At 45.4% G+C, this 246867-nt stretch overlaps 2 protein-coding genes, 1 long non-coding RNA gene and 1 pseudogene across 3 annotated transcripts; all 4 read left to right on the forward strand.

Annotated features, from left to right (window-relative positions):
* The first annotated feature begins 8117 nt into the window (after positions 1-8117).
* LOC137522906 (carcinoembryonic antigen-related cell adhesion molecule 7-like) lies at positions 8118-186887 on the forward strand. The gene is made up of 11 exons (XM_068243049.1): positions 8118-8337; positions 18448-18807; positions 72582-72614; positions 84660-84719; positions 86436-86741; positions 151428-151593; positions 153579-153625; positions 161410-161471; positions 174469-174495; positions 184691-184754; positions 185945-186887. The coding sequence occupies exons 1-10, from the start codon at positions 8292-8294 to the stop codon at positions 184730-184732; spliced, it is 1149 nt and encodes a 382-aa protein (XP_068099150.1). The 5' UTR covers positions 8118-8291; the 3' UTR covers positions 184733-184754; positions 185945-186887.
* Positions 106266-106400, forward strand: LOC137523219 (U2 spliceosomal RNA; annotated as a pseudogene).
* A 3919-nt stretch (positions 186888-190806) lies between the features above and the next one.
* Positions 190807-211765, forward strand: LOC137522204 (carcinoembryonic antigen-related cell adhesion molecule 4-like). Its single transcript, XM_068242236.1, has 6 exons — positions 190807-190978; positions 195650-196006; positions 200791-200911; positions 206135-206187; positions 210022-210140; positions 211760-211765. Exons 1-6 carry the CDS (start codon positions 190933-190935, stop codon positions 211763-211765), a joined length of 702 nt encoding a protein of 233 aa, XP_068098337.1. The 5' UTR covers positions 190807-190932.
* Positions 211766-211941: 176 nt separating this feature from the next.
* Positions 211942-224405, forward strand: LOC137522907 (uncharacterized). Its single transcript, XR_011022481.1, has 4 exons — positions 211942-212020; positions 216319-216348; positions 219784-219875; positions 223582-224405. It is a non-coding gene; the product is annotated as an uncharacterized lncRNA (long non-coding RNA).
* Positions 224406-246867: the final 22462 nt, after the last annotated feature.

Here is a 246867-nt window from a genome sequence, read left to right on the forward strand (position 1 = left end):
GAAATCTTGTCAGTGGAATGCAGAGAGCAGGGTGAGTAACCTCTCATTTACACTCTGTTCAGGACTCTGCATAGGGAAGGAGGGAGAGAGGCTCTAGGCAGAGCCGGGACAAGGTCCTCCAGCACCCAAGGCTGAGGCACCAAAGTGCACCCCTCCATCCCTGCCTCCCCAGCCGTCACACACTGATTGCTATTAGACTAAGAGGCGCCACAGGGCCCACAACCTCCCCAACACCTTAATATCTAGTTATCTGGCTTGCAGTCACTGCCATGTATCCCCTTTTCTTATTTCTTTCTGCTTCAAACACAATTAGGAATGACAGCTGAATGAATTCTGCGCACCCTCCTACACTGCGCCCTGAGGCTGGAGCCTCTCCAGCCTATGCCTCGGCCCGGCCCTGGCTCTAGGTTAGAGTAGTGACCTGCCTTTTCATCATCAGGTGCCTGTAAGCACGTGCCTACAGTGCCTAATGGTAAATCCGGCCCTGACTGTGTGGTACTAGTCTAGTGTGGCCTGGCTGTTAGTTTGCTGTGCACATAGTGAACGCAGACAGCTGTCCACTACTGTTTGTGCTCTTAATTATTTTATTTTACTGCTTCACTGAACACTTATATTCAGCTCATTAGCCAGTGATAGTCTTCAGTTACTACTTGCAGACAGTCACTGCCACTGTTGTTCAGTCACTAAGTTAAAGAGGAACTCCAGTGAATATTATGTAGTAAAAAAAGTGCTTCATTTTTACCATAATTATGTATAAATGATTTAGTCAGTGTTTGCTCATTGTAAAATCTTTCCTCTCCCCGATTTACATTCTGACATTTATTACATGGTCACAAACACAATTGCTAACTTCCAGCTAGAGCAAAATCCTGCCTCTATCTGGCCAGCAGACGCCAGTCAGCCAATCAGGTGCACTGTCATACACCCTTTGCCTGCTGTACCATACCTAGCAGGAATTACATAAATTAGCATTCAGGTGGGAGGCTTCGGTTGGACGCAATCGTGAATTGCGTCGTTTACAGGGACGCCCCATGTAGGCACATCTCCCACACGGTCCCCTCCCTAACCACTCACCTGTCAACCGCATCCTAGAAGCTGCAAAAAATAAATTTAAAATCACAAACACTGGTCTACATGACAGCCCAGGGGCCCCAGGTCTCTCTCACTCACTGGGGCCCCCAAACCACCATGCGACACCTAGAGGGAAGTGTGGGCAAGCCCTGGACCTCTCACCTCCAGGGAACTCACCCCACCACCTCTAAACTGAATGCCAACTGCAACAAACACAATTGCTAACTTCCAGCTAGAGCAATATTCTGCCTCTATCTGGCCAGCAGACGCCAGTCAGCCAATCAGGTGCACTGTCATACACCCTTTGCCTGCTGTACCATACCTAGCAGGAATTACATAAATTAGCATTCAGGTGGGAGGCTTCGGTTGGACGCAATCGTGAATTGCGTCATTTACAGGGACGCCCCATGTAGGCACATCTCCCACACGGTCCCCTCCCTAACCACTCACCTGTCAACCGCATCCTAGAAGCTGCAAAAAATAAATTTAAAATCACAAACACTGGTCCACATGACAGCCCAGGGGCCCCAGGTCTCTCTCACTCACTGGGGCCCCCAAACCACCATGCGACACCTAGAGGAAAGTGTGGGCAAGCCCTGGACCTCTCACCTCCAGGGAACTCACCCCACCACCTCTAAACTGAATGCCAACTGCAACAAACAATTGCTAACTTCCAGCTAGAGCAATATCCTGCCTCTATCTGGCCAGCAGACGCCAGTCAGCCAATCAGGTGCACTGTCATACACCCTTTGCCTGCTGTACCATACCTAGCAGGAATTACATAAATTAGCATTCAGGTGGGAGGCTTCGGTTGGACGCAATCGTGAATTGCGTCGTTTACAGGGACGCCCCATGTAGGCACATCTCCCACATGGTCCCCTCCCTAACCACTCACCTGTCAACCGCATCCTAGAAGCTGCAAAAAATAAATTTAAAATCACAAACACTGGTCTACATGACAGCCCAGGGGCCCCAGGTCTCTCTCACTCACTGGGGCCCCCAAACCACCATGCGACACCTAGAGGGAAGTGTGGGCAAGCCCTGGACCTCTCACCTCCAGGGAACTCACCCCACCACCTCTAAACTGAATGCCAACTGCAACAAACACAATTGCTAACTTCCAGCTAGAGCAATATTCTGCCTCTATCTGGCCAGCAGACGCCAGTCAGCCAATCAGGTGCACTGTCATACACCCTTTGCCTGCTGTACCATACCTAGCAGGAATTACATAAATTAGCATTCAGGTGGGAGGCTTCGGTTGGACGCAATCGTGAATTGCGTCATTTACAGGGACGCCCCATGTAGGCACATCTCCCACACGGTCCCCTCCCTAACCACTCACCTGTCAACCGCATCCTAGAAGCTGCAAAAAATAAATTTAAAATCACAAACACTGGTCCACATGACAGCCCAGGGGCCCCAGGTCTCTCTCACTCACTGGGGCCCCCAAACCACCATGCGACACCTAGAGGAAAGTGTGGGCAAGCCCTGGACCTCTCACCTTCAGGGAACTCACCCCACCACCTCTAAACTGAATGCCAACTGCAACAAACACAATTGCTAACTTCCAGCTAGAGCAATATCCTGCCTCTATCTGGCCAGCAGACGCCAGTCAGCCAATCAGGTGCACTGTCATACACCCTTTGCCTGCTGTACCATACCTAGCAGGAATTACATAAATTAGCATTCAGGTGGGAGGCTTCGGTTGGACGCAATCGTGAATTGCGTCATTTACAGGGACGCCCCATGTAGGCACATCTCCCACACGGTCCCCTCCCTAACCACTCACCTGTCAACCGCATCCTAGAAGCTGCAAAAAATAAATTTAAAATCACAAACACTGGTCCACATGACAGCCCAGGGGCCCCAGGTCTCTCTCACTCACTGGGGCCCCCAAACCACCATGCGACACCTAGAGGGAAGTGTGGGCAAGCCCTGGACCTCTCACCTCCAGGGAACTCACCCCACCACCTCTAAACTGAATGCCAACTGCAACAAACACAATTGCTAACTTCCAGCTAGAGCAATATCCTGCCTCTATCTGGCCAGCAGACGCCAGTCAGCCAATCAGGTGCCCTGTCATACACCCTTTGCCTGCTGTACCATACCTAGCAGGAATTACATAAATTAGCATTCAGGTGGGAGGCTTCGGTTGGACGCAATCGTGAATTGCGTCGTTTACAGGGACGCCCCATGTAGGCACATCTCCCACACGGTCCCCTCCCTAACCACTCACCTGTCAACCGCATCCTAGAAGCTGCAAAAAATAAATTTAAAATCACAAACACTGGTCCACATGACAGCCCAGGGGCCCCAGGTCTCTCTCACTCACTGGGGCCCCCAAACCACCATGCGACACCTAGAGGGAAGTGTGGGCAAGCCCTGGACCTCTCACCTCCAGGGAACTCACCCCACCACCTCTAAACTGAATGCCAACTGCAACAAACACAATTGCTAACTTCCAGCTAGAGCAATATCCTGCCTCTATCTGGCCAGCAGACGCCAGTCAGCCAAATCAGGTGCACTGTCATTTTTTTGCAGCTTCTAGGATGCGGTTGACAGATGAGTGGTTAGGGAGGGGACCGTGTGGGAGATGTGCCTACATGGGGCGTCCCTGTACACGACACAATTCACGATTGCGTCCAACCGAAGCCTCCCACCTGAATGCTAATTTATGTAATTCCTGCTAGGTATGGTACAGCAGGCAAAGGGTGTATGACAGTGCACCTGATTGGCTGACTGGCGTCTGCTGGCCAGATAGAGGCAGAATATTGCTCTAGCTGGAAGTTAGCAATTGTGTTTGTTGCAGTTGGCATTCAGTTTAGAGGTGGTGGGGTGAGTTCCCTGGAGGTGAGAGGTCCAGGGCTTGCCCACACTTCCCTCTAGGTGTCGCATGGTGGTTTGGGGGCCCCAGTGAGTGAGAGAGACCTGGGGCCCCTGGGCTGTCATGTAGACCAGTGTTTGTGATTTTAAATTTATTTTTTGCAGCTTCTAGGATGCGGTTGACAGGTGAGTGGTTAGGGAGGGGACCGTGTGGGAGATGTGCCTACATGGGGCGTCCCTGTAAACGACGCAATTCACGATTGCGTCCAACCGAAGCCTCCCACCTGAATGCTAATTTATGTAATTCCTGCTAGGTATGGTACAGCAGGCAAAGGGTGTATGACAGTGCACCTGATTGGCTGACTGGCGTCTGCTGGCCAGATAGAGGCAGGATTTTGCTCTAGCTGGAAGTTAGCAATTGTGTTTGTGACCATGTAATAAATGTCAGAATGTAAATCGGGGAGAGGAAAGATTTTACAATGAGCAAACACTGACTAAATCATTTATACATAATTATGGTAAAAATGAAGCACTTTTTTTACTACATAATATTCACTGGAGTTCCTCTTTAACTTAGTGACTGAACAACAGTGGCAGTGACTGTCTGCAAGTAGTAACTGAAGACTATCACTGGCTAATGAGCTGAATATAAGTGTTCAGTGAAGCAGTAAAATAAAATAATTAAGAGCACAAACAGTAGTGGACAGCTGTCTGCGTTCACTATGTGCACAGCAAACTAACAGCCAGGCCACACTAGACTAGTACCACACAGTCAGGGCCGGATTTACCATTAGGCACTGTAGGCACGTGCTTACAGGCACCTGATGATGAAAAGGCAGGTCACTACCCTAACCTAGAGCCAGGGCCGGGCCGAGGCATAGGCTGGAGAGGCTCCAGCCTCAGGGCGCAGTGTAGGAGGGTGCGCAGAATTCATTCAGCTGTCATTCCTAATTGTGTTTGAAGCAGAAAGAAATAAGAAAAGGGGATACATGGCAGTGACTGCAAGCCAGATAACTAGATATTAAGGTGTTGGGGAGGTTGTGGGCCCTGTGGCGCCTCTTAGTCTAATAGCAATCAGTGTGTGACGGCTGGGGAGGCAGGGATGGAGGGGTGCACTTTGGTGCCTCAGCCTTGGGTGCTGGAGGACCTTGTCCCGGCTCTGCCTAGAGCCTCTCTCCCTCCTTCCCTATGCAGAGTCCTGAACAGAAGCTGCAAAAAAATGAGTCCTAGAAGCTGCAAAAAAATGACAGTGCACCTGATTTGGCTGACTGGCGTCTGCTGGCCAGATAGAGGCAGGATATTGCTCTAGCTGGAAGTTAGCAATTGTGTTTGTTGCAGTTGGCATTCAGTTTAGAGGTGGTGGGGTGAGTTCCCTGGAGGTGAGAGGTCCAGGGCTTGCCCACACTTCCCTCTAGGTGTCGCATGGTGGTTTGGGGGCCCCAGTGAGTGAGAGAGACCTGGGGCCCCTGGGCTGTCATGTGGACCAGTGTTTGTGATTTATTACATGGTGACATTTTTTTTTACTGTGGGCAGGTTATGTAGCTGCTCCTAGCTGTTTTGGCCGTTACAGACAGCTGTGAACAGCGAATTCCTGTCTGTGAACATTGTTACATTGTGGCAGTTTGCCCATAGTACCGCGGTACTCAGAGCTTCTTGTGGGAAGGGTTTCAGCACAAAATCAGTCATACAGCGCCCCCTGATGGTCTGTTTGTGAAAATCATTATATTTCTCATGTAAAAGCGGGTATCAGCTACTGATTGGGATAAAGTTCAATTCTAGGTTGGAGTTTCTCTTTAAGTCAGTGACATTGTACTGTGCTCCTAGCGTGCAACCGTTTAGTTTGCTGTGCGCATAGTGCACGCAAATACCTGTCCACTACTGTTTGTGCTGTTTATAATTTTATTTTACTGTATCACTGATCACTTATATTCAGCTCATTAGCCAGTGATAGTCTTCAGTTACTACTTGCAGACAGTCACTGCCCCTGTTGTTCAGTCAGTAAGTTAAGTCAGTGACATTGTACTGTGCTACTAGCATGCAACCATTTGCTTTGCGCATAGTGCAGGCAGACAGTGGCACTGTCCACTGATTTTTGTGTTCTATTACTGTATTCATTTTTTTTTGGGGGGGGGGGGGGGGGGAGTTTCCTTTACTGAAAAAATCAGTAAAAGTCCCCTGTTATATTCCGTCTGTCCCCAGGGCACACACGTATTGACTGTAAAAATCAGCACACTTTCTCCACCTTGAAATATTTGTCATCCAACATGTCTGGCGGGGGTCGTGGGAGAGGGAGTGCCATTGCCTCTGCCACTTCTGGGACTTCTCCACGGCCAGGGAGAGGGCTCTCAGCTGTACGTGGTCAGGGTGCAGAAGAGCCTGGGCCGAGTCAGCCGACGCCGGTCACAATTTTTCAAACCTTTGGGTCCCCCGTGTGGTGGTTGAGCAGCTTAAACCTGAGGTGTTGATGGACATCATGACTTCATCCCAGACCTCCGCTGTGAGCAGCACTCCCAGCAGCAGCAGCCAACACCCCACGCTTGCTGTGACATCCACCCCAGCAGCCAGTGGTCAGCAGCCCCTCCGGACAAGAGCGTTCTGTCCCTCAGTCTGGCATCTGGGACCGTGTTGATGGCTGAAGCTGAGGACATACTGGGGCCTGATGTGGAGGAGGTTGTGCTTGGGTCAGCATCAGAAGTCTTTTTTGAGGATGAGGAGGAGTCTGTGTTTAGGGATGTTGGGGTGGCAGAGGTGGTGGGGCAGTCAGGAGAAGAGTTCTATTATGATGTAAGTGATGATGATGATGATCGGGACCGTCTGTATGTGCCTGAGCAGGCCCCGGAAGACATGTTGTATGTTGTGTTTAACTACTAAAGTCTGTGTTCCCACTGCCAGGGTCCACGAATGCATATAATTTTTTGGGCAGCATTATCATACTGTGGTACTACCTGGTACTGTGCTGCCACACTGACCTCTTAGTCCTCCTGACTCGCTACTAAAGTCTGCGTTCTTAGGGTCCACTGACAACTCTGCTGTCATGTCATTGCTATCACTGCAAGGAGAAAAAAAACCAACATTGACAAAAACCTATCTGAGTTTTTTTTGTGGTGTTGCCCACTTGTCTCATCCTTCTCCAGTGGTACCACCACCGCCAGGTGCCATTGGGACTCACCATCATCTCTGTGATTGCTTAAAGTATATTTCCCTGTTTAAAAACAATTATTACCAATTACTAATCGCATTTCAAGTGTTGATTTAACTTTAAAATCTATTTTCTCAAAAACTAAACGTTCTTTTTGATTTTTTTTGTAAGGTGTTGCTGCTTATCACCTTTATAATCCAAGCAATTTTGTGGATTGTAGCATGTATGGGGGCTTTGGTATAAACATTAAAAGAAAATCAGGATCACGGGTCATGAATAGTCGTAATTGACTCAATCACGGCAAAAATCCGGTTCGAATTCGTGATTCAGTTTCAAATCCGGAAAGCAATCACGATGGTTCCGGATTTTTTTTTAAACATGGTTGTGGTTGTCAAATCCGTGGATTGGGGTATCTGAGCACCACTATAATATCAAGGCAATACAATGTCTTCAAACAAGTTAAAGAAATCGGGAAGGAAAAATGAATAGCCACACAAAGCAGTAATGGAGTAATGTGCATTGAACAATAATATGGTATTAGCAAATAAGAGAGGGGAAAGGATAATTATGTTTTGGGAGGACATATCCCCATATTTAAATAATCAGTGGGTCTATTCATGTTATTTGGGGTTATTGGTATACTGTATTGCCAGTTGGGTCACTATATGCACAGAGTTTGTATGTTCTCCCCGTGTCTGTGTGGATCTCCTCTGGGCACTCCAGTTTCTTCCCACATTCCAAAAACTTAAGATAAGTTAATTGGCTTCCCCCTAAATTGGTCCTAGGCTATGATGGGCATACTGTATGACTATGGTAGAGAGTAGATACTCTGTACAGTGCTGCAGAAGATGTTGGTCCTATATAAATACTAAAAAATAATAATGATGAGAATAAAGGATTATAGAAAGTCTAGCACAAAGCTACAAAAAAAAGCAATTATAGAGGCCAACAATTTCATGTGTTTGTAATATAGGAAGTGGTTTAAGCAGAAAGCACCTTTCGTATTACTTCCCCATCTGCATCCAGATATTAAGATGCTCAATACAGAATCAAAGAGATGCTAATAAGAAAATGGGCAGAAGGGGAACAAGAAATGTAATCACAGATGTATAGATTGAATAATCTCTCGCACAAAAACAAAGTAATCTGAGAATTTTTGCTGAGAATAATTGCCATTGAGGTGATAGCAGGACTTCAGAAAAACCAAAAGGTTGCTATTTTATATTTGATTCATTTATTTTTGGCTGAACTTGAAGATATGATCGCCAGAGAACAATTGGTCTACACTGCTGTAATTGTGTCCGGTAAGCCTTTATACACATATTTTTCCAGCAAGTACATTTGTCAATAAATCCATTTATGTGAGCTGGTGTCCAAACAAATCCTCTAGTATAAAAGGAAGGGGGGTTTCAGCTAGAGCTTTGTGTATCAGAGGAAGTTGTTGAGATTTAAACTGCAGGAAGATTAGACTTTATACAGGTGTTCCCCTACTTTCAAGCTAGGTGCACACTTAGCAGAAAAACAAGCGTTGCAGAAAACGCTCCGTTTTTGCCGGTAATGGAAGTCTATGGGCCACAGGAAAAAACGCAGATCAAAAACGCACATGCGTTTTCACTGCCTGCATTTTCAAAAAAGCTGGTTTTGTTGCATAGTCTTAAAAAATGCACATAATGAAAGTCAGTGGTAACGCAATGGTATGCGTTTTATATGCATTTTCCATGCATTTTTCTATGCATTTTTGGTAGAAAAAATGTTTTGTGATGTATATCCGCTTCCTGTTGTCTTCCTAGTGATTTGCATAAAACACAATTAAAAAAAGGCATATGTGTTTTGTATATGCGAACCGCAAACGCATTTAAACGCATGCAAAATGTTTGAAAAATGCATCTGTGGTAAAAACTGGTAACACAAACGCACCAAAAACACGGTAAAAATGCAGCAAAAACACACAAAAATGCACACAACATAAAATTAATTATGACATAAAACGCAGCATTTCATGTTATGTTATATGTGCAACTTACTTTTAACAGGTTCTGTTCCCATAGATTGTAAGTTGAATTTGTTTGTAAGCTGAGTCCTGTGCAGTATTGCTTGCAGATTTTCACCACTGAAAATGCCAATGTTGATTTTGAGAAAATATTTGTAAAAATACATTGTATTTTCGCAATATGGTCAAAGAAAACTATTTTTTCTTTCCAGTGTGAAAATTCACAAAAAAAATGTTATTTTACTGTGAAAATAGGTGAAAAGTGCCAAAATCATTTATTTTACTGTGAAAATTCACAGAAAAATGTGATGAATTACAAATTTATTACAAATTTATTTTTGATGGCATTTTTACTAGAAACTCAAATTTTACGTTATTTTAAAATAACATAGAAAGGTAAAAAAAAAAGCTACATTTTGCAATCTTAAAATTAAAAATAAATAAATGATTACCTCCTTCCCCCACCCCCCATAGTTACCAAAATAAAACACTTGTAAAAAAAATGACAGGATTTTTAAAAAATACATAAATAGTTGCGTTAGGGACTCCACTTTTTCTATGTATGACTTGGGGTTATATTACTGTTATATTTGCATATATGGGGTTGTAATTAGCAACAAAGTTAAAACTAAAAAAAATGCACCTTAATTTCCAAGTAAAATATTGTCGCCATCAGTGATGCTTGGATACCTCTTTTTGGTATTGTGTTTGTCCGAATTCAGATAGCCCGAAATCTGGATAAATCCGAATATTCAAATTTGAACCTTTAGGCTACTTGAGTCGATCCGGATATCCAAACCCATTATCCGGGGAAAACCGGTATTCAAACTGAAATCCGAACTGGCCTTTAAATTGCTTCCAAAACATATTTTATAGTAAATGATGCATGAAGCATCATGTTTTTTTTTTTTTTTTTTTTTAAAGAAAAACAGCAATTGTTTATGTGGGGAGATAATACTAATAAAAAAAAAAGAAGAAATGGCTGTAAATTAACATCAGGAGGTTCCAGACAGTGGTCGTGAAGCCCACATTGTGTCCAATACACAACTGGGACATCACAATTTTCAGCCCAGACATCTCAAAAAAATCAAAGTTCTTTTTTCAACAAAATACAGCTATTGTAGTGGCGTAATAGCTGGTGGCAGACTGGCAGCAGAAGATTTGTTCTTTGTGGATCCTGGCGGTGGGAAACACAGATGGACCCAGCAGGAGGAGGAGGTAGAAGCAGTTATTGTAGTGGCGTAATAGCTGGTGGCAGTGGCAAACTGGCAGCAGAAAATTGTTCTGTGTGGACCCCGGCAGTGGGAAACACAGGCTCTACAAACTGGTGCAGTGCTGGGATGGCTGTGCGTGAGAAGTAGTGCCTTCTGGGGATTGGCCAATCTGGCGCTGCACACTGCAGGAGCGCACAAATGTGGCTCCCCTCCTGCACAAACGAGTATGGGAGGAGCTGGGAGGACATAGCCCGTACAAGCAAACTGTTCAGCTGGCGGATGCGACGGCTGCCGGGAGGCTGAGCCCTGACGAGGAAGGACTCGCTCAGCAGGGTCTGGTGGCATTTCTTGCTTGCACGGGAAGCGGAGGAGGGAGCAGAGGAGGCCACTGAGGACTGGCTGCCTGAACAAGCCTTAGTGTCGGCAGGAGTGGCAGAGGGGGTTATGGTGCTCTGAGTCTGACCACTGCCAGCGCCAGCTTCCTTCAGCGTCTTGAACTCCTCATGCTCAACCAAATGTTTTTTGCTTAGATGGGTAATGAAACTGGAGGTGCCATACTTGGAGGGGTCACAACCTCTGCTCAGCTTCAGATTGCACACATTGCATGTGTCAAACTTGCTGTCCACTGTGGGCAGAGTGAAAAACTGCCAGATTGGGGACGTGAGCATTCCCTTACGCCCTGAATGGGATGCTCCTGCTTTTCTCCCTGTGGTGGTTGGGGCCCGGGGTTGAGTGGGGCGGCTGGTGGTAGTGGCAGAAGATGAAGTAGCAGGCTGTGGGTCCCACATTCCATGCCCACTGCTGCTCCTGCCACTGTCTGCAATGCTGATCCTCCGTGCCAGACCCACCAATGGATCCTCCTCCTCAGAGCTGACACCCCCCTCCTGTGGATGGTAGTCACGGTCCTTCATCTCGTCATCATCATCATCATAATCCCCCCCTCAAACAACTGCTGCTGGGATGATGACCCCCCCAAACTCCTCTTCTGATGCCACATGCAAGGACCTTCCCCCCCCCCCCAACAACTACCGCCCAGAATATCCTCCTCAAACTCACTGGTAACAGCCCTGATTGCGCTCGCGGTGCCTGTAGTGAAAAGCGCACTCACTGAGGTTAGGCTGCCAGCTGGGGTCGACATGATGACCTCTTCTTCATGCCTTGCTGGGCGGCTGCTGCTGCTCCTGCGAACAGGAGTGCTGGTGGGAGTGGAGGTCTCTGTTATAGAGCTGAAAAAATCATCCACCATCAGCTTCATCACAGGCTCAGCATCTTTCTCCTCCAATGTGCGCTGACGGCCCTGCTGGAAAATGGCTGCTACACGCTGCTGCACCTCTGCAGCATGACTCCCCCTAAGAGCTTGTCGCCCAGTGCGTCCACGGCCAGTGGCTAGTGGCGGAATCGACACTGACGCAGACCTGTCGACGGTGGCGGCAATGCTGCTCTCTGTCCTCTTGCCCTTGCGTTTCATGCTGCCCTTCCCCCGGCTGCCAGTGCCAGCAGACATAGTACAACTTTATATATGTCCAAAATAAGTGGGGTACTTGTAATTTATTCAAATCAGTAGTAGATAGTAGCAGTAGTAGAACTTCAACTAACGGAGTGATAGCAAAGTAGCAGACACTGACACTGACACTGTTTATCAGTCACACACTGTAACAGCACTGCAATTTAATTAAGCTAACTCAGTACAAATTTACTATATATAACTGGTAGTAGTAAACTACTACTAATAGTAGTAGTAGTAGTAGTAGTAGTAGTAGTAGTAGTAGTAGTAGTAGTAGTAGTAGTAGTAGTAGTAGTAGTAGCAGTAGTAGTAGAATTCAACTAACGGAGTGACAGGCAGCAGGGTAGCACACACTGACACACTAACTGTCTGTCTATCTGTCACACTGTAACAGCACTGCAATTAAAGTAAGCTAACTCAATACAAATTAACTATATATAACTGGAAGTAGTAGACTAGTTGTAGTAGTACTAGTAGAACTTCAACTGATGGAATGACAGGAGCACACACTAACTGTCTATCTGTCACACACTGACTGACTCTAACAGCAGCACTGCAGTAACTATCTGTAGTAAATGAAGCTAACACAGTAGTAGTACTCTCTCTAACAACTAACTACACAATAAGACTAGTAGTAGTACAGTAATCTAATCCCTAATAACCTACAAGCTATACTGTAGCTAAGGCTGGCAGCAGGCCTAGCTTGTGCACACAGGCCCTAACCTAGCCTAGCAGCTGCAGCACTGAGTCTGACTGTCACACTGCCTAAAATCAAAATACAAGCTAGCTAACTAAAAAACTGGTGTAGTACAGGTGTTTAGGAGCAAAAACGCTAGGTTTAGCACAGTAAAAGATCACTTGCTTAGCCAACAGCACTGGAGATGTCTCTCAGTGAGCAGTCACAAGCAAGGACGAGAGTCTCAACATGTTACATAGTTACATAGTTACATAGTTACATAGTTATTTTGGTTGAAAAAAGACATACGTCCATCGAGTTCAACCAGTATAAAGTACAACACCAGCCTGCTCCCTCACATATCCCTGTTGATCCAGAGGAAGGCGAAAAAACCCTTACAAGGCATGGTCCAATTAGCCCCTAAAGGGAAAAATTCCTTCCCGACTCCAGATGGCAATCAGATAAAATCCCTGGATCAACATCATTAGGCATTACCTAGTAATTGTAGCCATGGATGTCTTTCAACGCAAGGAAAGCATCTAAGCCCCCTTTAAATGCAGGTATAGAGTTTGCCATAACGACTTCCTGTGGCAATGCATTCCACATCTTAATCACTCTTACTGTAAAGAACCCTTTCCTAAATAAATGGCTAAAACATTTTTCCTCCATGCGCAGATCATGTCCTCTAGTCCTTTGAGAAGGCCTAGGGACAAAAAGCTCATCCGCCAAGGTATTATATTGCCCTCTGATGTATTTATACATGTTAATTAGATCCCCTCTAAGGCGTCTTTTCTCTAGACTAAATAAACCCAGTTTATCTAACCTTTCTCGATAAGTGAGACCTTCCATCCCACGCATCAATTTTGTTGCTCGTCTCTGCACCTGCTCTAAAACTGCAATATCTTTTTTGTAATGTGGTGCCCAGAACTGAATTCCATATTTCAGATGTGGCCTTACTAGAGAGTTAAACAGGGGCAATATTATGCTAGCATCTCGAGTTTTTATTTCCCTTTTAATGCATCCCAAAATTTTGTTAGCTTTAGCTGCAGCTGCTTGGCATTGAGTACGATTATTTAACTTGTTGTCAATGAGTACTCCTAAGTCCTTCTCCAAGTTTGATGTCCCCAACTGTATCCCATTTATTTTGTATGGTGCTAGACCATTAGTACGTCCAAAATGCATGACCTTACATTTGTCAACATTGAATTTCATCTGCCATGTATGTGCCCATATAGCCATCCTATCCAGATCCTGTTGCAATATGACACTATCTTCCTGAGAGTTAATGATTCTGCACAATTTTGTATCATCTGCAAAAATAGCAACATTGCTCACTACTGCATCTACTAGGTCATTAATAAATAAATTGAAGAGCACTGGACCCAGAACAGACCCCTGTGGGACCCCACTGCTAACAGTCTCCCATTTTGAGTATGATCCATTGACCACAACTCTTTGTTTTCTGTCCATTAGCCAGTTCCCTATCCATGAACACAGACTCTTCCCCAGTCCTTGCATCCTCAACTTTTGCACCAGACTTTTGTGGGGAACAGTGTAGAAGGCCTTTGCAAAGTCCAAGTATATCACATCTACAGCATTCCCAATATCCATATTAGCATTCACTACCTCATAAAAGCTGAGCATGTTAGTCAAACAGGACCTGTCTTTAGTAAACCCATGTTGATGCTGAGAAATAAGATTATTTTCTACTATGAAGTCATGTATAGTATCTCTTAGTAACCCCTCAAATAGTTTGCATACAACTGATGTTAAACTTACAGGTCTATAATTTCCTGGATCAGATTTTTTGCCCTTCTTAAATAATGGGAAAACGTGGGCTGTACGCCAATCCACTGGGACTCTGCCAGTTGCAAGAGAGTCACAAAAGATAAGATAAACATGGTGCCTGCCTTTTATACAGGATGGGTTGGCCAGGGTTCCCCTCTGTGATTGGTTGCTAGGGCTTCGGCTGGGAGCCCTCTGATTGGCTCAATGACGTCAATGGATGTCATCTCTGTGGTTACGCTATCCGAATTCGGGTACTCTCACTAAAATCTGGTCGGATACCCGGATACCTAATACGTATCCGAGTTCACTTGAATAGTGCATTTGGATTTATCCAGCTATCCGGATTCGGTATTCAAATTCAAGTACCGAAAAAACGTTCGAGTATCATGGTAGTTTGAGTATCCGGAATCCGGATGAGCAACCCTGGTCACCATAAATTGTACTAGGGGCATTGAAATAACCAGGACAATTGGGCAAATAAAACATGTCGGTTTTATTCACAGTAGCACATTTTATTTTAAATTTATATGGGCCCAAAACTGAGAAATAATGATTTTTCCCTATGTTTTTTTATTATTTCTGTTAATATACATTTAGAATAAAATAATTCTTAGAATAATGTAACACCCAAAATAAAACCTAATTGGTGGCAAAAAAAACAAGGTATAGATCTTTTTGTTGTGGCAAGTAGTGATAAAGTCATTGGCAAATGAAAGAGAAGCACTGGCAGGTGACAATTGCTCTGTCCTGTTAGGGTAAAAACCCTTGGGGTGAAGTAGTTAAAGCACAGGGTATTTGTGGAGTAATATATAATTATAGTTCTCAATTTTGCTTGGGTTTTTGTAAGGGAATTATAGTACGTTTGTCATTATGACCACCACAGGGAATCTTGTGCCACAACACATGGGGCCCTTGTGCTTCACTATTTATCCTTGCAGCTTTGCAGAGGATAATAGAAAGTGACCCCTTTAAAAGTTCACTATGTGAGAGTCGGGATGATCAATGAGATACAAATAATTTCTCCTTGCATTCAAATGTCATGTAAATTATATGTAGCTTGAAATTGGACCAATCAGAATAACTTCCTGTCATTTTTTAGTGGTCTAAGTTCAAGTTGCATACAGTTTACATGGAATTTGAATGTAAGGTTAAATTATTTGCATCACATTGATCATTCCTAGGGAGAGGGCATTTTTATTTTACTTATTTCTTTAACACAACATTTAAATTACTGTAGAGTTAGATCTGTGCCTCTTTCACACCAGGACGTTGCGTTTTAGGGGACGTTAAAGGACTTACGAGCCCAAATAGTGAAAAAAAGATAAGTACCTTAATCAGTTTTAAATGCACGGAGGACACCGTCCGCGCCCTCCGTGCAGTTCCGCCTGGTCCCCGCAGTCTGATCGCCCCCCGTGCCGCTCCCGACCCCACGGACGGGGTCGGGCTCCCCTTCCTCTCCCAAGATGGCCGCCGGAGCCGGCCGCGGCTGCGCAGTCTGCATACGCGTTAGTGCGGCTGCGCAGCTCTAGGGCCTCCACCCTCGATCCACGCTACTGTACTGTCGGGAGCGGCACGGGAGGCGATCAGACTGCGGGGACCAGGCGGAACTGCACGAAGGGCGCGGACGGCGTCCTCCGTGCATTTAAAACTGATTAAGGTACTTATCTTTTTTTCACTATTTGGGCTCGTAAGTCCTTTAAGGTCGCATAACGTGCCCCTAACGCAACGCATGGTGGTGTTGAAGTTGGACGTCAGATTGAGGCTCTTGGTGCTATCCTGGGAAGTCTGGATCTTTTCAATGATTTGAATCGGATCATTGAAAAGATCTGGATCTTTGAACCGAATCTTTGAATCATTTTACTAGGGGAGCAGGAAGCAGGGGTGCAGCAGAGTGAGAGGTGCAGGAGAATGAAGGCACATTGAGGGTGGTAATGGGGAAGGGAGAGATGCAGCAGGAAGATTGTGCTTGTGCACAGAAGCTGCAGTTCCTGTTCCTTCCAGACATCCACTGTGAACCAAATCCTTCATTGTGATGATCCGGATGATTCGACTAAAAAAGATCCAAAGATCCAAATTGTTCATGATCTGGACAACACTACAGTGCAGTGAATATTAATTAGCCATGTGGCTAGGAACAATAGAGGACTCTCCCCTTACTGAGCATGTGCAAACAGTCTAACGCAGCTTAACCACCTATAACTCACAGCATGCTGCACTTTCTTTGAACGTCCAGCATTACACTGTAATGCAACGTGGGCACTGTGAACAGCCCATTGATTTTTCATTACTGTGAGTTGGGCTGAGTTAGGCCTCGTTCACATCATTTAGCGCAGATGGATGTGCGATCGGAACGCAATGCGTCCGATCGCACGCCATCTGCGCTACTATGCACTGCGCTGCAGATCCCATTCATTACAATGAATGGGATCTGCGCTGCGATTACCAAAAATGCGTGCAGCACGCGATAGCGCAATCGCGCTGCCGCGCAGCGCATATGATGGGAACGGTAGAAGGGCTGTCTATGCCCTTCTACCGTTCTTGCGCGTCGCACACTATACGCGCTGCCAAAATGCGCACGGCAGCGTGTATAGTCTGAACGAGGCCTTACAGGCTGCTCTAACGTGCGCCTGTAACGTCCCACTGTGGAAGCAGCCTTAAACAAGATGCAAGATTTAAAGCACCGTACAAGGGAATAGAATATGTTTTTTGTCTATCATAGGTAACACTGCTGTTGTGTATCTGTGTGTGATTGATATTATTTGAATATCAGAATGAATAAGCAGTGCAAACTATGTAAGTCTGGTGATCACCTATGGGAGACAATTCCCTTTCTTTCTTTTAAAGGGAACCAAGCACTACTTTCATTTTCTGGTTTCTAATAGATATAGGAGCTGCCATGTCTCTCCCCCTTCCTCCTTCTAGTTGCCCATTATTTATTCAGGGGAAGGTGTGAAGATAGTAATTTGTGACTTCTGAAATCTCTTTAGATAGAATGTGCAATCTATTCCCCCTGCTGAAAAATGCTTTTTGTTTGCTCTTGCTAATGTGTGCAATAAAATAATTAGAGCAGTCCTTATCTGCCTGAAACCTCTGTGGTCAGCAGGCCTGGGAAGTAGAGGGAAGTAGGCTAAGAAAAACCTCTGCTAAACTTTTAAATGTAAAAATAAGAGGTAACATTAAAGTTATTTTTATTAATGAGTCACATTGTTGGCAATGCTTATTAAATGTGTTATTGAGATACCCTGGGTGCTAAAAAATGGTGCTTGGTTTGCTTTTATGTGACACCAAGAGCTCTAATTTGAGCCTGTGTTATCAGTAGTGGAAGAATTGTATGGAAGGAGTAAAATTCTAACAGTGACTCTACGTCTTCTTCAAATTCCAAAAATGAAACGGAAAAAACAAAAGGAGTTTTTGTGTGCTTTATTAATGTGTTGTATTGCAGTCTACGCGCTTGCTAATTTTCCTGCTTTTTGTCTTGAGAGGACATGTGACAATTTTACCCCAATGATACACTGATAGCCATACAAGCTTATTAAAATGTTTGTAAGTTTCCACAATTCTACATGGTAATACATATACATGCAATAAGGCATGTCATAAATGTATGTTATCACATGTGTATGGCAACCTATAATTTGAATATGGGAAATTCACAAGCAGGTCCTACTTTAGATGTGAGATTGTTAACCCAACCCCAAACCCGGAAGACGTAGTCTGGCAAGCATGACCTCTGACCTGGACGTACTGCACGCACATGCACAGTATGTCTACAGTACTTGGACACCTGTGAAAGTTTGCGCCGGCTACGTCTTCCTGTGGGAGTGTGCAAGCACTCCCATGGACATACTGCAGCTTTGCCAACCCCGGTGACCATTTCTTAGGAACAGGATCTTTTTGAAAAGAATGGAGACAGAGGCTGGGCCACGGGAGGTGTGGTAAGCATGCCTCCCCCCCTCCCCCCCCCCCGCCCCCACACACACTTATGGCATCAATTAAATAATTAATTAAGTGCTAAGCTATCCCTTTAAAGCAAATATGACACCCAGGCACTAAGTAGATATTTTATGTACTAACCTGCTATAAAATCATTATAATGGCTAGATTGTAACTGGTAGGTCATCACACACTGGTGGCTTTCTGTTTATCACTCAAAGAGTCAGGAAGAACTGTGCTGTGATTATACTCACTTAACTTACTTTGCATACATGAGCACAAAGCTTTCATTATTCTCTCTCTCCTCAGCTCTCCTCAGTGTTGGGATGTGTACGCCCAGGATGGTGATGATCAATATTCAGCTAATCCCTCAGCAACCAGTGATGGGGGGATCCGTCACTCTCAGAGTTACTGGTATTGAGGAAAGCAATATAAAGTTTACCTGGTACAAAGGCGAAGACAAAGACGCATCTCAGATTAAAATACTGGAATACCTTCCTATTGTATCTGTATTTCCCAACTCTAAACCAATGGGCAAGGGCAAGATGACAGCTTTCCCCAATGCATCACTTTTGATCTCCAACCTGGATAAAACAGATGATGGATATTACACAGTTGCAGTAGCGACACATATATCACAACAAGCTTCTGTATTATTGACAGTCTCTGGTGAGTAGTGCAGTCTGTTTTTTTTGTTTTTGTTTTTTCTGTTTACATTCAGGCAGGAGTAACAGAGGGAGAGGAGGGTGACATTAATCATATAATCGTATGTCTTAACTTTTTAAGTTAAAAAAGAGGACCACCTAAAGACATGCCCCTTCTGCCACACCTCTAGTCATACCAAGCCACACCCCTAGTCATGCATACCACAAAGAATAAATAAGTAAAATATGTAGCTTTATCATTCAAACCACACTGGTACTTTCTATCATCATTAGCTTTATTTTATAATAACATTTGAAAATAAGAAATTATTAATTAAAATATACATTTAAAAGATCAGAATGCATTTTAGAGTAAATTTAAAGGGCACCTGAAGTGAGAGGGATAGGGAGGCTGTCATCTGTATTTCCTTTTAAGGAATACCAGTTGCCTGGCTATCCTGCTGATCATCTGCCTCTAATACTTTTAGCGATAGACCTTGAACAAGCATGCAGCCAATCAGGTGTTTCTGATATTATTGTCAGATCTGACAAGATTAGCTGCATGCGTGTTAGACTTGGTAAACTCACATCAAGCTCTCTGACAGTCAGTACTGGTGCACCCCAGGGCTGTGTGCTTTCCCCAATGCTGTACTCACTTTACACCAATGACTGCATCTCCACAGATTCATCTGTTAAGGTTCTGAAGTTTGCAGACGACACAACAGTTGTTGGTCTCATTCAAAACGGGGATGAGTCTGCATACAGGCATGTGGTGGGACAGCTTTCCTCCTGGTGCAGCAGCAACAACGTGGAACTAAATGCTCTCAAAACCATGGAGATGATGATAGACTTTAGGAGATCTCCCCCCCAGCACCTCCCCTTAACCATAAATGGATCCACAATAACCCAAGTAGAGTCATTCAAGTTTCTTGGGTCCACAATCTCAAATGACTTAAAATGGGACAACAACACTGCCACTATTGTCAAGAAAGCACAACAGAGAATGTACCATCTACGGCAGCTGAAAAAGTTTGGCCTACCTCAAAATCTAATGGTGCAGTTCTACACTGCAATCATCGAATCCACCATAACATCATCTATGACTGTATGGTTCGGCTCCTGCTCAGCATTAGGAAAGGGGAGGCTGCAGCGCATCATCCAATCAGCGGAAAGGATAATTGGCTGTAGCTTACCTTCCCTGCAGGATCTTTACACTAGCAGGTGCAGAAAGAGAGCAACCAAAATTGCCTCTGACTCCTCTCACCCAGCTCACTCCATCTTCCAGCGCATGCCTTCAGGAGTAAGATTCCGGTCAATCGCTACTAAAACCTCTAGACACAGGAACAGTTTTTTTCCTCAAGCGGTAGCCAAACTTAATGCTGAACCATGTTAGAGCTGCTAGGACTGAAAGTAATCAGCACAGATCTAAACATGAACAATTCTCACATTGCTTACTGCCACTATACTTATAATGTCCTTAACTTGTAATATTCACACTGTCTGTCCTTGTATTGTTTTTGTGTGTGTTTGTTTAGCAACTGCCAAGACAAATTCCTTGTAGGTGCAAACTTACTTGGCGAAAATAAATTGATTCTGATGCTTGTTTCTGGTGTTATTCAGACACTGCTGCAGCCGAATAGATCAGCAGGGCTGCCAGGCAACTGGTATTTAATTAAAGGAAATAAATATGGCAGCCTCCATATACTTCTCACTTCAAGTGTTCTTTGAAACATTTTTTTCAGAAGGAAAATACATAAATTTGCACAGATCTGTACATAAGTCCTGAAAGAGGGACAGATGTGGAAAAAAGAGGGACAGAGGTACTTAGTTCCCAAAGAGGGACTGTCCCTCCCAAAACTGGACAGTTGGGAGCTATGCAGGATGGAGTAGTGATGCTCGGATACCCCTTTTTAAAATTCGAGTTTGGTCGAATTCGAATAGTAAATTATTCGAGGTCAGTCGAATATTCGATTCGAATAATTTTTACTATTCGATTCGACCTCGGACTTCGAGCTCACTATTCGAGTCGGTATTCGAGCTCATTATTCGAGCTGACTATTCGAATTGGCCTTAGCTTCCAACACTTGTTTTGAGGGTGAATGATGCAAGAAACATCTTTTTTTCCAAGTAACAACAGCAAGTGATTATGTAGGGATGTTCCTTTAAAAAAAAAAAGGTGGAAAGAGAAGTTGTGTCCAAAATTTTGTTCAGTACTGTATATACTTGTTCTTCTTCTTCTTCTTCTTTATCTTCTATATCTTCTTCTTCTTCTTCTTCTTCTTCTTCTATATCTTCTTCTTCCATAGCTTCTTCTTCTATATCTTCTTCTTCTTCTATATCGTCTTCATCTTCTTCATCTTCTTCATCTTCTTCATCTTCTTCTTCATCTTCTTCATCTTCTTCATCTTCTTCATCTCCTTCTTCTCCTTCTTCTATATCATCTTCTTCTTCTTCTTCATCTTCTTCATCTTCTCCTTCTTCTTCTTCTTCTATATCGTCTTCTTCTTCTTCACTTATTTCTCTTTTATAATTTTTTTTTTTTAAAGAAATGCAGCTATTTTTGAGCGTAATAAATAGCTGGTGGCGCATGCATGTTGGAAGCGCCATTGTATGTGCTCCCTGGCAGTGGAAACACACAGACAGCAGGAGGTAAATTCAGCAGCAGGAGGAGGAGGATGAGTGTGTGGCAGCAGGCCAGGCAGTCAATGAGGCAGGCAGCGTGACATAATATCCCTGGTACCTAGCGGTGATACCAGGGCTGTAAATAAACGCAGCAGGAGGTCCCAGACAGCGGTCGTGCAGCCCACATCGTGTCCAATACACAACTGGGACAACACAGTTTTCAACCCGGGCACCTCAGAAAAAATTAAACCTTTTTTTTTTTTTTAATGGTTTTTTTGTTTTGTTTGTACAAGTTAATTACACAGATATAGCTATTGTTTGACGTAATAGCTGGTGGCAGAGTGGCAGCAGAAGGTAATTCCGTGTACCCTGGCAGTGGAAAACACAGACAGACAGCAGCAGCAGCAGGAGGAATGGAGGAGTAGTGTGAGTGTGGCAGCAGGCAGGCAGCGTGACATAATAGCCCTGGTACCTAGCGGTGATACCAGGGCGTAAATAAACACAGCAGGAGGTCCCAGACAGCGGTCGTGCAGCCCACATCGTGTCCAATACACAACTGGGACAACACAGTTTTCAACCCGGGCACCTCAGAAAAATTAAACCTTTTTTTTTTTAATGGTTTTTTTTGTTTTGTTTTTACAACAAATTACACAGATATAGCTATTGTTTGACGTAATAGCTGGTGGCAGAGTGGCAGCAGAAGGTAAATCTGTGTACCCTGGCAGTGGGAAACACAGACAGACAGACAGCAGCAGCAGCAGGAGGAATGGAGGAATAGTGTGAGTGTGGCAGCAGGCAGGCAGCGTGACATAATAGCCCTGGTACCTAGCGGTGATACCAGGGCGTAAATAAACACAGCAGGAGGTCCCAGACAGCGGTCGTGCAGCCCACATCGTGTCCAATACACAACTGGGATAACACAGTTTTCAACCCGGGCACCTCAGAAAAATTAAACCTTTTTTTTTTTTTTTAATGGTTTTTTTTTGTTTTGTTTTTACAACAAATTACACAGATATAGCTATTGTTTGACGTAATAGCTGGTGGCAGAGTGGCAGCAGAAGGTAAATCTGTGTACCCTGGCAGTGGGAAACACAGACAGACAGCAGCAGCAGCAGGAGGAATGGAGGAGTAATGTGAGTAGCTATTGTTTGACGTAATAGCTGGTGGCAGAGCGGCAGCAGAAGGTAAATCTGTGTACCCTGGCAGTGGGAAACACAGACAGACAGCAGCAGCAGCAGGAGGAATGGAGGAGTAGTGTGAGTGTGGCAGAAGGCAGGCAGCGTGACATAATAGCCCTGGTACCTAGCGGTGATACCAGGGCGTAAATAAACACAACAGGAGGTCCCAGACAGTGGTCGTGCAGCCCACATTGTGTCCAATACACAACTGGGACAACACAGTTTTCAACCCGGGCACCTCAGAAAAAATTAAACCTTTTTTTTTTTGAATGTTTTTTTTGTTTTGTTTGTACAAGTTAATTACACAGATATAGCTATTGTTTGACGTAATAGCTGGTGGCAGAGTGGCAGCAGAAGGTAAATCCGTGTACCCTGGCAGTGGGAAACACAGACAGACAGACAGCAGCAGCAGCAGGAGGAATGGAGGAGTAATGTGAGTAGCTATTGTTTGACGTAATAGCTGGTGGCAGAGCGGCAGCAGAAGGTAAATCTGTGTACCCTGGCAGTGGGAAACACAGACAGGCAGCAGCAGCAGCAGGAGGAATGGAGGAGTAGCGTGAGTGTGGCAGCAGGCAGGCAGCGTGACATAATAGCCCTGGTACCTAGCAGTGATACCAGGGCGTAAATAAACACAACAGGAGGTCCCAGACAGCGGTCGTGCAGCCCACATTGTGTCCAATACACAACTGGGACAACACAGTTTATAACCCGGGCACCTCAGAAAAAATTAAACCTTTTTTTTTTTAATGTTTTTTTTGTTTTGTTTGTACAAGTTAATTACACAGATATAGCTATTGGTTGACGTAATAGCTGGTGGCAGAGTGGCAGCAGAAGGTAAATCCGTGTACCCTGGCAGTGGGAAACACAGACAGACAGCAGAAGGGGAGTACACAGCAGCCCACTGTAGGTGTAAAATGTGTGGCTGCAGGCGACGTAATAGTCAAAGTGAACCAGGCAGGCTTAGTGAGCAGGAGCCAGGAGGTGGTAAAGGGTGGTAAGTCACATTAAAGATGGTTTTTCCGGTAGCCAGTTCATGTCCCCCTCTCGCCGACAACAGGGGCCAGGAACTCGCCTTCCACCCACGCCTGGTTCATCTTGAGAAACATCAGTCTGTCCACAGACTTGTGAGACAGACATGAGCGTTTCTCGGTGACCACGCCACCAGCTGCACTGAAGCAGCGCTCGGACAGCACGCTGGAAGGGGGACAGGACAGCACTTCCAGGGCGTACTGCGCCAGCTCGCTCCAGATCTCCAGGCGCTTGACCCAATACTCCATGGGATCAACAGGGGCATCGCTGTCAAGCCCGCTGTAGGACCCCATGTAGTCAGCCACCATACGGGTCAGGCACTGGCTGTGACCGGAGGAGGATGCTGCTGCATGCACCTCCTCTCTAGTCACTGCTGCCGGAGCCTCTACAGTCCTGTAGAGCTCGTTGCTGAGAGACAGCAGGTCTGTGGGGCGCTTGCTGCTGGATGCAGGCACCTGCTGCTGCCTCTGTGCTGGCTGCTGGACAGTGGGGGTGGAAGGCTTAGGGAAGGCTTCCTCCAAGCACGCAACAAGGGCCTGCTGCAAGCTCCTTATTTGTTGCTCTGGCTCTCCTCCTGCAGGCGGCAGGAACTGGCTCAACTTCCCCTTGAGGCATGGGTCCAACATCATGCTGATCTAGATCTCCTCCCTCTGCTTCATCTGGATCACTCTGGGATCCCTGTGCAGGCACGCCAGCATATGCGCTGCCATTGGGAAGAGGCAGGCCACGTGTGCTGGCACATCAATGGCAGTGCTGCTGTCCTCATCCTCCTCCTCTGCCGCCTCATCCTCTCTCCACCCCCGCACCAACTCAGCTGCGCTGTGCTGATCCCCCTCATCAGCAGCAAGGTCAGGGACCTCCACCAAGTCCTCCTCCTCCTCCCCCTCAGAGGTGGACTGTGCAGCTGCATGACGCTCCTGCTGGTCCAAGGCTGCCGCTCCCTGTTCCAGCAAAGCATCGAGGGCCCTGTTCAGCAGACAAACCAGGGGCACCCACTCGCAGACCATAGCATGGTCCCTGCTCACCATGTTAGTGGCCTGCAGAAAGGGAGCCAGCACTAAGCACACCTGCTGCATGTGCCTCCAGTCATCATCGGGGACGATGGACGGGATGTTGCTGGTCTGGTCCCTTCTCTGAGCGGCGGAAACAGTGGCCAGGGCAAGGTACTGGTTGACAGCGTGCTTCTGTTCAACCAGACGCTCCAACATCGCCAGGGTGGAGTTCCAGCGAGTCGGAACGTCAAGGATCAGCCGATGGCGTGGCAGCTCCAGCTCCTTTTGCACGTCTTCCAGGCTCGCACAGGCTGCAGCCGAGCGCCGGAAGTGACGCACAATGTTCCTTGCCATTTCCAGCAGTTCGCTCATCCCCTGGTAGGTGCGCAGGAACTTCTGCACCACCAGGTTCAGCACGTGGGCAAGACAGGGGATGTGGGTCAGGTTTCCCCTGTCGATGGCGGCAACCAAATTGGCCCCATTGTCGGCCACCACCTCTCCGACTCTGAGGCCTCTGGGGGTCAGCCAAATCCTCTCCTGCTCCTGGAGTTTGGCCAACACATGGGTTGCCGTCAGTTTGGTCTTCCCAAGGCTGACCAAGTGCAGCAGCGCTTGGCAGTGGCGGGCCTTCACGCTGCTGCTGAGGCGGGGGGTTTGGCCAGGTGTGCTGGAGGATGGCAGAGGATCGGAGGAACCTGCTGCAGTTCCCCTGACCCTGCGGGGTGGCACCACCCACTGTGTTGCTGCTGCTGCTGTGCCCGCTGCTGCTCTCCCATCCTCACCCCCTTCCACCAAGCTGACCCAGTGGACAGTGAAGGACAGGTAGCGGCCTGTCCCGAAGCGGCTGCTCCAGGAGTCCATGGTGACGTGGACCCTTTCACCAACCGCGTGCTCCAGCCCTCGCTCCACATTGGCCATCACAAAGCGGTGCAGTGCAGGAATGGCCTTGCGGGCGAAGAAGTGTCTGCTGGGGAGATGCCAGTCTGGGGCTGCACAAGCAAGCAGCGCACGCATGTCGCTCCCCTCCTGCACGAGCGTGTACGGCAGGAGTTGGGAGCACATGGCCAGTGCCAGCAAGCTGTTCAGCTGCCGCACGCGACGGCTGTTGGGAGGCAGAGCCCTAACCACCCCCTGGAAGGACTCGCTCAAAATGCTCTGGCGTCGCTTTTTGCTAGCACGGGAATCAGCGGAGACAGCAGAGGAGGCCACTGAGGACTGGCTGCCAGAACAGGCCTCAGTGTCGGCGGCAGGAGTTGCAGAGGGGGGAGGAGCAGTGCGTTTCCGCACTCCTGTTGGTGCTGCTGGAGGAGCAGGAGGGCGGGTGGCTGCTGTTGCTGCTGCTGCTGCTGAAGGCTGTGCAGTGATGGGTGTGGTGCCACTGCCAGCACCAGATGCCTTCAGCCTCTGGAACTCCTCATGCTGGTGGAAATGTTTAGCAGCAAGGTGGTTGATGAGCGAGCTGGTGCTGAACTTTAAGGGGTCTCCACCTCTGCTCAACTTCCGCTGACAGTGGTTGCAAGTGGCGTACTTGCTGTACACTGTGGGCATGGTGAAAAAGCGCCAGATTGGTGACAAAAACAACCCCCTACGGCATGGAACCGCTGCTGCCTGTCTCCCTGTGGTGGTTGGGGGGGGGGGGCTTGGGTGCGGATGGTGGTGGTACTGGCAGATGCTGCTGCTGCTGAGCCTGAGACACCAGCAGGCTGTGGGACCTGCCTACTGCTGCCAATGCTTGCAATGATGCGCCTCCTTGCAAGGCCCACAAGCGCATCCTCCTCCTCAGAGCTGCTGATGACGACATCCCCTGGAGCTGGTGGCACCTAGTCTTTGTCGGTCACCGTGTCATCATCATCATCCCCCTCCTGAAACATGTCCTGCTGGGATGATGACCCCCCAAACTCCTCTCCTGATGCATGGATGGGCTATTGTAGTAGGGGTGGATGAACACCCTGTAGAAAAAGTCACAGGAGACAAAAAACGGGAGCCCAGTAGTGCAATATGTCAATGACCACAATAAAAGAAAATAAATTAAAAGCACTACTCACAAAGGGAGGTTGCTTGGGGCAACCAACCACAGGAAGCAGGTGGAGACAATAAACCCGACTCCACTCGGGGTGGTCCTAGCCAGAACCGGAAGGATGGTCGCTCTCTTAGTGGAAAAAAGGGGACAGAGTCCACTGTGGGGACTCCACTGGTGGTCTGCCACCTCCCCTCGGACAGGATGTGTTCGGGGGTATACTTAGCACGTAAAAGGGAAAGAGGCGCCCTGATGTAATAAAAGCATCTAAAATCAGCTTAAAATCGAAAAGTGATATGAGGTAGCTTACCTCAATGACGAAACCTCTGTAGTTAATACAAGGGATTTTTATTAGCACAGGCAACGCGTTTCGCGGGTCTCAGCCCGCTTCATCAGGCCAGTAAAAGTGCCTATAATAGCAACAAGAACTCCTCAATATACTTGTACATGTATATCAAACATAATAGTAAAAAATGTTCTACCAAGATCATAAACATTGCATCATATCATATTGATCAAATTTTTAGATGCGTTTTTGTACATACATAATGTTTTTTTATAAATTATTATTATGTAAGAAAGAGTAATACTGGTGATAATCGTTAGCAGTAAAGATACTAATCGCAAAAAAAGGAGGAAAACTTAATGGGCCTGATTCACAAAGCGGCGCAAACCGTCCAGCACGGGCGCGCCAAAACAGCCAGCATGCGAAGCGCCGCCCGCGGACCCCCGCACGCGCAAAACGCCACAACCCGCGCGATCGCGGACCCCCGCGAATCGCGGCAAAACGCGCGCGCAAGAGCCCGCAAATACGCGAACCACGGCACCCCGCGCGCGCAAAAGCCCGCGAACGGCACCCCACACGCCAACCGCCCAGCACACCCACGCCAAACAGCCCGCACCGCCCCGCGAACCAGGGAGTAAATTCAATAATAATTATAATAATAGTCGCTGCTTTATAAAAAAAAATTAATAAGTATCAACATTGTTGGTAATATTGAGAATCCATAGTAAAAGTATATCGCTCATAAAATCATAATATAAATTTGTATAAACACAAATAACAATTAGGACTTGGCCAGCTATTGAATATAAATATACATATAAGTCAAACTAAGGTGGTATCTCACAGCTACATAAGCTATTCAATCACAGCGCTAGTTGCTCTTTAAAAAATAGACTGGTCACAAATAGGCTAAAAGAAAAGACACAGTATTTCATTGTGCTAAGTTTGAGTATGGTGGGTGAACAGCAGGGGGAGCGTTAGGTGGTCTGCAGGAATGAGAGTCAGAGCACTTACCAAATAGAAAAGATCATCTAGCATAGGGAGCCTCTGTAAGGGGCTCTGCAGAGCTGTCTTAAATAACTTCTGTAATGTCTGAACAGCATGCTTGCTGAAAAAGGGGGCGGTACCGGAAGTTATTGATGACATCATCACACAAAGGGCCGCCCATCGGAAGTACTGGCGGCACCATTTTGGTTCTGGGCGATGTATAGGGAAAGGCTATTGAATGCCAGCACTTTGCTGATTTAATAGAGAACATCCAGATGCTGGGGGAAAAAAGATTTAGTAAATGGACACTAGATGGCAGCAGTGTTAACAATTCTTCAGTATAGATAGTGCTGGAGATTTGTGCTTGTTATAAAAGCTTCTTTAAACATAGGTGATTGTTGGTAATAGGTGGCTTATAGTGAATTCTCAAGGTTGGTCTGAACTTCACTATCTCAATTGGAACCAATTTTACTAATTACATTATATTAATAATACTAAAATAGTGAATAATAATTATTATGCTAAATTATTACAAAATGCTATAAGTGCATATTGTTGGTATCAGGTGGGGTATCATAATTTGCTCATAAATTTATTAAGAAGTGTGCATGAAATAATATTTTTAGTTATGAAAAATGATTAAAAAAAAAAAAATATGATAAAAAATAAATAAATAAATAAATAAATAAATAAATACATAAATAAATGAATAAAATATATAATAATTAATAAATATGTTTCAAAGACATCATTATAATGCCGTCATATGTGCATAGTGCGTGTTGTGCTTGTCATTTGATAGCTACTAGCTCATAAGCATTACTATTGGGGAAAAGGAACTGGAGAGGTGGAGGAGACAGTTGGAAACTAGGAAGTGTAAGTATCTGGTCCAGGGGGAAATTATGTATGGACAGAGTTGGTAGATAGTATATCTTATGGGGATGCGTATAGTGAGCTGGACCTCTGAGTTAGAAATTGTGCTCTAAACATTCATTTAAACCCTCTGGTTTGAGGGTTCTCAATCTGAAGATCCAGAACATCTCTCTTGCCCGCAACCGAGCTATTCGATCGGAGCAGGAGGGATTGTCGGGTATCTGTTCTATGGGCATGAAGAATAGTGTTTTTGGATCCGAGTTGTGGCACTCCGCGAAGTGCCTTGAGAGACTGTGTTTGGTATATGCTTTGGTGATGTTCCTTCTATGTTGGCCGAGTCTGGCTCTTATTTGCTGAGTGGTACGTCCAACGTACTGTTTTTTACAGGGGCAAGTGATGAGGTAAATAACATGGGTGGTGCTGCAGTGGAATGAATGGGTGATTTCATACGAGTCTTGTGTGATTTCACAAATGAAAGAAAGTTGCCCTGGATGCAGATAATCACAAGCCAGACATTTAGATGACTTGCATTTTTGTATATTTGGAGTGGTATTTAAACTAGGTGCATGGGATACTAGTGCTAGTGTAAACCAACCCTAAAATACCATTTTTTTATTTTCTTCCAAAAATCCATAAATCATTAATAAACCCCCCTGGCCGTCCCATTATTGCTGGCATTGGATCCCTAACCTCTCCCTTATCTGAATACATAGATCATTTTCTGCAAAAATATGTAATCACACTTCCTTCCTATCTAAAAGATTCCAGTCAACTCATTCAAACATTTACTTCATTCAGATGGTCACCAAATTACCACTGGGTGACACTAGATGTCACTGCTCTTTATACTAATATTAGACACGAAGTGGGTCTACAATCCATAGCCCATTTTCTATATTCTGACACTACTATGCCTATCCCTCAAAAAAACTTTCTCCTTCAAGCAACTCAGTTCATACTCACTCATAACATCTTCACATTTCAGGAAACAACGTATTTACAAACCAGGGGTACAGCGATGGGGGCCAATCTAGCTCCGTCCTTCGCAAATCTTACAATGGGTCTCTTTGAACAATTATTTTTGAGCCAAACTCCATATCGCAATAATATTATAAAGTACTATAGATATATAGATGACATCATCCTCGTGTGGGAAGGAGAGACCATCACCATAGAGAACTTTGTAGAATCCATCAATAACAATGATTGGGGACTAAAATTCACCATGGACACAAACCCACTTACCATCGACTATCTAGATGTGACACTGTACATTGTGGATTTCAGTGGTCAAATCAAAAACCTTTTTCAAGAAGGTTGATGCGAACTCCTATGTACATTATGGGAGTTCACATCATAAGCCCTGGAAGACCAATATACCTTTCGGGCAGTTTAGACGTATACGTAAGAACTGCTCTGATTTATCTATATATGACACCCAAGCAGACAATCTGGAAAACAAGTTCTTAGAGCGATCATTTCCAAAACAACTTATTCAATCTGCTAGACATAGAGCTAGACAACTTGACCAGGAGACCCTCCTAAAGACAAAAACTAAAAAAGACGAAACCCCAGACTCTCAACCCACATTCATTACTCGCTTTAGCTCTAACCACAAAAATATTAGATCTATAATCAACAAGCATTGGCCAACCCTATTAAAGGATCCCTACCTCTGCCCCAAACTAGAGGCTAAACCCAAGCTGGTCTTCAGAAGAGCAAAAACCCTCAAAAACATTGTAGCCCCTAGCAGACCACGAGCACTAGTATCCCATGCACCTAGTTTAAATACCACTCCAAATATACAAAAATGCAAGTCATCTAAATGTCTGGCTTGTGATTATCTGCATCCAGGGCAACTTTCTTTCATTTGTGAAATCACACAAGACTCGTATGAAATCACCCATTCATTCCACTGCAGCACCACCCATGTTATTTACCTCATCACTTGCCCCTGTAAAAAACAGTACGTTGGACGTACCACTCAGCAAATAAGAGCCAGACTCGGCCAACATAGAAGGAACATCACCAAAGCATATACCAAACACAGTCTCTCAAGGCACTTCGCGGAGTGCCACAACTCGGATCCAAAAACACTATTCTTCATGCCCATAGAACAGATACCCGACAATCCCTCCTGCTCCGATCGAATAGCTCGGTTGCGGGCAAGAGAGATGTTCTGGATCTTCAGATTGAGAACCCTCAAACCAGAGGGTTTAAATGAATGTTTAGAGCACAATTTCTAACTCAGAGGTCCAGCTCACTATACGCATCCCCATAAGATATACTATCTACCAACTCTGTCCATACATAATTTCCCCCTGGACCAGATACTTACACTTCCTAGTTTCCAACTGTCTCCTCCACCTCTCCAGTTCCTTTTCCCCAATAGTAATGCTTATGAGCTAGTAGCTATCAAATGACAAGCACAACACGCACTATGCACATATGACGGCATTATAATGATGTCTTTGAAACATATTTATTAATTATTATATATTTTATTCATTTATTTATGTATTTATTTATTTATTTATTTATTTATTTATTTATTTATTTTTATTTATTTATTTTTTATTTTATTTTTTTTATTTTTTATTTTTTTATCATATTTTTTTTTTTTTAATCATTTTTCATAACTAAAAATATTATTTCATGCACACTTCTTAATAAATTTATGAGCAAATTATGATACCCCACCTGATACCAACAATATGCACTTATAGCATTTTGTAATAATTTAGCATAATAATTATTATTCACTATTTTAGTATTATTAATATAATGTAATTAGTAAAATTGGTTCCAATTGAGATAGTGAAGTTCAGACCAACCTTGAGAATTCACTATAAGCCACCTATTACCAACAATCACCTATGTTTAAAGAAGCTTTTATAACAAGCACAAATCTCCAGCACTATCTATACTGAAGAATTGTTAACACTGCTGCCATCTAGTGTCCATTTACTAAATCTTTTTTCCCCCAGCATCTGGATGTTCTCTATTAAATCAGCAAAGTGCTGGCATTCAATAGCCTTTCCCTATACATCGCCCAGAACCAAAATGGTGCCGCCAGTACTTCCGATGGGCGGCCCTTTGTGTGATGATGTCATCAATAACTTCCGGTACCACCCCCTTTTTCAGCAAGCATGCTGTTCAGACATTACAGAAGTTATTTAAGACAGCTCTGCAGAGCCCCCTACAGAGGCTCCCTATGCTAGATGATCTTTTCTATTTGGTAAGTGCTCTGACTCTCATTCCTGCAGACCACCTAACGCTCCCCCTGCTGTTCACCCACCATACTCAAACTTAGCACAATGAAATACTGTGTCTTTTCTTTTAGCCTATTTGTGACCAGTCTATTTTTTAAAGAGCAACTAGCGCTGTGATTGAATAGCTTATGTAGCTGTGAGATACCACCTTAGTTTGACTTATATGTATATTTATATTCAATAGCTGGCCAAGTCCTAATTGTTATTTGTGTTTATACAAATTTATATTATGATTTTATGAGCGATATACTTTTACTATGGATTCTCAATATTACCAACAATGTTGATACTTATTAATTTTTTTTTATAAAGCAGCGACTATTATTATAATTATTATTGAATTTACTCCCTGGTTCGCGGGGCGGTGCGGGCTGTTTGGCGTGGGTGTGCTGGGCGGTTGGCGTGTGGGGTGCCGTTCGCGGGCTTTTGCGCGCGCGGGGTGCCGTGGTTCGCATGGTTGCGGGCTCTTGCGCGCGCGTTTTGCCGCGATTCGCGGGGGTCCGCGATCGCGCGGGTTGTGGCGTTTTGCGCGTGCGGGGGTCCGCGGGCGGCGCTTCGCATGCTGGCTGTTTTGGCGCGCCCGTGCTGGACGGTTTGCGCCGCTTTGTGAATCAGGCCCATTAAGTTTTCCTCCTTTTTTTGCGATTAGTATCTTTACTGCTAACGATTATCACCAGTATTACTCTTTCTTACATAATAATAATTTATAAAAAAACATTATGTATGTACAAAAACGCATCTAAAAATTTGATCAATATGATATGATGCAATGTTTATGATCTTGGTAGAACATTTTTTACTATTATGTTTGATATACATGTACAAGTATATTGAGGAGTTCTTGTTGCTATTATAGGCACTTTTACTGGCCTGATGAAGCGGGCTGAGACCCGCGAAACGCGTTGCCTGTGCTAATAAAAATCCCTTGTATTAACTACAGAGGTTTCGTCATTGAGGTAAGCTACCTCATATCACTTTTCGATTTTAAGCTGATTTTAGATGCTTTTATTACATCAGGGCGCCTCTTTCCCTTTTACGTGCATGGATGGGCTGCTTGACTGTTGCCACAGTCTTGCTGTCCAATCCCTCCTCCCCCAAAGTGCCCATCAGCATCTCCTCCTCAAAATCGCCAACAACAGCAGACAATACCCTGATGGTGCCTGGGGTCAAAAGACTGCTGAGTGACAGGTCGGCGACTGACGGTGAACTGGCCTCCTCCCCAGGCCCTGCTGGGCGGCTGCTGCGAACAGGGGTGGTGGTGGTGGTGGTGGTGAGGGTGGAGGCCTCGGATGCAGAGCTGATGGCGGGCTGCTCATCCTCCGTCATCAGTTGCACCACAGTGGATGCATCCTTTTCCTCAATGGGATGTTTCCGACCCGGCTGGAGGAAAATAGGAGCAGGTGCTACACGCTGCTGCTGCTGTGTCTCTGCAGCGTGAGTTGCAGATGCTCCTGCTGGGCGGCGCCCAAGGCGTCCACGGCCAGTGGCTATAGGAGGAATGTTAGCCACTGACGCTGCTGCTGCTGCTGCGGAACTGTGCATGGTGGCGCGGCCGCGGCTTGCCACAATGCTGCTCCCTCTCCTCCTGATTCCCTTGCTGCCCTTCCCCTTGCCCAAACCGCGCTGGCTGCCACTTCCAGACATCTTAGATGTTTTGGGCGTAAACACAAAAGTTTTTTAAAAGTGCGGGTGAAAAGTGGGGTACTTTAATGGAGTGGGTTGTTGGGTGAGGTGACACTAATCACTAAGTGATTAGATCGCTAAGTGATTAGTACAGTACAAATACAAAATACAAAAATCGGTAATCAGTAAGTGTGAACAGTGAACAGTGAGTGTGTCCCCTAGTACACTACCTAGAAAATACACTAATCAGTAGTAATCAGAAGGAAATAGAGTGTGTGTACACTACAGACAGTGAGTGCACGCACGCGCAAACACGCGCAGGAGCTAGCCTATGAACAGTGACTGAGTGACTAGTGTCCCTAGTACAGTAAGTAAGTAGTAACACTCAGGAAGTACAACTAGCAGTTACAATAATCAGTAGTAATCACAAGGTAATAGAGTGTGTGTACACTACAGACAGTGAGTGCACACACGCGCACACACGCGCAGGAGCTAGCCTATGAACAGAGACTGAGTGAGTGTCCCTACTACAGTAAGTAAGTAGTAACAGTCAGGAAGTACAACTAGAAGTTACAATAATCAGTAGTAATCACAAGGAAATAGAGTGTGTGTACACTACAGACAGTGAGTGCACGCACGCGCAAACACGCGCAGGAGCTAGCCTATGAACAGTGACTGAGTGAGTGTCTAGTACAGTAAGTAAGTAGTAACAGTCAGGAAGTACAACTAGCAGACAGTTACAATAATCAGTAGTAATCACAAGGAAATAGAGTGTGTGTACACTACAGACAGTGAGTGAACGCACGCGCAAACACGCGCAGGAGCTAGCCTATGAACAGTGACTGAGTGAGTGTCTAGTACAGTAAGTAAGTAGTAACAGTCAGGAAGTACAACTAGCAGTTACAATAATCAGTAGTAATCACAAGGAAATAGAGTGTGTGTACACTACAGACAGTGAGTGCACACACGCGCACACACGCGCAGGAGCTAGCCTATGAACAGAGACTGAGTGAGTGTCCCTAGTACAGTAAGTAACTTAGTAGTAACAGTCAGGAAGTACAACTAGAAGTTACAATAATCAGTAGTAATCAGAAGGAAATAGAGTGTGTGTACACTACAGACAGTGAGTGCACGCACGCGCACACACGCGCAGGAGCTAGCCTATGAACAGTGACTGAGTGAGTGTCCCTAGTACAGTAAGTAAGTAGTAACAGTCAGGAAGTACAACTAGCAGTTACAATATCAGTAGTAATCACAAGGAAATAGAGTGTGTGTACACTACAGACAGTGAGTGCACACACGCGCACACACGCGCAGGAGCTAGCCTATGAACAGAGACTGAGTGAGTGTCCCTAGTACAGTAAGTAAGTAGTAACAGTCAGGAAGTACAACTAGAAGTTACAATAATCAGTAGTAATCACAAGGAAATAGAGTGTGTGTACACTACAGACAGTAAGTGCACGCACGCGCAAACACGCGCAGGAGCTAGCCTATGAACAGTGACTGAGTGAGTGTCCCTACTACAGTAAGTAAGTAGTAACAGTCAGGAAGTACAACTAGCAGTTACAATAATCAGTAGTAATCACAAGGAAATAGAGTGTGTGTACACTACAGACAGTGAGTGCACGCATGCGCAAACACGCGCAGGAGCTAGCCTATGAACAGTGACTGAGTGAGTGTCTAGTACAGTAAGTAAGTAGTAACAGTCAGGAAGTACAACTAGCAGACAGTTACAATAATCAGTAGTAATCACAAGGAAATAGAGTGTGTGTACACTACAGACAGTGAGTGCACGCACGCGCAGGAGCTAGCCTATGAACAGAGACTGAGTGAGTGTCCCTAGTACAGTAAGTAACTTAGTAGTAACAGTCAGGAAGTACAACTAGAAGTTACAATAATCAGTAGTAATCAGAAGGAAATAGAGTGTGTGTACACTACAAACAGTGAGTGCACGCACGCGCACACACGCGCAGGAGCTAGCCTATGAACAGAGACTGAGTGAGTGTCCCTACTACAGTAAGTAAGTAGTAACAGTCAGGAAGTACAACTAGAAGTTACAATAATCAGTAGTAATCACAAGGAAATAGAGTGTGTGTACACTACAGACAGTGAGTGCACGCACGCGCAAACACGCGCAGGAGCTAGCCTATGAACAGAGACTGAGTGAGTGTCCCTAGTACAGTAAGTAACTTAGTAGTAACAGTCAGGAAGTACAACTAGAAGTTACAATAATCAGTAGTAATCACAAAGAAATAGAGTGTGTGTACACTACAGACAGTGAGTGCACACACGCGCACACACGCGCAGGAGCTAGCCTATGAACAGAGACTGAGTGAGTGTCCCTACTACAGTAAGTAAGTAGTAACAGTCAGGAAGTACAACTAGAAGTTACAATAATCAGTAGTAATCACAAGGAAATAGAGTGTGTGTACACTACAGACAGTGAGTGCACGCACGCGCAAACACGCGCAGGAGCTAGCCTATGAACAGTGACTGAGTGAGTGTCTAGTACAGTAAGTAAGTAGTAACAGTCAGGAAGTACAACTAGCAGACAGTTACAATAATCAGTAGTAATCACAAGGAAATAGAGTGTGTGTACACTACAGACAGTGAGTGCACGCACGCGCAAACACGCGCAGGAGCTAGCCTATGAACAGTGACTGAGTGAGTGTCTAGTACAGTAAGTAAGTAGTAACAGTCAGGAAGTACAACTAGCAGTTACAATAATCAGTAGTAATCACAAGGAAATAGAGTGTGTGTACACTACAGACAGTGAGTGCACACACGCGCACACACGCGCAGGAGCTAGCCTATGAACAGAGACTGAGTGAGTGTCCCTAGTACAGTAAGTAACTTAGTAGTAACAGTCAGGAAGTACAACTAGAAGTTACAATAATCAGTAGTAATCAGAAGGAAATAGAGTGTGTGTACACTACAGACAGTGAGTGCACGCACGCGCACACACGCGCAGGAGCTAGCCTATGAACAGTGACTGAGTGAGTGTCCCTAGTACAGTAAGTAAGTAGTAACAGTCAGGAAGTACAACTAGCAGTTACAATATCAGTAGTAATCACAAGGAAATAGAGTGTGTGTACACTACAGACAGTGAGTGCACACACGCGCACACACGCGCAGGAGCTAGCCTATGAACAGAGACTGAGTGAGTGTCCCTAGTACAGTAAGTAAGTAGTAACAGTCAGAAAGTACAACTAGAAGTTACAATAATCAGTAGTAATCACAAGGAAATAGAGTGTGTGTACACTACAGACAGTAAGTGCACGCACGCGCAAACACGCGCAGGAGCTAGCCTATGAACAGTGACTGAGTGAGTGTCCCTACTACAGTAAGTAAGTAGTAACAGTCAGGAAGTACAACTAGCAGTTACAATAATCAGTAGTAATCACAAGGAAATAGAGTGTGTGTACACTACAGACAGTGAGTGCACGCATGCGCAAACACGCGCAGGAGCTAGCCTATGAACAGAGACTGAGTGAGTGTCCCTAGTACAGTAAGTAAGTAGTAACAGTTGGGAAGTACAACTAGCAGACAGTTACAATAATCAGTAGTAATCACAAGGAAATAGAGTGTGTGTACACTACAGACAGTGAGTGCACGCGCACAGTCGCACACACACGCAGGAGCTAGCCTATGAACAGTGACTGAGTGTCCCTACTAGTACAATAAGTAGTAACAGTAAGTAGAAATTACAATAATCAGTAATTAGAAGGAAATAGAGTGTGTGTACACTACAGACAGTGAGTGCACGCACACGCAGGAGCTATGAACAAACAGTGACAGTGAGTGTCCTAGTACAGTTACAGTATATAACTACAATACAAAATACAATCACTCAGTAGTAAAGGACAGCCGAAATACTGGTATAGATGAGAAATAAAGTAACAGAGGACAGGAGAGAACAGCTGCCCACACAGGCAAGGCACTGAGGCCTAAAGCTGTAAGCCTGCAGCAGCTGTCTCTATGTAACACAAAAGCTACTAACTAAAATACAATGTCTATCTAACTAACAACAATATAGGTGTATAGAGCAGGTGTATGTGAGCAAAAACGCTAGGTGTATGACCACAATAGAGCACTTGCTAAGCCAAAGCACAAAGGAGCAGATCTCTCTCTGTACAAGTCTCAAGCAAGGACGGAAAAACCTAACATGGCGGCCGCTATTTATAGGGTAGGGGCTGGCCAGGGTCCCCCTCTGTGATTGGCTGCCGTCAGAGGGCCTGGGAGCCCTCTGATTGGCTCAAAGGACATCAATCTGGGCTATGACGCTATTCGAGCTCGGTATTCGAGCTCGAATAGCGCTGTTTGCTCGAATAGCGCGAATAGTGAATGAGCTATTCGAGTTTACTCGAATAGCCCATTCGAATAGCTGCAGCTATTCGGAGCTCGAATACCGAGCTCGAATAGCTGAAAAAGAGCTCGAATATTCGAGCTACTCGAATATTCGAGCTCTGTTGATCACCACTAGGATGGAGTAATTAAACAGAGGTAAACTCACATTGCTGGCCAAGGTAAGGCAGCCTCATGCTAATCCTGCCAATAATCTCACTACCTTTTTCTAATATCACTGGCTTTTCCTCATGCTCTGTTTTCTGGATGCAGCATCTTCTCAGAAACATCAGGGATGGTCACCAGACTCGTTTCTATGGATGTGCAAATTGTACGACTGCCCGGGGCACTTGGCGGAGCGGCAGGAAGGGGGGGCCCAGTGGCGGGAGGAGAGTGGGCATAATGAATTTGCAACTCCCCTAACGTGATCCCCACACACATGCAGCCTCTATCTTCTTCCCGTCCCAGGAATCTATCGCATTGGTAACAGCGCCTCCTGTGATGACATGTGGCTATGTCATCACAGGGTGCTCTGTTACCAACGTGAGGAGCGCCTGGGAGGAAGAAGAAAGAGGCTGCAGGGATCGTGGAAGGTGAGTTGTAACTACGATATGCCCTCTCTCCCCCGCATGTGGAGGTTCCTACCTATCTAACCTATACTGCAGGCAACTACCTAGCTATCCTATACTGTGGGCACCGACCTATCTACCCTATACTGGAGGAACCTACCTAGCTAGCATATACTGGGGACACCTAAGCATCTAACCTATACAATAGGCACCTAGCTATCCAGGCGCGTCTCTAACCCCATTTATGTGGCCCATGCCCCGCATATACTTGTACCCGGAATTTGCACTTTGGGGTACCTACGCAGGAGTGTCCCAAACAAACATTACTGCTGGATGCTCTACACAGTGGCCACCAGCTTATGGCTGGCGCTCACCACATAATCATTACAAGAAACTGCATGATGAGCTGTCAGCTCAGCAACACACCACCCCCTGCCCAATCACAAGTGCTTGGCACTGGCAGAAGGCGTGTAATTGTATTGTAAAGGGCCCTGCCGTCACATAGATATTACGGTAGCTAAGACTACTCCTGGCCTTTCTTGTAGTTGAAGAGATGAGTGAACTGTGACACCACACTTAAAAACAAAACAAAACAAAACAAAACAAAAAAACAGCAAACAGAGAAGCTTCCCCATATTGGAGCATTGGATTTGGTAAAGTCTTAAGCCAATGTGTTGTAAGACACAAGTAAGCTTTAGGTTAGCAGGAATGGTTGCATGGCCACCTAGCTTTTCATCCTTCCCAGGCCAGCTAGGCTGGCTTCAGCTTGTAGTGTTGGTAGTACTAGCTGACCCGCGGCGTAGCATACGCCGCATAAGAGGGTAGAGGGCAAGAAGGGGGTATTGGGCACAGCGGTGGGGAGGGGGGTTGGACCCCCCCCCTCAACTGGGTCCCCCATGTGTGCTCTACCTCCAGCTTAAGCTTAAGCTCAGCAGGAACCCCCCCCTCACCTTGGTCCCCCATGTGCACTCCCCCTCCTGCTTAAGCACAGTAGAAGCTGCCACTATTAGTAAGAGGCAGCGGGCGGGGATGACTCACCTCTACCGTATTCCATCGTGCGTTCCACTGTCGTCACTTCCTGCAATGCCACACACTGTATTGGTGTAATTTGACGTTTTAAAACAGAAGGAAATCTGCAATCTTCAATAATTCAGCTATAAGTGAACATTTGTGGTTACCCACAATGCACTGCTACTAAATATGAAAATTACCGCTTTTCCCCCTTGGTAAGCTAAGCAAGCATCCAGAGCTGCTGGTGTATAGCAAGCATATAGCTTTAAATTTTACACAGTCATATCAAACCCACATGTCGACAGCCTGTTTCAGACTTTTGGTCCTCATCAGTACATAACAGGGATTTATACAGCTGTATGAGATAGGGCTTGGACCAATACAACAGAGTAACCAAGCAGCTCAGGGTGACCCAAACCACTCATAATGTATAGGGGGATAAAAGGGACCAAAAAGACCTCCTACTAAAAAAAGCAAAGCTTGGTGTAATTTGCCTTCCTAAAACAGAAAGAAATATGCAATTATTCAGCTATAAGTGAACATTTGTGGTCACCCACAATGCACTGCTACTAAATATGCAAATAATTCCTTTTTCACTTTAGTAAGCCAAGCAAGCATCCAAAACCACTGGTGTATAGCAAGCATATAGCTTTAAATTTTACACAGTCATATCAAACCCACATGTAGACAGCCTATTTCAGACTTTTGTTCCTCATCAGTACATGGCAGGGATTGATACAGCTGTATGAGATAGGGCTTGGACCAGTACAACAGAGTAACCAAGCAGCTCAGGGTGACCCAAACCACTCGGAATGTATAGGTGGATAAAAGGGACCAAAAGACCTCCTACTAAAAAAATTAAAGCTTGGTGTAATTTGCCTTCTTAAAGGACTTCCGAGACCAAAATCTGCCCCCAAAACGTAAAAAAAGTTAACTACCTGCATGACTTTGTAAGGCAAGGAGGACGCCGTCCGCACCCTCCGTGCCGTTCCGCCTGGTCCCCTCTGCTCAATAGCCCCCCGGAAGGCTGCGACCCCACGGTCCGGGTCGGTATCTGCAGCCTGCATAAAGATGGCCACGGCTGCGCAGCTCTAGGGCCAACCCTCCGATCCACGCTGCCTGTTACGTGGATCGGGGGTTGGCCCTAGAGCTGCGCAGTCCGCATAGCCGCTACTGCGGCTGCGCAGCTCTAGGGCCAACCCCCGATCCACGTAACACGTGGCCAGCTCCGGCGGCCATCTTTATGCAGGCTGCAGATACCGACCCGGACCGTGGGGTCGCAGTCTTTCGGGGGGCTATTGAGCAGAGGGGACCAGGCGGAATGGCACGGAGGGTGCGGACGACGTTCTTCGTGCCTTACAAAGTCATGCAGGTAGTTAACTTTTTTTACGTTTTGGGGGCAGATTTAGGCCTCAGAAGTCCTTTAAAACAGAAGAAACTCTGCAATAATTCAGCTATAAGTAAACATTTGTGATTACCCACAATGCACCGCCACTAAATATGCAAATTATTCTTTTTCACCATTAGTAAGCCAAGCAAGCCTATAGCTTTAAGTCTTACACAGACATATCAAACCCACATGTGACAGCCTATATTTTTTTTTTTTTTAGCTTGTCTTGGCTCCTGTTGCATGCAACAGGAGTCCCGGTTAGCCAGGCTATTAGCCCCGTGCACGGAAAAAGCGTGAGTGCCCTAAAGCACCCCCACAAAACGTGCATGAGTAGCCACAGGCCCCACAATACAGCAGGACCCTTCCGGTTGTTCTCCGAAGGGAAGCTTCCCCCTTTTCCATCGGCTCAGGGGGTGGCATCCTCCAACCCGAGGGGTTGAAGAATCCTGGAGTCCTCCGAGGAGGACCCCTACTGTGCCCAGTGGTTACCCAAAGGGCCTGGCCATGTGGCATCCCACATGGTCTGGGTGGCTCCCCTGAGAGGGAGCCAGGTGGGAACCGAAGTCCCCGGTGCCAGCAAGCTGGCCCCGACCTTGCGGCCGGAGTGATAAAAATTCCGCACTCTCCCTAGCCAAAAGGCCGGGGAGCTGTGTTAGTTGGCTATGCATATGGGCAGTACAGACCAAAGCACCCTACTTCCGCCTGAGATCTGCCACATCTCAGGTTTTTTCAGGTGCACCTGGAGCGCCACTTCCAGGGGCAGTACACCTAAGCAAAGCCCTCAGCCATTCAGCCTCGACCATGGTATAGATCCATTCCATCAGTCCCTGGGAATTACGACCAGGAAGGACACCCTACCACAGTGCCATCCCTCCAGGTCCCCCCAAAAATTTCAAGAACAGATACTACACTTGAACTTAGCCAAAAGACCGAGAAACGACAGCCTATTTCAAACCTTTGGTTCTCATCAGTACATAGCAGGGATTGATAAGGCTGGATGAGATTGGGCTTGGACCAATACAACAGAGTACCCAAGCAGCTCAGGGTGACCCAAACTACTAAGAATGTATAGGGGGATAAAATAGACCAAAAATCCCTCCTACTAAAAAAAAGCAAAGCTTGGTGTAATTTTCCTTCTTAAAACAGAAGCAATTCTGCAATAATTCCGCTATAAGTGAACATTTGTGGTTACCCACAATGCACTGCTACTGAATATGCAAATTATCCCTCTTTGCCCTTGGTTTGATATGGCACTACATCTTCTTCTTGCTTGGACCAGCCCCTTCTTCTTGCTTGGACCGGCCCTGGGGGCAGGGCGCTACTTCTTCTTCTTGTTTGAAGGTTGAGGCACTTACTCTATTATATATATAGATAGTCAGGGCCGGGCCGAGGCAGAGGCGAGAGAGGCTCCAGCCTCAGGGCGCAGTGTAGGAGGGGGCGCACAACTCACTCAGTTATCATTCCCTTATTGTGTCTGAAGCAAAGAGAAATAAGAAAAAAAGATACATGGCAGTGACTGCAAGCCAGATAACTAGAGATTAAGGTGTTGGGGGGGTTGGGAGCCCTGGGGTGCCTCTTAGTCTAATAGCAATCAGTGTATGATGGCTGGGGTGGGAGGGATGTAGGGGCGCACTTTGGTGTCTCAGCCTTGGGTGCTGGAGGACCTTGTCCCGGCTCTGAGTATAGTGGTGAGCATAGCTGCCCTCCAAGCAGTTGACCTGGGTTTGATTCCTGGCCATGTATGTGAGTGTGCTTTTGACATCCTACAAATCCCTGGAAGACAAGATCCTCCTCCAGAAGAGAGAGGGAGAGAGAGAGAGAGAGAGAGAGGAATACACTCCCTGATTGATGTGTTAAAACATTGCTTTGTGTGAAAACTAAAATTTGTTCTGGGACTTTTGATGTTTATCCAAGTGAACCATGTCTCCCTCCAGGTGTTAGATGCTTTGACACATCTTTTCCATCACTTATCTGGCCAGCATAATTTATTCAAATTTTCAAAGTTCGCCTCCCCATTGAAGTCTATTGCAGTTCGCGAAACTTCGCGCGAACCGAACTTTCGCGGTAGGTTCGCGAACCGGGTTCGCGATCCTAAAATCGGAGGTTCAGGCCATCTCTAAACTGCTATCACAGCAGTTATCACGCAATCTGCTGCACGCAGTGCTTATCACGCGAACAGCATTAGTTAACGTGATAAGCGAAGGTTATCGCACGTAGGGATGCTCACCGCATTCCGCGGAATTCCGTTTTCCGCGATAATGGTCAGAAATTGGTGATTCCGTTCCGTCGCATGGGAAAGGAATTGCTACAGTGTTCCAACGGATTTCCGGAATTGCTATGTGTAATTCCGTCAGAATGCTGATTTTTTTTAAGCCAATCACAAGGAAGACCCTAGACAGAAGCTTAAAGTTAAAACAACCAAATTTCTGCATGAAAATTGGAAACTTTTAATGACCGCCGTGGAACCACTTCTAGGTCCCATGGCTTACGCGACAACTCCTGCTGCTTCAAACCAAACTTATAATGACCGCGTGGAACCACCTCTAGGTCCCATGGCTTACGCGACAACTCCTGCTGCTCCAAACCAAACTTATAATGACTGTAGTGGAACCACCTCTAGGTCCCATGGCTTACGCGACAACTCTTGCTGCTCCAAACCAAACTTATAATGACCGCCGTGGAACCACCTCTAGGTCCCATGGCTTACGCGACAACTCCTGCTGCAAGAAAAAAAAAAATGACCGGTGGAACAGCCACTAGGTCCCATAGCCTACGATTTATCAAAAACGAGGTTTCAATTGAGATTACTGAAATGTTACCGTCGGAAACGCAGAATAAAATTCCGACGGAATGTAACGGTTACCGAATTTTGCTCAGACGGAATTCCGGATCTCCGCGGAATCAGAAATTGCACTTTCCGATCATCCTAATCGCGTGATCATGTGCACGTATCACGTGAAAAGTGCCCGTGATCGTGCGATAACCTTTGCTTATCACGTGAACTAACACTGTTTGCATGATAAGCACTGTGCGCAGCAGATCACGTAATACCTGCTGTTATAGCAGTTATCACGCTTTAGAGAATCAAGCCCGATGTGTGATATATCTGTGGTCGCTGTGTGTGTGAAGTTATCAGCAGTCGGTATGTGTGTAATGTGTCATCGTGTGTATGATATGTCTTCGGTCTGTGGGCTTGATTCACTAAACCGTGATAACTCATATCACAGCCACAAACGTGAATTTTCACACGCAATTAGGGGTGAAAATTTGCAATTGTGCGTGAAAACGTACATGAAAACACTAGTGCGTCCGTGATATGAGTTATCACAGTTTAGTGAATCAAGCCCAGTTTGTGTGATGTGTGTGTGTGTGTGTGATATGTCTGTGGTTGGTGTGTGTGATATGTCTGCAGTCGGTGTGTGATATGTCTGCAGTCTGTGTGTGTGTGTGTGTGTGTGTGATATGTCTGTGGTCGGTTTGTGTGATATGTCTGCGGTCTGTGTGTGTGTGTTATGTCTGTGGTTGATGTATGTGTGATATGTCTGTGATCGATATGTGTGTGTGATGTGTCTGTGGTCACTGTGTGTGTGATGTGTCTGTGGTCACTGTGTGTGTGTGATGTGTCTGCGACCTGTGGATGTGTGATATGTCTGTGGTCGGTGTGTGTGTGATATGTCTGTAGTTGGTGTATGTGTGATATGTCTATAGTCGGTGTGTGTGTGTGTGTGTGTGTGTGTGTGTGTGTGTGTGTGATGTGTCTGTGGTCGATGTGTCTGTGGTCGGTGTGTGTGTGATGTGTCCGCTGTCGGTGTGGGATGTGTCGGGGGTCAGTGTGTGTGTGTGACATGTCTGTGGTCAGTGTGTGTGTGATGTGTCTGCGGCCTGTGCGTGTGTGTGATGTGTCTGTGATCAGTGTGTGTGTGATGTGTTGGGGGTGGGTGTGTGTGTGATGTGTCCGTGGTCGGTAGGTGTGTAATGTGTCGGTGTCTGTGTGATGTGTTGGCGGTCGGTCTGTGTTTGTGGTCGGTATGTGTGTGATGTATCTGTGGTCGGTGTGATGTGTCTGTGGTTGGTGTGTGTGTGATGTGTCTGTGGTCAGTGTGTGTGTGATGTGTCTGTGGTCGGTGTGTGATGTGTCGGGGGTCAGTGTACATGTGACATGTCTGTGGTCAGTGTGTGTGTGATGTGTCTGCGGCCTGTGCGTGTGTGTGATGTGCCTGTGGTCAGTGTGTGTGTGATGTGTTGGGGGTGGGTGTGTGTGTGATGTGTCTGTGGTTGGTAGGTGTGTAATGTGTCGGTGTCTGTGTGATGTGTTGGAGGTCGGTCTGTGTGGGATGTGTTTGTGGTCGGTGTGATGTGTCTGTGGTTGGTGTGTGTGTGATGTGTCTGTGGTCGGTGTGTGTGTGATGTGTCTGTGGTCGGTGTGTGTGTGATGTGTCTGTGTGTCGGTGTGTGTGTGATGTGTCTGTGGTCGGTGTGTGATGTGTCTGTGGTCGGTGTGATGTGTCTGTGGTCGGTGTGTATGTGATGTGTCTGTGTTCGGTGTGTGCGTGATGTGTCTGTGGTTGGTGTGTGTGTGATGTGTCTGTGGTCGGTGTGTGTGTGATGTGTCTGTGGTTGGTGTGTGTGATGTGTCTGTGGTCGGTATGTGTGTAATATGTCGGTGTCTGTGTGATGTGTTGGTGGTCGGTCTGTGTGTGATGCAGGGGTGCCTCTAGCCATTTCGTCACTCCAGGCGAGAGAACCTGTGGTGCTCCGCCACCCATCCCCCCAAGCCCCCCCCCCCCCCATGCGATGTCCCCCATGAAAATAATCGTAATGCAGCAATGTTTCACCAGACGACTAAAAAATAATCGCAATACAGCAATGTTTCATCAGAAAATAATCATGATGTGGCCAGCGTTTCCCCATAAAATAATCGTAATGTGGCCAGCGTTTCCCCATAAAATAATCGTAATGTGGCCAGCGTTTCCCCATAAAATAATCGTAATGTGGTCAGCGTTTCCCCATAAAATAATCGTAATGTGGCCAGCGTTTCCCCATAAAATAATCGTAGCGTGTCCAGTGTTTCCCCATAAAATATTCGTAATGTGGCCAGCGTTTCCCCATAAAATAATCGTAATGTGTCCAGCATTTCCCCATAAAATAATCATGACTGGCCAGTGTTTCCCCATAAAATAATCGTAATGTGGCAGCGTTTCCCCATAAAATAATCGTAATATGGTCAGCGTTTCACCATAAAATAATCTTAATGTGGCCAGCGTTTCACCATAAAATAATCGTAATGTGGCCAGCGTTTCACCATAAAATAATCATATTGCAGCAATGTTTCACTAGAAAATTATTGTAACGTGGGCAGCGTTTCTCTAGAAAATAATGTTTCCTGTTAAAAAAAAGCATTTTACTCACCTGGCAGAAGTCTTCTCTCCCGGCGGCGCACAGCTTCCCGATGATGTGCCTGCAGCTAGCTGAAAGTCCCGTGCTGACAGGCAGAGAGCAGGGCTACGGGAAGATGGCACCCAAAGCCCTGTACTGGAGACACAAATAGTCTCCAGAGCAGGGCTACGACAGCCATCTTCCCGTAGCCGTGCTCTGACTCCGCAGGCTGAGGTGAGCTACGGGGAGTGAACTGGCGACGCCGTGGTCAGTTCACCACCTGGGGGTCGGCACAGTCCCCCCGCCCGGGGCAGCGCCCCCCCCCCCCACACACACACACACACACACTGCACGGCACCTCAGTCGACCGCTTGGTTCAGCCTGGTGGTGGAGGCGCCCTTGGTGTGATGTGTCTGTGGTCAGTGTGTGAGTGATGTGTCTGTGGTCGGTGTGTGAGTGATGTGTCTGTGGGCGGTGTGTGTGTGATGTGTCTCTGGTCTGTGTGTGTGTGTGATATGTCTGTGGTCGGTGTGTGAGGGATGTGTCTGTGGGCAGTGTGTGTGTGATGTGTCTCTGGTCTGTGTGTGTGTGTGATATGTCTGTGGTCGGTGTGTGAATGATGTGTCTGTGGTCGGTGTGTGTGTGTGATGTGTCTCTGGTCGGTGTGTGAGTGATGTGTCTGTGGTCGGTGTGTGAGTGATGTGTCTGTGGTCAGTGTGTGAGTGATGTGTCTGTGGTCGGTGTGTGTGTGTGATGTGTCTCTGGTCGGTGTGTGAGTGATGTGTCTGTGGTCGGTGTGTGAGTGATGTGTCTGTGGGCGGTGTGTGTGTGATGTGTCTCTGGTCTGTGTGTGTGTGTGATATGTCTGTGGTCGGTGTGTGAGGGATGTGTCTGTGGGCAGTGTGTGTGTGATGTGTCTCTGGTCTGTGTGTGTGTGTGATATGTCTGTGGTCGGTGTGTGAATGATGTGTCTGTGGTCGGTGTGTGTGTGTGATGTGTCTCTGGTCGGTGTGTGAGTGATGTGTCTGTGGTCGGTGTGTGAGTGATGTGTCTGTGGGCGGTGTGTGTGTGATGTGTCTCTGGTCTGTGTGTGTGTGTGTGTGTGTGTGATATGTCTGTGGTCGGTGTGTGAGGGATGTGTCTGTGGTCAGTGTGTGAGTGATGTGTATCTGGTCGGTGTGTGAGTGATGTGTCTCTGGTCGGTGTGTGTGTGATGTGTCTCTGGTCGGTGTGTGAGTGATGTGTCTGTGGTCGGTGTGTGAGTGATGTGTCTGTGGTCGGTGTGTGTGTGTGATGTGTCTCTGGTCGGTGTGTGAGTGATGTGTCTGTGGTCGGTGTGTGTGTGATGTGTCTCTGGTCTGTGTGTGTGTGTGATATGTCTGTGGTCGGTGTGTGAATGATGTGTCTGTGGGCGGTGTGTGTGTGATGTGTATCTGGTCGGTGTGTGAGTGATGTGTCTCTGGTCGGTGTGTGTGTGATGTGTCTCTGGTCGGTGTGTGAGTGATGTGTCTGTGGTCAGTGTGTGTGATGTGACTTTGGTCGGTATGATGTGTCTGTGGACGGTGTGTGAGTGATGTGTCTCTGGTCGGTGTGTGAGTGATGTGTCTGTGGGCGGTGTTTGTGTGATGTGTCTGTGGTCGGTGTGTGTGTATTGTGTCTGTGGTCGGTGTGTGTGTGATGTGTCGGTGTGTGTGATGTGTCGGTGGTCTTTGTGTGTGTGATATATGATATATATATGAATATATATATATATTACAGTGCGGAAGTTTGGGCAACCTTGTAAATCGTCACGATTTTCCTGTATAAATCATTGGTTGTTATGAAAAAAATGACAGTTAAATATATCATAGGAGACACACACAGTGATATTCAAGAAGTTAAATGAAGTTAGTTGGATTTACAGAAATTGTGCAATAATTGTTTAAACAAAATTTGGTAGATGCATAAATTTGGGCACCACAAAAACAGAAATGAAATCAATATTTAGTAGATCCTCCTTTTGCAGAAATTACAGCCTCTAAACGCTTCCTGTAGGTTCCAATGAGAGTCTGGATTCTGGTTGAAGATATTTTGGACCATTTCTCTTCACAAAACACCTCTAGTTCATTAAGGTTTGATGGCTTCCGAACATGGACAGCTCTCTTTAACTCACACCACAGATTTTCAATTATATTCAGGTCTGGGGACTGAGATGGCCATTCCAGAACATTGTACTTGTTCCTCTGTATGAATGCCTTAGTGGATTTTGAGCAGTGTTTAGGGTCGTTGTCTTGTTGAAAGATGCAGCCCCGGCGCAGCTTCAGCTTTGTCACTGATTCCTGGACATTGGTCTCCTTAAATTGAACCTAAAGTCAAGTAAAAAAAATGAGATTAACTCACCTGGGGCTTACCTCAGCCCCCTGCAGCTGATCGGTGCCTTCGCAGCCCCGCTCCGATGGTCCAGGACCCACTGGCGAACACTTCCGGTTTGGCTGTCACCGGCCGACAGGCATGGGAACGCGAGTGATTGTTCGCGTTCCCAACCTGTATATCGCCCCCTATGCTGCTATTGCGGCCTCCTGGCGGTCTTTGATAAGAGATCGTCGGCTTTTCTGCGGGGCACTTAGATTGGTGAATGGGAATTATATTCCCATTCATTGATCGGGGGGCTAGCGGCAGGCGGCGGGAGCGTGCGGGGGACAGCAGCAGCAGCAGAGCCTATCTGGGCGAACTTACTCTTTCAGATAGGCTGAACTGGTTAATTGATATTTTTTATCATAACAACCAACTATTAATACAGGAAAATCATGACGTTTAACAAGGTTGCCCAAACTTTCGCATCCCACTGTATGTGATCTCTGTGGTCGGTGTGTGTCTGATGGAAAGTCGGTCGGTATGTGATGTGTAACTAGAGATGTCGCGAACCTTCGCGGAAGGTTCGGTTTGCGGAAACTTTCGCGAACCGCAATAGACTTCAATGGGGATGCGAACTTTGAAAAATAGAAAAAATTATGCTGGCCACAAAAGTGATGGAAAAGATGTTTCAAGGGGTCTAACACCTGGAGGGGGGCATGGCGAAGTGAGATACATGCCCAAAGTCCCGGGGAAAAATCTGGATGTGACGCAAAGCAGCGTTTTAAGGGCAGCAATCACATTGAATGCTAAATTGCAGGCCTAAAGTGCTTTAAAACATCTTGCATGTGTATACATCAATCAGGGAGTGTAATTAGAGTTCTGCTTCACACTGATACACCAAACTCACTCTGTAACGCACCGCAAACAGCTGTTTGCGTAGTGACGGCCGTGCTGGACTGGTGCTGGACTGGTGCGCACCGTGGCGAGAGTGTAGGACGTGGCGGTTTTCAAGCCCATATGGTCGCCGGGCTGTGGTAGCTCAATGATAGAACAACAGTGACTGTCCAGCTGATCAAATTTGGTCTGACCACAATGAAGCAACGACCTTATTATCTTTTGTGTCCCACCCCGACCCGAGACACACAAATAGCCGGCGGTCATTGCTTCAATGTGATACGCAAGCCCCTTCACCGCGGCAAGGTAATGATCACGAAGGGGGATGGGCACACGTACATCCCTTTTGTTTTTTTGATGCAGTTGCCCGCAGTGCAGCCAGAAAAATTAGGCAGGCATGTATACGCACCAGAAAAATTAGTGTTGTGGCCACTGCTAGCAGCGGCCTTAAAAATTCAGGAATCCGCCTAGAGTCCTGGACCCTGTTGGTGGTGGCGGAGAAGGCAAGTGGCCTGCAGGCAGAGATGCTGTGTGTGGGGACTGTCTTCGGTCGTGCAGTAACCCTCCGTGATCCATTCCTCATTCATTTTGATAAAAGTCAGGTACTGAACACTGTCGTGACTTAGGCGACTTCTCTTCTCAGTGACAATGCCTCCAGCTGCACTGAAGGTCCTTTCTGACAGGACGCTTGCGGCAGGGCAAGAGAGAAGTTGTATGGCAAATTGGGACAGCTCTGGCCACAGGACAAGCCTGCGCAACCAGTAGTCCAAGGGTTCATCGTCGCTGCTCACAGTGTCTACATCCACACTCAAGGCCAGGTAGTCGGCTACCTGCCGGTCCAGGCGTTGGTGGAGGGTGGATCCGGAAGGACTATGGCGAGGAGTTGGACTAAAGAATGTCCGCATGTCCGACATCACCCTGAGATCGCTGGAGCGTCCTGTCCTTGCCTGCGTGGACTTTGGAGGAGGAGGGTTACTGCCAGTGGTACCTTGATTGCGTTGTGCAGCCACATCACCCTTAAATGCATTGTAAAGCATCATCGACAGCTTGTTCTGCAAGTGCTGCATCCTTTCCGCCTTGTGTTGAGTTGGTAACAGGTCCGCCACTTTGTGCCTGTACCGAGGGTCTAGTAGTGTGGCCACCCAGTAATGGTCATTCGCCTTGAGTTTTTTGATACGGGAGTCCCTCAACAGGCTGGACAACATGAAAGAGGCCATCTGCACAAAGCTGGATGCAGACATACTCTCCATCTCCTCTTGCTCTTCCTCAGTGATGGGACGCAACTCCTCTTCCTCCCCCCAGCCACGAACAATACCACGGGAACGTGGAGCAGCAGAAGCCCCCTGCGACTGGGTGACGGCTTTCTCCTGGTCTAGCAGGCGAGAGAACATCAGCAGGGTGGAATTCCAGCGAGTTGGGCTATTGCAAATCAGGCGTCTCACCAGCAAGTTGTTTTTACGCTGAATGTCCGCAAAGCGTGCCATGGCCTTGTAAGAGCGCCTGAAATGCCCACACAACTTCCTGGCCTGCTTCAGGACGTCCTCTAAGCCTGGGTACTTGGACACAAATCTTTGCACGACCAGATTCAGCACATGTGCCATGCGGGGACATGTGTCAGCTTTCCCAAATTCAACGCGGAAATGAGATTGCTGCCGTTGTCACACACCACGTTGCCGATCTCAAGCTTGTGCGGGGTCAGCCATTGCTCCACCTGTTTGTTAAGAGCAGCCAGGAGAGCTGCTCCAGTGTGACTCTAAGCTTTGAAGCAAGACATGTCTAACACTGCGTGACACCGTCGTACCTGGCATGCAGCATAGGCCCTGGGGTGCGGGGGCTGTGTAGCTGGAGAGGAGATTGCGGCACCAGCCAAGGAGGAGGAGGATGACGACAGTGGAGAGGTAGTAGCAGGCGGAGAGGAGGTGGCTGGAGGCCTGCCTGCAAGCCGTGGAGGTGTGACAAGTCGGTCCGCTGCGCAGCCACGTACATCCTGCTTGCTGCCATCGGTCACCAGGTTGACCCAATGGGCTGTGTACGTAATGTAGCGGCCCTGCCCGTGCTTGGCAGACCAGGCATCCGTGGTCAGGTGGACCCTTGACCCAACGCTCTTCGCAATAGATGACACCACTTGCCTCTCAACTGCACGGTACAGTTTGGGTATGGCCTTTTGTGAAAAATAATTGTGGCCTGGTATCTTCCACTGCGGTGTACCAATGGCCACAAACTTACGGAAAGCCTCCGACTCCACCAGCTTGTATGGTAATAGCTGGCGAGCTAATAGTTCCGCCACACCAGCTGTCAGGCGCCGGGCAAGAGCGTGACTGGCAGAAATTTGCTTCTTATGCTTAAATACTTCCTTCACGGACAGCTGGGTACTGCTGTGGGCAGAGGAGAAGGAACCGCTCAAGGGAAGAGGCGGTGTGGAGGAGGGTGGCTGTGAAGGTGCAAGGGAGAAAGTGGATTAAGACGATGCACCTGAAAGAGTAAGAGGAAAAGGAGGGTGGCTTGTCTTTTGAGGGGTGCTGCTTTTCCTCAGGTGTTCTTGCCATAGCAGTTTGTGCCTTTTCTCCAGGTGCCTTCATAAGGCACTTGTCCCTACGTGAGAGTTGGCCTTTCCACGGCTCAAGTTTTCCTGGCAGAGAGAACAGATGGCTTTGCTCCGATCTGAGACACACATGTTAAAAAATTTCCAAACCGCTGAGCCCCCCTGGGGTGATGGCGCTACGGTGGCATCAGCAGCTGACGTTGAACGGCATGTTGGCTGGGTGTCCATAGCTGGCGATACATGGCGCCGGACACTGCCCCCAGCTGTTTCTGAGGACGAGCTCCCTCTGCTTCTATCATGGAGTCGTCTCCTCCTACTCCTCTCTGACTTCCCCTCTGAACTGTCCCCCTGGTCATCTCCTCTACTGGGAACATACGTGGCATCCGTATAATCGTCATCATAATCCTCCTGCCCAGCTTCGCTTTCCTCAGACACCTCTTCAACTGCACCAACTTCAGGTGGTTCATCATCCCCCTCCTCACATGTTACGTCCATACTATCGGCACCTAACTCAGACGTATGAGGTGGTGTACCTGCGCCTTCTTGTTGTTGCAGTAGTGGCTGTGAATCCGTGATTTCACCACCACCAAATAACTTCTGGGAAGTGTCAAATACAGTGGATGTGGTGCTTGTTGTAGCGCTGGTGGCTGCGGGAGATGAGGTGTTCTGTGTTAAATACTCAAGCACGTTCTCAACAATTTTGGGAAGTGATGGCACGTGCCTTCTTCTGAGCACTGTATTTTGGGCCAGGTCCGCACGAAATCACAGCAACACCACCTTGCACAGACCTGCCGGTGCCTGGTGGCCTTCCTCTGGGTCTGCCTCTACCTCTTCCTCTACCTGGTTTGTCCATTTTGTCCATCTCGGGGGGGATGCTAGGTATATGCAGTGAGCTGGGTTCACTCAACACAACAGGTAGTTATATGCAGTGAGGTGGGTTCACTGAACAGTAAAGGTAGTTATATGCAGTGAGGTGGGTTCACTCAACACAACAGGTAGTTAGATGCAGTGAGGCGGGTTCACTCAACAGTAAAGGTAGTTATATGCAGTGAGGTGGGTTCACTCAACAGAACAGCTAGGTATATGCAGTGAGGTGGGTTCACTGAACACAACAGGTAGTTAGATACAGTGAGCTGGGTTCACTCAACATAACAGCTAGGTACATGCAGTGAGGTGGGTTCACTCAACAGTTAAGGTAGTTATATGCAGTGAGGTGGGTTCACTCAACACAACAGGTAGTTAGATGCAGTGAGGTGGGTTCACTCAACACAACAGCTAGGTATATGCAGTGAGGTGGGTTCACTGAACACAACAGGTAGTTAGATGCAGTGAGCTGGGTTCACTGAACAATAAAGGTAGTTACATGCAGTGAGCTGGGTTCACTCAACACAACAGGTAGTTAGATGCAGTGAGGTGGGTTCACTCAACACAACAGGTAGTTAGATGCAGTGATGAGGTGGGTTAAGTAAACACAACAGGTACTGGGTATATGCAGTACTGATAGTACAATGTGCAGCTCCCTGTCACACACACAGGTAGTCACTGAATGTGCTGGGCTGCTGGCAGTGGCACACACACTATGAATTAGCAAGGCTGTGCATGCAACAAAAGTGTCAGTTTGACACACAGAAAAAAAAAGTACAGGATTAGCTCTGAAAAGAGCTGTTGAGGGGTGCTATAAAAGCAATAATAATCAGCCAGGAACAAGCTAAGCAGCCAAGAACCTAACTAATCTGTCTCTAGGAGAACAAGTCTGCAGCAGCTGTCTCTAGTCTGTCTCTAGCAGGCACACGAGTGAGTGTAATGGCCGGCGAGCCTACCTTATATAAGGGTGGGGGGGGGGGGGCTCCAGGGCTTAGTGTAGCCTGAATGGCTACAATGTGCCTGCTGACTGTGATGCAGAGGGTCAAAGTTGACCCTCATAGTGCATCATGGGGCGGATCGAACTTCCGCAAAAGTTCGCCTGGTGAAGGCAAACGCGAATCACCAAAGTTTGCCTGGAACTGTTCGCCGGCAAAACCGCTCGCTACATCTCTATGTGTAACCTGTTATGACACAACAAATGAGCCACATATGTAACGTCTCTGTACACAAAGGCAGACCGGGCACTGTCACTTGTACGCTTTATTGCCTCTGTAGCCAAACAAGTGCCGTCCTTTTCTTCCCTACGGTCACCACTATCCCCAGCACCCCAGCACCAGATGTACCAGGTTTGACTGATCCATTACTGTATGGCAGATGTAATGTACTTTCTATATGAAGACAATTTGCATGTTTGGCTACAGAGGCAATAAAGCGTACAAGTGACAGTGCCCGGTCTGCCTTTGTGTACAGAGAAATTGTTGAGTGTTTTCTAACCATGTGTCTCCGGTTGCACGTCGCTTGGCTTGTCCAGTAAAGCCCCCATACAGGTGTTATACAGGGGTGCGAATCACGGAACCAATACAGATGCTGCTTGACTTCCCCTTCCCCTCCCAAGATAATTTCTGAGTGCCGAGTGTCGTTTAATCTTTCAACGTACTGCACATATGTAACGTCGCCTAGGATGTATCACAGAATACACTACACAAAAAGATTAAGCCATCCATACGGCAATTCCAATAATCAATAATGAAGTCATTTTTTTTCCAAAATATACTGTACTTTATTTAATCGGAAAACGTATAGAACATAAAAGCAATTAAAAAAGACTACAAGCAGCAAGGCACAGTGTAATAATAAGTCATATATAAAAATGTAACTGGTAATAGTCCAATGATCACGGAGAACGAGGGTAGACTATAATCTAAATGACAATTGCACCACACAGCATAAGGTAAATTAAAGACAGATAGAACACACCCAGTCCGGGTGAGAAAAGTGTAAGCAGCAATAAATAAGCCTGCTGACCCGAATACATCCGGTGCATGAAACCTCAGAATAAAAAAAGTATGTGTTGTCTTACCACAACTGTCCCCGGATGCTACACTGGCCGCGTCGCCCCTCACATGTATCGCAACCGACTGTTGCTTCTTCAGAGGATGTGTAACCTGTTAGTCTGTGCCTGTACTGATAGTAAAGTAGTAGCTGCAGCATGTGCTGATCCCTGCTACCTCCAGTATTCTGCATTGCCACACCCACTTTTTACAGCTGCACACGCCGCAGGTTCTCTCCCTCAGTGCCTGTGGTTGCCCTGGATCTCCTAAGACCCTAGCAACGCCCCAGTACCTATCTAACCTATACCGTAGGCACCTATCTAACCTACACTGTGGGCACTTACCCATTTACCTATACTGCGGGCACCTACCTAGCTAACCTATACTGGGGGCACCTACCTATCTAACCTATACTGCGGGCACCTAGCTATCTAATCTATACTGTGGGCACCTACCTATGTAACCTATACTGGAGGCACCTACTATACTGGCTACATATAATGGAGTCACCGACCTAGCTAATCTATACTAGGTGCAACTAAACTGGCTTCACTTCAAGAAGAAGAAAAAGGTGTGTGTATGGCACATCCCATCAATTGGAAACATCAAAGAGCAACAAAGTATAATCACATAGCAAAACAATCTTTCCAGCGTCCTCAGTTATATGCTTGCTGTTAAATTGTCAAATTCTGCCACCCAGACGTGTGCACGGCTCATCAAAGAAGAAACTCACATCAATATCTGATTCCAAGAAGAAAGCAAAGAGCATGCACCTTCCGTCTAAATAGTGCTGTTTAATGGCAGTGAAGACAACCTGTAAATTTGTGCAGGCATTTCATATCGATACAGTATGGCATAACGTATGCTTGTCAGACATCTCTTACGTGACCGGCAAAGAAAACCTTCGGTGGCTGGTGCTGGAGGTGGGTGCCCGGCTAAGAGTGGGGAGGCGACGGCCGTTTCGCGTCTATGCGAACGCGTGACCAAGCGTCGCATAGACGCGAAACGGCCGTCGCCTCCCCACTCTTAGCCGGGCACCCACCTCCAGCACCAGCCACCGAAGGTTTTCTTTGCCGGTCACGTAAGAGATGTCTGACAAGCATACGTTATGCCATACTGTATCGATATGAAATGCCTGCACGAATTTACAGGTTGTCTTCACTGCCATTAAACAGCACTATTTAGACGGAAGGTGCATGCTCTTTGCTTTCTTCTTGGAATCAGCAACTAAACTGGCTACCTATACTGTAGGCACCTATGCCTGGCTTCCTATACTGGGGGGGACCTTTGACAGGACAGTAAGGAGTGGGAGGAGAGGGGGATTGTGAGGCAGAGGCCTATTATATAAAACCCCTGTGTCCCTGCATCCTCCTCCTGTGTCTCTGTGTTCGTGCTTTTGGCCTACCGCGCATGCGGAGGACGGGGCCGTGGGGGCTGGGTGTGCATATGTTTGCACCAGCGGTGCTTGGGTGTGTGCGTCCGCAGGTATGCATCGCGGCCGTGTGCGCGCATGCGCGCTGACATGCGGTGGTGGCAATGGTGACAGGGGTAGGAGGGGAGGGGGGTTGTGAGGAAGAGACCTAGTGCCTATTATTTTAACGGGCCTTAGGTCTAGTCCTATATAATAATCCCACGTCTTTGCTTCCTTCTGTGTTCATGTGTCCATTCCAGCAGCCGGGGGAACTTCGGGCAGCGGTCATGGAACAGCGCATTGTGCACGTATGGTCGAGGCCATACACGTGGTTTGTGGCCGTGCACCTGTGCAGGAGTTTCACAGCCAAACACACATCATGCGGCTGTGGCCAGTTGCCTAGTGCCTGTTATGAAATGGGCTTTGAGACTAGTACTTATGAAAAAAAAAAACTTACCTAAAAATAGAAAAGCCTCTGGATTTTCCAGAGGCTTTGCATGTCCTCTTGGCCCCCACCATTGCTGTGCACTGACCCCTGAGAGAAATCAGACAACAGCTTGTCGGATTTTTGACCACCCTCCTCATGCATGTGGCCATACTGCGCCTGTGCGAGTACACCAGGTGCACCTGCAAAGTAAACCAGACCCACTTATGCATGAGCTGCTCTGTGCTTACTGTGCATAAGCCATATATTTAAAACTCTACCCCTAGTATCCTTCCTAAACTTTTCCAGACTCCCGGAGCTTGGTTTCCTGTCTATAAGCCCCCAGCTAATGTTGCATACAGTAAATAAATTGAAAAATATTATTTTGGCGCTCAGACAGCGCCCACATCTTGCATCACAGACTGTCCATCCTACAGATTACAATCTTCTCATACAGAACCAGCCTCTACCCACTCCCTTGTATTCGAAACAGTAGGATTTATACAATCCAGTCAACTGCAGCTGCCACACTCACAAAAGTCACATGCACAAAGCCACCAATCAAGTTTCTGTACTCCTCTGCTTCTGTCTCAGACTAAGGCGCTAGGCTCTACTACTGCTCATTAGCGATTGTGCTCTCTTTATTTGCCTGAAAAAGCAGGAACTGAGTCCCAAGAAACACATAACAATTTATGAGTTATGAGTACTTAACCTCATCATTGAGTTTTTTCCCTAAGAGCTGGAAAGTTTACTGTTATCGCCTCTATTTTTAAACTGTGTTTAAAATGTTATTTCACTTTGGTGAATCTGAACACCTTGTGTGGGGGCTATATCCCTGGGTTGTTTTGTTCTTTACTACAGAATGCAACTTTTTAACTCAAGTGGGGTGGGTTCACATCAGGGGCGTAACAGACCCTGCAAGTTATGCAACAGCAGGGGGGCCCAGAAGCCGCAGGGGGGCCCATGGGGGAGAAGGTTTTTTTTTCCCTGTTCAGGGAGACTGACAACTGAAGGCATGGAGAGAAAAAGCTTTCTGCTCTCTGCACAATTGTTCTAATGACTGCATTTGCTCAGCCATTGATAAGGAATCATACATAGGTTTTACAGACAAATATTTGTAGACAGTTCCCAACCTCTCTACCCCTACCCAAGTGCTCTGTACCCAAGTAATGCTGGAGGAGTCTGCAGAGCCAGTTCTGCTCCATCAGAGGACTGAGTGAGTGTAATAAGCTGAAGCTGGGAACACACTCGTCTGTCGGTTTTCTGCATGCGTTTTCTGCACACTATGGGCTTGATTCACTAAACGGTGATAACGCAAATAATACACACTTATCAAAGATATCTCACCTTATGAAAAGATATCACACCTCATGAAAAGATAACACGTCTTATCAGAGTAGCACAGCGAGTGCTATGAGCCCGCAGGGGCTCAGGGCAGGATGAGTGCCTTTGCAAAGTAGCAGGCATAAGTTTGTAGCGCTAGCTATGCTAATAAGGCGTGTTAACTTTGATAAAATGTGATATCTTTGATAAGGTGTGATATTTGAGTTATCACAATTTAGTGAAACAAGCCCCATGTGTGTCTGTATGTGTGAAAACATGCATGTTTTATTGCAGAAGCTAATGTAATTTATAGATAAGCAGTTTTTATCTGCATGGGTAAAACAAATTCTAGTGTGTACTATCCAATTGAATAACATTGGTTCTCAGTTTGCCTGTGCAGAAAGCGAGGGGGGGGGGGGGGGGGATTCAAAATTTTGCAGGGGGGCCCAGTGATTTCTAGCTACCTAGCTACACCCCTGATTCACATTGTCTTAATTCATGTGTTATAGACTTACTATAACTTAATGGCTCCTGGTTTCCTTCCATATTTCCTTCCAGTTCATCCCAGTTTAGTCACATGTCCATGCATGGGTGATAACAATTGCATAGCTTCCAACTGTCCTTCTTTTGGAGGGACATTCCTCTTTTGGGGGGCCCTGTCCTTCTGTCCCTATTTCCTCCTCATTTGTCCCTCATTCTGGACTTTGTCCCTCTTTCTATGTAAATATATATATATACTTCTCTACTAAAAAATGATATATTACTAATTTTATAATGTTAATATGAAGGAAAATCAACCAGGATAGAAAGGACCAGTGTGGTTTGAATTATAAAACAAAATATTTTTCTTATGAAATCTTTATGATATGCGTGACTAGCTGTGTGATGGGGGTGTAATCAGGGGCGTGGCTTAAGTGTCCCTCTTTCTCATCACAGTTGGGAGGTATGCAATTGTGAGCTGAAGCTATGCTTCCCTGCATGGCTTCAGGTTGACTGGGAAAGGAGGAAGTAAGCAGGCAGATGTAGATTGCTGGTAGTTGAGGAACTATGAATTAGTACAACAGGTGTTCTCCTGCAAATCAGTTTATTTGGTCAGGGATTGCACCTAATAATTTGAGTTCTGCTATAGGCTCCTGTACAAATTGTGGCTATGGTGGCCCCTAAATGGTAGTTTGGGCACAGGGCAACTAGCGACCATTGCAGGAGCTGAAGGTCCACTATACTATGCCCTTTAATAGCTGGTGCTTTTTGGTGGCTTTCTTAGCTGGCAAATCTGACTCTGGTATTTAGATTCCTGCTCCTATATCAGGATAAAGGGAGCACACAAAACTGTATTAAAATATTGCATTGTTATGTTCACATTTTTTACAAATATCTTGTTTCTGTTTTACCCAGTTATTATTATTTATTGTATTTATAAAGTGCCAACATATGATGCACAACACAATAAATGTGAGATGTAGGTCGGGCAGGTCCGGCACATCGATTTGTAGGCCAAGCACAGCTCATGTCTCTTTTTGTAGTTTTTTTTTAGTGAGGGCAGTGTACCAAGTTTGGGGGTTGGGGCGACAGTTGGTACGTAAGGTCAGGGTAGCAGCATGATCTAAGGCTGCCGAGAGGTTGCAATTTTATTGAGCTGCCGCTTGGTTGGGGCAAGTTAGGCTGGGGAGGAAGGAGGAGAGGGAATGGAGGGTAGTGTTGGGCGAACACCTAGATGTTCGGGTTCGCGAACGTTCGCCGAACATCGCCGCGATGTTTGGGTGTTCGCGCCGAACTCCGAACATAATAGAAGTCAATGGGGACCTGAACTTTCGTGCTTTGTAAAGCTTCCTTACATGCTACATACCCCAAATTTACAGGGTATGTGCACCTTGGGAGTGGGTACAAGAGGAAAAAAAATATTTGAAAAAGAGCTTATAGTTTTTGAGAAAATTGATTGTAAAGTTTCAATGGAAAAACTGTCTTTTAAATGTGGAAAATGTCATGTTTCTTTGCACAGGTAACATGCTTTTTGTCGCCATGCAGTCATAAATGTAATACAGAGAAGAGGTTCCAGGAAAAGGGACCGGTAACGCTAACCCAGCACCAGCAGCAGCACACGTGATGGCGCAGGAGGAGAAGGCCACGCTTTTTGAGACACAACAACCCAGGCCTTGCATGAGGACAAGAAGCGTGCGGATAGCATGCTTTTTACCGCCATGCAGTCATAAATGTAATAAAGATTAGAGGTTCCATAAACAGGGACCGGCAACGCTAACCCAGCAGCAGCAGACGTGATGGAACAGGAGGAGGCGCAGGAGGAGAAGGCCACGCTTTCAGGCGCAACTCAGGCCTTGCATGAGGACAAAAAAATGCGTGCGCAAAGCAATGCAATGAGTAGTTTTCAGGACACAATGGGCTATTCGGACGAGCTATTCCCACCCCCACAATCTTCTACCTTTGAAAGGTCAATGGAACAGCCACAAATGTTGTGCCCGGATTCACAACCTTTTTCTGTGGAAAATGCACCTCGCACTGAAATGCAAGGCGAGGCCGAGGATGAACATGACGTCAACAACTCAACATGACGCAAAATGGGGGTGGAACAGAAAGCTGCTTTCAATGTTTTGAAGGCCTTAATTACCTCCGGTGGCCAGTTAGATGCATCATTCATCACACCCAAATCCCAGAGCAATGTGTGCAGGAATTTGAATCGCAGGAGGTGTACCGAGATCATCTGGACAAGTGACAAAGTGACAAGTGACAAAGTGACAAGTGACAAAGTGACAAAGTGACAAAATGACAAAGTGACAAAGTGACAAGTGACAAAGTGACAAAGTGACAAAGTGATAAAGTGACCAGTAACAAAGTGACAAGTGAGAGGTTGTTCTGGGGAGCTCTACTCCACTGCACACAGTCACATATGAGGAGAGGTCTCGTCGGGACTGCTGATCCTCCTCAGCTTGCTCAAAGCCTTGAGGGTTCCTGAAGATCCTCTGCTTGGAGTTCGCCGGGGTTCAGCTTGGTGTCGGGGTCGGCGGCGTCCTCCTCAGTCCAACGTGGCAGATCTTCTGTTGAAGGAAAAAAAACAAAACATTTTTTAAAGTCCAGTACCGCTTCTGAAGGACTCACCAAGAGATGCAGGAGCGCTTCAATCTAGCGCACCATCGCTCGCTGGGTGATGTCCCTCCCTACGCGCTGGAATTCTACGCTGCACATGCTAGCACGCTTTTGCGCAGTGCCGAGGCGCATTCCAGCAGCTAGCTACCAAGCTTCTGTGGATCTGATTGGGCCACCATGTTGGATCTCTGCCAAGTCCTCCAAAATTTTGAGCAATCCACGTTGCTTGTGACTGAGCAGTGACAACTCTACAGTCAGCATTACAATACCACTGCTGTGTTTACTGAAGAAATCAATGTTGAAGATGGAAACCGCTGGCATGATGCAAGTGGGGGAATCTGAAGATGAAAACGATCAGCGTGATGATACCAACATCAGGCAACCTGCCTCAGGAAACGCTGGTCCCAGCTATGACAAAGAACAGGACGAGGAACAACTGGAGTTGGAGCAGGAATTGGATGCCCCCACTGCCGAGGGACAGAGCGGTGCACGTTGGACTTTAGAGAGGAGATTGACATCCTCCTCCTTCTCTAGCCAGTTGTACGCCGACAGACTGACTTCAGCAAACCCAGGAGGACCAGGAGGGCAGCAAAGAACACAAGCTGCTGCTAGTGCCCAAAAGGGAATGGTATTGGCAGTGTCCTTGGAGTGGGAACATTTTCTGACACCCATGCAGCAGCCCACAGAACAGCAATCGGGCAGTTCCACGTCCTCCAACACCAATCGCCTGGAGAAGATGGTCAAGGACTACATGTCAGATGGCGTAGCTGTGTTGAACAATCCATCTGCAGACAGACGGTGAGTGTGACAGCACAGAAGGACCATGGCAACTCACTCATAGTACCACAGTTTGATAGTGCTGCTCAAAAAATTATATGGATCCATGGACCCGGGCAGTACTGGAAAGTGGGAACGCAGATTTTAGTACCTAAACACACGATACAACATGTTTTCCGGGGTTGGACTCTGAGGCACATACAGATGGTCCCGATCATCATCCTCATCATAGAACTCTTCTCCTGAGTCTGACCCACCCACCACCTCTGCCACCCCAACATCCCCAGACACAGACCCCTCATCGTCCTCAACATTAACTTGGGATGCTGGCCTGAGCCCGACCTCCTCCTCCACATCAGGCCCCATCATCTCCTCAATGGCAGCCCTCAATAATCGCTCTGGCGCCGGACCGATGGACACAACGTTCTCCTCCGGGGAGGGCTGCTGCTGACCACTGGCTGCTGGGGTGGATGTTATAGCTTGCGTGGGGCGTTGGCTGTTGCTGTTGTTGGGAGTGCTGCTCACAGCGGAGGTCTCTGAGGAACTCATGGTGAGCTCATATAGTGGTTGACGTTGAGTGGAGTATTACTGATCCCAGCAATATACACACTGACTGGCAGAGTACACAATGCTATATAGTGTGCTGGGTGAGCGGTGTACACAGAGTGGCAGTAAACACAATGCTATATAGTGTGGCTGAGCGAGCGGTGTAGTACTGTTCCCAGCAGACACAGAGTGGCAGTAAACACAATGCTATATAGTGTGGCTGAGCAAGGTACACAGAGTGGCAGTAAACACAATGCTATATAGTAGGGATGGGACGAATCCACAATTTCTTCGAATCCGAATCCGGATCCGAATCTAAAAAGGTTCTCGAATATCTCGAACCTTTCGAATCTCGAATCTAACGAATCCTGCACATAAGAATTGTGCGATCCATGGTATAGTTGCCCGCAGTATAGGTACCCAGGCATAGATGCCCGCACTATAGGTAGCTAAGTAAAGTGGCTTCAGTATAGCTAGCAAGGTATAGGGGCCTTCAGTATAGGTTGCAGGGTATAGTGTCCTTCATTATAGGCAGCAGGGTATAGGGTCCTTCAGTATAGGTAGCAGAGTATAGGGGGCCTTCATTATAGGTAGGAGGGTATAGAGGCCTTCAGTATAGGCAGCAGGGTATAGGGACCTTCAGTATAGGTAGCAGGGTATAGGGGGCCTTCATTATAGGTAGCAGGGTATAGTGGCCTTCAGTATAGGCAGCAGGGTATAGGGGCCTTCAGTATAGGCAGCAGGGGGCCTTCAGTATAGGTAGCAGGCTATGAGGGGCTTCAGTATAGGTAGCAGGGTATAGGGGCCTTTAGTATAGGTAGCAGGGTATAGGGGCCTTCAGTATAGGTTGCAGAGTATAGTGGCCTTCATTATAGGCAGCAGGGTATAGGGGCCTTCAGTATAGGCAGCAGGGTATAGGGGCCTTCAGTATAGGCAGCAGAGTATAGGGGGCCTTCAGTATAGGTAGCAGGCTATGAGGGGCTTCAGTATAGGTTGCAGGGTATAGGGGCCTTTAGTATAGGTTGCAGGGTATAGTGGCCTTCATTATAGGCAGCAGGGTATAGGGGCCTTCAGTATGGGGGGCTTCAGTATAGGTAGTAGGCTATGAGGGGCTTCAGTATAGGTTGCAGGGTATAGGGGCCTTTAGTATAGGTAGCAGGGTATAGGGGCCTTCAGTATAGGTTGCAGGGTATAGTGGCCTTCATTATAGGCAGCAGGGTATAGGGGCCTTCAGTATGGGGGGCTTCAGTATAGGTAGCAGGCTATGGGGGCGTCAGTATAGGTAGCAGGCTATGGGGGGGCTTCAGTATAGTTAGCAGGCTATTGGGGTGCTTCAGTATAGGTAGCAGGCTATGGGGGGCTTCAATATAGGTAGCAGGCTATGGGGGGATTTGGTATAGGTAGCAGGCTATGGGGGGGATTTGGTATAGGTAGCAGGCTATGGGGGGCTTCTGTATAAGTAGCAGGCTATGGGGGGCTTCGGTATAAGTAGCAGGCTATGGGGGGCTTCGGTATAAGTAGCAGGCTATGGGGGGCTTCTGTATAAGTAGCAGGCTATGGGGGGCTTATGTATAAGTAGCAGGCTATGGGGGGCTTCTGTATAAGTAGCAGGCTATGGGGGGCTTCTGTATAAGTAGCAGGCTATGGGGGGCTTCTGTATAAGTAGCAGGCTATGGGGGGCTTCGGTATAAGTAGCAGGCTATGGGGGGCTTATGTATAAGTAGCAGGCTATGGGGGGCTTCTGTATAAGTAGCAGGCTATGGGGGGCTTCTGAATAAGTAGCAGGCTAGGGGGGGATTTGGTATAGGTAGCTGGCTATGGGGGGATTTGGTATAAGTAGCAGGCTATGGGGGGCTTCTGTATAAGTATCAGGCTATGGGGGGCTTCTGTATAAGTAGCAGGCTAGGGGGGGATTTCGTATAGGTAGCTGGCTATGGGGGGATTTGGTATAAGTAGCAGGCTATGGGGGGCTTCGGTATAAGTAGCAGGCTATGAGGGGCTGCAATGTAGGTAGCATATCCTCCTCCCTCCCCCCGCAGCCTCCTCCGCTCCCCCCCCCCTGCATAAATAAGGAGAAGCAGCCTCTCACCTCCAGCATCAGCGTGGAGCCCGGAGCGGCAGACTTCTCCCTTCACTTCCTGGTTCCCCCTAGTGGCCACCTGACCGGCTCTTACTGATGACGCGTAGTAAGAGCCGGTCACTAGGGGGAATAAAGAAGCCTGGAGGAGGTCTGCCGCTCCGGGCTCCACACTGGAGGTGAGAGGCTGCTGCTTCTTATTTATGCGGCGGGCGAGTGGAGGAGGCTGTGGGGAGCGGGAGGAGGACACTTGCGAGCGGGTTAAGCGGCGGATGCGCGGCGATGCAGCGTCGGGATTCGGCGGATTCGGCGAGCGGAAAATGGCGTCGGGATTCGAGTCCACGAATCTCGAATATTACCTAATATTCGAGGGATTCGTGGATTCGCCGGATTCGTCGTCCCATCCCTACTATATAGTGTGGCTGAGCGAGCGGTGTACTACTGTTCCCAGCAGACACAGAGTGGCAGTAAACACAATGCTATATAGTGTGCTGGGTGAGCGGTGTACACAGAGTGGCAGTAAACACAATGCTATATAGTGTGGCTGAGCAAGGTACACAGAGTGGCAGTAAACACAATGCTATATAGTGTGGCTGAGCGAGCGGTGTACTACTGTTCCCAGCAGACACAGAGTGGCAGTAAACACAATGCTATATAGTGTGGGTGAGCAGTGTACTACTATTCCCAGCAGCAACACAAAGCACAATGCTATACAGGGTGAGCGGTGTACTACTGTTCCCAGCAGAAACACAGAGTGGCAGTAGACACAATGCTATGTAGTGTGGGTGAGCGGTGTACCACTATTCCCAGCAGCGACACAGAGCACAATGCTATACAGTGGCGGGTGAGCAGTGTACTACTGTTCCCAGCAGACACACAGAGTGGCAGTAAACACAATGCTATATAGTGTGGGTGAGCGGTGTACTACTATTCCCAGCAGCAACACAGAGCACAATGCTATACAGGGTGAGCGGTGTACTACTGTTCCCAGCAGACACACAGAGTGGCAGTAAACACAATGCTATATAGTGTGGGTAAGCGGTGTACTACTATTCCCAGCAGCAACACAGAGCACAATGCTATACAGGGTGAGCGGTGTACTACTGTTCCCAGCAGAAACACAGAGTGGCAGTAGACACAATGCTATGTAGTGTGGGTGAGCGGTGTACCACTATTCCCAGCAGCGACACAGAGCACAATGCTATACAGTGGCGGGTGAGCCGTGTACTACTGTTCCCAGCAGACACACAGAGTGGCAGTAAACACAATGCTATATAGTGTGGGTGAGCGGTGTACTACTATTCCTAGCAGCAACACAGAGCACAATGCTATACAGGGTGAGCGGTGTACTACTGTTCCCAGCAGACACACAGAGTGGCAGTAAACACAATGCTATATAGTGTGGGTGAGCGGTGTACTACTATTCCCAGCAGCAACACAGAGCACAATGCTATACAGGGTGAGCGGTGTACTACTGTTCCCAGCAGAAACACAGAGTGGCAGTAGACACAATGCTATGTAGTGTGGGTGAGCGGTGTACCACTATTCCCAGCAGCGACACAGAGCACAATGCTATACAGTGGCGGGTGAGCAGTATACTACTGTTCCCAGCAGACACACAGAGTGGCAGTAGACACAATGCTATGTAGTGTGGGTGAGCGGTGTACCACTATTCCCAGCAGCGACACAGAGCACAATGCTATACAGTGGCGGGTGAGCGGTGTACTACTGTTCCCAGCAGACACAGAGTGCAGTAAACACAATGCTATATAGTGTGGGTGAGCGGTGTACTACTGTTCCCAGCAGCGACACAATGACTGGGGGGACACTGGCTAGCCTGGCTGGAGAGAGAACTACCTTGCCTGCCTACCCAAAGCTAAACCCACAGACAAATGGCGGAGAAATGACGTGGTTCGGGTATTTATTGACCCGAACCACGTGACCCGTTCGGCCAATCAGAGCGCGTTCGGGTCCGAACCACGTGACCCATTCGGCCAATCACAGCGCTAGCCGAACGTTCGGGGAACTTTCGGCCATGCGCTCTTAGTTCGGCCATATGGCCGAACGGTTTGGCCGAACACCATCAGGTGTTCGGCCGAACTCGAACATCACCCGAACAGGGTGATGTTCTGCAGAACCCGAACAGTGGCGAACACTGTTCGCCCAACACTAATGGAGGGCAGTGGTGGGCCGAAATTTTTCATTGAAATTCGCATTCACGCAGCGTAATCATAATATGAAATTTCAGGGGAAATCGTAATTAATTTCATATGTAATAGTAGTATTTCAAAATTTCGCATAATTTGTCGCGTAATTTTCGCACAATTTCGCAAAATTGTGTGCCGAATTTAGCGGTTAATAGCAAAGCCCCCATGCATGCTTTTGCTACCAAAATGGGTACATATGTTAAGGAGACTATTGGGTACAAGAGTAAAAAAAAATTTCAAAAGACATTGCAGTTTTTGAGAAAATATATTTGGAATATGCAAAAGCCATTTTTTCTTTGCATTTTTAAAATTAATTTTCATAAAAACTACAAGGTCTTTTGTAATTTTTTTTTTTTTTGATTTATACCCACTAATCTCCTTAACCTCCTTGCCGGTTATCCCGAACACAGTTCGGGGTAACCTGCGCAGGAGGATTTCTCAGGCCCCGCTGGGCCGATTTGCATAATTTTTTTTTTGTTACAAGCAGCTAGCACTTTGCTAGCTGCTTGTAACTTGCGATCGCCGCCGCTCGCCGCCGATTCGCCGCTACCCGCCGCGCCGAGCCGCCCCCCCCCCCCCGCCCCAGACCCCAGCGCAGCCTGGCCAATCAGTGCCAGGCAGCGCTAAGGGGCGGATCGGGGTTCCCTCTGACGTCACGACGTCCATGACGTCGGTGACGTCATCCCGCCCGGTCGCCATGGCGACCGGGGAAGCCCTGCAAGAAATCCCGTTCTCAACGGGATTTCTTGCATACTCTGATCGCCGAAGGCGATCGGAGTAGGTAGGGGGATGCCGCCGCTCAGCGGCTATCATGTAGCGAGCCCTTGGCTCGCTACATGATTTAAAAAAAAAAAAAAAAAGTGCGGCGCTGCCTCCTTGCCGGATTTTTTAGACCGGCAAGGAGGTTAATATATGTAGCAATTTTGGTGTCACTACCATGTATGGGGGCTTTGCTATTCACTGTCAAAGTCGGCATGAAATTATGCCAAAATTACGTGAAATTTTAGGTGAAATTACGAATCACTATACGAAATCAATTGAATTTACAAACCATAATTACGTATAAGCGTAAATAAGAACATTTACGTGAAATGTTGCATAAACATAATTAGCTGATTACGATCATCACTGGTGGAAGGGTGTGGCTAGTACATTGGGGTTGAGGTTGCACAGATCTCTTTGCCACCGTCCAGGTCAGGGAGGGGGGCAGGGGGTGCTGGAAGGTGTGAGGGTGAAGGTGAGGAGGTGATGGTCGGAGATGGGGGATGGTGCAATGTTCTGGTTTGTAATGGCTTTGGAGAAAATTAGATCCAGGTATTACCAGTGCTGTGGGTGGGGGTGTTAGTGTGCTGAGAAAGGCCAAGGGAGTTGGTGAGCAAGAGTAGCTGAGTGGCTGCAGAGGTGGTGGGCTCATCTAGTGGGTACATGTTAAAGTCTGCGAGGATGATGGTGGGGAAGTCAAAAGGACAGAATGTGTGGGAGCCAGGAGGCAAGGTTGTCTAGGAAGTGCGATGTTGTACTGGATGGGGGGGGGGAGCTACAGGACTGCCGGCGCCACCATAGACTGTAATAGGAATTACATCTATAGTGGCGCTCAGTGAGTAACAATGGCAACGACGGAGCTGAAGTTGCTTTTAAAACACAATAATTCGGCCTCCAGCAATCGCTGGAAGCCAAATTATTTAATTCCCCACTATCTATGGCGGTCTGGAGGGGGAATAGTAATTAACACAGCCTGGACTTGTGCAGAAGCAGGATCAGCCATATACTGGCTGTATCCTGCGCCCAAGTCTACTGGCGCCGATTGCAAATGTATGCCCGGTGATCAGGGGAGAGAGGAACAGTTATTAGAGGGGTATGCATACTGATGTGTTGGGGGTACATACCGTTGTGCTGGGAGCAGTGGTGTGGTAGGTAAGAAAAATAGCGGAGCAGCAGCAGCAGCTGGGGAATCCTTGGTGGTGAGGTTGACTGGGGCAATAGAGCAGTGTTAGATTATCAGTGCAATTCGACTGATTATCAGTGGGGTGTCTTGCAGGAAGGGATGATCTAAATAGGCTGCAATAGTGCTCAGCAATACAAGTAAATTACAAAGTAGATAAGGTTACCTTGTTGTGATGCTTAATTCTGCTGAATTACTGGTGAATTCTGGTAAATTTGTTTTTTCACCCTTTGAAAGCTGCCCTTAGAAAGCGAACCGAAGTGTTGGCAAACTGACAATCTGCACTCCCTACATACACTGGGCTAGAGCAATGTGTAATCAGGAAGGCATGGTCATCTGGCAGACAATTTGCAATTTTAATAATGGAGGTGTACTCCTCTCCAGCAAGTTCAAATAGAGTTGTATGTGATACAGGCTTTAATTAAAATTGCAGGCCAGCCACCAGGAAGTAAAGTGTGAACAAACAAAGCCAGAATTTCAATAGCAATTAGAATAGAAGCCTGTAAATGTTACTTAGGTGCTAATAATATTACATAGGTAGATCAAGACATCAAAATGGAACACATACAATAGATGGAAAAGGATCATAACATACACAGGCAGATGTAGTGATTGGTTGCAAAATTCAATGCAGTTCAGAATCAATGATGATACAATGATATGGTACTCAGTTACACCATACGGAAAGCAGGGATGGTCGTAGTCAGCCAACTTCGCTACGCTGGAACTACGCGTATTTTTACGCAAATAAGCTTCGCAATCAGCAACTTCGCTACGTTAGCATACCGCAGACTACTCGTTAAAATACGCAAGCTTACCGTAGTGCGTAGCGTAGTTGATGCGACCGCTTATGCCCTTATGCGGAAACATTTCCGCAATAATCTGCTAACTATGCGCATATATAAACTAATATAAGCATACATTCAACCATCCAATGCGGAATTGTATGCGTATAAAGGGCAATAAAATTTCTGCGCATGCGCAATGATCCATATAGATGCAGTTACTGCACGCATAGTTGACTTCGCAATACATACGTCAACTACGCGTAATGGGCGAAGCTTCGCTTAGCGGGACTACGACTACGTGAAAATGCGTACGTGTAGTTTTTAAACTTCGCCTACGAACTACGATGCGTAGTTGCGTACTACGATGCGTAGATTCGCGCTGGCGTAGTTTACGAGCAACCCTGCCGAAAAGCCAGATGAAGCCTTCCCAAATCCAACACATTCTAAAATGCATTCTTTCTTACCTTCCCACCATACTACATTCTGAGGTTAATGTGCACATTGCTATGGTAACAGGCATTACACTGCACATTACCATAGAAATGCACAACACACTAATGGGTTAAGGTACTGTGCTCCCCTGGTGTTGATACTGGTAAAAATTACCATGGACTGCTTGTGCATGGCAATCTTATTGTTGCATAGTTAACCAGGGTCATACTTTTTTTTACCGCCTCATCACATTACAGTCTGCTAGTATACCTCCCAACTTTTGGAGCCAGGAAAAAGGGACACTAAGACATGCCCCTGCCACAAGTTTATCCATGCCCCAATTTTTCAAAACCACACCCCCTCCCCTATACAATTTTCCCCTTTATCCTATGCATAGATGGGCGCATGGATCGATGGTAAGCAAGCTATTTAAAGAGTAATCACAGCACACATAAGTATTAAAGGATATAAATTAGAGTAAACAGATCTACATGAAGAGTTATGAATATATTAAATAAGAAAATAAAGATTGAAATGTGCAAAATATTAAATTCTGTGTTTCTGGCGAAAAATGTCACATATCATACATTTTAGCACGCCTGTAAAAACCTCCTTAGCACGTCTAAACAAGCTTTTCGCGCATAAAACTTTACGCGCGTACTGCACAGAGCGCAGGGCGCTCCGCGCGAAGTGCCCATTAAAGCCTATGGGACTTAGCGCACGTAAAACTTTACGCGCGCAAAGTTAGCGCGCGATCTGATTGAGAAATCCGGTGCTAACCTACTTAGCACCCTGGTTAGCGCGTCTAAAGACTTTAGACGTGCTAAGTAGGTTAGCACCGCTTTGTGAATCAAGCCCAGTGCCTACTAGTGCATAACTCTAGTCCCAGGACTGTGAATGCATAAAATCAAACACATATCCCTAATTAAGGATCGTGTGCCACAATATAGGTTATTAATAAGAGCAATAGCACAGAGGATGCAACCAATATGATTGATACATACAGGATTTCTAGCACTTCACAAGCATATATATCCACCTCACTGTTCAGATGCTCTGTGACCAGATAGCCAGGGTAGAGATCCCTGTCTCACTCCCTCTCAACTTCAAAGAAATTGCTTGCTGAGCCTGGAGTTTTATGTTGTTGTGCTGCTGATGAAGTTCAGTGTGAGGCAAAGCTACAGAGTGTGATGTGATGCATGTATTTAGTGTTCTCTGCAAAGACTCTGGGCAGTGAAACAGTTAACTGCAAACTCACCTGCTTTGTGAAGAGGTCAGGATGTTTGACCAGTGCCCCATGATGCTGTGATAGAGGCTGCAAGTCATTAGTGTCACGCCGAAAACGTGACACTTGGACGGTCTGTGTTAGTGATTTTAACCCATTGAACTGGGGCTCAGTTTCCCTATTCCTTGTTTCTCTTTTTGTTGGTTGTGAGAGGAGCTCCAACATTTGTGTGGGTTATCATCCATATCATTTAAAGAACCACTCCAGCCAAAACTCACTCATTTTTACCTATGAGCTTCTGGATTGGCTAATGTTAATTAAATTACTTGTAGGGTACCTGTTCAAGGGTCCAGGCACTGGCCACTTCCGTACCTGCCTGCACCACAGACTGTCCATCCTATAGGCTGCAATCTTGACAGAGAAATGCAGACTGTGTCTCATCCTCACACATATAACCATGGGCCTGATTCACAAAGCTTTACTGTTAAATTATCTCACCTTATTTATTAACTCACTATTTATTTCTCCTTAAATGACTTCACACATGATTTACCTCTCCTTATCTAACTTAAAGTGGTTCTGTGGATGGGTTTTAAAAACAAAAACTGATGCTTACCTGGGGCTTCTATCGCCCCCTGCAGCTGTCATGTACCGTGCCATCCTCCTACGATCCTCCGTTTCCCGCCACCGGTCATGGTCCAATTATTCATCTAAGTAGACGAATATAACCTTGCCTGCATGCCCGGGCGCTTCCTCGCTCCCGCTCGTGTCTCCGGGAGCTTACTGCTCAGGCACAGTACGAGAAAACTTCATACTGCACCTGCCGTGCAGGCGCAGTTGTATTCGTCTAGTTAGACGAATAATTGGACCGTGACCGGCAACGTGGAATGTAGGATCGTAGGATGATGGTGCGGGACATGACAGCTGCGGGGGGGGGGGGGGGGTAGAAGCCCCAGGTAAGTGTCAGTTTTTGTTTTTAAAACCCATTCACAGAACCCCTTTAACTCATGGTTTAGCTCTACTTATCTAACTTAAATCATGGTTTAGCTCTCCTTATTTGACATAACTCATGGTTTAGCTTTCCTAAGTTTACATAACTCATGGTTTAGCTGAGCTCTCCTTATTTGACATAGCTCATGGTTTAACTCTCGTTATCTATTTGTCTCATGAATTATCTCTCCTTATTTGTTTATCTCATGCATTAGCACTCCTTACAGTTAAGGTTAAAAATAAGTAACCTTTGTGAATCAACCAATATGTCTGCTAATTTTGTGTTATATTTATTCTCATGCAGATTTGTTTGATAACAGAAGGCCATCCACTGTAGGTGAGTTACACCACTATCTGGGGTAAGGTAGCTTCACTCTATTCCTGCCAGCAGTGTTAAAGAGGAACTCCAGTGAAAATAATGTAGTAAAAAAAGTGCTTCATTTTTTACCATAATTATGTATACCGTATTTTTCGGACTATAAGACGCACTTTTTCTCCCCCAAAAGTGGGGGGGAAAAGTCAGTGCGTCTTATAGTCCGAATACTAAATTTTGGGACCTGCGCCTCTTTCCCGTCCTAATGTCTGCGTGTCCCCGTGCATTAAATATATTCACGCAGCTGCAGCTTCATGTCTTAAATACATCTTGTCTGCAATGCCCCCAGGTACTACCGTCTACAGCAACTGGAAGTCCGCACAACATACCGTACATGCTGCTAGCCTCAGGCTGTCCCCGGTTATACCTCCGCGCTGTCCCCGCTTTTATCTCCGAGCACATTCAAGTCCGTGACGTCCCCGGTATTACCGATACGTTCTTAATCAGGAAGTGTCCCGCTCAGCGTTGTGGATAAATGGACCAATCAGACGGGGGACGCTGGCCCCAACCGCCAATCACGCCGCACACTGCTCCTAGCACTTCCGTTAATAGGATGAGATGGGCTAGAGGGCGGGACAGCCTCTCCGTCATTGGGACCAATCACGGAGAGTGCACAGTGATTGGTCCCAATGACGGAGAGGCTGTCCCGCCCTCTAGCCCATCTCATCCTATTAACGGAAGTGCTAGGAGCAGTGTGCGGCGTGATTGGCGGTTGGGGCCAGCGTCCCCCGTCTGATTGGTCCATTTATCCACAACGCTGAGCGGGACACTTCCTGATTAAGAACGTATCGGTAATACCAGGGCCGTCACGGACTTGAATGTGCGCGGAGATAAAAGCGGGGACAGCACGGAGGTATAACCGGGGACAGCCTGAGGCTAGCAGCATGTACGGTATGTTGTGCGGACTTCCAGTTGCTGTAGACGGTAGTACCTGGGGGCATTGCAGACAAAATGTATTTAAGACACGACAGCCTGAGGACAGCTGCAGCTGCGTGAATATATTTAATACAGGGGGACACGCAGACCTTAGGACAGGCTGGAGATGGAGAACAACAGACACAGGGGGACATGCAGACACTGGAACACGGAGGACAGGGATAGCAGACACTGGGCTAACAGGTTTAGAAGACACTGGATATGGAGGAAACAGGACATTGGAGACAGAGGAAGGGGGACAGATGACATGGGGTCAGAGGAAGGGGGAAAGAGGACACAGGAAGATACCAGAGGGCACAGGGAGACACTGGACACAAGGGGGACACAAAGGCAGCAGAGGGACAGAGGAGAACACAGGGAAACAAGGAAGGCACAAGGGAGACATAATAATTGTGGGGAAAAAGTCTATAAGATGCCCCTGCACCATGGACGCACCAGGCTTAGTATATTCTTTTTTTCCTTGGTTTTTGTCCTCTAAACCTAGGTGCGTCTAATGGTCCGGAGCGTCTTATAGTCCGAAAAATATGGTAAATGATTTAGTCAGTGTTTGCTCATTGTAAAATCTTTCCTCTCCCTGATTTGCATTCTGACATTTATTACATGGTGACATTTTTACTGTGGGCAGGTTATGTAGCTGCTCCTAGCTGTTTTGGCTGTTAGAGACAGCTGTAAGCAGCTATTCCCTGTCTGTGAAGATTGTTACATTGTGGCAGTTTGCCCAGAGTACCACGGTACTCAGAGCTTCTTGTGGGAGGGGTTTCAGCACAAAATCAGTCACACAGCGCCCCCTGATGGTCTGTTTGTGAAAATCATTATATTTCTCATGTAAAAGGGGGTATCAGCTACTGATTGGGATAAAGTTCAATTCTAGGTTGGAGTTTCTCTTTAACTCCAGCTTAAGATTTGTGAGGGAGGGGGAGTGGGGACAAGGGTCACAATGGTAAGTTGGTGGGGCCTATGACAGAAAAAAAATACTCAGCAATAATCTATTATAGTATGTAAAGTGTGTTCAACAGATATGTGTTCCAATTAAACTTATTTTTTTTGTCGTGCAACTTACTACATTCAACAAAGACCGTTTAAAGAAGTATAAAACACTCATATTTAACAAACAAAACTCTGCCACAGTATGTATAGTATTGCAGCATAGTAAGAAAACCATATTAAACCTGCATTTTGTGGAGCATGATAAGATCACAATAGAAACCATGACTGAATTTAGTAACTACTAACACTTGCACCAGTAAAATAACCCTCATTTTCAGAAATAATACACAAGTACATTTTTGCAGATTCCAAACTGTTGGTCATATGACCTGTGCACTGCCCCAAAATGGCTCCAATTGTGGGCAGCATGGTGGCATAGTGGATAGCACTCTCCCCTTGCAGCACTTGGCCTATGTGCAAGTAAAAACACTGCACCAGGAACACAACACACTCTAAAAACAGATCAATATGATCTATACAATATAATACTATCAGCTCCCTCTGGTTGCAATCTCCAGTCTAGATTTCGCTGCTGTTAAGGATCACCACATCCCCACCAAAAAGTTAAAATTCATCAGCAGCGCTATCTGAGTATCACTAATACATGTACTGTGCGATAATGAGCAGTCCTTAATAAAAGAAACAATCCAGTCTCTCTCTCTTCTCAAAGCTTTTGACAGGCGATCTATAGTTAAAAGGTCAAGGTTACACTCACCAGACGTACTGACTCTTATCACAGGAGTCAGTATAGGCAGCGAGGAGTTTTAGCCCCCCTCCTAGCTCTCGAACCTCTTCACTGATCAGCCTCACTGCCAGATCATCTGGGTCATCACACACTTGCCCCCATTACAGAGGAATAATATTAATACCTTAATGGGATATATGGCAGCCTCTCAGATCCACCAATCTCCAGTATTAAAACAATGTGGTATACAGCAGCTTCTTAAATCCACCAAGCTCAAAATTCCTCAAAAGCAAGCATAAACACCTTCCATAGTGTAATACAGTTTATTAAAACAGAATTAAAAACATCCAATACACTCACAAGAGTAGCATCAGGCTTCAAGCATAGAGTTTATGGTCGGGCTCTCCCCCGTGTGCCACTCCGGATTGGCACTCAGTTGGATGCCGGTCCCTCCACGCTAAGGCTTTAGCTCACTCCTCTGTAGCATAGACTTCCTTGTCGGCACACGCGTCCCCACCCTAAGCGTCACGCCCCTGATGAGAACAGAAGTTCGAAACGCGTAGGGTGGGGACGCGTGTGCCGACAAGGAAGTCTATGCTACAGAGGAGTGAGCTGAAGCCTTAGCGTGGAGGGACCGGCATCCAACTGAGTGCCAATCCGGAGTGGCACACGGGGGAGAGCCCGACCATAAACTCTATGCTTGAAGCCTTATGCTACTCTTGTGAGTGTATTGGATGTTTTTAATTCTGTTTTAATAAACTGTATTACACTATGGAAGGTGTTTATGCTTGCTTTTGAGGAATTTTGAGCTTGGTGGATTTAAGAAGCTGCTGTATACCACATTGTTTTAATACTGGAGATTGGTGGATCTGAGAGGCTGCCATATATCCCATTAAGGTATTAATATTATTCCTCTGTAATGGGGGCAAGTGTGTGATGACCCAGATGATCTGGCAGTGAGGCTGATCAGTGAAGAGGTTGGAGAGCTAGGAGGGGGGCTAAAACTCCTCGCTGCCTATACTGACTCCTGTGATAAGAGTCAGTACGTCTGGTGAGTGTAACCTTGACCTTTTAACTATAGATCGCCTGTCAAAAGCTTTGAGAAGAGAGAGAGACTGGATTGTTTCTTTTATTAAGGACTGCTCATTATCGCACAGTACATGTGTATTAGCACTTGGCCTATGGTTCACTTCTCAGCCAGGGCACTAATTGCACTGAGTTTTTATGTTCTTCCCATGTCTGCATGGGTTTTCTCTGGGCACTCCAGTTTCCTTCCACATACCAAAAACACAGATAAATTGGCCTCCCTCTAAATTGGTCCTAGATTGCGATGGACATATGACTATGGTAGGAATTAGATTGTGAGCTCTCTGAGGACAGTTAGTGACAAGACTATGTACTCGGTAAACTGCTGGAGGTGTCAGTGCTATAAAAATACATAATAATAATAATAATAATAATAATAATAATATGGTTGGACATTAGACTATAAATATGGTAGTGAGCTCATCTGAGGACAGTCAGTGACATGACTTTTTACCCTGTAAAGTGCTGCAGAAGATGTCAGTGCTACAGAAATACACAATAATACTATGATAGGACATTAGATTATGACTATGCTATATAAATACTTAGATTGATAATTAGATTGACACACTATCGGAATTATTTTAGAGAGGGAGAGATCAAGCGGGAAGGAAGGAAAGATAGGATGATAGGGGGAGAGAGGAGTAGAATGTTTAGAGACTGGGAGGGGAGGAGAAAAGGAGGAGGGAAGGAGGAGGTCAAGGGGAGACACAGCAAGATAGGGGATAGAAGACAATATTTTAGCCTTGAGCAATAGGGTCCTATGTTCTAGCCTGGCTTAAAACACAATATTAGGAGTCTGAGGAGATATAGCTATACTCAGGGGACTGTGTGGACAGAGAATTACTGGAGTGATACACTGTGAACATAGCTATACTGTGGATGCTGCAATACTTGGGAGACAGCGCCACACCACAGATTATGAGTAAACATCATTGATGGGGGTAATTGGTATTAATTTACTTTAGGGGACCCAGCAGTAAACCTCATAAAGATCAGTTCTCCCTTCACACCGTGTACATCCTGAAGCACTGCGATTGACCAAATAGCATAGGCATAGTTTACTACCTATCTAAAACCTAGTAATTTGAGTGGGTCGTATCCACTCAATCAAGTGATGGGAGTTTCCCTATGAGGTTTCCTGCCGGGCCCCCTAAAGTACTGTATACTAAAACTTGATAATTTGTAGCTGCAAACCTTTAAATCAGGAATCCTAACTTTTAAGGAAGAGAGAGAGTGTGTGTGTGTGTGTGTGTGTGTGTGTGTGTGTGTGTGTGTGTGTGTGTGTGTGTGTGGGGGGGGGGGGGGGGGGGTAGAGATAGGGAGCAACACAGATTAGGCACAAGCTAGTAGGATTCTGAATTCTCCAGTATTTGCTGCTATCAGAGTACAGTGCTTTAACATCTCACAAGGGTTTCAGTCATTGTAAGGACACATCATCATAGACCTGACTTTTCTTGTGGGAGAGGGAGAGAGAGCTCTGATCCCTTGCAGCTGGGAGGAAAGTTGGGATCCCATCTGTACCCTAAATTCCTTAATCCGATTTAGTGTTGCTCGGATACCTCTTTTTATTATCTGGGTTGATCTGGATAGTAAACTATCTAGATAAATTTTGATATCCGAATTCGAACCATTCCGCAATCCGAATAGATCCGGATATCCGAACCTATTATCCGGGCAAATCTGGGTTTCCGGATTGAAAACCGGAAGTGGCCTTAAATTGCTTCCAAAACGACTTTTATAGTAAATAATGCATGAAGCATCATGTTTTTTTTTTAAAGAAAAACAGTAATTGTTTGTGTGTGGAGTTATAATACAAAAAAAAATGGCTGTAAATTAACATCAGGAGGTTTCAGACAGCGATCGTGCAGCCCACATTGTGCCCAAAGTCCAACGCACAACTGGGACATCACAGTTTTCAGCCCAGACACCTCAAAAAATTACACCACAATTGTGTTTTGGGTGAAATATAGGTGGTGGCAGCAGCAGTGGACTGTGGCACCCTTATGATGGGAGCAGCACAGGCAGCAGGACTCGGAGCAGGGCAATGCAGCAGCAGCAGGTGTAACGTGTGCCAGGAGCATGCCGGAGATTGTACCATGGCACATAACGTTGGTACCACGGCTGTAAAAAGTTGTGAACCAGGCTTAGTTAGTAATAGTTAACAATCTGGAGGAGCCAGGAGGTTGTGGTGGTAAAGGGTGGTAAGGCAGGCATAGTGATTCCCAGCCACTTCATGTCCCCCTCTTGCCAACAACAGGGAAAGACTCGCCCAACTGGGTCTGGTGGCATTTTTTCCTTGCACGGGAAGCAAAGGAGGGAGCAGAGGATGCCACTGAGGACTGGCTGCCTGAACAGGCCTCAGAGTTGGCAGGAGTGGCAGAGGGGGCTCTGGAGTCTGACCACTGCCAGCACCAGCTTGCTTCAGCCTCTCGAAATCCTCATGCTCAACAAAATGTTTTTTGGACAGATGGGTGATGAAGCTGGAGAGTCTTGGAGGGGTCACAACCTCTGCTCAGCTTTAGTTTGCACACATTGCATGTGGCAAACTTGCTGTCCAATGAGGGCAGAGTGAAAAACCACCTGATTGGGGACGTGAAGATTCCCCTGCGGCCTGAATGGGATGCTGCTGCTTTTCTCCCTGTGGCGGATGGGGGTTAAGTGGTGCGGCTGGTGGTAGTGGCAGAAGATGAAACAGCAGGCTGTGGGTCCCGCATTCCACGCCCACTGCTGCTCCTGCCACTGTCTGCAATGCTGATCCTCTGTGCCAAACCCACCAACGCATCCTCCTCATCAGAGTCAGAGCTGACATCCCCATCCTGTGGATGGTAGTCACGGTCCTTCATCTCATCATCAACATCATACTCCCCCTCCTCAAACTACTGTTGCTGGGATGATGACCCCCCAAACTCCTCTTCTGCTGCCACATGCAAGGACCCCCCCCCCCAACAACCATCGTCTGGATCTGTGACTTCTCCACATAGCCCAATGCGCCCAGAATATCCTCCTCAAACTTGCTGCTGGTAATAGCCCTGCTGATTGTGATTGTGGTGCCTGGAGTGAAAAGCGTGCTCACTGAGGGTAGGCTGCCCGCTGTGGTCGACATGTTGACCGAGTCCCCAGGAACTGCTGGGCAGCTGCTGCTGCTCCTGTAAACAGGAGTGCTGGTGGGGGTGGAGGTGTCTGTTGTAGAGCTGGTGGTGGCCTGCTCATTCACCATCAGCTGGAAAATGGCGGCTACATGCGGATGCGCCTGCGCAGTGTGACTACCCGTAACAGCTGGGCGGCCAGTGGCTAGCGGCGAAATGGACACTGACGCGGCAGAACTGCTGCCGGTGGCAGCAATGTTGCTCCCTCTCCTCTTGGCCTTGCTACCCCTCCCCCGGTTGCCAGTGCCCGCAGACATAGTACAACTCTTATGTGATGATGTCACCAGATGATGTGGGGATTACTTTTCAGAACAGAAGGATGCAATCCCACCACTAAGCAGAATCGCCTCACTCCTTTGTTTCAAGCCTACAACCCAATCTCAATCCCACACATGCCATGAGAAATCTACCTTTTCCACCAACCACCCCCTACTACTAAACCACATCAATCAGAATGTGTAGCTGATAATATCTGGGTAATTAGCCAACACTTTTACCAAGTCTTCAATCTATCAACCATTCCTCCCAGTAGAAGCTGGTAAAGCAGATCTTCACAATCCCTATCCAGTATGCACATGCCTATTGATAGCTGTGAATCCACCAACTAACCCTCACCCCTCCTTCCTCCCTATCAAATGCAGCAACTCCCTCCTCTGTTTAGACCTACATGGTGATAATTTCCTAATCATTGTTATCTGTATATGTCTTCCCTCTCATTTCCTGTTCATACTCAGTATTTGCCTTGAACCCCCATTATCCTGGTTAAAGGTCATCTGGCCATCATTACTAACACCTTTTTGTGTGGCTTTTTAACCATTTATGCCTCATGTCCAGGTGGCTGCTGCACTGATGAAGTGCGCTCCCGTGGGCTATCAAAAAAAATACTTAATGTGGCCACCTTGTGGCCAAATAGTAAAACTACATCTACATACATTTTTCAATACATAAAACACATTGTATTACATTTAAGATTAACTGTTTATTTCCCACAATAAAAATTACCCCTAAAAAATTTTAAATGGAAAAAAAAAAATGACAATTAAAAAACAAAACAAAACATAAAATAGTTAGCTAAGGGTCTGAACTTTTTAAATATGCATGTAAAGAAGGTATATTACGAACATTTTTAAATTATAAGCTTGTAAATAGTGATGGACGCAAAACTGAAAAAAATGCACCTTTATCTATATATATAAAATCGTGTGTGTGTGTGTGTGTGTGTGTGTGTATGTGTGTGTGTATGTGCCGCGATCACTCGAAAACGGCTTGACCGATTTGAACGAAACTTGGTATACAGATCCCTTGCTGCCTGGGATGATATGTTCTGGGGGTCTCGTGTCCCCCCTGCACACCTGGGCGGAGCTACAAACAGCAAATCAGATTTCACCCATTTATGTCAATGGAAAAAATGTAAAAGGCTGCCATTCTCACAGTAATCAAGCCAGTCCCCACACTTGGCACAGTGTGTCACTTGGTGACCAAGGTTAAAAATCCAGGAAAAGTGGGCGGAGTATAAAACAGCCAATCAAATTTCAGCCATTCATTTTAAATGAAAAATGTAAACTGCAGCCATTCTTGCACTGTTAATCGCAGGGTTTTTTAAACTTGGCACACTTGGTTACTGGGTGAATGAAGTTAAGATTCAGGAAAGTGGGTGGAGTCTACAACAGCCAATCAAAATTCACCTATTGATTTTCTAGGGGAATATTTAAACTGCTGCTATTCTTATACTATTAATGGCAGAGGCTTCAAACTTGCTACAGTCAGTTATTGGGTGACTGGGGTCCAAATTCACTAAAGGGACGAGGCCACAAACAGCCAATCAGATTTCCTTGGTGGATAAATTGCTTCCATTCACACATTTTTGATGCCAGGAACCTGAAAGCTCACAAACTTGGTCATTGAGTGACTGTGTGTCAAGGTAACAAAAAGTGGGTGGAGCCAAAAACTAATTTTACTGGGAAAATATAAACTGCAGCCATTCTTACACTGTTAATGGTAGGGTTCTCAAACTTTGCACAGTTGGTCACTGGGTAAATGAGATTAAGATTTTGGAAGGTGGGTGGAACCTACACCAGCCAATACAAATTCACCTTTTGATTTTCAAAGAGAATATTTAAGCTGTTACCATTCTTATACTGTTAATAGCAGATGCCTCAAACCTGGTACACTTGGTCACTGGGTGACTAGGGTTCAAATTCACTAAAGGGGTGGAGCCACAAATGGCAAATCCGATTTGTTAGATTGATTACAGCCATTCTGTTATTGGCAGGGTTCTCAAACTTGACGCAGTTGGCCACTGGGTGACTGGGACTAATATTCAGGAAAGTGGGTGGATCCTACAGCAGCCAATCAAAATTCCCCTTTTGTTTTTCAAGGGGAATATTTACATTGCTGCCATTCATACACTCTTAATGGCAGAGGCCTCAAATCTAGTGCAGTCAGTCACTGGCAGACTGGGGTTTACATTCTGAAAAGGGAGCGAGTGGGCCAAAAACAATCAGATTTGTTTAATTTCAATGGTAAAATGCAACTTATTGATGCCAAAGACCCCACAGCTCATAAACTTGGTCATTGAGTGACTGTATGGGCTCGATTCACAAAGCGTTGATAACTCAGTTATCACGCCTAAAAGACTTTAGGCGTGATAACCTTTGCATTAGCAAAGTTATCACCGCTTTGTGCTCTAACTCGCGCGAAGCTACCCGTAGGGCTTAATGGGAGCTTCGCGCGAAGTGCCGGGTGCTGCGCGCGCGCCTGCGTGCGCAAAACCTTGCGCGAGGAAAATTCGCGCGAGTTTCTTCTTATCATGCCTAAACTGAGTTTAGGCGTGATAAAGGGGTTTTCACTCGCGTGCAAACACTTTGCACCGCTTTGTGAATCAGGCCCTATGTCAAAGTTAGAAATAGTGGGCGGAGCCAAAAACCACTAACTTTTTACATGGGAAAATATAAACTGCCGCTATTTTTACACTGTTAATGGCAGGGTTCTCAAACTTGCTACAGTTGCTACAGTTGGTCACTGGGTGACTGGGGTTAATATTCAGAAAATTAGGTGGAGCCTACAAGAGCCAATCAAAATTCACCTATTGATTTTCAAGGGGAATATTGAAACTGTTCTGCTGCCATTCTTACACTGTTAATTGCAGAGGCCTCAAACCTGCTACAGTTGGTCGTTAAGTGACTGGGGTTCAAATTTCAGTAAAGGGGCAGAGCCACAAATAGCCAGATTTCCTTGCTGGATAAACTGCTTCCATTAGCACAATTTTGATGCCAGGAACCCAAAAGCTCATAAACTTGGTCATTGCGTAGTGACTGTGTGTCAAGGTTACAAAAAGTGGGTGGAGCCAAAAACAGATTTTTCTGGGAAATTGTAAACTGCAGCCCTTCTTCACTGTTAATGGCAGGGTTCTCAAACTTTGCACAGTTGGTTACTGGGTGACTGGGATTTAGAAAAGTGGGTGGAGCCTAAAAAAAGGCAATCAAAATTCACCTGTTGTTATTTAAGGGGAATATTAAACGTGCTGCCATTCTTGCACTGTTAATGGCACGAGTCTCAAACCTGGTACAGTTGGTCAATGGGTCACTGGGCTTCAAATTCAGAAAAGGGGTCAGAGCAATCAGTCAATCGGATTTCTTTCATTTCATTGGAAAATACACATTATTGATGCCAAGGACACCAAAGCTCACAAACTTGGTCATTGAGTGACTATGTGTCCAGGTTACAAAAAATGGGTGGAGCCAAAAACAAATTTCACTGGGAAAATGTAAACTGCAACTGTTCTTACACTCTTTATGGCAGGGTTCCCAAACTTGCCCCAGATGGTCACTGGGTGACTGAGAGTAATATTCAGGGAAGTGGGTGGAGCCTATAATAGCCAATCAAAATTCACCTGTTGGTTTTCAAGGGGAATATTTAAATTGCTGTAATTTTTACACTGTTAAAAGCAGATGCCTCAAACCTGCTACAGCTGGTAGAGTGATTGGGGTTTCAAATGCTAGAGAGGGGCACAGCCACAAACAGCCAATCTGATTTGTGTAATTTCTATGGGAATATACAAATTATTGATGCCAAAGACCCCAAAGCTCACAAACTTGGTCGTTGAGTGTCTGTAGCGTTAGGGTTAGAAAAAGTGGGAGGAGCCAACACCAGTCAAATACATACACGAGCAATTCTGGGTCATCAGTGGGTAAAGACAAATACAAATTTCACTGGGAAAATGTAAACTGCAGCCATTCTTACACTGTTAATGGCAGGGTTCTTAAACTTTGCACAGTTGGTCACTGGGTGATTGGGATTAATATTCAGAAAAGTGGATGGAGCCTATAAAAGTGAATCAAACTTCACCTATTGCTTTTCAAGGGGAATATTTAATTTCTACCATTCTTGCATTGTTAATGGCACAGGCCTCAAACCTGGTACAGTTGGTCATTGGGTGACTGGGGTTCAAATTTGGAAAAGGGGGTGGAGCCACAAACAGCCAAGCAGATTTTTTCATTTAAATGCAAATTATTGATGCCAAAGATGGCAAAGCTCACAAACTTGGTCATTGAGTAATTGTGTGTTAATGTTAGAAAAAGTGAGTGGAGCCAACATCAGCCAAATACATACCCGGGCCACGCCGGTCAATCAGCTAGTTTCCAAATAAAATATTGGCGCCATACATTGTGATAGGGACAACATTTAAATGGTGTAATAACCGAAACAAATGGGCAAATAAAATACATAGGTTTTAATTATGGTAGCATGTATTATTTTAAAGCTATAATGTCCGAAATCTGAGAAATAATGATTTTTTTTACCAATTTTTTCTTAATATTTTTGTGAAAATGCATTTAGAAAAAAATAATTCTTAGTAAAATGTACCACCCAAAGAAAGCCTAATTAGTGTCGGAAAAAAACAAGATATAGATCAATTAATTGTGATAATTAGTGATAAAGTTGTTAGTGGATGAATGGGGGGTGAAAATTGCTCTGTTGCATAAGGTGAAAAATCCCTGCGGGCTGAAATGGTTAAGCAGGTTCGAGACCAGATCTACTCTTTGTGGATGCATCTGTCTGGAACATTCATTCCTGTTCCTATACAAGGAAAACAAGAAATCAGGAAACTTTATTGAACTGTTTTGCCTTGTTTTTGTTTTTTACCATTTTTTTTTCTTTACCTAGTTACAATGACCAAAAAGCCAGAGGAAGTCATCCTACAGCCAACATCACAGGAACCGCGTGGTGAGATAAGTTATTTCTTACTTCCCACCTCAGTACGCTCTCTTAGTAGGTACATATCATATTATTATTATGGATTTATAAAGAGCCAACATATTCTGTGGCCTCTTCTCTTGACCAGTCTCATCAAACACCACCAGTTAGTTACTCCTCTAACCTACACTTTACTAGCATCTGAAACATATCATTGTCATAATATGGGGTGTGAAGAATCTAGGTTTTCCAGGTAATTACGCCATTATTCTTCTCCAGTGATGATCATATCTAGGAAAATTTCTAGAGAAGCATGTGATTATTTTGATTAGCTGATTAGATTTGCAAAGCTGTGATCACATCCTGCTTTAGCACATGATTATGACTAGCAAATCAGAGACTTACATATGTATCACCTGACCAAACTGGTCACATGGTTCTCCATGAATTCTTCTGGACATGAGCATCACTATTCTTTACCATCTGAAGAAATTAGGGGTTGATACGGCACCACTGCAAGAAACTTATATTTACAAAATAGATTTACCCCAACGATTATGGGTTGAAGAGGTTACTTGATCCCATTCAGCTGGCAGGAAAGCTGAGATCCCATCTATGTTTATAATTCCTTAATAATTCAGATAACAGATTCCCAGATCGACACCCAGAAAGCTAGACAGTTTCACTTTGTAATGACAATTCATTCCAGCCTATTCCTTTTTCCAAAATGTAATTTAAATGTATGCCAAATGTATGCCTTCTCCCACTTTTTCATTTTTTTACGACAGGAGGTAATTTTAACTTTAATTTTAACTCATGCCCCCACAGATGCCACTTACACACTCATGCCCATCTACCTTACACTGTGTAACCTAACTCCAGCATCAAATTCAATTTACTATTTGGACTCTGTGATCATGATTTCACATACGACTCACTCATCAATGTATATCAAGACTACGCTCCTTACAAGGACCATCAATTAAGACTTGTAATTAGAAGAAATGCACAGTATAGTAAAAAATGACTTGGGTTAAATTAGGGTTAAATTATCACTAAACCTGGACCACAAGACTTTTCTCAAAAGATATCAAGGATATTTTTGTGGTCATAATCAGGTCCATAATGAGCTCATCATTTAATACCACTCCTCCATGGAAGTTCGCTTCACAGCTTATTCAAAATACAATACAATTTCTAAATTACATATAATTGCTGAGGCATAATTTTTTATATTTCAAACTCACGACATTCAGGATCTTTTCACACTATGGTATTGCGGTAAGCTATATCAAGGAAAGCCTATGGAGACTTTCATACTTAATGCGATACAGTGCAACGGAAGTATTGAAATCACTGCAATGCCGTTGCAAAGTCAACAGTGCATTAATTCATGATCCATGCCTACTACACGAACAATACAGTAATCCAAGTCTATAACGAAGCAATAAGTATGAACGGCGGTGTGCAGACCAACAGGAATCGCAGTGATGTACTTCCTGTCCATCAGGATCACCGCACCAGTGTAACGGCATCTTCAGACAAGACAATTTTTTGGGGAAAACAGCTAAGCTTATTCTCAGATGAAATACCCTTGCATATTCCTCTTCTTCTGCTGACTCCACGTGACCAAGTATCTGTTGTTCTATTGTTTGTTACAGTCATCATGTACTGAAAAAATATCTTTGTGAGCAATGTCATTGTGTAACAATGTAATTAACTGTAATATACTTTTTTTCCCACTAGAGGTTCCCATAAGCATTGGACATAACAATTCCGTCATAGAAGCAATAGCTGGAAGCAAGGTAGTTCTAACACTAACCTTGAGAAAAAGACTTCCTTGTGAGTTCTACTGGTTCCGTCTTACCCCAAACCGCAGTCCCACTCCTATCCAAAGCGCTACCAGAAGATACATAATAAACTCTAACAACTTCAGCTTCAGTCTTCATATTCCAGATGCTACTGTAGATGACTCTGGAGAATATGGATGTACAGCTACGAATACTATTGGAGGTCAGAGCTTCCTCTTCACTGTCAATGTGACTGCAAAAGGTAAATTATGGCTATTGCTGAGGAATGTTGAAATTCAATAATGAAAATGTAATTAAAAACCTGCACTTAAAAACAAAAAAAAAGAAACTGCCGTTGCTGGAACTTTAAAAAAAAAATTCTACTTGCATGGCTATCATGTTCATCTTCTGCCTTTTATATACCTTTCAAGTTACTATACATATCTAGCATACAGGTCAGGCATTCAGAGTTTATTCTGATCCTAAAACTTCTGATCCCACTAGGTGCATCCTTGTTTAATGTCAAAAATTCTGAAGAAAGTCAGAAGAGCAGTATAATGGCAGGACAAACTATTTTTCAAAGGAAAGTGTATTGAAGCTAAAGGGAAGCTTTGAAGAAAACCTGTACTGAAAAAAGGTTCCCCTGGGGGGTACTCAACTCAGTAGGGGAAAGCCTCTGGACCCTATTGAGGCTTCCCCGTCCTCCTTGTGTCCCACGGCGGTCTCGCTGCAGCCCCCAGAACGCACAGGAGACAAATCCGACCCCTGTGCAATATTTACCTTTTCTGGCTCCAGCGGGGACGCTGTTGTGGCTCTTCTGACGGAGATAAGCGAAAATAGCCAATCTCCGTCCAGTCCACTCTACTGTGCAGGAGCAGGAGACTTGCGTCTGCGCAGTAGAGCAGCCCGACGGAGATCGGCTATTTTCGCCTATCTCTGTCAGAAGAGCGGATACTGCGCCTGCGCTGGAGCCCGGGAGATAAATATTTACATCGCCTCCACTTCGGGAGGATTTTCGCCGCTGCCGTGGGACCGAGGAGGATGGGGGAAGCCTCAATAGGATCCGGAGGCTTCCCCCACCCGAGGTGAGTACCCCCCAGGGGAGTTTTTTTTTCATTACAGATTTTCTTTAAAAAAATAAAAATAAAATAAACCAGATACTTACCTAAGGAGAGGAAAGGCTCTGGATCCTTTACTTTGAAAAAAGAGCTTTATTGAAATAATAAGCAATTACAGTAATCTGTAATGTTAATTCAACAATAAACAAAGATAACATTGTTCAATTATTTTACTTTTTTTTTTTCTGACAAGTGATACATCAGCATACGGAAAGTCTGGTAGTATAACAGAGTACTTTCCTCCCATATGTCTCAAACCTGGTTATGATGAACACATTTAAACTAGAAAAGAAAAGAAAAGATAGGTGTAAGGAAACGCGGAAAGGCCGCTGTCTCTCGAGGTGAGGCGGCCGTTTCCGCGTCCAGCATGGCGTCACAACGCGGAAAAAACGCCGCATGCCGCATAGGCAGTGCGGCGGAATCTGCATCAGAGGCGGCCCCCGCACTGGATACATTGCATGACAGTGCTGGTGTGGCTGGGACTGATAGTCCACCAAGATTCAGACTTACACGCGCGCGAGCACAGAGGCAGAGTTTAAATAGCAGTTAGAAGGGAGTCGGCTGACCAGCTGGGTCAGCTGACAAATTCCACTGCTCTCATTGGACCAGCAATTAGGGAGGTCCTGGAAAGGTCCTAGAGTATATATACTGCTGGTTGTTCACTTGCTCTTTGTCTGGCGTGCGATCACATATGTGGGAGCACCCAGATCCGCAGTCAGATCCGCAAGTGTGCCGGGACCAGCTGGAGCTGTAATCCTACACTTAGCTAGATTCTGTTGATAGCTAAAGTACTAGTTTGATTGTGATTATCTGTTATGACTTTTGCCTGCCTTGACTATCCTCCTGAACTCTGATCTTGTACTTCGATATTTCTGATACTCTGTTGCCGAACCCCGGCTCGTTCCTTGACTCTGCTTCTGCCTCCTGATTTTGTACCCCGATATATCTGATACCCCGTTGCTGAACCCTGCCTGTACTTTGACTCCGCCTTTGCCTCCTGATCTTGTACTTTATCTGTCCTTGTGTGTACTACCTGGCTTGTCCGACCTCGAGAACCGACCTTACCGTTAGAGGCGGTTCCTCGCTCTGTTAGCGACCCTTCCTCCTGAGGGTCACTTTCAGACTATCCTTCCTACTGTCAGTCTGACTCCTCCCGTCTTGGAGAGCTCAGGTCTGCGGAAGGAATCTGTGCAGTACTCCTTGCTGCACTGAGGCCTAGTCCTCAAAGTGTTAATGTTACACCAAACACTACACTCTACTTAGGTGAACAGAGGTTAGCTAGTATATCGGATTATCAGTGATACTGCAGATCACGTATAATCTGGTATACATCTGTATTCCCAGTGATTCTGCAGATCACTGGCAATCAGATCCTCTCTGTGCTTCACCGATCGTTACAGAACGCCAGACCAAAAAATGCAAATGGACGCACACACTGACCGTCTGGGCGCACTTGCCACTTCGGTGGAAAACATCAACCAAGTGCTGGGTAGCCACAAGACTATGATTGATGTCTTATCAGGCTCTGTGCGAACTCTCCAGACGTCAGTTGATTCAGTGCGATCCCCTCCTAGTGCTGACATACGTATGCCCGTACCAGATAAATTTTCCGGCCACAAGTCTGACTTCCGGAATTTTAAGAGTAGAGTGTTATCGTACTTCGAGTTGAGACCCCGATCCTCGGGGACTGAGACCCAACGGGTCACCTTTATTAAAACTTTGCTGACTGGTGACTCCCAGTCATGGGCATACAACCTGCCTCCTACCGATACTGCTCTGACCTCGGTAGAGGAATTCTTTAAGTCCATGGCCGTAATTTACGACGACCCTGACCTTGCGGCAACCTCTGAGCGGAAGCTCAAACTTTTGCGGCAAGACGGGGGTTCAGTCGAGGATTACGCGGCAGAATTTCGCAGATGGTCAGTCACGGCCAGATTTGATAATTTTGCCCTCATGGATTACTTCTTGTCTGGGTTATCGGAGGAGGTCTCCGATTTAATGCTAACCTTGCCCGAGCCCAGGACAGTCGATGAGGCCATCACATCGGCCATTCGAGTCGACCGTCGATTACGCCATCAGAGGCAGATTCGGGGCAGTCACCGTGCCAGGGTAACATCATATGTGGCACCCTCCGCTGCACCCTTAGTAACACCATCTCCATCTGTCTCATCTCCTCCGGCCTTGCCTCCACCCGAACCAATGCAGATTGGTTGTTCGAAATTGACCCAGGTGGAGCGAAGGCGGAGAATGACGGATCAACTGCCCGAACAAGTCAGGAAACGAATTTGCCTAGGAGTAGTGGGGGGTGACACCCTAGGCACGCCACTTGCACCCCTTAAAGAAAAGAAATTGCTTCTCCCTTGTACAGTTACATGGGAGAAGAAATCTGTGGCTACTGAGGCTTTCATTGACTCAGGCTCAGCGGCCAATTTTATGAACTTTGAGTTTGCTCAGGAGTTGGGTATTCCGCTCACTCCTGTGACACCCCCCATTCAGGTCACGGCAGTAGACGATTCCCCTCTGCAACGGGATCGTCCCCTGTCACAGACTCCGCAGGTGAAGGTCATGATAGGGGTACTGCATGGGGAACAATTACAGTTTTTCGTTTTACATATGTCAACCTCCACTATTATCCTAGGCATGCCTTGGTTACAAGCCCACTCTCCACAAATCGACTGGGCTACGGGCCAGGTAACCAGATGGTCCGATCATTGTCATCAGCAGTGTCTGGGGAAGGTGACATTGGGTCAGACCAAGGTTTACGTGGAGGGTGTTCCCGAGGTATATTCCGATTTTTCTGATGTTTTTTGTCCCAAGTCTGCTGATCAATTACCTCCTCATCGCCCGTTCGATTGCCCCATTGATCTCCGTGCTGGTTGTATGCCCCCTAGGGGTCACCTGTATAACTTGTCCGGTCCCGAGAAGTTGGCTATGCAGGAATACATTCGTGACAATTTGGCCAAGGGGTTTTTTCGGCCCTCTCGGTCACCTGCTGGGGCCGGCTTCTTTTTCGTTAAGAAGAAAGACGGGGGTCTTCGACCTTGTATCGATTACCGAGGTCTCAATAAAATCACGGTGAAGAATCGCTATCCGTTACCATTGATAGACGACTTATTCACGCAGGTCACTACTGCTAAGATCTTTTCTAAGTTAGATCTGAGGGGGGCATACAACCTAATCCGCATTAGAAGGGGCGATGAATGGAAGACGGCCTTTAACACACCCGACGGGCATTACGAGTACTTAGTGATGCCCTTCGGGTTGTGCAATGCGCCAGCCGTCTTCCAGGAACTAATCAATGAGGTATTCCGGGAGGTATTGGGTAAATTCGTACTGGTATACCTCGATGATATACTAATTTACTCCAATAACCTCTCCGAACACAGGGTCCACGTGAAATTTGTCCTAAACAAATTAAGACAGAATAGGCTCTACGCTAAGGTGGAAAAGTGTATATTTGAAGTGACTACGGTCACGTTTCTGGGATACGTAATTTCCACCTCGGGCCTCTCAATGGATCCTGCCAAGGTCACAGCCGTGTTGGAGTGGCCACAGCCAGTGGGGTTGAAGGCCCTGCAGAGATTTTTAGGGTTCGCAAACTATTACAGAAGGTTCATTAAGGGATACTCCACGTTAGTTGCCCCCCTTACCAGTCTCACGAAAAAAGGGGCGGATACCAACCACTGGTCTCCTGAAGCCGTGGCGGCATTTGCTCTATTGAAAAAATTATTTTGCTCAGCACCAATTTTGAGGCATGTTGACACGTCCTTTCCCTTCATTGTGGAGGTTGATGCCTCAGAAGTTGGGGTGGGGGCGGTGCTGTCTCAACGGTCTGGGTTGCAGGGCAGATTACACCCATGTGCTTATTTTTCCCGCAGGTTTTCACCTGCAGAAAAAAATTATGATATAGGCAACCGGGAACTTCTGGCTATTAAGTTGGCATTTGAGGAGTGGCGCCACTGGTTAGAGGGGGCAGAGCACACGATCACTGTTTACACTGACCACAAGAACTTGGAATACATCGAGGGGGCTAAGAGGCTGAGTCCCCGTCAGGCCCGGTGGTCCTTATTTTTTACGAGATTCAGGTTCATAATCACGTACACTCCAGGCAGCAAAAACGTCAAAGCAGATGCCCTCTCCAGGTGTTTTGAACCTGAGACAGCACAGCACCCCGCTCCTCAATCCATCATCCCGCAGAAACTGGTGTTAGCCGCCACGGAGACTTGGGAGGATTGGACAGAGATTTTGGGTCCCTTTCAGCGGGATGTTCCTGAGGGGAAACCCAAAGGGGTCTTGTTTATCCCACTGCCATTCCGGTTACAAGTTCTGCAACTCTTTCACACCCACAAGAATGCTGGTCATCCTGGAGCGGCCAGAACGCAGGATCTGATTGCCAGGTGTGCTTGGTGGCCTTCCTTGGCAACAGATTGCAAGGAGTTTGTTAAGGAGTGTGCGGTATGTGCCAGGAGTAAACCCTCCCGGCTGGCACCTGTAGGAAGGTTGCAGCCTTTGCCCACCCCGAGTGAGCCATGGACCCACCTGTCCATGGATTTTGTGGGGGAATTGCCCAGGTCTGAAGGCATGTCTGTTATTTGGGTGGTAGTCGACCGGGTTAGCAAGATGGCCCATTTTGTGCCCTTGAAAGGACTCCCCTCGGCTCAAGAATTAGCCGAATTGTTTATCATTCACGTCTTCCGGCTGCATGGCATTCCGGAAGACATTGTGTCTGATAGGGGAGTCCAGTTTGTGTCTGGATTCTGGAGGGCATTTTGTCACCAAATGGGCATGAAATTGTCGTTCTCGTCAGGCTACCACCCACAGACGAATGGGCAGACAGAACGCATTAACCAATCTCTGGAGCAATTCCTGAGATGTTACGTTGCGGAGGCACAAAGTGACTGGGTGAAATTTTTGCCCTTCGCGGAATTCGCCCAAAATAATTTAAAGAATTCCTCGTCTGGGTTTTCCCCATTCCAGATTGTAACAGGGAGGTCACCCAAATTCTCCCCTTTTCCAGTTGTCTCGTCCCCATTTCCTGCACTGGAGGATTGGCAGAGGTCACTCAGGGACAATTGGGGAATTGTTAAGGGGAATTTGCAGAAGGCGTTCCAGAGTCAGAAGGGTCAAGCAGATAAGAGACAGTCCGTGGAATGGAAGTTTCAGCCAGGGGATCTAGTCTGGGTGTCCACACGTCACTTGACCCTGAAGCAGCCATCTGCCAAACTGGGTCCCAGGTTTGTGGGCCCATTTTCCGTGACTAAAAAGATTAACAATGTTACGTATACCATTGACCTTCCCACCAGCATGCGGGGGGTGAAGTCCTTCCACGTGTCCCTTCTTAAACCTGCAGTCCAGGTGGGTCCTACTCCTCCCCCTCCCGTGTTGGTAGATACCCAACCCGAATATGAAGTGGAAAAAATATTAAATGCTCGCAAGGTACAAAACTCGGTACAGTACCTCGTACATTGGAAAGGGTATGGCATCGAGGAGAGGCAATGGGTACCTGGGAACCGTATGCATGCGGATGAGTTGGTGAGGGAGTTTCATGCCTTACACCCTGAGAAACCTGGTGGGAGTTGTCCGGAGTCCACTCCTCGGGGGGGGGGGGGGAGTACTGTAAGGAAACGCGGAAAGGCCGCTGTCTCTCGAGGTGAGGCGGCCGTTTCCGCGTCCAGCATGGCGTCACAACGCGGAAAAAACGCTGCATGCCGCATAGGCAGTGCGGCGGAATCCGCATTGGTAACGGCGGAATCCGCATCAGAGGCGGCCCCCGCACTGGATACATTGCATGACAGTGCTGGTGTGGCTGGGACTGATAGTCCACCAAGATTCAGACTTACACGCGCGCGAGCACAAAGGCAGAGTTTAAATAGCAGTTAGAAGGGAGTCGGCTGACCAGCTGGGTCAGCTGACAAATTCCACTGCTCTCATTGGACCAGCAATTAGGGAGGTCCTGGAAAGGTCCTAGAGTATATATACTGCTGGTTGTTCACTTGCTCTTTGTCTGGCGTGCGATCACATATGTGGGAGCACCCAGATTTGCAGTCAGATCCGCAAGTGTGCCGGGACCAGCTGGAGCTGTAATCCTACACTTAGCTAGATTCTGTTGATAGCTAAAGTACTAGTTTAATTGTGATTATCTGTTATGACTTTTGCCTGCCTTGACTATCCTCCTGAACTCTGATCTTGTACTTCGATATTTCTGATACTCTGTTGCCGAACCCCGGCTCGTTCCTTGACTCTGCTTCTGCCTCCTGATTTTGTACCCCGATATATCTGATACCCCGTTGCTGAACCCTGCCTGTACTTTGACTCCGCCTTTGCCTCCTGATCTTGTACTTTATCTGTCCGTGTGTGTACTACCTGGCTTGTCCGACCTCGAGAACCGACCTTACCGTTAGAGGCGGTTCCTCGCTCTGTTAGCGACCCTTCCTCCTGAGGGTCACTTTCAGACTATCCTTCCTACTGTCAGTCTGACTCCTCCCGTCTTGGAGAGCTCAGGTCTGCAGAAGGAATCTGTGCAGTACTCCTTGCTGCACTGAGGCCTAGTCCTCAAAGTGTTACTGTTACACCAAACACTACACTCTACTCAGGTGAACAGAGGTTAGCTAGTATATCGGATTATCAGTGATACTGCAGATCACGTATAATCTGGTATACATCTGTATTCCCAGTGATTCTGCAGATCACTGGCAATCAGATCCTCTCTGTGCTTCACCGATTGTTACAATAGGACAAAGAAAAAAGAAAGAGAGAAAAATATGATGAACTTTGTTCAAAGTAGTGGATTACAACATAAGGGGTTGTTTTCATATCTTGCAAGAGGAGAACCAATGTAGGCTATAGGTAATATTTGTTTAGGGCACATTGTAGGTTTTTCCCATAGGTAGAGTCCAACCAGTGCGCCCATACTAAGAAAAAAGGTTGAGTGTCACCTTTGGTCATGCTCAGCAAAAATTTGTTTAAGCAGATATAGTTTATTTTTTGTATGACCTTTTCCCAACTTAATTGATTTGATAGCCAATTTTGGGGAATGTGTGATCTGGCTGCTACCAGAATTTTAATAAAAAGGTAATTTTCCCAATGTGAAAGGTTAGGAATTCCGATGTTGAGTAATGCAATGAGGGGTGATAACTGAGTAGGTTTATTTATTCCATCATTCAGTAGTGAGTATAAAAATTCTTGCCCAGAGGTGTTGGGCTTTAGGGCACGTCCACCATGTGTGAAAGAAGTCACCCAATTCAGAACAACCTCTAAAACAAGTGTTCAGGACATAGTTATTAATTATATTTGTTAATTCTTAAAGGAGTAAGGTAGGTACGAAATAATACTTTCAATGAAGTTTCAGTTAGTGAAATACTATTTGAGCACTTAGCAGTTTTCTTCCAAATTTCTGTCCATTGTTCTTCCGATATCTCGTAGCCTAAGTCTTTGTTCCAAGCTTTCTGGTACGATACCTTGGTGTTGTCTACGAAGGGAGATGTAATCAGTTTATATATGATTGAGATTCATTTTGTTACCTCCCCTTTCCGAACGAATTGTTTCTCTAACGAATTCAGAGTTGGGTGACTATTAGATGGCCAGTGTTGGGCAATATAATGTTTCATTTGGATATTACGAATGGTAGAAGGTTTGTAGTAAATTGATGTTTGTCCATACTACTTTGCATTTGTGAGGAAACGCGGAAAAGCCGCCGCAAGTGCTCAGAGTGAGGCGGCTGTTTCCGTGTCCAACATGGCGGCACAATCCAATCGTATTGTAGAGGTGGCACACCTTACCCTGGTGCGGGTGCTATGGCCCGTGGATGCTGAGCCCAAACATCCAGAATTATAACAAGCAGAAAGAGTCCATGTCAGCACACCATTGGAAGATTCAAGTTTCTTCAATTTATTGCTTCATAAGCACATAGATATGACAATTGTTTCGGGGCCAACAACGGGTCCCCTTCCTCAGACAGTGCAAACAAACATGGCGGCACAACACGAAGAAACCACCGCATGCCGCATGGGCAGAGCGGTGGAGTCCGCATTGGATGCGGCGGATTGCACGCATAACAATGCTACTGACACTGTGGTTGGACGCGGGGAAGCCGCCGCTTGCTTAGAGAGCAGTGCGGCGACTCCCGCACCCGAATCAGCGGATACATTGCAAAACATGTCTGGTGTGGCTGGGACTGCTAGTCCACACAGGTTCAGAAGGACGCGCGCGCGCGCGCTGAGAGGCAGAGCTTATATGATAGCCAGAGAAGAGTCAGCTGACCAAGCTGGTCAGCTGACATTTTCACCACTTTCCATTGGTCCAGCACTTAGGGGTGGCGCAGGAGAGCGCTATGGTATATATACTGGATGCTGGTCATTCCTCTGGTGTCTGGCATTGCGATCACTACGTGGTAGCACTCAGACCTTGTCAGTATCTGTGTTCTAGATCAGTTTCCAAAGGTGTTGATGATCAAGGAGCTCACACCTTAGCGTTAGGAATATTGTATTGTATTTGTTATGACCTTCTGCCTGCCTGACCATTCTTCTGATTCCTGATTCTGTACTTTGCTATTCTGATATCCTGTTGCCAAACTCTGCTCGTTCCTGGACTCTGTATCTGCCTCCTGATTCTGTACCTTGCCATTCTGATACTCCGTTGGCAAACTCTGCCTGTCCATTGGATTCCGTATCTGTCTCCTGAATCTGTATCTTATCTGTCTGTGTGTTAACGACCTGGCTTGCCCGACCTCGAGAACTGACCTTACTGTTAGAGGCAGTTCCCAGATCTGTTAGTGACATCCCCTCTCTGGTGTCACTCACACTCTGTCCTTCCCACTTCCAGCCTGACTCCTCCCTCGGGAGAGTCTCAGGCTAGCGGAAGGAACTTGTCATTTGTGCAGTACTTGTACTGCCTTGCACCTGCCCCTCAGGTGCAATACTCAAAGTATTACTGTTACATCAATACACTCTATCATTCAGGTGTCCATAGGTTAGAGATATATCTGATTATCGGTGATACTGCAGATCATCAATAATCTGGTATATATCTGCATTCTCTGTGATACTGCAGATCACCGGTAATCAGATCCTCTCTGTGTTACACCGATCGTTACAGCATTATGTCGTAAAATCTTGTCAACCCATTTTCCGTCCACCATTCAAAATCTTTTTGGTTGGGGCCCTGGTGTGAATTCAGGATTACCTGTGACAGTTGCAAATGGAGAATGTGTTGAAAAGAGCTTATATTTGAATCATAAGAGATTCCGGGCCATATGCTATTCACTTTTTCTCCTGAGCTTTCTCCTAAGTGATATTTCCAAGCTTGCCAATAAAATGCATTCTAACCCACGAGCAAGAAAAAATACTCATAATAATTTTGATAGTCTTTTTTTTCACCAACTTTTTGGTACTTTTTCAATTGCAAAGTGCTGAAAAGTTATTTTAAATCAAAGATGAAAAATTCTCTCCTAGGAGAAAACGAAGGAGAAAAAAGTTAATTGCATATGGGCCTTCATAAATGCAGTGGCTGTTATTGGATTTTTCCCTTTTCTATTGAATTCTGGAGTTTTTTTTATCCAAAGTAGGTCTTGGATCTTAAAGGGAGCTATGTAGTGATTTTCAATTTCTCTCCATTGTGAGGAATGAGTTTTAAAAGCTGTACTTAGTAATTGGGAGATTCTGGCTGCTTAAAATAATTTTAGGATAATTGGAAGGCTCTGGTTCATATAGAGCCTTCCTACTCCTCTCGCGGTCCCCTCTGTTAAGCACTGGCTCTTCCGATTGAATCCTCTGCTGTTGGAGGCTTCAGAACTCAGAAGTCTTCGGGAGCCCAAGTCCTCCCAAAGACGGGTGGCTCCATACTAACTCCATACTGCACAAGTGCTCAGGTTCCAGAAGACTTCCAAAACCTCCTTCGGTGGCAGAGGAGCAGTATTTGACCAATTGGTCAAATTTGAACCCCAGTTACCAACTGTACCAGGTTTGAGGCATCTGCTATTAACCTCCCTGGCGGTGCATTTGTGTCTGGAATTATGAGTCAAAAGCGGTACATTTTTTCTAGAATTTTCAACCTTCAATTCTAAAGTCATAATTTACCAAAATATGACAGAATAAAACTCTGGTAGACATGCTGCATATAAATAAAAGACTAGAACACAAATTTTGTGAATTAATTATATTTATTAAGAGACTTAAACATTTTGAAGCTGTACAAATAAGAGAGTAGTCAAAATCAGGGCAGAGGTCGGTGCAGGCAGCAGGCAGAAAGTAGTCAGGGCAAAAATCGGTAACAGTATGTCAGAAGCACTTAGGTCAGAAGCAGTTGGGAACCACATGGCTATATTGTTACTATTCTTACATACTATACATACATGTACATACATACACGTACATGCATGTATGTACATGTATGAACATACATGTATGTGTATGTATGTATGTATGACCAAGCATATGCATACATGTACCTACATGTGTATATATATATATATATATATATATATATATATATATATATATATATATATATATATATATATATATATATATAGTATATACAGTGGTGTGAAAAACTATTTGCCCCCTTCCTGATTTCTTAAAGGTTTCTTCTCATCAAAAACCGTTAACTATTAGTCAAAGATAACATAATTAAACACAAAATGCAGTTTTAAATGATGGTTTTTATTATTTAGTGAGAAAAAATAAACCTCAAAACCTACATGGCCCTGTGTGAAAAAGAAATTGCCCTCCTGAACCTAATAACTGGTTGGGCCACCCTTAGCAGCAATAACTGCAATCAAGCGTTTGCGATAACTTGCAATGAGTCTTTTACAGCGCTCTGAAGGAATTTTGGCCCACTCATCTTTGCAGAATTGTTGTAATTCAGCTTTATTTGAGGGTTTTCTAGCATGAACCGCCTTTTTAAGGTCATGCCACAACATCTCAATAGGATTCAGGTCAGGACTTTGACTAGGCCACTCCAATGTCTTCATTTTGTTTTTCTTTAGCCATTCAGAGGTGGATTTGCTGGTGTGTTTTGGGTCATTGTCCTGCTACAGCACCCAAGATCGCTTCAGATTGAGTTGAGGTACAGATGGCCAGACATTCTCCTTCAGGATTTTTTGGTAGACAGTAGAATTCATGGTTCTATCTATCACAGCAAGCCTTACAGGTCCTGAAGCAGCAAAACAACCCCAGACCATCACACTACCACCACCATATTTTACTGTTGGTATGATGTTCTTTTGCTGAAATGCTGTGTTACTTCTACACCAGATGTATCGGGACACGCACCTTCCAAAAAGTTCAACTTTTGTCTCGTCGGTCCACAAGGTATTTTCCCAAAAGTCTTGGCAATCATTGAGATGTTTTTTAGCAAAATTGAGACGAGCCTTAATGTTCTTTTTGCTTAAAAGTGGTTTGCGCCTTGGATATCTGCCATGCAGGCCGTTTTTGCCCAGTCTCTTTCTTATGATGGAGTCGTGAACACTGACCTTAATTGAGGCAAGTGAGGCCTGTAGTTCTTTAGATATTGTCCTGGGGTCTTTTGTGGCCTCTCGGATGAGTTTTCTCTGCGCTCTTGGGGTAATTTTGGTCGGCCGGCCACTCCTGGGAAGGTTCATCACTGTTCCATGTTTTTGCCATTTGTGGATAATGGCTCTCACTGTGGTTCGCCTGAGTCCCAAAGCTTTAAAAATGGCATTAAAACCTTTACCAGACTGATAGATCTCAATTACAGTACTTTTGTTCTCATTTGTTCCTGAATTTCTTTGGATCTTGGCATGAGGTCTAGCTTTTGAGGTGCTTTTGGTCTACTTCTCTGTGTCAGCTCCTATTTAAGTGATTTCTTGATTGAAACAGGTGTGGCAGTAATCAGGCCTGGGGGTGACTACAGAAATTGAACTCAGGTGTGATAAACCACAGTTAAGTTATTTTTTTTTTTCATCACAAAATTTTTATTTAAGCAAAGATTGTATCATAATACATGCAGTAAACTAAATCATACAGGCATTTTTGATACATATGAACAGAGAAACATACAGATGGGTATAACCTCATAACTGCCTTAAAGCTCAACATCAACTTAGCATAGTCAGTTAGTAGACAGTTCACTCCTACTTGTAACGTCTTCTATCAGTTGTTTTACATAACCTGAAAGAGGTAACAACTGAATTAGTCGACATGAGCATAGGTATCGCAACAGGGGGCTAGGTGAGCCCGCGAGACCTGTGATTTGGGTATCTTGCTAGTGGAGTGAGAGGGAGGGATATCTGTATCTAAGCATTGCGCTAGGGTGAAGAGGAAAACAGAGATTATAAACAGTATAGACAGATGGTAACTAAACATTTTCCCAGAAGCTTATTTTAATATGCCTAGTAAAGTGATATTCTCACCAGGAAAAAATTGTTGGTTTCCAGGAGGGGGGGTAGGGGTTATTGACTCCCAGGCAGGAGAAGAGTGTGTTAAGTGAAGAGACTAGACCAGGTGTCAGGCATAATGTACTCACTATAGTCTTTAGCGTTCCTCGCCCTGATTTTACATTCCATTGATAGATTCCTACTCACTATGGATATTAGCTGAGATACGCTGATTCGGTCTGCTGACCTCCAATTAGAAGTGATTAGGTGGAGTGCCGTAAGCAGAATGTGGCACACCCGAGGCTGGATAGCTTTTGGGAGGTTATCTAACCCAATTAATAATAAAGCTATCTTTGGGGATATTTGGAACTCCCTGTGTAGTGAGATTTTAATTAATCGTTCAATCTGAAGCCAAAAGTTATGGATTATTGGACATTCCCAAAGCATGTGTAGGAGTGTTCCCGTAGTAGTGGAGCAGTGCCAGCAGAGCTGGGAATTCTCAGTAGAGAATGCCGCTAGTTTTCTTGGTGTTAAGTACCACCTATACACTATTTTCCTAGAGAGTTCCCAGTGAGAGTTATTTTTGGAAAATGTCATTACTTTTGAGGTAGCTTGTAATAAGTATTGTTCTGATATGTTAGTTTGGAGGTCGTTTGACCAAGAGAGAGCATATCTCTGGAGTGGAGCCGAGTAGTGGGAGATAATGGCTTCGTACCAAGTCGAGATCCCTCCTGATTGTGTTTCTTTATTGTTTAAGGTCGTGAGTAAATGGCTCGACATTTTTGGGAGCTTAATTTTCTTTGACCGTATTAAATCAAAAATTCTATGGTAGGTGAAAAGCTGAGAGTGGGGAAGATTGTATTCTGTTTGGAGATCAGCAAATGATTTCAGTTTCTCAGCAGCGAAAAGTGAGTTCAAGGAAGTGATATTTGTCCTATACCAGGGGAGGAGGTTAAGGTGTGGGGTGAAAGGGCATAGGGCTGATAACGGAATGACAGGAGTGTGTGAGTCTCTTGAGTCTGGTGGGTGTTTAACTAGTTGTTCCCATGCTAGAAGTAATGCTTGAATTATGGGATATACAGTATTTGGGGCTTTTGCACCCAAGAGAATACTGGCTAGCATTGATCTGAGGTTTGTTTTAAGTTGGTAATGTTCAATTTTAGCCCAGGGTTTGGTCGTAGAGTCATTCCACCAATGTTTTGCTAAATCCAGCAAGGAGGCGTAGTAATAGGCTTCTATAGAGGGGAGACCCATTCCTCCTAGTTTTCTAGGGAGGATCATAACTTTGTGTGGAACCCTAATTTTTCTACCTTTCCAAACAAAGTGATTGATACTTTTCCTTAGATCCTCTAAATAGGATTTGCGGAGGGGTATGTTGACCGTTCTGAGTATATATAAGATTTTTGGCAGAATAAACATTTTAAAAGCCGCTATGCGTCCAGACCAAGTTAACCAGGCTTTTGACATTTCCGTGCAATCTTTCCTTACTGAGTGTAGTAATGGTATATAGTTGCTCGTAAATAGTTTCTCTGATCGTGCAGTTAGATTAATACCCAGGTAGGTTACTTCAGAATCAGCCCATGCAAATTTGAAGTTATTCAGGATATCTTTCTTGGTTGAGGGCGGAATGTTTAATCCCAGCACTACTGACTTCTGCTGGTTTAATTTATAGTATGAGGCTTCTGAAAAGGCCGTTAGTACTTTCATTACCTGTTCTAAAGATTGACATGGGTCGGACAGAATCAATGCGACGTCGTCAGCGAAGAGGCTTATGACATGATGGGTATCTCCAATTGTTATTCCTTTTATTGCGCGGTTAGATCTTATTTTTTGGGCAACCGTTTCCATTATCAATACGAAAATAATGGGGGAGAGCGGACAGCCCTGTCTTGTCCCGTTAGATATGTTAAAGGGCTCTGAAATAAACCCTGTCGCATTGACTCTGGCCGATGGAGTGGAGTAGAGGGCCATAATTGCAGAAAGAATAGGGCCCTGAAATCCAAACTTGCATAGAGTAGATCTTAGAAACTGCCAATGTACCCTGTCGAACGCCTTCTCCGCATCCAGAGTGAGGAGCAGAGAAGGCGTCCGACAGAGCTCGACCTGGCGTAACAAACTCAGCATTCTTCTGGTGCCATCATTGGCCTGTCTCCCTTTTGTGAAACCCACTTGGTCATAATTCAGTAAGCTAGGAGTAATTTGCATAAGCCGGTTTGCCAGCAGTTTTGCATAGAGCTTTATATCCGCATTCAAGAGGGAAATAGGTCTGTAGTTAGCTGGGTTTGTTTGCTCTTTGCCTGATTTGGGGATGACAGTGATTGTTGCCTCTAGGAATTCTTTCGGGATTGGGGAGCCCTCTGCAAAGGAATTGAATAAATCTGTTAGATGGGGTGCTACCAATTCTGCTAGTATTTTGAGATACTCATTTGGAAAGCCATCTGGGCCTGGGGCTTTATTGTTTTTTAATTGCTTTATGGTGTTTTTAACCTCTTTTTCAGTAAATGGGCTATTGAGAGCGGTAAGTTGAGAGGGAGAGAGTTTGGGAAGATTAATTGACTCTAAAAAAGCGTTTATTGCAGACTCTGTGGGTTGAACCGTATGGGGATCTTTTGCAATGTTGTATAATGTAGCATAATACTCGCTAAATAGGTCTGCAATATCTTTCGGGTTTGAGACCGATATTTTAGTAGTGGGGTGTGTTATGGAGTATATCATAGATTTGACTCTCCTTTGCGTGAGGGTTCTGGCTAGGAGCTTGCCTGGCTTATTTCCTTGATAATAGAAGTTCAGATTGGCTTTTTGGAGCAAATAGTCATAATTGTGATTGAGGTGTATTTTTAATTGGTCACGCAAAAGAAAGAGCTCTTTTTCAATATTTGGTGTTCTATTTTGCTTAAAGCTCTGTTCCTTTAATTGGATTTGAGCTAGAATATCATCATAGATTTTATTTCTTTTCCTTTTAACTAGGGCTCCCTGTCTAATAAGAATACCTCTAGCGAAGGCTTTATGAGTTGCCCAGAGTGAGGCTGTGGTAGTTTCAGGTTTGGAGTTTATGTCAAAGAACTCTCGAATTTCCCTCCTGAATGCGGACAAAAATTTATCATCTAATAGCAATGAGTTATTTAGTCTCCAGAAGGGAGGTTTAGCGGTTTTGGGGCCATTTTTGATACAGATATGGACCGGGGCGTGATCGGATAAGGTTTTGGTCCCAATCGAGGTGGACAGTACCTCCTGCAGAAGCATTTTGTCAACTAAAAAGAAGTCGATTCGCGAGTGGGTCTTATGTACGCTCGAAAAATGAGTATAATCTTTTTCGTTACCGTGTGTGACCCTCCAAGGGTCGTATAGATTATTCCACTTTGTTTGTTTGTCGATCAATATAGGCGATTTGTCTCTAACCGCAGAGGAGTCAATGCGTGCGCTTATTGCGTTAACGTCGCCGCCATATAAGACTAAACCTTGTTTAATTTTTTTAACTCTGTCGCATAGCCTCTGCAGGAAGGTTTTCTGACCTCGATTTGGGCCATAGAGAGCAACTAGTGTGAAGGTCTGGTTATTTATTTGGCCTACAAAAATAATAAATCTGCCTTTATCATCAGAGACAACTTGGAGGGGAGACACTTTCAGGTCTTTGTGAAAGGCCAGTAACACCCCTCTTTTTTTTTTGTGAAAGGTACTATGGTAAATGATTGGGAATTTGTTGTTTTTGCAAAAGCGGGTATCTTTTTCAATTAAGTGAGTCTCCTGAGCCATTATGATCTGTGCTGAGGACGATTGCATTTCTTTCCAGAACCAATGCCTCTTAAATGCTGAATTCAGCCCTCTCACATTGAGGGAAGAGATTTTTAAAGACATGAATTTAACATTAATGCAGTACTCAGATGACGGGTGAACACATGTGCACAATTATGACCTGGACTATTACATGGGTGATAAGCCTGGTGGGAGTCATACTTAGACAATAACATCTTATAATAATACAACTTTATATAACTGAACATAAGCAACAAACATGTGGTAGCAACACGGCTCTTGAACGGGCTTAAGTGCAAACCAGGTATGTGGTAAAGTTCTGGGTGCCACATACAATACTGCCGGGGGTAAAAATGACATATAAATGCTAGAGAGTGAAAACATAGATTCCTGAAAAAAGTCACGGCCATTCAGAGAAGGACGGAGGGAGCAAGCTCAGGGGGTGAAGAGAACGACTGATCTTGAGCCTGCCTTAGGGCTTAATTTTTCGTGCGCCAGTCCGGGGTGACTTTATTGGACGCAAATAGGCTGTTAGGTCTCCTTGGTATTTCTGGAACCTGGATTTGTAATTGCTTGAACAGTTTGAATCCTGAGTCAGAGGATGAAATAGCGTAGTATTTGTTGCGGTAAGAAAAGATTAGCTTTGTGGGGAAGCCCCACTTGTACTGGATCTGAATTGCCTGCAAAGCTTTTGTGAACGGTTGTAGCTCCTTTCTTTGTTGCAGAGTAAACGGGGAGAGGTCGTTGTAAACGTGGACATGAGAGAAAGGATCTGGGAGCGATCCGGCTTTTCTGATCGCGAAGGTTAAATCTTCTTTTACTTGGAAGAATAAGAACCTGGCGATTACATCTCTGGGGGTTGAGTCGGGTAGGTGAGCTGGTTTGGGGAGGCGATGCGCGCGATCTATAGTGAGCTCAATGTCAGATGTATCAGGAAGAGAAGCTTTGACTAGAGATTTCAGGTAAGGTTTTAGCTCTTTAGTGGAGACCTGCTCAGGGATGCCTCTGAATTTCAGGTTGTTCCGCCTGTTTCTATCTTCCATATCGGCTGATTTGAATTTGAGCCAATCAATATCAGAAGAATGGGCCTCAGTAAGATCCACCATTTTATTGTGCTCATTAGAAAGTTCAGAGATTTGTATTTCCGATCTGTGTACTCTTTCCCCCAGAGATGTCATTTCTTGCTGCAGGTTTGCAGTTAAGGAGGATATGTCTGACATTAATGCAGCTTTAAATGTAATCAGAATGTCCTTAATATAAGTCTGTGATGCGGCCTGCTCTGATGCAGGGAAGGCCTCTATGGGTAGATGAGCCTGTGTGGGTAGGGTGCTTGAAGTGAGAGAGGTGCCTACCGTGTTATCAGCAGCCGGGTCATTCTCTCTGCGTGGACGGGACTTCACCGGGCTTTGGAACGGAGAGGCAGTGTCCGGGGATGATAGAGAAGCTTCTGTGTTGGATTTCAGGGCGGATGCCTGCGGAGCTTGTTTGCCCGTAGTGGACACGGAAGTGCCGGCGCCATCTTGGCCGCGTTGTTCTTCCCGCGGGGTGAAGAAGTCAGTGACTTTTTGGGGTCTCGGAGGGTGTTTCTTCCTCTTTTTGGAGGCGTCCAGTTCGAGGACCATCTCCTCTGGCTCTGAGGTGTTAGCGTGTCCCGGTTGGTGCATGCTGAGTGTTGCTGTGGCAGGCTTAAGCGGGAGCTCAGCTAAAAGCCGTCCGTCTCTCTCTGCGTGCAGGCCACGCCCCCAGTTAAGTTATTTTTTAACAAGGGGGGCAATCACTTTTTCACACAGGGCCATGTAGATTTGGAGTTTTTTTTCTCACTAAATAATAAAAACCATCATTTAAAACTGCATTTTGTGTTCAATTATGTTATCTCTGACTAATAGTTAACGGTTCTTGATGAGCAGAAACATTTAGGTGTGACAAACACGCAAAAGAATAAGAAATCAGGAAGGGGGCAAATAGTTTTTCACACCACTGTATGTGTGTGTGTGTATGTATATGTATATATGGATATATGTATATATGGATATATGTATATATGGATATATGTATATATGGATATATGTATATATGGATATATGTATATATGGATATATGTATATATGGATATATGTATATATGGATATATGTATATATGGATATATGTATCTATATATATAATAGAGTAAGTGCCTCAACCTTCAAACAAGAAGAAGAAGTAGCGCCCTGCCCCCAGGGCCGGTCCAAGCAAGAAGAAGGGGCTGGTCCAAGCAAGAAGAAGATGTAGTGCCATATCAAACCAAGGGCAAAGAGGGATAATTTGCATATTCAGTAGCAGTGCATTGTGGGTAAACACAAATGTTCACTTATAGCGGAATTATTGCAGAATTGCTTCTGTTTTAAGAAGGAAAATTACACCAAGCTTTGCTTTTTTTTAGTAGGAGGGATTTTTGGTCTATTTTATCCCGCTATACATTCTTAGTAGTTTGGGTCACCCTGAGCTGCTTGGGTACTCTGTTGTATTGGTCCAAGCCCAATCTCATCCAGCCTTATCAATCCCTGCTATGTACTGATGAGAACCAAAGGTTTGAAATAGGCTGTCGTTTCTTGGCCTTTTGGCTAAGATCAAGTGTAGTATCTGTTCTTGAAATTTTTGGGGGGACCTGGAGGGATGGCACTGTGGCAGGGTGTCCTTCCTGGTCATAATTCCCAGGGACTGATGGAATGGATCTATACCATGGTCGAGGCTGAATGGCTGAGGGCTTTGCTTAGGCGTACTGCCCCTGGAAGTGGCGCTCCAGGTGCACCTGAAAAAACCTGAGATGTGGCAGATCTCAGGCGGAAGTAGGGTGCTTTGGTCTGTACTGCCCATATGCATAGCCAACTAACGCAGCTCCCCGGCCTTTTGGCTAGGGAGAGTGCGGAATTTTTATCACTCCGGCCGCAAGGTCGGGGCCAGTGGTGCTCAGCAGAGCTCGAATATTCGAGTAGCTCGAATATTCGAGCTCTTTTCCAGCTATTCGAGCTCGGTATTCGAGCTCCGAATAGCTGTAGCTATTCGAATGGGCTATTCGAGTACACTCGAATAGCCCATTCACTATTCGAGCTATTCGAGCAAACGGCGCTATTCGAGCTCGGTACCGAGCTCGAATAGCGTCATAGCCCAGATTGATGTCCTTAGAGCCAATCAGAGGGCTCCCAGGCCCTCTGACGGCAGCCAATCACAGAGGGGGACCCTGGCCAGCCCCTACCCTATAAATAGCGGCCGCCATGTTCCGTTTCTCCGTCCTTGCCTGAGACTTGCATAGAGAGAGAGTTGCTCCTTTGTGCTTTGGCTTAGCAAGAGCTTTATTGTGGTCATTTACCTAGCGTTTTTGCTCACATACACCTCCTATACACACCTATATTGTTGTTAGTTAGTTAGACATTGTATTTTAGTTAGTAGCTTTTGTGTTACATAGAGACAGGCCAGCTGCTGCAGGCTTACAGCTTTAGGCCTCAGGGCCTTGCCTGTGTGGGCAGCTGTCCTCCTGTCCTCTGTTTATTTCTCTCTATTCTATACCAGTATTTCTGCTGTCCTTTACTACTGATTGTATTAGTATTGTAGTTATATACTGTAACTGTACTAGGACACTCACTGTCACTGTTCATAGGCTACTAGCTGCTCCTGCGTGTGTGCACTCACTTTCTGTGTACACACTACACACACTCTATTTCCTTCTGATAACTGATTGATTATTGTAATTAGTTAGTTGTACTTACTGTTACTACTTACTGTACTAGGAGTCTAGGACACTCAGTCACTGTTCATAGGCTACTAGCTCCTGCGTGTGTGCACTCACTGTCTGTGTACACACTACACACACTCTATTTCCTTCTGATAACTGATTGATTATTGTAATTAGTTAGTTGTACTTACTGTTACTACTTACTGTACTAGGAGTCTAGGACACTCAGTCACTGTTCTTAGGCTACTAGCTCCTGCGTGTGTGCACTCACTGTCTGTGTGCACACTACACACACTCTATTTCCTTCTGATAACTGATTGATTATTGTAATTAGTTAGTTGTACTTACTGTTACTACTTACTGTACTAGGAGTCTAGGACACTCAGTCACTGTTCATAGGCTACTAGCTCCTGCGTGTGTGCACTCACTGTCTGTGTACACACTACACACACTCTATTTCCTTCTGATAACTGATTGATTATTGTAATTAGTTAGTTGTACTTACTGTTACTACTTACTGTACTAGGAGTCTAGGACACTCAGTCACTGTTCATAGGCTACTAGCTCCTGCGTGTGTGCACTCACTGTCTGTGTACACACTACACACACTCTATTTCCTTCTGATAACTGATTGATTATTGTAATTAGTTAGTTGTTTGTACTTACTGTTAGTTACTACTTACTCTTACTGTACTAGAAGTCTAGGACACTCAGTCACTGTTCATAGGCTACTAGCTCCTGCGTGTGTGCACTCACTGTCTGTGTACACACACTACACCCACTCTATTTCCTTCTGATAACTGATTGCTTATTGTAATTAGTTAGTTGTACTTACTGTTACTACTTACTCTTACTGTACTAGGAGTCTAGGACACTCAGTCACTGTTCATAGTCTACTAGCTCCTGCGTGTGTGCACTCACTGTCTGTGTACACACACTACACACACTCTATTTCCTTCTGATAACTGATTGCTTATTGTAATTAGTTAGTTGTACTTACTGTTACTACTTACTCTTCCTGTACTAGGAGTCTAGGACACTCAGTCACTGTTCATAGTCTACTAGCTCCTGCGTGTGTGCACTCACTGTCTGTGTACACACACTACACACACTCTATTTCCTTCTGATAACTGATTGCTTATTGTAATTAGTTAGTTGTACTTACTGTTACTACTTACTCTTACTGTACTAGGAGTCTAGGACACTCAGTCACTGTTCATAGGCTACTAGCTCCTGCGTGTGTGCACTCACTGTCTGTGTACACACACTACACACACTCTATTTCCTTCTGATAACTGATTGCTTATTGTAATTAGTTAGTTGTACTTACTGTTACTACTTACTCTTACTGTACTAGGAGTCTAGGACACTCAGTCACTGTTCATAGGCTACTAGCTCCTGCGTGTGTGCACTCACTGTCTGTGTACACACACTACACACACTCTATTTCCTTCTGATAACTGATTGATTATTGTAATTAGTTAGTTGTACTTACTGACTGTTACTACTTACTTACTTACTGTACTAGGGACACTCACTCAGTCACTGTTCATAGGCTAGCTCCTGCGCGTGTTTGCGCGTGCGTGCACTCACTGTCTGTAGTGTACACACACTAAATTTACTTGTGATTACTACTGATTATTGTAACTGCTAGTTGTACTTCCTGACTGTTACTACTTACTTACTGTACTAGGGACACTCACTCAGTCACCTCACCCACCAACCCACTCCATTAAAGTACCCCACTTTTCACCCGCCCTTTTAAAAAACTTTTGTCTATACGCCCAAAACATCGAAGATGTCTGGAAGTGGCAGCCAGCGCGGTTTGGGCAAGGGGAAGGGCAGCAAGGGAATCAGGAGGAGAGGGAGCAGCATTGTGGCAGGCCGCGGCCGCGCCACCATGCACAGTTCCGCAGCAGCAGCAGCAGCGTCAGTGGCTAACATTCCTCCCATAGCCACTGGCCGTGGACGCCTTGGGCGCCGCCCAGCAGGAGCATCTGCAACTCACGCTGCAGAGACACAGCAGCAGCAGCGTGTAGCACCTGCTCCGATTTTCCTCCAGCCGGGTCGGAAACGTCCCATTGAGGAAAAGCATGCAGACACTGTGGTGCAACTCATGACGGAGGATGAGCAGCCCGCCATCAGCTCTGCATCCGAGGCCTCCACCCTCACCACCACCCCTGTTCGCAGCAGCCGCCCAGCAGGGCCTGGGGAGGAGGCCAGTTCACCGTCAGTTGGCGACCTGTCATTCAGCAGTCTTTTGACCCCAGGCATCATGAGTCAATTGTCTGCTGTTGTTGGCGATTTTGAGGAGGAGATGCTGATGGGCACTTTGGGGGATGAGGGATTGGACAGCAAGACTGTGGCGACAGTCAAGCAGCCCATCCATGCATCAGGAGAGGAGTTTGGGGGGTCCTCATCCCAGCAGGACATGTTTCAGGAGGGGGAGGATGATGATGACCCGGTGACAGACAGAGACTGGGTGCCACCACCTCCAGGGGATGTCGTCCTCAGCAGCTCTGAGGAGGAGGAGGAGGATGCTCTTGTGGGCCTTGCAAGGAGGCGCATCATTGCAAGCATTGGCAGCAGCAGTAGGCAGGTCCCACAGCCTGCTGGTGTCTCAGGCTCAGCAGCAGCAGCAGCAGCATCTGCCAGTACCACCACCAGCCGCACCCAAGCCCCCCCCCCCAACCACCACAGGGAGACAGGCAGCAGCGCTTCCATGCCGTAGGGGGATGTTTCTGTCACCAATCTGGCGATATTTCACCATGCCCACTGTGTACAGCAAGTACGCCACTTGCAACCACTGTCAGCGGAAGTTGAGCAGAGGTGCAGACCCCTTAAAGTTCAGCACCAGCTCGCTCATCAACCACCTTGCTGCGAAACATTTCCACCAGCATGAGGAGTTCCAGAGGCTGAAGGCATCTGGTGCTGGCAGTGGCACCACACCCATCACTGCACAGCCTTCAGCTGCAGCAGCAACAGCAGCCACCCGCCCTCCTGCTCCTCCAGCAGCACCAGCAGGAGTGCGGAAACGCACTGCTCCTCCCCCCTCTGCAACTCCTGCCGCCGACACTGAGGCCTGTTCTGGCAGCCAGTCCTCAGTGGCCTCCTCCGCTGTGTCTGCTGATTCCCGTGCCAGCAAAAGGCCACGCCAGAGCCTTTTGAGCGAGTCCTTCCAGGGGGTGGTTAGGGCTCTGCCTCCCAGCAGCCGTCGCGTGCGGCAGCTGAACGGCTTGCTGGCACGGGCCATGTGCTCCCAACTCCTGCCGTACACGCTCGTGCAGGAGGGGAGCGACATTCGTGCGCTGCTTGCTTGCGCAGCCCCAGACTGGCAGCTCCCCAGCAGACACTTTTTCTCCCGCAAGGCCATTCCTGCACTGCACCGCTTTGTGATGGCCAATGTGGAGCGAGGGCTGGAGCACGCGGTTGGAGAAAGGGTCCACGTCACCATGGACTCCTGGAGCAGCCGCTTCGGGACAGGCCGCTACCTGTCCTTCACTGTCCACTGGGTCAGCTTGGTGGAAGGGGGTGAGGATGGGAGAGCAGCAGCGGGCACAGCAGCAGCAGCAGCAACACAGTGGGTGGTGCCACCCCGCAGGGTCAGGGGAACTGCAGCAGGTTCCTCCGATCCTCTGCCATCCTCCGGCACACCTGGCCAAACCCCCCGCCTCAGCAGCAGCGTGAAGGCCCGCCACTGCCAAGCGCTGCTGCACTTGGTCAGCCTTGGGAAGACCAAACTGACGGCAACCCATGTGTTGGCCAAACTCCAGGAGCAGGAGAGGATTTGGCTGACCCCCAGAGGCCTCAGAGTCGGAGAGGTGGTGGCCGACAATGGGGCCAATCTGGTTGCCGCAATAGACAGGGGAAACCTGACCCACATCCCCTGTCTTGCCCACGTGCTGAACCTGGTAGTGCAGAAGTTCTTGCGCACCTACCAGGGGATGGGCGAACTGCTGGAAACGGCAAGGAACGTTGTGCGTCACTTCCGGCGCTCGGCTGCAGCCTGTGCGAGCCTGGAAGACGTGCAAAAGGAGCTGGATCTGCCACGCCATCGGCTGATCCTTGACGTTCCGACTCGCTGGAACTCCACCCTGGTGATGTTGGAGCGTCTGGTTGAACAGTAGCACGCTGTCAACCAGTACCTTGCCCTGGCCACTGTTTCCGCCGCTCAGAGAAGGGACAAGACCAGCAACATCCCGTCCATCGTCCCCGATGATGACTGGAGGCACATGCAGCAGGTGTGCTTAGTGCTGGCTCCCTTTCTGCAGGCCACTAACATGGTGAGCAGGGACCATGCTATGGTCTGCGAGTGGGTGCCCCTGGTTTGTCTGCTGAACAGGTGGTTTGTCTGCTGAACAGGGCCCTCGATGCTTTGCTGGAACAGGGAGCGGCAGCCTTGGACCAGCAGGAGCGGCAAGCAGCTGCACAGTCCACCTCTGAGGGGGAGGAGGAGGAGGACTTGGTGGAGGTCCCTGACCTTGCTGCTGATGAGGGGGAGCAGCACAGTGCAGCTGAGTTGGTGCGGGGGTGGAGAGAGGATGAGGCTGACGAGGCAGAGGAGGAGGATGAGGACAGCAGCACTGCCGTCGATGTGCCAGCAGACGTGGCCCGCCTCTTCCCAATGGCAGCGCACATGCTGACGTGCCTGCGCAGAGACCCCAGGGTGATCCAGATGAAGCAGAGGGAGGACATCTGGATCAGCATGATGTTGGACCCACGCCTCAAGGGGAAGTTGAGCCAGTTCCTGCCGCCTGCAGGAGGAGACCCAGCGCAACAAATAAGGAGCTTGCAGCAGGCCCTTGTTGAGCGCTTGGAGGAAGCCTTCCCCCAGCCTTCCACCCCCACTGTCCAGCAGCCAGCACAGAGGCAGCAGCAGGTGCCTGCATCCAGCAGCAAGCGCCCCACAGACCTGCTGTCTCTCAGCCACGAGCTCTACAGGACTGTAGAGGCTCCGGCAGCAGTGACTAGAGAGGAGGTGCATGCAGCAGCATCCTCCACCGGTCACAGCCAGCGCCTGACCCGCATGGTGGCTGACTACATGGGGTCCTACAGCGGGCTTGACAGCGATGCCCCTGTTGATCCCATGGAGTATTGGGTCAAGCGCCTGGAGATCTGGAGCGAGCTGGCGCAGTACGCCCTGGAAGTGCTGTCCTGCCCCCCTTCCAGCGTGCTGTCCGAGTGCTGCTTCAGTGCAGCTGGTGGTGTGGTCACCGAGAAACGCTCACGTCTGTCTCACAAGTCTGTGGACAGACTAACGTTTCTCAAGATGAACCAGGCGTGGGTGGAAGGCGAGTTCCTGGCCCCTGTTGTCGGCGAGAGGGGGACATGAACTGGCTAAGAACCATCGTTAATGTGCCTTACCACCCTTTACCACCTCCTGGCTCCTGCTCACTAAGCCAGCCTGGTTCACTTTGACTATTACGTCGCCTGCAGCCACACATTTTACACCTACAGTGGGCTGCTGTGTACTGCCCTTCTGCTGTCTGTCTGTGTTTCCCACTGCCAGGGTACACAGATTTACCTTCTGCTGCCACTCTGCCACCAGCTATTACATCAAACAATAGCTATATATCTGTGTAATTTGTTTTACAAACAAAACCAAAAAACCATTAAAAAAAAAAAAAAGGTTTAATTTTTCTGAGGTGCCCGGGTTGAAAACTGTGTTGTCTCAGTTGTGTATTGGACACGATGTGGGCTGCACGACCGCTGTCTGGGACCTCCTGTTGTGTTCATTTACGGCCTGGTATCACCGCTAGGTACCAGGGCTATTATGTCACGCTGCCTGCCTGCTGCCACACTCACACTACTCCTCCATTCCTCCTGCTGATGCTGCTGTCTGTCTGTGTTTCCCACTGCCAGGGTACACAGAATTAGCTTCTGCTGCCACTCTGCCACCAGCTATTACGTCAAAAAATAGCTATATCTGTGTAATTGGTTGTAAAACCAAAACTACAAAACCATAAAAAAAAAAAGGTTTAATTTTTCTGAGGTGCCCGGGTTGAAAACTGTGTTCTCCCAGTTGTGTATTGGACACAATGTGGGCTGCACGACCGCTGTCTGGGACCTCCTGCCTGCTGTGTTTATTTACAGCCCTGGTATCACCGCTAGGTACCAGGGCTATTATGTCACGCTGCCTGCCTGCTGCCACACTCACACTACTCCTCCATTCCTCCTGCTGATGCTGCTGTCTGTCTGTGTTTCCCACTGCCAGGGTACACAGAATTAGCTTCTGCTGCCACTCTGCCACCAGCTATTACGTCAAAAAATAGCTATATCTGTGTAATTGGTTGTAAAACCAAAACTACAAAACCATAAAAAAAAAAAAGGTTTAATTTTTCTGAGGTGCCCGGGTTGAAAACTGTGTTGTCCCAGTTGTGTATTGGACACAATGTGGGCTGCACGACCGCTGTCTGGGACCTCCTGCCTGGTGTGTTTATTTACAGCCCTGGTATCACCGCTAGGTACCAGGGCTATTATGTCACGCTGCCTGCCTGCTGCCACACTCACACTACTCCTCCATTCCTCCTGCTGATGCTGCTGTCTGTCTGTGTTTCCCACTGCCAGGGTACACAGAATTAGCTTCTGCTGCCACTCTGCCACCAGGTATTACGTCAAACAATAGCTGCTCACATTACTCCTCCATTCCTCCTGCTGCTGCTGCTGTCTGTCTGTCTGTGTTTCCCAACGCCAGGGTACACAGATTTACCTTCTGCTGCCACTCTGCCACCAGCTATTACGTCAAAAAATAGCTATATCTGTGTAATTGGTTGTAAAACCAAAACTACAAAACCATAAAAAAAAAAAAGGTTTAATTTTTCGGAGGTGCCCGGGTTTAAAACTGTGTTGTCCCAGTTGTGTATTGGACACAATGTGGGCTGCACGACCGCTGTCTGGGACCTCCTGCCTGCTGTGTTTATTTACAGCCCTGGTATCACCGCTAGGTACCAGGGCTATTATGTCACGCTGCCTGCCTGCTGCCACACTCACACTACTCCTCCATTCCTCCTGCTGATGCTGCTGTCTGTCTGTGTTTCCCACTGCCAGGGTACACAGAATTAGCTTCTGCTGCCACTCTGCCACCAGCTATTACGTCAAACAATAGCTGCTCACATTACTCCTCCATTCCTCCTGCTGCTGCTGCTGTCTGTCTGTCTGTGTTTCCCAACGCCAGGGTACACAGATTTACCTTCTGCTGCCACTCTGCCACCAGCTATTATGTCAAAAAATAGCTATATCTGTGTAATTGGTTGTAAAACCAAAACTACAAAACCATAAAAAAAAAAAAAGGTTTAATTTTTCTGAGGTGCCCGGGTTGAAAACTGTGTTGTCCCAGTTGTGTATTGGACACAATGTGGGCTGCACGACCGCTGTCTGGGACCTCCTGCCTGCTGTGTTTATTTACAGCCCTGGTATTACCGCTAGGTACCAGGGCTATTATGTCACGCTGCCTGCCTCATTGACTGCCTGCTGCCACACACTCATCCTCCTCCTCCTGCTGCTGAATTTACCTCCTGCTGTCTGTGTGTTTCCACTGCCAGGGAGCACATACAATGGCGCTTCCAACATGCGTGCGCCACCAGCTATTTGTTACGCTCAAAAATAGCTGCATTTCTTTAAAAAAAAAAAATTTGAAAAGAGAAATAAGTGAAGAAGAAGACGATATAGAAGAAGATGAAGAAGATGAAGAAGAAGAAGATGAAGAAGAAGAAGGAGAAGAAGATGAAGATGAAGAAGAAGAAGATGAAGAAGAAGAAGATGAAGAAGATGAAGAAGATGAAGATGAAGAAGATGAAGAAGATGAAGAAGAAGAAGATGAAGAAGAAGAAGATGAAGAAGAAGATGATGAAGAAGAAGAAGATGAAGAAGATGAAGAAGATGAAGAAGATGAAGAAGATGAAGAAGAAGAAGATGAAGAAGAAGAATATGAAGAAGAAGAAGATGATGAAGAAGAAGAAGATGAAGAAGATGAAGATGAAGAAGATGAAGAAGATGAAGAAGAAGAAGATGATGAAGAAGAAGAAGAAGATGAAGAAGAAGAAGAAGATGAAGATGAAGAAGATGAAGAAGATGAAGAAGAAGATGAAGAAGATGAAGAAGATGAAGAAGAAGATGAAGAAGATGAAGAAGAAGAAGATGAAGAAGAAGAAGAAGATGAAGAAGATGAAGAAGATGAAGAAGAAGAAAATGATGAAGAAGAAGAAGATGAAGAAGAAGAAGATGAAGATGAAGAAGATGAAGAAGATGAAGAAGATGAAGAAGAAGATGAAGAAGATGAAGAAGATGAAGAAGAAGATGAAGAAGATGAAGAAGATGAAGAAGAAGAAGAAGATGAAGAAGATGAAGATGAAGAAGATGAAGAAGAAGAAGATGAAGAAGATGAAGAAGATGAAGAAGAAGATGAAGAAGATGAAGAGGAAGATGAAGAAGAAGATGAAGAAGATGAAGAAAAAGAAGATGAAGAAGAAGAAGATGATGATGAAGAAGATGAAGAAGAAGAAGAAGAAGACAATATAAAAGAAGAAGAAGATATAGAAGAAGAAGATATAGAAGAAGAAGATATAGAAGAAGAAGAAGAAGAAGATATAGAAGATAAAGAAGAAGAAGAAGAAGTATATACAGTACTGAACAAATTTCTGGACACAACTTCTCTTTTCAACTTTTTTTTTTTAAAGGAACATCCCCACATAATCACTTGCTGTTGTTACTTGGAAAAAAAGAGGTTTCTTGCATCATTCACCCTCAAAACAAGTGTTGGAAGCTATTTAAGGCCATTTCGAATAGTCAGCTCGAATAATGAGCTCGAATACCGACTCGAATAGTGAGCTCGAATTCCGAGGTCGAATCGAATAGTAAAAATTATTCGACTCGAATATTCGACTGATCTCGAATAATTTACTATTCGAATTCGACCTAACTCGAATTTTGAAAAGGGGTATTTGAGCATCACTAGTCGGGGCCAGCTTGCTGGCACCGGGGACTTCGGTTCCCACCCGGCTCCCTCTCGGGGGAGCCACCCGGACCATGTGGGATGCCACATGGCCAGGCCCTTTGGGTAACCACTGGGCACAGTAGGGGTCCTCCTCGGAGGACTCCAGGATCCTTCAACCACTCGGGTTGGAGGATGCCACCCCCTGAGCCGATGGCAAAGGGGGAAGGTTCCCTTCGGGGAACAACCGGAAGGGCCCTGCTGTATTGTGGGGCCCGTGGCTACTCGTGCACGTTTTGTGGGGGTGCTTTAGGGCACTCACGCTTTTTCCGTGCACGGGGCTAATAGCCTGGCTAACCGGGACTCCTGTTGCATGCAACAGGAGCCAAGACAAGCTAAAAAAAAAAAAAAAAAAATATAGGCTGTCACATGTGGGTTTGATATGTCTGTGTAAGACTTACTAATGGTGAAAAAGAATAATTTGCATATTTAGTGGCGGTGCATTGTGGGTAATCACAAATGTTTACTTATAGCTGAATTATTGCAGAGTTTCTTCTGTTTTAAAGGACTTCTGAGGCCAAAATCTGCCCCCAAAACGTAAAAAAAGTTAACTACCTGCATGACTTTGTAAGGCACGAAGAACGCCGTCCGCACCCTCCGTGCCATTCCGCCTGGTCCCCTCTGCTCAATAGCCCCCCGAAAGACTGCGACCCCACGGTCCGGGTCGGTATCTGCAGCCTGCATAAAGATGGCCGCCGGAGCTGGCCACGTGTTACGTGGATCGGGGGTTGGCCCTAGAGCTGCGCAGCCGCAGTAGCGGCTATGCGGACTGCGCAGCTCTAGGGCCAACCCCCGATCCACGTAACAGGCAGCGTGGATCGGAGGGTTGGCCCTAGAGCTGCGCAGCCGTGGCCAGCTCCGGCGGCCATCTTTATGCAGGCTGCAGATACCGACCCGGACCGTGGGGTCGCAGCCTTCCGGGGGGCTATTGAGCAGAGGGGACCAGGCGGAACGGCACGGAGGGTGCGGACGGCGTCCTCCTTGCCTTACAAAGTCATGCAGGTAGTTAACTTTTTTTACGTTTTGGGGGCAGATTTTGGTCTCGGAAGTCCTTTAAGAAGGCAAATTACACCAAGCTTTAATTTTTTTAGTAGGAGGTCTTTTGGTCCCTTTTATCCACCTATACATTCCGAGTGGTTTGGGTCACCCTGAGCTGTTTGGTTACTCTGTTGTACTGGTCCAAGCCCTATCTCATACAGCTGTATCAATCCCTGCCATGTACTGATGAGGAACAAAAGTCTGAAATAGGCTGTCTACATGTGGGTTTGATATGACTGTGTAAAATTTAAAGCTATATGCTTGCTATACACCAGTGGTTTTGGATGCTTGCTTGGCTTACTAAAGTGAAAAAGGAATTATTTGCATATTTAGTAGCAGTGCATTGTGGGTGACCACAAATGTTCGCTTATAGCTGAATAATTGCGTATTTCTTTCTGTTTTAGGAAGGCAAATTACACCAAGCTTTGCTTTTTTTTAGTAGGAGGTCTTTTTGGTCCCTTTTATCCCCCTATACATTATGAGTGGTTTGGGTCACCCTGACACCCTACACCAGCAGCTCTGGATGCTTGCTTAGCTTACCAAGGGGGAAAAGCGGTAATTTTCATATTTAGTAGCAGTGCATTGTGGGTAACCACAAATGTTCATTTATAGCTGAATTATTGAAGATTGCAGATTTCCTTCTGTTTTAAAAAGTCAAATTACACCAATACAGTGTGCGGCATTGCAGGAAGTGACGACAGTGGAACGCACAATGGAATACGGTAGAGGTGAGTCATCCCCGCCCGCTGCCTCTTACTAATAGTGGCAGCTTCTACTGTGCTTAAGCAGGAGGGGAAGTGCACATGGGGGACCAAGGTGAGGGGGGGTTCCTGCTGAGCTTAAGCTGGAGGTAGAGCACACATGGGGGACCCAGTTGAGGGGGGGGTCCAACCCCCCTCCCCACCGCTGTGCCCAATACCCCCTTCTTGTCCTCTACCCTCTTATGCGGCGTATGCTACGCCGCGGGTCAGCTAGTATATATAATAGAGTAAGTGCCTCAACCTTCAAGCAAGAAGAAGAAGTAGCGCCCTGCCCCCAGGGCCGGTCCAAGCAAGAAGAAGGGGCTGGTCCAAGCAAGAAGAAGAAATAGTGTCATATCAAACCAAGGGCAAAGAGGGATAATTTGCATATTCAGTAGCAGTGCATTGTGGGTAACCACAAATGTTCACTTATAGCTGAATTATTGCAGATTTGCTTCTGTTTTAACCACTTACCGACCGCACACTCATAACGTGCGTCGGCAAAGTGGCAGCTGCAGGACCAGCGACGCAGTACTGCGTCGCCAGCTGCAGCCTAATTAATCAGGAAGCAGCCGCTCGTACGAGCGGCTGCTTCCTGTCAATTCACGGCGGGGGGCTCCGTGAATAGCCTGCGGGCCGCCGATGGCGGCTCGCAGGCTAGATGTAAACACAAGCGGAAATAATCCGCTTTGTTTACATTTGTACGGCGCTGCTGCGCAGCAGCGCCGTAAGGCAGATCGGCGATCCCCGGCCAATCAGCGGCCGGGGATCGCCTCCATGTGACAGGGGACGTCCTGTCACTGGCTGCACAGGACGGATAGCGTCCTGTGCAGCCCAGATCTCCCGGGGGAGCAGGTAGGAGAGGGAGGGGGAGGATTTCGCCGCGGAGGGGGGCTTTGAGGTGCCCCCCCCCGCAAAATGCCAGCCAGGAGGAGCGATCAGACCCCCCCTGCACATCATCCCCCTAGTGGGGAAAAAAGGGGGGCGATCTGATCGCTCTGAGTGCCCTTTGATCTGTGCTGGGGGCTGCACAGCCCACCCAGCACAGATCACCTAAAACAGCGCTGGTCCTTAAGGGGGGGGGTAAAGGGTGGGTCCTCAAGTGGTTAAGAAGGAAAATTACACTAAACTTTGCTTTTTTTAGTAGGAGGGCTTTTTGGTCTCTTTTATCCTCCTATACATTCTTAGTAGTTTGGGTCACCCTGAGCTGCTTGGTTACTCTATTGTACTGGTCCAAGCCCTATCTCATACGGCCTTATCAATCCCTGCTATGTACTGATGAGGACCAAATCGCTTAAATAGGCTGTCACATGTGGGATAGATATGACTGTGTAAAACTTAAAATTATAAACTTGCTTGACTTACCAAGGGTGAAAAGGAATAATTTGCATATTTAGTAGTGGTGCATTGTGGGTAATCACAAATGTTCACTTATAGCTGAATTATTGCAGATTTTCTTCTGTTTTAAGAAGGCAAATTACACCAAGCTTTGATTTTTTTAGTAGAAGGTCTTTTTGGTCACTTTTATCCACCTCTACATTCCAAGTGGTTTGGGTCACCCTGAGCTGCTTGGTTACTCTGTTGTACCGGTCCAAGCCCCATCTCATACAGCTGTAACAATTCCTGTCATGTACTGATGAGGACCAAAAGTCTGAAACAGGCTGTCTACATGTGGGTTTGATATGACTGTGTAAAATTTAAAGCTATATGCTTGCTTGGCTTACCAAGGGGGAAAAGGGGTAATTTGCATATTTAGTAGCAGTGCATTGTGGGCAACCACAAATGTTCCCTTATAGCTGAATTTTTGCAGATTTCCTTCTGTTTTAAAAAGGCAAATTACACCAATACAGTGTGCGGCATTGCAGGAAGTGACGACAGTGGAACGCACGATAGAACACGGAAGAGGTGAGTCATCCCCGCCCGCTGCCTCTTACTGATAGTGGCGGCTGCTACTGTGCTTAAAGAGACTCTGTAACCTCAAAAACATCCCCTGGGGGGTACTCACCTCGGGTGGGGGAAGCCTCCGGATTCTAACGAGGCTTCCCACGCCGTCTTCTGTCCCACGGGGGTCTCGCTGCAGCCCTCCGAACAGCCGGCGACAGACTCGACTGTAAATTCAATATTTAGCTTTGCTGGCTCCAGCGGGGGCACTGTGGCTGCTTTCGGCTCCGAACTACACGGAAATACCCGATCTCAGTCGGGTCCGCTCTACTGCGCAGGCGCCGGAAACTTGCGCCTGCGCAGTAGAGCAGACCCGACGGCGATCGGGTATTTCCGCCTACTTCGGAGCCGACAGCCGTCAGAGCGCCTGCGCAGGAGCCGGGAAGGTAAATATTGACGTCATCTTTCACGGAGGGCTGCAGCGAGACCCCTGAGGGATGGAGGACAGCGTGGGAAGCCTCATTAGGATCCGGAGGCTTCCCCCACCCGAGGTGAGTACCCCCCAGGGGACATTTTGACGTTACAGATCCTCTTTAAGCAGGAGGGGGAGTGCACATGGGGACCCAGGTGAGGGGGGGGGGGTTCCTGCTGAGCTTAAGCTGGAGGTAGAGCACACATGGGGGACCCAGGTGAGGGGGGGGGTTCCTGCTGAGCTTAAGCTGGAGGGGAAGTGCACATGGGGGACCCAGGTAAGGGGGGGGTTCCTGCTGAGCTTAAGCTGGAGGAAGAGCACACATGGGGGACCCAGGTGAGGGGCAGGGGGGTTCCTGCTGAGCTTAAGCTGGAGGTAGAGGACACATGGGGGACCCAGTTGAGGGGGGGGGGGGTCCAACCCCCTCCCCGCCGCTGTGCCAATACCCCCTTCCTGCCCTCTACCCTCTTATGCGGCGTATGCTACGCCGCGGGTCAGCTAGCATCCTACTAATATAATAAATGGGATGTTTGGATGTTTGGATGTTTGTTACTCGATCACGCAAAAACGGCTGAACGGATTTGAATGAAATTTGGCACACACATAGTACATTACCTGGAATAAAGTATAGGATACTTTTTATTCTCATAACCAAAAAGAGACAAATACAAATTTCACTGGAAAATGTAAACTACAGCCACTCTTACACTGTTACACTGGAGGTGTGTTTAGCTTCTAAGGGTAGAATGGTTAATTTGCATATATTCAGCAGTGATGCACTGGGAGACATCTCAAGCTCACTCCAACCTGAATTATCGCAAATTCTTTCTGTTTTAAGAAAGCAAACTTTTGTTTTTCTTAACATCTTAGTAAGGGGGATTTTAGGACCATTATAGTCCCTTACACACTTCAATGAGTTCTGGGTCACCATGAGCTTGCTGGTTGGTCTGTACCTCTCGGTGTTACAAGCCCTACTGCATAGAGCCAAATTAATTCATGCCATGCACTGATGAGAATTAAACAATCCAAAACAGTATGTTTGCATGTTGGATTATTATGGCTCTGTACAAATTAACAAGCTGACACATCATTGCATTCCAGCAGTTCTGGAGGTGTGTTTAGCTTTTAAGGGTAACAATGGTTAATGTACATATATTCAACAGTGATGCACTAAGAGACATTTTAAGCTCACTCCAACCTGAATTATTGCAAATTCTTTCTGTTTTAAGAAAGCAACTTTTGTTTTTTTTACACTGTTAATGGTAGGGTTCTCAAACTTTGCACAGTTGGTTGATTTTCAATGCCAATATTTCTGTCATTCTTGCACTGTTAATGGCACAAGCCTCAAACCTGGTATAGTTGATCATTGGGTGACTGGGGTTCAATTTCAGAAAGGGGGTGGAGCCACAAATAGCCAATCGGATTTGTTTCTTTCCAATGCAAATTATTTTTGCCAAACACCGCAAAGCTCACAAACTTGGTAATTGAGTAATTGATTAATTGTGTGTTAGGGTTAGGAAAGTGGGCACAGCCAACACCAGCCAAATACATAAGCGGGCAACGCAGGGTCATAAGTGGGCGGAGACAAATACAAATTTTACTGGGAAAATGTAAACAGCAGCCATTCTTACACTGTTAATGGTAGGGTTCTCAAACTTTGCACAGTTGGTTACTGGGTGACTGGGATTAATATTCAGAAAAGTGGGTGGAGCCTACAAAAAATAATCAAAAATTACCTATTGATTTTTCAGGGGAATATTTAATTGCTGCCATTCTTGCACTGTTAATGGCACAAGCCTCAAACCTGGTACAGTTGATCATTGCGTGACTGGGGTTTACATTTATATAAGGGGGTGGAGCCCCAAACAGCCAATCTGATTTGCTTCATTTTAATGCAGGTTATTGATGCCAAAGACCGCAAAGCTCACAAACTTGGTCATTGAGTAATTGTGTGTTAGGGTTAGGGTTAGGAAAAGTGGGTGCAGCCAACACCAGCCAAATACATAATTGGGCAATGCCGGGACATCAGTAGGCGGAGACAAATACAAATTTCACTGAGAAAATGTAAACTGCAGCAATTCTTACACTATTAATGGTAGGGTTCTCAAACTTTGCACAGTTGGTCACTGGGTGACTGAGATTAATATTCAGAAAATTGGGTGGAGCCTACAAAAGCCAATCAAAATCCACCTATTAATCTTTAAGGGGAATATTTAATTGATGCCATTCTTGCACTGTTAATCACCTGTACCTGGTACAGTTGGCCATTGGATGATTTGGGTTCAAATTCAGAAAAGGGGTGGAGCCACAGTCAATCAGATTTATTTTATTTCAATGCAAATTATTGATGCCAAAGACCACAAAGCTCACAAACTTGGTCATTAAGTAATTTTGTGTTAGGGTTAGAAAAAGTGGGCGGAGCCAACACCAGCCAAATACATACCTGGGCAATGCCAAGTAATCAGTGGGCGGAGACAAACACAAATTTCACTGGGAAAATGTAAACTGCAGCCATTCTACCACTTTTAATTGTAGGGTTCTAAAACTTTGCACAGTTGGTCACTGGGTGACTGGGATTAATATTCAGAAAAGTGGGTGGAGCCTACAAAAACCCATCACAATTCACCTATTGATTTTCAAGGCAAATATTTAATTGCTGCCATTTTTGCACTGTTAATGGCACAAGCCTCAAACCTGGTACAGTTGATCATTGGGTGACTGGGGTTAAATATTTAGAAAAGGGGTGGGGCCACAAACAGCAAATCAGATGTGTTTCATTTCAATGAAAATTATTCATGCCAAAGACCACAAATCTCACAAACTTGGTCATTGACTATTGACAATTGTGTGTTAGGGTTAGAAAAAGTGGCCACAGCCAACAGCAGCCAAATACATACCAGGGAAACATTAGGACATCAGTGGGTGGAGAAAAATACAAATTTCACTGCTAGAGTGTAAACTGAAATTTGGCACAAACATAGTACATTACCTGGAATAAAGTATAGGATACTTTTTATTCCCATAACCAAAAAGGGGGTGGAGACAAATACAAATTTCACTGGAAAATGTAAACTGCAGCCATTCTTACACTGTTACACTGGAGGTGTGTTTAGCTTCTAAGTGCACAATGGTTAATTTGCATATATTCAGCAGTGATGCACTGGGAGACATCTCAAGCTCACTCCAACCTGAATTATCACAAATTATTTCTGTTTTAAGAAAGCAAACTTTTGTTTTTCTTAACATCTTAGTAAGGGGGATTTTAGGACCATTATAGTCCCTTACACACTCCAATGAGTTCTGGGTCACCATGAGCTTGCTGGTTAGTCTGTACCTCTCGGTGTTAAAAGCCCTACTGCATAGAGCCAAATTAATCCATGCCATGCACTGATGAGGATCAAACAATCCAAAACAGTCTGTATGCATGTTGGATAATTATAGCTTTGTACAAATTAACAAACTGACACATCATTGCATTCCAGCTGTTCTGGAGGTGTGTTTAGCTTCAAAGGGTAACAATGGTTATTTTGCATATATTCAACAGTGATGCACTGGGAGACATTTTAAGCTCACTCCAACCTGAATTATCACAAATTCTTTCTGTTTTAAGAAAGCAAACTTTTGTTTTTCTTACTCTGTCAATGGCAGGTTTCTTAAACTTTTCACAGTTGGTCACTGGGTGACTGGGATTAATATTCAAAAAAGTGGGTGGAGTCTACAAAAGCTAATCAAAATTCACCTATTGATTTTCAAAGGAGTGGAGCCACAGCCAATTAGATTTATTTCATTTCAATGCCAATTATTGATGCCAAAGACCGCAAAGCTCACAAACTAGGTCATCCTTGAGTAATTGTGTGTTAGGATTAGAAAAAGTGGGCAGAGGTAACACTAGCCAATTACATACCCGGGCAACGCCGGGCGACCAGCTAGTATATATATATATATATACACTAGCTGATTGCCCGGCGTTGCCCGGGTATGTATTTGGCTGGTGTGGGCTCCGTCCATTTTTTCTAGCCCTAACACACAATTACTCAATGACCAAGTTTGTGAGCTTTGCAGTCTTCGGTTTCAATAATTTGCATTTAAATTAAAAAATCTGATTGGCTGTTTGTGGCTCCACACCCTTTTCTGAATTTGAACCCCAGTCACCCAATGACCAACTGTACCAGGTTTGAGGCCTGTGCCATTAAAAGTGCAAGAATGGTAGCAATTAAATATTCCCCTTGAAAAGCAATAGGTGAAGTTTGATTCACTTTTGTAGGCTCCACCCACTTTTCTGAATATTAATCTCAGTCACCCAGTGACCAACTGTGCAAAGTTTGAGAACCCTGCCATTAACAGTGTAAGAATGGCTGCAGTTTACATTTTCCCAGGGAAATTTGTATTTGTCTCCACCCACTGATGACCCGGCGTTGCCTGTGTATGTATTTGACTGTTGTTGGCTCCGCCTACTTTCTTGCCCTAACGCACAAACACTCAATGACCGAGTTTGTGAGCTTTGGGGTCCTTGGCATCAATAATTTGTATATTCCCATGAAATGAAACAAATCAGATTGGCTGTTTGCGGCTTCACCTCCTCTCCAGCATTTGAACTCCAGTCACCCAATGATCAACTGTAGCAGGTTTGAAGCATCTGCTATTGGCAGTGTAAAAATGGCAGCAATTTAAGTATTCCCCTTGAAAATCAACAGGTGAATTTTGATTAGCTGTTTAGGCTCCACCCACTTTCTTGAATCCTAATCTCAGTCACCCAGTGACCAACTGTGCAAAGTTTGAGAGCCCTGCCATTAACAGTGTAAGAATGGCTGCAGTTTATATTTTCCAGTGAAATTAGTTTTAGCTCCGCCCACTTTTTGTAACCTTGACACACAGTCACCCAGTGACCAAGTTTGTGAGCTTTCAGGTTCCTGGCATCAAAAATGTGTGAATGGAAGCAGTTTATCCACCAAGGAAATCTGATTGGCTGTGGTCGGCCCCGCCCTTTTAGTGAATTTGGACCCAGTCACCCAATGACCAACTGTAGCAAGTTTGAAGCCTCTGCCATTAAAGAGAGTCTGAAGCGAGAATAAATCTCGCTTCAGACCTCATAGATAGCAGGGGCACGTGTGCCCCTGCTAAACCGCCGCTATAGCGCGGTTTACCGGGGGTCCCTGATCCCCCACATCCCCTCCGTAATGCGGGTGAGTGCTTCCTGGTTGGGGCAGGGCTAACCGCCACAGCCCTGCCCCACGCGCGTCTGTCAGCGCGTATCTCCGCCTCTCCCCCGCCCCTCTCAATCTTCCTTCACTGAGAGGGGCAGGGGAGAGGCGGCGATGCGCCGCTGATAGACGGGACTGGAGGCAGGGCTGCAGCTCATAGCCCTGCCTCCGTCTGCGACCAAGTCTGCGACCAAGCGTCGCAGTGGGGGGTTTGGGGGTCAAGGGACCCCCGTTTAGCAGCGCTATTGTGGCGGTTTAGCAGGGGCACACGTGCCCCTGCTAACTATGAGCTCTGAAGCGAGATGTATTCTCGCTTCAGAGTCTCTTTAACAGTGTAAGAATGGCAGCAGTTTAAATATTCCCCTTGAAAATCAATAGGTTAATTTTGATTGGCTGTTGTAGGCTCCTCCCATTTTCTTGAAACTTAATCGCATTCACCCTGTGATCAACTGTGGCAAGTTTGAGAACCCTGCGATTAACAGTCTAAGAATGGCTGCAGTTTACATTTTCCCATTTAAAATGAATGGCTGAAATGTGATTGGCTGTGTTATGCTCCTCCCACTTTTCCTGGATTCGTAACCTCGGTCACCAAGTGACCAACTGTGCCAAGTGTGGGAAGTCTGGCTTGATTACTGTGAGAATGGCAGCCTTTTCCATTTTTTCCATTGACTTGAATGGGTGAAATCTGATTGGCTGTTTGTAGCTCCGCCCACGTGTGCAGGGGGGCCGCGAGACCCCCAGAACATATCATCCCAGGTAGTAAGGGATCTGTATACCAAGTTTCGTTCAAATCGGTTAAGGCGTTTTCGCGTGATCGCGGCACACACACACGCACGCACGCACGCACACACACACACATACATACATACATACATACATCCGATTTTATATATATATACATATATATATATATATATATATATATATATATATGTATATGTATATATATATATGTATATATATATATATATGTATATATCTATATATGTATATATATATATATATATATATATATATATATATATATATATATATATATCCTACTAATATAATAAATGGGAAAGTTCGGATGTTTGGATGTTTGTTACTCGATCACGCAAAAACGGCTGAACGGATTTGAATGAAATTTGGCACACACATAGTACATTACCTGGAATAAAGTATAGGATACTTTTTATTCTCATAACCAAAAAGAGACAAATACAAATTTCACTAGAAAATGTAAACTGCAGCCACTCTTACACTGTTACACTGGAGGTGTGTTTAGCTTCTAAGGGTAGAATGGCTAATTTGCATATATTCAGCAGTGATGCACTGGGAGACATCTCAAGCTCACTCCAACCTGAATTATCGCAAATTCTTTCTGTTTTAAGAAAGCAAACTTTTGTTTTTCTTAACATCTTAGTAAGGGGGATTTTAGGACCATTATAGTCCCTTACACACTCCAATGAGTTCTGGGTCACCATGAGCTTGCTGGTTGGTCTGTACCTCTCGGTGTTACAAGCCCTACTGCATAGAGCCAAATTAATCCATGCCATGCACTGATGAGGATCAAACAATCCGAATCAGGCTGTGCATCGCCGCTCGGCCTTTTGGCTTAGACCAAGTGTGACTGTATTTGGTTCTGAGTCAGGAGGTTTAGTGGGGGGTCTCCTTTTGGGGGCCCCGGGAACATCAGAGGGGCGAAGGTCGTCTAGCTGGTTGCTGCGATGACGGAGCCCAGGAGAACGCCACTGCGCAATTCTGTGCGAATTCAGGTGGATAAGGAGGCGGTGAAGGAAATCGGTCTGAAGACGGTCTGTGTCGATGTGCTGCTGGATATCCTAGACCTACAGGTAACAGAGATCTATGCCATTCAGGAGTTTGTGGAATTGGGCACTTATGATCTTTCTCTTTATACCGAGGAGAAATGTCTTGCACTGTGTGAAAATTGGAAGAAGCTGGTTCTGGAGGGGACTTATCCTGTGCTGCAGAAGATCCAGATCACTCCCATGTTTGACCCTGGGGTGAAGTATTTGACTGTCCATTGTTTGAACCCGTTTATGGAAGTGCACACAGTGAGGACCTTTTTGAAGCAATATTGTGAGGATATTGGTAATGCTGAGAAACTGTATAACCCTTATAAGATGTATCGGAGTAAGATCAAGTTTAAGGTGGTTTTGAAGAAAGACTCTGATGGGTACGGTGGCACTGTGCACCCTCCTGCTGCCTTTACCGTGGCAGGTGAGAGATGCACGGTGTACTACCAGGGGCAGCCGAAGTATTGCCGATATTGTTTCCTATATGGCCATTTCAGGGACCAGTGCCCCAATAAGGCAGCCTGCCGCATTTGTAGGCTGAAGGGACACATGGCCTCTGCGTGCCCGGCCCCCCGTGTGTGTGATCTCTGCGGGTCGGCCGAGCACATGGCACGAGACTGTAAGATGACCAGGGGGAGGAGCTTATTCTCCTACGCTGAGGTGGCTCGGGAGAGCCGTAATATGTTTGCTGGCTGGGGTGCTAATACCACCGGGCGCTCTGTGCTGGCTGCTGCTGCTGATGTGTTACATGCTACTGATACTGTACCTGATACTGTACCTGATGCTGAGGAGCGGAGGGAGGCGTCCGGGCCGGTGGCAGAGGAGGGCGGAGGTTCTGCCGGCTTGGCGTCTCACGTGACTGCTGCAGAGAGTGGTGGGCGTGGTCAGGAGAGCGGGGCTGCAGCGAATGGGGAGGTGTCTGTGGAGCGTGGGGAGGTGACTGGTGTGGGTGCTGAGAGTGGTGACGTCAGTGAGGTGGTCCCGCTCTCGACGTCTCTGGATACTGTTGCCGATGTGATTGGGGAGTTGGAGGAGTTGCTGGATGATGCGGCTGTGATGGATGTGACGCTGGGTGGTGAGGAGGCGGATGTTGGGCTGCTGGATATGGAGAGTGAGGAGGGTGATGAGTACAGTGAGGAGGATGGCCGCCAGGAGACTGGGGTGAGTGACGAGCGTGCGGCGGAGGTGACAGCGGCTGTGATTGCGGAGGTGACTGGTGTGGGAGTGGCTGGAGTGATTGTGGGAGTGGCTGGTGAGAGTCCGTGCAGCCAGGCGGATCTGTTTGCGGAAGATGGGAATGTGACGGCTGAGGAGTCCGTGGGTGATGATTCTTGTGTTCAGGCTGTGGAGCGAATGGAGGAGAAGACTCGTGGAGAGAGAGTGAGCAGAGCTGCACCGGCAGATGGTGACGTGTCTGGGGAGGAGGAGCCGGTGGGTGACGCTACTTGTGTGCAAGCCGTGCTGCGGGAGGAGGAGGAGGAGGCCCTGGCACGGAAAGTGGCTGTGCAGAGTGGGTCCGGTGTTGGGAAGACTGCGGAGGTGATTGCGGGGGTGAGTGAGGGGCAGGGGGTCACCCAGGAGCGGGGGAGACGGCGGGAGGAGGCGGGTCAGCCAGAGAGGAGGGAGGAGTCAGTATGCAAAGGTAAGGTGAGCAGTGGGATGGGCAGCGGGAAGGTGCAGAGTAGCCGAGCTGGGAGTAGTAGTTCCTCAGGAGTGGGGGGTGTGGCCAAGGTGCAGAAGAAGCAGAGTGCGGTGTTGCTGCCGAAGGTAGTAGGTTCTGGTGAGGTAAAGGAGGCACGGGGGGGAGAGAAGCCCATAGATTGGGGTGCAGAGATGGATAAAAAGGAGGAGCAGGATAAGATGGAGTGGGAGAAGCAGAAGTCAAGGATGAGGCATGGAGGGAGGGGGAGGCTGAGGAAGGAGGAGGAAAGCAGAGTAGGAGGGGGTAAGAAGCTGAAGTTGGGGGTAGGGAGTGCTCCAGAGGTGCCCCTGTCACCTAATCCGTATGTTGTACTGGAAGATTCGGATGATGAGATGGAAGTTCAGGTGAAAGATGCTGGGCAGCCGGATAGCCCTGCTCCGCAGCCCAGGCGATGTGTTGCAGCGTCTGGGAGAGAAGGAGGTGATCAGACTGTGTTATTGGAACATAGTATACCGAATGTGCGGCTTGAAAGGCAGTATTATGAGCCACTTGAGAGGGACTGTGTGATACAGACTAGAAGTTGTGCTAAAGAGATTGTGAAGGTGGTGGAAGAGACGAATAAGTTGTGGAATAGTATGTCGGATAATGTTGCTTTACGCATAATGATTGCAGTGAGAGAGATACTTGGAGAAGATACTGCTATAACAGCGAGGAGGTTCGGTTTCCCATTGTGGCTTGTAAGAAGGATGCAGGTGTATCATTATAATTTGTCAGATTATCGTCAGGATAATATGACCGTGAGGTTAATGGGTTACTATGTGTCTAAACAGGAAAGAGTGTGGGGAAGATTAATTTCTGGAGAATATTGATTTTTTACGACCCAAGAAAAAGATTATAAAAATAAATGCCATATGATGATTGGACTGATTCCTCTTTTAGGGGGCATTTATGTCTCTATGGAGAGATTAAGACTAATCTGAGGTTAAAAAAAAAAAAAAAAAAAAAAAAAAAAAAAAAAAAAAAAAATCCGAATCAGGCTGTGCATCGCCGCTCGGCCTTTTGTCTTAGACCAAGTGTGTCTGTATTTGGTTCTGAGTCAGGAGGTTTAGTGGGGGGTCTCCTTTTGGGGGCCCCGGGAACATCAGAGGGGCGAAGGTCGTCTAGCTGGTTGCTGCGATGACGGAGCCCAGGAGAACGCCACTGCGCAATTCTGTGCGAATTCAGGTGGATAAGGAGGCGGTGAAGGAAATCGGTCTGAAGACGGTCTGTGTCGATGTGCTGCTGGATATCCTAGACCTACAGGTAACAGAGATCTATGCCATTCAGGAGTTTGTGGAATTGGGCACTTATGATCTTTCTCTTTATACCGAGGAGAAATGTCTTGCACTGTGTGAAAATTGGAAGAAGCTGGTTCTGCAGGGGACTTATCCTGTGCTGCAGAAGATCCAGATCACTCCCATGTTTGACCCTGGGGTGAAGTATTTGACTGTCCATTGTTTGAACCCGTTTATGGAAGTGCACACAGTGAGGACCTTTTTGAAGCAATATTGTGAGGATATTGGTAATGCTGAGAAACTGTATAACCCTTATAAGATGTATCGGAGTAAGATCAAGTTTAAGGTGGTTTTGAAGAAAGACTCTGATGGGTACGGTGGCACTGTGCACCCTCCGGCTGCCTTTACCGTGGCAGGTGAGAGATGCACGGTGTACTACCAGGGGCAGCCGAAGTATTGCCGATATTGTTTCCTATATGGCCATTTCAGGGACCAGTGCCCCAATAAGGCAGCCTGCCGCATTTGTAGGCTGAAGGGACACATGGCCTCTGCGTGCCCGGCCCCCCGTGTGTGTGATCTCTGCGGGTCGGCCGAGCACATGGCACGAGACTGTAAGATGACCAGGGGGAGGAGCTTATTCTCCTACGCTGAGGTGGCTCGGGAGAGCCGTAATATGTTTGCTGGCTGGGGTGCTAATACCACCGGGCGCTCTGTGCTGGCTGCTGCTGCTGATGTGTTACGTGCTACTGATACTGTACCTGATACTGTACCTGATGCTGAGGAGCGGAGGGAGGCGTCCGGGCCGGTGGCAGAGGAGGGCGGAGGTTCTGCCGGCTTGGCGTCTCACGTGACTGCTGCAGAGAGTGGTGGGCGTGGTCAGGAGAGCGGGGCTGCAGCGAATGGGGAGGTGTCTGTGGAGCGTGGGGAGGTGACTGGTGTGGGTGCTGAGAGTGGTGACGTCAGTGAGGTGGTCCCGCTCTCGGCGTCTCTGGATACTGTTGCCGATGTGATTGGGGAGTTGGAGGAGTTGCTGGATGATGCGGCTGTGATGGATGTGACGCTGGGTGGTGAGGAGGCGGATGTTGGGCTGCTGGATGTGGAGAGTGAGGAGGGTGATGAGTACAGTGAGGAGGATGGCCGCCAGGAGACTGGGGTGAGTGACGAGCGTGCGGCGGAGGTGACAGCGGCTGTGATTGCGGAGGTGACTGGTGTGGGAGTGGCTGGAGTGATTGTGGGAGTGGCTGGTGAGAGTCCGTGCAGCCAGGCGGATAGGTTTGCGGAAGATGGGAATGTGACGGCTGAGGAGTCCGTGGGTGATGATTCTTGTGTTCAGGCTGTGGAGCGAATGGAGGAGGAGACTCGTGGAGAGAGAGTGAGCGGAGCTGCACCGGCAGATGGTGACGTGTCTGGGGAGGAGGAGCCGGTGGGTGACGCTACTTGTGTGCAAGCCGTGCTGCGGGAGGAGGAGGAGGAGGCCCTGGCACGGAAAGTGGCTGTGCAGAGTGGGTCCGGTGTTGGGAAGACTGCGGAGGTGATTGCGGGGGTGAGTGAGGGGCAGGGGGTCACCCAGGAGCGGGGGAGACGGCGGGAGGAGGCGGGTCAGCCAGAGAGGAGGGAGGAGTCAGTATGCAAAGGTAAGGTGAGCAGTGGGATGGGCAGCAGGAAGGTGCAGAGTAGCCGAGCTGGGAGTAGTAGTTCCTCAGGAGTGGGGGGTGTGGCCAAGGTGCAGAAGAAGCAGAGTGCGGTGTTGCTGCCGAAGGTAGTAGGTTCTGGTGAGGTAAAGGAGGCACGGGGGGGAGAGGAGCCCATAGATTGGGGTGCAGAGATGGATAAAAAGGAGGAGCAGGATAAGATGGAGTGGGAGAAGCAGAAGTCAAGGATGAGGCATGGAGGGAGGGGGAGGCTGAGGAAGGAGGAGGAAAGCAGAGTAGGAGGGGGTAAGAAGCTGAAGTTGGGGGTAGGGAGTGCTCCAGAGGTGCCCCTGTCACCTAATCCGTATGTTGTACTGGAAGATTCGGATGATGAGATGGAAGTTCAGGTGGAAGATGCTGGGCAGCCGGACAGCCCTGCTCCGCAGCCCAGGAGATGCGTTGCAGCGTCTGAGAGAGAAGGAGGTGATCAGACTGTGTTATTGGAACATAGTATACCCAGTGTGCGGCTGGATAGGCAGTATTATGAGCCACTTGAGAGGGACTGTGTGATACAAACTAGAAGTTGTGTTAAAGAGATTGTGAAGGTGGTGGAAGAGACGAATAAGTTGTGGAATAGTATGTCGGATAATGTTACTTTACGCATAAAGATTGTAATAAGAGAGATGCTTGGAGAAGATACCGCTATAACAGCGAGGAGGTATGGGTTTCCATTGTGGCTTGTAAGAAGGATGCAGGTGTATTATTATAACATGTCAGATTATCATCAGGATGATATGACTGTGAGGATAATGGGGTATTATGTGTCTAAACAGGAAAGAGTGTGGGGAAAATTAATTTCTGGAGAATATTGATTTTTTATGACCTAAGAAAAAAGTTTAAAAAAATAAACGCCATATGATGATTGGACTGATTCCTCTTTTAAGGGGCATTTATGTCTCTATGGAGAGATTAAGACTAATCTGAGGTAAAAAAAAAAAAAAAAAAAAAAAAAAAAAAAAAAAAAAAAATCCAAAACAGTATGTATGCATGTTGGCTTATTATGGCTCTGTACAAATTAACAAGCTGACACATCATTGCATTCCAGCAGTTCTGGAGGTGTGTTTAGCTTTTAAGGGTAACAATGGTTAATTTGCATATATTCAACAGTGATGCACTAAGAGACATTTTAAGCTCACTCCAACCTGAATTATCGCAAATTCTTTCTGTTTTAAGAAAGCAACTTTTGTTTTTCTTACACTGTTAATGGTAGGGTTCTCAAACTTTGCACAGTTGGTTGATTTTCAATGGGAATATTTCTGTCATTCTTGCACTGTTAATGGCACAAGCCTCAAACCTGGTATAGTTGATCATTGGGTGACTGGGGTTCAATTTCAGAAAGGGGGTGGAGCCACAAATAGCCAATCGGATTTGTTTCATTCCAATGCAAATTATTGTTGCCAAACACCGCAAAGCTCACAAACTTGGTAATTGAGTAATTGATTAATTGTGTGTTAGGGTTAGGAAAGTGGGCACAGCCAACACCAGCCAAATACATAAGCGGGCAACGCAGGGTCATAAGTGGGCGGAGACAAATACAAATTTTACTGGGAAAATGTAAACAGCAGCCATTCTTACACTGTTAATGGTAGGGTTCTCAAACTTTGCACAGTTGGTTACTGGGTGACTGGAATTAATATTCAGAAAAGTGGGTGGAGCCTACAAAAAATAATCAAAAATTACCTATTGATTTTCAAGGGGAATATTTCATTGCTGCCATTCTTGCACTGTTAATGGCACAAGCCTCAAACCTGGTACAGTTGATCATTGCGTGACTGGGGTTTACATTTATATAAGGGGGTGGAGCCCCAAACAGCCAATCTGATTTGCTTCATTTTAATGCAGGTTATTGATGCCAAAGACCGCAAAGCTCACAAACTTGGTCATTTAGTAATTGTGTGTTAGGGTTAGGAAAAGTGGGTGCAGCCAACACCAGCCAAATACATAATTGGGCAATGCCGGGACATCAGTAGGCGGAGACAAATACAAATTTCACTGAGAAAAGGTAAACTGCAGCAATTCTTACACTATTAATGGTAGGGTTCTCAAACTTTGCACAGTTGGTCACTGGGTGACTGAGATTAATATTCAGAAAATTGGGTGGAGCCTACAAAAGCCAATCAAAATCCACCTATTAATCTTTAAGGGGAATATTTAATTGATGCCATTCTTGCACTGTTAATCACCTGTACCTGGTACAGTTGGCCATTGGATGATTCGAGTTCAAATTCAGAAAAGGGGTGGAGCCACAGTCAATCAGATTTATTTTATTTCAATGCAAATTATTGATGCCAAAGACCGCAAAGCTCACAAACTTGGTCATTAAGTAATTTTGTGTTAGGGTTAGAAAAAGTGGGCGGAGCCAACACCAGCCAAATACATACCTGGGCAATGCCAAGTCATCAGTGGGCGGAGACAAACACAAATTTCACTGGGAAAATGTAAACTGCAGCCATTCTACCACTATTAATTGTAGGGTTCTAAAACTTTGCACAGTTGGTCACTGGGTGACTGGGATTAATATTCAGAAAAGTGGGTGGAGCCTACAAAAACCCATCACAATTCACCTATTGATTTTCAAGGCAAATATTTAATTGCTGCCATTTTTGCACTGTTAATGGCACAAGCCTCAAACCTGGTACAGTTGATCATTGGGTGACTGGGGTTAAATATTTAGAAAAGGGGTGGGGCCACAAACAGCAAATCAGATGTGTTTCATTTCAATGAAAATTATTCATGCCAAAGACCACAAATCTCACAAACTTGGTCATTGACTATTGACAATTGTGTGTTAGGGTTAGAAAAAGTGGCCACAGCCAACAGCAGCCAAATACATACCCGGGAAACATTAGGACATCAGTGGGTGGAGAAAAATACAAATTTCACTGCTAGAGTGTAAACTGAAATTTGGCACAAACATAGTACATTACCTGGAATAAAGTATAGGATACTTTTTATTCCCATAACCAAAAAGGGGGTGGAGACAAATACAAATTTCACTGAAAAATGTAAACTGCAGCCATTCTTACACTGTTACACTGGAGGTGTCTTTAGCTTCTAAGTGCACAATGGTTAATTTGCATATATTCAGCAGTGATGCACTGGGAGACATCTCAAGCTCACTCCAACCTGAATTATCGCAAATTATTTCTGTTTTAAGAAAGCAAACTTTTGTTTTTCTTAACATCTTAGTAAGGGGGCTTTTAGGACCATTATAGTCCCTTACACACTCCAATGAGTTCTGGGTCACCATGAGCTTGCTGGTTAGTCTGTACCTCTCGGTGTTAAAAGCCCTACTGCATAGAGCCAAATTAATCCATGCCATGCACTGATGAGGATCAAACAATCCGAATCAGGCTGTGCATCGCCGCTCGGTCTTTTGGCTTAGACCAAGTGTGTCTGTATTTGGTTCTGAGTCAGGAGGTTTAGTGGGGGGTCTCCTTTTGGGGGCCCTGGGAACATCAGAGGGGCGAAAGTCGGCTAGCTGGTTGCTGCGATGACGGAGCCCAGGAGAACGCTACTGCGCAATTCTGTGCGAATTCAGGTGGATAAGGAGGCGGTGAAGGAAATCGGTCTGAAGACGGTCTGTGTCGATGTGCTGCTGGATATCCTAGACCTACAGGTAACAGAGATCTATGCCATTCAGGAGTTTGTGGAATTGGGCACTTATGATCTTTCTCTTTATACCGAGGAGAAATGTCTTGCACTGTGTGAAAATTGGAAGAAGCTGGTTCTGGAGGGGACTTATCCTGTGCTGCAGAAGATCCAGATCACTCCCATGTTTGACCCTGGGGTGAAGTATTTGACTGTCCATTGTTTGAACCCGTTTATGGAAGTGCACACAGTGAGGACCTTTTTGAAGCAATATTGTGAGGATATTGGTAATGCTGAGAAACTGTATAACCCTTATAAGATGTATCGGAGTAAGATCAAGTTTAAGGTGGTTTTGAAGAAAGACTCTGATGGGTACGGTGGCACTGTGCACCCTCCGGCTGCCTTTACCGTGGCAGGTGAGAGATGCACGGTGTACTACCAGGGGCAGCCGAAGTATTGCCGATATTGTTTCCTATATGGCCATTTCAGGGACCAGTGCCCCAATAAGGCAGCCTGCCGCATTTGTAGGCTGAAGGGACACATGGCCTCTGCGTGCCCGGCCCCCCGTGTGTGTGATCTCTGCGGGTCGGCCGAGCACATGGCACGAGACTGTAAGATGACCAGGGGGAGGAGCTTATTCTCCTATGCTGAGGTGGCTCGGGAGAGCCGTAATATGTTTGCTGGCTGGGGTGCTAATACCACCGGGCGCTCTGTGCTGGCTGCTGCTGCTGATGTGTTACGTGCTACTGATACTGTACCTGATACTGTACCTGATGCTGAGGAGCGGAGGGAGGCGTCCGGGCCGGTGGCAGAGGAGGGCGGAGGTTCTGCCGGCTTGGCGTCTCACGTGACTGCTGCAGAGAGTGGTGGGCGTGGTCAGGAGAGCGGGGCTGCAGCGAATGGGGAGGTGTCTGTGGAGCGTGGGGAGTTGACTGGTGTGGGTGCTGAGAGTGGTGACGTCAGTGAGGTGGTCCCGCTCTCGGCATCTCTGGATACTGTTGCCGATGTGATTGGGGAGTTGGAGGAGTTGCTGGATGATGCGGCTGTGATGGATGTGACGCTGGGTGGTGAGGAGGCGGATGTTGGGCTGCTGGATGTGGAGAGTGAGGAGGGTGATGAGTACAGTGAGGAGGATGGCCGCCAGGAGACTGGGGTGAGTGACGAGCGTGCGGCGGAGGTGACAGCGGCTGTGATTGTGGAGGTGACTGGTGTGGGAGTGGCTGGAGTGATTGTGGGAGTGGCTGGTGAGAGTCCGTGCAGCCAGGCGGATCTGTTTGCGGAAGATGGGAATGTGACGGCTGAGGAGTCCGTGGGTGATGATTCTTGTCTTCAGGCTGTGGAGCGAATGGAGGAGGAGACTCGTGGAGAGAGAGTGAGCGGAGCTGCACCGGCAGATGGTGACGTGTCTGGGGAGGAGGAGCCGGTGGGTGACGCTACTTGTGTGCAAGCCGTGCTGCGGGAGGAGGAGGCCTTGGCACGGAAAGTGGCTGTGCAGAGTGGGTCCGGTGTTGGGAAGACTGCGGAGGTGATTGCGGGGGTGAGTGAGGGGCAGGGGGTCACCCAGGAGCGGGGGAGACGGCGGGAGGAGGCGGGTCAGCCAGAGAGGAGGGAGGAGTCATTATGCAAAGGTAAGGTGAGCAGTGGGGTGGGCAGCGGGAAGGTGCAGAGTAGCCGAGCTGGGAGTAGTAGTTCCTCAGGAGTGGGGGGTGTGGCCAAGGTGCAGAAGAAGCAGAGTGCGGTGTTGCTGCCGAAGGTAGTAGGTTCTGGTGAGGTAAAGGAGGCACGGGGGGGAGAGGAGCCCATAGATTGGGGTGCAGAGATGGATAAAAAGGAGGAGCAGGATAAGATGGAGTGGGAGAAGCAGAAGTCAAGGATGAGGCATGGAGGGAGGGGGAGGCTGAGGAAGGAGGAGGAAAGCAGAGTAGGAGGGGGTAAGAAGCTGAAGTTGGGGGTAGGGAGTGCTCCAGAGGTGCCCCTGTCACCTAATCCGTATGTTGTACTGGAAGATTCGGATGATGAGATGGAAGTTCAGGTGGAAGATGCTGGGCAGCCGGACAGCCCTGCTCCGCAGCCCAGGAGATGCGTTGCAGCGTCTGGGAGAGAAGGAGGTGATCAGACTGTGTTATTGGAACATAGTATACCCAGTGTGCGGCTGGATAGGCAGTATTATGAGCCACTTGAGAGGGACTGTGTGATACAGACTAGAAGTTGTGTTAAAGAGATTGTGAAGGTGGTGGAAGAGACAAATAAGTTGTGGAATAGTATGTCGGATAATGTTACTTTACGCATAAAGATTGTAATAAGAGAGATGTTTGGAGAAGATACCGCTATAACAGCGAGGAGGTTCGGTTTCCCATTGTGGCTTGTAAGAAGGATGCAGGTGTATTATTATAACATGTCAGATTATCATCAGGATGATATGACTGTGAGGATAATGGGGTATTATGTGTCTAAACAGGAAAGAGTGTGGGGAAAATTAATTTCTGGAGAATATTGATTTTTTATGACCTAAGAAAAAAGTTTAAAAAAATAAACGCCATATGATGAAAAAAAAAAAAAAAAATCCAAAACAGTCTGTATGCATGTTGGATAATTATAGCTCTGTACAAATTAACAAACTGACACATCATTGCATTCCAGCTGTTCTGGAGGTGTGTTTAGCTTCAAAGGGTAACAATGGTTATTTTGCATATATTCAACAGTGATGCACTGGGAGACATTTTAAGCTCACTCCAACCTGAATTATCACAAATTCTTTCTGTTTTAAGAAAGCAAACTTTTGTTTTTCTTACTCTGTCAATGGCAGGTTTCTTAAACTTTTCACAGTTGGTCACTGGGTGACTGGGATTAATATTCAAAAAAGTGGGTGGAGTCTACAAAAGCTAATCAAAATTCACCTATTGATTTTCAAAGGAGTGGAGCCACAGCCAATTAGATTTATTTCATTTCAATGCCAATTATTGATGCCAAAGACCGCAAAGCTCACAAACTAGGTCAACCTTGAGTAATTGTGTGTTAGGATTAGAAAAAGTGGGCAGAGGTAACACTAGCCAATTACATACCCGGGCAACGCCGGGCGACCAGCTAGTATATATATATATATATACACTAGCTGATTGCCCGGCGTTGCCCGGGTATGTATTTGGCTGGTGTGGGCTCCGCCCATTTTTTCTAGCCCTAACACACAATTACTCAATGACCAAGTTTGTGAGCTTTGCAGTCTTCGGTTTCAATAATTTGCATTTAAATTAAAAAATCTGATTGGCTGTTTGTGGCTCCACACCCTTTTCTGAATTTGAACCCCAGTCACCCAATGACCAACTGTACCAGGTTTGAGGCCTGTGCCATTAAAAGTGCAAGAATGGTAGCAATTAAATATTCCCCTTGAAAAGCAATAGGTGAAGTTTGATTCACTTTTGTAGGCTCCACCCACTTTTCTGAATATTAATCTCAGTCACCCAGTGACCAACTGTGCAAAGTTTGAGAACCCTGCCATTAACAGTGTAAGAATGGCTGCAGTTTACATTTTCCCAGGGAAATTTGTATTTGTCTCCACCCACTGATGACCCGGCGTTGCCTGTGTATGTATTTGACTGTTGTTGGCTCCGCCTACTTTCTAGCCCTAACGCACAAACACTCAATGACCGAGTTTGTGAGCTTTGGGGTCCTTGGCATCAATAATTTGTATATTCCCATGAAATGAAACAAATCAGATTGGCTGTTTGCGGCTTCACCTCCTCTCCAGCATTTGAACTCTAGTCACCCAATGATCAACTGTAGCAGGTTTGAAGCATCTGCTATTGGCAGTGTAAAAATGGCAGCAATTTAAGTATTCCCCTTGAAAATCAACAGGTGAATTTTGATTACCCACTTTCTTGAATCCTAATCTCAGTCACCCAGTGACCAACTGTGCAAAGTTTGAGAGCCCTGCCATTAACAGTGTAAGAATGGCTGCAGTTTATATTTTTCAGTGAAATTAGTTTTAGCTCCGCCCACTTTTTGTAACCTTGACACACAGTCACCCAGTGACCAAGTTTGTGAGCTTTCAGGTTCCTGGCATCAAAAATGTGTGAATGGAAGCAGTTTATCCACCAAGGAAATCTGATTGGCTGTGGTCGGCCCCGCCCTTTTAGTGAATTTGGACCCAGTCACCCAATGACCAACTGTAGCAAGTTTGAAGCCTCTGCCATTAAAGAGAGTCTGAAGCGAGAATAAATCTCGCTTCAGACCTCATAGATAGCAGGGGCACGTGTGCCCCTGCTAAACCGCCGCTATAGCGCGGTTTACCGGGGGTCCCTGATCCCCCACATCCCCTCCGTAATGCGGGTGAGTGCTTCCTGGTTGGGGCAGGGCTAACCGCCGCAGCCCTGCCCCACGCGCGTCTGTCAGCGCGTATCTCCGCCTCTCCCCCGCCCCTCTCAATCTTCCTTCACTGAGAGGGGCGGGGGAGAGGCGGCGATGCGCCGCTGATAGACGGGACTGGAGGCAGGGCTGCAGCTCATAGCCCTGCCTCCGTCTGCGACCAAGCGTCGCAGTGGGGGGTTTGGGGGTCAAGGGACCCCCGTTTAGCAGCGCTATTGTGGCGGTTTAGCAGGGGCACACGTGCCCCTGCTAACTATGAGCTCTGAAGCGAGATGTATTCTCGCTTCAGAGTCTCTTTAACAGTGTAAGAATGGCAGCAGTTTAAATATTCCCCTTGAAAATCAATAGGTTAATTTTGATTGGCTGTTGTAGGCTCCTCCCATTTTCTTGAAACTTAATCGCATTCACCCTGTGATCAACTGTGGCAAGTTTGAGAACCCTGCGATTAACAGTCTAAGAATGGCTGCAGTTTACATTTTCCCATTTAAAATGAATGGCTGAAATGTGATTGGCTGTGTTATGCTCCTCCCACTTTTCCTGGATTCGTAACCTCGGTCACCAAGTGACCAACTGTGCCAAGTGTGGGAAGTCTGGCTTGATTACTGTGAGAATGGCAGCCTTTTCCATTTTTTCCATTGACTTGAATGGGTGAAATCTGATTGGCTGTTTGTAGCTCCGCCCACGTGTGCAGGGGGGCCGCGAGACCCCCAGAACATATCATCCCAGGTAGTAAGGGATCTGTATACCAAGTTTCGTTCAAATCGGTTAAGGCGTTTTCGCGTGATCGCGGCACACACACACGCACGCACGCACGCACACACACACACATACATACATACATACATACATCCGATTTTATATATATATATACATATATATATATATATATATATATATATATATATATATATATATATATATATTTATTTATATATATATATATATATATATATATATATATGTATATGTATATGTATATATATATATGTATATATATATATATATGTATATATCTATATATGTATATATATATATATATATATATATATATATATATATATATATATATATATATATATATATATATATATATATATATATATATATATATATATATATATATATATATCCTACTAATATAATAAATGGGAAAGTTCGGATGTTTGGATGTTTGTTACTCGATCACGCAAAAACGGCTGAACGGATTTGAATGAAATTTGGCACACACATAGTACATTACCTGGAATAAAGTATAGGATACTTTTTATTCTCATAACCAAAAAGAGACAAATACAAATTTCACTAGAAAATGTAAACTGCAGCCACTCTTACACTGTTACACTGGAGGTGTGTTTAGCTTCTAAGGGTAGAATGGCTAATTTGCATATATTCAGCAGTGATGCACTGGGAGACATCTCAAGCTCACTCCAACCTGAATTATCGCAAATTCTTTCTGTTTTAAGAAAGCAAACTTTTGTTTTTCTTAACATCTTAGTAAGGGGGATTTTAGGACCATTATAGTCCCTTACACACTCCAATGAGTTCTGGGTCACCATGAGCTTGCTGGTTGGTCTGTACCTCTCGGTGTTACAAGCCCTACTGCATAGAGCCAAATTAATTCATGCCATGCATTGATGAGGATCAAACAATCCAAAACAGTATGTATGCATGTTGGCTTATTATGGCTCTGTACAAATTAACAAGCTGACACATCATTGCATTCCAGCAGTTCTGGAGGTGTGTTTAGCTTTTAAGGGTAACAATGGTTAATTTGCATATATTCAACAGTGATGCACTAAGAGACATTTTAAGCTCACTCCAACCTGAATTATCGCAAATTCTTTCTGTTTTAAGAAAGCAACTTTTGTTTTTCTTACACTGTTAATGGTAGGGTTCTCAAACTTTGCACAGTTGGTTGATTTTCAATGGGAATATTTCTGTCATTCTTGCACTGTTAATGGCACAAGCCTCAAACCTGGTATAGTTGATCATTGGGTGACTGGGGTTCAATTTCAGAAAGGGGGTGGAGCCACAAATAGCCAATCGGATTTGTTTCATTCCAATGCAAATTATTGTTGCCAAACACCGCAAAGCTCACAAACTTGGTAATTGAGTAATTGATTAATTGTGTGTTAGGGTTAGGAAAGTGGGCACAGCCAACACCAGCCAAATACATAAGCGGGCAACGCAGGGTCATAAGTGGGCGGAGACAAATACAAATTTTACTGGGAAAATGTAAACAGCAGCCATTCTTACACTGTTAATGGTAGGGTTCTCAAACTTTGCACAGTTGGTTACTGGGTGACTGGAATTAATATTCAGAAAAGTGGGTGGAGCCTACAAAAAATAATCAAAAATTACCTATTGATTTTCAAGGGGAATATTTCATTGCTGCCATTCTTGCACTGTTAATGGCACAAGCCTCAAACCTAGTACAGTTGATCATTGCGTGACTGGGGTTTACATTTATATAAGGGGGTGGAGCCCCAAACAGACAATCTGATTTGCTTCATTTTAATGCAGGTTATTGATGCCAAAGACCGCAAAGCTCACAAACTTGGTCATTCAGTAATTGTGTGTTAGGGTTAGGAAAAGTGGGTGCAGCCAACACCAGCCAAATACATAATTGGGCAATGCCGGGACATCAGTAGGCGGAGACAAATACAAATTTCACTGAGAAAAGGTAAACTGCAGCAATTCTTACACTATTAATGGTAGGGTTCTCAAACTTTGCACAGTTGGTCACTGGGTGACTGAGATTAATATTCAGAAAATTGGGTGGAGCCTACAAAAGCCAATCAAAATCCACCTATTAATCTTTAAGGGGAATATTTAATTGATGCCATTCTTGCACTGTTAATCACCTGTACCTGGTACAGTTGGCCATTGGATGATTCGAGTTCAAATTCAGAAAAGGGGTGGAGCCACAGTCAATCAGATTTATTTTATTTCAATGCAAATTATTGATGCCAAAGACCGCAAAGCTCACAAACTTGGTCATTAAGTAATTTTGTGTTAGGGTTAGAAAAAGTGGGCGGAGCCAACACCAGCCAAATACATACCTGGGCAATGCCAAGTCATCAGTGGGCGGAGACAAACACAAATTTCACTGGGAAAATGTAAACTGCAGCCATTCTACCACTATTAATTGTAGGGTTCTAAAACTTTGCACAGTTGGTCACTGGGTGACTGGGATTAATATTCAGAAAAGTGGGTGGAGCCTACAAAAACCCATCACAATTCACCTATTGATTTTCAAGGCAAATATTTAATTGCTGCCATTTTTGCACTGTTAATGGCACAAGCCTCAAACCTGGTACAGTTGATCATTGGGTGACTGGGGTTAAATATTTAGAAAAGGGGTGGGGCCACAAACAGCAAATCAGATGTGTTTCATTTCAATGAAAATTATTCATGCCAAAGACCACAAATCTCACAAACTTGGTCATTGACTATTGACAATTGTGTGTTAGGGTTAGAAAAAGTGGCCACAGCCAACAGCAGCCAAATACATACCCGGGAAACATTAGGACATCAGTGGGTGGAGAAAAATACAAATTTCACTGCTAGAGTGTAAACTGAAATTTGGCACAAACATAGTACATTACCTGGAATAAAGTATAGGATACTTTTTATTCCCATAACCAAAAAGGGGGTGGAGACAAATACAAATTTCACTGAAAAATGTAAACTGCAGCCATTCTTACACTGTTACACTGGAGGTGTGTTTAGCTTCTAAGTGCACAATGGTTAATTTGCATATATTCAGCAGTGATGCACTGGGAGACATCTCAAGCTCACTCCAACCTGAATTATCGCAAATTATTTCTGTTTTAAGAAAGCAAACTTTTGTTTTTCTTAACATCTTAGTAAGGGGGCTTTTAGGACCATTATAGTCCCTTACACACTCCAATGAGTTCTGGGTCACCATGAGCTTGCTGGTTAGTCTGTACCTCTCGGTGTTAAAAGCCCTACTGCATAGAGCCAAATTAATCTATGCCATGCTCTGATGAGGATCAAAAAATCCAAAACAGTATGTATGCATGTTGGATTATTATGGCTCTGTACAAATTAACAAACTGACACATCATTGCATTCCAGCTGTTCTGGAGATGTGTTTAGCTTCAAAGGGTAACAATGGTTAATTTGCATATATTCAACAGTGATGCACTGGGAGACATTTTAAGCTCACTCCAACCTGAATTATCACAAATTCTTTCTGTTTTAAGAAAGCAAACTTTTGTTTTTCTTACTCTGTCAATGGCAGGTTTCTTAAACTTTTCACAGTTGGTCACTGGGTGACTGGGATTAATATATTCAAAAAAGTGGGTGGAGTCTACAAAAGCTAATCAAAATTCACCTATTGATTTTCAAAGGAGTGGAGCCACAGCCAATTAGATTTATTTCATTTCAATGCCAATTATTGATGCCAAAGACCGCAAAGCTCACAAACTAGGTCATCCTTGAGTAATTGTGTGTTAGGATTAGAAAAAGTGGGAAGAGGTAACACTAGCCAATTACATACCCGGGCAACGCCGGGCGACCAGCTAGTATGTATATATATATATATATATATATATATATATATATATATATATATATATATATATATATATATATATATATATATATATATATATATATATATATATATATATATATATATATATATATATATATATATATATATATGTGTATATATATATATATGTATATATATGTATAAATGTATATATGTGTGTGTGTGTGTGTGTGTGTGTGTATACATATCCTACTAATATAATAAATGGGAAAGTTTGGATGTTTGGATGTTTGTTACTCGATCACGCAAAAATGGCTGAACGGATTTGAAATGAAATTTGGCACACACATAGTACATTACCTGGAATAAAGTATAGGATACTTTTTATTCCCATAACCAAAAAGGGGCGGAGACAAATACAAATTTCACTGGAAAATGTAAACTGCAGCCATTCTTACACTGTTAATGGTAGGGTTCTCAAACTTTGCACAATTGGTCACTGAGTGACTGGGATTAATATTCAGAGAAGTGGGTGGAGCCTACAAATGCCGATCAAACTTCACCTATTGATTTTCAAGGGGAATAATACATTATATATGTATATGTGTATATATATGTATATATATATGTATATGTATATATATATGTATATATGTATATATGTATGTATGTATGTATGTATGTATGTATGTATGTATGTATGTAAGAATGTATGTGAAACATAACACTCTCTGTTTGTTATTGGGCGTGTTATTGCATGTGATTTCTTTGTGATTGGGCGTAGTCCCATTTCAACATGTCACTTCCTGCCTGTTAGGTATATATTGAATTGGCTTATTCATTTTGTGTTAGCGTTGAGAAAGGTCGGGGACGACCGAAACTGTTTGCTTGTACCTTCTGCTTTTTGCTCTAAATAAAGAAGAGCTGTGTGTGCTGCAACCCTGCGTTTTCTTCTATATACTTGAGGGGATTGGGCACCCCTGGCTGCGTGCACACCCACCCTCTGAGGGTTTACTGTGACAGCTGCTGGCCTCCATTGGAGTGTGTGACGTGTGTGCGTGTGTGCGTGTGCGCGTGTGCGCGTGTGCGCGCGTGTACAGGGAGCTCTTTTCTTCACAATACTTTTGGACCTGAACATCGTCAGGTCCACTGTGAAACTTAGGCCCGCCCCTGCCGCGTGACATCACCAAGCCCCCGCCGCAGCACTGATTGGCCGCCGGGTCCCCAGAAGAATAGAGGGGACTTGGGGATCCCGGCGGCCGAAACAATTGAAAAAGAGGTTAGAGGGGAGAAACCTGGGTCCCGCTGGCAGTGCTGATCGTGCACGGAACCCAGGTAAACACATCAGGAGGCAGATTCTTGACAGCCTGACCTGAGCACGGGCTTACTGCTGTGCACATACAAATCACAGCCCGTGTTCAGGTCGGACTTACCGCCAGGGAGGCTAACAGTATAAGAATGGTAGCCATTTAAATATTCCCTTTGAAAATCAAAAGGTGAATTTTTATTGGCTGTGTAAGCTCCACCCACTTTCCAAAATCTTAATCTCATTCACCCAGTGACCAACTGTGCAAAGTTTGAGAACCTTGCCATTAACAGTGTAAGAATGGCTGTGGTTTATATTTTCCCTGTAAAATTTGTTTTTGGCTCCACCCACTTTTTGTAATCCGGACACACAGTCACTCAATGACCAAGTTTGTGAGCTTTCAGGTCCCTGGCATCAAAAATGTGTGAATGGAAGCAGTTTATCCACCAAGGAAATCTGATTTAATGTTTGTGGCCCCACCCCTTTAGTGGATTTGGACCCCAGTCACCCAATGACCGACTGTAGCAAGTTTGAAGCCTCTGCCATAAACAGTGTAAGAATGGCAGCAGTTTAAATATTCCCCTTGAAAATCAATAGGTGAATTTTGATTTGCTGTTGTAGGCTCCACCCACTTTCCTGAATCTTAATCTCATTCACCCAGTGACCAAGTATGCCAAGTTTTAAAACCCTGCGATTAATAGTCTAAGATTGGCTGCAGTTTACATTTTCCCATTTAAAATAAATGGCTGAAATTTGATTGGCTGTTTCATGCTCCGCCCACTTTTCCTGGATTTGTAACCATGGTCACCAATAGAGTTGGGCCGAACCTCCGATTTTAGGTTCGCAAACCCTGTTCGCGAACTTCCGCAAAAGGTTCGGTTCGCGAAAAAGTTCGCGAACCGCAATAGACTTCAATGGGGAGGCGAACTTTCAAAGTTTTAAAAAATTCTATCAGCTGGAAAAATGATAGAAAACATGTTTCAAAAGCTCTAATACCTGGAGCCACACCTAATTGAGTGAAATACACATCACTGCTGGAGGACCCACCCTCCCTCCTCCAAGCAAGGTCCTTTATACCATTTGCCTACCTACACTAATTAGTTATGGGACAGCTGCTACACACTCTGCTAGGGAGATTTTAATCTCCCTTCTACCCTTCTACCTATTCCCTCCTCCCTCCTACCAGAGGCAGGAGGGTCTCTTCTGCCAGGGAATTATACTATTTTAAAAACCAGTATACATCATACCATAGCTGGGAATACATACATGAGTATACATCATACCATAGCTGGGGATACATACATGAGTATACATCATACCATAGCTGGGAATCGAACCCAGATCTCACTGTGTGGTGGGCACGTCACCCTAAGCACTGTACCATTACAGAAGTAAGTGAAGTTAGCCTAAAATTTAACATTTATGCTCAATGCAATAGAACCATTAGGTTGCTTAAAGGAGAACTGTAGTGAGAGGTATATGGAGGCTGCCATATTGATTTCCTTTTAAGCTATACCAGTTGCCTGGCAGCCCTGCTGATCTATTTGGCTGCAGTAGTGTGAATCACACCAGAAACAAGCATGCAGCTAATCTTGTCAGATCTTACAAAAATGTCAAACACCAGATCATACCATAGCTGGGAATCGAACCCAGATCTTACTGTGTGGTGGGCACGTCACCCTAAGCACTGTACCACTACAGAAGTAAGTGAAGCTAGCCTAAAATTTAACATTTATGCTCAATGCAATAGAACCATTAGGTTGCTTAAAGGAGAACTGTAGTGAGAGGTATATGGAGGCTGCCATATTGATTTCCTTTTAAGCTATACCAGTTGCCTGGCAGCCCTGCTGATCTATTTGGCTGCAGTAGTGTGAATCACACCAGAAACAAGCATGCAGCTAATCTTGTCAGATCTTACAAAAATGTCAAACACCAGATCATACCATAGCTGGGAATCGAACCCAGATCTCACTGTGTGGTGGGCACGTCACCCTGGTCTGGTGTTTGACATTTTTGTAAGATCTGACAAGATTAGCTGCATGCTTGTTTCTGGTGTGATTCACACTACAGTGGCTGGATAGTGTACTGGTTAAGGGCTCTGCCTTTGACATGGGAGACCAGGGTTTGAATCCTGGCTAGGTCAAATACCTATTCAGTAAGGAGTTCAAGGCAAGACTCCCTAACACTGCAGGGTGGCCTCTTGAGCGCGTCCCTGTGGCTGCAGCTCTTTAGCGCTTTGAGTCCGACAGGAGAAAAGCGCTATACAAATGTTTGGATTATTATTATTATTATTATTACTGCAGCCAAATAGATCAGCAGAGCTGCCAGGCAACTGGTATAGCTTAAAAGGAAATCAATATGGCAGCCTCCATATACCTCTCACTACAGTTCTCCTTTAAGCAACCTAATGGTTCTATTGCGTTGAGCATAAATGGTACATTTTAGGCTAGCTTCACTTACTACTGTAGTGGTACAGTGCTTAGGGTGACGTGCCCACCACACAGTGAGATCTGTGTTCGATTCCCGGCTATAGTATGATGTATACTGGTTTTTAAAATAGTATAATTCCCTGGCAGAAGAGACCCTCCTCCCTCCGGTAGGAGGGAGGAGGAGGAGGAGGGAGGCCAATTAAAATCTCCCTAGCAGAGTGTGTAGCAGCTGTCCCATAACTAATTAGTGTAGGCAGACAACTGAGTCAAATGGTATGAAGGAAGGGTGGGCGGGTTCTCTAGCACTGAAAGCAGTGTGTTTGACAGTGAAATGGAGGCTAAAAATTTTGCTCAATACAGCATTATGGGGCGAATCGAACTTCCGCAAAAGTTCGCCTGATGCAGGCGAAGGCGAACGCGAACCCCCAAAGTTCACCTGGAACCGTTCGCCGGCGAACCGTTCGGCCCATCTCTAGTCACCAAGTGACCAACTATGCCAAGTGTGGGGACTCTGGCTTGATTACTGTTAGAATGGCAGCCTTTTACATTTTTTCCATTGACATGAATGGGTGAAATCTGATTTGCTTTTGTAGCTCCGCCCAGATGTGCAGGGGGGATGCGAGACCCCCAGAACATATCATCCCAGGTAGTAAGGGATCTGTCTACCAAGTTTCATTCAAATCGGTCAAGGCGTTTTCGAGTGATCGTGACACACGCATGCACGCACGCACGCACGCGCACACACACACACACACACACACACGATTTTAAATATATAGATTTAATTTAATTATACAAAGGTTTAACTTGATGGACACATATCTGTTTTCAACCTAAATAACTTCTATGAGGTGTACTCAAAATAGGTTGATAAAATATATGTGCACAGACAGCCATAAATCAAAGTTGAAAAGCTATTTGTGTAGTCTGGAATTTATGGACATGTAGGTTTTTTCATCAGTGATACAATCCACCCTGCCACTGAACTTGAGACAAACTATGCACTTTGATTTCCATGAGAGAAAAGAACCTTTACAAATATTGTTGAATTCCAAGGGTACCTGAGCTGACATGTGACATGATGAGATAAACATGTGTATGTACAGTGCTATGTATACAAATACATAGGATGTGTTCCTTTTTTTCCTGCCTGACCCGAAAGAGTTAAATATTCAGGTAAGCAAGTAACAGTTTCACTCTAGTTGTGGCAGACTATAGCATCTAACAATCACCAATAAGGAAGAAATAGTTTGCAAATAGCTTTGGCAAAGAACCAGAACCTTTATATATGCGGTCCCTGGTAGCACAGTGACCAGAGATGGTGAAGGGTGACTTAACCCCAACCGCTGCAGGCTTTTGGTTTCTGTGCTGAAGAATTTGAAACGCTGTTTTGAATTCATAAGCTCATCTCTTTTGATAAGGAATTGCAACCATAAAATGTTTGCCTGGCAGAGAAACACTTCTGAGTGCAGGGGATAGAAAAAAAAGATCAATAGGATTGATTTTGTTCATACAGTGTGACAGACTGTGTTATTCAGCTGAAAAAATGCAAAATTGAACCTACTATTCAGCTTTTAAACTAAATTAATATGGTGGGATTATAAAAAAAAAGGTAATTTTTAGGAGGAACAGTTAAAGACTAGGGATGGCCTGAACTGTTCGCCGGTGGACGCCGGACAGTATCCTGCGTACTTCCACTGTTCACATTTGCGGTGAACAACAAACATTTGGCATGTTCGACCTGCCCCCTCTACATCATCATTGAGCTAAACTTTGACTCCTTACCTCACAGTCAGCAGATACATGGCAGCCAATCAGCTATCTCCCCCTCCTGGAACCCCACCCCCCTATTAAAATGCAGTTACGGTGCCGGTGGCCATATTGGATTCATTCTCTGGCTGCAGAGATAGTGAGAGTGGGGTCAGACTTGCTGCAGATAGGTAGGGAAAGCATTAGCTAGGTCTGTGTTCTTGTTCCTCACTGACCACTTGCTGAAAGCACCCCAAATAGCCCCTTTGAGGGTGAGTACATCGATCTCCTGTGTTTTTTTTTTTTTTTTTCATGTGTGTGACACTCCACAGCCCACTGACACCCATAGCTGTGCACACTACTGCTATTTGTTGCCACATTAGGTTGCAGGCGCAGAGTACCACTCCAGTGCATTATTTTTCACTGTATTTTTATAGTACTATTGCATTTCTGTGTGTGTGACGCTCCACAGCCCACTGATACCCAGAGCTGTGCACATTACTTCTGTTGTGGTCACAATAACCATTTCAGGACCACAGGTTCCAACCTTCCACCCACCCCGGGACCAGCCTATTTTTTTACATTTCAGTGCTCTGCAGCTTTAACTGCTAGCTGCAGAGCCAGGTTGTTTATGGAGCGGGGCTCTGTAACTAAGGCGGGGATGCACGCTTGACGGCACGCACGATCCCCACTATTCTCCACCCACCACTCTTGACGCCTTTCGGCGTTAGGCTGCCACCTTCCCGATGCCTGTCGGTGTTAGGCGGTTGGGAAGTGCAGCAGGCACAGAGTACCACTCCAGTGCATTATTTGTAGGAATGTACTGTGATTTCTGTCACAGTGATTAAAACATGACTGTGCCAACGCCGTAATTTTTGGTGGGACTTTTAGGGCATGGATCCCCCTCCGGCATGCCACAGTCCAGGTGTTAGACCCCTTGAAACAACTTTTCCATACCTTTTGTGGCCAGAAACAGTCTTTGTAGGTTTTAAAATTTGTCTACCCATTGAAGTCTATGGCGGTTCGCCGAGTTCACACATGTTCACAGAAGTTCACGTTCACAAACTGAAAATTTGGTGTTCACGTCTACTAATGACATATGATCTATGAAGGCCATTACATTTACTTTATAAATGCTCTAACTTCATTCAAATGTTTTAACTGTGAGAATGTGAAAATAAATCTAACACTAGTCCACCTACTTATATACCATTTTAATGGGAGAAACACAGAACATATTAAATTGTCATGTGATGTAATTTATGATTCACATTTTTTTTCTCAACCTCAACTAACAAGAAACAATATGCAGTTTTTAATTCTCAATTATTTTTTTTCTTTCATCAGAAAGTCTACTGAAAGGCAATATCAGTGTCAATACTGGCGGCAAAATCACTGCCAATGCTGGAAAAATAAAATTAGGAAAAATCATTGGAATTGTGCTTGGAGTTGTACTACCGTTGGCCCTTGTTGTCTTCATTTATCTTCTTTTCCTACACAGACAGAAAAAAAAGTAAGTAATGTGACTCAAATAAAAAGTTATAAACTATGATAAAGTGCAATAGGAGGGAGCAGTCGGACTCAGCACTACCTACTATCAGAGGTAAGTGGAGCTGGAGTGAGTGAGTGAGTGTTGGTATAATCTCAGCGGTGTGCTATGAGACTAAGGAGAATAGCTGAAATATGGATGAAAGTGATACTATTGCAAATTGGAGTAACAGCAGTAAATTATTAAAGACTGCATGAGCAGGTGGATGTTGGAGAGGAAGTGGGTGCAGGCCAGGAGCACTAGGCGGATGGAACAATGGCTGTTTTGCGTATATCAAAGATGCTTAGTCATGTTGAAATCCACATGGATTTGCACCTTATGCCAGTATAGTAGGACAAGAGGAGACAGGGGAAAAGTTTAGTAAGCTATGATCGGAGAGCAAGAGTGGAGCATTAGTAAAGTCAGTGATAGAGCAGAGACGAGGGAATAAGAGGTCGCGAGTATGGCCATCAGTGTGAGTTGGAGCAGTGGACCAATGAGACAAGCCATAGAAGGAGGTAAGTGACAGAAGTTTGGTAGCGACAGAATTATTGGTCTCAACGGGAATGTTAAAATCACCCATAATAATGGTAGAGATTTCAGAAAACAGGAACTGAAGGAGCCATGCAGAGAAGTGATCTAAGAAAACAGAAGCAGGCACACTTACCTATATGGGAGAAAATAATGGAGCACCTGGCGCTTACAATAATGGTACAGATCAATATGATCAAGTTCGTCCGTCCAGCAAAACTGCGCACTGCAAATACTCGTGGACAACAATTCCTGAGAGACAGTTCATATGTGTGGCTCAGTACCTTTTGTGAGTATAGAAATACCTCCCTATCAGTGTGTAGCGTCCTCCGTATATTTGTACGGGGTCCGCATGGATAGCGGAGCTGTATGCACGCGGATGGTCGCACGGAGATGCGGAAACCGTCTCCTTCCGCCAGTGGTGATGTCGCCGCCCGCAGTCCAATGTGTTCCAGGACTCTGTCGGCTGGTTCCTGGTTATGGGGATGCAGAGGGGACAAACACCATAGTGCAGACTGCGCCCAAAGTTGACAGACCCACACAAAATTGCACTTACAAACAAATTCTTGTGTGTATTGCATATCTAAAAGTATTCCCAATCCGGATTTCGGCCATATGCCTTCGTCAGGGGATTGAAGTTGATCATATTGATCTGTACCATTATTGTAAGCGCCAGGTGCTCCATTATTTTCTCCCATTTCTCCTGTTTAGGGCTTGAGGACTGGCCGTGAGCTCACCTTGGCCTCTGCTGTTCGCTATTGCTCTCCTGCTCTGTTTTTTACACTTACCTATATACACTGAGATTAATAATGCATGACTTACAGAATTTGGCACCAACATTTACCAAGACTTACATTTGTCTTCAAAAGGCGTTCTGCACTAGCTAGCATACGATGAGAGTTGGGTGTGTTTTTAAAATTTAAAAAAAAGGACCAAATTAAGACCCAGCAGTGCTGTGGTAGCATGACAGCAATATGCTTAGGCTGTATGATAATATGTCCCAACTTCTTCCTGTTAGCCACTTAAAGGTAACCTGCAGTAAAAAAGAATACAGAGGCTAGTTTAATCTCCAATAAACAATGTCAGTTGTCTTACTTCTGTGCTGATAAAGGATGCTTATTTGGTTCCACAGAGTTGAAATTTCCACATTTCCAACGTGAAATCGGTAACCAAAATTCCATGGAAACATGATTTACTGTACCTCTGTAATTTTAGCCCAATCACATTATGTAGGTAGAAAAAAACAAAGTCTTGTAAAAGTAATACATTTTAATGGCTAACTGATAAAGTTAAATAATACAATGATTTCTGCTGTTGTCAGGGATAGTGAATCATGAGATTAGTGTACAATTAAAAAACATAAAATATGTCACTAGTGAAAAAAAAGACTTGATTATATTTAATATATATTGTAATCTCAAAACCTTGTTTGTTTTCAGGTCCACCAGTGATCAGAATTCCACAGTTAATGTTCAAAAGTCAAATGGCAAGTTCACAAAGTTTACAATCTCTCTCTCTCTCTCTCTCTCTCTCTCTCTCTCTCTCTCTCTCTCTCTCTCTCTCTCTCTCTCTCTCTCTCTCTCTCTCTCTCTCAATCTATCTATCTATCTATCTATCTATCTATCTATCTCTAGGTGTTTTGAAGAATTATAAAAGTATGGAAATTCTGCAGGGAATGTCATGTATGGTCAGTGGCGTAGCTGAAGAAGCTCTGCTCCCCAGTGCAAGCTTTAAGCTTTACATTAGCCACCCCCCAGCACACTATACATAATAATTGATAAAGCGCACCAAAAGCTGCCAAGGACAAACACAGTGTCAGAGGTGCAAGAAGGGGATGGGGAACAGCTTGTTAATTATTACTACCATTCAAAGCATCTGTAGAAGTGATTAATAATAAAGAGATAATACTGCAGCTGAGGGAGGGCCCTAGGGAGCCCTTCTGGTCCAAGGGCCCCAGTGCGGCCGTAACCTCTCCACCTATTGCTATGCCACTGTGTAGGGTTATAGCAGAGAAATAATCCTATTTCTCCATCAACATGTAATTAGATAGGAATTTATGGCTTTGTGTGCAGAAAAAGTTTAGAAAGGCAGTGCTGGAAGTTTGGCTTATTTACAACTCTGCTGTAGTGACTGACATTTCTAGCAACAGCATCTAATTAAATGATTTGTAGCATTGGAGAAGTAAGCGGTTTCAGCACTACCACGTGAGGTCCCCAGTCTGTGGCCACCACCTCTGTCGGACAAGATTAGAATGTTCTGGTCTACAATGAAAGTCCAACATGGAGACTACAAAAGACAAAATCTGGCACTGCTGTGGCTTTACTCGTTTACTTGTGCATACAGCTCAGAGGCAACTGAGATCATGGAAGGGCGCACAAACCTGGTAGGTAGTGTAGTGGTGGGTGCAGGGCACTAGTCTGCCTGATGGCCATTTCACTTGTTAGAGCTTCCTCTGAGGCAATTATTCACATCTGGTTACTTGCTGCCTAGGAAGAAGCTCTAATGAGCAAATTTTTCTAGTCTCAAATGTAATTATTTGCATCTTTTCTGTAGAGAATCTGCAGTATATCATGTCATCTCAAGGCTTACAGCTTTTTAAGGAGTGACATCATCACATGGATTAATGCTTTTCCTAAAACGGCTCACTGACACTCTGTCCACTATGTAATCACACTGTTGTTATGATTGTACCAACTATCGGTTTTGTCAGATTTTAACTGCCTACTTTTTTGCGATAGTGATCCTTTAAGATGCCCATAAAATTTCTGCCTTGATTTCCAGAAGATTTGATCACTCTGATTGAATCTGGCAGTGATTGATTCCCTAACATGTCAGATCAATCATAATTTCATTGATTTTCAGATTTTCACTTATCGATCATCCCAGATGGAAGACCTCACTTGACCAACTGCCCATAGTGTTATGCTTAATGGCGGCTCCCATTTTGTCCGCCAGTGGCTGGTGCCCCAATTGTCTGCTTCCCTCTAGTGTTGGGCGAACAGTGTTCGCCACTGTTCGGGTTCTGCAGAACATCACCCTGTTCGGGTGATGTTCGGGTTCGGCCGAACACCTGATGGTGTTCGGCCGAACACCTGATGGTGTTCGGCCAAACTGTTCGGCCATATGGCCGAACTAAGAGCGCATGGCCGAACGTTACCCAAACGTTCGGCTAGCGCTGTGATTGGCCGAACGGGTCACGTGTAGTGTTGGGCGAACATCTAGATGTTCGGGTTCGGGCCGAACATGGCCGAACTCCGAACATAATGGAAGTCAATGGGGACCCGAACTTTCGTGCTTTGTAAAGCCTCCTTATATGCTACATACCCCAAATTTACAGGGTATGTGCACCTTGGGAGTGGGTACAAGAGGAAAAAATTTTTAGCAAAAAGAGCTTATAGTTTTTGAGAAAATTGATTTTAAAGTTTCAAAGGAAAAACTGTCTTTTAAATGCGGGACATGTCTGTTTTCTTTGCACAGGTAACATGCTTTTTGTCGGCATGCAGTCATAAATGTAATACATATAAGAGGTTCCAGGAAAAGGGACCGGTAACGCTAACCCAGCAGCAGCACACGTGATGGAACAGGAGGAGGGTGGCGCAGGAGGAGAAGGCCACGCTTTGAGACACAACAACCCAGGCCTTGCATGAGGACAAGAAGCGTGCGGATAGCAATTTGCATTTTGTCGCCATGCAGTCATAAATGTAATACAGATGAGAGGTTCAATAAACAGGGACCGGAAACGCTAACCCATCACAGATGTTCATTGTTCATGTTACTTGGTTGGGGTCCGGGAGTGTTGCGTAGTCGTTTCCAATCCAGGATTTATTCATTTTAATTTGAGTCAGACGGTCTGCATTTTCTGTGGAGAGGCGGATACGCCGCCGATCTGTGACGATGCCTCCGGCAGCACTGAAACAGCGTTCCGACATAACGCTGGCTGCCGGGCAAGCCAGCACCTCTATTGCGTACATTGCCAGTTTGTGCCAGGTGTCTAGCTTCGATACCTAATAGTTGAAGGGTGCAGATGGATTGTTCAACACAGCTACGCCATCTGACATGTAGTCCTTGACCATCTTCTCCAGGCGATCGGTGTTGGAGGTGGATCTGCACGCTTGCTGTTCTGTGTGCTGCTGCATGGGTGTCAGAAAATTTTCCCACTCCAAGGACACTGCCGATACCATTCCCTTTTGGGCACTAGCTGCGGCTTGTGTTGTTTGCTGCCCTCCTGGTCGTCCTGGGTTTGCGGAAGTCAGTCTGTCGGCGTACAACTGGCTAGAGGAGGGGGAGGATGTCAATCTCCTCTCTAAAGTCTCCACAAGGGCCTGCTGGTATTCTTCCATTTTGACCTGTCTGGCTCTTTCTTCAAGCAGTTTTGGAACATTGTGTTTGTACCGTGGATCCAGAAGGGTATAAACCCAGTAATTGGTGTTGTCCAGAATGCGCACAATGCGTGGGTCGCGTTCAATGCAGTCCTAGGCCGAAGAGATCATAGCCTAGGGTCACAAAACCTGTTTATTTGGGCAATTTCAATGGTGGCGAGTCTGACGTACATAAATCGCAGCAATGGCCGTTAGCAACGTCTGAATCTCACGAAATGTCTCATGCAGGTAGAAGACATATTGTTAGACTTGGGCTCCAAAGATGGGTTCCCTACATCTCTGCAAACCAGAGTTACAGGGCTCCAAATTTGGTAAAATCCCCCATAGGCTTTCATTGGGCCTCCTATTTACAGTTCCAAAATCTCACATCTTTTCAAAGGGCAATTACTCAGCAGTGGCAAATTTTCTAGCATTGTAGGGACCCTTAGGGGGAACATGACTGGTGAGTTTCGGGCCCCTAGGCCAAAGAGGTCATAGCCTAGGGTCACAAAAACCTGTTTATTTGGGCTATTTCAATGGTAGTGATGGTGACGTACATAAATCGCAGCAATGGCCGTTAGCAAAGTCTGAATCTCACGAAATGTCTCATGCAGGTAGAAGACATATTGTTAGACTTGGATTCCAAAGATGGGGTCCCTACATCTCTGCAAACCAGAGTTACAGGGGTCCAAAATTGGTAAAATCCCCCATAGGATTGCATTGCCTCCCTATTTCACTTTCCAAAATCTCACATCTTTTCAAAGGGCAATGGCTCAGCAGTACCAAATTTTCTAGCATTGTAGGGACCCTTAGGGGGAACATGACTGGTGAGTTTCGGGCCCCTAGGCCAAAGAGGTCATAGCCTAGGGTCACAAAAACCTGTTTATTTGGGCTATTTCAATGGTAGTGATGGTGACGTACATAAATCGCAGCAATGGCCGTTAGCAAAGTCTGAATCTCACGAAATGTCTCATGCAGGTAGAAGACATATTGTTAGACTTGGATTCCAAAGATGGGGTCCCTACATCTCTGCAAACCAGAGTTACAGGGGTCCAAAATTGGTAAAATCCCCCATAGGATTGCATTGCCTCCCTATTTCACTTTCCAAAATCTCACATCTTTTCAAAGGGCAATGGCTCAGCAGTACCAAATTTTCTAGCATTGTAGGGACCCTTAGGGGGAACATGACTGGTGAGTTTCGGGCCCCTAGGCCGAAGAGGTCATAGCCTAGGGTCACAAAAACCTGTTTATTTGGGCTATTTCAATGGTAGTGATGGTGACGTACATAAATCGCAGCAATGGCCGTTAGCAAAGTCTGAATCTCACGAAATGTCTCATGCAGGTAGAAGACATATTGTTAGACTTGGATTCCAAAGATGGGGTCCCTACATCTCTGCAAACCAGAGTTACAGGGGTCCAAAATTGGTAAAATCCCCCATAGGATTTCATTGCCTCCCTATTTCACTTTCCAAAATCTCACATCTTTTCAAAGGGCAATGGCTCAGCAGTACCAAATTTTCTAGCATTGTAGGGACCCTTAGGGGGAACATGACTGGTGAGTTTTGCCACTGCTGAGCCATTGCCCTTTGAAATGGTGTGAGATTTTGTAACGGTAAATAGGAGGCCCAATGAAATCCTATGGGGGATTTTACCAATTTTGGACCCCTGTAACTCTGGTTTGCAAAGATGTAGGGACCCCATCTTTGGAATCCAAGTCTAACAATATGTCTTCTACCTGCATGAGACATTTCGTGAGATTCAGACGTTGCTAACGGCCATGGCTGCGATTTATGTACGCCACCATCACTACCATTGAAATAGCCCAAATAAACAGGTTTTTGTGACCCTAGGCTATGACCTCTTCGGCCTAGGGGCCCGAAACTCACCAGTCATGTTCCCCCTAAGGGTCCCTACAATGCTAGAAAATTTGGTACTGCTGAGCCATTGCCCTTTGAAAAGATGTGAGATTTTGGAAAGTGAAATAGGGAGGCAATGCAATCCTATGGGGGATTTTACCAATTTTGGACCCCTGTAACTCTGGTTTGCAGAGATGTAGGGACCCCATCTTTGGAATCCAAGTCTAACAATATGTCTTCTACCTGTATGAGACATTTCGTGAGATTCAGACTTTGCTAACGGCCATTGCTGCGATTTATGTACGTCACCATCACTACCATTGAAATAGCCCAAATAAACAGGTTTTTGTGACCCTAGGCTATGACCTCTTTGGCCTAGGGGCCCGAAACTCACCAGTCATGTTCCCCCTAAGGGTCCCTACAATGCTAGAAAATTTGGTACTGCTGAGCCATTGCCCTTTGAAAAGATGTGAGATTTTGGAAAGTGAAATAGGGAGGCAATGCAATCCTATGGGGGATTTTACCAATTTTGGACCCCTGTAACTCTGGTTTGCAGAGATGTAGGGACCCCATCTTTGGAATCCAAGTCTAACAATATGTCTTCTACCTGCATGAGACATTTCGTGAGATTCAGACTTTGCTAACGGCCATTGCTGCGATTTATGTACGTCACCATCACTACCATTGAAATAGCCCAAATAAACAGGTTTTTGTGACCCTAGGCTATGACCTCTTTGGCCTAGGGGCCCGAAACTCACCAGTCATGTTCCCCCTAAGGGTCCCTACAATGCTAGAAAATTTGCCACTGCTGAGTAATTGCCTTTTGAAAAGATGTGAGATTTTGGAAAGTGAAATAGGGAGGCAATGCAATCCTATGGGGGATTTTACCAATTTTGGACCCCTGTAACTCTGGTTTGCAGAGATGTAGGGACCCCATCTTTGGAATCCAAGTCTAACAATATGTCTTCTACCTGCATGAGACATTTCGTGAGATTCAGACTTTGCTAACGGCCATTGCTGCGATTTATGTACGTCACATCACTACCATTGAAATAGCCCAAATAAACAGGTTTTTGTGACCCTAGGCTATGACCTCTTTGGCCTAGGGGCCCGAAACTCACCAGTCATGTTCCCCCTAAGGGTCCCTACAATGCTAGAAAATTTGCCACTACTGAGTAATTGCCCTTTGAAAAGATGTGAGATTTTGGAACTGTAAATAGGAGGCCCAATGAAAGCCTATGGGGGATTTTACCAAATTTGGAGCCCTGTAACTCTGGTTTGCAGAGATGTAGGGAACCCATCTTTAGAGCCCAAGTCTAACAATATGTCTTCTACCTGCATGAGACATTTCGTGAGATTCAGACGTTGCTAACGGCCATTGCTGCGATTTATGTACGTCAGACTCGCCACCATTGAAATTGCCCAAATAAACAGGTTTTGTGACCCTAGGCTATGACCTCTTCGGCCTAGGACTGCATTGAACGCGACCCACGCATTGTGCGCATTCTGGACAACACCAATTACTGGGTTTATACCCTTCTGGATCCACGGTACAAACACAATGTTCCAAAACTGCTTGAAGAAAGAGCCAGACAGGTCAAAATGGAAGAATACCAGCAGGCCCTTGTGGAGACTTTAGAGAGGAGATTGACATCCTCCCCCTCCTCTAGCCAGTTGTACGCCGACAGACTGACTTCCGCAAACCCAGGACGACCAGGAGGGCAGCAAACAACACAAGCCGCAGCTAGTGCCCAAAAGGGAATGGTATCGGCAGTGTCCTTGGAGTGGGAAAATTTTCTGACACCCATGCAGCAGCACACAGAACAGCAAGCGTGCAGATCCACCTCCAACACCGATCGCCTGGAGAAGATGGTCAAGGACTACATGTCAGATGGCGTAGCTGTGTTGAACAATCCATCTGCACCCTTCAACTATTGGGTATCGAAGCTAGACACCTGGCACAAACTGGCAATGTACGCAATAGAGGTGCTGGCTTGCCCGGCAGCCAGCGTTATGTCGGAACGCTGTTTCAGTGCTGCCGGAGGCATCGTCACAGATCGGCGGCGTATCCGCCTCTCCACAGAAAATGCAGACCGTCTGACTCAAATTAAAATGAATAAATCCTGGATTGGAAACGACTACGCAACACTCCCGGACCCCAACCAAGTAACATGAACAATGAACATCTGTGATGGGTTAGCGTTTCCGGTCCCTGTTTATTGAACCTCTCATCTGTATTACATTTATGACTGCATGGCGACAAAATGCAAATTGCTATCCGCACGCTTCTTGTCCTCATGCAAGGCCTGGGTTGTTGTGTCTCAAAGCGTGACCTTCTCCTCCTGCGCCACCCTCCTCCTGTTCCATCACGTGTGCTGCTGCTGGGTTAGCGTTACCGGTCCCTTTTCCTGGAACCTCTTATATGTATTACATTTATGACTGCATGCCGACAAAAAGCATGTTACCTGTGCAAAGAAAACAGACATGTCCCGCATTTAAAAGACAGTTTTCCCTTTGAAACTTTAAAATCGATTTTCTCAAAAGCTATAAGCTCTTTTTGCTAAAAAAAATTTTCCTCTTGTACCCACTCCCAAGGTGCACATACCCTGTAAATTTGGGGTATGTAGCATGTAAGGAGGCTTTACAAAGCACAAAAGTTCGGGTCCCCATTGACTTCCATTATGTTCGGAGTTCGGGTCGAACACCCGAACATCGCGGCCATGTTCGGCCTGTTCGGCCCGAACCCGAACATCTAGATGTTCGCCCAACACTACTTCCCTCTGAAGTAACATGGCCCTCATTGATATGAACTGTTTGGTGACTTCCATAGAGAAGTGTAAAAAATGTACACATTTTTTTTTTCTAGTCTGATTTTCTCTATCTAGGAAGCTATACTACTATTATGTGCTTGTAACTTTTGTTATCCAATTAATCTGACTGGCTTGGGGTACAGTGCTAAAGTTGTCGATATTTTAATATATATCTTTCAAATATTTTATTTTGCCATCTCCTCTTAATTTTTTTATACCACGTGTGACTTTGTATCTTCTGTTTAGAATCTGATAAAAGTCCCATATATGAAAATGATCTTACTTTACAAATGTCTTCTGAAGATAAGGTAATTTTTGTTCATTGGCTACTTATATAACCTATTGTATAAAGTATAATATGATGCAAATTATTTATTCTATGTGGAACTGTGTACCAAACTTTTTCTTTCATTTTAGGATAGAGAGAAAGATTTTTAGTGGCTGCCTATGACACTGTTGGTGTGGTTTTCTGTCACTTCGGGCCTGATGCATGTAACTGCAGTAATATTGCAGTGCACAGGCTGCACACAACAATATTACCCTTACTCCTAAAAGCAAGTGCATCGAGGTATGCTATTAGCCTAACCCGCAGTACTCCATTAATGTTGCTGTTGCTACGGTAATGCACTTTACTAATGAGTGTTATTTGAGTAATGCATGTTGTGTTAATAGCCTAACTCAAAGTACCATATTTTTTGGACTAGAAGACGCTCCTGAACATAAGATGCACCTAGGTTTAGAAGACAAAACACAGTAGAAAAAAAAATATATATACTAAACCTGGTGCATCTATGATGAAGGGGCATCTTGTGGATTATGCCCTCTTTGTATCTCATGCCCCCTTGTATCTCTTGTGTCTCCCTGTGTCCTCCTCTGTCCGCCTTGAGTCCTCCATGTGTCCACCTCTGTACTCCTTGTGTCCTCCTTTATGCCCCTTTGTTTCCCCCTTATGTCCTCCTCTATGCCCATTTGTGTCTCATGTCCTGTTTGTCCCCATTTCTTCCTCTGCATGGGCACAATACAGGGAGTCCCCAGCAATGTGGTGGGATGGAGGTTCATATTGGCAGGTGTCACAAGTAAGGAATTCCTTGCATTTGGACTATTAGATGCAGTAACATTTTTCCCAACTTTTAGGGGAGAAAAAGTGAGTCTTATAGTCCAAAAAATACAGTACTTGCTGGCAGAAGTAAGGGTAATATTGCAAGCCAATGCATATTTGGATATCAAATATAGGAAATTGAAAACATATTACAAAAACGACTTATAATGCTAAAAAGCTTCTAACTGGAAAAAGAGGAAATACTGACATCAGGTGGCCAGTAAAGATAATGACCACTGACAGCAGCATTTGTAGAACTACTTTGGATGAGTTGATAGGAAAAGGGATGGAGAAAGAAATAAGAATAAATACTGATGATAAAAAAAGATAAAATATAGCAATTAAAAATAAAAATCTATGTATGAATAAAATGTTACAAGAGGCAATAACCAGATGGCAGATTAAGTGCTACAAGATATGATTTACCAAGAATAAAATATACTATATTCTCTCATTCCCCCTGGAGATATTGTCTAGGATCTTGTAAAATGGACTTAGGCCCAGTTCACATTAGCGGTTGCTATCCGGAATCGCCGTGCCGGAGCCGTGCCGGAGCCGGACCGCATGCGGACCGGAGGAAACGGACGCACGGCATAGCAATGAAAGTCTATGCGACCGTTCACATGCGTCCGTTTCGTCCGGACCGGAGCCGGACCGGAGCCGGACTCCGGCGTCCGTTCCAACATGCGCTATTTTTTGGTCCGGCTGGTCCGGCTGACGTATCCGGACCGGAGCCGGAATGTTGCATCCGGCCAATGGAAACCAATGAGAACCGGAGAGCGCACAACACACTGGCTATAAAAACCGGATGTTATACCACACTTCCTATGCTGACTCTATGGTATAGTGGCCATTTTGGATGGGGACCACATGGCACCAGCGTTCACAGAGTGGAGCAGCAGTGACTTCATGCTGGAGCTCTTTGGCAGCAACATGTCTGACGATATGTCTGATAACGAGGGGGTGAGGCCCTACACATCAGAAGACCTCATCCTACAGGTGCAGCAGGTACCAGCCCTGTGGGACAAGGGGGATGCGGACCACAGCAACATCAAAAAATGCAGAGGCCTGTGGAAAAAAATTGCCAAGCTGTATGTGGAGGACTTTGAGCAGTTGAGCAAGAGACAGCAAGGCACAGAGGGTATGTTGACTAGAACTTTTTTGGGGGGGCTTGTGGTTAGCTTGTGATGTATTCCACTTTTGCTATGGATTTGTGTCACCCACGTGTTGCCCACCCACCTGTTCCCCACCCACCTGTACCCCACCTGTGATGTATCCCACCCACCTGTGATGTATCCCACCCACCTGTACCCCACCTGTGATGTATCCCACCCACCTGTGATGTATCCCACCCACCTGTGATGTATCCCACCCACCTGTACCCCACCTGTGATGTATCCCACCCACCTGTGATGTATCCCACCCACCTGTACCCCACCTGTGATGTATCCCACCCACCTGTACCCCACCTGTGATGTATCCCACCCACCTGTGATGTATCCCACCCACCTGTATCCCACCTGTGATGTATCCCACCCACCTGTGATGTATCCCACCCACCTGTATCCCACCTGTGATGTATCCCACCCACCTGTGATGTATCCCACCCACCTGTACCCCACCTGCGATGTATCCCACCCACCTGTACCCCACCTGTGATGTATCCCACCCACCTGTACCCCACCTGTGATGTATCCCACCCACCTGTATCCCACCTGTGATGTATCCCACCCACCTGTGATGTATCCCACCCACCTGTACCCCACCTGTGATGTATCCCACCCACCTGTGATGTATCCCACCCACCTGTACCCCACCTGTGATGTATCCCACCCACCTGTGATGTATCCCACCCACCTGTACCCCACCTGTGATGTATCCCACCCACCTGTGATGTCTCCCACCCACCTGCGATGTACCCCACCTGTGCACATAAAACATAAACAATGACCAATTATTAAACATCAATTTATTGTATAAAATTAAGACATTTAAAATCACTTAAAAACTTGAAACTCCAAAATAAACACATTTCAACAAAACATATTAAAAACCAAACATTCACCCTCGTCCTGGTGGTGTGGTAAAATAAAGTCTCAGTTGGTCCCTGTTCCGCAGTGACACTACCCTTGGCCTGGTTGCATACCTCCGCAGGGGCATTAGTGGAAGCACATTCGGGGGTTCCGGTGTCTCTCTTTCCTCCTGCCGCACAAAGTTGTGGAGGATGCATGCTGCCTTCACCACGACAACTGCGTTGCCCGGTTTCAGCAGCATGGGCGTGTGGAACACTCTCCACTTTGACACCAGGATCCCAAATGTGCACTCCACCATTCTCCTTGCACGGCTCAACCGAGCATTGTAAGTGTAGCTGGCTGGCATCAAGTCCCCTGTCTGGGTACGGACGTATTACATGGTTGGACAGGGCGAAGGCCTCGTCCCCCACAAACACATAGGGGTAGGCCGGTGCCCTTGTCCCAGGCCAGGGTCTGTCACGGGGGAGACGCAGTCTGCCTTCCTCCATCAGCCGGCAAAGGGTCGTACGCTGGAAAATTCCAGAGTCATTGGAACTACCGTACGACCCCACGTCCACGTACACAAACTTGTAGTCCGCATCTGCCACTGCCATTAGAACAATGCTAAAGTATTTTTTATAGTTGAAATAATGGCTGCCACTCCCCACGGGTTTCTGAATCCGGATGTGTTTCCCATCCAGTGCGCCAACACAATTAGGAAACTTGCACTCGGTCCAGAAGCCCTGGGCGATCTCCTCCCATTTCGTGGTGTCTGGCACAGGCATGTATCTGGCCCTCAGTCGCGTCCAAAGGATCCTCGAAGTCCTCACGACGATGCCTGCCACCGTGCTCTTCCCAATACGAAATGTGACATGTAGCGATGTATATGTTTGTCCAGTTGCGATGTACCTACAAGAGAAATAATCGAAATCAATTTTTCATGTCGTTACAGGAGAAAGGTTCAAGACAAGGTGGCGCAATATACGTGATGCATACGTGAAATGGCTACGGAAGAAAAAACTTGCCGAACGAAGTGGCAGTGGCGGGGGAAAGCGACAAAAAGACTACCAATTTGCCAAGCAATTGTCTTTCATCAATGCAAGCCTGGAACCTAGACTGTAAGTACCACTACTGTGGGCAGGAACTGAGAGCTCATTTTTTAGCAGACAACTACCATGACTTCGGCCATGTATTGCTATAAACTGGCCTCAATTCCCATGGCTAGCGAACTTTTCTCACAAGCTTTATCAAATGTTTGGTAGAAACGGTTGATAAAGTGTTTGCTAGTGTTTGCTAGCTCTGTGAATTGACGCCACATGCTGTTTGGCACACCAATAAATATTGTTTTTATCTACAGGACTGAAGACAATTTGGAGCAAGAGGAACCGACCCAGGAGGCACGGTTCAGCAGTGAGGAGAGCTTGGTGGATGATGACGTCGCCGATGTAACCTATTTCCCCGAGGAGAGGAGTAGGAGGAGGGAGTCCTTGGCTATCACAGCTCTCTCCTTTGATGATGACTTGGTAGAAGAGAGCTTGGATGTTGAGGTTGCAGGACCGAGTGTGGAAGAAGCTGCACCTCCACAATCGACCGCTATGGAAGCTCCAGGGGAACAAGAACAAAGTGAGGAGCACCAAGAGACTGCAGTACAACCAGCGCGCAGGGCAACCCCGACACAGGCCAGAGGACGGGAAGATGCTGCCACACCACCAGTGAGGACCACCCCACCAGTGAGGCGTCGAGGTACCCTCCCCCCAACAAGGAGAGAACCAGAGTCCGAGATGTCCGGGGCTGTCTCCGGACTTCTCGGGATTCTTCAGAGCCACCAAACTCTCATAACCCGGCAGTTGCAAGATGAGGACAGGGGCCATATCATGGAGCAGTACAAGTCCCACATCACTTCACTGCAATGTGAGCTCGACGCTGTACATGGGCACTACAGGGACGAGCTTAAAATGATGCATGAGATGCACAGAGGAGAAATCGACCAACTGCGTGCGCAGCATCATCAGTCGGTGGGCCAGCTGCAGAACATGATGCAGCAAATGCATCAACAAAGCAAGGAACTACTGAAATTGCAGGCACACCCGTGTTTTCACACTGTGATGTCTCTAATACCATATTTGGAAAAGGTGCCTTCCCAAAACATGATGGCGTGCCATTCCACTTTGCTGGAGGTGATCAAACAACACATGGACACGCCATTATTGCAACCACCAATTTTTAGACCCCCACAACCAACAGCGGTGCCCACCTGGCAATCATCACAGATGTACACCGGCTACAGAGGCAGTCAATATGGGCCACCGCTGTCAGGGTCCAGCTCATCCACGACCAGCACCCAAGAGAGTCCAGATTTCCAGGCAGCAACTCCCACCTTTTCTAGTAGTGGTGCCGATCAAATTTGAAAAAAAAAGTCAAATTGTTCCTGGACATGCTCCTCTGAGTACCTCCGATCCTCGGAGGAAGGATACCATCCCAGGGCTTTTTAGCCCAACCTTTTCCCTGCCCCATCTCCTTCAACCAAGGTTCAGAGGTGTTCAGATGACCATGTCAGGGAACTTTTGTTTTTGCTGGACTTGAACTTTAGGGCCTGGTGTCCCCGAAAGACACTACCTGGGTCACAACCTTGTGCCTGTTGCACTGCACCTGTAGTCCTGCACCTATGCCTTTGATTCCTCTTGTTCCTTACTTTGTTGTTCCTAATCACTTGCACAAGACCCTTGGAGCCATGGGTGAAGGACACCTTCACTGGTCGGTGAGAGGCCTAGCCTTTTCACTGACCTGTGTCCTTCATCCATGGCTCAGAGGGTCATGTGCCAGTGGTTAGGTTTTTAAAGCACTTCAATTTTAGGGCCTGGTGTCCCCGAAAGACACTACCTGGGTCACAACCTTGTGCCTGTTGCACTGCACCTGTAGTCCTGCACCTGTGCCTTTGATTCCTCTTGTTCCTTACTTTGTTGTTCCTAATCACTTGCACAAGACCCTTGGAGCCATGGGTGAAGGACACCTTCACTGGTCGGTGAGAGGCCTAGCCTTTTCACTGACCTGTGTCCTTCATCCATGGCTCAGAGGGTCATGTGCCAGTGGTTAGGTTTTTGAAGCACTTCAATTTATTAGGGCCTGGTGTCCCCGAAAGACACTACCTGTAGTCCTGCTCCTCTGCCATCGGTTCCTCTTGCTCCTCACTTTGTTCTTGTTCCTAATCACTTGCACAAGACCCTTGAAACCATGGATGAAGGACTCCTACACTGGTCGGTGAGAGGCCTAGCCTTTTCACTGACCTGTGTCCTTCATCCATGGCTCAGAGGGTCATGTGCCAGTGGTTAGGTTTTTGAAGCACTTCAATTTATTAGGGCCTGGTGTCCCCGAAAGACACTACCTGGGTCACAACCTTGTGCCTGTTGCACTGCACCTGTAGTCCTGCTCCTCTGCCATCGGTTCCTCTTGCTCCTCACTTTGTTCTTGTTCCTAATCACTTGCACAAGACCCTTGAAACCATGGATGAAGGACACCTACACTGGTCGGTGAGAGGCCTAGCCTTTTCACTGACCTGTGTCCTTCATCCATGGCTCAGAGGGTCATGTGCCAGTGGTTAGGTTTTTGAAGCACTTCAATTTATTAGGGCCTGGTGTCCCCGAAAGACACTACCTGGGTCACAACCTTGTGCCTGTTGCACTGCACCTGTAGTCATGCACCTCTGCCATCGGTTCCTCTTGCTCCTCACTTTGTTCTTGTTCCTAACCACTTGCACAAGACCCTTTGAACCATGGATGAAGGACACCTTGACTGGTCGGTGAGAGGCCTAGCCTTTTCACTGACCTGTGTCCTTCATCCATGGCTCAGAGGGTCCTGTGCCAGTGGTTAGGTTTTAGAAGCACTAATAATTTAGGGCCTGGTGTCCCCGAAAGACACTACCTGTAGTCCTGCTCCTCTGCCATCGGTTCCTCTTGCTCCTCACTTTGTTCTTGTTCCTAATCACTTGCACAAGACCCTTGAAACCATGGATGAAGGACACCTACACTGGTCGGTGAGAGGCCTAGCCTTTTCACTGACCTGTGTCCTTCATCCATGGCTCAGAGGGTCATGTGCCAGTGGTTAGGTTTTTAAAGCACTTCAATTTATTAGGGCCTGGTGTCCCCGAAAGACACTACCTGGGTCACAACCTTGTGCCTGTTGCACTGCACCTGTAGTCATGCACCTCTGCCATCGGTTCCTCTTGCTCCTCACTTTGTTCTTGTTCCTAACCACTTGCACAAGACTCTTGGAGCCATGGATGAAGGACACCTTGACTGGTCGGTGAGAGGCCTAGCCTTTTCACTGACCTGTGTCCTTCATCCATGGCTCAGAGGGTCCTGTGCCAGTGGTTAGGTTTTAGAAGCACTAAAAATTTAGGGCCTGGTGTCCCTGAAAGACACTACCTGTAGTCCTGCTCCTCTGCCATCGGTTCCTCTTGCTCCTCACTTTGTTCTTGTTCCTAATCACTTGCACAAGACCCTTGGAGCCATGGATGAAGGACACCTACACTGGTCGGTGAGAGGCCTAGCCTTTTCACTGACCTGTGTCCTTCATCCATGGCTCAGAGGGTCATGTGCCAGTGGTTAGGTTTTTGAAGCACTTCAATTTATTAGGGCCTGGTGTCCCCGAAAGACACTACCTGGGTCACAACCTTGTGCCTGTTGCACTGCACCTGTAGTCCTGCTCCTCTGCCATCGGTTCCTCTTGCTCCTCACTTTGTTCTTGTTCCTAATCACTTGCACAAGACCCTTGAAACCATGGATGAAGGACACCTACACTGGTCGGTGAGAGGCCTAGCCTTTTCACTGACCTGTGTCCTTCATCCATGGCTCAGAGGGTCATGTGCCAGTGGTTAGGTTTTTGAAGCACTTCAATTTATTAGGGCCTGGTGTCCCCGAAAGACACTACCTGGGTCACAACCTTGTGCCTGTTGCACTGCACCTGTAGTCATGCACCTCTGCCATCGGTTCCTCTTGCTCCTCACTTTGTTCTTGTTCCTAACCACTTGCACAAGACCCTTTGAACCATGGATGAAGGACACCTTGACTGGTCGGTGAGAGGCCTAGCCTTTTCACTGACCTGTGTCCTTCATCCATGGCTCAGAGGGTCCTGTGCCAGTGGTTAGGTTTTAGAAGCACTAATAATTTAGGGCCTGGTGTCCCCGAAAGACACTACCTGTAGTCCTGCTCCTCTGCCATCGGTTCCTCTTGCTCCTCACTTTGTTCTTGTTCCTAATCACTTGCACAAGACCCTTGAAACCATGGATGAAGGACACCTACACTGGTCGGTGAGAGGCCTAGCCTTTTCACTGACCTGTGTCCTTCATCCATGGCTCAGAGGGTCATGTGCCAGTGGTTAGGTTTTTAAAGCACTTCAATTTATTAGGGCCTGGTGTCCCCGAAAGACACTACCTGGGTCACAACCTTGTGCCTGTTGCACTGCACCTGTAGTCATGCACCTCTGCCATCGGTTCCTCTTGCTCCTCACTTTGTTCTTGTTCCTAACCACTTGCACAAGACTCTTGGAGCCATGGATGAAGGACACCTTGACTGGTCGGTGAGAGGCCTAGCCTTTTCACTGACCTGTGTCCTTCATCCATGGCTCAGAGGGTCCTGTGCCAGTGGTTAGGTTTTAGAAGCACTAAAAATTTAGGGCCTGGTGTCCCTGAAAGACACTACCTGTAGTCCTGCTCCTCTGCCATCGGTTCCTCTTGCTCCTCACTTTGTTCTTGTTCCTAATCACTTGCACAAGACCCTTGGAGCCATGGATGAAGGACACCTACACTGGTCGGTGAGAGGCCTAGCCTTTTCACTGACCTGTGTCCTTCATCCATGGCTCAGAGGGTCCTGTGCCAGTGGTTAGGTTTTTGAAACACTTTAATATTAGGGACTGGTGTCCCCGAAAGACACTTGGGCAGCTATACCCTGCAACTCTTCCAGCACAAAGTTGGTGGTTGGTGTTCCTTAAAACTGACCGGGCTATACCATAGATATGTTATTTTTTGTCTTCCATGTTGGAAGAATGTTTCCATGTTGGAAAGTGGTTGTTTTTGCAATAAAAAAATTTGTTTTTACATACCTCAGTGTGATGAGTAGTTGTTCTTGTGGTGTGACTGCTCTCCTGAACGTGGTATCCTTCTTCCTAAGGTCATCCTTCACCATCTCCAAAAGGGTATCAAACCTGTCAGGAGAAAGGAAGAAGCTGTAAAGTATGTTGTGGGACAAGGAGTTGGGTGGAGGATGGGGGAGGTGTGTTTACAGAGGTTTGGGAGTGTTGTGGAGGGTGGGGGTGTAGTGTATAGCTAGGTATACAGGGATGTGGGGGTCAGGGTGGTGTGTTTAGCTAGGTATACAGGGATGAGGTGTTGTGGGGGTGAGGGTGGGGTGTTTAGGAATGGTGGGGGTTGGTGTATTTAGGCCTAGATACTTACAGGGGAATAGACATCCGAGTGTAGCTGTAGAACTTCTGTGGGTGTCGTCTGAGGTCCCGGTAGAGGGCCTGGAACTCTCCCTTCCTCTGCCTCCTGGCTAGTAGAGGGTGCACCCACCATCTCCTGCGAGGAGCACGCCTTCTCCCCACATAGTAGTAGGTAAACAACAGGAAGGAGAGAATTCCCAGGTAATAAGCGTAAAAAATGACTGGATCCATGGTCCCAACTGCTGTCTCTGTATCCAAGGATGGTCTCCACACGTCCAGCTGTCTCCAACAATGACCCCAGAGCTTCTGCTGACCTCCCAGAACCCCAGGTATTTATACAGGTTGTTATCTCTTTAAGAATCCGGATCCGGACCGCAACCGTGTTCATACCGCACGGAAACCGTATGCAACCGGACCGGATCCGGACCGGATCCGGACAGGAACCGTACGGTTCAGGTCCGATCCGGCTCCGGTGCAGTCCGGACATCCGGTGCGGTTTTTGCAAAACCGCAAGTGTGAACGGGGCCTAAAACTAAACATAAAAGCTTTGACCATATTGTGCCAACAGCATTATAAGTAGAAAATACAAACATACTACATAGGTATTCACACACCATTGTAAAGTAGTTGCGGTGGCCAGATTGGATTAATCCTCTGCTGGCTGCTGTGCTGACTGTTGTGAGAGCAGGGTCAGACTTGCTGCAGATAGGTAGGGAAAGCATTAGCTAGGCCTGTGTCCTTGTTCCTCACTAACTGTGAAAGCAAACAGCCCTTTTGAGAACTAGCACATTAGTCTTCTGTGTTTTTTTTTTTTGTGACACTTCACAGCCCACTGACACCCAGAGCTGTGTGCACACTACTGCTGTTTCCTCATTAAGTTGCAGGCACAGAGCTACTCCGGTGCATTATTATTTCACTGTATTCTAATAATACTATTGCATTTCTGCATCAACTCTGTAATTTTTGGTTGGACTTTTGGCACGGATCCCCCCTGGCAAGCCCTTGTCCAGGTGTTAGACCTTTTGAAACAAGTTTTCCATCACTTTTGTGGCCAGAAACAGTCTTTGTAGGTTTTAAAATTTGCCTGCCCATTGAAGTCTATGGCGGTTCTTCAGATTTGCCTGTTCGTGAACATTTATCTTGAGTTCACGTTCGCCGTTCGCAAACGGAAAATTCTATGTTCGCGACATGTCTAGGGAGAGGGATATGGAGGCTGCCAAAAATGTATTTCCTTTTTAAATAATACCAGTTGCCTGGGAACCTCTTTGGCTGCAATAATGTCTGAATTCCACACCTGAAACAAGCAGGCAGCTAATCCCATCAGACTTCAGGAACACACTTGTCAGAAAAGCTAGCGCTGTGGAAAACGCTAGTGTTAACGCACATAATGTAAGTCAATGGGCCGCATGAAAAAATGTATATGTTTGGGTTCGGCAATGTACATTTTTAAAAACGCTGAACTTGCTGCATATTTTTCCTAAAAATCACCTAATGTATGTCAATGGTGACGCAGAGGTATAGCGTTTTATTGCCTTGTGTATGCATTTGTAATGCGTTTTTTTTTACCAAGTTTGATGATGTATTTCTACTTCCTGTTGACTTCCTAGTAATCTGCATAAAACCCATGTAAAAATCACATACAAAACACACAAAAACGTATTTGCGATTTATGTGTGCAAACTGCAAATGCATCAAAACGAAAGAAAAACACATGTGTAAAATGAAAATGCAAATGGACTTAAAATGCATTTAAAATGCACAAACTCATATTTGGCTGCCTCCGACCCTTTACGTTTTTGGGCTCGATTCACAAAAGCCTAAAAGCTTTGGGCGTGCTAACTACAGTGCTAAGTAGATAGCACGCCCACAGCTTTTACTTATCACGCTATACTTTACGCACGCTAACTTAGCGTGAGAAGCTTAGGGCGACCTAAAGCCCTTTAGGAGTGCTAAGAGCCTTTTCACAGGCATGCTAACATTTAGCACGCTTTTGTGGATCGAGCCCATTGACTTTAATTCAATACAGTTCAGAGCATGCTTAGCCTATACTACTAGCTTATGTTTTTGAAAAACAACTGCCCCAGAGCTTGTCAGGGGCAGTAATGCTGTTAATATTGTTACTTAGAAGTGTGATTATATTTATTATTTATCATATTTCCCAAAACCATTAAATAAAAATAAAAAAAAATAAAAAAAAACATGCATGGTATCATGAGGGCAGAGGGCAATACATCAGAGGGCAATACAAAAGCTTAGCAGATGAGCTTTTTGTCCCTAGGGTTGTACAACAAACAAGGGAACATGATCTGCATATGCAAGAAAAAGGTTTTTGCATCTATTTTGAAAGGCGTCCTTCACAGTGAAAGTGGTTGAAATCTGGAACATCTTACCTCAGGAAGTAGTTATGGTAAACTCTTTATCTGCATTTAAAGTGTACTAGAGCTTAGCAAATATAAAAGTTTTATAGATACCTGGGGCTTTTCCCTCTTTGTCTGGGGGCTGTAACTAGTACAGTAAAGAAGAAAAGAAAAAAAAATGCAGGGGTACCAGGAGCCCTTATGGTGTATTATCTTCAGGTAACTGAAATAAAGGTAAGAGTAAATTATACTCACAAGTGTGGGTTGCTACAAAGGCAACCACTCGTTCAAGCATGTGGGGAAGTCCCGTTCCTTTTCCCTCTTTGGTACGGGGTCCTGTAACTTCAGCCAGTCCCGGCCAGTCTGTGCAAAAGAAGTGCCGCTGGAGAGATACGTAGAGGGTGCACTTCTTTTATGCAGACTGGCCGTGACTGACTGAAGTTATGGGTCCCGGAACTGAAGAGGGAGAAGACTGAGGATGGTGACTTGAGAGCAATCTGTGCGCAAGGGGCTAGAGGAAGCACCGGGTATGTATAAAACTTTTATATTTGGGTACTTATCCGTTAGCCGGGCGCATCCTCTAGGTGGCGACAAAACTCCACCAGAGTTACATCTTTCCCTACTATCCATGTCGGCCTGGAGGGGGAATAGTAATTAGCGCCACCTGCCGGATGCGCCCGGCTAACGGATAAGTACCTATATTTGTTCAGCTATGGTTTTCTTTACAGAGGGCTTGGATGTTTTCCTTGCATGAAGGGAATCCATGGCTATAATTATTAGGTAATTGCCAGAAGAGTTGATCCAGGGATTTATCTGACTGCCATCTGGAGTCGGGAAGGAATTTTTCCCTTTGAAGGTTAATTGGCCCAGGCCTTGTAAGGTTTTTCACCTTCCCCTGGATCAACTGGAATATGTGCAGGTTCAGGATGCTGTTTTATTATTGTTATTATTATTATTTTTTCTGGCTGAACTTGATGGACAGATGTCTTTTTTCAATCAAACAAATAATGTGCCTATGTAACTAGTTGGTCAGATTTTTATTTTGTATGTTTGTTTTTTTAGTGCACCAAAAAACACATTAGATGTGAACATCAGCTCATTGTCAGATTTAATGGGATTGGCATGCACAAAACCACAGAATCTCTCTTGTGTTCTTAGCATTTTCCAGCCTTTGTAGATTTACCAAACACACACACACACACATATATATATACATATATATATATATATATATATATATATATATATATATATATATATATACATATATATATATATATATATATATATATATATATATATATATATATATATATATATATATATATATATATATATATATATTTATTAACCTATTATTGTGAAATGACTTCTACTTATGGTTATCCTATATCAAATTCAGGTGAGATCAGAAGAATCTGAATACCAGGTAAGCATTATTTTCCTATTATTTTGCACAATAAATATTGTGATACATACTATGTAATTCCACTTAAAAAACCTTTGTTATTGTACAAACACATTATTATTATTATTTTTTTTTTTAGAGATTCTTTTATTTATATTTTTTCAAAGATAAAGAGAAAATGAACAGCAAACGGACAGTCATGACAATGTCAACAATAGGTATCATATAAAGGTTACATCTTTTTGGTAGAGCATACATTTTACATAATCTTAGCATAGGGAAACCATACAAAGTGCAGTTCATATATGTGAAGAAGAACAGGGGAAACTATTCCAAAACAGTGTTGAGTATAAGGGGAGGGACCTCTTTGCTATAAGTTAAGTAGCATACTGTTAGACCGCAGGCCAGAGCAGTCCTTCAAAATTTATCAGAGGGCCTCATTGTATTTTCTATGTCACAAAAGGGGTAGGAGGCCTATCGTGTCTTAAGGGAGGGTCTCTTTTCTAGGATATTTCGGAAAGAAAAGCTGACAGCCCTACGCCCATAGGGAACTTACAATAGGGCTTGTCCGGTAGTGTGATTGTACCTAGATAGAGAGCATAACCCCCTTTTTGCAGCATGTCTGTGTACAAGATACAGGACTGTGTGGGGAACGCATCGAACGATATTTCCTCTTTCTAGTATTATAGGTGTCCGTGACTAGAGAGAACGTGAGGAGGGGTAAGAAGAGAAAGAAGAGTGAGAAGAAAGAGAAAGTGGGAGAGAGAGTTATGGGTTGTGTCGAGAGCTCGCCCCGCGGTCGGTCCGCACTTTCCCAGAACGCCAGGGGGGATCATGCGTTTTGCAGACGAATTAAAGAGGATTTCGGTTAGACACCAGGGACCTATATTGGTCTGTTTCTTTGAACTCAAACCAGCCAAACCATGTTTTCCAGTATTTTTCATGACTTTCATGTATAGTGGCAGTGAGGTCATCCATGTAGCTTATCTGATCTACTTCTCTTAGCCATTCCTGTATTGTGGGGGGATCTGTGGATTTCCACTTCCTTGCTATCAAGGCCCTCGCTGCGTTTACTAGATGTCTCGTGAGGGTTTTTTTTATATCTGCGAATAGACCAGGTGTTGTGGTGAAGTAGGAAGAAGGCTGGAGAGTCTGGTGGGAGAAAGTCAGTCATTGTGTGTATTAGGTCCCTTATGTCAGACCAGAATTGTGAAATCTTATTACATGCCCAAAATATGTGTATCAAGGTTCCCGTCTCCAGCCCACATCTCCAACAAAGAGGGGAGGACCTTGGGAACATTTGATGTAGTTTGGATGGGGTGAGGTACCACCTTGTGAAGATTTTGTAACCGACCTCTTGAGTTTTAGATGATATAGAGCATTTGTGCGAGAAGGTAAGTATTTTACTCCACTGTTTGTTGGAGAAGGTCATTCCCAGGTCCTGTTCCCATTTTTCTTTATAGTGTGATGCTGGTGCTTCCGGGTTGTTCAGAAGTGAGTATAATAGCGAGACCATACCTCTCATCGGTCCCTCTTCTAAACAGGTTTGCTCAAGTGTCGTTAAGGGTCTGGAGAAGGCTGTTTTGGGTCCCTGGGTCATAATGAAGTGCCTAAACTGGAGCCATGACCAATGATCTAAGTTCTGGGAGTTAAGTGTCTGTCTAAGGTTTGGTAACGTGATCCAGTCTCCTTCAGAGAGGAGAGATTGTGCCCGAAGCATGGCGCCAGTGCGCCATTGAGGATAGCTATTGAGGGGAAGGCCAGGCAAGAAACTCGGATTGTCCAAAATAGGGAGTAGAGGCGAGGGCCAAGGTGAGATATCAGGGTTTTGCCTATGTTTTGTCAGCGTTTTTAGTGTCTGAGATATCAAAGAGGCTGCTGGGTCTGTTATTTTGTATGAGGGAGCAAACCAGGGGCAGTGTGCGAGCCGTCCCTCCATTATCTCGTTTTCCATAGAGACCCATCTTTTAAAGCGTGAGTGTCTATGCCAATCTATGACTCTAGTCAGGGTGGCTGCTGAGTGGTACAGACGTGGGTTAGGGATAGCCATCCCTCCCATCTCCTTAGGGGCAGTTTGAAGGGAGTATTTGAGCCTTGGTTTACGGCCATTCCAAATGAATTTTGAGAAGGTTTGCGTGACTGTTTGAAAGTATTTGGTGGGGATAAAAATCGGTAATGTTTGGAATAGATACAGTATACGGGGCATAATAGTCATTTTGATAATGTTAGCTCTGCCGAACCAGGAAAAATGTGGTTTATCCCAGCGGAGAAGGTCTTGTTTAATATTTTCTAAGGTGGGGATGAAGTTAACTGAGAAGAGGTCCTTAGGATTTGGGGTGATCTGTACTCCTAGGTATTTTAGAGCTTTATTGGGCCATTTGAATGGGAAATTCAATTGCAGTAAGGACCTCAGTTCTGCTGATAGCAGTACCCCCAGAGCCTCACTTTTATCATAGTTAATGGCCATATTGGAGAGCTGACCATACCTTTTAAATTCTGCTAGCAAATTGGGTAACGAGATGTGCGGGTTGGTGAGGTAAAAAAGCAGATCATCCGCATAGGCGGCCACTTTATGGGTGGAGCGTGGGAAACTGATACCCTTAATGTCAGGATTGTTACGTATTGTGCATAGGAAGGGTTCCAGGGACAGGGCAAAAATTAGGGGGGACAGGGGGCAGCCCTGTCTGGTCCCATTATGAATGGAGAACGGCCCGGACAACACCCCATTAGCCTTCACTTTAGAGTGTGGGCGGGAATATAATGCTAAAATTTGTTTGCATGTCCTTTCACCCAGACCAATATGGCGGAGGGTTTCTTCAATGAAGTCCCAGTCCACCCTATCAAATGCTTTCTCCGCATCTGTGGATAGTAATAAAGTGGGGGTGGACCGGGACCTCACCCAGTGAAGGGCATTCAGGGTGCGGATTGTGTTGTCCCTCGCCTCTCTTCCCGGTACAAATCCCACCTGATCAGGGTGTACCAGGCCATTTAGGAGTGGGGCTAACCGATTGGCTAACATTTTAGCATATAATTTAAGGTCAACGTTCAGCAGTGATATTGGTCTGTAGCTCTGGCATTGGGAGGGGTCTTTTCCTGCTTTTGGGATAACAGATATATGGGATTCTAGCATCTGAGTTGGAATTGCGCTTTGGGCCGAGGGGCACTCTGCGATGGAGTTAAAGACTCTTAACATGAAAGGGGCCAAGAGGGGACAGAGCTTTTTGTAATATTCGGATGTATACCCATCTGGTCCTGGGGCTTTCCCGGAGGGCATCTGAGAGAGCGCGGTGCAAAGCTCGTCATCTGTGAAAGGTTCCTCAAGTTCTTTGGATTGGGCTTCTGTTAGGGAGGGCATACCTGACTGCTGTATGTAGTCTGATATATGGACTCTGTTAATGGTAGTGGGTGGTTTGTCAGTGCGTGGGGGCAGATTGTATAAGTTAGAGTAATAGTCTCGGAATGCTCCAGAAATGTCTTCATATTTGTGTACCATCTTGGAATTTTTGTTTTTAATACCTGGGATATAATTGGAGATTTGTTGGGTCTTAAGGGCCTTTGCTAGGATAGAGCTGCATTTATTCCCATATTCATAAAAAGTGCGACGGCATCTTTCAGCCGCGTACTTGGCTTTGTGGAAAAGGAGCTTCTTAAGGATCTCCCTGTGTTTAGTGAGGGCTGTTAGTGCTTCCGGTGAGCAAGAAAGTTTGTGCTGAGTTTCTAGGGATTCTATGGCTTTAAAAGTGTCCTGGATCTCCTTCTCCCTCATCCGCTTCCTTCTGGCTCCCTCTCTGATCAGTAAACCTCGTGCATAACATTTGTTTGTTTCCCATAGGGTAGAGGGGGATATATCTTCCTTGTTGTTAATTTGGAAGAATTCTTCCATCTCACCTTTGAATTTTTGATAAAACGTTTTATCTTGGAGTAATGAGTTGTTTAATCGCCAAGATGCGCTACCCTTTCTGCACTCTCCCAGAGCAATATCAACCGAAACTGGCGCATGGTCAGAAAGTGATATGCTCCCAATTTTGGCCGTGGAGGTGACTGATAAAAGGTTTTGTGATAAGAAGATATAATCAATCCTCGAGTAAGATGAGTGAGGGAAGGAGAAAAAGGTATAGTCCCTTTGCGAAGGGTTGTGTATTCTCCAAATGTCAATTAGTTGCATTTTATGGAGGAGGGATCTAGATCTACGAAGGAGCCTTTTGGAGATCGGAAATTTCTGAGAGGAGGAATCCAATATGGGATCCAGTGCGAGATTAAGGTCACCTCCTATAGCTATGCTTCCCTCAGCAAATGAACTGAGTTTGGATAAGAAAGCCTGTAGAAAAGTGACCTGCTGAGTATTGGGGGCATAGAAGGATCCAATTGTGATTTTTTGATTATACACTGTACCCTTAATCAGATTGAAACGACCCAGTGGATCACTATATTCTGCCTGGAGACTAAAAGGGGTATCTCTGGAGATCAGGATGGCCGTGCCCTTAGTTTTGTTATCTTGGGGGAGACTGTAATATGCCTGTTTATAGTATTTATTGGTCAGCTTGGGAGTTTTGGGTCCTTTAAAATGAGTTTCTTGTAGGCAAATGAAATTTGCTCTATCCTTATGACATACATTTAAAATAGAGGATCTTTTTTCCGGGACATTCAAACCCCTGGCGTTCAAGGACAGCAGCCTAAGTGCCTGCTGGAATGCGCACCAACACCGGGCAAACCCCCCGACACATCACACAAGAGGGAATTAGTAGAGTAATATCAGCAATAGTAACTGAGAAGAGAAGAGCTAGAGTAGAAGATAGGTCAAGAGAGATAGATAACATAAAGTGTGTAACAAACCACACAAACAACATAGGTAATGTACAGTCTGTACCAAGATTTACCCGTGGGTCACGTGATGTGCCCAGTATGTGGGTGTATTATCCCTTCAAGTGAGAGACTCTAAGTCTCCAGAGAACGTGGCGTTTAGCCACGGGGTAAGGAAGACCAGACCTAAGAGAGGTATGTGTCCCGGTGCTCCCGGGGTCCCGCATGCTTAGTGTCGAAACGGGGAACAGCGCATTGGCTGATGTGAACCTGAGAGGGGTATTCTAGGTGTTTCTACAAACAACAAAAAAGGATATAGAACATACGCAGCACCTTAACATCGTGTACTATTCTTCCCCCATTGCCGGCCTACTCACCCCAAATCGACCCGTCCCCCCTCCCATATACTCTCCCCACATCAGAACATCAGTTTAGATCTGCCGTGTACACAATGAGTTTTGCATTGCTACCGAGATATTTCACATTGGTCAATAATACAGCAGTATGCGCAATTACCTGGCCCTTTGTTGCAGTACGGTCCCCTGAATTTGCACATCGAGCCCCAGGATCAGATGGCCACGGTTGTTTCAATCCCTCCCCCTCCCCCGCTAGGTACCGTGTATCCCATCCCCCAGGCCGGCCGCCACAGCCCAGGGGCAACACGGGTTCGTGCGCCCCGGGATATGACAGGCCGGGAGGGAGACGGGAAAGTCCATCATTGCATCCAGGGAGGGGAAGGAAGGAGGGCAGGTATGGTGCCCCGCGACCCCGTTCCATCTCCCCACCGGCGGCAACCAAAGCGTCCAGCGTGAAATGTCAAGGCGAATAGATAGGCTGAGCCACAACAAAATGCGCCATACACTTACAAATAATCAAATGCACCCCGCAGGCGCCCGGAGACGCAGGGCCATCCCCCCCCCCGCAGCCGACCACAGAAGAGGGCATCGGCATGAGAGGTTTAAATGGCTCCCGAGGGGTGCCCCCGCGTCCCCCAGCGCCCCCAGGGCGCCCCCCAGCTCAAGATCACAGCAAGACGCGCTCAAGAGCTCGTTCCCACAGACACAATCCTGTGTGGGGAGGGTCAAGCTCCCCGCCATCCAGCTGCACATGAATGACGATAACAACATGCTCAGCGATAAGATGGCGGAAAGCCCCCCCACCCCTCCTCCATTGTTCGCTATGGTGTGTGCGTTTCCTGCGCAATACTTTCTACAAAATAAAAAGCATGGAGATGCTAATGATTGGCTTTGAATGTGGAACAGGGGGATCCGTGCAGTGGGGTTGTTGGGCAGTTCGTGATGGCGGGAGTTCGTTTGGGGTATATCCACAAATTGGGTCCTAGGAGTATGAATCCCTTTAATGTTCACGTGGGGAGCTTCGGCATGCCCGTCACAGCACACAAAGGGGGGCATATGAGAGTAGTGTATGAAAACAGGCCCGTCTTGTAATGCGGATGATGGGCTAAGGTTCAATGTGAGCAATAGGGGATGCGGAGCGGTAAAGTCCGTGGCGGTCCAATGCCGGCAGGAGAGTAAGGGTGGGATTTAGGGCATAGTTTCTGGTGCAAGGCCTTGGGGGGAGCCGGTCAGGGCGAGCCGGCCAGCAGTTTACAGGGGCAACAAAGCATGGTGCTACTCACATGTCCTCAGCGGCGAGGGCCGCGTTTTTTGGGCGGCCGCGTGGTGTCCATGGTGTCGGGGTCCCACTCCGGTAGGTCCACTTTAGCCATTGAGAAGGCCTGGAACAGATCTGGCAGCTCCGAGGGGTGGCGGAGGATAAAGGATTTGGACCCGTGTTGCATCACAAGTTGGAAGGGGAATCCCCAGTGGTAGGTGGCGCCCATATTCTGTAAAGCTTGTATCAGGGGCTTCAGGGCTCGCCGCTGGATCTGGGTGGATGGAGCCAGATCCTGGAATAAAGTGATCGTGGCCCCCTGCCAGGTAACGATATCCGCGTTGCGGGCGGCTTTCATAATGGCCTCCTTTTCCGTGAAGTTGTGGAGCCTGCAGATGATATCCCTAGGTGGTTCCTGGTCTGTAGGGGCAGCTCTCAGGGCCCTGTGCGCTCTATCGAACTTAAGGCGTTGTTCCGCCGGCCGGTTCAGCAGGCCGTTGAAGATGGCGCGGAGGGTAGTAGTAATATCATCAGCCGAAACCGACTCGGGGACACCACGTGCTCTTATATTATTGCGGCGGTTCCTATTCTGCATGTCCTCCATTTGTGTTCGTAGCGTGCGGTTGCATGTGAGCTGCCTATCTTTCGCTTCTTTTAGCTGCGCCACTTCTGCGCGTAGGGTCGCAAGGCCGCTCTCCACCGTGGTAACCCTGTCTGATAGGCCAGAGATGTCGGCGTGGATGGAGGCTATCTCCGCTTTTGTGGAGGTGACTATTCGCTCCGTCTGCTCGTCCAAATCTTGTTTAGTTGGGAGGCCTCGTAGGTATTTCCAGATGTCCTCTAGGCTGCACAGGGCTGCCGGGCCTGATTTGAAGGATGTAGAGGCGTGGGAGGAAGAAGATGCGGCGTCCGCCATATTGGTAGATTCCGTGGTCGGGCCCAGTGCCTGAAAATATCTGGTCACAGGTCTTTGAGTTGGGGTTGGAGGGCACCTGTCGGAGGCTGGAGCTTTTCTATCACCCTTCATACCCCTCTAGCTGTCTCCAGGTTCGAATTTTAGCGTGATAATTGCTGTTAAATGCATGTGGGGCCGGGAGCTCAGCACACTCACGTCCTTACTCCTCCATGGTTGGCTCCGCCCCCCATTATTATTATTATTTATGTCAAAATCGATTCTCTTTACCAATTTATCCAGAAAGGGATGGACATCTGGACATCTTATAAAAATAGCTAGGCTTCAGTACGTTTACGTTGTTTCTGCCACCAGTTGTGACAAAGTGATGTAAATGTAAGTCTGCAGATTTTGATGAGCACAGTGTGTATAATAGCATGCCCCCATACTCATCACTACAGCAACAAGGGATCAGGGTCTAATATCCCGCTGCCCGATCTCTGATCCCCTCTCTTAGCTCCACCCCTACGGCAGAGTTTGAAAGCAACTGGAAGCATGGATGCAGTAAGTATATCTCACCCTATCCTGGTCCCTCCAGCAATTGACTCTCTAGAGATGGCCCAAACTGTTTGGCGGCGGACAGTTCCCGGCGAGCTTCGGCTGTTTGCGTTTGCTTCGACAGGTGAACATATGGTCCAATGGAGAGCTGGATGGTGTCACTTGCTGGTTCCCTGCTGGCCTTGTGGTTTCCATCAGATGTGGAGAGGAGAGGCCAGAGCCACTGCAGAAGCAGGGACACGTGGCTGGGAATCAGGCCAAGTGCACTCTTCAATTCCTGTTTCTGCCTGGCACGCCCCCCTACACACTACTGCATCACCCCGCGTCATGGGAGGGATAGCCCTGCCCTCATCACAGAGTCAGCAGACACATGGCAGCCAATAAGGTATCCCTCCCGCCTCAACCCCCCTCTTAAAAACTGACAGCACAGCAGCCATTTTGCAGTCTCTGTTTGGCTACTGTGCTAGGAAGATTAGGGAGAGCTGTGCTGCTGAGAGGAATAGTGTTAGTCAGCTTGCTGTGTTCTGTATTTGCAGTACAGTTTCTTTCTGCTACAATACCAATTAACCATCTACATTACCCAAATAGTCCTTGTAAAGGCTGTGGTTATTACTTGTGATATTGTCCACACAGCTGCTGGAGATAGGTGCAGTCAGTGCTGCTAGTGCTAAAAGCAGCACTTGCTATTGTTATATTGCTGTTCTGTGCATCCAGTGCACACATTAGCAGTTGGAGGCAGGTCTGCTGGTCCTAGTAGTGCATCGACTAGATAACCCAATAATCCTTCACCACCACTACTGTCATTTAGTATCCACTACTGCTCCCTGTATAAGGTCTCACTGGCTGGGCCTATATTTTGAAGTAATTGTTCAGTGTAAACATATGTGTCACCTGACATCTGTGAAGTGACATACAGTTTCAGAAAAAAAAAAAAAACCTGAGTGTTTCAGGATCAAGGTGATCAATAAAGCTTACTAGGCCAACACTGGGCCCACACTGCATAATCAGTGTTTTTTGTTCACTTAACTGTCATTCAACTACCTCAGCCCAGCTGGAAAACTGCGATCGTCTGCATTTCCGTGAACGACGACCACTACAAATCACTACACAAAGATTGCTGTCAAGAGGACTAACATTTATGTCCTGTAGGTGTCAACTGGTAAAAACAATGATTGGCTAACCTGAGGTTAACACTAAAGCTCTTTGTGTTTGCTTGCGGTGCAGTAAACACGAAGCTTTGTCTGTTAGTGTGAAGCAGACAAAAAAATCTTATACTACCTTATTGAAGTGTACGCATGCCAGGCATTTTAAAGGGAACCTGTACTGAGTAAAATTATTTAAAATAAACACATAAGGTAACTTCAAATGAACATTACATAGTTACCTTGCCATCAGTTCATCTCAGAAGCTTACCATTTTCTTCTGGCAATGATCCCTTCCAGTTCTGACAACATTTTGTCAGAACTGAAATATATCAGTTGCTGTCAGTTATATATCAGTTTCTGTCAGTTATAGCTGAGAGGACAACTGATGTGCCAGGTAATGTCCATGTTTCCCTATGGCTCAAGTGGGCGATGTTATAGTTTAACTGTTAAATGGCCATTTTCAAAATGGAGGACAGAGAATTCCCTTGATCACAGTGGACAAACAGGACGTGGGAGAGAATGAGAGTGAGGAGTAGACTACACGGGAGGCAAGTTTGACTTGTGTATGTTTATTTTGACTTTTAATTTTCAGTTCAGGTTTTCTTTAAAGCACTTAATTCCACCAATGTTGGAATGTACTGGGATTTCTGCCCTTTAGAGATTAAAACATGACTCTGCATCAACTACGAAATTCTTGGTGGGACTTTTGCCATTAATCTCCCTCCGGCATGCCACAGTCCAGGTGTTACGCCCCTTGAAACAGCTTTTCCATCACTTTTGTGGCCAGAAAGAGTACCTATAGGTTTTAGAATGTGCTTGCTCTTTAAAGTCTATGGTGGTTCACTGGTTTGTGAATGTTTGTGGCAAATTCACATTCGTGAACTAAAAATTTGATGGTCATGACATTACTGCAGCTCTCCCTCTCACGTGTACAGATACTTGGTTCAGCTAAATTTATGATAGAAAAGGGCCAGGAAGCTTTTACATAACAGACCAACAATATTGATTCCTTTATGATGGGAAATAGAAATTGTACTGAAAAAGTCAGCTATCAATGCAACTTTTAAATACAAATTAGTACTATTGACCTATCACGAAAAGGAAACATTCTCACACTCAATAGTATGAATAGGAAACATTGAATTATTATATAGATAGTGATAACAGTTGATTATGCCAAGCAAGCTGATCAATTTTATTCTTGCAGGAATTAACATATACATGTAAAGATGTCTACAACGTGCTGTAGGATGCTGCTGAGGACCATTATGGTAATGTGACATCCAATGTATATTTACTTAATCACCTGCCTAGTTATTGTATTTTTGTACCTGCAGACACACAGCTAACCTGGTGTCTTAAATCCCGCCTATAAATTTTACAGAGCCGTACTAATCCAACAGACATACAGCCCTTTCAGAGATCTTGCTCCTCATCAATCCATGGCATGGGTTGATACGGCTCTGTGTGAAAGGTTGTATGCATGATGGGTTGGATCCCGGGAGTGTACTCAACGCTGCCCGTTGGTTCACAGATCAGTGAATAGGAACACAGTTCCCATTCACCGATCTAAGTGCCTGTGTTCCAGTGGCGTAGCTAGAGTTTATGGGGCCCCATAGCAGGTACTCTTAAGCAGTGCCACCTGCCCCTACCCTACGGATATGAGTTAATTGGGCAATTAACATTCTCATGCAATTTACACTGCACATAGTTCATGGGCACTGAGACAAAGTCAGAGGGTGGTGAAACACAAGGAAGTTAATGGTGAATACATTAAAGCAGCATATAACCCTGCATTTCAACTTTGCTCTAAAACATTATTTACAGCATATTATATGCAACCAGCATTTTTTTATTAACTAGACCAGCATTGGAAGGGTTACACACAGAGCTTTAAAGTTCCATGGAGAGAAATGCTGCCGCAGCCGAAGTTTAGATAGATACATTTAAGTAAACACAATGCAACAAGTGAGGAATGTGGAGCATCAGCACAGTCAGAGTGTGTGTCACATTTCTCATTTGTTACATTGTGTTTACTTAAATGTATCTATCTAAACTTCGGCTGCGGCAGCATTTCTCTCCACGGAACTTTAAAGCTCTGTGTGTAACCCTTCCAATGCTGGTCTAGTAAAAAAAAAATGCTGGTTGCATATAATATGCTGTAAATAATGTTTTAGAGCAAAGTTGAAATGCTGGGTTATATTCCTTTGGCCTCCTTTGCACCTACTTGGCCTCCTTTGCACCAGGGCTCCATAGCAGCTGCTATGGCTATTGCTACGCCCCTGTTGTGATCAATGACCACCCGACAGGCGACATCCATCAAAGGATTTGTACACATCTAAAAAACAAATCTTAAAATCGAATATTAAACTCTCTGAAGTAACTAGGGATTAGGCTTTAATGATAGCAGGTTTTCCCTGTAATGATTTCTTATCATTTTTTTTGTTTGTTTTGTTTTTAGATTTTCTCCTGTGACATCTCTGTCTCAACTTGCTGTTTTTAAAGAGAAGAGCTGGTGCTCTGTATCCAGCTTGAGAAAACTTTACTTTCTTTTGAAAACGGCGGGCCTGTGTTTTTGTAGGGATTCCAAGAAGGGGTGGTGACAGGGAGAGACTTCTGTCACAGAAGGAATCAATTTGGATCTCTAGAACCAATGCAATGGGACCATTGGGCTTTAATGACCATAATGATTTAAGTGTTTTCTTGGAGAAATTATGTAATATTGCTGAGCTTCTTCCCTCATTGCCCTCTGTGTTGGGGTTCTTTCTTTCTATGTCAATCTCTCTCTGCACATTTGGGTGGATCTCACAATTGGTCACTTTCATACCCTTTTCCATTATCCTCTTTTGTATAAATATTATGATGTATAACAGGTCCAGCACTAGGCTCCTCTGCATGGCTTGTTTGTTTCTAATATGCCTGTGTGTCCCCCTGAGCGGCGCCATAGTTTACAGACTAACCAGCATGGAGCGCATTATTCCCTGGCAGTTGCTTCTGGGTGGTGGCCTCTGAGCCGGGAATACACATGACACTAGTCTGATTACCATGACAGTGACGCTCAAATGAGTGTCGCTGTGCATGGTGCGCGCTCTACCATTGGTCCGCTCCCTCTTGGAGGTGCTCATTGGTTGATGTACGCGGAGGGAGTGACGTAGTTGGCTGCAGTTGGCTATGGGCCACACCGTAGGAGTGTTTCCCAAAAGGGATTTATATGCAAGTTATTCGCAGTGTAGTTTGAGCCTTATCCCCACCATGGTCCGTGTAGAAGAAATTCTGTGAAACAATTGTTGACTGGGGGCTCTCTGTGGGTGATGCCACCTGGAAGGGTGATGTATGGGCTATCATTGTGATTTTGAACGCTGATTGCTGTACTGGTACACACACCAATAAATGGTTACACTCAAGTTGCTGGTGCCCATGTGTATTTGTTTATGGAGGTTGAGAAAACTTTACATTTGGATAATATTTTAGCCATAGAACTCTCACCCTTGATAATCCTTAAACCCCAAGTTCACCCTCCTGGATTTTTTTATCGTTCCCTAAGGGGAATAGGTCAAAATGCCATTACTCACCCCCCCCCCCCCCACACACACACACACCTGATGCCCCTTCCAACCCTAAGGGCTCTAACCACATCATACCGGTGACAGGGCTAGTTTAAGAAGCATGGGGGCACCAGAGCAAAAGTAGCCTAGGAGCCCCTTAGCCCCTCCTTCCACAAGGACAATCATCCCCTGGGAGCGCTAAGCTAGCTGTCCTTACCCTCTAGGTGGCCTCTCCCGCCTGCTCCCAGGTGCTCCTGCATAATGTGTGGCTGCATTGTAATAACTCTCCTGTCCCAGTGTGTGTCAAGACAAGACACAGAACATTAATATTGTGCCTTTTTCCTGGTGGACTCAAAGCACCAAACCAATCATGGGTGACACTTACTGAAGGTAAGGCCCTGACGCAATCAACCACTGATCTGAGTTTTAACACCTTATCAGTAAATAAAATACCTTTGTATCTTGCAGATAAGATGAGGAAACATCCTCTGGGAGAATTAATCAAGGCCAAAATGTTCTTCAAACTTTCCCTTCACGCATACCCCAGCATACCCCAAGTATAGAAAAGAAATCATCAGATCTAGAACTACCTGAGATGGATAAGGGCAAATAGGCAAAGCCCAATGATCAGTTTATTTACTCACTGCTAGTGATGAGCATGCATTGTGCATAATCATAATTAAAATGAATGCAAAATTTCAGAAAAAAACATAATTTAATATCCCCCCAAAAAAAATCATAATTAATTTCATTTGTAACTGCAATCAGAAACCATAATTTTGCTATTATGTGTATTATGCATAATTTTGTGCCAACTTTAGCAGTCAAAAGCAAAGCACCATCCATGCTATCATCACCAAAATTACTACAATGGGCAAAATACAATTTTACAGAGTTTAAACAACATTTTTTCCTGTGAATTTGTAAAATCAATTTTCTTAAAAACTACAAGGTCCTTTTGAAAGATTTTTTTTTTACTGTGTTTCACCCTTCTTTTAAAATATGTAGCAATTTTGGTGTCAATAGCATGTAAGTCAGCAAAGAATTACGCAAAATTATAAATGGATTAAGCAAAATGGATTGAATTTCCAAATAAATTGTACTTTTGAGTAATCATAATTAGCTGATGACTACTCACTTTTGTGAAAATAAATGCAAAAAGAATATCGGCATTTTCACTCATCACTTAATATTATAACAACGGATGCAAGTCTAATACTGTATATTGCATTCATTATGAAAAATGATGTGAACCAACAGCTGTGCACCTATTTGTAAATGACCTGTGCAGGGGCGTACCTACAAATCCCCAGGCCCCCCTGCAAAAAAAAACAAATCCGCCCCCCTCAGGCCTGCTCAGGGACTTTTGGGGGGCAGGAGGAGTCTGGCCTTAAATACCAACAGGCAATTCGCAAAACCACTCCCCAGGTGATGTCAGCTGATGACATCACATCAGATGTGCCTCTTCAGCCTGTAAAGGCCGCTCTGACTCGTGCGCATGCATCTGGCCGAACTATGCATGTGTGCGCCCTGACTCACTGCCGAAGAGATGCCGGGGATACCGTCCAAGGATGACAGCACGCAAGACCTGCCAGAGGACTCCAGCGCAGAAGTCCCGGCGCTCGCCCGGACCACGCCGGAGATGCCCTAGGACCTGCCGCTGGAAGGTAAAGATGTTACACATTGGATTTGACATAAATTGTTTACATAACCTGGAGTAAAATGCCTTGAGTAGCACAAAATCACTCTTTTCCCAATGCTTCACCGACTGCTAATGGCAAATGTTTTTAGCTTACCTCCTCTACCAAAGAAATGTAACAGACAGAGGCTCTAGTGGGCCTATTCAGTTAAGGTTATTCTGTTTTCTTTTCTTGACCCTTTATTCTGATTAGAATTGGGCAAGTCCACTCCTGAAGTTGTAACTTAAATTGGTTTAGGATTGTAGATGGATAACCAATTCCTGTAATTAATGTTATTCACACGAGTTATGATTTCCACTACTGTGTTGCTTATAACTTACTGTTTACTACTCAACAGTTATTTCACATATTTATTTCTCGGTTTATATGATATATAACTTAAATAAAAAGATGTTAACACAAAATGATAAAACAAGCAAAGGTTGGTTGATCACCCTATTGGATTTTCTACTAGCCACTCATCACTGTTTTCTAATAAAAGACAAGAGCAGGAATCCTGGAGCCATGTTCTGGTAAAGGGATTGCTGTATAATTTAGTTAGACCTCCTTCTTCCATTTAACAGAAATGAATTGCATTTCTACCAGCATTAGCGAAAACAGTGGGGTAAGTCAATAAACTTTGTCACCTTGTTTACCCTAGCTAATCTGCAGTTTGTTGCTATCTAAAGGTTCACCTCTGGTGTATAAATAGGGCTTTTTGTCTTTAACATGGTGGCTGGATAGGGGTGACTGCTTCTGATGGTAGCTTTCCATAAAAAAATTAAAAAAATAGCATCTATTACTAAGCAGTCTTAGGACACCTTAAATGGAACCTGAATTAAGTAAAAGTATTTTAAATTAACACACGATGAACCTGCAAATGAATATTACTTACCTCACCATCAGTTCCTATCAGAAGCTTGATTTTATTTCTAACAACAGTCCTGACAAGATTTTGTCAGAGCTGAAATATATCAATTACTGTGAGTTATATATAATTTGCTGTCAGTTATAACTGAAAGTGCAACTGATGAGCAAGGTAATGTGCATGTTTTCCTATGGCTCAAGTAAGTGGGCGACATTACAGTTTGACAGTATACTTACCCAGAAGCTGGATAACAGAGTAATCACCATTTTTAAAATGGAGGACGGAGAATTTAGAGATTTAGGAGTAGACCACATGGGAGGTAAGTCTGTATGTTTATTTTGACTTTTCATTTTCAGTTCAGGTTTGCTTTAAGTGAATTTTAATAAAATTACCTTTGCTAAACAAAAAAAAAAGTTGTTCAGCTTTGGGGCCATAAATACATGGGAGTTGGCAGTGTGTCTTCACATCCATCACACTATAATGTCACTTTACTGTCATATGAACTCTTTCTGAAATTAGACATTGGAAATGTATTAAAGCGGAATATAACCCTGCATTTCAACTTTGCTCTAAAACATTATTTACAGCATATTACATACAACCAGCATTTTTTTTTTTACTAGACCAGCATTGGAAGGGTTACATACAGAGCTTTAAAGTTCTGTGGAGAGAAATGCTGCCGCAGCCGAAGTTTAGATAGATACATTTAAGTAAACACAATGTAACAAGTGTGGAATGTGACGCACACTCTGACTGTGCAGGAGCTCCCGGACACAGAGAGAGAGAATCAAATTCCTCACTTGTTACATTGTGTTTACTTAAATGTATCTAGCTAAACTTCGGCTGCGGCAGCATTTCTCTCCACGGAACTTTAAAGCTCTGTGTGTAACCCTTCCAATGCTGGTCTAGTAAAAAAAAAATTGCTGGTTGCATATAATATGCTGTAAATAATGTTTTAGAGCAAAGTTGAAATGCAGGGTTATATTCCGCTTTAATACATTTCCAATGTCTAATGTTATATTCCGCTTTAAGAGTTAAAGAGGCTTACAGAAACACCTAGCAAAAAAACAATAAAGAACAGCTGTGCAGGCCACATATTTGATGAGGTTTTGCTCTAGGAAGTGGTTTGAGCAGAATGCAGCTTTGTACAGAGTAATAGCTGTCTGCGGAGAATTGTATTAACTTCCTCATCTGTAACTCCCAAATACTGAGTCACACAGACACAGGTAAGACACGGAGAAGGAGAGGAAACAACAACGGAACCTATGAGGCCATTGTGAGAATAAAGGGAAATACCAGGACTACAGTGAAGAATATTTAGCTTCACATTTTCTGGCTGAGCTTAGAGACTGAAGAAATGGTTTACAAACAAAATTGGATTATCCCTACTGTTATTGTAATAGGTAAGCACCATAAATAGCTATCTCTATCCAGCAACTAGTTCTGAATACAGATCCAAATATTTGAGTTGGCAATTGTTTGTTCACTTTAGCAGGGCATGCTTGAACTGTCCTCCTAACATGTTGCCTTCAGTTTACAATAAAGGGATTTCAACCATTTCCTCCAACGAAATGCATTACATATAAATATACCATGTGGTTAACCTCCTTGCCGGTTTTCCCGACCTGAGCTCGGGGTAGAAAAAAGCAGCTGCTATCGGTGATCCCGAGCTCAGGTCGGGGTAGGCATTGCAGAGCTTTACCTGCAGTTGTGGAGTCCCGCGCGCGATCTCGCTGCGCAGCGGGACTCCAGCCTCTCTCCCCAGCAGTGTGGGGTCTTTCCCTGGCCGCCGGGATCCCCCATGTCCCCGCTATTCTTCCGGGGACCCGGCAGCCAGTTGGAGCAGCGCTGCCGTGGTGGCAGCAGCAGAGCGGTGGTGGCAGCGTGACGTCATCGGGGGCGGGGCTAATATTGAAAACGAACTTCTCTATATTAGAGAAATATAGAGGTTCGTTTATATGTATATTAGCGCCATCTTGTGGGCAAAGAGAAAACTGCAGCCCAGGAGCCCAGGAAGGTAATTTTTTTTTAATTTTGCTGCAGATCTCCCTGCCAGAATGATTTTTTTCAGGTTTTAGGGTCTGAAAGAGTGAAAAAAAATTGCACCGCTTTTAGACCCTAAAATCTGGAAAGAATCAGACCGCCAAGGAGGTTAAAGAATAATAAGTACCACACTTGAGTTTAAGCATAATGAAAAGAGTATTTGACATGTCATAGGTTATTGTATTTTTCATATTTTCTAGGTTATTATAGTACTTATGACTCTCAGCACACAGAAGCTTGTGGCACAGCATGTGGGGCCCTTACTCTTCAGTAATAATCCTGTAGCTTTGTAGACAATAATAGAAGGTGCAAAGGACCCCCTTTCCAGCTCACTACATGGAGAGGGCATTTTAATCATTTCTTTAAACATTACATTTTAATTTCTGCTCTAGAATATCAATTTTAGCTTGTGGTGGTCTTAAAAAGTCACTGTATATCTGTGTACCCATCAAAATAGCTTTTTATTGCATCATAGCTCCCAACTGCGCAACTGCCCCCTTCTAAGAGAGACAGTGGCCCATTTGCAATTCCCTTTTTTTCTCCCAAGTTTTCTCCTAAGAGATAATTTTTCATTCTCTCTTTTAAATACCTTTTCAGTACTTTGCAATTGAAAAAATATCAAAAAGTAGACGCAAAGGGTACTATCATGCCTCATTCACAGTGGGGCGTTGCATTGTAATGCAATGTTGACCTGTTGAGGACCCTGGGCTTACCGTACATTTCTCTAGTGACCAACCTATTTTTCCTAATTAGGCCACAGCAGCTTTAAGGCTTTGCTGTTCAACTCAGCACACAAGTGATCCCCCCCCCCCGTTTTTTTTTTGCCCACCAATAGAGCTTTCTGTCGGTGGGCTATGATTGCTCCCAGGATGTTTGTTTATTTTATTATAAATATTTAATTGTGTTGTTTTTTTTAAATGTTTTCTTTCCCCAGCTTCCCCCCCCCCCTTCCCCAGCCAATCAGCGTGATCAGCTGTCATAGGCTTCAGGATCGCTTTCCTGCCACCCAGGGGGACAGCTGTGTCACCCTCATAGATCGCAGCGCTGTACATAGTAAAAAGACGGCGGTTGCGCCATCCAACAGTCTCCTGGCAGCGATCGCCACTGGGAGACTGATGACAGAGCGGAGCTGCAGAGATTGGCACGCTGCACGCCAATTGGTGTTATGCGGTCCTAGGGCTGCCACTGCGCGGCGTGAGACGGTCCTTTACAGGTTAAAGTCACAGCGCAGAATTACAAAGCAACGCAAAACAAAGTGGTAACGCACATTAACGCTGCGTTATTGACGCATACAGTAGGTACAGTAAAGCATACAGGCAATGAAAAGTATGCTTTCCTGTACCTGGTAACGTGTGCATTTAGAGGTAAGGCAATGCAAGCAGAACGTTACCATAACGCTGCATGTTACAAAGCGATGCTAACGTCGCACTGTGAACGTCCCATAGGATTAGCATTGCAGTGAGGTAAGCTGCGTTATAAGTGTGTATAACGCAGCTCCAACGTCCCACTGTGAATGAGGGTGAAAGTTATATTTACTATTTTCTTGCTTGCTGGTGGTTTCAAATACAATATATTGACAAAGGCCCATATGCAATTCACTTTTTCTCCCGCATTTTCTCCTAGAGTAATATTTTCACACCTTGTCATAGAATGCCTTTTAACCACTAGCAAGCAAAAAATTACTCAAGATAATTTTGATTGTAATTTTTCACCAACTTTTAGAAAAAAATGAGATTTACTCACCTGGGGCTTCCCTCAGCCCCCTGCAGCCGATCGGTGCACTCGCAGCTCCACTCCGATGGTCCAGGACCCGCCGGCGAACACTTCCGGTTTGGCAGTCACCGGCCGACAGGCATGGGAACGCGAGTGATTCTTCGCGTTCCCAGCCTGTATATCGCCCCCTATGCTGCTATTGCGGCCTCCTGGGAGAAAAATAGGGAGGAAATGTGAATTGCACACGGGCCAGTCCCTCTTTGGGAATCAATTTCCTCTGTCCCTCTTTCTTCCTTATTTGTCCCTCTTTCAGGAGTGATGAACAGATAAGATGTTTTAATATATGCACCTCTCTATGACTATAAATGTGTTTCTGTGACTTTAAGCTGTATTTCCTACCTTTACATTGATTATGAAAGGACTCGTGTTTTTAGAATTATGAAAATATGTCTCTTACCCATACATTATTTGTTGGATGAGTGTTTAGAGGTGTCATAGAGGCGTATCCCAGAGGTGTGACTGGGGTGTGGTAGGGGCATGGTCATAAGAGCAGGAGTGGGGTGTGGTAAAGGCATATTACAAGAGCATGACTGGGCTGTGGTAGGGGCATGTCACAAGAGCCTGATTGGGGTGTGGCAGGGGCGTGTCACAAGGGCATGACTGGGGTTTAGGCAAAGAAATATCACAAGGGCATGTCTGGGGTGTGGAAAGACCATGTCTTTAAGGTTTCTCTCCTTATCCCACCTTATCATTTAAAAAAGATTGGAGGTATGCATAAGTTGAGAGATAAGATGACCAAATGACTCCTATACCAATATGCATAGCAGGGCACATGCTTTTGTTTAAAAAATGTGTTAATGCATATTTGCAAATTTGGCCTATGTCAGGTGGAAATCAGTCAAACGGTCAACATTTGTGTTAACGATTTCACAGCAGATTCAATCACAGTGATTAAATCTGCTGTATATCAATAACAACTCCAGCGAGTGTATGTGTACCTTTAGAAACAATTACAGATGGCCACAATCAAATCAGTAGCCAGTAGCCATTTAGCAATAAGTCAGCAGGAAAAATGACACATAATATCTGCAACATTTGTGTTTTGTTTTCTGGGAGGGATTTTAAAATGCAAAATGAAAAGTAAGAAAATAAAAACCGACATGTAGCTCAAACCTCAAAAATTCATATGAAGATAATCTAATAAAATAGGCAAAAGTTTCATTTGCACATTTTTTCTAGGCGTAAGATAACATTTTTGCAGAGTTTTACTAAAATTTTCTTTATGATTGATGCATGCAGAGACGCAGAGTATTACTTTGGTAGCGGTTACTATATCTGAGAGTTCAAACACACCATTTTGATGTTTAAAACGAGGCCAAGGCTTGCCTTCAGGAAGTAAACTGAAAAATTTGTATGTTTATTCCAATAGCACAATTATTAAATAACTTTTTGGGGGGCACCTTCAGTTGTTGTTTATAAGGTAAATGGTTATCACTCCAATCAATCTATCATCTTTCTTGCTGCATATTAAACTCATCCAACATTTCCAGACACCCAGGAGAGCACCTCTAACTTTCTCCCTGTGTGCACATTTGTTTTGGTATTTTGTTGGATGTTTTTATTATGCATCAATAAAGATGATAAATTGATTGGAGTTCTGACCATTTACCTTATTGATCTATTGATTGTCCAGTTACCATTAAGGTGGCCATTAACGGTACCATTTTTCACTAAATAAACTTTCGATGCAATGTGAACGATCGTAACTAATTGGAAGGCAATTATCGATTGTTCACATTTACTGAAAGATTTTTTTCTTCAAATTCAATCATAAAATCCAACTTTTGGATCAATTTTAGCAATTGACCAAAGAATTGTTGCTTATCAATTGCCTTCATAAACGGCAAATTTTCTATACAATTTGATCTTGTACAGTTAATGGGCACCTTTAGTCTGAGCACTCAGGAACATATGGGCTATGCCCTATGGTGTGCACCACTCCCCCCATCTCAACTTGACTCCAGTTGTTGTTTCTCACTTGTTTGGAGGTTAAAATTTTATATTTTTAGTTAATTTTTGGAGCCACAACCTCTTAGAATACCAAGGCCGAGTGTGGATGGCATTTCCCCCATATACTTTTAAAGGTGATTGCTTTGGTTAAGCAACTTAGAGTTGTGAGTATTCATAAATGAAGTTACAACTAAGTCTCCACTCTACATTAGTATAGTATGCTAGTCTAGATCGGCTAGCTCCCATTTTCCTGTGTTTTTTCTCCTTTCCCTATCTATAGAGCTTTCACCTCTATCTCTCTCCTGCAGCTCTCCTCAGTGTGTGGATGGGTGTGGCCAGCGGACAGAACTTCAGTATTCAGCTGATCCCTCAGCATTCAGTGATCCAGGGATCCGTCACTCTCCGGGTTACTGGGATTCCCACGAACAATCAGACCTTAGTCTGGTATAAAGGAGAAGATGCGTCAAAAGACAATAAAATCCTTAATATTCCTTTTAATCCTGCCACTCTACATGACAGTGGACTGAAGAACCATGAAAGGATCAGACCTTTCCCCAATGGATCACTGCTGATCTTCAACCTGGAGAAAACAGATGAGGGAAATTACATACTGACAAAAGGACCGCAAGTCCAAACTTGTGTATACCTGAAAGTGTATGGTGAAGGTGAGTGATGTATCAAGAAGTCATACATTTTCTGTAACTACATATTTTTACATTTTGCTGCATTCATCATTCAATAGACAATAGAGCTGGGCCGGCAGAGAAATAGAGAATGTTATCATAATATGGCCTGATTCAGTAAAGGTTGGTTACACTACTAGCCAGGGTAAGGCGTCTTTACTTTCCTCTTGCCAGTGATATTACTGGCTTTTTGTCATGCTCAGAGGATCTGAATGCAGCATCTTCTAAAGGCCTGTACCCACCACGTGATTTCCCCAATGATTTTTCCGACAACCAGGGTTTTTTTGAGCGATTGTTTCCGCGATCTTGCGATATGGGTACAGCCACACGATCACACAAATGTCTTTTAGCGTTGCGGGACGATAATGACCATCACAGTGAATCGGATCTTTAAGATCCCCTGTGACTCCGCACAAAGTAATGCGATCACTTGACTTCCCGTTTGGGCCCATCAAACAATCTTGTGTAGCTTTGCGTGATGTTGGCCGTAGGAAGATGGATCAGCAGCACTCGTCATTGGAAGATGTTTCTGGGTCCTTCTTCCTGCATCACTCCCGTGAGAAAGTAGCTTTGGATACATCATGGACTGTAAGGTCTCTTTCACATGGGGGGGCTGAAGGAGTTGGACTCACCGCCAGTCAGCTGCTCCAATGCACGGGCCAGGAGCTTGGCAACGCAAAGATGATGGAGATGGCCTCTTATAGAGAGACATCAGAGCACAGCTGTAGTTTTCTTCCACTGTGTAGAGAGATGGTATATACAGTACATATATTAACTTTTGGAAAATAAAGAATCAGAACATACCTGCTGCTTTAATTCATAACTCCTTCAGAGATTCGCAGAGGAAAGAGTGATTGATCTGTCAGCTGAGGATGTGTCTCTCTGCTATATGGAATTACTTTAGGCTGACTGGCAAGGCCGGATTTATAATTTTGTTCCCCAAGGCCAAGTATGTTGTGGCTTCTCTTATGTGCAGAAGCACAGCCCCCCTCTTTCATGAACAGTTCCCTTAGGCAACAGTTTTCCTTTTTTCATGTGTTCCTCCCCATTTTCAGCCTCCTCTTTCATATATAGCAGCCCCTCTTTCATGTTCAGGTGCCCCATTGGGCTGCAGCCGCCCAAGACCCGGGAATTTGTTGCCCTTACAGAAATCCAGCCCTGGTAACTGGGGAAGGGGAATGGGGAAATGTAAAGTGCGTGGGCTAATATTTGGAAATTGTTGGCTAAAGAGTATTGTTGGTGTTCGGATTCGTGTTGTTGAAATATTAGACTCGAATATGGCTATTCACATTCGGTATGTGTAAACTTGACAAACACATGCTTCGACTGTATAAATATGACAAAGCCCCCTACATGCTATATTCACCAAATTTGCTGGAGATTTAAATTTAAGAAGAACAGGGGTAACAAGGGGAAAAATGTTCTTAAAGGGGAACTGAAGTAAGAGGTATACGGAGGCTGCCATATTTATTTCCTTTTAATCAATACCAGTTGCCTGGCAGTCCTGCTGATCCTCTGCCTGTAATACTATCAGCCATAGCCCCTGAACAAGCATGCAGCAGATCAGGTGTTTCAGACTTTAAAGTCAGATCTGACAAGACTAGCTGCATGCTTGTTTCTGGTGTTATTCAGATACTACTGCAGAGAAATAGACCAGCAGGGCTGCCAGGCAACTGTTATTGGTTAAAAGGAAATAAATATGGCGGTCTATTAAAAACTGCCAGGGGGCAGCAGAGCAGTTTTTTTTTGTTTTTTTTTAAATCATGTACCGAGCCCAGGGCCGCTGTGCAGCGGCATCCCCCCGCCCTCTTCGATCGCCTCCGGCGATCTCCGATCAGGAAATCCCGTTCAGAGAACGGGATTTCCTGGAGGGCTTCCCCCGTCACCATGGCGGCATGACGTCACCGACGTCGTGACGTCATTGGGAGTCCCGATCAACCCCTCAGCGCTGCCTGGCACTGATTGGCCAGGCAGCGCACGGGGTCTGGGGAAGGGGGCCCCGGCGCGGCGAGTGGCGGCGGCTAATCGGCGCGGAGCGGTGGCGATCAGAGTGCACACGCAGCCAGCAAAGTGCTAGCTGCGTGTTGCAAAAAAAAAAAGTGTGCAAATCGGCCCAACAGGGCCTGAGAAATCCTCCTGCGCGGCATAGCCCGTGCTCAGCACGGGCTTACCGCCAGGGAGGTTAAAGACTTTTTAGTTTTTGAGAAAATCAATTTTAAAAATTCAAAGATGTTTTAAAAGCGGGAAACTGACATTTTCAAAAATTGATTTTCTCAAAAACTACAAGGTCTATGTGTATAGAAGTATTATAATAAAAGTGTAATTTTTTTACGTTTTACTGTAACTACTTTATGTAACTGTTTTTTGTGATATATTGGTTGTAAATCCGATCCTTTTTCCTTTTCCTCAGTGCATTTATTTGTGTGTTCTCCTGTGGGCATCTTTATCAACAACTCGTCACGTGAATATGGTTGCCATGCCAACTATTTGTGGTTGATATGAATATGTTCCGCAAAGACAGGAGCTCTTTATTTCTGTCCTCTGGGCTAGGACCTGTGTGGCTTTACTCAGAGCTTGGCTGCAAACAATAGGTTTTTGTGTGGGTGTTTTGGTTGGAAACTTTTTATCCTGAGGTAAGCTGGGAGTTTTTGGCTTGTGGTATCAGGAAGTGTAAGTACAGTACGTTGAAGAAAAGTGTAGACACTTGTGAGATTATGTAAAGTGGTGATTTAAAAAAAATGCAGTGAAGAATTTTTGTTTATCAATTTACTGTCTATAAACTGTGTAAACAAAAAATAAATTAAACAAGTTCAGTTTATGATGTGGCTACCTACTGGATTTAAAGAAACATTGGCTGCACTAGTTATACTGTGCACAATATTTTAGGTAGTTTTCTAGATAGGGGAGTTTAGGTTGTCTTAAAGGGCAACTGAAGCAAGAGTGATATGGAGGCTGACATGTTCATTTCATTTTTAACAATGCACATTGCCTGACTGTCTTGTTGAGCCTCTGCCTTTAATACTTTTAGCCATAGACCCAGCACACTTCTGCTGCACTACTCTGCTGCCACATAAAGAATGCTTCGTTGTAGGAAAAAGTGGTGTTAAACTTCTTGAAGCAGACTTACTTCCTCCCTCAAAAAGACACGCATACATCCCCATAAAATCATTCAACAGCAACTGTGTGCACATTCTCTGTGGTGCAGTTGGTTAGTGTGTTTGGCTGTTAACTTAAAGGTTGGTGGTTCAAGCCCACCCAGGGACGGCCTTGCCTTTTTTGTTCAACAGTTGTCCGAAAAGAACCCTAGATAGCCATGTAGATTCATCTCTCTCTAGTGCAAAGTGGTGCAGTGGAAGTGTGTTGGGCCCACTTGAGCTGGGCTCAAAACCATCCTCTGCTAGGCATGATTTCATTTTTGCACCTCGCTTTATCGCATGGGCAAAACGGTTTCCATAGCCCTGTAAAAGAAAGTGTAGCAGTAGCTGTGCGCACATTCTCTGTGGTGCAGTTGGTTAGTGTGTTTGGCTGTTAACTGAAAGGCTGGTGGTAGAAGCCAACCCAGGGATGGCCTTGCATTTTTTGTTCAACAGTTGTCTGAAGAGAACCCCAGATAGCCATGTTGATTCAAGGTATATCACAATAGGAGGGGGGGGGAGAGGAGGAGATTTTTTTTAAAATAAATAAAAAAAAAAAATCTGAATTCCCGAACACAAATTTTTACCTGAATTTTCTCACCGACCGCGAACCAAATTTGAATCCGAACCAAATTTCGGCGATCACAACCGAATCTGAATCCGAATTTTCACCGGACCCAAATTCCAATGTACCCGAATCAAAATTTGGTACATTCGAGCATGCCTGCTCAGGAGTCAGAACACTGAAACTGGTGGCCATTAAAGTCAATAACAATTAAGTGCTAGAAACACCAAATTTTTAGGGTATGTGAAGGAGGACAGTGTGAACAAGAGGAAAACATTTTTTTCAAATAGGCCTTATAGTTTTATGAGAAAATCGATGCTAAGTGTTCTTGTACTGAGTGCGGGAAATGGTTTAATAATGTAAAATGCGAATGCAATTTATTTTCAAACGCGAACAGTCAGGAACTGTCCACTGGCGAACTGTTCAGGGCAGGCCATCTTTATTGCCCACCCTGTAAAAAATGCAGCCTCCCTCCCCCCTAAGTATGGCCAGAGCATGTCCTCCCTACCACAATAATAAACAGTACAGTAAACATAGCTCCTCTACTCCCCCCCCTAAATATTTGAGGCCTTAACAGCTCCACCTTACCCCGTCTGTATTTAGTGAGAAGAGCCTGTCCAAGTCCCCACTGTGTGCAATTAACTCTTGTCTCTACTGTGTGCAATTAACTCTTGAATTGATATTGAGCCATATTGGATATTTTAGCATTTATGGGAGAGGTAAGGCAACAATACCTCTCCTTTATAAACTGTTCTTTAGCTAATTTATATTTTTTGGGTACCTATCTCCACCGATTACACCTTGATAAGGACATTACTGAGCTTGAGAATGTATGTTCTTTTTGTGTTTCAGTGGGTTTCCTCCAAACATCCTGTTTTTGTCCCACATCCCAAAAACCCACAGGTGAGTTTATGGATTCCCCCCAAAAATGGCCTTAGACTAGACTTTGAGGGACAGTTAGTGATCTGACAAGCACTCTGTAAAACACTGTGGAATATGACAGCGCTAAATATATATAAAACAGTAACGTAAGGCATTACTGATTGTCAACATTTTTATTTCCTTAGAAACTGAACCTAGTGGAAGCGATGTAGGAACAATCATTGGACTTGGGATTGGAGCTGTACTATTGTTTGCCCTTGTTGCTGTCTTCATTTCTTTTCTTGTCCTGCGCAGACAGAGACAAAAGTAAGTATATAGTTAGCACAGGTAATGACATTCCACACACAATTGAAGGTACCATAGTAGACCCCATTTAAAGTCAAATCATATACACTAAAACCTTGGATTGAGAGTAACTTGGTTTAAGAGCGATTTGCAATACAAACAAAAATATTTATGAAAATTTGACTTGATATACAAGCAACGCTTGTATATCAAGGAGCCCTTAGTGGTCAGACCGCAATTGGCCTTTTAAACGGTGCCAGCGCACAGATCGTGCGAACTCTGGTCGCAGTCAATGCACAGGAACCGTTAAGAATTAGCCGCAGACAAACCAGAAGGGAGCCTGTGAGATACGGGTAATTACAACTCACACACGATTCAGGGTATAACTGCCACCACCACGGGTAGGGGCCCGTGGACCCGACTGCCTGACTGATCCTGCGAATAAAAACGGTTAAAACACGCTGTATTCTGTCTAGCCAAAACAACCAATAGTAGCGTCTCTTCAGAGACCCGGGATCAGTTCTGTGTGTGCTGAAAATAGGGTAGCTAGAACAACAACTGACGATAGCGTCGGTTTATTGAAAGCAAGATAAATAATGAATATATACAGACAATTATTAAAATCAACAATTATTAAAACAGTAATAGCCAGTATGAAAAATAAAAGAAGGGAGAAAATACTTAGGGTTTGTGGAAATATGTCCTTTTGTGGGAAAATCATCAAGTCCAAGCAAAACGGTTTCAAGTTCGCAAAGTTCTTTGTTCCAGAGATGAATTCAAAGTTCAGCAAGATTTAAAATCCACACAACATGGAGGATGTCCTTTGTTCAGTTCCGGCAAGATGGCCACCACTTGTTCCTCACGGTGGCCGTGTGTTCATGAAGATGGAAAATGGAGGAAAATTTGCCCGGGCAGCTCATTCACTTTTAATGGAGCTGAGTTCAGAGGCAGGCTTCCAGAGTCGGCCCTCAGGCCGGACTATGGTAATCACATCTGGGGCAGGGGCCTCCACAAGCCCTCATAACCCTGACACTTCTCTAGACAGACCTGCGCGGCCGGCACACAAATAATAATTACATATTCTCGATCCCCAGAACCTACCGATTAATATGATATCAAACTTGGGCATGTTTGCATGCCCGGTTAAAAAACGGTGGAATTCCCAGAGTTCTGGTTATGCCAGTGGCCCAAATTTAATATCAAAATACTCACAAGATCCGGACCAGCAGAATGATATAACTTTCACATTTCTCACCTGAACGGTATTGCTTAAACATGCTCAAAATCCTAAACTCCATGCTTTCTTATTCTGCCTATATGGCTCCGGCCAGTCTAGGGCAAAGCAGGTTTTTGAATAGCCCCCTGCTGTGAGCTCATCCTGTCTTTTCCCAAAAGGCAGAGTGGGCTCTTTGCTGGCTAATTAACATCTAGGTGTCCCTTGGTTCCCAGAACAGAAAGGGGAGTTAATGCCTCCAGGTTATTCTGCCTTCCACAGGGAATATGTCCAAGCTAATTAACACCTCCCCCCAGGCTTTTACTCAGCTAAGACAAATCCCCCAGCTGTTCCTAGGCAGAGGGATACTACACATCAAATCTTGGTTTAACGATTTGTGTCGCTAACCGACCGCAATCACGTTTTGGCCGACTGGGCGTCGCCAGGCGTCACAAACGCCTTGATATACAAGTAAAAAAAAAGTATACATGTGTCGCGTCATCACAACTGAGCCGATAGGTCTTCTCCCTTTGGTACTGCAGGATTGTGCTTAATCTGAATTTAGATACTGTGCACATTTCACATTTCCATCTAATCCTCAAAAGTAACTGTCACTAGATAAAGCCACACACAAAAAAAAAGGTTTTGGCGAGCCAACAGATGGCAATGAATCTATTAGTTTGTGAAGAAGCGCGGAAGAGCTGCCGCCATGAGTCAGCGGGAGGCGGCTCTTTCCGCGCATGGTGTGGCAGAGCACGGAGAGGCAGCCGCCTCCTCTCAATGTGAGGCGGCTGTCTCCGTGCAAGGCATGGCGGAGCGCGGAGAAACCGCCGCATTGGACACGGCAGTTAGCGCGCATGGCCCCACGTCGGAGACACCGCAGAGCGGTGCTGGTGTGGCTGGGACACGTAGTCCCTCTAGCTTTAGAGTGACGCGCGCACGCACTCAGGCAGAGTTTATATGAGAGCCAGAAATGAGTCAGCTGACCAGGCTGGTCAGCTGACTCTGGCTCCAATCCTCATTGGTCCAGCACTTAGGGTGGTGCTGGAGAGATGCCTGTGCATATATACTGCTGGCCGTTCAGTTGCTGGTTGTCTGGCGTTGCGAACACAACGTGGAAGCACTCAGACCCTTAGTCAGATCCTTAAGTGTGGACCAGTTGGAGCTGTAATCCTACACTTAGCTAGATTCTGTTGATAGCTAAAGTACTAGTTTGATTGTGATTATCTGTTATGTCCTTTAACCTGCCTGACTATCCTCCTGAACTCTGATCTTGTACCCTGCCATTCTGATACTCTGTTGCCGAACCCCGGCTCGTTCTTAGACTCTGCTTCTGCCTCCTGACTTTGTACTTCGATATTTCTGATACCCTGTTGCCGAACCCTGCCTGTACCTTAGACTCCGCCTCTGCCTTCTGAATCTGTACTTTATCTGTCCGTGTGTTTACGACCTGGCTTGTCCGACCTCGAGAACCGACCTTACTATTAGAGGCGGTTCCCCGTCCTGTTAGTGACACTTCCTCCAGAGTGTCACTCTCAGATATCCTTCCTACTGTCAGCTTGACTCCTCCCGCCTTGGAGAGTTCAGGTCTTCGGAAGGAATCCGTGCAGTACTCCTTACTGCTCTGAGGCCTAGTCCTCTTAGTGTTACTGTTACACCAAACACTACACTCTACTCGGGTGTACAGAGGTTAGCTGGTATATCGGATTATCGGTGATACTGCAGATCACATATAATCTGGTATATATCTGTATTTCCAGTGATACTGCAGGTCACCGGTAATCAGATCCTCTCTGTGCTCCACCGTTCGTTACATAGTTATAGTGAAAGTATTGTTTACATTTTTTATTTTATATTAGTTTACTATAACTGTTTTTGGATTGTGGAAATTCTTATGGGGAAATTTGTTTTGATATAAGAGTGCTTTGGATTACATGCATGTTTACAGAACACAATATGCTTGCCAACCAATGTTACACTGTACCCCCATTTCAGTTCAAATTAAAGGACACATCTATCTAAAAGGTGACTGTACATGATTTAACCTCCTTGGCAGTATGGACGAGCTCAGCTCCTCCATAACCGCCGGAGGGCACCGCTCAGGCCCTGCTGGGCCGATTTTAATATTTTTTTTTTAAAACACGTAGCTAGCACTTTGCTAGCTGCTTGTGACTTACGATCGCCGCCGATGGCCGCCGATCCGCCGCTACCCGACGCGTAACACGACCCCCCCCCCCCCGGGCCCCCTGTGCAGCCTGGCAATCAGTGCCAGGCAGCACTAAGGGGTGGATTGGGAGTCCCAGTGACGTCACAATGTCGTTGAAGTCACTCCGTTCATCACCATGGTGACGGGGGAGGCCCTAAAGGCAATCCCGTTCAGAGCGTTATGTCCTTTTAGGCCTGGGGCACACCAAAACCCGCTAGCAGATCCGCAAAATGCTAGCAGATTTTTAAACGCTTTTTCTTATTTTTCTGTAGCGTTTCACCTAGCATTTTGCGGTTTTTGTGAAGTGTTTTTGGTGTAGTAGATTTCATATATTGTTACAGTAAAGCTGTTACTGAACAGCTTCTGTAACAAAACCGCCTGCAAACCGCTCTGAACTGCCGTTTTTCAGAGTGGTTTGCGTTTTTCCTATACTTTACATTGGAGACAGAAACGCCTCTGCAATCCAAAAAATGCCTCACCCCGGGAGTATGCGTTTCAGCAAAACGTCTCCCGTTCTGGTGTGAACCACCCCATTGAGATACATTGACTATTATTATTATTATTATTTATTGTATTTATAAAGCGCCAACATATTGCCGCAGCGCTGGACAATAAATATATACAATGATACAAGGATGACATACATAGGGTTATACACATAGAACAAAGTTATACATACAAATTGTACAAAATTCATGATCATGCAATATGGGCTGGTTAGGTAGGCCCAGTAATACAAGTACAGGCTGTCATAGGACAGGAGCACATGATCCTGTAGATTACACTAGGGAGTGGAGGACCCTGCCAGAGGCTTACAATCTAAAGGGAGGGGTGGAAACACTAGGGGGGGCTGTTAAATATTCCTTAGAGAGTTACTGTGTGGTAGGAGGTGGGTAGACCATCAGAGGTGGGTAGACTAAGCGTATCCGCAGCCTCAAGCGGTTGCAAAAACGCCAAAAAACCCGCTCGGTGTGCCCCAGCCCTTATACTGTATATTGTAGAACTTCCATCTTGACTATCTATGTTTTTATACATTCCCTGCACTCAGAAGTGTTTCTCTGGAGATTATAGCCTGTTATACAATGAGAGTTACACTGCAGTCCCACTGAAGTTCAAGTGTAGAGAAACTGTTATTTAAAGCCCTTGAATTTGTTACCCTCACTTTGAAAAAAAAAAACAAATAAGGTCTAGTTTTACAGAGGAATGGGACTGTACATACACATGTGTACAGTGTGACCACTTACCCTTTCAGTCCCCATGTAGTATGCATATGTTTATCTTTACCTTTATTGCATAATGCAATTAAATATTCAGTGACCCTTTGTCCTCGAAACCCGCATAAGCAACACTCATGTCTATTTTGCCATAATTTAGCATTTTGCCATAATTTTTGTGCAAATGTCAAATTTTTGCACACATGAGCAAAATTACTTTGGCAAAAATTCAAGCTCATCCCTAGCTACCTAGCAGCCAGTTTGATGTAAGAGAAGTGCGCTCTTTGCGTATCTCTCGAACAGCAGCACTTCTCTTGCGCAGACTAGCCTGAACTGGCAGAAGTGACGGGACACGGTACTAGAGCTACAGACAGCGGAGGACAGCAGCGTGGAAGCCATCCGAGCTTATGGGGCTGGAGGAAGCCGCAGGTATGTATACAACTTTTTACTTGCAGGAGCTCTGGTACACTTTAATGATTATTATCAACTCAAAGCCTTGTTAATTTTCTGCAGCGATGCACTGGGAGACATCTCGGAGCTCACTCCAACCTGAATAATTGCAAATACTTTTTTACATTTTAATAAAGCAAACTTATGTTTTTAATTTTCAGGATAACTATTTGTCTTGACGTAACAACTAATGATAAAGACGCACCAAGAAAAGGCAAGTTTACTAAGTTTTTAATGTTTTTTTTCTTTTTTTTCATATCTATCTATCATTTACTCTATGCATTTTGAAATTATGAAAAAAGTATGTCGATGGAAGAGAAAGAAAAAACACTCCTTCACTTACACAGGAACTTGGAGCTATACAGATGGATAGTGGGCTGGGCCAGGCAGGCTGTGTTATTATATACAATAGTAATCAAAGGAATCCTAGTCAAAAATGTTATTAGTGGTGAGCTCACATTTTGCACAATGTTAATTTTGCATGTTCATTCACAATTACGATGCAAAATCGTAATGCAAAATTTCAGGAAAAAAATTCTAATTCGTTTAGTTTGTAAAAGTAATCAGGAACTGTAAATTTGCATAATATTTGTGTAATTTCCTGCCGACTTTAGAAGGTTATAGCAAAGCCTCCATACATGCTATTGTCACCAACATTGCTAAGGACGTTAAGGAGAATAGTGGGAACAAAGCAAAAAATATCAAAAAGACATTTTTGAAAAAATCGATTTAAAAAATGCAAAGGAAATTTTTTTTTTCAACTGTGCTTTTTCTGGCTTTTAGAAAATATTTTTCCTTTGCATTTTTAAATTGATTTTTTTCAAAAACTACAAGTTTTTTTTTGAAAAAAAAATTGTTTGACTTGTCCCCACTATTCTTCTTAACATACGTAGCAATTTTGGTAACGATAGCACAAAATTGCACAAAATGATGCGTCATAACGCACAATTAGGAATGTATTACGCAAAATCAATTGAATTAACAAATCCTAATTACGTATGCCCACAATTGCAAAAATGTATGTGACATTTTGCATAATCATATTCAGCAAATTATGATCAACACTAGTCTTTATTACAAAACCAGATGACAGGTGCAGAAGACATAAACTATCACAAAAACCTACTAAAAGCCATACTCCAGCTAAAGTAGGGTGCTCTTTTCTAGAAAATAGCCCTTAAATCCTCCACTGCACACAATCCTCACTGAAAAAAATCCTCACTGTCCAGTACAACAGAGTACCCAAGCAGCTCAGGATGGCCTAGGAAAGTATAGGGAACTAAAAGAAACCAAAAAAAAAAAAAGGTATTTGTGCTTTAAGTGAGCAACTGTAGTTACCCACAATGCACACTGCTGAATATATAAATTATCTATTTATGTCCCTGTAGCCAGGTTTACATCCGGAACTGCTGGTGTATAGCAAGCCTATCGCTTATAAATTTAACAGAGCAGCATCAACCCAACAGCCTGTTTCAGACTTGTGGGTCTCATCAGTGCATGGAAGGGATTGCTATGGCTCTATAGGATAGGGCTTGGACCAGTATAACAGAATACATAAGCAGCTTGGGAAGACCCAAAACCTATAAGAAGGTATATGCATGTGAGAAATCACAAGAGGTCTTATTTATCTGTCATAAATAGCAAGGATAAGTAAGGATTAGCAAATATGCTCTGTGCTTTGCCCATGCCCATAAAGTATCAGCCTGATTCATAACTTCCAGCATCACCATTCAAGTTTTAACTTGTTTTCATTCCTTCTTGGTCTTAAAGAGGAACTTCAGCCTAAACAAACATACTGTCATTAAGTTACATTAGTTATATGAATTCAAATAAATAGGTTATATAATCTCTTACCCACCCTGTTTTAAAAGAACAGGTGTCACAATCCGCTCTGCTGGCCTTGATTCCCTGAACTGCTTTGTTTCCTATGCAGCTTGCATAGTTCAGTGCAGGGAAAAGAGGCCTTTCTGTCAGTTTGCAAGGCTGACTGATTTGCATCCACTTGTCATGCAAATTGCTTGTCTGCTTCCTTTGAAGGTTTCTAGTATAAATGTCATTTCCTCCCAGAATTCCTCGCTCGACATAGTTCCTCATTAGGGAAACTAACCTTAGAGCCTCAGCATCTTTGTTACTATATTCTAGTGTAGTTAATTCTTGGGGAGTGCTTCTTGTATTCCTATTAGTGCAGTCAGGTTGTGTATAATTTGTACTGCCTATTCTGTCTTGTCTTGCCTGTGTGATTGTACTATTGCCAGCGGTGGCTGTTAGTAAATTGTTCTGTCGTGTTCTTAGATCGCATTCGCTCTAGCGGTAGAGGCGGTGGATCTTTCTTGTCTGAAACTTGGAGTATAACCTTAGCTGCGGTTGCTACTGGTTACTCCTTCTGTCTGTCTTGTCTGGAATGAACGCTTGCTGTTGTCTGGTGTGAGGCAACCGATTAGCAAGCGTTCCTCTCTTGTCTGAACCTTGGAGTATAACCTTAGCTGCAGTTGGTACTCGTTACTCCTTCTGTCTGTCTTGTCTGGAACGAAAGCTTGCTGTCTGGTGTGAGGCAACCGATTAGCAAGCATTCGCGTTATCTGTTTGTTTTCATTCTCCGTGTTCATTCATTAGTCAGGGTTGGTACGTTTTGCCACTGTTGCACTTAACGTGCATTAACGAGCTTGTCTCTGTTGCGCATATCGTGCGGGGACCGCGTTTAGCTAGTTCATTTGTTATTTTCCTTGGCGTTCAGGTTGTGGTTATTTGCTGTGCCTTCCTTACTCAGTTCACGCTCTGTCTTTGCTCTATCTTGTGTTGCTGATAGCAATCTGGTCTGTTCTGATGTGATATGTCTACCGTCGCTGGGTGGCGACTAGATTGGGAGACATTCACATAGTCTGTCTCTGTTCTTGCTTTCTTCTGAGTTGCTACCTTGTTGCCCAGTCTTTTTCAATCGTACAATTTCAATCTGGCATCTGTGGCTGTACAGAGGACTTCTCCCTCTGTACTCCACAGCTCCATCTGCTGGTTGGAATTCTCCTCTACAAATCTATACTGGGTACTTTGCTTCTGTGACTGTGGCAATTTCCTTCTGCTTCGGCGCATGTGGCGTGCGCTGACTTTGGAAATCGCCCACAGATCGTTACAACAGGCAAATGTTTGATTTCATGAGGGCAGCCATCTTTTTGGTTGAAAGGAGGTGACAGGGAGCATGAGACACAATTCCAACTGTCCTGTGTGCTGACCACCCCTCCCAGTTGCTAGGCAACATGAATAACAACATAGGAAATCCCATCATGCTTAGCATCAGGGAAAAAAAAGCCCGGGCAGTTTTCTTTGATGGGGCGGAGCTTAGCTAAAAATGCAGCTAAAAATGATGCTTTGGTAAGAAAAACAAAGTTCTGATGCTGTGAAACGGTTAAAGAAACACCAAGCCTTTTCAGTGCTGATCAATGGTTAAAGAGAAAGAAAGCCCATATATACAGCACCACTCATAATTGATTCCAAAAATATAACAATTTTATTTCAAAAACTTCATATAGTATGACATAATGGGGAGTTCAAATATCTTAAAAACAATTAAAAAGACCACATTGTCCTAAAATACCAGCTGCAATGATTTTATACTCTGAACATATGTTAATGGATACACACACATGTAAATAAATGGAGTAATTCCTGTACAAATATGCCAACTTGGTGGGCTACAAATGAGAGCCCACCAGTGGTAGAACCCGGGTTCAGTACCTGAATTAAAGTGCTCAGTGATAATGACAGTTCATTAATAAAACAAAGTGCTTAGTGCATAACAATATATAATGTAAACCAAAACATGGACTGCATGAAGGACAACTATAATGACAGCAGCAGCCTGATAGATAAAGTGCATAAGAGCAGAGAGTGACAGTGAAAAAAGGGAAGATACTTAGCCCAGGTCGCTAGTGTGAAGAGCAGCTGGAGAAGACTGGGGTCCCCTCAGACATTCCACCAGGTTCGCGGGCGTCACCCCGCTTTGACAGGAGGAGAGGACACCGTGTTCGTGAACGCCAGTCCGGCGTTTAAATAGAAAGAGGAGGGCGTGTACCGAGCGAAGGGGCGTCATCCGGATATGACGTCACCGCCCCTCGGACGAGACAGAGGAAGGCGGAAGAGACCACGCTGGAGCGCAGCATAGAAAGCCGGAAGGTGAGTAAATAGGGAGTTACCTAGGCAACCAATCACTGGCCATACACGGAAGGAAAATATACCTTAAATTACAACAATGACCTACAATTATAAACTATGAATACATCAATATGCACATGTCTACTAATAACCCAGCAATATGACTCAAATTATATATACAAATGCACATTATACATTTTACATTGAAACAGCAAACGCATCCATATCAAAGCCCCTATTTAAAGAGGCAGATTCATATCTATGTACAAGTCTGTATACTGCCAAAACTGCCACCAAAAGCGTCAGAATGACAGAAAAACAGGGGGGATCCAGAATAAATGTCCAAAAATCCGGAATAAGAGTCCATTGCAAATAAGGAGGCCTGTATTAGCCAAAGGAATGGGGTCCCATAAGCACATGAAGTCCCACGAGTTCATATCCAAATTTGGACATCAGGATGACAAAGTCCATGCATAGGTCCATGTACAAAGGTCCATGTATAAACGATTGGCAGATATAAACACATATACAATCAGATCAGTTGGCTGCCGCTTTTGGTGGCAGTTTTGGCAGTATACAGACTTGTACATAGATATGAATCTGCCTCTTTAAATAGGGGCTTTGATATGGATGCGTTTGCTGTTTCAATGTAAAATGTATAATGTGCATTTGTATATATAATTTGAGTCATATTGCTGGGTTATTAGTAGACATGTGCATATTGATGTATTCATAGTTTATAATTGTAGGTCATTGTTGTAATTTAAGGTATATTTTCCTTCCGTGTATGGCCAGTGATTGGTTGCCTAGGTAACTCCCTATTTACTCACCTTCCGGCTTTCTATGCTGCGCTCCAGCGTGGTCTCTTCCGCCTTCCTCTGTCTCGTCCGAGCGGCGGTGACGTCATATCCGGATGACGCCTGCTCGCTCGGTACACGCCCTCCTCTTTCTATTTAAACGCCGGACTGGCGTTCACGAACATGGTGTCCTCTCCTCCTGTCAAAGCGGGGTGACGCCCGTGAACCTGGTGGAATGTCTGAGGGGACCCCAGTCTTCTCCAGCTGCTCTTCACACTAGCGACCTGGGCTAAGTATCTTCCCTTTTTTCACTGTCACTCTCTGCTCTTATGCACTTTATCTATCAGGCTGCTGCTGTCATTATAGTTGTCCTTCATGCAGTCCATGTTTTGGTTTACATTATATATTGTTATGCACTAAGCACTTTGTTTTATTAATGAACTGTCATTATCACTGAGCACTTTAATTCAGGTACTGAACCCGGGTTCTACCACTGGTGGGCTCTCATTTGTAGCCCACCAAGTTGGCATATTTGTACAGGAATTACTTCATTTATTTACATGTGTGTGTATCCATTAACTTATGTTCAGAGTATATGAATCATTGCAGCTGGTATTTTAGGACAATGTGGTCTTTTTAATTGTTTTTAAGATATTTGAACTCTCCATTATGTCATACTATATGAAGTTTTTGAAATAAAATTGTTATATTTTTGGAATCAATTATGAGTGGTGCTGTATATATGGGCTTTCTTTCTCTTTAACCATTGCTCTCTCAGTTGGGCCCTTAGCACACTCTTACTTTTGCCAGTGTATGCGGACACATTGCTTTGTTGCTTTTCAGTGCTGATGAGAAGATTTTTAGTCCGGAGGTTCACTTTAAGAACTTTGCATGTACTGTAGTTTTTGAGCTATATGTGTACGATAGGCTTTTTTAACTGCTAAATCATATGATTATTAGAATTGTTATTTTATAATATTAAAAAAATATATATATTTTTGTCAATTGTACGTTACTTTTTCTTTAGAAACTCCACATATGATATATGAAAATGTAGATGTTCCTCAGTCACACATGCATGTTATGACCATAGCTGGAGATCAGGTAATATTTTTGCACCTATTACTTATATAACCTACCTATTTCTTTACGAAGTACAATAATATAATGTATGGTATTAAAGAGTACCTAAATAAAAAAATACAGTTTGGTTTAACATGAATAAGTTGCCAAGATATATAAACTCACACATGATAAAGTGTGATTTTCTCACTCCCCAGGGACCGTATTCCACATGTGGTCTTGAAATCCCCGCTCCCAGTGTGAAATTGGGCCCTGGCATTTCTTTCCAAACCATAGGTGCAAAGAATGCTGGGGGGTTGATGTCATAACTCCACCCCTCACGTCCATGTGATCTAATCTAGACAGACAGAAAGACATGTGAAATAAGAATTATAGCAGACAGACATGATAAGATTGGCTGCTGCAGTTTTCCTGTCTTTTCTCTGTACTACAGTTTGTGAAAAGATCCAGGCAGGCAGACAGCAGGGGAGGGAAGGGCAAGGGAGTTAACCAGGCTGAAGAGGTGGGCACAATGCTTTCAGCTCTCCCCTCTCACCCCTCTTCCCATTCCAGTCTTCGACTTTATTATTGAATAGGCCTTTGGATCTTCTCAAGAAGGCCACAGAAGAAACTCAGGTCTCAGACATTGAATTGTAAGACTAGAATGGGGGGCCCAATGGTGGGACAAGGGGATACAGAGAGGGACAGGAAGATTACAGTTGTCCTTTAAGTGAAACAAAACTTTTTGGTCCAGCAAAATATCTAACAAAATATCTGTGGAATCATGCCTCTCCATGACTTATTTGAAGCCTCATGTAGACATGAATAAAGGCTATTTTGCACCGTGGAATATTTCTTGAAACCAGATTGGAGGGGACAAAAGATGTTTCCTGTGACCCTGGCTTCAAGTGATAGACAAACTCAGTAGCTTCCTTGGCAAGAGCAGAAAGGTGTGTAGTTTTTGAAAGAATCTGAGTCCAGTGAGGGCTTTGGTGTTATAGGCCTAATGATTGTACCATATGGCACAACTAGCGCTCGGCGGTAGTTTCTACTAGAGCTTCGTGTTGCAAAAAGGGGATCCCTTCAACCCTAAAAATGATAATCAAAATATAACAAGCAATGCAACTCGCGCTAAAAAATCTTATCCTCTTTATTTAAGGTTCTCCAATATATCAACTATACCAAATCCAAATACCATTCACTCCCCATACACAATTCAAAAAGAAGGGCCCTTCTCAAAATTGCATGCAAATAAAATACAAATGTAAATATATAAAAATATGCAAAAATGGTAAAAATGTGCACAATATATATCTATGCAATGCTAGATCTCCTAAAATTGATGACTGTCCTATTCACAGAAGTGTGATACTCAAATTGGTAGATATATACAATACAATAATACAATACAATACAATAACATTTCTATAGCGCTTTTCTCCCATAGGACTCAAAGCGCTTAGGCTCTCTCAGATTCAGTAATTAGTAGGATGATGTATTCCCACAACAAAAGTTATATTTCTGCAAATGCCAAACTGAACAGGTGGGTTTTCAGTCTGGATTTAAACACGTCCAGGGATGGAGCTGTCCTGATCTGTTGAGGTAAGGAGTTCCAAAACGTAGGGGCAGCATGACAGAAGGCTCTGGGACCAAAAGTTTCCAAATGGACTCTGGGTATAACTAGATTATTAGAACCTGTTGATCTGAGAATGCGGGGATTGCTACGCAGCTGCAACATATCTTTCATGTATCCAGGGCCTAGATTATTCAGGGATTTAAATGTCAGTAGGCCGATCTTGAATAGGACCCTCCATTCTATAGGTAGCCAGTGAAGGGAGTGCAGGACTGGCGTTATGTGGCAGTGACGGGGTTGGTTGGTTAGCAGTCTGGCAGCAGTATTCTGTATCAGCTGTAGGTGGTACAAGACCTTTTTTGGAAGGCCAGTGTAGAGAGCATTGCAGTAGTCCAGTCGGGAGGTAATGAAGGCGTGGACTAAGGTTGGCAGATCTTCTGGGGGTATGAGGTGCTTGATTTTTGCAATGTTCTTCAGGTGAAAATAGGATGATTTCACCACTGCAGAGATTTGAGTTCAGAAGTTTAAATCCCCATCAATTAGAACTCCCAGGCTACGCACATGATTAGAGCTGCGTAGATCCGTGCCTCCTATTCCCAGTGGTGAAGACTGCAAGTTAAGTTGTTTTGTTATCATGCTCTGCCCTCCAATCAGAAGGACTTCAGTTTTGTCTGCATTTAGTTTCAGCCAGTTGTCATTCATCCATTTCTGTAGTTCACGTAAGCAGGCGTTTATAGTTAGAGTTGGGTCTGTCACACCAGGCTTGAAGGAAAGATATAGTTGGGTGTCGTCTGCATAGCAGTGGTATGTCAGGCCATGTTTTTGGATTAGTTTTCCCAGCGGTAACATGTAAATCGTGAAAAGCAGGGGAGAGAGGATTGAGCCCTGGGGCACCCCATACTTAAGTGATACAGGGGTGGACAGGAAGGGCCCCATAGACACTTTGTGGGTTCTGCCACTCAAGAAGGATTGGAACCACTGAAGAACTATGCCATCAATGCCACAGTATTCCTGTAGCCTGTTTATCAAGATGTCATGGTCAACTGTGTCAAAGGCTGCAGAAAGGTCTAGCAGTATGAGGATTGAGCACTCTCCTCTGTCTCTTGCCATGAGCAGGTGGTTGCATATTTGGATGAGGGCAGTTTCAGTGCTGTGGTGTTTCCTGAAGCCAGACTGGAATGGGTCATAACTGTTGTTTTGTAGGATTTTGGCTTCTAGCTGGAGTCCTGTTTCCAGAAAATTCGAGCACATAAATGCATAAACAACACTCCTGTTTCCCAAAAAAAACAACTGATAAGTAGATAAGCAACAGTCCTGTTTCCAGAAATAATCAGGCAGATGGTTATATGTACAGCTGCATAGAAATAACTTCCACTCGGTTACTTCCCAATTCACATATCCCTATTGCACAAGGTTTTATGCTTCAACTTACAGTTCCGCTGATTAGATGCCTTTGTTAATGTCCAATATTGCTTAAATTAGAGGACAATCCCGGCCGCTCACCCTTCTCCGCTCACCGCTCAAAGCGTGTCTCGTAGCGTGACAGGGCGAGTGTTTTCCGCAATTTCAGTCCGCTTGCTACCTCTCTCGGCTGGCTCTCCGTCGCAGCCTACGTCACTTCCGTCTGTAAGACACACAGTGCCGCTCGCCGCACATCCACTCAACTGGTCTTCGGCTAGCTCTTTCTTACAGGTGACGCCACCCTGATCAATCTAATGATTGTACCTCCAAAGAGATGGCAAATTTCTCTGTTTGGTAATTATTTTGAAAAGCACCACTATAAACAGGTCAGGGGCCAGCCTTTCAACATGAATTGCATTTCAAGGTCACATGTAGTCTGGTGGAGTTTTAGAAAGATGTTTGAGATATGTTCTTATAGCCAATTTCCTTAAAAGGAACCCATAGTGAGGGTATCTGGAGGCTGCCATATTTATTTATTTTTTAACAATATTAGTTACCTGGCTGTACTGCTCACCTTTCTGGCAATTAGCATCTGAATCACACACCTAAAACAAGCATGAAGCTAATCCAGTCAGACTTGAGTCAGATACATCTGATCTGCATGTTTTTCCAGGTCTGTGGCTAAAACGTATTAGAGGCAGTGGAGGATCATCAGGCCAGCCAGACAATTTGTATTGATTAAAAGGAAATACATAGTTATGAGCCAAAATGAAGTGTTTTGGTAATTGGGACATGCCATTTACAATTATGACACAAAATTGTAATAATCTGTAATAGCAATTCATCATTTTTTTTCCATAATTTCACTTTAAATCATAATTTCCTATTTAATTTGTAATTCAGTAATCTAGCAGAATTACAAAAATTATGAGGTACACAAAATAGTAATTTTGTGTTTTATAAACACGTAAAAGCACATTTTTAAACAAAATTTGTCCTAAAAAATACAACAATTTTCACAATTGGTTGTCAGTACGCAAAATTTCACATTTTGTATTACAATTTTTAATTTGTGATCATAATTACGAAAACGAAGTGAAATTTCATGAAAACCTAATAAACACATAGCAATCATCACTTGAAATAAATATGGCAGCCTTCATAAGTCTCTCATCTTGGGTTTCCTTTTAGGTCAGACCATGTTGTTAGGGTAGTCTTATATATGCATTCTTTTTATAATGCAGGATATAGCTGCTGTATACTGAATTGCAATTTCTCCAGCCTTTGTAAATACACTAAATTGTGTATTCTAAAACATTAAACTGTTTAAGTAACACGACATATGGTTATTTTATTGCATGTTTAGGTGAAAGTAGCTCAAGAATCTGACTATCAGGTAAGCACTGTTTTTATAGTATATTCTAGTGTAAACATGATGCTACAGTATGAGAAATTTCACTGAAATATGTTTGTGCCACTTATTATTGGATTGCACCAATATTATTATATGTGTCCTACTGGACCTCCAGCTGGTACAGATAGCAAGAAATACTCTGATTATGCAGCCAAAACTTTCCATGACAATAAAACGTTTCAGGGCTGAAACCCACTAGAGCGATTTTTGTAGCATTTAGGGAGCGCTTTAATTCTCTAGCACTTTCCCTAAATGCTCTGCCAATGTAAATAAATGTAACAAATTCCACAGTAGTGATTTGCAATTAACAAAACCTCAATTGCAGGACATGCAGCATTTTTGTAGCGTTTGCGCTTCAATGTAATTTATTATTGAGTGCTGGCAAATCACTCATGAATCGCTTACAAAACGCTAATAAAAAACACTAGCGATTGGGCTAGCGATTTGCGATTTGTCGTGGGTTCCAGACCTCAGGCTGGAGAGACACAGCAGAGCACTTTTCGGATCTTTTCTGTAAAAAACAAAAAACAAACAAGAAAAATGCTCTCTAGCTGGTTATAATCTTCTGGAGCACGACTGAGCCTCCATATTGGCTATTTTACTTCGGTTCCTGTTCATGTTTTGAAGTGTTTCAATGCTCAACGTGTTTCCTCATTATTGTTCAAATTGGATGCGTGTGTCCAACCACCATGGTACCTTGGACTCCTGCATTCACTTTTAAACCAGTTGGTAGGACGATCTACATTATCAAAAAGTTTAATGTTTCAGAGTCTTTACATTGCCAATGCTAACCCTGTTATTGTACGCAATGATGATGTTTATATTTTTTGAGAAGCTGGCTACACCATTATTATTATTATTATTGATTTATATAGCGCCAGCATCTTCCGCAGCGCTGTACAATAGGATACAGGGTATAACAATACAAAGCAAACAATACAAAGAGTTGATACAAGACAAGAGGGTATAACAGCTAAAACACTGAACAAAATAACAACATATTTTACACAGAGGTGGGAGGTATGTAAACCCATTACACAGCATTGTGAGACGAAAGGGAAGAGAGTCCTGGCCAAAAGGCCTTACAGTCTAAACGTTAAGGTATAGGACAGTAGGTAAAGGGAAGCTGTGTATGGGGTGGTATAAATGGTGGTTAGTGGGCAGTATCCTAGGTAGGACAGTATGCTTGCTTGAAGAGGTGAGTTTTCAAATTGCGCCTAAAAATAGTAAGTGTGGGTGAGTGGTGGATGTGTTGAAGGAGAGTGTTCCAGAGGAAGGGAGAGGATCGATAGAAGTCTTGTAAGAGGAAGTGGGAAGACGTGATCAGGGAAGAAGACAGAAGGATATCGTTAGCAGAGCAGAGATTGCGTGTAGGATGATATCTGGAAATAAGTTTATTAAGATAGGAAGGAGCTATGCTGTGGAGAGCTTTGTAGGCAAAAGTAAGGATTTTAAATTGTATCCTTTGTGTAACTGGCAGCCAGTGAAGAGACTGACAGAGGGGGCTTGGGCTGGTGAAGCGCGAGGAGAGGTAAATGAGTCGTGCAGCAGAGTTCATAATAGAGTGTAGCGGGGCTAAACGGTTGTCAAGGAGACTGCAGAGCAGAGAGTTGCAATAGTCTAGTTGGGAAATAATCAGGGCATGCACCAGAAGTTTGGTAGTGTCCTGTGTTAGAAAAGGGCGGATGCGGGAGATGTTTTTTCAGGTGGAGGTGACAAGGGAGGAGAGTCCAAAATTACACATAGACAGCGAGTCTGGGGGACAGGCGATATGGAAGTGCCATCAACAGAAATAGAGAAGATGTCTGGCAGGGGCATTGATTTGTGAGGTGGGAAGACTACTATTTCAGTTTTGTCCATATTGAGTTTTAGAAAATGGAAGGACATAAAGGAGGCGATGGCATTGAGACGGTCTGGGACACGAGCTAAGGTGTCCAAGTCAGGTGCTGAAATGTAGATCTGGGTATCGTCAGCATATAGGTGATATTGGAAACCATAGGAGCTGATGAGCTGACCGAGACCATATGTGTAGATGGAGAAAAGGAGAGGTCCGAGGACTGAGCCTTGGGAACTCCAACAGTGAGGGGACGTGGAGAAGAGGTGGTGCCGGAGTAGGCAACTCTGAAGGTCCTATCTGAGAGGTAGGAGGAAAGCCAGGAGAGAGCAGGGCCCTGAATGCCCACCATGTGGAATTTATGTTGTTATTGTATTGTTCATTTTTCTTGTTATAAAACCAATAAAATGTTTTGAAAAAAAAAGAAAAGAAAACGCTCCCATTGACGTGCATTAGACTACACACTAGGTCCTGGGTTCAAATCCCAGCTATGGTATATAAGCATGCTTTTCAAAAAGTACAACTCCTTAATCATGCTACTTTTTCTATCGAATTGATCATAATGGAAGTATGGTTTATGCTACCTCCAGCTTTAGCATGTAGTGTGGGTCATGGTCTAGAGGTTAAGACAGATACCTACTACACACTAGGTTCTGGGTTCAAATCCCAGCTATGGTATATAAGCTGTTTTGAAAATCTGCAATTCCCTACTGCGATGGATGGATGGAGGAGGAGGAGGAGAGATTTTAAAATTTTTCCGAGGTAATTCCGTATAAGTCGGAATTCCGCGGAACTGCCCCGGTATACCGTCGGAATGTAACGGTAACGGAATTTCTATATGACGGAATGCGGAATTGTGCCGGAAACGGAAATGGGCTATTCCGACCATGCCTGGGACCCAGCCTTAGACAGCTGCATAAAAGCTTTCCATCATCTCTCTTCCACCGCCGGGTGGCGCTGTGACACTGACATGGTCTTCTGGAAACCGATCACATTTCATATCATGTGATATGAACCAAGAAGACATGTCGGGATTACATCGCCGCCACGGTGGAAGAAGAAGAAGCCAATCCAGCTGTCCGGACAGGTATGCATTAAAGCTCCATGCCACCCACTCTGCATACCCTGCCGAGCCTTCCAAGATGGGGAAGACACACTTTCAGTAAGGCAGGAAAAAATGTGTTTATTTTGGCTGCTAAAGGGCTAACACAGTGCTATTGTGTCCAGAGCAGGATCATCCCCAAGGCAACCTAGGCAGGTGCCTGGGGCCTAAGATGTCAAGAGGGCAACCAGCCACCTTCTCTGACCTCTCTCCACTTCAGCTTACCAAAAGGACCACAAGAGGGACCCAAATCTACTACCTTGCTTAGTGCCCCGTTACATCTTTATCCATCTCGGATTGTGTCTAGTGAGATACTGAATATTACAGAATTTGCTCTGCTATAGTAAATCTTCTGCACTATTTTTCTGCTTGTGCTTCTTGCTGTGGCACAGAACATGCACAACAGCAATTGTTGCATTATTGTATTGCTAGAAAGACCAATAGAGTTTGGCAAGCAAACTAATACATTTTCTTCTTGCAGCAATTAACACATAAGGATATAGATGTATACAGCACCCTGAAAGAAACTAACATATACAGCAACCTGGAACATGCTGCTGGGAAGAGTTGATGGTAAAGTTACTTCCAATGCATATCTGCTTACACACCTGTCTTATTGCGTCCTTATTATTTAGGAATGGACTCAAAAGCAAGTCACAATTTACATTTTTACAAATAATATTAAAATAATTCTGAGCAAGATGTACCACCCAAAGAAAGCCTAATTGGTGGTGAAAAAACAAGATATAGATCATGTTGTTGTGATAAATAGTGATAAAGTTATTGGTTAATGAAAGTGAGGAGCGCTGATAGATGGAAATTGCTCTGGTCCATAGGGGAAAAATCCCTGAGTGGTGAAATGGTTAAAGGGCATTTTATTGATAAGATGTGAAAATATCACCTAGGAGAAAGACTTTGGAGAAAAGGTGAATTGGTTTGGACCCACGGGCCCGTATGCAATTAACTTTTTCTCCTGAGTTGTCTCCTAGGAGATCATTTTTCATCTTCTATTTAAAATAACTTTTCATCACTTTGTAATTGAAAAAGTACCCAAAAAAAAGTTGAAAAAGTACTATCAAAACTATTTTGAGCATTTCCTTGCTTACTGGTGGCTTAAAAGGCATTTTATTGATATGTTTGAAAATATCTCTTAGGAGAAAACTTAGGAGAAAAAGTTAATTGCGTATGGGCCCCTGTCTAGGGATGATCGTAATCTTTCCAGTTTGAAAATATCAGATAATGGTTAGTCAGGATAATATGGCATATGATAGGTTTATGTTTAAGGGGAAGAGCGTCTGCACCCACGTATAATAGGGTGAGTTTAGGTGTAATGCTGGGCATATACGGCTCATTTTTGAGCCATTACGATGGCTCGATAGATAATTTCCGACATGCCCGATCTCCCGCCTGATCGTTTCGCCACTCGATTCCAGATAGCAGTGAATGGAAAAAGATAAGAAAAATGAGTGGAAAATAAGAGAATTGACTGCGGAATCAAGCGGTGAAACAATTGAGCGGCAAAACAAGCCATGTATGCCCAGCATAAGATTAAAGTTGGGGATAAGAGTACCACAAATGAGTAATTCAATTTTAGACCAAAGAGTTAAGATTAGAGGGCAGCTCTTTAGCATAGTTATTATCCCAGGTCTCATAGTGGGGGGAAGTATTTTATTGGACGAAATCAGGTGTGATACTCTATGCTAACTAAATAATTGGGATTAGGAAATATTAAATTGTTGGGTTAGTGCTTGAAAAGAATGAAGCTGGTGATTAGAGGACAAATCAGAGAGTAGAGTAATCCCGGCATCTAGCCATGAGGCGAGGTTTAAATTGGGTGAGAAATGTTCAAGGACTAATAAGTTAGTCAAGAGGGAGACTGAGTTAGTTAGGGGGGTAAGATGTTTAATAAAGCTTTCCCAGGACTTCAGTGTGGTTTGGATAGTGGGGTAGGGGGAGATTAGGGGTTTAAACTAATACGTTTTAAACTAATAAGTAAAAATCTAAGATTACAACTTAACAATCGTAGCTCTAATATAACCCACGGTTTCGATGGAGAGGGGTTCCACCACTGTTTGACCATGTCCAAATTTGAAGCTCTGTAGTAGTTCTCAATATCAGAAAGACCCATAGTATTGACTGAAACTGTTAACCACTCTGCAGCCGCCTAACGCAGAATGACATCATCTCACGATGCGTGAGATTAGACGGGAGCTCGCGCTCACTCGAGCATGAGCGCACGTTAGCCAGCACAGGTGGACAAGGAGGTTGGCAGGTTTGTTTTTTTCAAATAGAGGAAGAAATAATGTAAACAACACTGCGGTCTCCAGCAGTGCTGTACAAGTGACAGCCTTGTCACTTAAAGAGGAACTCCAGTGAAAATAATGTAATAAAAAAGTGCTTCATTTTTACAATAATTATGTATAAATGATTTAGGCAGTGTTTGCTCATTGTAAAATCTTTTAAATCCCTGATTTATATTCTGGCATTTATCACATGGTGACATTTTTACTGCTGGCAAGGGATGTAGCTGCTGTATGCTGTTTTGGCAGTTGAATACAGCTGTAAACAGCTATTTCCTACAAGACAACAAGGTTCACAAACAGAAAACTGCCATAAGTACCTCGGTACTCAGAGCTTCTTGTGGGAGGGGTTTCACCACAATATCAGTCATACAGCGCCCCCTGATGGTCTGTTTGTGAAAATTAATAGATTTCTCCTGTAAAAGGGGGTATCAGCTACTGACTGGGATAAAGTTCAATTCTTGGTCGGAGTTTCTCTTTAACTGTCCCTTGGATGGGCTCTCAATCTAATCTCTACCATTGTCCTATGCCATGTCAGCATAGTGAAGTGTATTGATCACAGTATAGGGACAATTTTTATTTTTTTAAAAAGGATCATTTTTCATTAATATGAAAAAAACAAACAAACACAAATGATCTCAGCAGCTATCAGAGACCACCAAAAGAAAGCCCTATTTGTGACAAGAAAAGGAGGTAAGATTCATTTGGGTGGAAAGCTGCATGGCTATGCTATTAACCGTCCAAGCTGCGTAGTGCTGAATTGTAAAAAGTCGCCTTGTCCCTGCATTGTCATTTTAACCGTGACAAGTGAGAGAATAGATTTTGTGGTGTTTGACAACTGAGGGATAAGTCATGTGATTTTTTTTTTACCGGAAAACTGAATGAAAAGCAATAAAACTGTTATTTTCATGTACTCTATACCCCCAAATAAATACTTGTAAAAACAACAAAAGTGACAACATTGAAAAGAGAATACATAGTTACCCTAGGGACTTAGCTTTTAAAATATGTATGCCATGAGAGTGTATTACTGTTAATCATGAAGATAAGGGCTTTTAATTACTGATAGAGTACAATGAGAAATCAAAAAACACAAACCAGAAACTAATATATTATCGCCATACATTGTACTAGGAACATTATTTAAATGTTGAGATAACCAGGACAAATTAGCAAATACAATGTGTGTGTTTTACCTATGGTAACATTGTTTATTTGAAAACTATAGTGGATGGAAATGGAGAAATAGTGTATTTTTTCTTTTTTTTTTCTCATTTTTCCCTTTAAAATGCACAGATAATAACATAATTACTAAAAGCAAATATCACCCTCACAAAGCATAATTTGTGGCAAAAAAAAACAAGATATAGATCATTTACATCTGATGAGTAGCAATAAAGTTATTGGTGAATGAATGGGAGGAGCGCTGAAATGTGAAAATTGCTCTGGTTTTTAAGCAAAAAACCCTGTGGTGCTGAAAATAAGTAAACAAAAATCTATTATTTGTATTTGAAAAAAAATCTGCAACTCCAGAGTCTAGACAAATGTATACAGTAAATATACTATTTAACAACTTATTATACAATACAATACAATAACATTTGTAAAGCGCTTTTCTCCCATAGGACTCAAAGCGCATAGTTGTGTCTCAGATTAATACAGGGTTGCAGGCTGGGTTGTGTTACAGAGGAGATAGTCAGATGTTCATGAATGCCAGACTGAAGAGGTAGGTTTTCAGCTTAGACTTAAATGCTTCCAGGGATGGAGCTGTCCTGATTGGGTGTCGCAGGGAGTTCCAAAGTGTAGGGGCAGCATGACAAAAGGCTCTGTCTCCAAAGGTTTTGAGGTGGACTCTGGGGGTGACCAAGGTGTTACGTCCTTTTGATCTAAGATTGTGGGGGTGTGATGCAGTTGCAACAAGTCCTTATTAAGTAAAGAAGCCAAACCTTACTACTTCTGTTTTTATGTGGTTCCTGTAGGTCGCATGCCTTGAAGCAGTCCAGATGAGATATCAGCAATGTTTGTGGTTGGGGCGTCTTTATGCTATTCAGACAGAAAAGGGAAGTGGCACAGACAGCTATCTCAGAAACCTTCGGCCTGCAATCCCTGGAAGTCTGCTGGACAAAATTACCTTTAAAGAGGACATTCAAGATGAAAACAAGCTCTGTTACCGATTAGAAAAACGTGTGCCTTCAGTAGAGCTTTAAAGCAGTGGCATAACAATAGCCCCTACAGGGGAGGGGGATGCATGGGGGCTATAGGCAGGGCCGGTTTAAGCAACAATGGGGCCCCAGGGCAAAATAAACCTGGGGGGCCCCCCCAACATATACCCCGGAACAAAAATCGGCATTAGGGGACCTTTTTTGCAGCTGGTATAGTCAGGGTGTGAAGTCCCAATTGGTCGGAGCTCCACATTCTGGCTATCTCAGCCTGCATGGGGGACAAGGGGTTAAAAAGTTTCAGGAGGGGGGACCCCACATAATTAAAAAAAAAAAATTCCCACACTTTAAACATAAAAGAAAAATTGGAAAATAGGAAAAAATGCCAGGGTTCTTCATACAGCCATATTGCGGCTGTATAGTGATCCCTGGCCAAAGCGCTGTGGCTGCGTATAGACCCCCTGGAAACCCCGTCAGTAAATTTATTGCGCTTTCGTTTGATGCATGTAAAATTACACTACCGTTAGGTTTGCTACTAAAAGTGACATTTACCGCATTTAAAAGTATACTTTTTTCCTTTGAAACTTTAAAATCGATTTTCTCAAAAACTATAAGGTCTTTTTGAAAAATTGTTTTTTCCTCTTATTCCTAATGATCTCCTTAACATATCCTGCAAATTTAGGGTTTCTAGCATTTAAGGTGGATTTGCTATTAACCATTAAAGTCAGCAGGTTTTTAAATGTGTATTTTTTTCCTTTGAAACTTTAAAATCGATTTTCTCAAAAACTATAAGGCCGATTTGAAAAATGTTTTTTTTCTCTTGTAGCCACTGGGGGCCCCTGCAAGCTCTGGGGCCCTGGGGCAGCTGCCTCTTTTGCCTCTATGGTAGCGCTGGCCCTGGCTATAGGCACATGCTCCTCCTCCCCATGCTTTCTTTCAGGCTTCATCAGGTGTCTTCTCACTCCGGGCATCTGCATGCTGTATGCTGTAATCCTTCATCTACCTATGCATATCATATCATCAGCAGCCTCAGGGAAGCCACATACAGTGTGCACCTCTAGGGTAGATGAGAAGACCAGATGCAGCGTTAACTAGGTAAGTATAACAGTGCTTCCTGCACTTACTCTGCGCAACGGGGGAGGAAGAGTGCAACTGCTGATTGTTGTCTGTCTAGCCATGACTCTTGAAGTGGGAGTCCAGCCATAACACGAACGGGGGGGAGGGATTGCCCCCAGCTAGTCCAAACATGATGGGGGGGGGCACCACTATACTTTTGATGCCATTAAAGTTACACCCCTGCTTTAAAGAGTGTTTGAAGAAAATATTAGATAGTATTAGATACAAATAGATACTTGCCTGAGCAATGGAAAGCCTTTGGATACTTCAGAGGCTGCCCCAATCCTCTTACACCACATCATTCCAGTACAAGGTCCCTCTTAACATACTCAAGACAAGCTTGTTGAATATGTTTCTAATGGCTGCACTCTTATCACATATGATCTTATTCATGCTGGGCATGAACAAGTAAGGTTCACACATGCCCAATAGAATGTATCTGCCTGTGCATGGTTTTCTTCCTTTCTGCACAAGTGCTTCATTCTACCGGGCATGCACAGACCTTGTTTGCACATGCCCAGTATTGATGCACTCATACATGGATGGTAGTGCAGCCGCAAAAAGAAGAGGTTCCTGGACAGCTACGGAGGACTAGAAGAAGGCATTCAAAGGCTTCCCACTGCCGAGGAAAGTATCCAGATTATAATTCCTTCTGCATAACAGCTTAATAATTACATACGGGATGAATCCCAAATTTCCTTGAATCCAAAATCATAAATATTTTTGAATCTTTTAAATCTTGAATCTAACGAATCCTGTATGTAAGAGCTGTGTGATTCATGTAAGAATAGTAGTTAGACTTAGAATATACTATTTAAACTCTAAAAACTGTTCTTACACGGATCACACAATACTTATGTACAGGAGTCGTTAGATTCAAAAGATTCAAGAAAATTGAGAATGTTTTGGGATTCAAATTTGAGGACATTTTTAATTCATCCCATCTCTATTAATAATACTAGTGTAACCCGATTGGACTATTGTTCTGCTACAGCTGAGAGGAATCCACCAGACACTGATTAAAATGCAAATAACAAGGATTTATTTGTGACCTTAACAAGTGGCCTACTGGTAGATATGTTACTTCCAATAATCACATTACAATATCTCTACTTTTGTCACAATACATCAACCAATCTTATCTTCTTTTCTTCACAGCCGGTGCACCGGTAAAGCTGGGGAAGGAAATTCAGGTTATAAATTCTTACAAGCAAATTCTTGTACCAAGGCTTCTTTATACAATTACATTCATCAACTTCTACTCCTTATTACACTTATACATAGCATAGTACCATATTCTCACAACTGCGAACTTGGGTAGGATCAGGTCTACTGAGCAATCTCAGTCCTACTCAGTTGTTCCAAGTCCAAGCTATATTGCTCAGAAAAACCTTCTGTAATGCACTATTCCTCTTATGGTACTTGATTATTATTATTATTATTATTTATTTATATAGCGCCAACATCTTCCCTAGTGCTGTACATAGTACAAACAAATACTGGGGAACAAATATACATAAGAAATAAAAGACACTGTACAGTCATGACATTGAATAGAATAAATACAGATACATACATAGTTGATATGTAGTTGGTACATGTACATATGTCAAAATTACAGCAGTATGAGAAACACTAGGAGGAGGTCCCTACTCTTGCGAGCTTACAATCTAGAGGGTAGTGGGGGGGGGGGGGGGACAAAAGGGAAGGAAACACAAGGATTAGTGGGTGAGCCAGTGTGCCTTCAGTCCTGCCTATAGCAAATTATAGGCTTGTCTGAACAGGTGTGTTTTCAGAGTATGCTTGAAGGTTTCCAGACTCGTGGCATGACGAACCGGCTGAGGGAGAGCGTTCCAAAGGAAAGGGATAGCCCGTGAGAAGCCTTGGATGCGAGAATGAGAGGAGGTGACTAGGCTGGAGGACAAAAGGGTCTCCTTGATGTTCACTCCTTGGAATTAAAGAATTTCTCAGACTCTTTATATTGTGGCCTCAGGTAAAATAAAACAAACAAAATAAACAAAAATGAAATTGTGAAGGATTGCGGAATGGCCGCCGCGTGCTCTGACGGCATGGCGGCTGTTTCCGCATCCGGTCTGGCGGTTTACGCGTGGCGACATGTGTCTGATGTGGTACAACCTTCCTGTGCACATAGGCTGAGGAATACGCGCGCGTGCGCGGCAAGACAGAAGCTTTATGGGAAGCAGAGAGGGATCAGCTGACTCCGTTAGTCAGCTGATCCAAGGATGTACGCGGATTGGCTGAAAGGGACTGGGCGGCGCTAGCCAGCGCTGCGCTATATAACCACTCGTCCCGCAGTCTCACATCGTCTGCCGTTGCAAGTGCTTCATGTGTTAGCACACAGACCTCAGTCAGATCCTACAGTGTGGTTGAACCAGGAAGGACCTGGGAATCAACACTGAGCTAGATTACCTTCTCATGTTATGTTATGTTATGCTATAGACCAGTTCCAGGGTGTCGTGAGTACGGACCTCACACCCAAGCTTAGGAAACTGTCTCAATGCTATGTTATGCTATAGGCTACTTCCGGGGTGTTGTGACTACGGACCTCACACCCAAGCTTAGGAAACTGTCTCAATGCTATGTTATGCTATAGGCTAGTTCCGGGGTGTTGTGACTACGGATCTCACACCCAAGCTTAGAAAAACTGTCTCAATGCTATGTTATGCTATAGGCTAGTTCCAGGGTGTTGTGACTACGGACCTCACACCCAAGCTTAGGAAACTGTCTCAATGCTATGTTATGCTATAGACTGGTTCCAGGGTGTCGTGACTATGGACCTCACTAGTGTTGGGCGAACATCTAGATGTTCGGGTTCGGGCCGAACAGGCCGAACATGGCCGCGATGTTCGGGTGTTCGACCCGAACTCCGAACATAATGGAAGTCAATGGGGACCCGAACTTTTGTGGTTTGTAAAGCCTCCTTGCATGCTACATACCCCAAATTTACAGGGTATGTGCACCTTGGGAGTGGGTACAAGAGGAAAAAAAAATTAGCAAAAAGAGCTTATAGTTTTTGAGAAAATCGATTTTAAAGTTTCAAAGGGAAAACTGTCTTTTAAATGCGGGAAATGTCTGTTTTCTTTGCACAGGTAACATGTTTTTTGTCGGCATGCAGTCATAAATGTAATACATATAAGAGGTTCCAGGAAAAGGGACCGGTAACGCTAACCCAGCAGCAGCACACGTGATGGAACAGGAGGAGGGTGGCGCAGGAGGAGAAGAAGGCCACGCTTTGTGAGACACAACAACCCCGGCCTTGCATGAGGGCAAGAAGCGTGCGGATAGCAGGCTTTGTACCGCCATGCAGTCATAAATGTAATAAAGATAAGTGGTTCAATAAACAGGGACCACGCGGCAACGCTAACCCAGCAGCAGCAGACGTGATGGAACAGGAGCAGGCGCAGGAGGAGAAGGCCACGCTTTGTGAGACACAACAACCCAGGCCTTGCATGAGGGCAAGAAGCGTGCGGATAGCATGCTTTGTACCGCCATGCAGTCATAAATGTAATAAAGATAAGTGGTTCAATAAACAGGGACCACGCGGCAACGCTAACCCAGCAGCAGCAGACGTGATGGAACAGGAGGAGGCGCAGGAGGAGAAGGCCACGCTTTGTGAGACACAACAACCCCGGCCTTGCATGAGGGCAAGAAGCGTGCGGATAGCATGCTTTGTACCGCCATGCAGTCATAAATGTAATAAAGATAAGTGGTTCAATAAACAGGGACCACGCGGCAACGCTAACCCAGCAGCAGCAGACGTGATGGAACAGGAGCAGGCGCAGGAGGAGAAGGCCACGCTTTGTGAGACACAACAACCCAGGCCTTGCATGAGGGCAAGAAGCGTGCGGATAGCATGCTTTGTACCGCCATGCAGTCATAAATGTAATAAAGATAAGTGGTTCAATAAACAGGGACCACGCGGCAACGCTAACCCAGCAGCAGCAGACGTGATGGAACAGGAGGAGGCGCAGGAGGAGAAGGCCACGCTTTGTGAGACACAACAACCCAGGCCTTGCATGAGGGCAAGAAGCGTGCGGATAGCATGCTTTGTACCGCCATGCAGTCATAAATGTAATAAAGATAAGTGGTTCAATAAACAGGGACCACGCGGCAACGCTAACCCAGCAGCAGCAGACGTGATGGAACAGGAGCAGGCGCAGGAGGAGAAGGCCACGCTTTGTGAGACACAACAACCCAGGCCTTGCATGTGGACAAAAAGCGTGCGGATATAGCAGCAATGCTTTTTGCCGCCATGCAGTCATAAATGTAATACAGATGAGAGGTTCAATAAACAGGGCCCGGAAACGCAACACCATCCCAGATGTTCATTGGTCATGTTACTTGGTTGGGGTCCTGGAGTGTTGCGTAGTCATTTCCAATCCAGGATTGATTCATTTTAATTTGAGTCAGACGGTCTGCATTTTCTGTAGAGAGGCGGATACGCCGATCTGTGACGATGCCTCCGGCAGCACTGAAACAGCGTTCCGACATAACGCTGGCTGCCGGGCAAGCCAGCACCTCTATTGCGTACATTGCCAGTTCGTGCCAGGTGTCTAGCTTCGATACCCAATAGTTGAAGGGTGCAGATGGATGGTTCGACACAGCTACGCCATCTGACATGTAGTCCTTGACCATCTTCTCCAGGCGATCGGTGTTGGAGGTGGATCTGCACGCTTGCTGTTCAGTGGGCTGCGGCTGCATGGGTGTCAGAAAATTTTCCCACTCCAAGGACACTGCCGATACCATTCCCTTTTGGGTACTAGCTGCGGCTTGCGTTGTTTGCTGCCCTCCTGGTCGTCCTGGGTTTGCGGAAGTCAGTCTGTCTGCGTACAACTGGCTAGAGGAGGGGGAGGATGTCAATCTCCTCTCTAAAGTCTCCACAAGGGCCTGCTGGTATTCTTCCATTTTGACCTGTCTGACTCTTTCTTCAAGCAGTTTTGGAACATTGTGTTTGTACCGTGGATCCAGAAGGGTATAAACCCAGTAATTGGTGTTGTCCAGAATGCGCACAATGCGTGGGTCACGTTCAATGCAGTCTAGCATGAATTGAGCCATGTGTGCCAGAGTCCTACCAGAATCCTCATCATCCTCTTGTGAGCGTTGTGATAGTTGTTGTGATGCATCATAGTCGTCACCTTCCTCCTGGTCTGCTTCTGCTGACCATTCGCGTTGAATTGTGGAAGTCCAACGTGCACCGCTCTGGCCCTCGTCAGTGGTGGCATGAAATTCCTGCTCCAACTCCAGCTGTTCCTCCTCCTCTTCTTCGTCATAGCTGCTGGGGCCAGCGTTCCCTGAGGCGGATGGCCTGATGTTGGTACCATCACGCTGATCGTTTTCTCCTTCAGATTCCCCCAGTTGCATCATGACAGCTGTTTCCTTGATTTTTAACATCGACCTCTTCAGTAAACACAGCAGTGGTATGGTAATGCTGACTGAAGAGTTGTCACTGCTCACAAGCAACGTGGATTGCTCAAAATTTTGGAGGACTTGGCAGAGGTCCAACATGTTGGCCCAATCGGATCCACAGAAGCTTGGCAGCTGGCCGGATGCGCCTCGGTACTGCGCCGTCATGTACTGGACCACTGCACTCTTCTGCTCGCAAAAGCGGGCTAGCATGTGCAGCGTAGAATTCCAGCGCGTAGGGACATCACACAGCAAGCGATGGTGGGGGAGATTGAAGCGCTCCTGCATCTTGGCGAGTGCCCCCGAAGCAGTACTGGAATTTCTACAATGTTTGGACACTCGACGCACCTTCAACAGCAGATCGGGCACGCCTGGGTATGTCCTCAGGAACCGCTGAACTACTAGGTTCATCACGTGCGCCAGGCAAGGGATGTGTGTCAGCTTAGCCAACCTTAAAGCGCGAATGAGATTACTCCCATTATCACACACAACCATGCCCGGTTTCAGGTCCAGCGGTGCCAGCCACAAATCCGTCTGTTCCTTTATTCCCCTCCAAATTTCCTCCCCTGTGTGCTGCTTATCCCCAAGGCAGATTAGCTTCAGCAACGCTTGCTGACGCATGCCAACAGCTGTGCTGCACTGCTTCCACGATCCTACTGCTGCTGGGTTAGCGTTTCCGGATGAGGTACAGCTTTGAGATGCGTTGGAGGAGAAGGAGTCAGAGAGGTAGGTGCTGCTGTTATCCAGTGGGAGGGACGGCGGTGCAGCTGTTTGTGGCGTGGGCAACACCCGTGCCGTAGCAGGTGAGGAATCGCTGCCAGGCTCCACAAGGTTCACCCAGTGCGCGGTAAGGGAGATGTATCGACCCTGGCCGAACGCACTCGTCCAGGTGTCAGTGGAGAGGTGAACCTTGCAGGCAACGGCATTCTTCAAGCTTCGGGTTATTTTGCTGACCACGTGCTCATGCAACTCAGGCACTGCAGAGCGTGCAAAGTGGTAGCGGCTGGGAACCACGTAACGTGGGATGGCCACTGACATCATGCCCTTGAAGCTGTTTGTCTCCACCAATCGATATGGCAGCATTTCGCAGGCCAGAAGCTTGGCTATGCTGGCTGTTACTGCCACGGCCCGGGGGTCATTTGCTGGCAATTTCCTCTTGCGCTCAAACATCTCCGACACAGACAACTGAACCGTAGCGCTGCACACGGAAGGGCTGTTGGTTGTTGTGTTTGATGAACACTGGGAGACCTCAAGAGCACTACTCCGGAAAGTGACAGTGTCAGCGTCGTCTGATGTTTGTGAATGTTGTGAACCACGCAATGGCTGGGCTACTGCTGCTGCTGAGGCGGGTCTGGTGGTGAGTCTGGTGAACCCAAGGGAGGCAGTGTTGTTTCTGGTACCCTGTCCTGACGCGTTTGCCCAAAGAGTGGGATGTTTGGATAGCATGTGACGGCTCATGCTGGTGGTGGAGAGGTTGTTAATATTTTTCCCCCTGCTCAGGCGGGTCTTGCACACCTTGCAAATCGCCATGGTAACATCCTCAGTGCAGTCTTCAAAGAAAGCCCAGACTTTGGAGCACCTGCCTCCTTGCTGGCGATTTCTGTTTGCTCCTCTTTTGCCTCTCACTTGAACTTCCACGCTTGTGGTGCCTGAAATTGCGCGCCGCCTACCTTGTGGCACAAGGCGAACTCGTGCAGCAGTGTGTTCTTCAACAGACTCATCTGTGCTGCTGCTACGACGGCGATGTTCTCGTTCACAAACAAAATCTGGGTCTCTGTCCACATTGTCCATACCCTCCTCTTCCATCTCCTCAAACTCGTCATATGTCATTGTGGGCCACCGCCGTGGAGTAGAGCTCCCCACAACAACCTCTGCGCAGCACACTCCAACGTCGTCTTCCAGATCTTGTCGGCCGACCTCCTGCAATTGCAACCCCTCCTGCCCAAATTGCTCTGGGATTTGGGTTTCCGAGTCCTCTTCGGACTCGCCTTGTATTTCAGTGCGCGGTGCATTTCCCACAGTTAACGGTTGTGAATCCAGGCACAACATTTCTGGCTGTTCCTCCATTGACCTTTGAAAGGTGGAAGTTTGTTGGGCTGGGAATAGCTCCTGCGAATACCCCATTGTGTCCTGAGGTAATTCATCGGACTGGTTATCTGGCAGTTGTGTGCGTGGTGTCGCTGCCGGTTGTGTCAGCTTTGTGCCCACTGGCTCCTTGTAACTGGCTGAGGACTCGGACCTCGTGCGTGATGTGCTGGTGCTGCTTAACCCACTGCTGGACGCTTGAGAGGTCATCCAAGTAATTATCTGGTCCTGTTCTTTTGGATTTGTGAGGGTTGTTGTCCTGGACAACATGGGCGGTATTGAGTGGGTTTTCTTGGGTGCTCCCCTGTGGCCTGTACGTGAACCGTCAGGGGAAACACCTCTTCCCTTGCCCCTCCCTCTTTCACCGGATTTCTTCCTCATTTCACTTATCCTTACAGTACACGCTGACTGGCAGCAGTACAGTGGCAGTACAGAAATGCTATACAGTACCACTATTCCCAGCAGCGACACAGAGCACAATGCTATACAGTGACGGGTGAGCGGTGTACCACTATTCCCAGCAGCGACACAGAGCACAATGCTATACAGTGACGGGTGAGCGGTGTACCACTATTCCCAGCAGCGACACAGAGCACAATGCTATACAGTGGCGAACGAGCGGTGTACCACTATTCCCAGCAGACACAGAACAGTACACAGAATGCTATATAGTGTGGCTGAACGAGCGGTGTACCACTATTCCCAGCAGACACAGAACAGTACACAGAATGCTATATAGTGTGGCTGAACGAGCGGTGTACTACTGTTCCCAGCAGACACAGAACAGTACACAGAATGCTATATAGTGTGGCTGAACGAGCGGTGTACTACTGTTCCCAGCAGACACAGAACAGTACACAGAATGCTATATAGTGTGGCTGAACGAGCGGTGTACTACTGTTCCCAGCAGACACAGAACAGTACACAGAATGCTATATAGTGTGGCTGAACGAGCGGTGTACCACTGTTCCCAGCAGACACAGAACAGTACACAGAATGCTATATAGTGTGGCTGAACGAGCGGTGTACCACTGTTCCCAGCAGACACAGAACAGTACACAGAATGCTATATAGTGTGGCTGAACGAGCGGTGTACCACTATTCCCAGCAGACACAGAACAGTACACAGAATGCTATATAGTGTGGCTGAACGAGCGGTGTACTACTGTTCCCAGCAGACACAGAACAGTACACAGAATGCTATATAGTGTGGCTGAACGAGCGGTGTACTACTGTTCCCAGCAGACACAGAACAGTACACAGAATGCTATATAGTGTGGCTGAACGAGCGGTGTACCACTATTCCCAGCAGACACAGAACAGTACACAGAATGCTATATAGTGTGGCTGAACGAGCGGTGTACTACTGTTCCCAGCAGACACAGAACAGTACACAGAATGCTATATAGTGTGGCTGAACGAGCGGTGTACTACTGTTCCCAGCAGACACAGAACAGTACACAGAATGCTATATAGTGTGGCTGAACGAGCGGTGTACTACTGTTCCCAGCAGACACAGAACAGTACACAGAATGCTATATAGTGTGGCTGAACGAGCGGTGTACTACTGTTCCCAGCAGACACAGAACAGTACACAGAATGCTATATAGTGTGGCTGAACGAGCGGTGTACCACTATTCCCAGCAGACACAGAACAGTACACAGAATGCTATATAGTGTGGCTGAACGAGCGGTGTACTACTGTTCCCAGCAGACACAGAACAGTACACAGAATGCTATATAGTGTGGCTGAACGAGCGGTGTACTACTGTTCCCAGCAGACACAGAACAGTACACAGAATGCTATATAGTGTGGCTGAACGAGCGGTGTACTACTGTTCCCAGCAGACACAGAACAGTACACAGAATGCTATATAGTGTGGCTGAACGAGCGGTGTACCACTGTTCCCAGCAGACACAGAACAGTACACAGAATGCTATATAGTGTGGCTGAACGAGCGGTGTACCACTGTTCCCAGCAGACACAGAACAGTACACAGAATGCTATATAGTGTGGCTGAACGAGCGGTGTACTACTGTTCCCAGCAGTGACACACAATGACTGGGGGGGACCCTGGCTAGCGTGGCTGGAGCGCGAACTACCCTGCCTGCCTACCCAAAGCTAAACCCACAGACAAATGGCGGAGATATGACGTGGTTCGGGTATTTATTTACCCGAACCACGTGACAGTTCGGCCAATCAGAGCGCGTTCGGGTCCGAACCACGTGACCCGTTCGGCCAATCACAGCGCTAGCCGAACGTTCGGGGAACGTTCGGCCATGCGCTCTTAGTTCGGCCATATGGCCGAACGGTTTGGCCGAGCACCGTCAGGTGTTCGGCCGAACTCGAACATCACCCGAACAGGGTGATGTTCTGCAGAACCCGAACAGTGGCGAACACTGTTCGCCCAACACTAGACCTCACACCCAAGCTTAGGAAACTGTGTCAATGCTATGTTATGTAATAGACTAGTTCCGGGGTGTTGTAACTACGGACCACACACCCAAGACTAGCACTGTATACCTGTACTACCTTATCCAGCCACTAGGGTGTAGAGAGAAAGGATCTCACATCCAGATAGGGCAAATCTGTTCTTATTAGCAGCAGGGCTTCCTGCAACCAGGCCTTGGCCCCTCTCCTAGGGAGCCTTTGGCCCAAGGGATTCACCCACAGCCAGGGGTGAATCTCCTTCGCCTTTCGGCCTCCAGTTCCTCTGGCAGCTCTCTCTCTCAAAGTGTTACTGTTACTCCTTACACTCATGCCTTAGGTGTCCAGAGGTTAGACATACCTGGATTATTAGTGATTCTGCAGATCATTCATAATCTGGTGTATATCTGCATTACTGGTGAGTCTGCAGCTCACCAATAATCAGATTCTCTCTGCGTGTTGACACCAATCGTTACAGAAATTAAATAAAGAAAACCAAGAAATAAATAGGAAATAAAAAAATAACATAATGAAATAAAATAAAGAATTCAGATATAGCTCAGGTAACACCGGCTCCTCCTTCCTTTTCCTTTAGATTCCACACCAGATGTGTAACAATCTTACCTTCCAGCTGCAGGTCCCGCGGCGTCTCTGACGGGGTCCGTGCTGGTGTCGAAGCTTCTGAGCTGGCATCTTCCGACGGCGTCCCCGGCGCCCCTGCGGCAGTGAATCCGAGCGCACGCATGCGCAATGCATCCAAACGGAGGCGCGCGAGACCTGAAGGGCCTTGTAGGCTAAGGAGGCGGGTCTGAAGAGATGTCAGCGGGGATGTCATCAGGTGACATCATCATGCGGGAGGTGCTGCCAATTCTGGGAGTGGTTTCTGGGATTATCATTTGCGTATTTAAGGGCAGAGCTCTCAGTCGCTCACCGGCCTTGATACTAATCAGTTCGCTGGTTCTTGGCCTAGTTAGTGAGTCCTGAGAGCTACATTCATATATTGTGCTTCTGCACCATATATATGTACTCAAGTCAGTCAGACTATATTTTGTAGTTATATACATTGTAATATTATCATATTGTAATATTATACTGTAGTAACATCATATTGTATATTTATCTGTGTACCGACCTCTTGCCTGCCTCTTGACCTTGCTTCTGTCTTGTCCTTCTGTACCACTGCCATCTGATACATGTGTTTGACTCGGCCTGTCCCTGACTATTCTTCTGATTATCTTTCCAATACGACTGACAACTGATTTATGTGTATGACACTGGCTGTTTATTGACTACGATTTTGCCTAGCTACTCTGTACTTCAATATCTCAGATTTTGTGTACGACTACGGCCTGATCCTGACTACGCCTTACTCACTACTTGTGTATTGTACTAGTTACGCTAACCCTGTCACGTATCAGTTTGATAAGATGTAGTTTCAACAAAAGTAGGGCAACACTTAGGAATAGAACACTGTTAACTTTTCTCTGTTAAACTGTATTTTTCTTGACTCCAACTTCTTCACTTCTTTTAGGATGCACAGAAACTTAAATAGGAACTCCAGTGAAAATAATGTAATAAAAAAGTGCTTCATTTTTACAATAATTATGTATAAATGATTTAGTCAGTGTTTGCCCATTGTAAAAACGTTTAAATCCCTGATTTACATTCTGACATTTATTACATGGTGACATTTTTACTGCTGGCAGGTGATGTAGCTGCTGCATGCTTTTTTTGGCAGTTGGAAACAGCTGTAAACAGCTATTTCCCACAATGCAACAAGGTTCGCAGACAGGAAACTGCCAGGAGTACCACGGTCCTCAGAGTTTCTTGTGGGAGGCGTTTCACCACAATATCAGTCATACAGCGCCCCCTGATGGTCTGTATGTGAAAAGGAATAGATTTCTCATGTAAAAGGGGATATCATCTACTGATAGTGATAAAGTTCAATTCTTGGTCGGAGTTTCTCTTTAACTGACCAATCTCATTTCTTTGGCTGGCGGATTAAACAGATCTGTTAGACTCAACTGACAAGTTTCCTTATTTCAAACTTTCTTTAATCTTACTTCTTTACACAGGCCTTGACAGAACATTTATTACTTCGTATTCACTTTCATGTTGTAATGCCTGTAACATGGATTGAGGAACTGACACTCTGACAAGAAAATGTCTCAGAAATGCACAAACAACAGGCGGCTGAGTTTACACATCACTTGAGCGGTTTCATGGAGGCTATTTACTTCCTGGCAACATAACTCACTATAACTGGCATGTAACCTATGCACAGTCTTAGTTTCTTAGGCAATAACAGTGCTGTATTGCAGAAATGAACTGTCTTATCATGAAGAGGTTACTGTTTGTTTAAGAATATATCAGACAAGCAGATCCTAACTTCGCCACCCTTATCAGAGGATACAATTCAGTAATACTGCGGTTAACTGTCACTTTCTTCTGGCAATTAACACTAGATTCTTGCTCCTTTAGTCTTGCTGACTATCGCTCTGATCACTGGCTGTGGCCCAGTAAAGCGGCGACACTTATACTCATCTGTCTCTCTGCTCTACTCTTGGATCTGGCCTGGATCATCTTTGCCTTTGTTCTCAGCAGTCGCCATGTCTTTGCCCTTCTAATGGAGCCTCTCTCTCGGTGTCTGATCAGCTGCCGCCGGGCCCCTCTCTGTCATCCTGAGGTAGCTGCTACGGCAGCTGCGCAGCGGGCCTCCACTCCCCTCACTCACCGCCACCTGACTGACTGCGCTCCTGTGAGGAGAACTGGTTAAAACCAGTTCTGTGCCGCCTCTGTCTCGCGCTGCCCTCTCTCTCTGCACTTGCGCCACCTCTTGCACTGTTTCCAGAAAGTTCCCCGCTCTGTCTCGCTGTTGCTAAGCGACCACAGGTGTATGCGAACAAATACGCCGTGCGCCCCCTAATGCGCCTATTTCGTTCTACCCCTGCCAAGTCTTAATATAGCAAGTGAAATTTCACCAACTTAAAGAGGAACTACAGCCTAAACAAACATACTGTCATTAAGTTACATTAGTTATGTCAATTAAAATAGATAGGTAATATAATCTCTTGTCCACACTGTTTTAAAAGAACAGGCAAATGTATGATTTCATGATGGCAGCCATCTTTTTGGTTGAAAGGAGGTGACAGGGAGCATGAGACACAGTTCCAACTGTCCTGTGTCCTGAGCACTTCTCCCAGTTGCTAGGCAACGTGAATAACAACATAGGAAATCCCATCATGCTCTGCACAGCATCAGGGTGGAGCTTAGGTAAAAATGCAGCTAAAAATGATGCTTTGGTAAGAAAAACAAAGTTCTGATGCTGTGAAACTGTTAAAGAAACACCAAGCTTTTTCAGTTCTGCTGAGTAGATTTTTAGTCCGGAGATTCACTTTAAGCAAATATTCAATACAAATGTTAACATAACATCACTTTGTCCCCGAAAGGGGCTACACTAGTAAGTATTTGTGATGTTTGCTTGTCACTTGGTGTTTTCTATAATGTCTCTGCCAATAACGTACGGGTCTGTCATTTTAAACAGACGATCTGGTGCAAGTGATACTTCATCCAGCGTGTGAAAACATTCGGTTTAGATACTATTCTAGTTATAGAACACTTTTCTGGCTTATTTTTCTTTACTCAGTCCATATAACCCTCAGATCTAAAGAGAGAGGAAAATAAAGGATGATACTTGGTCTCAGCAGTTATTGATCACATATCTGCATGAAGCATGCACTGGGTTCAGTCAGTCAGAAAACTTGATCCACGTTCAGTACTTGTCCTATATGAGTGAGTATTAAAATAGTACAGACTCCAGTGCAGCCCTTTATGAAGTTTTCTGATCTGAAATGGTTATTTCCTGTCTTGAGATTGTCAGTTTACACTGTATAATAAGCAAGGACAGATTTACCATTAGGCCCTATAGGCACGTGCCTACAGGGGCCTGATGACGGAAAGGTGGCTCACTCCTCTCCCAAGTGTATCCCTCATTCCCTATGCAGAGTCCTAAGCAGAGTGTAAATGAGAGATTACTCATTCAGCTCTTATCATTTCAATTATGAGATCTCCCTTCAGATGGGGGCACCTCTAGCTATTTAAAATTCAGGGTACCTCTGGCTACCTAATGCTAAGAGACACCTTTAGCTACCTATGACAGGCAAGGGAAGTAACGAAGAAGTGACAGCTGGGCCAGCCAGAACACTTGCGGTGTGGTTAGATGGGTGTTTGTAGGTCCATGGAGGGTGAAATCTAGGGTGCCAGGACAGCTGTGTCTATAGGCTCCTATCGGGCCCATATTTACCTCACAGGAGCCTATAGACACAGATGTCCTGGTACCCTAGACTTCGCCCCCCAGGAACCTACAAACCCCCGCTGAACTGCACCACAAGTGTGCTGGCTGGCTGGCCTAGCTGTCACTTCCCCCCGCTTTGCCCATCACAGGTAGCTACAGGTGTCCCTTAGTATTAGGTAGCCAGAAGTAACCTCAGTATTATATAAATTGAGGTGCCCTCAAGTATTAGGTAGCTAGAGGTGCCTGTGAGTCACGTGACTGAAGGAAGATCTCATCTGTGGAGTGCTGAGAGCTTGGTGAGTAACCTCTCATTGCACTCTGCTTAGGCCTCTGAATTGGAGGGAGAGGAATGAGCCACCTTTCCTTCATCAAGCGCCTATAGGCATGTGCCTACAATACCTTATGGTAAATCTGGCCCTGGCTCCTGTAAGGTAAATTCCAGCATAATAATAATAAGTCAAAGTCATACATTATCTTTGCAGCAAAGTCATGGTGACTGATCTGTAAATCTCTGTATGATTTCTCGTTGTCTTGCAATCATATTTAATTGTGTTAGCCAATACAGGAAGCAGAAGTGAGACATGATCACATGATCATGGCCATCCAATCAGAGACTTAACCTGTTGCCGTTTGTAGACATAGATTCTATGTCCAAAAAAGTGAGAATGTAGAACCTACAGCATTTCGTACATTAAAAGCTAATGTCCTTGCAAACTCCTGTTTAAAAGTGAATGATTGTTGCTATGGCAAATAGCTTAAATCATTAATTTAAAGTAAGTGGGGAAAAAAATATACAAATTAAAAAAAAAAAAAAATTAAAGTGACAAGGTCACAATAAAAATTAAAGCTAAGTTTTAACCCCATGCCTAGCCTATTAACCCCTGCAATGCCTATGCCTGCTTATGCATTGTTAGGTTATGTCCACAGTGGAACGTTGTGGTGCTGAATAGCACCCGCTTTGTAATGCATGCACTTGCTGCATTACAAAGCTGCATTATATATAACACTAGCAAAAGACCTAGCGATGCCTGGATGTGTATTTGGCTGTTGCTGGCTCTACCCACTTTTTCTAAACTTAACACTTGATGACCAAGTTTGTGAGCTTTCAGGTTCCTCTGCATAAATAATATTCATTTTCCCATATCAGAAATCTGATTGGTTGTTTGTGGCTCCACATCCTTTTCTAAATTTAAACTTCAGACGCCCAATGATCAACTGAACCAGGTTTGAGGCCTCTGCTATTAACAAGTAAGAATAACAATTTAAATATTCCATTGAAAATCAATCTGTGAATTTTAATTGGCTGTTGTAGGCTCCACCCACTTTCCTACATATTAATCCCAGTCATCCAGTGACCAAGTGCGTCAAGTTTGAAAACCCTGCGATTACCAGTCTAAGAATTGCTGCAGTTTAAATTTTTCCATTGAAAGTTAATTGCTGACATTTGATTGGCTGTTTTGTGCTCTGGCCACTTTCCCAACATTTTTCACCTTGGTCACCAAGTGACCAACTGTACCAGCTTTGGAGATTCTGGCTTTATTCCTATGAGAATGGCAGCCTTTTACATTTTTTCTATTGATGTGAATGGATAAAATCTGATTGGCTGTTCGTGGCTCCACCCAGGTAAGCAGAGGGGATGTGACAGATACATACACACACACACATATCTGATTTTATATATGTATTGATTTAGTTTATTATGAGAAAAACGCTCTTGCACCGTGAGACTGCTGAATAAATGTTAGTTCTGAATAAAAATTTAGATGGACACTTAGATTTCGGCCTTTAATGTGTGTGAGTAGAGATGAGCGTAATGACCTAATTACGATTTTGCGAAATTTCGCGTAATTAGTGTAATTACGATTATGGCCGTAAGTACATAATCGTAATGAAGAAGGATTTCGCGAAATTTCGCGTAAGCGTAATTTTCGCGTAATTTTCGCATTACAGTCGTATCATGCCGTAATTTCGCATTAAACGCTACCGTAATTTCGCGTTAAACCGTAACGCTCCGTATAATATAAAAAAGCCGCCGACTTTAAGGGTTAATAGCAAAGCCCCCTTAAATGCTAAGAGCCTCAAATTTGGAGAATATATTAAGGAGATCAGGAGGAATAAGAGGAAAAAATTTTTTTTCAAAAAGACCTTATAGTTTTTGAGAAAATCGATGTTAAAGTTTCAAAGGAAAAATGTAAACATTTAAAAACCCGCCGACTTTAACGGTTAATAGCAAAGCCTGCTTAAAGTTTAGGAACACCAAATTCCCAGGGTATATTAAGGGGATCAGTGGGAATAAGAGGAAAATTTTTTTTTCAAAAAGACCTTATAGTTTTTGAGAAAATCGATTTTTAAGTTTCAAGGGCGAAAATGTCTTTTAAATGCGGAAAATGTCAGTTTTTTTTGCACAGGTAACAATAGTGTATTATTTTCATAGATTCCCCCAAGTGGGAAGAGTTTTACTTACTTCGTTCTGAGTGTGGGAAATATAAAAAAAAAACGACGTGGGGTCCACCCTCCCAGACCTCTTTAACCCCTTGTCCCCCATGCAGGCTGGGATAGCCAGAATGCGGAGCACCGGCCGCGTGGGGCTCCGCACCCTGACTATACCAGCCCGCATGGTCCATGGATTGGGGGGTCTCGGAAGGGGAGGGGCAGCCAAGCTTTCCCCTCCCCCTCCGAGCCCTTGTCCAATCCAAGGACAAGGGGCTCTTCTCCACCTCCGATGGGTGGTGGAGGTGGAGGCCGCGATTTCCTGGGGGGGAGGTTCATGGTGGAATCTGGGAGTCCTCTTTAAAAAGGGGTCCCCCAGATGCCCACCCCCCCTCCCAGGAGAAATGAGTATAGAGGTACTTGTACCCCATACCCATTTCCTTTAAGAGTTAAAGTAAATAAACACACAGACACTAAAGGTCCGTACACACGCCGGACTTTTGGCAACGACGGGTCCGTCGTTGCCTCCTGCTGGGTGGGCGTGCCAGCGACAGTCCGGCGTGTGTACGCTCTGTCGTCAGACTGATACGGCTGTTTCTGAGCGATCCGCCCGGCGGATCGCTCAGAAACAGCCGTATCAGTCTGACGACAGAGCGTACACACGCCGGACTGTCGCTGGCACGCCCACCCAGCGGGAGGCAACGACGGACCCGTCGTTGCCTAAAGTCCGGCGTGTGTACGGACCTTTAGAAAAAGTATTTTAATTGAACAAAAAACATAACCACGAAAAAAGTCCTTTAATATTCTTAATTAACCATTAATACTTACCTGTCCCTTTAAATAAATGATCCCTCGCAATATCCTCGGAAATGTTCTATCAGTTACAATGTAACAAAGTTATTACAATGTAACAACTTTGTTACATTGTAACTACGCCGCACCCGACGCCACTCGCCGCTCAGCCGCCGCATACGCATCCGTGCAGGACGCTAAGTTCCCGCAGCTCCCGTGGGTGACATGTGGGTGACATGTGGGAGAGGCGGGGAGGGCAGCGGAGCCGGCGGGGACTTAGCGTCCTGCACGGACCCGACAGAGCTCTGAGCTATATAGCTCAGAGCTCTGAGAAGCATCTTTGTATTTGGGCTCCAAGGAGCCCCATTGGTCCTCAGCAGACCAATGGGGTTCCTTCAAATCAGAAGGAACCCCATTGGTCTGCTAAGGACCAATGGGGCTCCTTGGAGCCCAAATACAAAGATGCTTTCGAGAGCTCTGAGCTATAGCTCAGAGCTCTGTCGGGTCCTGCAGCGCAGACGTGGCGGCGGCGGTGAGTGACGTCGGGTGCGGCGTAGTTACAATGTAACAAAGTTGTTACATTGTAATAACTTTGTTACATTGTAACTGATAGAACATTTCCGAGGATATTGCGTGGGATCATTTATTTAAAGGGACAGGTAAGTATTAATGGTTAATTAAGAATATTAAAGGACTTTTTTCGTGGTTATGTTTTTTTGTTCAATTAAAATACATTTTCTATGTTTGTGTGTTTATTTACTTTTAACTCTTAAAGGAAATGGGTATGGGGTACAAGTACCTCTATACTCATTTCTCCTGGGAGGGGGGGTGGGCATCTGGGGGACCCCTTTTTAAAGGGGACTCCCAGATTCCACCATGAACCTCCCCCCCAGGAAATCGCGGCCTCCACCTCCACCGCCCATCGGAGGTGGAGAAGAGCCCCTTGTCCTTGGATTGGACAAGGGCTCGGAGGGGGAGGGGAAAGCTTGGCTGCCCCTCCCCTTCCGAGACCCCCCAATCCATGGACCATGCGGGCTGGTATAGTCAGGGTGCGGAGCCCCACGCGGCCGGTGCTCCGCATTCTGGCTATCCCAGCCTGCATGGGGGACAAGGGGTTAAAGAGGTCTGGGAGGGGGGACCCCACGTCGTTTTTTTTTTATATTTCCCACACTCAGAACGAAGTAAGTAAAGCTCTTCCCACTTGGGGGAATCTATGAAAATAATACACTATTGTTACCTGTGCAAAAAAAACTGACATTTTCCGCATTTAAAAGACATTTTTGCCCTTGAAACTTAAAAATCGATTTTCTCAAAAACTATAAGGTCTTTTTGAAAAAAAAATTTTTCCTCTTATTCCCACTGATCCCCTTAATATACCCTAGGAATTTGGTGTTCCTAAACTTTAAGCAGGCTTTGCTATTAACCGTTAAAGTCGGCGGGTTTTTAAATGTATACATTTTTACTTTGAAACTTTAACATCGATTTTCTCAAAAACTATAAGGTCTTTTATAAAAAAAAAAATTTCCTCTTATTCCTCCTGATCTTCTTAATATATTCTCCAAATTTGAGGCTCTTAGCATTTAAGGGGGCTTTGCTATTAACCCTTAAAGTCGGCGGCTTTTTTATATTATACGGAGCGTTACGGTTTAACGCGAAATTACGGTAGCGTTTAATGCGAAATTACGGCATGAACGAAACGCGAAATTTCGCGTTGAAAATTACGCTTACGGTATTTTCAATTACGATTTTAATGGCAATTTCGCTACACTAATTTCGCATCGTAATCGCAAATTTCGCATGCGTAATTATAGTAATGCGAAATTACGAAAATTTCAGCTCAACTCTATGTGTGAGTTTGACACCCCTCTGCTGGATAATTTGGTGCTGTCTAAAATATAGTTGGAGGTGCCCCCCAAAAATAAAATATCTAAAATGGTAAGAAATGTCTTACCTCAATTATGTACAACCATAACACACAAAAAACAAACAAACAAAAAAACAACAACACTAAGTCAGTCAGCCAGCGTCCTCAGTATATGTAGCCAGGGATATATGTGCCCAGTATATGTAGCCAGAGGTATATGTCCCCAGAATATGTAGGCAGGGGTATATGTGCCCAGTATATGTAGCCAGAGGTATATGTCCCCAGTATATGTAGCCAGGGGTATATGTGCCCAGTATATGTAGGCAGGGGTATATGTCCCTAGTATATGTAGCCAGAGTTATATGTCCCCAGTATATGTAGGCAGGGGTATATGTGCCCAGTATATGTAGGCAGGGGTATATGTGCCCAGTATATGTAGTCGGGTATATGTCCCCAGTATATGTAGGCAGGGTATATGTGCCCAGTATATGTAGCCACAGGTATATGTCCCAGTATATGTAGTCAGGGTTATATGTGCCCAGTATATGTAGCCAGAGGTATATGTGCCCAGTATATGTAGGCAGGGTATATGTGCCCAGTATATGTAGGCAGGGTATATGTGCCCAGTATATGTAGGCAGGGTATATGTGCCCAGTATATGTAGGCAAGGTATATGTGCCCAGTATATGTAGGCAGGGTATGTGTGACCAGTATATGTAGCCACAGGTATATGTCCCAGTATATGTAGTCAGGGTTATATGTGCCCAGTATATGTAGCCAGAGGTATATGTGCTCACAATAGGTAGCCAGGTGACCCCCCAGCAGGAGGGGAACAGCGCAGTGGAGGGAGAGCTGTGGCATCAGCGGTTGTGAGACACCGTTAGTTACTGTGCCAGTTTAGTATATATTAATGTCTGTATTTTGTACAGACACAATGGCCTCGATTCATAAAGAATTACTTCATGCGGTAATGCTGAAAACAGCAGACTTTACAGACCACTTAGCAAAATGTCAATTCATAAAGACTGTTACCGCATGAAAAGCTGACATTACCGACCAGGGAGATAAATTACCGACTTGGCTGTAGTTACCGAGAACACATGTCAGTAAATTGTCAGCAAATGTCAATTCATAAAGCCTTCAACAAGCGGTAAGCCTGGCGGTAGTTACCGACACCTCTGGTGAGGTCTTAACAAGTTACCGACAGCTCTGACAGCTCTGATGAATGCAAAAGTGCAGAGAGCCGATGTCTGTTTGAGTCATCAGTGGAGAGAGCCAGAGAGCCCTCTGTGTGAATCATTTGAGTCATCAGTGGAAAGAGCTGTCTGTGTGAGTCATTTCTGCAGGCAGGGAAAGACTGTGTGACTCATCTGTCTGAGTCATCAGTGGAGAGAGCCAGAGAGAGCCTTCTGTATGATTCATTTCTGCAGGGCAAAGAGAGAATCGAGACACTGCTCTACTCTACCGCTCAATGGGCTGCGGTAATTTACCCACCTCCAAGGGCAGCTGGGGAAATCTTTATGAATTAGCACACAGAACGGGAAATTCTGAGTGCTGTATTTTCCTGACAAGATTTTTTTTATCGCACTGCTGTTTATGAATCGAGGCCAATGCATCTTTTTGTCTCCTGAACTAACCTGCTTGTTGTCCCCTGCAATTAATTTCCCAGCACCCTCCTCACAGCTGACAGAGGCTGCACTCCTGTGTGCCCGCGTTATAGTTTGAACCAGAGCAGCTCCCCCTCCTGAAGGAATGTCATGTCAGTGTTTATTCTCAGCAGCAGATATATGATGTGCTACATGTCTACAGCCAGAGAACACCCAGCTTTCACATCGCATGTCAGCTGCTGAGAAGAAACGCTGACATGACATTCCTTCAGAAAGGGAGGGGGGAGGGGGGTACTCTGGTACAAACTATACACACACACACACACACACACACACACACACACACACGAGAGCAGGCTCTGGCAGCTGAGGAGGGTGCTGGCACAATGAAGAGGACAGCAAGCAGGCTGCTCTGGAGCTGACGATAAGACGTTAGCAGCAGCAGCCTTTCCTGTCTCACCACTCGGTCCTCTCTTGTCTCTGGTCTCCCCCGACTCCTGCCCCAGGCACTGTGATCATCACGGAGTCCTCACACATGTTCTCTCCCCACACGAGTCCTCCTGGGGCTGGGCTGCCTGAGCGCTGAGGAGGCGTGGCAAAATTAAAGAGAGGAGGCGGGGAGCACAGCCCATGGGACAGGAAGGCTGCAGGCTTACTGCAGTGAGCTAAGGGGAGAGATTAACCAGCGGGCCACGGAAACAGCCCGCCCCCCGCAAATTAGCACGCAAATCATCCCAGTGCGCATGTGCACAATGCCGTGCACAGAGCCAGCGTACTTTTACGGACACTGCCAAAACGCTTACGGATTTTAAGGGCAGCAAAATTTAACTGTATATTTACTGACAATCCGTAAATTTATGGACGGTTGGCAACACTGATCTGGAGGTAAAGCAAAATATGACTAGGAACTCTTTTGTCTTGAATATAACTGGTCCATTGCCACATATAATCGCATATCACTAATTGTAGGCGTTGAGGGAGATGTGGGTATTTTCCCCTCCTTCCCATTTTAAGATGTTAGGCGCTTTGTCCCCTTACTGTGCTATATGCAGCTGCAGGGCCTGAT

Source organism: Hyperolius riggenbachi, chromosome 6 (assembly GCF_040937935.1).
Source record: "Hyperolius riggenbachi isolate aHypRig1 chromosome 6, aHypRig1.pri, whole genome shotgun sequence".
NCBI classification, from domain to species: Eukaryota; Metazoa; Chordata; class Amphibia; order Anura; family Hyperoliidae; genus Hyperolius; species Hyperolius riggenbachi.

Coding starts and splice junctions, on each gene's coding strand:
- LOC137522906 (XM_068243049.1), top strand. CDS start 8,292: ATGATCGCCAGAGAACAATTGGTCTACACTGCTGTAATTGTGTCCG. Junction 153,626..161,409: donor TAATGTTCAAAAGTCAAATG/GCAAGTTCACAA, acceptor TCTTCTGTTTAG/AATCTGATAAAAGTCCCATA. Junction 161,472..174,468: donor AAATGTCTTCTGAAGATAAG/GTAATTTTTGTT, acceptor TATCAAATTCAG/GTGAGATCAGAAGAATCTGA.
- LOC137522204 (XM_068242236.1), top strand. CDS start 190,933: ATGGTTTACAAACAAAATTGGATTATCCCTACTGTTATTGTAATAG. Junction 200,912..206,134: donor CTGCGCAGACAGAGACAAAA/GTAAGTATATAG, acceptor TTTAATTTTCAG/GATAACTATTTGTCTTGACG. Junction 206,188..210,021: donor TAAAGACGCACCAAGAAAAG/GCAAGTTTACTA, acceptor GCGTTTAAATAG/AAAGAGGAGGGCGTGTACCG.